The sequence below is a fragment of the Eschrichtius robustus genome, chromosome 8 (genome assembly GCF_028021215.1).
Source record: "Eschrichtius robustus isolate mEscRob2 chromosome 8, mEscRob2.pri, whole genome shotgun sequence".
Taxonomy (NCBI): domain Eukaryota; kingdom Metazoa; phylum Chordata; class Mammalia; order Artiodactyla; family Eschrichtiidae; genus Eschrichtius; species Eschrichtius robustus.
Genome location: NC_090831.1, coordinates 67,667,305 through 67,955,662, shown reverse-complemented (window position 1 = coordinate 67,955,662; position 288,358 = coordinate 67,667,305). Strand labels below are relative to the sequence as shown.

The 288,358-nt window shown below is 38.9% G+C and overlaps 2 protein-coding genes across 13 annotated transcripts; one reads left to right on the top strand and one right to left on the bottom strand.

Moving 5' to 3' along the window:
• Positions 1–9,121: 9,121 nt before the first annotated feature.
• Positions 9,122–125,760, top strand: GLCCI1 (glucocorticoid induced 1). The gene is made up of 8 exons (XM_068549973.1): positions 9,122–9,630; positions 46,888–47,039; positions 61,896–61,982; positions 89,804–89,920; positions 100,355–100,507; positions 108,435–108,645; positions 121,907–122,027; positions 123,189–125,760. The coding sequence occupies exons 1-8, from the start codon at positions 9,183–9,185 to the stop codon at positions 123,535–123,537; spliced, it is 1,638 nt and encodes a 545-aa protein (XP_068406074.1). The 5' UTR covers positions 9,122–9,182; the 3' UTR covers positions 123,538–125,760.
• A 20,916-nt stretch (positions 125,761–146,676) lies between these two features.
• On the bottom strand, positions 146,677–288,157 carry ICA1 (islet cell autoantigen 1). Of its 12 annotated transcripts, none has more exons than XM_068550595.1 (16): positions 288,064–288,157; positions 285,976–286,167; positions 272,071–272,110; positions 268,238–268,403; positions 264,707–264,779; positions 258,949–259,072; positions 254,804–255,002; positions 187,535–187,660; positions 186,217–186,315; positions 174,575–174,672; positions 172,473–172,525; positions 169,734–169,796; positions 169,595–169,627; positions 159,260–159,529; positions 149,162–149,251; positions 146,677–146,919 (listed from the first exon to the last, which is right to left on the bottom strand). In XM_068550595.1, the coding sequence occupies exons 3-16, from the start codon at positions 272,085–272,087 to the stop codon at positions 146,798–146,800; spliced, it is 1,533 nt and encodes a 510-aa protein (XP_068406696.1). In that variant the 5' UTR covers positions 272,088–272,110; positions 285,976–286,167; positions 288,064–288,157; the 3' UTR covers positions 146,677–146,797. The 12 variants fall into 12 exon arrangements, with proteins under 12 accessions (XP_068406696.1, XP_068406699.1, XP_068406695.1 ...); XM_068550598.1 differs by having other exon boundaries at positions 268,238–268,400; XM_068550594.1 differs by having other exon boundaries at positions 272,071–272,107.
• Positions 288,158–288,358: the final 201 nt, after the last annotated feature.

Genomic DNA, 288,358 nt, shown 5'->3' with positions numbered 1-288,358 from the left:
GGAGGAAATGTCTAGGCTAAAGAGATTAATTTGGGAATTTGTTACCATTTTTAGTATTTAAAGCTATGGGAATGACTGATATTACCAAGAAGGTGAGTTCACAGAGAAGAAAGCAGAGAATAGAGCCCAGTTTTTAGAGGGCATTAGAGGAGGAAAAACCCCTGAAGGTCACTGAACAGCAGTGGTTAGAGAATTAGGAGACAGACCAGCCAATAGAAGAGATTTTGTTTTCAAGAAGTTGAGCCTGACCAACTGTGTTGAAAACTGTGGAAAGTTGGAGTAGGATGAGGTCCAAGGAACATCCATTGGGTTCAGCAATATGGAGGCTGTTGACAACATGGATTAGCAGTTTTCATTGGCGTGGTGGGGGTGGAAGTCAGATTCGAGTAGATTGAATAGGAAATCAGAGTTAACCTGTAGACATCTCTCTCAAGAAGTTTTGCTGTGAATGGATCAGAGAACTAGTATTACAGATGGAAAGGGATAGCATAAGAATCTTTGTTTTTTTCTAAATGTTAGGATGGAGCATGTTTATACATATTGGGGATAATCAAGAATTTGATGATGAACAAGAGGAAGGGAATAACTGAAGAAATGAAACCCCTAAGAAGAGGGGAAGGAATTTAAATCGTAAGTAGAGAAATGGCTTTTGATAGGAGAGGAAGAAAGAAAGGAGAGATGGGTCCAAATGCCAAAAGATTTGTAGATTTGATGGTAGGAATATACTGGAGTCGCATCAGGGTAGGCAGGTGTGGGGATGGTTTTAGAAGATTGAAGAAAAGGGATAAGACAGAAAATAGTCGTCATGGGAAAATAAACATACTCTCAGTTTCTCTCTCTCTCTCTCTCTCAGGTCATCTGTTCTCATTTTGATTTTCTGCAAGTCACTTCATTCGTTTCTTTCAGAAGGCAGGTTTCCTCCACTTTTCTGTTTCTGTGACAGAAGATGGCCACCCCATGCACAGGTTTCTGTGATCACCCAGTTCATGTCCTTAATAGAATAACATTGTATTTCTTAATTCCAAATTCCCAGGGGAGAAAACCTGACTCGTGCAGCTTTGGTCAGTTATCAAACTCAGGTCAAACCAACCATGGTTAGAAGAACAAGGTCAAATTGTACAAACATAGCTGTCAGGCCCAAACCCTCTGTGTGTTGGCGGAGGATTAGTTCTTAGAGAAGGGGACGTGAGCTCCCAGGTATCCCACAGACATCTGCCAAACATCCTCTGAGACACCAAGTTCTTTAATTAAGAAGTTCTTCCCTTCTGCCTTCTTTCCTAGTTTTGTTTTCTTTGGATTGTTTATTTGCTTACTTTTCCTCCTCCACTAATGTATAATTTCTCAAAATTTTGTCCTTGATCCTCTTTTTCTTTATTTCTATATTTTTCTCCCTCGCCAACTTCATTTGTGCCCATGGCTTCAACTATCATATGTACATGGATAACCCCCCAAACCATACCTATGCTCTTCTCAACTATCATTTAAAAACTGCTCTTAAAAACTCCAAACGATTTTTTTTCTCTTTTTTCCCCTTGTATCAAAATCAGATGATGAATGTTAACTAGTTACGGTAAACATTTCATAATATAGGTAAGTCAAGTCTTTACGCTGTACACCTTAAACTTATACAGTGCTATATGTCAATTATATCTCAATAAAACAAAGGAAAAAACTGTCTCCGCTTGAATATCCTCTGGTTCTCTTATTTATAGATGAGCTCATTATCTTCTCCCAAACCTACTCCTTCTCTTGGCTCCCTATTCCTGTTAAAGCCACCACTATCCTCTTAGGCATCCAAGCCTGAAGCTTCAGAGTTGTCTGACGTCCTACTTTCAAGGTCCATCAGCTAAGAAGGAGTATCACCTGCATCTTTTCCTCCCCTCCATGTCCCCTATCATTCTCCTAACTCTCACTGCCTAAACTCCCATGGACTATTCTCAAAGTCTACTAAATCATCTTCCAGTTTACAGTCTCCATCCAGGTTGTAAACTATTCTTGCATTAATATTCAAAAAGCCCAGCTCCATTCATGTTCTCCCCACCCGCTCAAGAATCTTCAACAGCTCCTCCCTGCAGACTCGATAAAGGGCAAGCCTTGCCTGGCAACCTCCATGACATGTCATCAACAGACCAAGACTTATCTTCCATTTAGCATCAGTCGAGGCAGACTGCTCCATCGTCTCCTAACACATCCTGTGTATCCCTAGTGACAAGATTTCCTCATATTCTTCTTTCCTGAAGCCTTTCCTCAGAAGTGATCTTTCCCTCCCATTGTTTCCATTGGCTTTATTTGCATCTCTCTTATGGAAGACCTGTGTTTAGACATGGTTTCTACCTTTATCTGTAGAAATTACCTTTTTCCCTCTGAGAGACTACAATTTACCAAAGTGTGAAAACAAGGATCCCTTACAGAGTATACAAGAGCGTCGCACTTTGAATGCATTTAATAAGTGACTTGATGAGGAGTTACTAAGGCCTGATGCTAGTATTATTGCTATTAAATCCTCATGTAGGCCTATTAAATATATTAATATGAATCTTTTCAATAGGATGCTTGGTAGGACACTGTGCTATAAAAAGTTTAAAATAATTTTAATAACTTCTCTAGTCAAGCGCTGCTGATGAGTTGATTGCACCTTAACAACAGTCACTCAACACACTTATGTGGTAAAAAGTAAAATTCAGTCACAGAGGAGGAAATTAATCGACACATTTTAATCACTCTAAACTCTCACTTAAAAAAAATAGTATTATGATAATCAAGCACAGTCTCTTCATAGGACCACTACTGCTCTCATGTACTGTTGACACCATGTTTGGAACTAAAACAAATGAAATGTCACAGCAAAGAGAGAATATTTGCAGTTTTCTGGTCCCCAAATCTTTATTTAGCCTCTGAATGTGTTGGCTTTGTACAATATAGTCTTTTAGTTAAATGATAAAACTCTACTTGTGTATCAGCTTAGGGGATGTGCCCCTGGCATCATAGCTGGCGATAGGAATTGCTGTGGAGATGAAAGCTGAAAAATTGGTGGTCCTCATCACTATTTTCTATCCAGGTAGGAATAATTGCATACTTACTCTTTTGATATTTATCAGTTAAAAAACAAGATACCCCCTCTTTCTCTTGCTTCTTCTGAACTTCTTTTAAAAACAAAGCATAGGGACTTCCCTGGTGGCGCAGTGGATAAGAATCTGCCTGTCAATGCAGGGGACACGGGTTCGATTCCTGGTCCAGGAAGATCCCACGTGCTGCGGAGCAACTAAGCCCGTGCAACACAACTACTGAGCCTGCGCTGTACAGCCTGTGTGCCACAACTACTGAGCCCACGCGCCGCAACTACTGAAGCCCACAGGCCTAGAGGCTGTGCTCCTCAACAAGAGAAGCCACCACAAGGAGAAGCCCGTGCACCGCAATGAGGAATAGCCCCTGCTCGCCACAGCTAGAGAAAGCCCGTGCACAGCAACAAAGACCCAGCGCAGCCAAAAATAAATAAAGTTAAATCTTTAAAAAAAAAAAAAAAAAAAAAAAAAAGCATAGGGAAAAGCTCCTTGACATTAGTCTTATCAAGGATTTTATTGTTATGACACCCAAAGCATCACAACAAAAGCAAAAATCAACAAGTGAAACTACATCAAACTAAAAAGCCTTCTGCACAGCAAAAGAAACAATCAACAAAAACGAAAAGACAACCCACAGAATGGGAGAAATATTTGCAAACAACATATTTGATAAGGGGTTCATATCCAAAATATATAAGCAACTCATGCAATAGCAAAAAACCCAAACAATCCAAATAAAAATGGGCAAAGGATCTGAATAGACATTTTTTCCAAAGAAGATATTCAAACGGTCAACAGGTATATGAAAAGGTGCTCAACAGCAGTAATCATCAGAGAAATACAAATTAAAACCTAAATGAGATACCACCTCACACTTGTTAGAATGGCTATTATCAAAAAGTTAAGCAATAATAAGTACTGGTGAGGATATAGAGACATGGGAACCCTTGTGCACTGTTGATGGGATTGTAAACTGGTGCAGCCACTATGTAGAACATTATGGAGGTTCCTCAAAAACTTAAAAATAGAACTACCATATGATCCAGCAATCCCACTTCTGGGTATATATCTGAAGGAAATGAAATCAATATCTCAAAGAGATATGTGCATTCCCATGTTCATTGCAGCACTATTTACAACAGCCAAGATATGAAAATAACCCCAAGTGTCCACTGATGGATGAATGGAAAAAAATTGTGGTATATATACACAATGGAATATTATTCAGCCATAAAAAGAATGAAATCCTGCCATTTGTGATGACATGGATGAACCTTGAGGGCATTATGATACGTGAAGTAAGTCAGATGGAGAAAGACAAACACTATATGATCTCACTTACATGTGGAATCTAAAAAAATCCAAACTCATATAAACAGAGAATAGGGGCAGGGGCTGGGGAGTGGGGGAAATGGGTGAGGGTGGTCAATGGTACAAACTTCAAGTTATAAGATGAATAAGTTCCGGGGACGTTATGTACAGCATGGTGACTATAGTTAACAGTACTATATCGTATATTTAAAAGCTACTAAGAGAATAGATTTTAAAAGTTCTCATCATAAAAAAGGTTTATAACGATGTGAGGTGATGGATGTGTTAAGTAACCTTATCGTGTTAATCATTTTGCACTAAATACCCATATCAAATCATTACATTACACACCTTAAACTTACACAATCTTTTATGTCAATTATATCTCAATAAAGCTGGGGGGGAAAGAAACAAGGTAAAATATTTATTATTTACACGAAATGTTCCTTTCTACTGAATTAAATATATATATTTTTCAGTTTCCTTACACAGGCCTTTTGAGAATTGCTCCTAACAGAGAGATAGAACTAACTACATATCAGCAGATGTCACTCTCTAAGTGATCCTCCTCAACTGTCCTTCTCTGTCAGTTTCAGTTGGTTATTTTTTTTTCCTGCAAATTTCAACTGCCTTTTCTCCATTACCAATTTCAGTTTCCATTTTCAACATCTGATGAGCCTCCAAGAGCCACTAGGACTAGTATTTTTTTTTTAAACATTTATTGGAGTATAATTGCTTTACAATGGTGTGTTAGTTTCTGCTTTATAACAAAGTGAATCAGTTATACATATACATATGTTCCCATATCTCTTCCCTCTTGTATCACCCTCCCTCCCACCCTCCCTATCCCACCCCTCTTAGGACTAGTATTTTTCACTTTGCCTGTATAAGGATCATAATACAAGATATGCTTTCCTTTTGAATGCTGGCCCCAGTGCGAATATCTGTATAGTTTACAAAAGCCACATGGAACATTTTTCTACTTCGTGGCTATGTCTTTGCAACAGTGATATACTTCTTATTATCAATTTTTTTTTTCTGATGAAAGGCACAGTTTAGTTCATGGGACAAGCACTGGTTAAAATTTGCTACTCTTTTCAACAACATTGAGCAAATATTGTCTACCAGGTACCAAGCACTATTGTGGAGATTCAGCAGTAATAAAACAGATAAAAATCTTGCCTTCATGGCTCTTTCATTCTACACGGACAGAACAAAAAATAATTAAAATATACAATAGGTGGGTGGTGTGTGCTCTGGGGAAAAAAAAAGTAAGAGAGTAGGGAACATCTAGGGGGTGCTTGCCATTTTAAAAAAGAGTTTTCAGAAAAGCTTTCATTGTGAAGGTGATGACATCTGAGTGAAGACCTGGAGGAAATGAGGGAGCAAGCCATGTGGGTAACTGGGGTAGGAACTGCTCAGGCAGAGGGAACACCTAGTGCAAAGGTGCACGTAGCCTGTCACAAGCAGTAAGGAGTTTTACTGTAAGCATCTGCCAGGGACAAAAATTCAGGCAAGGCTCTTTTTGTTGCTGCTATAAAGAATCCACCTACAAGAGAGTTTAATCAGCTTAAGATGAACATCAGTGCAGATCTGTTTAGTGTTCTCTCTCAGCCGTGACCTCATTTCTGATACTGACAGCCTGGACTGCCTCTTAGATTTGGTTGGGGCTTGGATGCATCCCCTGGCAAACCTGGATGAAACTAGAAGAGGGAGGTTTTGGTAGCTCTGTAGGCCCGTTAGTTATCTCATTCTCTCTTCACATGGGCCTAAATATTAATCAGATGTAGCCAATGATTCCAAGTTTTAATGTAACCTAAAGTATAGTCCATTACCATATATGAACCAAGAAGTAAGTGTAATAGTTCTACTTCAGATTAGCTAACGGTGGAATCTTGTTCCACAAACAGCCAAGACACGGGTTACTGAGAACAAAGGTATTTCCCATGCCACCAAATTGCGCTTTCAGTGTTGTCTTCTTCTAGGTAGGTCAACATAGTAAAGAGGTCATTACCAACATTAACATATATAGAATTTCCAGGGACTGTTACACTTATATTCAACAAATAGAGATAATCTGCAAGGGACCTAACCATCCCATAGCTAGCACAGTCGGGGAACAATGCTCTTCTCGCCCAGAGATCCACACTTCCTTCTAAGGGGGGTCCCAATTTACTGAGGGGTATGTTTTCCTAAAGCTTCTTTTCTTACCCTTGGAGCCCACTCCCAAACTCACTAAGAATAAAATACTGTTAAGAACTCAACAAATGGACATTTGAAAGCTGATACTGGGTTTAGTTTATTTTAGCTCACCTTTGATTTGTTTGGAGACTGAATTCCTTACACATAAAGATCAGTATTTATTTCATGAGAACAAAGGTTTAAGAGGCAACCAAGATATATTTAGTAAAGAGAAGGTGTGCGTCTCTGTGTGCGTCATTTAGATTTGTTTTGGTTGTCTGATTTAAGTTGGCGTTGGCAGTTTTGAACAAACACAGAAAGACTTTAACATATGGCTAGGTAGGTTGTTTTAGATCCAAATCAGGTATTGATCATTAGGACTGTGGCTTGGTATAAATTTAGAATTACTGTAATCTAAAGTGTTGGGGTCGTTACATACTTATATTTAGGAGTGGCCAGAGGTAACATTTCTATTATGAAACAATGCTGTAATCAAATCGACAACTTGGAAATTTACCAGCATTTTTAAAAACTTCACATATTTTAATCCGTCAATTTTTGTTCTTGATATTCTGAAAAAGTCATCAGAAAGAAGCCATTTATCATTCTTCTTCCCCATGAAGGAAGGCAATTTCCTAATGAATGAGGAAATCTTTCATTTTAGATGGAAAAAATAATACAATAGGTCAATTATACTAAATTTAAAAGAGTAAAGTTTTTACTACATTTATATTTAATATACGTTATTCTGGAAAGCAAATACATGTGAACACAATGGGGATAATAGTAGTATCGTACCTTGTGGATTATAGGAGGATTGAAGGAATTAACACATAAAACATTCTTAGAACAGTGGCTGACACATGAAGTGCTCAGTAAATGTTAGCTGTTATTCTACTATGTGATAAAGTGAGGAACTGTCACTAGTATTCATGGGTGCAATTCTTGCATTTTACAGAAAAAGTGGTTTTATCCACTTTTTACAGAACCTAGTATGCTTTCTGTTCTGAGGGCACAATGAAGCTGAGAGGGATGGCTCCTCGAAGTGAAACTGACCCCTGCATTTAGTGCCTGAAATCAGAGGAAGCTTGTCAGTGTGGGCAGACACCAAGAGTAGACCAATCTGATCTCCCACTTCTTTTTTATCTCATGGAAACGAATGGAGGGTGTCTGATGTGGACCCTTCAATCAATTGTTCCGGCTTAATGTTTAAAACCTTGGTTTACTGTGGGGTAAACTTCGGTTCCTGACAGTCATCCAAAATCTTAGTTTCTCTTCAGTTCCACTGCAGAATAAAAACTAAATTTACCCCAGTGGATTGTTACATCAAGTCTGGTATTATTTCTCCCAAGAGGCCATCTGCTTCTGGGAAAAGACAACAGGGTGTGCCCTCCATTACACCTCCATTTAACTGACGGTGCAATGATGTACAATTCCTTGCTGACCCCTGCAATTCAGAGTTATTGTCTTGGAACATAAGATTTGATGATCTCTTTTCACTCCATAGGATAACTGTAAAAGTATCCACCCAGTGTTCAATCCAACCCCCAGACATTGCTTCTGATGGCCTTCAATTCTTTTGATTAGTCTACTCACCACAAAAACTCAGATTACTAAAATTAGTGGGGAAGGGATGGATTCTTCTAAAACATCCCACCACCAGAACAGGTGTACTTGCAAAGTAAAGTTTGCCTGACGTATCCTCTGTGTCAAGTGGTACAAACGGCCCTGGAGGGTGGAGCCCTCACAACCTGCTTCCCTGGGCGTGCGCGTCTGTGGGTGTCGGGGTACGCGCAGGACACACACGGACCCACTCTCCCAGGGCAGCCCAATCACGGTCCCCCTCTCACCTCAAAGCCTGTCAACTCTCACGCCCCTCCTTGAACGCACAGCCCCTTTCTCCCTCTTCGCTCCTTCGTATCCCGCCTCCAAAGTAGGATGCCCACTCTCATTGGCAGTTGCTCCTCTCACTCCTACCCTGAAACCAATCACTCGCGTTCTGGTGGAGAACGACGGAGACAATGGGAATTCTCGTTGCGGCAGCTGCCGGCCCCGAGCGCCGGGAGGCGGTGCAGGGGGCGGGGTACGGGTTGGGGGGTTAGGTGCCTAATGGAGTGAAGAGAGGGCAGAGGAGGCGGCGGCGGCGGCGTTTGCGGTGGCGCGGCTACGCGTTCAGCCAGGCACCTCGAGGCCCTTTCCCCCTACCAGGTCCCCAGAAGCAGGGATCCCGGCCCTCCCTGCAGCTGCCGGGCTCTCCTGCGCGTGCAGCCCCGCGAATCTGCGTGATCCCGGCGGCTGCCCCTTTCCCCTGTCAGCGCGATGCCCGGGGCGGCGGCGGCGGCGGCTCCGGGCTCCTCGCGGCCCCGGCCGTAACCGCCACACCGAGCCCGGTCGGGCGGTTGGGGCCGTTGGACGTTTGTTTTCGCAGCCTTCCCCTCCCCCCCTCGCTGAGGCGGCGGGGGTGCGCGTTGCGAAGGGGGAGCCGAGAGACTCCTCCCCCTCCACGATACCCCCGCCCCTCCCCCTTACACACTCGCACGCACTATCGCGCCGGCTCCCACACGCTCGCGCGCCTCCCGCTCCGCGCCTCGGTGTTGGCCGGCATCGTCCAGGGCCCGCGGAGCCACCATGTCCACTGCCTCCTCCTCTTCCAGTTCCTCTCAGACTCCTCATCCCCCGCCGCAGAGGATGCGGCGCAGCGCCGCGGGTTCCCCGCCCGCCACCCCCGCCACCGGGAGCGGGAACGGTGCGGGCGGCGGCGGCGGCGTGAGCTGCGCCCCGGTTGCGGGAGCCGGCCGGCTGCTGCAGCCCATCCGCGCCACGGTGCCCTACCAGCTCCTGCGGGGCAGCCAACACAGTCCCACGCGCCCGCCCGCCGCCGCCGCCGCCTCGCTGGGCAGCCTCCCGGGGCCCGGCGCGGCCCGCGGCCCCAGCCCGCCCAGCCCGACGCCGCCGCCGACCGCGGCCCCGACCGAGCAGGCGCCACGGGCCAAGGGCCGCCCGAGACCTTCCCCAGAGAGCCACCGGAGGAGCAACTCACCTGAGCGACGGAGCCCCGGCTCGCCCGTGTGCAGAGGTAGCGAGCCCAACCCTTCCGTCCTCCCGGGCTGCGTCTCCCCGACGGTGCCCTCCGTGGAAACTTCAGCCTCTCCGGGCTTCTCTTTGCTAGTGCATTATCGAAGGTGTGAAAGTGGCTTTGGGAACCTCACCCCCCTGCGGTCGCTGCGGGGCTTGGATGAGCGAACTGCGGAGCAACTTTTATTTGACCCTCCTACCGCCCCTCAGCTTTTATCTTCCATCACTCGCCTGTATCGAAAGGTTTTTCAGTTTAAGAGCTGATTAGCTCACTCATGTGTTTGCTGTTTGTAGTGGGGGAAGGAGGAGCTGGGCGAAACACTTGAAAAAAACACGCACACAAACTCTCCGGCAGTAGATAAGGTGGTGGTTGTAATTTCTACAGCCTCTTTGTGCTTTCCTACAAAGTTCCTATAATGTGTCTGTGCCTACCGGGATAATTTTTTTTCTTTTTTGGGGGTGGGGAGGTGGAGGCACCAGTTATGATGTAAGGATATCCTGTTGGGTGTGTAGAGGGGACAGTTTTGGATGTGCAATTGAAGTGTATAGTGTTTGGTTTGGCTTTTTTTTTTTTTTTTTTTTGGGCTCCCTCTTTTCTCTACTTTATATAGTCATATGCATCAGGGCGGTACTGCACTGGAAACAGTTTATGCCCAACTCAAGACTTTCATGGTAAATTTCTAAGGACCTATTTGTGGAGTGTGCTCACTTTTTTCCTTCTATTTTTAAGTACACTTAACAGTTCAGTTGAGCTGTTAAAGGACCTCAAGTTTCGTTTTTCTTAGGTGTCAAAGGTAATGGTGAGCTGGTGGATGCTGTCGGCTTCCCTTAATGTTTTGTGTTTTGGTGTGGTTTGGTTTATGTTTAGGGACACGGTGAATGATCTAGTTTAGTCCTGGGGGAGAAAAGGAAGTTTAGCCAAAACAGGGATGTAAAGCTCATAAGGGAGGGAGGAGTAGCTCATGTTATTAGATAGCACGCTAGGGCTACAGATGCTGCTGCTGCATTGTGGAGAGAACGGATCATACCGAGGGGAAAAAATCTCTGCTTGGAAGGGAATCACTGTGGAGCCTGTGCAGTGTTTATGTGGTATGTGTAATTTTTTTAATGGAGTTTTCTTGCTGAAGGTCTTAGACTTGGAGAAAGTGATTGTGTTAAGATAGATTGCAGTTTTGGTGTTTTGTTTTAATATTTCTGAGCTGTAATTAGCATGTTGCTAAGGCCCTTGTTTTCAGACCACTTGATGGTGAGGCAGGGTAGGATGTAGTGCAGTGGTATGTGTACAGGAGCACCGAGAAATGCATCCTGTAATCAGTATGCACCAGAAGGAATTTGCTCCCCCACTCCTCCCCCAGGTCAAGCCAGCTGCAGAAACTGACGTCCTCCAGCAAATCCTGAATGAATGAATGAAAACAACGTGATCGCCCTAATAATGACCACAACTGAACACACATCTTTGGCTGTATTTTATAGAAAAGGCCACCATTTTCTAACAGATTAATGCCATATGCAACTCCTTTGCACATTTTCTAGAACTGTATGAAATGAGAGGTAACAGAATAAAAAGAAGGCAGCAGTTACATAAATTTTTGAGTGATTTAGTTTCAACAGTACATAGATTGAGTTTTGGGATTTTCTTTTAGGGACTAATGTAAGAGCCATAAAATAAGCACTGCAGAAAGACTGTGTTCAGAGGGTTTTGTGGGCATAGTGAGTAGTTTCAGCAATTGCTGCAACAATATATTGGTCATCTAGTACCTCCTCCCTTTTTGTTGATAAACACATCTTACAACAGATCGTAGTACAACTTGTTTTTCTGCATCCTTCAAAAGTCTTAATTGCTTAGGAATTACAAGGTCCATCATCAAGTAGTTTTAATGAAATTTGTGACCAGGCTTAAACTGTCCTCTTTGTTGTAGTATGTCACATCTGAGTTTAATGCAATTTTAACGCAATCATGATGAAAACGCTTCTCTGAGTCTGGTTGTTCAGGAGACAGATTTGCATCAGAGAGCTTGTATTGGGAATAGAAGAGGTCTTTCTGCTGTTTTTAACACCAGGTGGTTTTGTCAGTTTCTTACATTGAAATGATTTTGAATGTAGGCTCTTCTGCTCCCAGTTCCCTGATGATATTACCTTTCTGTTACTTCTCCACATCCCACCTTGCTCCTCTCTACCTAAGTTAAAACTATACAACTAATCTATTCTTTTTACTTATCTATTTAAAATTCATGCTATGAACAGCTGAACAATTTTTCAAACAATTATCTACTCAGTTTCTTTTGAATTCTGCAAGGTTCTGACTTCAGTGGATTGTAGCCTCCACAGGTCAAGGCTCCTGCCGCTGCTGCTGCTGCAGACACTGACATCACTATACTGCATGAATGAAAAACAACAACGTGCTCCATTTCTGGCTCTCCACCTCCTTCCTTTTCTGCACACTCCGTGTGTGTGTGTGTGTGTGTGTGTGTGTGTGTTTAAGATGGTATTACGCTGCATTTGAAACTACATTTAAAACTGTTAAATTAGGTAGGTGGTGGCTCAGGGATATGTGTTTAGTATAGAAGCATATTGCTTACAAAAAGCTTCAAGTGCTATGAGCATTTGGACTAGAGGTGACATAACAGCATTCAGTATTTTTTTTATCTGGACTGGTGGTTATGGAAGAAAATACAGAAGATGTAAACAATTTTCTTTGTAATTGCTTTACCAAGAAGAAGTTATGAGACAGTGTAATTTCTTAACATGTTAGATCATTATTGTCTCCCTCTGAAACATTCTTAATATGCACATTTATAGGGTTAAGTCTAGAATAATAAAGAAATGATACTCAGATTATTTCACAAAGCTGAGGAAAAGCTGAATTATGTAAATAGGCACAATTTTAATATGATATTTATAAAATCTAGCAAGAAGATGGTAATTTTCTTTATTTTTGTAGCACAGTTTTAGATAATTTCAATGGGTATCATAATAGAAGATACATAAATCTCCAAACACCTTGCTCTGTATAGAGAACATGGAGTTTTAAAAATTGAAATTATCTTGTTTATGCATATGATCATATTTTTGTTTGCATTTTTTAAATTTTCTTTTGTATTTTTAAAACTTCAAAGTTTGTTATTTATATTCATTTCTTCTGCCTTTAGCAAAATGTCACCCTCCCCCTTGTTTAGTTCTGAAGGGTCTTGAAGTGGTGAATGACAAGCTACTGAATGCATCCTCAGGCTCCCTGTGATGTGTTTTTAATAGATGTAAAATCATAAAGTATTATGCAAATAGTTATTTTTTTGTAATGGTAATACATAAGTCTACCTTTGAGACAAATAGAACAACCCAAATGAGAATATAGCAGGATGTTGTGTTAAAATTAATGATCTTTAAGCTAAAATCATGAGTAACAATGAAAATATAATAAAGTTGCTTCTGTCTGAAAACTTCATAAAGCAAAACCTATGAATTCAAAAACAGAACAAATACAATTTTATTGTGCAAGACAGTAAATAGCAATTGCAGGTCCTTTTGTGGTTTTTTGTAAGGATTGAGCACTGAGATGAATTATAAATTCTAAAAGATATAAAAACAGTTGCGTTAGAGCACTCGATGTAGAATACCGCTTATTTTTAAGTGTACCTAACCTAATAACAAAAACATGGAAGAGCTTGTAATTTATATAGTTCCTGCTATGGAGAATAGCATGTGTTGATTCCTGATTTAACATGCCTAATATCATTAACTCTAGAGTGAAATTTGATAAGAATTTTTCATGAGTACCTTGAGAGCCTTATTGTTTTATACATTAAGATGTTATGATTATATTTTAAAAGAAAATACAAAGCCAGCTAGCATATAATGCTGAATGACTGCCTGCAGTGTGTGTGCATGTATGTGTGTGTGTGTCTGTTTTGATCAATTAATTTGCTTTCAGTTTTTTATTTTTCATTAAATTTTCCCTCGAGTCCTTTTTACTGCTATGCTCAGTTTGTGGACTTCCAACATTTTAAATTACTTTTTTTCTCTCTCTTTTTAAAGATACTCAGACATTCTCTTATAAAGTTACTTCTCAGGCCGATATTGTTGAAAATTAAGGTCCTCCTCTTGTCCCCCCACTTTTAAAAATAGTTTTCCTTGAGTGCTTAGAGTTAACTTGTTTCAAAGCTTTCTTATACTAGACTGAAAACAGTTAAAGCTTTGACTGTTTTTCCTAAAGAGACAGGTTTCAGATACTGATTTTTGGGAAAGGTTTTCAGCCTTTGAGAACTACACTGAGTATCAGCAGCGTTCATTAACTAAATTTTCCCATTAATTATGGTACGTAAAATTTCTACATCAGTGGGTCAATAGCAAAATAGATAAGTGAATTTATAGAAGTTTTTTTATTCTTAAACTGTTTTATGTTCAAAGATTATATTCCTTTCAAATAACTATTATTCTAAGCATATTGAATATTGTATACCTAGGGTGTATAAAAGCACCTTGGTCAGTTTAACTGTATGTAAAGTCGTGTATATATATTGAGCTAAAAATTCTTTCATGATTTACAGTACTTTTTACAGAAGGACATTTCATTCACTGCAATGTATGTTGCTTCAAGGATTTAATGCAAATTAGGATTTATACATTGGGGAAGTGTTGAAGGGTAATGGTATCCTTGTGATTTTTATTTGTGATAATGTGGACTAAATGTGAATAAGAAAACAAAGGAGTAATTGGGCTCCATGGCAATGAATAACAATGGAAATAAACGGCAGTGTTCAACAAATGGCGAGTAGGAGAGGATTTTTCTTAAGTCTGAAATTTAAAACATTGCTAAAAGCCTGTTTTATCAAAGCTTCCACATACAGCTAATAATCTGCCAAGAAGTATATACTAATGACTTTGTTATTCTTAATTTTAGTTTAGTCTTTTCTCCAGAGTTTAAATCCCCAGACACCACCACGCTAGGCTTTTTCACAGCACCTGTCCTGGGTCTGTGCCTGGCACTGTTGTCTTTTGTCTTCAATATATAATTTTGTTCTCTCATTAAATGTCAAAGAAACCAAATCACTGATGCTGTTTCTGTCCTATATTCTATTTATTTTAACAAGAGGTTGAGCTTATCTGATGATGGTCTCTAACTGGGTTTGCCAAAGGTCAGTGGAGGAAAGAGAGAACACTACTCACCTATTGATGTGAAAAACCTGAGTGAGAAGCTGATGGAAGAGCCAGAAGCCAATCTCTTTCCCTTTCTACCTCTCATCTGAACCCCTAGAACTGACCATGACTCCACGGATCATCCAGTTGATTCTAGAAAGATAATACTTGTGCTTATTCTGCAAAACAAATTATAATGGATTTATAGTAATTCTAAAGAAAACAGGATTATACTTAATTATGAACAAATTGTGGAAAAATACTTTCCTAGTATTTCATTTTTGTAGGAACAAACATGGCAGATACCTTTAAGCAGTGTTGTTTACCTCAGGTGAATGTTATTGTGGCAGCTTGCAGGACGAGGCAAGTTCATGAATACCTGAATAACCTCCCCAATATTATGTTGTATCTCTAATTGTTGTAGGTACAAAGGAAGAAAACATGTGAGTGCTTTACTCTATATAAGGCAATATATACTTTCATTCATCAAGAAAGTGGATTTCAAATCATATCTTCCGATTCCAGATACAGCGTTCATTCCACAGGATTATCCTATTTCTCCTAATTAAAAAGAGACTGATATTGGTCATCAGCTGTGATTTCTGAGCTATAAGAATTACTGAAGAATAGGTTTTCTATTGGTTCCACAGCACTATTACACTGTGCTGGGGTATGCTTTGACATTTTCAGAATGTCTAAAAATGTGTCAGAGAGAGAGAGGGAGAGAGACAGAGAGGAGGGTATGAGCAACAGTGTGTGTGAGAGAAATCCTGGTTCCTGAGGGGTCAAGGATATGGACTTGGTTGTATCTGGCCCTGTGTACTTCTAGAATCTGTGCTGTTCTTGAGTCATATTATAGTGAGAAGTATGTTTCTCCATGATTATTAAAAGTTAGTTATACATGGTGGTAAACTGGTAAATGCTTCAGGAATTACTAAGCAGAGATTCTGGTCTCAAGTGATTGTCCTGGCAACTGGTACTAGGTTAATTTAGCCCCACCAAGAGCTAATAGTTATCACTGCAGTTTGTGGGTTTGAACTCTGTATATTTATAACTTAATGAAATGCAACTATGGTGCACCTTAATAATGGCTCACCAAAAATAAGGATGAGTTAAAGAAACTAGTGAGATCCATTATTGTGTGGGAAGGTTGATGTCCAAAATTGTCTTCCAAGTTATTAGAATTCAGAAATCCATTAAACTTTTGGATGTTTCATAACAAGAAGGCAAAAACTGCTAAAACTTGCTGCCTAGTGTCTAAAGATAAAATACCTATCAACTACTGACAGTAATATCCCCTTATTTAGCCAGTATGGCCACAGGGTGAACTTCAGTTAGTAGTCCCTATAGCTAATTTTAACTTTTATATTACTAAAATATCAATTATTTAGTGAAACATTTTCTAAAATTATTATACAGTTGTTTTCTTGAGCAGAACAAACAAGACATGAATGAACTCTTTGTGGCTTAATTAGCTTTGTTAATACCTATGATATACCTAATAAAATGATTGCTGTTGATACTATTGAATATAGGATTGAATGAGCACTGACTGACAACTAGAGTTGCCCTATAACTGATTCTATAAATTTGCTTTGGGGATTGTCTTATTTCTGGTAAAGGTGGAATGAAGCAGTGTGTGGCTACATTTATTCCTTAATGGAATAACCTGGTTTTTTTCTCTAGAATTAATTATCAAGTTAAAGACCAAAGAAATGATTTTCCAAATGGTTCCATAAAAGAGGCTTAGAAACAGAAAGGTATACTGAAAAATATTAGATTTGGAGTCAAGAGACTTGGGTTATATTTCCACTTCTAACATTTGACTTATAGTAAGTTCTTAACTCTTTGCATCTTATTTTCTCTATCTTTAAAATGATATAGGTGGGCTTTTTAAGAGTTTGGTTGGGTAGGGAAAAGATTCCGCTATGGAAAGGAAAAGTACGTTTATTAAAGGAAAAGTAAGTTTATTATTTACTGAGGTATAACAAATAAAAGTTCTGTATATTTTAAGGTATACAGTGTGATGATTTGGTACACATTTACAATGTGAGATGATTACCACAATCAAGATAATTAACATATCCATCACCTCACATAGATGCCTTTTTTTTTTTTGATGTGTGACGAGAACACTTAAGATCTATTCTTAGCAAATTCCAAGTATACAATACAGTATTATCGACTGTAGTCACCATCTGTACATTAGATTCCCAGAACTTACTCATAACTGAAAGTTTGTACCCTTTGACCTCCCCACTTTTCCCACTTGCCAGTCCCTGGCAACCATCATTCTACTCTCTGCTTCTATGAATTAGACTTTTTTAGATTATGCACATAAGTGAGATCACATTTGTTTTTGTTTTTCCATGTGTATTTGTTTTCCTGTCTGGCTTATTTCACTCAGCAAAATGTTCTCCCGGTTCATCTATGTTGTTGTGAATGGCAGGATTTCCTTCTTTAAAAGACTGTATAATATTCCATTTTATATGTATACCACATTTTCTTTATCCATTCCTCCGTGAGTGGACACATAGGTTCTCCACATCTTAGCTATCGTGGATAATGCTGCAAAGAACATGGGAGGGCAGATATCTTTTCAAGATACTGATTTTACTTCCTGTGGGTATATACTCAGAAGTGAGATTGCTGGATCATATGATAGGTCTATTTTTAAGTTTTTGAGGAACCTCCATACTGTTTTCCATTCCCACCAATTTATATTCCCACCAGTGTTATACAAGGGTTCTCTTTTCTCCACATCCTCACCAACACTTCTTATTTTCTTGTCTTTTTGACAATAGCCATTCTAACAAGTGTGAGGTGGTATCTCATTGTGGTTTCAATTTGCATTTCACTGGTGATTAGTGATGTTGAGCACTTTTTCGTGTACCCTCATTAGCCATTTATATGTCATCTTTGGAAAATGTCTATTCAGATCCTTTGCCTATTTCTTAATAAGGTTATGTGTGTTTTTTGCTATTGAGTTATATGAATTCCATATATATTTTGGACATAGCAAATGTATATATCCAAAACACCATACGCTTATCAGATGTATGGTTTGCAGATATTTTCTCCCATTCCATAACTTGCCTTTTTATTTTGTTGATTGTTTCCTTTACTGTGCAGAAGCTTTTTAGTTGCTTGTTTATTTTTGCTTTTGTTGCTTGTGCTTTTGGTATCATATCCAAAATATCATTGCCAAGACTGATGTCAAGGAGCTTTTTCCCTATGTTTTCTTCTAGGAGTTTTATAGTTCCAGGTCTTAAATTTAAGTCTTTAATCCATTTCAAGTTAACTTTGTGCATGATGTAAGATAAGGGTCCAGTTTCATTCTTTTGCATGTGGATATCCAGTTTTCCCAGCACCATGTATAGAAGAGACTGTCCTTTTCCCATTGTATATTCTTGGCACCCTTGTCAAAGATTAGTTGACCATATATGCGTGGATTTATTTCTGGGTCCTCTGTTCCATTGGTCTATGTGTCTGTTTCTATTGCCAGTACCATATTGTTTCTATAGCATTGTGTAGACTAGATGATTCTTAGTAAAATTAGTTATTTACTGAGCTTTTATGTCAGCAACTAGTCTTCACCGGAACTCAATATAGAACACTTTTATAATTTCTCTTTCTCTCTTGAGAAGTTAAGTAATCTGCCCAAGATCAGGCGGCATGCACGGAAGGCCCAAAGGGCCATGTAACTCTCTAAGTCCCGACTTCAGGTCAGGTGAAAGTTGCTTTTGGAACCCAATTAATTATGGGGCAGGAAAGCATGCACAATGGGTTATCCCATTGCTTATACAGTTAAGTCACAGAAAGGCCAAAAATAGCTTTGGTGGGCTGTGAAGAGAAAGCTAAATGGAACTAAACTCTAGGGTCCATAGAACTTAAAATAGCTGCAAGTATTCCCAGTGATTCAGGCCTCAGATATGTATATAAATATGTCATAGCACTTCAAAACCTTATTATGTCATTAGTAAGCCTTCCCCATGGTCCTTAAAGTACGTACCACTTTGTTAAGACAGAATTTAGATTTAATTTTTAAAATTGCCTTTCACATGAAATCTTAAAATCTGGGTAGAATGAGTCTTTTGCATTTTCCTATTTGATAACGTAAGCTTTACATTTATAATAAAGCATCATAAGGCTCCATTCAGCCATAACATTGTGATTCATAACTTTTACCATTCTTTGATAATTTAGCAGCATTCAAAATAGTATCTTTTTATATTTCACTCTCATGGCAAAGCAGCAAGGTGCATTATCTTCTCAATTTATGCCTCCTTGGGCTCTTTTCCATTTTCTAGGTTTGTTGATGTGATGTATAATAGAAAAGATATTTCAATCTCCATTTTAACAATTTCTTTCAGGATGTTGTGGCGTTTTTCAGTGTCACTTGTGCTTACTCTAAGCCCTCTTTGATAGTCAGTGTGGAACATGAATCCTTTCATAAGTAACATTAGAAATGGTATTTTTATTGTTATCGTTATGATACTGAAAGTGTTATATAGAGTCTATGTGATGAAGTTTCTCATGACTTTTCTTGTGTAATTACTTTACTAGTTAAATACATCAGTTTATAAGTTGGATTAATGAAGTAATATTTGTATCTTAGAAGATAACAAAAACTAGTAGAGCTCAGTTGCTCAGTTACCTTAAAGAACTTTGCTATACTTATGTAAACCTGTGAAATGATCTTCCCACGAATGTGTAAAAGGGATCATAGTAAAATACAGACTTGTTTATATATTAGCTGGTAGTCTATAAACAAATTATGATATTTTTGAGTGTTCTGTGACAGTGTCATTTTCTTTCTTCCAAAGTGTTTTGGAGGTACTCTGGTGCATCTCCCTGAAAAGAATCAACTGTCCTTTTCCTGCTTAAAGTCAGGTTATTGCATTTAAGTGTCTAATACTTACTAAACAGGGATTAGCAAACATTGCTAAATGCAGTTTCATTAGCATTGTAAATTAGGGAGTTAGACTGTGCTCAGAAATCAGGTTTTGGAAAAAAGCTACAGTATTCTGCAATATTTTGATCAGATAGCTTTAAAAAACTTATTTTAAAATTCTGTTCTTTCTTTGCATATTTAAGTGACCTGTTATTGAAAAATACCTGGTCAGTTGATTGCATTTGCCCACTCTTTGTCTTTTTGGTTAACACATGGCCAAAGATGAGTGTAGCTTTAATGTAATTTCAGTGATAACTGTTCATTCAAGAAATTTTTGTTTTCAGGTATTGTAGTTGTTGGCAGTATGTTGATGAGTAAAACTAATGCATTTTCTCCCTGTTTTACACAATAAATATTTATTGAGTCCCCGCTATGTCTGAGGAGTTCTGTTTAACCCTCACAGAATACGTATTCTAGGTGCAACTGGGGTGCTCACATTCATTTTTCTCAACAAGGTCAAGTCATTTATAATCTGCCAAGAATTTGACCCACTATCTTCTCTGAGGTTTGGACTTCATATGGTAATTATTATGTTCTATGCTTATCTTTCAAGATTAGGTTGCACTTCTTGGTATTCTTTTTTGAATACCAAATACTTGTTTATATGTGTTTTTCCCTTATTAGATGAAGCTTAGGAGAGCATTATCTTGTGGCTTCTATATTATATCTAGGTCTAAGCTATATTGCTGCCTGGACATATTATAATATTCTGCTAAAGTTTGGCCTAGCATGGTGGGATTAACATGGAATCAGCTTCTGAAGCTGTTATATTTGGAGAAATTCAAAAAACCATCATGCCAAAAATTTGTTGGGCATTTTCAATTAAAAATCTAAATGTTTTTAGATCTGTCATAAAGATCATGATTATACTAAGCAAACAATGAGAATATAAATTACATATTAATTTGTTCTTTATTGCAATGTAAAAATTTTAAAGTGTAGAGCAGATTTTGGGGTGGTTGTTTGCTTTAGAGAATATCTAATTTACGTGCAAGTAAAATTATTCAATTTAGCAAAGTGTTATTTACACACACTTTTTAGGAAGTCAGTTACACAAGATTGAGGTTCATCCGAGGTTGTAAAAATATATTACAGAATAGTGTAATTTCTCATTGCTACATAAAATGTTCTACTGACATTTAGCAGGATTAACTAATATCCTAAGAAGTTGTCATAAATGAACATGAATAGATCTTTTCCATTTCCTTTCTAGTCTGAGTTTTAAAATTCTAAGAAATTTTGTATTCAGTTAACCCCTAAAAGGGAAAGAATTCATATGTACTAATGATTTTATTTCTCACATTTCTCTGTGGAAAGGTATGCTTTTAAATTAGATAAATATTCCAAATTTTTTTCTGGATTATTTTGTCCTTATAAAAAAAAAGTTATTACTTGAATTATAATTTCCTACCAAACTGTTCCTAACCAGCTTAATGGAGGAAATATTTCTTCCTTCATGAAAAACTTTCACCAAACCTTCTACTGTTACCAGTGTCAGGAGGACAAGGCAATAAGTAAGCATAATTAGACTAGAAATATGATTAGTACTGTGGATTATGATTTTATTTATAATTGTATAATCCTACAGTCTGATCTTAACTTAAAGTTTCTGTATATACTTAAGGACAAAGAAATTAATTGGTCACCCATATACACACTACTGTATATAAAATAGATGACTAATAAAGACCTACTGTATAGCACAGGGAACTCTACTCAGTACTCTGTAATGGCCTATATGGGAAAAGAATCTAAAAAAGAGTAGATATATGTATATATATAACAGATTCACTTTGCTGTACACCTGAAACTAACACAACATTGTAAATAAACTCTACCCCAATAAAAATTTAAAAGTAAATAAATAAGTATACATTCACAGGAAATTGCAAAGACAATACAGAGAGCTCCCACGTATCCTTCACCCACTTTTCCTTTAAACGGTTATATTTTACAAAATTATAGTATGACATCAAACCAGGATTTTTATATTGGTGTGTGTGACTGTGTGTGTGTGTGTGTGTGTGTGTCATTTTATCACGTGTAGATCTGTGTAACCACCAGTATAATCAAGATACAGACCTGTTCTATCACAGATGTCAGACGCCACTCAGATCTCCCTCGTGCTGCCTGTTGTAGTCACACCACTCCCTCCCCCTACCACCCTGACCCCTGGCAATCACTGATCTGTTCTCCATCTCTATAATTTTGTTGAGAATGTTCAATAAAAGGAATCATACACTATGTGACCTTTTGAGCTTGGCTCTTTTTCACTCAACATAATGCCCTTGAGATCTATCACAGTTGTTCAGAGTATCAATAGTCTGTTACCCTTTATTGCTGAGCAATATTGCACAGTATGGATGTACCACAGTTTCCTTACCCATCACTTATTGGAGGACATTTTGGTTAAGGTTGGGTCTGTTACAAATAAAAATGTTAAAAAAATTTGTGTACAGATTAAAAAAAAATTAATTGGTCACCTAATTTGATTATACCTAAGGGCTACACAATATCTGTGTGTGTGTGTGTGTGTGTATGTGTGTGTGTGTGGTGTGTATGTATGTGTATAAAAGAGAGAATGCTGTAAGGTTTGCATTCCTTTCTCAGCAATCACTGGATAATCACTGGCTCCTGATACTTTCTCCATATAGAGTAGAAATTCATGGTCATCTTTTCATAATGCTATAAGTAATTTTAATATACTAAGTGGCAGTGACTTAGGGACTTTACTTATCTCATGTAAGATAAAACCAATGGACAACTAACTAGATGAGAATTCTGAACATCTTCCTTGTGGTTATGGGGAAATTTGCTATTTATAATACAATTATATTTCCTTCGGGAGGCATGTCTTCAATGCTGAACTCTTTGAAGTATTTACTTAAGGATTATTTGGTAAAAAGTTGTTGGATGGGTTTGGAGAAACAAATTAATCAGTTTACATATAAATTCCCTTTTCTGAATCATCTAACATAATTTAGAATGACAATCCAGTTATCTACAGTTTAATTTTCTTAGTAAGTGTATGATCATTTTCTCTGCTGGAGTTGGCTTTGTGATTTTTGAGCAGAATATTATGTTGGTATTTAAATTCAAAGTTGAAAGAAGTGTTGAAAGCTGTCGTTACTGCATTTCTACTGACTGGAGTGGGTATTCTTATAGGTGGTAACTGTATATAGCAAATTAAAACAGACATGATGCTTACATCCTGCAAGTCTACATATCCAAATATTTTAAAATATCATTATAATTGTCTTTGGATGTTTTGCTCATGCTCTTTACCTTCTTGCTGATCTTGTTACCATCTGTATAAAAAGTTTTAATTTAAAGTATATTCCACCGATGTTTCACGTAGAATATATCATACTCCCTTAGGTAACATGCTTTGAAAAAGTGGCCTAGTGTATTTTTCTATGCTACTAACAGAAAATCAATAATTTATTAATAAGACTTTCAGACCCAGAGCATCATTGGGTTGGGTTCTTAACTTCCTTGCAGCATAATTATTAACTTTTCCTCCTCCCTCATTTCTCTCATCCTACTGATCACTGTATCTTACCCCATCTCCTTAGAATTATGTCCTGAATCTGGTAGCTTCTTTCCATCCCCTCACGGCTCCGTTATTACTTATTGCTTGATTTGTTAGAACTGCTGCCTCTTAAGTGGTTCCCCCACCATTAGTCTCCCCTCTCTAATTTACCCATTGCACAGTCTTTTTTTATAAACATAGTCTTTCTTTAAAAAAAATAAAAAATTCTGAAGTTCACAATCCTTTGCTTGACATAAAAGACTCATCTCAGCATCCTCGATTGTGTACCTCAAGTTCTTTGTAAACTGAACTCACTTTGTATTGAAAATGCTATTATCTTTCAATAGCTCCATACTTGTTCCTTGTCAGGCAAGGACTCCGTGTCAGTGTAAGGTAATCTACTGATTACTGTAAATTAGATTAAGTTAGATCATTCTATTTATGGTGACAATTGTAATAATTTAGCAAGACTTACTCTAAAATTTGGCTCAAACCATCTCCAAGGTAATTCAGACAAAGGGAGTTAAGCCCTTCTATAGTAGAGACTCTTAAGTATTCACCAAACCCTGTTTTGCCTCCCTCTTGGCCCACATCAAGACTCTTTTTCCTACCCCTCCTTACAATTACATAAGGCTTTGTGATATACAACATTTTCATCTGTGTTCAATAAAAAAGCACTAGTTTGATCCTCGTCATTCATTCTCTTCCCTCATCTGCCAGCTGGAAGCAGAGAATCTAGCAGAGGACTCCAACCAAGGCCCTGGGGGAATGGTGGAGCCATAAGATGAAGGAAGTCTGAATCCCTGAATGATCATATAGAAGGCCATCTGTCAGCCAGGAAGATACACCTTGTGTTTTTATTGTGATAAGCCACGAATTTTAAAAGATTGTAGCTGTTAGCATTAGCAACTTTACTGCACCTCACAGTTTAAAGAAAGGTGGTCTACCAGCTGCTACTACTGGAGCCAGTTTGAAAATTCACCTTGGGAGTCTCACTCTTACCTCGTGTGATCCATCACATAGGCAAGTGTGGTTCATTGTTATCCGTGCTTCTGTCAGTATGCAAGAGATACTTCATCAAGTTCGATTGTGTGATCTTGGTGGAATGTACTTAGTTTTATATAATTTGCTATTTCATTAACTGAAGATGCTATAACTACTCTTTGATTAATAATTTAAGAGACTATTTTCAAAAAAATTTGGAGACGTTATAAGAATTGATAGCCATGTGGAAATAAATCCATTGTCTCCCAGAGTGCCTGGCAGGACACGAAGTTTAGTGGTCTTATTAAGTGGTCTTGTTATTTTATATAAATATGTTATTTTTCTTGGATATGCACTATGAAGAGTTATTTATTATATGAACCTATCTTAATGAGCTGTTTGTGAAATACCTAAGCATGGAAATCATAGCCTTTTATGTAAATGTGGAAAATGGGATGATAGAGATCTGAATTCAAGTTATTTTTGTCACTGTCTTGCACTTTGTTCACAATGATTTTAGATGAGCCTCACATACAGAATATTAAAAGGAAACGTGGAGCCATTCTATTTGAGGCTCTTCCAGAAAGCCTCCTTTGCTAATGAGTTCCATAATATATGCCAGGTGATTTCTAGTTTTTGAGTATTAATTTATTTAAAAGTAAGGAAAGGATGGATAACTGATATCCACAGGTTCAACAAAACTTGAGTAGTTGTGCTAGGTGTTAGAGAAACAAACAGAAAAAGACAAGAGCTTTACTTTTAGGAAGGAGCCTACCCTCTGGTAGATAAGTTTTACATTTATCATTTAAGTATAAACAAAATAGTGAATCATATTAGGTTTCACTTTCTTATTTCATTCTTAAATGAAAGTAAAATAGCTAAAATATGGGGCGGGGGAAGAGACAGATAAATGAGTGATTTGACATATCCATGAAAAAGAAGTTAACTGTATTATTCATAATGTTTGAATATATATTGTTCGTACTTGTCCTGTCTCAAACACTACATAGAAAGGATTTTAAAAATTCTGGTCAGATGTGAAGAAGGAAAGAATGGAGAAAAAAGGCAGACAAAAATCCAGTTGACCCATCTCTTTTCTATAGTGTGGTTTTGTTTTCTTCCCATGTTGAGATGAGTCTTTTTAGTACATCTGGAAGTGTTGTTCAGGTTTTTATTACAAATGCCCTAGCTATTGTAGGTATTGTTAATGATTCAAGCTATATCCAAAAGCGTAGTCTGATATTTGTTCACTCATTTCTTGGGCTCTTGGATTGAACAATGTTCTTTCATTATTTAAGGGAAAAAATTAACTTAGATGCTAATAACAAACTCTGGAACTTTGTGGCTTCAGTCCGTTTGTAGCTCCTGGGCAGTGTCATTTTGATTGAAGTACAGTTCAATCAGTAATATCAATAGACTATTTTTGGCTAAGATTATAATGGCCAGTTCTATGCCTGTTCTGGAGGAATAAAATACGATGCTCTTCTAAAATATTTTATGACACTTTTCCCCTACACTTAGTCATGCCACTAGTAGTTTTATTTTATTTTTTCTGAAGTTGATCCCAGTCCTTGGCAGTGTTTCCTGGCAACCTTTTATGCACAATATTTGTAGAATTGTTGAGGTGGAAGGTGTCCTGTGTGTGCTAACACGGAACTGGTTTTTACCATGTTCTATTTTACTCCATGGCCTCTACAAAGGTATCATTTGTATACGACCTTTTCCTTCAGGATGTTTCCTGCAGCTTTGGGCCATATCCAGCTTTAATGAAGCATCCAATTTTGGATAAATTACTGCTTCACAGCTACATATTTGATTCTTTGATGTCAATATTTATGAAAGTAAATGCTAGAATAAACATCTGTGTTTCCTTATTTCTGAAGCCTTCATTCTGTTGAGCCTATTGATTTTGGGTTTATTCTACAGAAGCGTAGTTATATATTTCCCAGTCAACAACATATTCACCATTGCTGGATTTGGGGACACAATGTGGGGGAAAATACAGCTAGTCGGCTAGATTTAATTAACTAGCTTCTTTTGCATGAAGCAAATCCGTGGTATCCAGATGTATTTTCAGTTCAGAGTTCTGTTTATCATTTGCCTACCATCAGTAAATAAGCCTGACTAGCAGTCATATCTTATTGAGGTTCAGCAGTTACTCTTTTCCTAAGCCTTTCTCCTTAATCTTTTCTACTTAACCATGGAGTTAACTGTTTACCCTATTATTATGCTATTATGAGCTAATCTGTAGGTTTTATTACCTAAACAAAATGTTTATAACTTAGACTTAAATGCTTGAATCTTATTTTCATTATAAATTGTATGTTGTTAAAATGTATTTGGATTTAGAATTCTACAAATTTTCAGTATAGATTTAAGAAGAGATATTTACTTGTCTAGGAGACTGTTGTGCTTTCTCTGCCATATTAAGTCATTATTCTTTATTCAAATAAGAGATGAGAAAGCTGATAATTTTCAGATTCTTTTTCAGGATCAGAGGAACTATAGTCATCATACATATTTCATCATAAAGATCTTGTATTACATGGTAAAATTTGGTTGTCCTTTTGTAATAGTGGTAAGACCCTGATTCCATAATGTTAATAGTCAATCAGTTCTTTCTTGGTCTTGAAAATTATTTTAGGACTTTTTGTTCTTTATTGACCTGTCCCATAGATACTGGGATGATGTGGACAGAAGCTGCTTACTTTTGTTCCTTCAAAAAGCAGATCCTTATAGATTTAGCTTCTTGCAAGGTGAAGGTACTCTTCAAGGCTTCTTTCCATCTTGTTTTTTTCCAAATGACTCTCTCTTCAAGCCCCTCAGCCCATTATTCTACCTTTTCCCATGGTAAACTCCACCTTTCCCGTTCCTTGATCCCGTTCCTTGATCCATTCCTGGATTCCAATTCCCGTTCCCGTTCCTTGATCCATTCCTGGTTCTTGCTGCAGGCTTCTGTAGGATTGACTTTCAAACTTTACTCTGTAATTGCCAGCTCTAGAGAAAGGGGATGGGCAAAAATTCTGTTAATGGAGTGACTATGGATGCCCCATTTCAATTAGTTTCTTCACTAGGTTGGGCAGGAGCTAATTTCTCTACTAGGTTACCTAGGAAGAAAGTATACCTCTCTAAGACTAACATTAATTTTTCTCAGAGTCAACACAATAAAATATTGGAGGAATATTAAAATGTTTAAAAATATATGTATATATATATCTGGTTCTATAAGAAATTTAATAACTACATTTGGTTATCAGATATTCTGGAAATTCTTAGTCTTACAGATGTGCTGAGAGAATAACTATATGAATTTCCAATCCTTCTCTGGTCATTTCTTTCATGTAATGATGGAAGACTTACCTTAGAGATATTGAGCATTCTGCTACTCTCTTCCCCTTTGAAAGTTACTACCTGAATGGCTCACACATTCCAGGAGCCCTTGTGTTAATTCCTTTCCAAGCTGTTGGTTGTTTGAAGCTTATTCTCTGGTAGATTCTTCAGGACAGACCTATGGGAACAATATTCCTTGAGTTCTCATGTATTATGTAGCAAGAATATACAAGACTATAAGAAGTTTTAATCTATGGGTTTTTATACTTGAAGGTCACTTTAGCTTCATTAAAATGTGTTCGATTTGGGCTGTATCATTTTCTCAGATACATGCATAGTCTTTCAATATGTAGTTTGAAGTTATCTTTTATTCCAGGAGAGTTTTATTATAGTTTTTAGTATTTTTTGCTTTGTTGCTTTGGTCTTCTTCAGGGACTCCTACTAAACATATATTGGACAGTCTTGCTTATGTTACATATTAATTATTGTCTCTTAAAATCTTTTTACCTCTTCTTTTTTTTAATTCTAAAATTTGTCTTATGTTCCATTTTCTACTTTTGGTAAGGCATTAACCCACTGTGCTTCTTGTTAACTTAGTCTTCATTCCTGAAATAAGTTTTTCTTTTATTTCTAAATCTTTCCTGAGTTTGATCACCTCTCTTTTCATATCTTCCTTGCTCTCAAACACAACATTTTTCAGTTTTTCTAATTCTGAGGTTTTTCGTTGCTTCTGTCATTTAAAGAATATTTTTAGCTTGTTTTGAACTATTAGATCACAGTTTTCCCTACTTTAAAAATCAAGGAGTTTGATCAGTAATATTGGTTGTCATACTGTGGTAAAGATATAGCCCATTCTGTAGCCTTTATTATAGTCTTTTTTGTAAGTTTTTTTTTTTTTAATTGGGATATAATAGTGGATCTGTCTCATTTGGTTAAAAATTTTCTAAGCTCTACCACTGCTTTAACTGGAAGTTAAGTGCTTTGAAACAAAATTTTGTTAAACATTTTGTCTTCTGGTTAAGGAATATTTGCTTTCCTTTCACTTACTGTATTAATATCCATTTTTGGTCATCTTATTTTGGTTGTTTTATAGTTGCTAATACTTTGTGATTATTTCTTTAACATTTGAGACCATTAGTTATGTAAGATTTTAGATGTTTGGAAGCTCTATTAATCAAATTCATTGGAAGTTCATAAAGTTTATAGAATGTTCTTCTACTAATTATGACTTTGCCAGGGTTCCTTAAAGAAATACCATTTTCCATCAGAAAAAAAATGAACTTAAAAATCTTTAGCATCTCAGCTGCCATATATGTAATTTCTTTATAGATATATTCCAGATGTCAGAACTCCATCTTAATTTGTTGTGTATTCCTCCAGTGCTTGTCACCGGCCTTCATGGCCATCTTGGTGAAGTTTTCTTTTACAACCTTGATACAAGAAGATACTCTCTTGGGTTTTCTTTGAAAACAGGCTGAAGGCCTTCCTCCAAATGTCGTATCTCAATTTATGTATCATTTGACACAAATTTGAGTGAGCTATAACCTAGAGAAGAATCATTCCTAAATGGCTGCTTGACTACATTTTTTGTTTGTTTTTCTTGACAGACCTCAGGTTACAGGCTGTGTCAGGCCTCATTTGGTGAGAAGCATGTTTGTTTCTCTTGTCAGCTTCTTGACTGGTTCCTTTCCAGATTTCTGCAGGGCAGCCATATGGTCATTTCGGCATGTTTTCTAGATTGCTTCTATGGCAGGATTCCAGGTCTTGATTAGTGTTTCAGAATCTACTCACACTGAGAGGGCTTTAGTTTTTGCCCTTTAGTTTTATTTCAGATAGCATATTCAGATCTGGTGTCCTTCCTGTCTCATCTGAAGTTCATTTGATTTTGATGATTTTATTTTATGTGGCCCATGTATTTGGCTAACTTTTTATCTTCTTATATTTTAAGCAAGAAAGGCCCATAAAGGCCGTTGGTGAGGTGCCTAGACTGTGCTGATTTTGGAAAACTGAATGTAACAATAATTCTGTTAGATGATCAGTATTAATGTGCATTAGATTGGCTAGAGAGGAATACCAGTCTCCTCCTTTCTACTTTTTTTATTCTTAGTTAATAGTTCTTTAAATTTGTTTTTTTTTTCCTGGTGGGGGGGGAGGGATTTATTTTGAAAATTTCTCTCTGTAACCGTGAGGCAAGGAGAAAATTACTCATAATGTTGGTAGTGATGTTTAAGAAAAAATTGTTCATGACACTTATAAAGATTAGTAAAGCAGACTTTATTCAGGGAGACTATCACGATAGTTGTAGGGACCACTGCAATGTGATTTTGCAGTGGGGGAGAGAGATTGGGCTCAAACTTGGAATACAACTAGGAGAACTGGGGATGTATAGCCAAGTAGAAGGGTGGGGTAAAAATTACTAAGAGGAAAGAAACATCAAAATAAGGGGGATTCTGGCTAAACAGACCTAAACAGGATTGTTGATGAAGGCAGTCCAGGTGGTCAGATATTACATGGGGGATGGTAGAGATGAGGAACCTAATCAGATATCCAGCGTGATCAATATTGAGGGTGGGGGATTCTGGTTAAACTGACATAGTAGGATTCTTGCTAAAATTGGACAATGCAGAGATGAACACAGAAGCCCAAAAGTTAGGGCCTAATTGGAAAGAGTTCAGAGGAGCCTGACTAAAGTTTGGTCAAGGAGAGACTCTTCAACAGTGATAATAAATTTAAAACTATAACTTTCAAGGAAGTAATTCTCAATACAGAAATACTGAAGCAAATCTCTATTAACAAAACAGACCTTTAGGAGCTTCCCTGGTGGCATAGTGGTTAAGAATCCACCTGCCAATGCAGGGGACATGGGTTCGAGCCCTGGCCCGGGAAGATCCCACGTGCTGCGGAGCAACTAAGCCCGTGTGCCGCAACTACTGAGCCTGCGCTCTAGAGCCCGCGAGCCACAACTACTGATCCCGCATGCCACAACTACTGAAGCCCGCGCTCTTCAACAAGAGAAGACAGTGCAGTGAGAAGCCCGTGCACTGCAATGAAGAGTAGCCCCCGCTCACCGCAACCAGAGAAAGCCCGCACACAGCAACAAAGACCCAACGCAGCCAAAATAAAAATAAAAAATAAATAGATTTATAAAAATACAAAACAAAACAGAACTTTAGCTAAGTTCATGCTTAACCTCAGTGAACCAACAGCAAGATATTCTCTACCAGTATTTACTTTTGGTTATTTTTGATCACTAAATTAGGAACTGTATCATTTCAGGTTTTTTTGAAGTTGAAGAAAAGCAACTTAATGTCTTATAGTCAGTCTCTTCTCCATGAATTTGTTATTTTGATTTCAGTGATAAGGATTGAAATTATAATATGAAGGAGCAAATTCAGACATCATGAAACACTTATTTTCTCTTAAAAGATAAAGGTTTTAAATAAACAGGCTATAAAATACTGTCATATTTGGAGACTCAGGCTTAAATTCTTTAATCAAATTAATTATTAAAATCTAAATTTTACTTTGCTTATATATTTTATTTAATTTTTCTTTGACACTTTGATTTTATAAAAAGGAACCTACTTAATGTATTTTTTCAGAATTTCTTGTATTTTTTAGGAAGCAAATTTTATTGTAGTTAACTTTTGTGTGCAAAATGCCCTGTTTGGGTGGGAGGGAATCTTTCCAAAGAAGCTGTATTGAACTTTTTGTCTGTTATCTCATCTTTCTAAGAAAGCATTCCTAAGCATTCTGTCTAGAGTGCTTTGTATTTAGGTTTGAAGGTTCTTATTGTCATGGCTGGCACTCAGTTTAGAAAGTGACCTTTTTGAAGGAGATGACTAGAAGTTTAAATTTACTAGATTCTAGAAGGTTAGCTGCTAAGTGCAGATTTCGAAGAATTGTTTGACTTTTTTGCAGCAGGATATTTTCTTGGATTTATATTCAAACTTTCAGTGCCTCTAAATGGAGTAGATTATACTCAACAAAATGATTTTATTTTTGAGCACCTGCAACTCTAAAGGATCTAGTCCCAATCCTTTAGACATAGGTTCTGAAGCTTTTAGTACCAGTAGATTCACTTGAGATACGTATTTAAAATTCACATTGTTTGGTTCCACTAGCAGAGAGTCTCACATTGTTGATGAGAAATTGGGCCCAGTATTGAGCATATTTAACAAATGTCTAACACTTTGAGAAACATTGCTTTAGGACCTCAGTGGTTCCCAAGGCTGATGATGCATCTGAATCAATTTGGTCTGGTTTAAAAAATATGTTGAGGGCTTCCCTGGTGGCGCAGTGGTTGGGAATCCGCCTGCCAGTGCAGAGGACACGGGTTCGAGCCCTGATCCAGGAGGATCCCACATGACGTGGAGCAACAAAGCCCGCACGCCACAACTGCTGAGCCTGTGCTCTAGAGCCCGCGAGCCACAACTCGTGAAGCCCATGCACCTAGAGCCCCGTGCTCCCGAACAAGAGAAGCTACCGCAATGAGAAGCCGGCGCACTGCAACAAAGAGTATCCCCCGCTCTCTGCAGCTAGAGAAAGCCCGCGTGCAACAACGAAGACTCAACGCAGCCAAAAATAAATAAATAAATTTTTTAAAAAAAGAGAGAAAAGAAAAATTTTTAAAAAATATGTTGATACCTGGTTCCACCCTATAGCTACTAAATTAGAATCTCTGGGAGTGTGGCCCAGTAACGTGCATTTTTAACAAGTTGCCTGGTGATGCTTATACAGAGAGCCACGTTTCAGGATCCCATCTTTGAGATCCATTGCTTAGTTCTACCTATGCCTGAGGGCCTTGAGCCTTTTTGTTCTAGGATCTCCCAAGATCTAATTTCTGGGTGATACACTGTATTAGAAAGCTTTTGCTATTACTTCTCAGACATGCCCAGATGTTGACACTGTACTGACTAAAAAGTATTGCCTTTTTTTTTTTTTTTTTTACCATTCTTTAACATTTTTCTAATCAATACTAGGTGATTTAAGGCATACACACACACGTACACATTATGGGATTTAATGGCTGCTTCTTTTTGAACGTAACTGTTAAAACATAAAAAGATTTTACACACTTTAGGAACTTAAATTCAAGACAAAATATTATTATATATGTGTGTTTTGATACTACTGACTAACATTGTTAATGTGATATTTTTATGTAAAACTAATTATTTAATGTGAGTTCTATGTACAAAGGTCTGGAAAAATTGGTATTTGTTACTTAGTTATCTTAAGCATTTTGCTGAATTGTATGGCTTGAGGATTCTTTAGAGTTGTAATAAATGTATGGCTTGAGGATTCTTCAGAGTGGTAATAAACTTTGAATAAAGTAAGAAGCAGTTTATTCTTGGTGGTGGTGTTAACAATGGCTAAGTTTCATGCAGTTATAGTCTTTACACAGTAGTTGAAGGAATGATAGCTCTTTTTCAAAAGGTTTAAATGCTTTCTTAAGTTTAGATGTGCTTTGCTTGTATAATCAGTGTTTAATGGAAAGCTTTGGCGAATAATCTTTCTTGAGAGCTAAACACAGAGAATCAACAATTTTTATTTTTTGGTTACTTATGGACACTGAACCTATGAAAAAGGTTGGAGTGTGTTAAAGTCCAAGAAAAGAATGTGAGCACTTTTTACTATGTGTGTTAGTTTACATTCTGTATGGCTACATTATGTCACTCAAAAATATTGCATCTTCTTTACCACCTGGTAAGGTTGGTTTGGAAGGTGTAGTGGCTTGTTTCATATTTCTCTGTAGCTAAAGTTCTTAAAGTTTCTAATAATAACTTTTTTTTAATTTGCAGAACTTCCACTTAACTTTGTTAATTTTCTCCTTCAGGTTAGCTTCTTAATACATCAGATTTCCAAACTCACTAACCAGTCAATCTTCAGTCACTGCTACTAAAGTAAAAATTGTTGGGAACAATTAGTTTAACATCATATTACAGTGCTCTGGCAGTTAGATATTAAGCAGTTTTGCCTATTTAGAATAATGCCTTGTATGCTATTCAGATGCAGAGTTACCTAATACAGCTCTTTGTTTTTAAACCTATTATAGTATTATCACTTTAAAGTTAAATTTCCAATTGGCTGTTAGAAAGCAATAATTATTTTGTATAGTCCTCAGTAGGAACCCCAGAGGAACCCCAGGCCTACCACTGCTCCCTCATCAGGGAGGGGAATTGGAGGGGGAAAGTACAACCTGTAGATGGATATAATGAGCAAGTCTTCTTACAGAATGCTACATGAGGAGTCATTTTCTGGTCCTAACAATGATGATAGTACTGGAAATAGATGTGATTTTTTTCTAACCATCATATTTTATTGCTGAATTTAGTTATTCTCTATTTTATCCTCAAATATTTAAGTAGGCAATGTTAGCAACAGGATTATAAGTGGCATGGTAAGAGTCTTACTACTTGAAAGTTTCCCTTGATGTAGTTAGAGTACATGATTCTAGCTATCTGCTGCCTAATTTATTTTTTGCATTGTTTGCTTCCTGTCCTTCATTGGTGTGCATGTGCCATAATATACCACTTTATATTATAGTTTAATTATACATATTGTATCTCCCTCAACCAGAATGTAAATTCCTTGAGGAGAGTCTGAAACTTATTTTGTAATTCCTCTTGGTACACGGAACAGTGCTTTTCATATATAGTAGTAGACATTCAGCAAGTTTTATTTAGTGGTAGTGGTTACCTGGTTTCACTACATATGAAATTACTATTTTCCTGATGCCTGTTTAGCTTAAGTAATGATGATAAGTATTTATTTAATTGATTTTCTTTCATACTTTAGAATATTTATTTTAGCAATGTTATTGCTACTATTAATTTTTTATTAAATTTTATTATTTAAGCTCTTGTAAGTTCAAAGATTGTTTGAGTATACTAATTGTATGTTTCTAATTTATAAGGTATCTTCTTGTTTGACCTACTTGAATTGAGGTAATTTTGTAATAATTAGTAGAGAAATACTGTGATCAGTTAAAAACTAAATACATATTCTAATCACAACTGTAATCATGAAATAAGAAACAATTTATTGTGTTGAATATATAAATAGTATAGACCTCCCTTATCCACAGGGATATGTTTCAAGACCTCCAGTTGAATGCCTAAACCTGCAGATAGTATTATACCCTGTGTATCCTATGTTTTTCTTATACATACATACTTATGATAGTTTATTTTATAAATTAGGCACATTAAGAGATTAACAAAAATTAATAACAAAATAAAAGTTATAAGTATATGCTGTAATAAAAGTTATGTGAACATGGTCTCTTTCAAAATATCTTATACAAATATAATGCCTTTTCCATTTTAACTTAGTACTTATCACACACTGTGGCCCTAACTTTTGCAGTTTGAGGTGCAACAGCAAAGCAAGCCAAATTTCTTTTTCCTTCTTCACAATTTCACAGATAAAAGATTTGTTCTTACCATAGATCTTAGCAACCAAAGCATTTAATTTTTTCTCTTCCTTTATTAAGTTGAGAACTTTGACATTTTCTCTTCAAGGGAACGCTTTACAGCTTCGCTTTGGCATATCCAGATTGCCAGCATCACTAGTCTGGTGCTTTGGGCCATTATTAAGTAAAATAGTTGTTATTTACACACAAACACTATGATACCAAGACAGTCAATTTAATAACAGACAGCTAGTTAAGTGACTTAACAGGTGGGATATGCTGGAGAAAGGGATGATTCACGTCCCGGGCTGGATGGAGCAGGATGGTTCTCATCACACTACTCAGAATGGTGCACAATTTTAAACTTATTATTTTTTAACATCTTTATTGGAGTATAAATGCTTTACAATGTTGTGTTAGTTTATGCTGTACCACAAACTGAATCAGCTATATGTATACATATATCCCCATATCCACTCCCTCTTGCTTCTCCCTCCCACCCTCCCTATCCCACCCCTCTAGGTGGTCACAAAGCACCGAGCTGATCTCCCTGTGCTATGCAGCTGCTTCCCACTAGCCATCCATTTTACATTTGGTAGTGTATATACGTCAATGCCACTCTCTCACTTCATCCCAGCTTCCCCTTCCCCCCCATGCCCTCAAGTCTGTTCTCTACGTCTGCGTCTTTATTCCTGCCCTGCCACTAGGTTCATCAGTACTGCTTTTATAAATTCCATACATATACGTTAGCATGCGGTATTTGTTTTTCTCTTTCTGACTTACTTCACTCTGTATGACAGATTCTAGGTCCATCCACCTCACTACAAATAACTCAGTTTCGTTCCTTTTTATGGCTAATATTCCGTTGTATATATGTGCCATATCTTCTTTATCCAGTCATCTGTTGATGGACACTTAGGTTGCTTCCATGTCTTGGCTATTGTAAATAGTGCTGCAGTGAACATTGTGGTACGTGTATCGTTTTGAATTATGGTTTTCTCAGGGCATATGCCCAGTAGTGGGATTGCTGGGTCATATGGTAGTTCTATTTTTAGTTTTTTAAGGAACCTCCATACTGCTCTCCATAGTGGCTGTATCAATTTACATTCCCACCAACAGTGCAGGAGGGTTCCCTTTTCTCCACACCCTCTCCAGCATTTATTGTTTGTAGATTTTTTGATGGCCATTCTGACAGGTGTGAGGTGATACCTCACTGTGGTTTTGATTTGCATTTCTCTAATGATTAGTGATGTTGAGCATCTTTTCATGCATTTGTTGGCCATCTGTATGTCTTCTTCGGAGAAATGTCTGTTTAGGTCTTCTGCCCATTTTTGGACTGGCTTGTTTGTTTTTATGATACCGAGCTGCATGAGCTGCTTGTATGCTTTGGAGATTAATTCTTTGTCAGTTGCTTCATTTGCAAATATTTCCTCCCATTCTGAGGGTTGTCTTTTGGTCTTGTTTATGGTTTCCTTTGCTGTGCAAAAGCTTTTAAGTTTCATTAGGTCCCGTTTGTTTATTTTTGTTTTTGTTTCCCTTACTCTAGGAGGTGGGTCAAAAAGGATCTTCCTATGATTTATATCACAGAGTGTTCTGCCTATGTTTTTCTCTAAGAGTTTTATACTGTCTGGCTTTACATTTAGGTCTTTAATCCATTTTGAGCTTACTTTTGTGTATGGTGTTAGGGTGTGTTCTAATTTCATTCTTTTACATGTAGCTGTCCATTTTTCCCAGCACCACTTATTGAAGAGGCTGTCTTTTCTCCATTTTATATTCTTGCCTCCTTTGTCAAAGATAAGGTGACCATATGTGCGTGGGTTTATCTCTGGGCTTTTTATCTTGTTCCACTGATCTATATTTCTGTTTTTGTGCCAGTACCATACTGTCTTGATTACTGTAGCTTTGTAGTATAGTCTGAAGTCAGGAAGCCTGATTCCCCCAGCTCCGTTTTTCGTTCTCAAGATTGCTTTGGCTATTCGGGGTCTTTTGCATTTCCATACAAATTGTAAAATTTCTTGATCTAGTTCTGTGAAAAATGCCATTGGTAATTTGATAGGGATTGCACTGAACCTGTAGATTGCTTTGGGTAATATAGTCATTTTCACAATATTGATTCTTCCAATTCAGTAGAATGGTATATCTCTACATCTGTTTATGTTATCTTTGATTTCTTTCATCAATGTTTTATAGTTTTCTGAGTATAGGTCTTTTGCCTCCTTAGGTAGGTTTATTCCTAGGTATTTTATTCTTTTTGTTGCACTGGTCAGTGGGACTGTTTCCTTAATTTCTCTTTCTGATTTTTCGTTGTTAGTGTATAGGAATGCAAGAGATTTCTGTGCATTGATTTTGTATCCTGCAGCCTTACCAGATTCATTGATTAGTTCTAATAGTTTCCTGGTGGCACCTTTAGGGTTTTCTATGTATAGTATCATGTCATCTGCAAACAGTGACAGTTTTACTTCTTCTTTTCCAATTTGTATTCCTTTTATTTCTTTTTCTTCTCTGATTGCCGTGGCTAGGACTTCCAAAATTATGTTGAGTAAGAGTGGCGAGAGTGGACATCCTTGTCTTGTTCCTGATCTTAGAGGAAATGCTTTCAGTTTATCACCACTGAGAATGATGTTTGCTGTGGGTTTGTCATATATGGCCTTTATTATGTTGAGGTAGGTTCCCTTTATGCCCACCTTCTGGAGAGTTTTTATCATAAATGGGTGTTGAATTTTGTCAAAAGATTCTTCTGCATCTATTGAGATGATCATATGGTTTTTATTCTTCGATTTGTTAATATGGTGTATCACATTGATTTGCATTTATTGACAAATCCTTGCATCCCTGGGATAAATCCCACTTTATCATAGTGTATGATCCTTTTAATGTGTTGTTGGGTTCTGTTTGCTAGTATTTTGTTGAGGATTTTTGCTTCTATGTTCATCAGTGGTATTGGTCTATAATTTTCTTTTTTTGTGATATCTTTTTCTGGTTTTGGTATCAGGGTGATGGTGGCCTCGTAGAATGAGTTTGGGCGTGTTCCTCCCTCCACCGTTTTTTGGAAGAGTTTGAGGAGGAGAGGTGTTAATTCTTCTCTAAATGTTTGATAGAATTCACCTGTGAAGCCATCTGGTCCTGGATTTTTGTTTGTTGGAAGATTTTTAATTACAGTTTCAATTTCATTACCTGTGATTGGTCTGTTTATATTTTCTAATTCTTCCTGGTTCAATCTTGGAAGGTTGTACTTTTCCAAGAATTTGTCCATTTCTTTCAGGTTGTCCATTTTATTGGCATATAGTTGCTTGTAGTAGTCTCTTATGATCTTTTGTGTTTCTGCAGTGTCAGTTGTAATCTCTCCTTTTTCAATTCTAATTTTATTGATTTGAGTACTCTCCCTCTTTTTCTTGATGAGTCTGGCTAAAGGTTTACCAATTTGGTTTATCTTCTCAAAGCAACAGCTTTTAGTTTTATTGATCTTTGCTATTGTTTGGTTTGTTTCAATTTCACTTATTTCTGCTCGGATCTTTATGATTTCTTTCCTTCTACTAATTTTGGGTTTTCTTTGTTCTTCTTTTTCTAGTTGCTTTAGGTGTAAGGTTAGATTGTTTATTTGAGATTTTTCTTGTTTCTTGAGGTGAGCTTGAATTGCTATGAACTTCCCTCTTAGAACTGCTTTTGCTGCATCCCATAGGTTTTGGATCATCATGTTTTTGTTGTCATTTGTTTCTAGATATTTTTTGATTCCCTCTTCGATTTCTTCAGTGATTTCTTGGTTATTTAGCAGCGCACTGTTTACCCTCCATGTATTTGTGTTTTTTTTTTACTGTTTTTTTCCTGTAATAGATCTCTATTCTTATAGTGTGGTGGTCGGAAAAGATGCCTGATACAATTTCAATTTTCTTAAATTTTCCAAGGTTTGATTTGTGACCCCAAATGTGATCTATTCTGGAGAACGTTCCGTGTGCATTTGAGAAGAAAGTGTATTCTTCTGCTTTGGCGTGGAATGTGCCAACAATATCAATTAAGTCTGTCTGGTCTCCTGTGTCATTTAAAGCTTCTGTTTCCTTATTTATTTTCCGTCTGGATGATCTACTGTTGTAAGTGGGGTGTTAAAGTCCCCTATTATTGTGTTACTGTCGATTTCTCCTTTTAAAGCCGTTTGCATTTGCCTCATGTATTGAGGTGCTCCTATGTTGGGTGCATAAGTATTTATAATTGTTTTGTTTGCGTCTTGGATTGATCCATTGATCATTATGTAGTGTCCTTTCTTGTTTCTTGCAACAGTCTTTATTTTAAAGTCTATTTTATCTGATATGAGTATTGCTGCTCCAGTTTTCTTGTGATTTCCATTTGCATGGAATATCTTTTTCCATCCCCTCACTTTCAGTCTGTATGTGTCCCTAGGTCTGAAGTGGGTTTCTTGTAGACAGCATATAGACAGTCTTGTTTTTGTATCCATTCAGCCAGTCTGTGTCTTTTGGTTGGAGCATTTAATCCATTTACATTCAAGGTGATTATTGATATGTATGTTCCTATTATCATTTTCTTAATTGATTTGGGTTTGTTTTTGTGGGTCTTTTTATTCTCTTGTGTTTCCCTCCTAGAGAAGTTCCTTTAGCATTTGTTGTCAAGCTAGTTTGGTGGTGCTGAATTCTCTTAGCTTTTGCTTGTCTGTAAAGCTTTTGATTTCTCCATTGAATATGAAATCCTTGCTGGGTAGAGTAATCTTGGTTGTAGGTTTTTTCCCCTTCATCACTTTAAATATGTCCTGCCACTCCCTTCTGGCTTGCAGAGTTTCTGCTGAAAGATCAGCTGTTAACCTTATGGGGATTCCCTTTTATGTTATTTGTTGCCTTTCCTTTGCTGCTTTTAATATTTTTTCTTTGTATTTAATTTTTGATAGTTTGATTAATATGTGTCTCAGCATGTTTCTCTTTGGTTTTATCCTGTATGGGACTCTCTGCGCTTCCTGGACTTGATTATTTCCTTTCCCATGTTAGGGAAGTTTTCAACTATAATCTCTTCAAATATTTTCTCAAACCCTTTTTCTCTTCTTCTCCTGGTACCCCTATAATTCGAATATTGGTGCGTTTAATATTGTCCCAGGGGTCTCTGAGACTGTCCTCAATTCTTTCATTCTTTTTTCTTTATTCTGCTCCCTGGCAGTTATTTCCACCATTTTATCCTCCAGCTCACTTATCCGTTCTTCTGCCTTAGTTATTCTGATATTGATTTCTTCTAGAGTATTTTTAATTTCAGTTATTGTATTATTCATCACTGTTTGTTTGCTCTTTAGTTCTTCTAGATCCTTGTTAAATGTTTCTTTTATTTTCTCCATTGTTTCCGAGATTTTGGGTCATCTTTACTATCATTACTCTGAATTCTTTTTCAGGTAGGTTGCCTATTTCACCTTCATTTATTTGGTCTTGTAGGTTTTTACCTTGCTTCTTCATTTGTAACATATTTTTTGTCATTTCATTTTTTTTGTTTTTTGATGGGTGGGGCTGTATTCCTGTCTCACTGATTATTTGGCCTGAGGCATCCAGCACTGGAGTTTGCAGGCAGTTGGATAAAGCCGGGTCTTGGTGCTGAGATGAGGACCTCTGGGAGGCCTCACTCCGATTTATATTCCCTGGGGTCTGAGGTTCTCTGTTAGTCCAGCGGTTTGGACTCAGAGCTGCCACCACAGGAGCTCGGGCTCAACCTGTGGCCTGGGAACCAGATCCCGTAAGGTATGTGGCGCAGCAAAAAAAAAAAAAAAAAAAAAAGAAGAAAAGGAGCAATACAATAACAAAGAATAAAAAACAAAATAAAATTAGAAAGATAAAAAATATATTAGGAAAAATAATAATATAATTGAAACAACTGCAACAAGGTAAAATAAAACTGTAACAGAAAAAAGAAAAAGAAAAAAGTGGGATGGGGGAACAAGCCAAAAGGAGCAGAACAATAACAAAGTATAAAGAATAAAATAAAATTAGAAGACTAGAAGATTTATTAGAGAAAATAAACATATAAGTGAATGAAGAACAATTAATCAACAAGGTAAAACAGAACCCCAATCTAAAAGAGGAAAAAAGGAAAAAAAAAAAAAGCCTTGGCTATGGAGGGCGGAGTATAGGCAGGGTTGGAACTTAGGCAGGGGTGGGGGTTACGGTGGGGCAGGGCCTAGGCTTAGGACCCATGCAGCCAGAAAAGGTCTTGGGGGCAGGGCCTGGGCGGGTGATGTTCAAGTGTCGGGCAGGGCCTCTACTTAGTACCTACAGAAGGGGAGAGGCAGCACGTCCAAAGGAGGGCCTTCAGAGTGTGGAGTTCTGGGGTTTGGAGGCAAGGCCGTGGGTGAGGGTGTGTGGGTGCGGTTTAGGCCCAGCTCATTGGAGGGGTTCTCTGAGTGTAGAGGTAGGACCCTGGGTGGGGGTGTAGGGGTGGGGCTTGGTCTCTGCGCAGCAGGAGGGAGGCTCTGAGGGCAGAGAATTAGGCCCAGGAGCCCAACAGGCTCTCTGGTGCCTAAGTGGACAGGGAAAGCACTGGCCACGTTCCCTTCCATTCCTCCACGCCCCCACTCCCCATCTCCCCCGGGGTCTCCCCAGTCCCGCTGGACCCCTAACCATGGGTGTGTCCTGCTGGGTGTAGGAACTCCTCCCCTCCCCCAGCCACCCCTCAGGGGTTCCAGTCCAGTAGGTCTGGCCTTTACTTTTGCTTTCCCTTCCCTCCCTCCCACTCCCTCAGGACCCATGCAGCTGGAGGGGACCTTCGTGGGCAGAGGATCAGGACCGGGATCTCAGCAGGCTCCTGGGGGCCCAAGTGGGCAGGGGAGACCTGGCTATGCTCCCTTTTGATCCTCTGCCCTCCCAGTGGTCCCCCAATTTCCCCCTTTGGGGGTGGGATCCCTTCCCCTCCCCCAGCCACCCCTCAGGGGCGCCAGTCCCATCCCACCTCCACTTCTCCCCCTCTCACTCCCCCCATGCCCCACGTCCTACCTGGTCGCTGGGGGTTTCTCCCATCCCCTTAGGTGTCTGTGGTCCCTCACCGGTGCCTGGTAGGTGCCCTAGTTGTGTGGAGACATGAATTCTATGTCCTCCTAGTCTGCCATCTTGACTCTGCCCCCCAATCTTAAACTTGTGAATTATTTCTGGAATTTTCCATTTAATATTTTCAGACCATGGTTGACTGTGGAAAGTGAAACTGAGGATAAGAGGGGACTACTATGATGCAAAACCAGTGTTGATTTTTATTGTTGCACTAAATTGTAAAACCTGAATTGGTAGGCAATAATACCGCAAATTAAATAAATAAAAATTTGGGAGAATCAAGGCTTAGATGTTGAGGCAGTTAAAATCTAACTCATTGCCATGATAGTTTGGATAATAGGAATAAGTCATCTTATTTAATAACTTACTTAATAAGTTAAAGTAGAATCGCACTGCTTATGATGAATCTGTTGGTAAATAAGGCCCTACTGATATTTGGTTAAGTGGGGTTATTATGGCTAATCATATCTTGGAAGAGTACTATCCTTGCCAATTTTTAAACTTATTTTGAATTTTTACCCTTCAAATAATTTACGTGGAAATTACTAACAACTACATATCTTTGAAATTTTCCTTGTGTGAGCAATGGTGAGAATCTTTTAAAGCACATGTTTGAAATATAACCTTTCAAGTATATTTACTTCATATACTATAATTTTTTAAAAAATCATGACTGGTAGAGCGAATTTTTTTTAAAATATTTATTTATTTATTTATTATTTATCTTGGCTGTGCTGGGTCTTAGTTGCGGCACACGAGATCCTCATTGCGGTATGTGGGCTCCCATTTGTGGCATGCGGACTCTTAGTTGCGGCATGCATGTGGGGTCTAGTTCCCCGACCAGGGATCGAACCCAGGCCCCCCGCATTGGGAGCGCAGAGTCCCCCCCCGACTAGGCCACCAGGGAAGTCCCTGGTAGAGCGAATTTTATAACAGGATATCGATACCATGTTGCCCTACCTTATTCCTTATATTTAAGGCAGACCGTTTTTGTTTTTTTGGTATTGGTAATGTGTGATGCTTGTTTACACATTCTTAACACAATTAAGCAATAGCGTTATATCACAGAATTAGAGCTAACTGGCCAATCTGTAGATTGAATTTAGCACCCAATTCATATGTTTCCCTTTTATTACATTATGTTTATGGTAACCACATGGAGATATAAATTTCAGGAAGTTTCCAGTTCAAAAACCTCAGGCTCTCACCCAATATAACACATTTATACAACATTTAAAAGTACAAAAGCTCCTTTTGGTTAAGGGACAATGCAAGAAAACTCATGAATTTAATGACACCAGAAGTGCCGGTCCATGCTGTCCCAGAAAAAGGTTGCCAAATCTGTTTCTTGGCTCTCTCGTTGGTAAGAATGTCCCCCTCTGATACTCAGCACAAGGTGAGTGTTTCTACACCAAATGCTGGAGCCTAGGTTTTCAGAGTCCAAGCTGATGGCCGCCACTGGTCCTTGGGACTTGGGAGCACCCAATTTAAAGTCCCTTATCCCAGTGGTCTTCACACTGAAGTAAGGCCACCCACTTATGAGATACAGGAAGAAAATGTAACTTCCATTTTTCTCATACATATTTTTATTTTTTATATCATGTGTAAATTTCTACTTAGGTTTACACTATATATAACATATTAGTCATATAATATATACCTCATTTATAAATAAATAACTGCACATATTGCTGCATACTTAGATATTTACTATTAGGAGTACTCAGTCAAAATAACTTGAAGACCACAGTTCTGACAGTAGCTAATCAGAGAGAATGGACACTAAGGGGAGAAATGGGATCCTTTGAAAGGGATAGACAAAGGTCCAGTGATTAACAATATAATAAAAAAGTATAGATTAGAATATTATGTGTATCAAGGGATTTGTTTATAGATTCTTTATATACTTATTATAAAACATAAAAATGATCCCTATTGTTCACCAAGTTAACAGGAGTTTTAATAACTATAAGTAGACTACATACAACTTTCATAATAGTTTGGAGCAGTTTAAAGTTCAGGCACAGGTTTTTCGCATATAGTGGCTTTTCATTTTCTGGTTGTGGCTGACCTTTATGTAGGCCTTTTTATTGCTATAAATGTTCTTTTTCAAGGGATAAACTGTTTTTGTCTTTTTTTTCTTGGTGGAGGGAATGTAAAGTAACTTTAAAAAGTTTTAAACAAATTATTATAAATCAGATTATGAGAGACATGTTAATTTTCTGTGTTTCCTAAAGTTGCTAAAATTTGTGCATATTGCTTTTATAGCCAGAAAAAATATTTAAAAGAATTAATAGAAGTAACTCCTAGTAATAGAACTAAAAACAATCTGCATATCTTCTAAATTACCTATGGTAGGGGAAAAGGTAAGAAGGAGAAAAAGAAGTAAACAGTAAAACATAGAAAACAAGTAGCAAGGAAGCATTTATAAGAGGAAGAAAAAAGTTATGACAGGTTTAATCAAGTTTGTTATAACAATAAATATAAGTGGGATGAACATACCTTTTATAAGGAGAAGACATACTCTAAAGTTTTTTCAAAAAGCCTAATTACATACAGTATACAAGAGTCGCACCTAAACAACATGATTGAAAGAAATTGAAAATAAAAGAATAGGCAAACCAGATACATTATAATAGAAGGAAAGCATAAAGGGGTGATAATGTTCAATTTGACAGAGCTTAAAAGTAATAAATGGAACAGACTACAATGGTGAAGCATGTACGCCATAATGATGATGTCATGAATCAATATGTAACCAAATTATACAGAACTAAATTTCTATAAACTTTTTTTTTGTTCGTTTCTTGTTTTTGGCCACACGGCGCAGCTTGAGGGATCTTAGTTCCCCGATGACCAGGGATTGAACCCATGCCCCCTGTAGTGGAAGTGCAGAGTCCTAACCACTGGACTGCCAGGGAATTCCCCAGAACTACATTTAAATGATAAAAATTGCAAGAGATAAAGAGAATTGTTACATTTCAAGAGTAGTTTAGAAACTTGAGTAGTTCTCTTTAAGTCTGTGACAGATAAAGCTAATAATTTTATTATTACTATATTCTATATTTTTATTTCAGCTGATATACAAGAAAAATAACTATTCTGAAAACAGAAAATAGATGTTCTCCATGACTCATGAAATATTTATAAAAATTGACCATGATTTTTGGTCACAAATAAAATTTCACGTGATTCCAAAGAGTAGAAATAGATTGTCCTAGACTCTCTGCCTATGGCAAAATAAAATTAGAGCTAAGTAATAAAGATAGGAAGGGAATTTTGTAATTTTCAGATCTTCTCTAACACTCTTGGGTCAAAGAAGAAATCAGAACTGCAGTTGTCAGATAAAATTGGCCCTCCAGCCCTCTGTGTCCAAGGATGTGGAACCTGGAGAGGTGGATGGCCAAATGTAAGGGACTTGAGCTTCCTTAGATTCTGGTATCTGTGAGGGTCCTAGAACCAGTCCCCCACAGAACTGAGGACGACTGTATGTAAATAATATGATAGTTCACAGTATGCTGCATTTTCTTTTGTTTTCCGATTAAAAAAACCCAATTTTGTATTTTGGTTTCAGAAGGGTAGTTAAAGGACAGTATTCAATAACAAATGTTTCTTGGCCCTCTGTAATGTGCAAGACATTTTGTTTGATGTGAGATATAACTCTGAGTAAGACTGAGCCTTGGTGCTTGTAATCCACTGGATTTTATTATTCAATGTACATTAGTAGTAACTTATTTGAGATGCATATATGAAAAATCCTTTATATTTCTTTGTAAAGAAACTATAGAGTTCAGTATGATCATTTTAATTTTCAGCAGAGGTACCTATGGTACCTATATGGAGAGGAGAAGTAGATTATTATAGTAGATTGATTGAACTGTGTAGAATGTCTGGAGATCTTGGTTCCTTTTTACCTCTATCACCTGTTAGCAGTTCTGTTTCACTGGACAATTTAATTTTATCCCTCTGGGCTTCAAATTCTTCATCCATAAATGAGGACGCTGAATTAAAATATAAGATTCTTTATACATGTTATTTTTGTATAGCTGTGAATAAATTCATAAGTATTGAGCATCAACTTCTTTTCAATCTGTAGGGACCAAACTTATGCTCTAGTTGGGGAAGAAAGACAAATTTAGGGCTCCACGCAAGCAGAGGAGAGTGCATATATCTTTAAAAAGGACAGAGATGGAGAAAAGAAGAGCATTGGGAAAGGCTTCACAGAGGCAGTGTGACACCTGAGCTGATCTTGAAGATAAGTTTTTGTCAAGTGAACAGGGAAGGAGAACATTTTAGGTGCAGGAGATAATAGAAGGTATAGAGGCAGAGAAGTGAGTGTTTTACATTTGGGAAATTGCAGTTAGTTTGTATGGCATTTAGTAGTTAACATGGGTTTATGGAGGAGTAGCAAGACATCAAGTATTGATGTATATGGGAGCTGAATTGTGAAAAATAATGGGCTTTAAGTTAAAGACAGTGAATAACCATGGAAATTTTTTTAAGCAGTGGAGGGAGGTGGCACTGTAAGATTTAGTTAGGGTGGATGCAGAGATAGCATTTAGGAAACTGGCAGTTGAGACATGATGAAGTCTTAATTAAAGTAATGGCAGTGGAGATGATATACAGGTTTTAGAATAGGTCTCTAAAATGGATGGGCTTTGTAGGGTGTGACAGCCCTGGAAGTGTGTGCAAAATTTAATATGTGAATGTATTTTCCTCTGGGAGAGGGTCTATAAATTTCATCATATCATGCAGGAGGGCTATTAGGGTAAATATATATTGCAGGGAAAATTGACAGAGTGATATTTTACAAACTATGAAGGTTAAATAATTTTAAGTTTTACTTTATTCATTAGTGACTAATCTAATCTTTTTTCACTTTTTTATAGTGGACAGGCCAAAATCTCATCAAGTTCGAACCTCTGGTACAATAAGGCGAACCTCTTCTTTGGATACGATAACAGGACCTTATCTCACAGGACAGTGGCCACGAGATCCTCATGTTCATTACCCTTCATGCATGAAAGATAAAGCTACTCAGGTAAAATAAGCAAATCAAAATCAGTTTTATTATCCTGCAGTTCTTCTGTTTTGATCACAGTAAAGAAAATTAATTTAATCAGATTTTCCCAGTTATTAAATGTATTCAACCAAAGAAGAAAGCCATTTCTTTTAATAAACTTTAGACTAAGTATTTTTATCATCTCGGTTTTGAAAGTTTTAAAATTATTTAATATTTAATAAATAGCACATCAGTCTACATTGTGTGGTTTTTGAGACTTATAGTTTTAGGAATTATTTTCGTACAGAAATTAATGACTAGTAACTGTATTAGAAAATACAGGCATATATCGTTTTACCGTGCTTTGCTTTACTATGCTTCTCAGATATTGTGTTTTTTTACAAATTGAAGGTTTTTGGCAATCTTGCGTGGAGCAAGTCTATCGGCGTCTTTTTTCCAACAGCATTTGCTCACTTTATGTCTCTCTGTCACATTCTGGCAATTCTTTAAATATTTCAGACTTTTTCATTATTATTATATTTGTTATGGTGATCCGTCATCAGTGATCTTTGTTGTTACTATTGTAAAAAGATTATGACTTGCTGAAGGCTCAGATGATGGTTAGCATTTTTTAGCAATAAAGTATTTTTTTTTTTAAATTGGTTTGTTTGTTTTACTTATAGTTGAGTTGTTTTTTTTTAAGTATTTGTTTATTTATTTATTTATGGCTGTGTTGGGTCTTCGTTTCTGTGCGAGGGCTTTCTCTAGTTGCGGCAAGCGGGGGCCACTCTTCATCGCGGTGCGCGGGCCTCTCACTATCGCGGCCTCTCTTGTTGCGGAGCACAGGCTCCAGACGCGCAGGCTCAGTAGTTGTGGCCCACGGGCCTAGTTGCTCCGCGGCACGTGGGATCTTCCCAGACCAGGGCTCGAACCCGTGTCTCCTGCATTAGCAGGCAGATTCTCAACCACTGCGCCACCAGGGAAGCCCCAATTTGTTTCTTTTGTTCAGTTTTTTGTTTTCTAGAATATAATCCACTTCATCCAAATTTTCAAGTGTATTTTCGTAGTTTCACAAAGTACTCTTCTATAATTCTTTTAATTTTCTGTATATCTGCAGTTGTTTTTCTATTCTCGTTTTTATTTATTTAATTTAATTTATTTATTTTTGGCTGTGTTGGGTCTTCGTTGCTGTGTGCAGGCTTTCTCTAGTTGTGGCGAGCGGGGGCTACTCTTCGTTGCGGTGCGCGGGCTTCTCATTGTGGTGGCTTCTCTTGTTGCGGAGCACGGGCTCTAGGCACGCGAGCTTCATTAGTTGTGGCACACGGACTTAGTAGTTGTGGCTCACGGGCTCTAGAGCACAGGCTCAGTAGTTGTGGCACACGGGCTTAGTTGTTCTGTGGCATGTGGGATTTTCCCGGACCAGTGCTTGAACCTATGTCCCCTGCATTGGCAGGAGGATTCTTAACCACTGTGCCACCAGGGAAGCCCTCTATTCTTATTTTTAATATTGTATATTTGTGTTTGAGTGATTAAATTTATTACGTTATATAGTATATTAAAATTTTTATGGTGTTGAATTAATTTTACTGTGGGTTTTTTTTTTCTAGTTCATTGCTCTCTGACTTTGCTCTCTCTTTGCCTTTCTTCTGCCTTCCTGGCATGTGTATTGTTCTTTTTCTGGATTCTGAAGATGAATGCTTAATTTTGTATTTGTGATATTTACTGTTTAGTAAGTGTTTTATGCCAAGATTTATCTTCTGAGCTCAGCTTTGGCTAGTATATGTTTCCATTATTTGTATTTTCAAGATATTCAATTTCAGTTTTGATATCCTGTTTAGCATATGAGAGTATTTTGTTTTGTTTTTAACTTCTAAATGGTTAAAGTTTCTTTTCCTAGTAAAACTTTAATTTCTAGTTTTATTGCATTATAGTATAGACTAATAGGTTTTTGGAAACTTCATTGAAATTTTCGTTGTAGCCTTTGATTTGTTTTTTTCTTAATTCTCTGTATTTGAAAATGAGGTACAGTCTTTAAAGAATTCATTACGTATTAATTCTGCCTTATTAATTATATTATTCAGTTTCCATATAGACCCCTTTATTTATGTTTGTCTGTTCTGTCATGAGCTGGATGTTCTTGAGTTAAAATTTCTGTTGATTTTTGTTTCCAGTGGTCGTTTGCCTTATATTTTGACGATGATACAGATGTTTTAAAGATGTATGTTCATTATGTCTTTCTTATGGTTGACACTGTTTATTGTTACATAATTCTCAATGTCTTAATATTTTTTTCCCTGAACTGAACCTTTTCATGATATAAATTAATATTGTAAACTCTCTTTTCTTTTCACTGGCCAAGAGCTCTGGTTTTGAATCAGATGGCTTGGTTTTGAATCTCCAGAATTCTTTAGCTTTGTAATTTTGGGCAAATTACCTCTTTGCCTCAGTTTCCTCATTTGTTAATGGGATATTATACCTCATAGGATTGTTGTAAGGGTTAAATTGGGGTAATGCATTTGAAATGCTAAGAATAATGACTGAAACATTGTCAATAAGTAATTACTATTAATTATTTACATTTACTAGCAGAGGGTTAAAGATAGGTGGACATCTGGGTATTGGCCATGGCACTCTTAATTCACAGCTGAGAAGGGGAACTTCAAATAGAAATTTCTTCCTTCTTTCTTCCCACCTGTTTCCCATGGTTTTTACTTCTTAGTGTTTTTGTCTTTTGTCTTTCTGTTCTGATAAATCTTGCTTATTGCTGGAAATAATTAGCTTTGAGCCATTTATATGTATTTTTGAGTCATCTGCCATACGTCTCCTTGTTAGGGAAAAAAGACATGGTAAACCTGACAGTTTTTTAAAAATGTCTGATGGCCAGTTGAGGAGAGAATAGCTATTACTACTCTATATGAGTCCTTCCACTTTGACTGCTTGTCTGTCCCCCTCATTCATCTTCTCTGAAAAGTTGATATCAGAGAAAGATTTCAGAACTTTTCATTTACCTCCTGTATTTTTTGAAGGGTAAGAAATGGAATGGTTAGATTTTTAAATGAAATTCTGTATACTTCTGCTTTCTTTCCTCCAGATGATATTTTTCTTTGATATTTTATTGTTTTTAATTAATTTTCAAATTTTACAGTATGAAACATTTAAACATGCCAGAAAGTACATAAAGTAACCTTTTATTTTTCTTCATTTCATTAAGTTTGAGTGTATGGAGTTTTGTGATCCTATCTCTATGCCAGCATTTTTCCCTAGAAATCTTTTTTATATTTAAGAAACAGATCTGGAATAAGTACTTAGTGTTTGACTTTAGCCAACATTCGATAAAATTAACAACTCCAAACTAAAATATATAAATTCTTTGCTATTGAAATTACACATTTAAATACTCTATTCTTTTCTTGCCTTCATGAAAGGAGCTTGGTTGGGGAGGACTTTCATCAAAGGAGTAAATGGTATATCTCAAATTAGTAATAGGTATAAAAGAGAACTTTCAGGGCTTCCCTGGTGGCACAGTGGTTGAGAATCTGCCTGCTTAATGCAGGGCACACGGGTTCGAGCCCTGGTCTGGGAAGATCCCACATGCCGCGGAGCAACTAGGCCCGTGAGCCACGGCTACTGAGCCTGCGCGTCTGGAGCCTGTGCTCCGCAACCAAGAGAGGCCACGATAGTGAGAGGCCCGCGCACCGCGATGAAGAGTGACCCCACTTGCCGCAACTAGAGAAAGCCCTCGCACAGAAACGAAGACCCAACACAGCCAAAAATAAATAAATAAATAAATAAATAAATAAAATTTAAAAAAAAAAAAGAGAGAACTTTCAGTTTTACCACTCTGATCAGAAACTCATTTCCTGACCAAAAGTCATTCTTGATACAGCTGTTTGGGTTTCCTGTGCCCTTGTTGAAGAGCTTGCTGTTAAAGTTTGCTTAAGAACTGGTAGTTGCTGGAACAATTTTGGACGGTGGTGGGAAGCTTTTCTTGAAATGAAAGCAAGTCTAAAGATTTGGCCATCTTGGCCTCCTAGATTGCATTCCAGGGACCTAAATTGTTATTTTTATGGAGCTGGTCTCCAACTGGCTCTTGAGTAAGTTTATAAAGATTCTATCTTGTACAGGATCGCCTTTCTTTTTTTTTCAGCCATTAGCTAATTAAAAGACAGGATTGTATAATTCTAGAGTTGAACAATCCACATGATAGTAGTCATGTTCCTAGTTTAGGGAGTAATATTTTTGGTTGCCAAAGGAATATACTCAGCTGTACTGATGAAAAATTTAAATCCATGGCTAAAATATTTACTGTTTTACTCATCAGTTTCAAATAGTGTCTTTAAAACTAGCAGAAACTCAAAATTCTACATATTAATTTTTAATAGTTAATGTATTGATTTAAATCAAAAGTAGAAGGTAAATAGCAAAGAGCCTTCCCCATACTCCTGTTGCCCATACCCCCAGTTTTCTTCCCATTACCAGAAATATTTTACAGGTGACAAAAACAGCCTGTTTTCCTTTATCTCCTCCCTCACCTTTACCCCTAAACTAGCTCTAGGTAAAGTTGTGAAATACGTTGTATTTATTTGGAACAACCCTCTCACTCTATCTTCTTGACCTTTGTAGTTTGGTACGTTGGTTCTCAACCTTTTATATCTTAAAATCCATCAATTTTCTATCAAAAATCCTGTGGTAATAATAAACAGCATTTACTTAGAAAGACATTTATTAGAGACATTAAGCTTTAAGAATTTAAGAGTCAGATAGAATCATATCATAGTTAAGTGTGGGTGCAGTATGAGAAAGCAGTATGCCTTTCAAGTTGTCAATAACTTGGTATAAATTTTTTAATAAATGATTGGCATAGAATACATCATATTGGTAGGAAACATTAGTACAAACCAAGTGAAAACAGCTTTTTTGTGCTGTTGAAATTCTTAAAGCTTCTGGGAGATAACACTAGTACCTATTAAAATGAGGATCACATAAAATAATCCCTGTTAAGCTTCTAGCACAGTAAATAGGACATAGTAGATGTTGAAAAATGTTACCTGCTTTGTATTGGAGTCTATAGTATTTTACTGTCAGCAGGTTTAAATATAATAATACTGAACTGAGTGGACAGTATTACTGTTATCAGTAATTGATTATTCAATTATGAACATTAAATCTGGATTGGTAAGAAATGGCATAGAAATGATGCAACTAACTCCAGGGCATGATAGGGCTCTGCAACACGGTTAAACAATTTCTGGTGGGTCAGGGTTCATTCAGTCAGAAGTAGCTATTGTTTTCCACTGTACATTCTTACAAGTAAGAAATGGTACCTTAGATTTATAGGTCCAAGTATGGGACAGTGGACTTACATTGCTACAGAAACTCCTACTCCCTTTCTCATTACTTAGGTATCCCATTGATGACATTCATGCTATCATCAGTTGAACACTACTGGTTGTTATGACTTCAGAATGGTATGGAAACATTTTTGGTAGATATCTAGTAGTCACCTATGTTGCTGATTTTCTGTCAGGTGTGAGAGATTAAAGAAACATTAAAAGCTATTAAGAAACAATAAAAAGTAATTTATTGGATAATACTGAGGCAGCTATAATCCAGTGCAATTGTTAAATGTATTTTTTTTAAGTGTTTGGAAATATCACTTTTGAAAAAGTAAAATTGCTCTCATTTTTTTTTACAAGTGGAATCAGTTTTCTGAAACACAGCCACCAAAGCAAATTGTAATTTTAAAAATTATAGCACAAAAGAATCAATATGTTTTAATGCTCTCTAAAAACTGAAAATTAGATCTCATCATTTGGTTTTAGATTTATCCACAACAATAGTGAGAGAACTTGTCAGAATGGGTATTATTAAGTGTAAATACTGAATAATAAATTTAAATATTGTTTATACTTTTAATTCCTCATAGCACCATCTCCTTTTGGTTAAAGCAGAAACTGTCAAGAGTCAATTTAATAACTGTTTCTGTAAGAAGCCAGAGAATAGTATTTCTGATATACAGTTTATTTTATGTTACATTAGTTCCTTTGTTAAATGTTCTCACAATGACTTGAGAAACCTGACTGGGTAGATTATTAATGTACAGTGCCTCCTACTCTTTTCTGTTATATTACTCGACTAGTGCCGCTGTGTGATTTGAAACTTGGCAAGAAAAGCATGACAGAAAATATCAATTATTTTTGAGAAAATACAAACAATGCTTGGGATTTTCAGGTTCAGCAATACGTGGCTTTTTTTTAATTGAAAAATGAGATTGATTTGTAATTTCCTCTTTGACATAAATATTTTTAATAACAGTTTTATTGAGATATAATTTATATAGCATACAGTTCATCTATTTAGAGTGTACAATTCATGGTTCTTAATATATTCATAATTGTGCAACCATTGCCATAATCAATTTTAGAATATTTCTGTTTCTACAAAAAGAAACCATTAGCAGTCACTCACTATTTCCCCCCAGTCTTCTTTTCCTCAGCCATAGGCACCCAGTAGTCTACTTTCTGCCGCTCTACATTTGCATTTTCTGAACATTTCATATCAATGGACTCATACAATTTGTAGCCTTTCGTTTCTGCCTTTTTTCATTTAGTATAGTATTCTTAAGTTTCATCCATGTGGTAGCATGGTATCAGTACTTCATTCCTTTGTAATGCCAAATAATATTTCATGGTATGGACATACTACAGTTTATTTGTACATTCATGAGTTGGTGAACTGCTATGAACCTTTGCACACAAGTTTTTGTGTTTACGTATGTTTTCATTTCTCTAGGAATTGCTGGATCATATGGTAGCTCTATGTTTAACTTTTTCAGGAAAACATTTTTATAGATATTTTTTCCTCCATAGAATTAAAGTACAACATGAAAGACATATCCAAACTGACTTATAATTTCCTGTCAATATTCTCATCAATAACTTTCCACTAATATTTCTAGGCGTTGGATATTTCAGTTACCTTCAGTTTTCAGTTACTCTAAACACTTAAATATTTCAGCTTTTCTAAAGTCTCCAATTCCATTCCCATAGCCAGTGATAAACTACATACAGGCATTTGCAGTTGTGAGAGAACCCCAACCCCTAGTCAAAGGAAACGCTGACTAGGGAAAAATATTTTATGTGATGTATACTAACATCTTGGCTTACGTGTAACCTGTCTTCCAAGATAGATTTGAAGTTTGCATCTAAAGTTAGAATTTTTGTAATTCTGTGTTGGGCTTTCTCAGAGTAGATATACATCCCCACTTACTGATTCTGTTACATAGCTATCTTTCTCATTTTTTTAAAATCCTGCTTCTAAATTTGAAACAGGAGTCACTGCAGAAGATTTGGAAAATACCAAAAATCTCAAAATAAGTTGCATTTAATTCTAATATCCAGACAGCCATTTTTAACATTTTGATGCATATCCTCTTATATTTTGATTATTTGCATTTAAAAAATAAAAATTTTAAAATTACAGACCATTTTAAAAATAGAGTTCAGATGATACTGCAGGTAGTAAATATGATTTTATAATTTATTTTTTATGATTTTAATAAATCATAACATTTACTCATGCCATTAAGTATTCCTAAACATGACTTTAAGTCTTTTTATTAATCTTGATTTTTCTCAGCTGGAAAAAAAAAAGGATTTACTGTAGAATTATCTAGAATTCTTACCACCATTTATATTTTGAAATATCTCTTTAAAGTCTTTTTCTCTTTGTGTGTACTTGCTTACTAAAGTGGGATTACAGTCCATGTAGTGTGTTTTTTTGTATTATAAGAATGTGCCACAATTTTTCTTTTCTCTATTGATAGACATTTATTTCCAGTGCTTCTCTTGGTGTACATCTTAGGTTAATTCTTAGGAATAGATTTACTATGAATATTCTTAAGATTTGGGGCACATTTATGATTGCTTTTTCTCAAATTAACATTTCTTATAGAGTAAGGCAAATACTTTTATCATGTCTAGCACAGATGCAATAGTTGATTTCTGTGGTATTTCTTATTTTTAAAAATTGCAATCCAGAGATTTATCACCAACACCCTTCCTTCCCCTCACCTTGAGATCTGGAAACAGAAATATAGCTTCTTAACTCTTCTGAATAAGCTCCCTCATTAATAATCTAGAAAGTCACAAACCATTACTTCATAGACTTCCATTCAGTTGTGTGTTGAACGCTTTTGAGGCCTAAACAGACATGGATTTTATAAATTTTACTTAAATATTCAGGCATACCTTAGTCCTTGCGGGAGACTACTGTTTAATGTTCCTTGGTAAAGAGAAATTTCTCTCTAGCAATATAACTTTCTACATGGCTCCAAACGATATTTACATTAGTTTGTTAATTTCCAAAGATGTAATTATATGCAAATTGATATTATACTTGTAAATGGTTATTAGCCTATAAGCAAAATGAGTGAGTATATGGTCAGCTTCTTAGAACACAGATTGTGCTGGGCTTATCTAAGAATTCCAGATTTGGTAATTCTCCTATTGAGCCTGAGAATTTGCATTTCGAACATGTTCTCAGATGATGCTGATGCTGCTCATCCAGGGGCTGCACTCTGAAAGTGATCTAACAAAATGAGCGCGTAAGTTAGTAGATAGCTGAAGCATGATGAAAAAATTTGAGTGTGTAACTGCTATCACTGCATTCCTAAAGCTTTTTTCAGCTAAACTCTTCCTTTTCTTTACTCCTTGTCAACTAGTGAAGAGGCTATTTATGTTTATATCTGGTTATAAAACTATATATACTTATATACTGTTACCAGAAAAGCAAAGCATAATATTAGAATCACAGAGAGTTCCCTGGCAGTCCAGTGGTTAAGACTTTGCCTTCCAATGCAGGGGGTGTCGGTTTGATCCCTGGTCGGGGAGCTAAGATCCCGCATGCCTCAGGGCCAAAAAACCAAAACATAAAACAGGAGCAATACTGTAACAAATTCAATAAAGACTTTAAAAAAAAAATGGTCCACATCAAAGTCTTTAAAAAAAAAAAAAAGAATCCCAGTTTTCTGTACTCTTTTTTAATCAGGATAGTCTTTTCAAGACGATCTTTTAAGTTAAAAGTTTTTAAAAAGTTAAAAAAAAATTTTATTAGTCAAAAGAAAATCAAATCTCTAAAAGACATAGTTGTAAACTCTAAAAGACATAGTTGTAAACAATGAAGGGTTTGTCATTATCTATTTTTAAAACTTTTCTGTAACTTAAAATCAGACTCTAATCTTAATTATTAATTTAATTATCATTGATTTTTCAAGTAATTCTGTTTCATTTCTTGCCAGCTTTATGAGTACCTTAATATTAAGGATCATCTATGTAAGTACAGTAAAATAATTCGCAGTCAGTAATCATATTTCCATAATAGATTATAAACTATAATAAATTTCAAGGCTAAGGGTGAACCATACAAAAAATAGATTTTAAAGTTTTACATAGGATTTAAGTAAGTTTTAAATAAGATTAAGAGAATTTTGTGACGTGATTAGTTTTTTTGTTTTGTGGGGTTTTTTGGAACTGACTCTAGGCTCTTGCATGTAGAAAAAGAATATTTTCTTGCTAGGGGTTAGTTTGACCTGTTCTGAAATTGATAAAGCAGGAAAGCATATTTGCCCTTGCTAGTCTGTGAGTAAAGATATATAACAACAAAAGCACCCATTGTTCACATCTGATAAAGGACTCTTATCCAAAATATGTAAACAACTCTTAAAACTCAACAATAAGAAAACAAACAACCTGATTAAAAAATGGGCCAAAGACCTCCTAACAGGCACCTCACTAAAGACGATATACACATTGCAAACAAGCATATGAAAAGATGTTCCACGTTATATGTCATCAGGGAAATGCCAGTTAAAACAACGAGATACCTCTATACATCTGTTAGAATGGCCAAAATCCAGTACACTGGCAATGCCAGATGCTGACCAGAATGCAGAGCAACAGGAACTGTTGTATGTTGCTAGTGGGAACAGGAAGTGGTACTGCCACTTTGGAAGACGGTTTGGCAGTTTCTTACAAAACTAAACATACTGTTACCTTACAGTCCAGCATTCATGTTCCTTGGTTACCCAAAGGAGTTGAAAACTTATGTTCACACAAAAACCTGCATACAGATATTTATAGCAGCTTTATTCATAATTGACAAACTTGCAAGCAACCAAGGTGTCCTTCAGTAGGTGAATGGATGAATAAAGTGTGGTACCTCCAGACAGCAGTATATTATTCAGCACTAAGAAGACATGGAGGAACCTTAAATGTATATTACTAAGTGAAAGAAGTGACTCTGAAAAGGCAACCTACTGTATGGTTCCAACTACCTGACATTCTGGAAAAGGCAAAACTATGGAAAGAGTAAAAAGATCAGTGCTTCTCAGGGGTTTGGAGATGGTGAGGAATGAATAGGCAGAGCACAGAGGATTTTTAGGTCAGTGAAAATACTATGTATGGTACTATAATGATGGATATATGTCATTATACATTTGTCCAAACCCATAGAATGCAAAACACCAAGAGTGAACCCTAATGTAAACTATGGACTCTGGTGATAATGACGTGTCAGTGTAGGTTCATCAGTTGTAACAAACGTACCACTGTGGTGGGGGATGGCCGTGCATGTGTCGGGGTGAGGGGTATATGGGAAATCTCTGTAATGTCCTCTCAGTTTGGCTATGAACCTAAAACTGCTCTATTTAAAAAGAGTCGTAAAAACAAGTGTGTAGTCCTGTGCAGTAGGACTGTTTTCTGTTTATTTCACTCAGAGAAGAAGCATTCGTCACACAGGAAACCAGAGCTAGGAGGATGGGCCTGGGGGTTGGAGAAGAAGCTTCATGGGCTGGACTTTGGATGATTCTGAGAGGTGAAAATTTAAAAATGGCTTCTTCCACCTGTAGGTATCCTTTTCGTATAGAGGGGACTTTTTTTACTCAAACACCTTTTTGTCAGCAGTCTTAGAGATAGACTTTGGTTCTGCATTACTCAAGTGTATGAAAGGTTCAGGCAGCTAGAAAGGAAGAATCCCCTTAAGTATGGTGGCTGAAGAGCAAGCTATTTTATGTAATACCAATTACTGAAGATTATACTTCTTTCCATGCTGTCTGTGGATGATGTTAATAGGCATAAAATGAGTGTTCTGGGGTCATATCAGTTAGAAAAAGTAAAGCAGGTTTTTAAAAAAGTATTTGTGTGTGTATTTGTATATTTGAGTTTTGAAATGCTAATTGCATTGTACATTGAGTAAAGGAGTATAGTATGTAATATTTTCCAAATTTATTTGACCGTGGAATTCTTTTTCATATATTTTTTTACTAACACCCAGGAACAGTGTTATAAGTAGCACCATTCATAAAATTCTACTCTAGATTAATGGATGGAATAACAGGCCAGTTGGAAGGAATCACTTGCTGATATGAAAGCATAGAACTTTTGCTACTTTGTGGTGGTGTTTTCCTAATTTAAATGGTAAAGCATTTCTCAAATACTCAGATTTAACAAATTGGATACAAATTAATTCATCCTCTGTAACTTCACAAGCATGAGCTTTAAACAGATTTGAAGACCAAGTAGCCATCTTTGGTTTTCCTTTGACTAAAATAATTTGTTTAAAATCAATGATTAGATCAAGCCTCTTAGCCTCATCCACCAGAGGGCAGAGAGCAGAAGCAAGAAGAACTACAATCCTGCAGCCTGGGGAACAAAAACCGCATTCACAGAAAGATAGACAAGATGAAAAGGTAGAGGGCTATGTACCAGATGAGGGAACAAGATAAAACCCCAGAAAAACAACTAAATGAAGTGGACATAGGCAACCTTCCAGAAAAAGAATTCAGAATAATGATAGTGGAGATGATTCAGGACCTCGGAAAAAGAATCGAGGCAAGATCGAGAAGGTGCAAGAACTGTTTAACAAAGACCTAGAAGAATTAAAGAACAAACAAACAGAGATGAACAATACAATAACTGAAATGAAAACCACACTAGAAGGAATCAATAGCAGAATAACTGAGGCAGAAGAATGGATAAGTGACCTGGAAGACAGAATGGTGGAATTCACTCCTGCGGAACAGAATAAAGAAAAAAGAATGAAAAGAAATGAAGACAGCCTACGAGACCTCTGGGACAACATTAACTGCAACAACATTCACATTATAGGGGTCCCAGAAGGAGAAGAGAGAGAGAAAGGACCAGAGAAAATATTTGAAGAGATTATAGTCGAAAATTTCCCTAACATGGGAAAGGAAATAGCCACCCAAGTCCAGGAAGCGCAGAGAGTCCCATACAGGATAAACCCAAGGAGAAACACGCCGAGACACATAGTAATCAAATTGGCAAAAATTAAAGACAGAGAAAAATTATTGAAAGCAGCAAGGGAAAAATGACAAATAACATACAAGGGAACTCCCATAAGGTTAACAGCTGATTTCTCAGCAGAAACTCTACAAGCCAGAAGGGAGTGGCAAGATATACTTAAAGTGATGAAAGGGAAGAACCTACAACCAAGATTACTCTACCCGGCAAGGATCTCATTTAGATTTGATGGATAGAAATCAAAAGCTTTACAGACAAGCAAAAGCTAAGAGAATTCAGCACCACCAAACCAGCTGTGCTGTTCTATATGGCAGCCCGTGGCCTCTAGCCACATGTGGTTATTGAGTATTTGAAACGTGCTAGTGAGATTAAAGAACCGAATTTTTTGTGTTATTTTATTTTCATTAATTTAAATTTAAATTATTACATGTGGCTAGTAGCTTTTGTTTTGGGCAATGCAGTCTTTAGAATATAATTGTATATACGTGCAATTAAAATGAAATTTTTCTTTGGGGAGTATTTTTTGGAAAAGTTGAAACTATGATGAATATACTTCAACAATTTATATGCATGTAATTTTATAGCCACATGACTGAAAGGATTCTTCCAGTGGTTTTGTACTTTTTAAAAAACTATATATTTTACTAGATAGATTTCAGGGACATAAATATTCTTTTGTAGTTAGTTTTTATGTATTTCTTTTAATATAACCAATACTACATTCTGAAATAAATAGGTTTTCACATTCAGTTTTAAGAAAAGAATGACAATAGGAAGAAAGAAGATACTCTGAGATGAGAGACCTCAGATTTAGTTTCATTTGCCATTGGTGTGCATGGCAGTATTAAGGCATTTGCAGAATTTTTGTGGCTACTGATTTAACTCTAAGTTGGAGATACAGTTTATGTAAATTTCCTTTGAAAAAGTTAGAGCCATACAAAATGAAAATAGTGTTATAAATGTTTTCGTTAGTTATGGAACATGCCAGAAATTTTTTTCATTTTCTGTGAATATGCTTTTGAGTTTTAAACATTGTGATCCTTAATCATTTGATTTTTGATGAGAACAGTGCCTCTGCTTGGTAGAAAGGTAAAAGTATTAAGGGATATAAATTCTCGAAATAAAAGTTTGACTAAAACAAAGTCATAATTTAATAATTTTAGCATAAATTATTAAAGATATGACTACTTGGGGGGATTATTTTCAGAGGAGTTTTTCTTGTCTAGGACTGAGATTAGGAAAATTTAATAACTAAATAATTATTTGCAAGCAGTTTATTTAATATATTAGTACCTCTTATCTTTGCAATTACCAACTGAATAAAATATTTTACTCAGTATTATGACTAAATAGTTTCACTTTAGTATTTGAACTGTTTAAGCAGTTTATGTGTATTTTCATTTAACTAGCATTCAATTGTTATTGGTTTTATTTTGCAGCATCATTACTTTAAAGAGGTGGTAATTATTTAAAACTTTGTCCACAAGCATTTTGAATTGTATAGAACTGATGGCTTCTTCATAAGTTGTGTATTATGTAAAGTCACAGGTGCAGCCTCAATATGAATGATGAACTTTTCTGTATGTAATAAAAAATAATTTTTGAAGCAATATATAGTTATATTGGGTTGGCCAAAAAGTTCGTTCGGGTTTTTTCCCTAAGATGTTACAGAAAATCCCCAATGAACTTTTTGGCCAACCCAATATTTATATATGATAATCATTACCCTATATCTGTCTTAAAATAGTGGTTTTAACTTTCCCTAAGTTGCATTACACTAAGAGTCTTCTCATATATTAAGGATGGTAGTTCAATATTTTTTAATTTTTAATACAACTACTAAATGATCTTACTATTTGTCATTTAGTGATTTGTGTTATGTTTGGATGTAGTGTCTGTTATGGGTTAAATCACTGAAAATGAAGTTTTAGGTTAAAGCAATTCTGTTTTCTGCCATGTAGCTCAGGTTTTCTTTAAGATGCATTGTTTTAAATTATAGTCAGTTTAGCTTAATCTTGTTTATTTTTATAATAACTTTTTCTGTTTTTATAGTAACTTTATATTTTTCTATAAAGATGCTTGATGTTTTTCAGAAAAGGATACTATTATTAACACACTCTTTCCTGAGTATAGAAAGAGTAGTACATTCAACCCTTTACCTAACTAAATATTTGGCATGTAGGTCATCTGTAACCCCACTGCTTCTAAGCACGTTCTGTTAATCTTACTTCTCTTTAGTAAACATAACATTTCATAATGAGTTTGCCTATTCTCTTTAAAAACACCAATATGCATATTTCACAGTTCTCTTTGAATTTGATAAATTTAATGTTGATGTAAAACACCAAATGTTTTGAGTAACATTACTCAGAGACATCTTAGATTGATCATATCTAATTCAGAATAATAAACATTTCACAGGGTCATGAAATCCTAGCTTTTAAGGGATTCTAGTATTCAGTATAACCCTTTAATTGGTATGTGCTAAGATTTTGAAATATGTTTGATTTGCTGTGAGATTAAGGATAGAGGCAAAATTCTTTATTTTTTATTTTACTTACTTATTTTTTTAAAGACACCTAGCTGTTGGGTAGAAGAAGGCACAGAAAAGAGATCACATCAGCGTTCTGCATCATGGGGGAGTGCTGATCAACTAAAAGAGGTAAGTCACTTCTGTTTTCAGTCTATGTCCTGCTTTGGTCCTAGCAAATTATCTTAACTATTTCCTGAATATAATGATACTTCCTGTATTTGTGACAAACTTACCTCTCTCAGAGTTTTAAGGGTTGCCTTCCACATTTTGGTGAACAATTCTGAGTTTACATTATTTGTGCCCTTCATATTCTTTATATATATTTCTTATGTACCCACTCAGCTTTTGCCTTTCCAGAATGAAGTCTGATTTTATGTAATTTTGTCTTATTCATTTTAGTTATATTTTGTTTCCACTTCAGCTTTCTTATTCTTGAGTTACCGCAACTAGAACTATAAATCACAATTTTTACAAAGGTAGGATAGTGTTTTCTGCTTCTTATAATTTTTTAATGATATCCAGCATATTGTCACCCTTTGAGACCCGATAGTACAGTGGAATCCATGCCTTTGAGAAACAGTTATTATAACCCATTCCCTTATTATGAATAACCCAAATTATGATAATTTTATGTATTAATATATTTTTTGATTATTTTCCTGTAGTGTTATCTTTTATCCATCTAAATTCTTATTTATTTGCTTTTATAAAATTACAGAAACTTAGAGTTGGAAGGTCATCTAGTCCATCTCCTATATAAACACTCGTTAGAAAACGTTCCTCTAGTCTATTAGAGTCATTCTCAGTGAGAAGAGCTTATCACTTTGCAAGAAAACCAAACCAGTTCTGTTTGTTGCCGCTTAAGTTGTTAGTTTATTTTGTACTATATTGAACTCAAAATTATACCCCTAAGTTTTGATTCTGCCCTCTGTATCAATATTGAATAAGTCTAATTTAAATATTTGAAAGGCTTGCAATATGTCATTTTCCTCCAGGGTAAACATCGACATTCCTCTCAAATATATTTCATATGCCATAGTTTCCATACCTCTTAGTATCATTTTCATATACTATAGGTTATCAGTATTTCTCATATACTGTGGTGTCTGGACTGAATAGATATAGTAGTCTATTAGCATGATTTTGCCTGTGATTGTATTACATTTTTAGGAACTTCTTTATATTATTGATGTACAGAAATCCTCAACTCCTATCTATGCACACAAACACATATGCGCAAAATCAGTTTTTCCCAACAGCAACAAAAAACAAAGGAAGCTGAGTCTAATATATCTAGTCTAAAATAGGTACATATCTATGCATAGAATATTGAGTAATATTGAATAAAAAGTAAATTTGCTCTTTTATCTTAGAGGTAAATACAATCTCAAAGTTATAGCCAAGATTAGGTATAGTTGAACTTTGGACTATAGCAATACATGATATACACTATTAAAAAAGGAATGGCTGACATGACTGAGTGAGAGATTTAATTACTTTCCTCACAAAGCAATCCTAAAGCTGGACAAAACTGTCAAAACAAATTCAGCACTCTGGAAATCAACCAAATAAATTGAGAAACTTTATTCATGAAAAGTACTGAACTCAGGGTAAGAATCTTAGCTGCAAACAAATAGGGAGGACCAATGGCTCTGCTAGTCTGAGATTGTGGTCTCATTTGTGACAAGCAACAGACTCATGGAGTAGCAGGCTTTTATAGAGAGTTCTAGGAGGTAAGACAATCTTGGGGGCTTGATAAGTTCACCACATATCACAGGTTGATTGGAGGCTGTAGACAGGCACAGCAGAATATCAAGTGGGACTAGTCACCCACGTATCACTGGTTAGTGGAGCCTAAGAATATCTGGAAAGGAGATCAAACAGGCCTAGTGGTAATAAAATCTGAGGCCAACTTTTAAAAGGCCCAAACTCTGAATGCACTCCTCATTTCACACACAAATCCTCATTCAAATACACACACATCCTGAGAGTGGAAGCTTTACTGGATTGAGATGTTTGAGTAAAATCTCTGAATAGTTTCTGGCTAAACACTAAGGTGACACTGGAGACCAGCTTAAAAAGGTCTTAAAAAGCCAGTCGCAGAAAGAAAAATGAGGGGGGGAAAATGGAGTAGAGATATCAGCAACCACACATTGTGGGGAAAACAGACTTTCCGTCCATCAGCCACCCTGAGAGAAAATCAGAATCTAGAGTTGCTCCAATATATTATCTAAAATGTCCAACATTCAACAAAAAATTTAGAGATATGCAAAGAAACAAGAAAGGATGACCCATAGTTAAGAAAAAAAAAAGTCAATAGAAACTGTATCTAAGTGTCTCCATATGTTGGATTTAGCAGACTAAAACATCAAAGCAGCTATTATAAGTATGTTCAAAGAACTAAAGAAAACCATGTTTAAAGCATCAAAGGGAAGTAGGACCACAGTGACGCAATGAATAAAGAATTTCCACATAGATGTAATTATTATAAAAAATATACAAACAGAAACTGTAGCATTAAAAAGTATAGTAATTAAAAAAAAGTCACTAGATGAGCTTGATAGAAGATTTAAGATGGCAGAAGAATCAGTGAATTTGAATATAGGTCAAGAGAATTTATATACTCTGAAAGAGCAGAGGGAAAAAGATTGAAGAAAAGTCAAGCCTCAGAGGCCTGTGGGGAAACATTAAGTTCATACATATACACATAATGGGAGACTGAGGGGAGGAGAGGGGAGTTAAAAAATATTTGAAGAAATAATGGCAGAAAACTTTCCAGATCTGATGAAACACAGTCTATATAGATTCAAGAAGCTCAACAAACCCCAAGTAGGAAAACACACAGAGCTGCACATAGACACATCATAGTTAAACTGTTGAAAGCTAAAGGAAAAGAGAAAATCTTGAAGCTGGAAGAAGAAAATGACTCATTACACATAGGGGACCAATAATACCTTTAACAACTGGTATTTTTCTTCAGAAACAGTGGAAACCATAAAGCATGACAATATTCAAAGTGCTAAAAGAAAAATATCAACCAAGGATTCTATACTCAGAAAACCCAGTCTTTTAAAATAAAGGTGAAATAAAGTATTCCTAGATAAACAAAGATTGAGAGACTTTCCTGCTACTAGACTGTCTTACAAGAAATACTGAAGGTATTGACTCCAGTTTAATTCAAATCAATAGGAAGAATTGAAGAGTGTTGGCAAATATGTGGGTAAATATAAAACAGTCTATAGATAGATTTTTCTCATTTTTCTAAGATTATATATATAAAACAATAATTCTAACACTGTTTTGTTGGGTTTATAACATATACATTTAATATATATGACAGTAGTAACACAAAAGGGAACAAGGGAAAAGACATTTTGGAATATAGTTTCTCTTTTACTGGAATTAAATATTATTTTGAAGTAGATTATAATAAATTCATAAAGAATTTATAAAGAATTCATGTTATAATCCCTACAGCAGTTGCTAACAAAATAACTCTATAAGAATAGAAAATAAAAAGTATCAGAAATGGATTAAAAAGATACAATAAAAAATATTTATCACAAAAGAATGCAGTATAGGAGGAAGAGAGAAATAAAAAAGATGTGACAAATAGAAAAATAGCAAAATGGCAGAATAAATCCAACTATTTAAATAATTACATTAAATGTGAATGGAGTGAACATTCTATTCAAAAGGCAGAGATTGTCAAACTGGATAAAAAAGCAACACTCAGCTATATGTTGTCTATAAGAAACACATGTTAGATTCAAAGACACAAATAGGTTGAAAGTAAAAAGATGGGGATGAAAACAGTAGTGATAAGGAAACATCAAGACAAAATAGACTTTAAGACAAGAAGTATTACTGAAGACAAATAGAGACATTTCATAATGATTAAAAGGTCAATACATTCAGGAAGATATAGCAGTCAAAAATTGTATGTACATCTAACAACAGTCTCAAAATGCATGAAGCAAAACTGTGGAAGGAGAAATTCAGTTTCTCTAATTGGGGATTTCAATACCCCACTCTCAATACTTGAAAGAACTACTAAGTAGGTAGAAATCAGCAAGGAGATAGAGGAGTTCAACAGTATCATCAGTCCGTTTGACCTAACTGACATACATAGAAAACTCTACCCATTGACTGCAGACTACACATTCTTTTCAAACATGTGTGAAACATTTTCTGGGTGAGACTATATACTGGGCCATAAAACAACTCTCAGTAGGTTACAAAGGATCGAAGTCGTATAACAGAAAGAAATCTTTAACAAACCCAAATATTTGTGAATTAAAGAACACTTACCTAATACCACAAGGGAAATTTTAAATACTTAAATAAATGAAAGCAAAAAGACAACTTGGAATTTATGTGTACAGGTAAAGCACTGCTTCAAGGAAAACTTATACCTTAAGTGCGTATATAAGAAAAAGAGAAAATTCTCAAATCACTACTTTAAGCTTCCATCTTAAGAAACCAGACAAAGAAGAGCAAAGCAGAGCAAAAGCAAGCAGAGGAAGGAAATGATAAAGAATATAGCAAAAAGCAATGAAACAGAAAAATACTGGAAAAAAGCCAATGAAACTAAAAGTTGGTTCTTTGAAAAGATCAACAAGGTGTACAAACCTTTAGCTAGACTGACCAAGAAAAAAAAAGACACAAATTACTAAAATCATCAGTGAAAGGGGTGACATTACTACCAACCTTACATAACTTAAAAGTATTATAATGGAATATTATAATCAAATTTATGTCATCAATTTAGAAAATAAGATGAAATGGATAAAATTCTAGCAAGACACAAATTACTAGAAAGAAACAAATTACCAAGACTGATTTAAGAACAAATAGAAAATATGAGTAGACTTGTAACAAGTAACTAAATTGAATGAGGAATTTAAAATCTTCCCACAAAGAAAATCCCAGGATTGGATTTGGTGAATTCTATCAAATATTCAAAGAAGAAACAATGTTAATCATTCACAAACTCTTTCAGAAAATAAAAGAGAAGGGAGCACTTACCAATTCATTTTATAAGTCCAGAGTTATCTGATTTCAAAGGCAGGCAAAGACATTAACGTTTCAGATCAATATCTCTCTTGAATGTAGATGCAAAAATCCTTAACAAAATATTAGCAAACCAAATCCAGTAACTTATATAAAGGATTATACACCAAAAGCAAGTGCGACTTGGTCCAGAAATGCAAAGTTCTTTTAAGATCCAAAATTCAATTAATGTAATAAACACTATATTAATAAAATAAAGAACAAAACTGCATAATTATGTCAGTAGAGTCACAGAAAGCATTTGCCAAAGTGCAGCCTCCATTCATGATAAAAATCTCTAAACAAACCAGGAATAAAAAAGAATTTTCTCTGCCTGTTAAAGAGCATTTATGAAAAACGTACAGCGAATATCATATTCAACGGTGAAAGCCAGAATGCTTTCCTCCTAAGATAAGAAATAAGGTAGTGATGTCCACTGTCACCTTGTCACCACTTCTATTCACTTGCACAGGAGGTTCTAGTCAGGCAAGAAAAATGAGTAAAAGAAATCCAGATTGTTAAGGAAGTGGTAAAACTGCCTTCATTCACAGATACATGATCCTATATGTAGAAATTATAGGGAACATACAAATATATTACTAGAACTAATACAAGTTCAGCAAGGTTGCAGAAAAAAAGATCAACCTACAGAAATCAAGTGTTTGGTTGTTTGGTCTGAGGCGACCCACCACTGGAGCTTACAGGCACTTTGATGGGGTGAATGGCGGACTCTGGGGGGGTTCACGCCAAGGAGTACTCCCCAGAACTTCTGCTGCCAGTGTCCTTGTCCTCGCGGTGAGCCATAGCTGCCCCCTGCCTCTGCAGCCGAACTTCCAATGCTAGCAGGAGAATCTAATGTGCTGTCACAGTTGTGAAAACTGATTAAAGGTAGAGTCTATGCGACCAGAGGGCAGACAGCAGAAGCAAAAAGAACTACAGTCCTGCAGCCTGTGGAAATAAAACCACATTCACAGAAAGATCAACAAAAGGAAAAGGCGGAGTACTATGTACCAGATGAAGGAACAAGATAAAACACTAGAAAACCAACTAAATGCAGTGGAGATAGGCAACCTTCCAGAAAAATAACTCAGAATGATGATAGTGAAGATGATACAGGACCCTGGAAAAAGATTGAAGGCAAAGATCGAGAAGATGCAAGAAATGTTTAACAAAGACCTAGAAAAATTAAACAACAAACAAACAGAGATGAACAATACAATAACTGAAATGAAAAATACACTAGAAGGAATCAATAGCAGAATAACTCAGGCAGAAGAACAGATAACTGACCTGGAAGACAGAATGGTGAAAATCACTGCCGTAGAACAGAATAAAGAAAAAAGAATGAAAAGGAATGAAGACAGCCTACGAGACCTCTGGGACAACATTAAATGCAACAACATTTGCATTATAGGGGCCCCAGAAGGAGAAGAGAGAGAGAAAGGACCTGAGAAAATATTTGAAGAGATTATAGTCAAAAACGTCCCTAACAGGGGAAAGGAAATAGCCACCCAAGTTCAGGAAGCACAGAGACTCCCAGGCAAGATAAACCCAAGGAGAAACACGCTGACACACATAGTAATCAAACTGACAAAAATTAAAGACAAACAAAAATTATTAAAAGCAACAAGGGAAAAACAACAAATAACATACAAGGGAACTCCCATAAGGTTAAGAGCTGATTTCTCAGCAGAAACTCTACAAGCCAGAAGAGACTGGCATGATATATTTAAAGTGGTGAAAGGGAAGAATCTACAACCAAGATTACTCTACCCAGCAAGGATCTCATTCAGATTCGACGGAAAAACCAAAAACTTTACAGATAAGCAAAAGGAAAGAGAATTCAGCACCACCAAACCAGCTCTACAACAAATGCTAAAGGAACTTCTCTTAGTGGGAAACACAAGAGAAGAAAAGGACCTACAAAAACAAACCCAAAATAATTAAGAAAAAGGTAATAGGAACATACGTATCGATAATTGCCTTAAATGTGAATGGATTCAATGCTCCAACCAAAAGACACAGGCTCGCTGAATGGATACAAAAACAAGACCCATATATATGCCATCTATAAGGGACCCACTTCAGACCTAGGGACACATACAGACTGAAAGTGAGGGGATGGAAAAAGATATTCCATGCAAATGGAAATCACAAGAAAGCTGGAGCAGCAATACTCATATCAGATAAAATAGACTTTAAAAGAAAGAATATAACAAGAGACAAGGAAGGACACTACATAATGATCAAGGGATCAATCCAAGAAGACGATATAACAATTATAAATATATATGCACCCAACATAGGAGCACCTCAATACATAAGGCAAATGCTAACAGCTATAAAAGAGGAAATCGACAGTAACACAGTAATAGTGGGGGACTTTGACACCTCACTTACACCAATGGACAGATCATCCAGACAGAAAATTAATAAGAAAACACAAGCTTTAAATGACACAATAGACCAGATAGATTTAATTGATATATATAGGACATTCCATCGAAAAACAGCAGATTACAGTTTCCTCTCAAGTGCACATGGAACGATCTCCAGGATAGATCACATCTTGGGTCACAAATCGAGCCTTGGTAAATTTAAGAAAACTGAAATCATATCAAGCATCTTTTCTGACCACAATGCTATGAGATTAGAAATAAATTACAGGAAAAAAAGGTAAAAAACACAAACACATGGAGGATAAACAATACGTTACTAATTAACCAAGAGATCACTGAAGAAATCAAAGAGGAAATCAAAAAATACCTAGACAAATTACAACGAAAACACGACGATCCAAAACCTATGGATGCAGCAAAAGCAGTTCTAAGAGGGAAGTTTATAGCAATACAATCCTACCTAAAGAAACAAGATAAATCTCAATCTAAACTTACACCTAAAGAAACTAGAGAAAGAAGAATGAACAAAACCCAAAGTTAGTAGAAGGAAAGAAATCGTAAATATCAGAGCAGAAATAAATGAAATAGAAACAAAGAAAACAATAGCAAAGATCAGGAAAACTAAAAGCTAGTTCTTTGAACATATAAATGGAATCTAACAAAAAAAATTAAAGATTGATTCTGAAGAACCTAGGGGCAGGACAGGAATAAAGACTCAGATATACAGAATGGACTTGAGGATACAGGGAGGGGGAAGGGTAAGCTGGGACGAAGTGAGAGAGTGGCATGGACATATATACACTACCAAATGTAAAACAGATAGCTAGTGGAAAGCAGCCGCATAGCACAGGGAGATCAGCTAAGTGCTTTGTGTCCACCTAGAGGGGTGGGATAGGGAGGGTAGGAAGGAGATGCAAGAGGGAGGAGAAGCAGGGATGTATGTATATGTATGGCTAATTCACTATGTTATACAGCAGAAACTAACACACCATTGTAAAGCAATTATACTCCAATAAAAATGTTTTAAAAAAAGCTGGTTCTTTGAGAAGATAAACAAAAGTGATAAAACTTTAGCCAGACTCATCAAGAAAAACAGGGAGAGGACTCAAATCAATAAAATGAGAAATGAAAAAGGAGAGATTACAACGGACACCGCAGAAATGCAGAGCATCCTAAGAGACTACTACAAGCAACTGTATGCCAATAAAATGGACAACCTGAAAGAAATGGACAAATTCTTGGAAAGGTATAACCTTCCAAGACTGAACCAGGAAGAAATAGAAAATATGAACAGACAAATCACAAGTAATGAAATTGAAACTGTGATAAAAAAATCTTCCAACAAACAAAAGTCCAGGACCAGATGGCTTCACAGGTGAATTCTATCAAACATTTAGAGAAGAGCTAACATCCGTCCTTCTCAAACTCTTCCAAAATTGCAGAGGAAGGAACACTCAAACTCATTCTATGAGGCCACCATCACCCTGATACCAAAACCAGATAAAAATATTACAGAAAAAGAAAATTACCAATATCACTGATGAATACAGATGGAAAAATCCTCAACAAAATACTAGCAAACAGAATCCAACAACACATTAAAAGGATCATACACCATGATCAAGTGGGAGTTATCCCAGGGATGCAAGGATTCTTCAATATACGCAAATCAATCAATGTGATACACCACATTAACAAACTGAAGAATAAAAACCATATGATCAACTCAATAGATGCAGAAAAAGCTTTTGACAAAATTCAACACCGATTTATGACAAAAACTCTCCAGAAAGTGGGCATAGAGGGAACCTACCTCAACATAATAGAGGCCATATACGACAAACCCACAGCAAACATCATTCTCAATCATGAAAAACTGAAAGCATTTCCTCTAAGATCAGGAACAAAACAAGGATGTTCACTCTCACCACTGTTATTCAACATAGTTTTGGAAGTCCTATCTACAGCAATCAGGGAAGAAAAAGAAATAAAAGGAATACAAATTGGAAAAGAAGAAGTTAAACTGTCACTGTTTGCAGATGACATGACACTATACATAGAGAATCCTAAAGATGCCACCAGAAAACTACTAGAGCTATTCAATGAATTTGGTAAAGTTGCAGGATACAAAATTAATGCACAGAAATCTCTTGCATTCCTATACACTAACAATGAAAGATCAGAAAGAGAAATTAGGGAAACAATCCCATACACCATTGCAGCAAAAAGAATAAAATACCTAGGTATAAACCTGCCTAAGGAGGTAAAAGACCTGTACTCAGAAAACTATAAGACACTGGTAAAAGAAATCAAAGGTGACATAAATGGAGAGATATACCATGTTCTTGGATTGGAAGAATCAATATTGTGAAAATGACTATACTACACAAAGCAATCTACAGATTCAGTGCAATCCCTATCAAATTGCCAATGGCATTTTTTACAGAACTAGAACAAAAAATCTTCAAATCTGTATGGAGACACAAAAGACCCCGAGTAGCCAAAGCAATCTTGAGGGGAAAAAACGGAACTGGAGGAATCACGCTCCCTGACTTCAAACTATACTACAATGCTACAGTAATCAAGATACTATGGTACTGGCACAGAAACAGAAATATAGATCAATGGAATAAGATTAAAAGCCCAAAGATAAACCCATGCACATATGGTTACCTTATCTTTGACAAAGGAGGCAAGAATATACAATGGAGAAAAGACAGACTCTTCAATAAGTGGTGCTAGGAAAACTGGGCAGCTACGTGTAAAAGAATGAAATTAGAACACTCCCTAACACCATACACAAAAATAAACTCAAGGGCTTCCCTGGTGGTGCAGCGGTTAAACATCTGCCTTCCAATGCAGGGGACACGGGTTAAAGCCCTGGTCCGGGAAGATCCCACATGCCGTGGAACAGCTAAGCCGGTGTGCCACAACTACTGAGCCTGCACTTTAGAGCCCGCGAGCCACAAGTACTGAAGGCCGCATGCCTAGAGCCCGTGCTCTGCAACAAGAGAAGCCACCGCAGTGAGAAGCATGTGCACCACAACGAAGAGTAGCCCCGCTCCCCGCAACTAGAGAAAGCCCGCACGCAGCAACGAAGGCCCAATGTAGCCAAAAATAAATAAACAAAATAAATTAATAAATTTTAAAAAACCCAAAACTCAAAATGGATTAAAGACCTAAATGTAAGACCAGACACTATAAAACTCTTGGAGGAAAACATAGGAAGAACACGCTTTGACATAAATCACAGCAGGATCTTTTTTGACCCACCTCATAGAGTAATGGAAATAAAAACAGAAATAAACAAATGGGACCTAATGAAACTTAAAAACTTTTGCACAGCAAAGGAAACTATAAACAAGACGAAAAGACAACCCTCACAATGGGAGAAAACATTTGCAAAGGAATCAGCGGACAAAGGATTAATCTTCACAATATATAAATAGCTCGTGCAGCTCAATATTAATAAACAACCCAGTTAAAAAATGGGCAGAGACCTAAATAGACATTTCTCCCAAGAAGACATACAGATGGCCAAGAAGCACATGAAAAGATGCTCAACATCACTAATTATTAGAGAAATGCAAATCAAAACTACAATGAAGGTATCACCTCACACTGTTTAGAATGGGCATCATCAGAAAATCTACAAACAATAAGTGCTGGAGAGGGTGTGGAGAAAGGGAACCCTCTTGAACTGTTTTGTTTTTGTTTTTTTTCAAATACATAGACTTTTTTAAATTTATATTTTTATACAGCAGGTTCTTATTAGTTATCCATTTTATACATATTAGTGTATATATGTCAATCCCAATTGCCCAATTCATCACACCACCACCACCACTGCCCCCCGCCACTTTCCCCCCTTGGTGTCCATATGTTTTTTTGTTCTTTCTCTAATTGCTTTAGGTGTAAGGTTAGGTTGTTTATTTGAGATTTTTCTTGATTCTTGAGGTAGGATTGTATTTTTGATTTCCTCTTTGATTTCTTCAGTGATCTCTTGGTTAATTAGTAACGTATTGTTTAGCCTCCATTTGTTTGTGTTTTTTATGCTTTTTCCCTGTAATTCATTTCTAATCTCATAGCGTTGTGGTCAGATAAGATGCTTGATATGATTTCAATTTTCTTAAATTTACTGTGGCTTGCTTTGTGACCCAAGATGTGATCTATGCTGGAGAATTTTCCATGTGCACTTGAGAAGAAAGTGTAATCTGCTGTTTTTCGATGGAATGTTCTATAAATATCAATTACATGTATCTGGTCTGTTGTGTCATTTAAAGCTTGTGCTTCCTTGTTAATTTTCTGTCTGGATGATCTGTCCATTGGTGTAAGTGAGGTGTCAAAGTCCCCCACTATTATTGTGTTACTGTCGATTTCCTCTTTTATAGCTGTTAGCATTTGCCTTATGTATTGAGGTGCTCCTATGTTGGGTGCATATATATTTATAATTGTTATATCATCTTCTTGGATTGATCCCTTGATCATTATGTAGTGTCCTTCCTTGTCTCTTGTTACATTCTTTCTTTTAAAGTCTATTTTATCTGATATGAGTATTGCTACTCCAGGTTTCTTTTGATTTGCATTTGCATGGAATATCTTTTTCCAGCCCCTCACTTTCAGTCTGTATGTGTCCCTAGGTCTGAAGTGGGTCCCTTGTAGATGGCATATATATGGGTCTTGTTTTTGTATCCATTCAGCAAGCCTGTGTCTTTTGGTTGGAGCATTTAATCCATAAATTATGTTTAAGGTAATTATCGATATGTATATTCCTATTACCATTTTCTTAGTTGTTATGGGTTTGTTTTTGTAGGTCCTTTTCTTCTGTTGTGTTTTCCACTTAGAGAAGTTCCTATAGCCTTTGTTGTAGAGCTGGTTTGGTGGTGCTGAATTCTCTTAGCTTTTGCTTGTCTGTGAAGCTTTTGATTTCTCCGTCGAATCTGAATGAGATCCTTGCTGGGTAGAATAATCTTGGTTGTAGGTTTTTTCCTTTCATCACTTTAAATATATCATGCCACTTCCTTCTGGCTTGTAGAGTTTCTGCTGAGAAATCAGCAGTTAACGTTATGGGAGTTCCCTTGTATGTTATTTCTCATTTTTCCCTTGTTGCTTTCAGTAATTTTTCTTTGTCTATAATTGTTGTCAATTTGATTACTATGTGTCTTGGTGTGTTTCTTCTTGGGTTTATCCTGCCTGGGACTCTCTGCGCTTTCTGTACTTGGGTGGCTATTTCCTTTCCCATGTTAGGAAGGTTTTCGACTATAATCTCTTCAAATATTTTCTCTGGTCCTTCCTCTCTCTCTTCGCCTTCTGGGACCCCTATAATGTGAATGTTGTTGTGTTTAATGTTGTCCCAGAGGTCTCTTAGGCTGTCTTCATTTCTTTTCATTCTTTTTTCTTTATCCCGTTCCGCAGCAGTGAATTCCACCATTCTGTCTTCCAGGTCACTTATCCGTTCTGCTGCCTCAGTTATTCTGCTATTGATTCCTTCTAGTGTATTTTCATTTCAGTTATTATATTGTTCATCTCTGTTTGTTTGTTTTTTAATTCTTGTAGGTGTTCGTTGTTTAATTCTTCTAGGTCTGTGTTAAACATGTCTTGCATCGTCTTGATCTTTGCCTCCATTCTTTTTCCGAGGTCCTGGATCACCTTCACTATCATTATTCTGAATATCTTTTTCTGGAAGGTTGCCTATCTCCACTTTATTTAGTTGTTTTTCTGGGGTTTTATCTTGTTCCTTTATCTGGTACATAGCTTTCTGCCTTTTCATCTTGTCTGTCTTTCTGTGAATGTGGTTTTTGTTCCACAGGCTGCAGGATTGTAGTTCTTCTTGCTTCTGCTGTCTGCCCTCTGGGGGATGAGGCTATCTAAGAGGCTTGTGCAAGTTTCCTGATGGGAGCGGTGGATACAGCTGGGTGTTGCTCTGGTGGGCAGAGCTCAGTAAAACTTTAATCTGCTTGTCTGATGATTGGTGGGGCTGGGTTCCTTACCTGTTGGTTGTTTGGCCTGAGGCGACCCAACACTGGAGCCTACCTGGCTCTTTGGTGGGGCTAATGGCGGACTCTGGGAGGGCTCACGCCAAGGAATACTTCCCAGAACTTCTGCTGCCAGTGTCCATGTCCCCACGGTGAGCTACAGCCACCCCCCACCTCTGCAGGAGACACTCCAACACTAGCAGGTAGGTCTGGTTCAGTCTCCTGTGGCATCAGTGCTCCTTCCCCTGGGTCGCAATGTGCACACTACTTTGTGTGTGCCCTCCAAGAGTGGAGTCTCTGTTTCCCCCAGTCCTGTTGAAGTCCTGCAGTCAAATCCCGCTAGCCTTCAAAGTGTGATTCTCTAGGAATTCCTCCTCCTTTGCCAGACCCCCAGGTTGGGAAGCCTGACATGAGGCTCAGAGCCTTCACTCCAGTGGGTGGACTTCTGTGGTATAAGTGTTCTCCAGTTTGTGAGTCAGCCACCCAGCAGTTATGGGAATTGATTTTTATTGTGATTGCACCCCTCCTACCGTCTCATTGTGGTTTCTTGTTTGTCTTTGGATGTGGGGTATCTTTTTTGCTGAGTTCCAGTGTCTTCCTGTCGACGATTGTTCAGCAGTTACTTGTGATTCCGGTGCTCTCGCAAGAGGGAGTGAGCGCACGTCCTTCTACTCCGCTATCTTCTCCTCTTGCACTGTTGGTGGGAATGTAAATTGATACAGCCACTATGCAGAACAGTATGGAGGTTCCTTAAAAAACTAAAAATAGAATTACCGTATGACCCAGCAATCCCACTCCTGGGCGTATACCCAGAGAAAACCATAATTCAAAAAGACACATGCACACCAGTGTTCATTGCAGCACTGTTTACAATAGCTAGGTCATGGAAGCAACCTAAATGCCCATCAACAGATGAATGGATAAAGCAGATGTGGTTCATATATACAATGGAGTATTACTCAGCCATAAAAAGGAACGAAATTGGGTCATTTGTAGAGATGGGGATGGACCGAGAGACTGTCATACAGAGTGAAGTAAGTCAGAAAAACAAATATTGTATATTAATACATATATGTGGAATCTAGAAAAATGGTACAGATGAACTGGTGTGCAAGGCCCAAATAGAGACACAGATGTAGAGAACAAACATATGGACACAAAGGGGGGTAAGCGCGGGAAGGCCTGGTGGTGGGATGAATTGGAAGATTGGGATTGATATATATACACTAATATGCGTAAAATAGATAATAAAAAAAGAAAGAAATCAAGTATTTGTCTAGATATTAGATATGAACAATCCCCTAAATCAGAAAACAATTACAGTTGCATCAAAAATATTATAATATTTAGGAATAAATTAAACAACAGCAGTTCAAGATTTATACACTGAAAACAAAACACTGCTGGACAAAATTTTAAAAGATTTAAATAAATGGATAGACAGTTTGTTCATGGATTGGAAGACTCAGTATTATTATTAAAATGGTAATTCTCCCCAAATTGATTCAGTATAATCCCTGTTTTCTTCCCAGGGTTTTTGTTTTTGGTAAAAATTGACAAGCTAATACTAAAATATTCATGGAAATGCGAAGGGCCTAGATTGGGCAAAAGTAATTTTGAAAAGAAGGAAAAATTTGGAGGACTTGCGTGGTACAATTACAATACTTTCATATAAATCTATATTAATAAATTTGGCAAAATATTAGCATAAAGAAGAAAGAAATATAGATAAATGATTCAAAATTGTGAATCAATGAGTAAACCCTTATATTTTATGGTCAGTTAATGTTCGACAAAGCTGCCAACGCAATTCAGTTGAAAAGGACAGTGTTTCTGATAACTAGTACTGGAATAATTACATATTCATATATAGGAAAAATAGTTAGGTCCTTGACGCTCACTGTAGAGATAAATGAACTCAAAATGGATCATAGTCCTAAATATAAGCTCTAAAATTTTAGATCTTCTAGAAGACCTTGGATTAGGCAAGGCATTTTTAGATACAACACCAGGAGTAAGGCCATAAAAGAAAAAAAACTGAACTTCATTTAAATGAACATTTACACTACATGACTAAAGGAATGATAAGACAAGCCCCAGACAGAAATATTAGCAAATCATATCTGATATAGGACTTATATCTGGAATATATAAAGCACTCTTAAAAATCAATAAGAAGACAATGCACTTAAAAGGGGAAGACACTTTGATAGAAGTATTTCATCAAAGTTGTATGGATGGAAAATGACCACATGAAAAGGTGTTCAACCTCATTAGACATTAGGCAAATGCAGATTTAAACCATGAGATACAACTACACACCTACTACAATGACTGTAATTTAAATGACAGAAAATGCCGAGTGTTAGCAAGAATGAAGAGCATCTGGAACCCTCAGACATTGTTGGGAATATAAAATGATACAGCCAACTTTGGAAAACAGTTTGACAGTTTCTTTAAAAGTTAATCAGAAACTTTGCATATAACCTAGCAATTCTATTCCTAGGAGTCTGTATAAGAAAAATGAAAACACATGTTTACACTGAAACATTTACACAAACATTTATAGCAGAATTATTCATAATAGCTAAAAACTAAAAAATATTGAAATATCCACTGTTTGGTAAATGGATAAACAAAATGTCATGTGTTCATGCAATAGCATACTGTTCAGCAATGAAAAGGAACACTATACTGAATACTGATACATGCTACAATGGGAATGAACTTCAAAAACATTTTACTAAGTCAAGGGTCAGCAAATTTTTTTCTGTAAAAAGCCAGATAGTAAATATTTTATGGTTTGTGGGCCACAGAGCCTCTGTTGCAACTACTCAACTCCACTATTGTAGTGTGAAAGCGACCATAGACAATATGGAGTGGACATGGTTATGTTCCAATAAATTTTATTTACAAAAACATGTGGCCTGCTAGATTTGGCTTGCAGACTGTAGCTTGCCAATCCCTGCTAAGTGAAAGAAGCCAGATGAATAAGATTACATATTGTATGGTTTCATTTATATTGAAATGCCAGAAAAGGCAAATCTATAGAGGGAAAAAAAGCCCATTAGTGGTTGCATGTGGCTGGAACGGGGTGGGGGTAGGGGTGATTGGCTACAGATAGACTCAAAGCAAATTTTGGGGGTGATGAAAAAGTCCTAAAACTGAATTGTGATTATTTTGTACAACACTACAAAGAGATTACAACTTATTGAATTTTACCCTTACAATGGATGAAGTTAAGGGAACGTAAATTATATTTCAATAAAGATGAAAAAAAAGGAATAAACATAAAAGACTAGTAGGTTTTCCATGTTATGTCCATGGTAGATATTAAATTTTAAATGATATATAACTGAGGCTGGAAAAATGAGTACATGGGTAAAGACTAAAAGTAAAAATAAGAATAGTTATAAAAGATGACAGAATTGGAATCTGAGTAAATTATGAAAGCCAAAACTATTATTGAAATAGTAATATTTTTTTTCAGTTATATGCTACTAAAGTTCAGTGTTTTTTTTTAACAAACAACTTTTGACCTGCTTCCTTGTCTCGGCACCAAATTCAGCTGTATCGCATCCATTCTTCCTGAGTCACATACATGCTCTCCCCCCTCAGATAGTTTGCATCTGGATTTCTCCTTTAAGTGTCAGTGAAAGCACCTGAATAGTCTGCTTCCACTTTGCTCCAAGCTTTTAAACTACAATGTGAAAATTTTTCAAAGAAATACATAAGTAAATATATTTTAGGTACATTTAAGACAAGGAAAACCCCTGCAGACCATGAATAGAAGGGAAATCCTTAGTGATGAGTGGATGTTGATGTTATCTGACTCACAGAAATCTGGATCGTGTTGGCCAGGTTTCTGTGAGTTAAGCCAAATTTAAGAGACTACACATTTTAAGAGAGTCAAATATATCTTGCAAATGGGAGATTGGAACCGGGCTGTCTGCATAAAGCAGGGAACTGGGACCATGTTTCCAGGTAGTAAAACTAGACCTGAAAAAACTCCACCTGACACTGTTGGTGTTCCTGTGGGCCAGACAAGCCTCTATACAAAAATGGAAATAGTAACCAAAATATGTTGTGTGTGGATATGGCGTCTGGAATAGAGCTCTACCCATGCAGGAGCAAAGCCCCAATCTTCCTGATTTAAGACTTTTGCTCTGAAGCTGTGCAACTCTGAAGCACTAGTCTGAGCAACCATGAAACAATATGGCAGTAAAGAGTTCACAAAGTATAAAACTCCCACATACAGAGAACTTGCAAGTAAGTATTTTAGGGTATGTAAGGAAATCTATTGCCATAAGAGACAGCAGATACATTAAATAGAGTCATATCTGAGTAAATAAGAATAAGAACACAATCCCAAAAAAGAATTCAGAAATAAGAATGTTTAAGAATTTCAAATGAAACTGTAGCTCACAATGAGAACAGAAGTAAATAAGAACAGGCAGAATGAGAAAGGATCCTTTCTAAGTCTTATATTTAATAAAAGTTGGGGAAATTAAAAATAAACTCTTTGATGGCTTAAATTGACACAGCAGAAGAGAGAATTAGTGAATCAAAAGTCTCAACTGAGAAAGTCTGGATGAGCAAATCATCTAGAATATAGAATAAAAAGATAGAGGTTGACAGAATGGCCAGCATTAAAAAGTCTACAAACAATAAATGCTGGAGAGGGTGTGGAGAAAAGGGAACCCTCCTGCACTGTTGGTGGGATTGTAAATTGGTGCAGCCACTATGGAAAACAGTATGGAGGTTCCTTACAAAACTAAAAATAGAATTACCATATGATCCAGCAATCCCACTCCTGGGCATATATCCAGAGAAAACGCTAATGCGAAAAGATACATGCACCCTAGTCTTCATAGCAGCACTATTTAACGATAGCCTAAACATGGAAGCAACCTAAATGTCCATCGACAGATGAGTGGATAAAGAAGATGTTGTATACATATATACAATGGAATACTATTCAATCATAAAAAGAATGAAATAATGCCATTTACAGCAACATGGATGGACCTAGGGATATCATACTAAGTGAAGTAAGTCAGACAAAGACAGGTATCATATGATATCACTTATATGTGGCATCTAAAATATGATACAAATGAACTTATTTACAAAACAGAAACACACTCACAGACATAGAAAACAAACTTATGGTTACCAAAGGGGAAAGAGAGCAGGGGAAGATAAACTAGGAGTTTGGGTTTAGCAGATACAAACTATTATATATAAAGTAGATAAGCAACAAGGGTCTACTGTATAGCACATATCTTGTAATAAACCATAATGGAAAAGAATATGAAAAAGAATATATAGATATATAACTGAATCATTTTGCTGTACACCAGAAACTAACACAATATTGTAAATCAACTGTACTTCAATTTAAAAAATTAAAAATAATTTTTAAAAAGATAGAGGTTGAAAATATGAAAGAGGAGTTAAGAAACAGGAAAATAGACTGAGTAAGGAGTTCCAGAAGGTAAGAATAGTAGGCATCAGGGAAGAGATATTTCTTAAAGGTTGAAAATATGCTAGATTTGGAGAGTGATGTGTCTTCATATTGAAAAAGCCCATCAATTCCACTAAGGATAAACAGGACAAAGAAAAAATTTCCACCCTAGGTAAACTGAGTTGTAGATCAAGGACACACACACACACACACTTACTCACTCATTCTTGCAATTAGAAAAAAGATTACCTACAAAAAAATGGGAAACAGATTATCAACACATTTGTCAGAAACTAATTGATACCAGTATACAGTGAAGTTATGGGTTGTGTCCATGTTAAGGAAATGAATCCAAGTGAGACGTCATTTTCTTTTATGAAAAGATTACTTTTCCTCCTTTGAATTATGTTTACTGTAGGGACGTTAACCCAACCTTTATTTATATTTTACAAACCAAACAAATGTTTAAGTGTACTTTTCCATTGGTTAGATATGTGGTTCCCTGTTTACATAACACAATTTAAAATTAATTTATAAAGCATAACTACAGTTTAAGAAGTCTGCTAAGCAAATTATAAGGATTTAATTAGTACTTATCACTTTTTTATTGTTGATGGTGTTTATTTTTATTTTTAATTTTTATTGGAGGATACTTGATTTTACAATGTTGTGTTAGTTTCTGCTGTACAGCAAAGTGAATTAGTTATACATATGCATATATTCACTCTTTTTCAGATTCTTTTCCCATAAGTCATTACAGAGTATTTATCTATTTCATATAGTAGAGTGTATATGTCAATCCCAGTCTCCCAATTTATCTCTCCCTCCACCCTTCCCCCCTGCCACTGCTTTCTCCCCTGGTAACCATAAGTTTGTTTTCTACATCTGACTCTATTTCTGTTTTTATGGTACTTGATTTGTATACATTTAATAGAGGTAAAAGAGAAGAAAGGTAAATTTTAAATATATTTTTTAGCATACATCATCAGCCTGTAGTGGCACTGCATTTGTTCATGGAATAGCATCAAATGAATAAGACTGTATGCTCAATATTGTGTAAAAGCATCTAGAATTTCAAAAGAAAGAGTAGATACAATCTACTTTTTAAAGAGCTTAATTACATATTAGCAAAATCAACTAAGAGATAATCACAAAAGGACTTTATATTAACTCCCACTATCCTTATTCAGTGAGAGAAGTTCATCTCTTGTGTATGGTGCAAAACTAGAAGCTCTTACACACCTATGATTCCTTCAAGTGAACATGCTTTCCAATCTCTCGTAATAGTTAAAGCTTCCTACTTATTTCATGGTTGCAGCTACTCCTCTTCTAGCTAGGGCCTACTGCAGGTGAATGACTTCATGGGTGAAGGGATCCCAGAGGCTCCTTTTGTCTTTCTTGCTTACCTCTTTCCTAACTCCATAGCTACGATTTCTGACCCCTCTGGAGTTGGAGCTTGGGGGAGAGGGGGAGAGGTAAGGGGAATAGAAATGTTCCTACTTGACTGGTACTGTTATCAGATGGCTGTCAATTAGCTGGGCTTGACAGATTTTTAAAACTGACCTTCTTTTGTAGAGTAATTTCTTGGGTTCTTTGGACATCCCTTGTTGCTGCACATCTCTTACCTACACTTCTATCTTACTCTTTCCTTAGCCTCTAGAATTCTAGAAATAACATTCAGTTTCTCAGCTGCTGAGCTCTGTTTACCCTTTTAGGTGGTCCTCTTAAGTAGGACCTAAGACAACCCTCCACTACGACTCTCACTTTCAAATTTCCCAAATGGTTACTGGGAAGCTTGCACATTAAAAAAAATCTGGTTAATATCTGGGAGTTCAGGCTGATTCTAAAGCAAGAGTAAATCTCCATCATCCTAGCTCAACATTTTCAGTATCTGGGGTGGAGTCATGTTCCAGTCCATCCGGTCTTCTTATCTGTGAGGAACAATCAGTCCTTTCAAGTTGTTCCATTAAAACTCCTTTCTCTTCATTTGAGGCAAAAGAGGAAGTATACCCTCCACGTCTCGGATTTGATTTTTTCCTACTTATAACCTAATAAGTTAGCTTTTTACTATTTCATGGATGCTGGCAGAAGTCATGAGGGTCGTGGTTTAGAGACAATGGACTTTATTATTCACCGCACAGCAGGTATCAAGACTATCGAGTTTGCATTAGTTCCCCTGAACCCCAAGTCCAGTGGGGGTGATGGGGAGGGCCTAAATGGATGCCTACACATATAGTAGATCACGCTGTAGAAGAGAAACAGAACTTGGAGAATCCACTGTTTTTATAGTAAGCAGTAAGTAAACCTACTCTTTATCCCAGAGGGTGACGTTCCCAGAGAGAATATAAATGATATGACTGTATTGTTGTTTTGACTTTATACTATTTCTGATTTTGATAAAGATAAGTTGCAAAAGGTGAGTTTACTATTCTTAAGTCCTTCAGTGGATAAAAGGAAGAATCATGGATTGCTTCTTTATCTCACCAATAAGCCCTCTTCTCATTACTGGGATAGTTTTTCTCTAAGTAAAATGATTAGGGAAGTTTCTTGCTTCTGATCAAATAGTGATTAATAAATATTGTTGTGGTCTTTCGTTTTTAAGTAAGAAAAATAAAAGTTTCCTTATAGTTTTAGTAAGAGTATACATTCTGCCCTAATGAAAAAAAATTGTTTTATCATACTATGCTAGGGGAAAATTGCAATAATATTTTCTCTGGACCTAAAAAACAACAGTCTGAAGAATTCTTATTTAGTTATGTGGTAAAGTCTTTTAAAAATACAAATATTTATCCAATAAATTCTGAGTCCATATTAAATTGAATTGTAAAGATGTTTTATAATATTTTCATTGTTTAAAACTGGATCCAACATGAACAATATTTAAGGTTATTAAACTGCTTATCGAAAAAGAAATATATCAGTAAGTTAGTATGTAGTCAGTTAATTGCTTCATCAAATTTTTGTTCACCTTTATTGCAGTTTCACATCTTGCAATATCTCCAGCATTGAGAAAGGAAGTTACTTTGCAAAGTGGTTGAGATTATGAGCCAATACATAGTGACTGGTAGTTATTTGCGAATGTTAACACAGTATTACTTTCAGCAGCACTGATAGGTAATAGAAAGGGGTTACAAACTAAAGGCTAAAGGACTGGGTCTGCCATTTATTGGCTGTGTTACCTTGGGAAAGGTACTTTATTTTTCAAAGTGTTTCCTCATCTGTAAAACAGTTACAATGTATCTGTGGAATCTAGTGGGTTTATGAACCAAGTGTTCTTTAAATGTTAGTCTGATTTTGTTGTCAACATTCCTCTGTTGACAAGTATGCCTCATTGGTAGATACATGTCTATATTAAAAACTATTTTATGTGTATAACAATTGTCCCAAAGCTAGCTATATTTGTGGGGATGGATCTCTGTAAATCTCTCTTTGTTACTGGGGTGGGGGTTTGTGTGAGTCTGCATGTGGGCAAGCATGTCTGTCCGTGGGCATGTGTAAAGGTGATGTGCATGCAGGTGACAACTCCCTGTGCATGTGTATGTGCTTACATATATGTGTTCTTTATATATGCACGTTTGTGCATACGTATGCCTATGTTTGTGCATTTGGATATCAGAGGGCTGAATGAACAGCATTTATTTCATTAGGGTTTCATTAGAAAAACAGGAAAACAGCATGAATTATTCATATTTAAACAAAAAGAAGTTTTAAATTTTTATTTTTAGTATTAGAGTAGGTAATGTTGCATTTTAAATTCCTTTGAACATTGTCAAAGGATATAATGTGTAAAATTTGTTTTTAGACTGCAGAACCTTTCTTTTGAGACACTGATCTTTACAAGCACTAAAGTTTGTCACATATTCTCTTTTTTTCATATAAAAGAGAATAACAGCTTGAGATTCATAACTTCTGAAACTATATTTTCAGAAAAATTTGTTGGGTTAATATCTTTAGTAATTGTTTGGGGGCCTTTTTTTCTTAACAGTTCAACTATTGTCATTTGTATGTTGTTCCCATTTGTATGTCTGTCCTCACTTTTTGTAAGATTTCTTTATCTCCTTATGAGTTATTAACTTGATCCTTTAGGCAATACAGAATAGTGATTAAGAGAGCAGACTCTGGAATTCCACTTCCTAAGTTCATATACTTGTTTCACCACTTTGTGGCTTTCAACAAGCTAACCTTCCTACCTCTCAGTTTCCTCACCTATAAAGTGGGGATAATAATAGTACCTATCTCATATGTTTTTATTGAGAAATGAATGAGAGAATTCATATAAATGCAAGTGACAAAGTGCCATTCCTGGCGTTAGTCTAGCTCTCTTCTCACTTTTTTTTTCCTCTTTCAAAAGCCCCAGGATCTTGCTTCCCTTCCTACTGCAGCCACTTAGTCTGTTTAAGATGTCTCAGTTCCTTGGCCTACTATAGAATCCATTCTGAGAAATATTACCCTCCCTCCCTTTCACTACCTGAGGCAAAAGTACTCAACCAGTCTTTTGAGGCTCAGAGTTTAGTTTTTTTCTGTTTTTATTTTTATTATCATTATTTTTAAAAATTTATTTATTTACTTATTTATTTTTGGCTGCATTGGGTCTTTGTTGCTGCACGCAGGCTTTCTCTGGTTGCGACGAGCAGCGGCTACTCTTCGTTGCAGTGTGCAGGCTTCTCATTACGGTGGCTTCTCTTGTTGTGGAGCACAGGCTCTAGGCGCGCGGGCTTCAGTAGTTGCGGCACACGGGCTTCAGTAGTTGTGGCTCGTGGGCTCTAGAGCACAGGCTCAGTACTCGTGGTGCACGGGCTTAGTTGCTCCACGGCATGTGAGATCTTCCCGGACCAGGGCTTGAACCCGTGTCTCCTGCATTGGCAGGCAGATTCTTAACCACTGCCCTACCAGGGAAGCCCTTTTTTCCTGTTTTTAAATGTTAACAATAGTGGCGGAAACTAACAGGACAAATATAGCAAATAAACAAGGGTGATGTTATCAGGTTTCCAAAAATTTACAGTGAAGTGTGTTCCTAGTTCTTAGATTTTAAGTGGGGCCAGTCTCTAATTTTTCCTCATCTAATCCCACAAACATTTTAGTCATTTCTTTGTGAGTATTTATGTTAATTCTTCTCTCTACAATATTATTTCTTCTTTGTGACCCAGGCTTACTTAGTCCCTAACTTTTTTAAACTTTGGAGCTCACGTGCCTAGGACCCCTTTCATGTTTAAAGAATGCTCCTATCTACTTCCCTCTTAATTTTTTTTCTTTAAGCTTCATTGAGATATAATTGACATATAACATTATATAAGTTTAAGGTATATACAACGTAATGATTTGATATATGTATGTATTGTAAAGTTATTACCACGAGAAGGTTAACACATCCATCACCTCCACATTTTTATAATTTTTGTGTATGTGGAGTGAGAACTTTTAAGATCTATTCTCATAGCAACTGTCAAATATACTATAGAGTATTATTATCTAGAGTCACTATGCTTTACATTACATCCCCAGAACTTACTCATCTTATAACCAGATGCTTGTTCCCTTTTAACCACCCTCACCCATTTTCTGCCCCCCACCAGACCCTGTTCTCTGGTTCTGTGAGTTGTTTTGTTTTTGTTCTTGTTTTTTCAGATTCCATATATGAGTGAGATCATAACAGTATTTGGCTTTCTTTGTCTGACTTATTTCACTTAGTATAATACCCTCAAGGTCCATTCTTAATTTTTTCCTTAAGGCCACAGCATTGCTAATGAATATTTAGAAACACAAGTAAGATTCATCTATAGTTTAAGAAATCCAGTCAGTATTACTTAGGGTTCCCTTTGTAAAGGAAGGTTGTATGGGCATTTCACTGTAGTAACTAGGGTGGGTAGGCCCACCAAAGTGAGGACCAAGAGCTTTGTGTGATGCATTGGAACATGGGACTGATTAGAGAGGTTGTCTTAGGCAGAGATTTGGAACTACGGATGAGATGGGAGGGGTGTGTGAGTGTAGGGTGGAAATTACAACTCCCTCTGCCCCTTCCTCCCAGAGATACCTTTGTGTCTACTGTCTACTGGTACTGAACTTAGGGAGAAGAGACGGCTTCGGATGACCATGGGCTCTTGAGCATCAAAGGGAAAAGAGAAGGGAAATTCTAAGTAAAAGCTGTGGGAGGTGAGAATATTTGCAGTTGTTATATAGGTCAGGCCCTCTTCTGAATGTGGTATAAATAACACAGGAACCTCCTATATTCTGAAGCAAAGGAGGATTTATTGTATCTTGTTTTCATTTTACGTGGTTCTTGAGTAAGAGTTGTAATGTTTTTGAGTATATATATTTAGTAAGATGGGCTTCCTTTTTACTCTGATCTCTTCTAAGTTGTAAACAAAAGCAGAACTATGTTATAATCCAAAGATAAACAGTATTGTGTGGAAACTATAAGGTTGCATAGTTTAAGTTGATATTCCAAGCAAAGTAAGGTGTGTACCATTATGTATGCTTTTTGTTTTCAGGGGTTTGGTAAAGTTATTTAGAACAAAAACTTTTCTGGCTTAATATGATATCTCAAAGGCCTTTAAAAAGAGAGTGATTAGGATTGATCAATTTTCAGATTATTTTTGTTTGTTTATTTTTAAAGATTATTTTTAAAAATGAAAAAGTACAAATTGCTTTGATTAATCTGTAAGCATTATGGGCTCTTCTCTACGAGCTCTTGCCAGTTTTGAAAAACCACTGAAACATCATTAATATTCAGAAAACACTTAATTTTATACCCCATCCTAATTAAATAACTTGTACAATTTGAAATTCTATTTATTTTTATCATAGAGTATAATCTCTCTTGATTTATAATGATTACCTACTAATTTTGATTCCTTTTCTCATGAAAATTAATGTTCTCTAGAAGAAAACGATGTCATTTCAACAGAGAGCAAGGAACACAAATATTAACATAGATAATCTTATTTATATATCTTTGCAAGGAAATTGTATGGGATGTCCATAAGCTACAAAGAGTTTCAAAAAACTAGAGGATCTTACTTAAAAGAAAGGATATAGATTATTCTTTTAGGTGCTTTATTTTCTTCCATGCTGCTTCTCTTCTGTTTGTAAGTTTTCCCAGCAACCTATATACATTTCCCCTTGACCATTAACAGGCTTTAATAGCAACTATTTTGCTTTTTATTGCCATGGTTATTCCAAGTAAGCATTTTGCTAACATCTCTTTGAGGAAATCAATATATTTTACACACTTTACTTTGTATTTGCACTTTGCCTAGTAGGTAACATAAAACTGAGCTCACTGTATGTGTTCAAGGAGTACCTATTAATTGATTAATGTCATCTTTTCTACAAGGAAAGTAATACCAATATTAAGTAACTTCCCCCAAATTGCTAATGATTTCCTTTGAAAATGCTCAGGTATATTTTACTTCAGGTCTAGCACAGTTTAAGAAGATTATACAGCACCTAAAATATGTTAATAGTTTAATGAATTCCAAGCCATATTGTAGAAATGACTTTTCTCTTAAGCCTTAAGTCTGGGAGTTTTACTGTTCCATTTAGGAGAATACACTCCTGAGTTATATTTGTTTTGAAAAGTTGTGTCACTGTTGCCAAGTATCTGTCAATGGAGAAGTGGATAAAGAAGATGTGGTACATATATTCAGCAATGAGGAAGAAGGAAATCCTGCCATTTGTAAACAACATTGATGAACCTTGAGGGCATTATGCTAAGTGAAATAAGTCAGACAAAGAAAGACAAATACTGTATGGTGTCACTTGTTTGTGGGATCTAAGAAAAGCTAAACTCATAGAAACTGAGAGTAGAGTGGTGGTTGCTAGACTGGAGGGTAGAGGAAAAGGGGAGTGGTCAAAGGGTACATACTTCCAATTATAAGATGAGTAAGTTCTGGGGATCTAATGTACAGAATTTTGATTATAGTTAATAATACTGTATTATATATACTTGGAAGTTGCTAAAAGAGTAAATCTCAAATGTTCTCACCCCCAAAAAGAAATGGTAATTATGTACTGGGATGGAGGTATTAACTTATGCTACAGTGGTGTCATTTTGCAATATATAATAGCATCAAATCAACATGTTGTACAGGGACTTACCCGGTGGTGCAGTGGTTAAGAATCCGCCTGCCAGTGCAGGGGACACAGGTTCAGTCCCTGGTCTGGGAAGATCCCACATGCAGTAGAGCAACTAAGCCCGTGCGCCACAACTACTGAGCCTGCCAGAGCCCGTGAGCCACAACTACTGAGCCCACATGCCACAACTACTGAAGCCTGTGCACCCTAGAGCCCATGCGCGGCAACAGGGGAAGCCACCGCAATGACAGCCTGCACGCACTGCAATGAAGAGTAGCCCCTGCTCGCTGCAACTAGAGAAAGCCCGCCTGCAGCAATGAAGACCCAATGAAGCCAAAAATAAATAAATAACTTTATTAAAAAAAAAAAAGTTGTACACCTTAAACTTACACAATGTTATATGTCATTTATGTTTCAATAAAGCTGGAAAATAAAGATTTTGTGACTAAGAGTAATATAATAGTAAGATATTAAATACTAACAAGTAACTAATGCTAAATGCCATACGATTTACACCATGGGATTTACAATTTTAAAGTGTTTAGTAATTGGTCTACCAGATCCATTTTTGTTTATGGGAACTTAAAAACTTAATGAGGTCCCTACATTAAGAGATTGGGTTTGACTTGAATCAATAGGCATGTGAAATACTAGTTTTTCACCTTAGAAAAAGTGTTTAAAGGGGAAGATGTTGCTGGTGTTACAAAGGTAAAATATGAAATAATCTGGGGAAATTTAGTCTATGTATTTACCAACAATATTTGAATCGTGTAAGTGAAGCATTTGTAGCATATATTTATTTCTTATTTTCAATAGTTTTAATTATTAGAACTTGGAGAATAAATCATTGTAGTGAAATATTGCCTCTTCTTGAAATCTTTGATAAAAATTTTATTTTTTAACATCTAAAATTAAAGAAATAAATACTTAAAGCTTGGTATTCACTTCTGTTCTCTCCTTGCTTCTCCTCCCTTCTCCCCAAAGCAGATTGCCAAACTGAGGCAGCAACTACAACGTAGTAAGCAGAGCAGTCGGCACAGTAAGGAGAAGGATCGTCAGTCACCTCTCCATGGCAACCACATAGCAATCAGTCATACTCAGGTAGGCTAACTTCTTGTCCAGATTGGAATAATTCCTTTTAAAGGGTTCATTATAAAGGAGAACCCATCATTTTAGGATTAAAAAAAAATTAATGTAAATCTCTAGCTCTGTTACATTACAGTGTTTGTTTTAAGAAGTTTTTGTTTTTGTTTTAGCCCTATGTGTAATCTTTTAATAACAGACATAACAGAGTGTAGTGGTCACAAGGATGACTGTTACTGGCCTGGGCTGAAATCCTAGCTCATTCACTTACTAAGCAACTCTGGGCATTATCTTATTTAATCTTCCTAATAGTACCTTAACCCATTTCTCTCTGTGTCTCTTGATGTATTTTACCCCTATCTGACTTAGGAAGAAATGGAGAATTCATTTTTTTGTCCTCCCGACCCTACCCCAAACATGTACTCACATACCCCATGGAACAAACTTCGGGAAATGCTATTCTAGACCAAATTTACTTACAAATGTTAACGTAAATTTTAGTAAATCAAATACAGTCGTATAGCAGGAGAAACCCACGTAGTGTATCAAAAAAATCTAATTAGGGGTTGTTTCACAAATGTAAGGATAATTCAACATTAGGAAATGTATTAGGTTAGTTCATTGCATCAGAAAGTCAAAGTAGATGCTGAAAAACATAATAACACTTGATAAAAATTCAGTATCCATATGTGATAAAAACTTATCCTAAAATAGGACACTTCCTAATGGGACTAACTGCAAATGTAGTTAGATCCTAACAATAAAATACTGGAAGTATTTCTGTTAAAATAAAAATGAAGTCATAGATGTCTGTAATTATTGATGTTATTTGCTAGTAGTTTAGAGGTTCTAGACAGAGCAGTAAGAAATGTTATCACTATGTGCATATGATATTGTTGTATATTTAGAAAATCAAAGTGAATTTACTAAACTATTAAAACTAATGATAGGATGGCTAAAATGGAAGATATTGACAATACCAAGTATTGATAAGGATGTGAAGCAACCAGAACAGCCACACATTGCTGGTGGCAACATAAAATGGTACAGCTACTTTGGAAAGACGTTTGGCATTTTCTTAAGAAGTTAAACATACACTGACCATATAGCCCAGGAATTCCACTCTTTGGTATCTGTCCACAAGAAATAAAAACATATGTCTACACAGTGACTTCTATATCATTGTTCATGGCAGCAGTATCTATAAGAGTCAAAAAATGGAACCCAACAAATATCCATGAACTGGTAAATGGATAAACAACACTTCATACATCCATATAGTGTGATACTATTCGGCAGTAAAAAGGAAGGAACTACTGGTACTTACAACAACATGGTTGAATCTCAGAAACATCTTGCCAAGTGAAAGAAGTCAGAAGCAAAAGGCTACATACTATATGATTCATTACATTAAATCCTCAAAAGAGCAAAATGATGCAAAGTATTAGGGGTGGGAATTGACTGTAGAAAAGCCTTAGAGAAATTTTTTGGATGATAGAAGTTTCTAAAATGTGATTATACTGATAATTGGATGACTATATATTTACAAAGCTCAATGAGCTACATACTTAAAATGGGAGGATTTTATTGTATGTCAGTTATACCTCATCAAAGCTGTAAAACAAACATGTAGTTGGCAAGCAAGCCTCAGACATTTCAAGAGAAAATTCACATATGCCTTACTTTTTCTTCTTAATCTGGTAGAATTAATATATTATTCTTATTCTGTTTATTTCAAGCACCTTTTCTGTGAGAGCCCAATGCATTTATAGTATATCTATTGACATATTGATTTAACAGAAAAAATTTATACACTTGTTCCCAATTTACATTGAATTTTTTGGCATTGTAGTTATGTTTAAAAATAATTATCTTTTGCTATACATACTGAAATAGTTGTGGATGAAATATGAAGTCTAGAATGTGCTTTAATATACTCAAAGAACAAAAACAAGTGGATGTTTAGATGAAATAAAGTTAGAAATGTTGATAAGTTTTGGAACTGGATGACGTGCACCTGAGTGTTCATTATACTATTCTGTTTAATTATGTTTATGATTATAATTTTTCACAATAAAAAGGAGAAAAACTGAGAACTTAATGATCAGATAAAATGTAAACATATAAAAATCAGTTGTTTTCTCCTATACTAGTAAAGGTAAACTACTGTTTCCCTCTGCTTATAACATTCCTGACACCAAATGCGTGATATTTTTCTCCCACACCAACCAGTTCTCCGACTCGCCAGACACCAACCAAGTGTCCTACAATTCAGTTATAACACTTAACTACGTGGAGTTTGCACAGACCTCACAGATGAAGGACTCCGCCCCACAAAACTGCCCCTCTTCAGATGCCAGTTGAAAGGTCCAGATTGTCATTGTACTTTTGACCTACTGGCTATAAAGAAGGGATTCCCACAGCCCCTTCTTCAGGTTCAGTAACTTGCTGTAACGGCTCAAAGAACTCAGGGAAACACATTTCCTTGTTTATTACAAAGGATATAGTAAAGGATACATACAGATGAACAGCAGGATGAAGAGGTGCACAGGGCAAGGTCTGTAAGTAACTCACGTGCAAGAGCTTCTGCTCGCATGGAGTTGGGGTGTGCCACCCTTCTGGTACATGGATGTGTGTTCACCAACCTGGAAGCTCTCTGAACCCGTACTGTAGGGATGTTTTTGGAGGCTTCATCACATAGGCATGATTAATTATTAACTCAGTCTCCAGCCCCTCTCCTCACCAGAGGATGAGGGGGATGGGGGCTGGACTGGAAGTTCCAGGCTTCTAATCATGGCTTCTTTCTAGTGACCAGCCCCCCCATTCGGAACCTATTCAGGAACCCACCAAGAGTCACCTCATTAGAACAAAAAACTCTTGGTCCTATCTCCCAGGAAATTCCAAGGGATTTAGGAGCTATGTGTCAGGACTGGTGTCAAAAACCAAATATTGGAACAAAAGATGCTCCTAGTGCCCCTGTCCCTCAGGAAATTACAAGATTTTAGGAACTCTGTGTCACGAACCAGGGGTAGAAACCAAGTACATATTTCTTATTATGTTACAACTAGCAATAACATGTTAGTATATATATAATGAAAAATATAAAATGCCTAGGCTTAAAAGCAATATGCAAACTATAAGACTTTATTGAGGATATGAAATATAAAATAGAGACAAATGGGAAGTCATTCATGCATGGGAAGACTCAATATTTTTCAAATAGTAATTTGCCCAAAATTAACGTACAAATTGAGTTCCAATGGAAATGTAAAAGGAATTGTTTTATTACTTTAAAAGTTATTTTCAAAGGTAATATGGAAAAGTAATGCCAGTTAAAAAGAAAATTTGAAAAGGCTTTCCCTATAGGATACCAAAATGCAAAATGTAACTGCTATAAAGTTATAGCAGTTAAAGTGGAGCTCTGTATAGGGATTATCAAGTAACAACTCAAGGAAATCAAATACAGAATCCATAAAGAAATGTTGGGGCAGTTTGATTACTATGTGGGAAAAAAATACTATCTCATAACATACACAAAAATAAATCATGGTAGGTTAAATATTTAAATATGAAAAACCATAAAAGTACTGAAAGATATTTCATACTAAAGTAAACAGTAAATGTATGACAAAGAGTTACAAATTTAATATGAAAAAAGCTCATGCATTAATAATGAGACAAAGGACATTCGTGGGCACCAGTTTACAGATGGCAGGAGCACAGCACTGAGTGTGGGAAATATATTATTCATTTAATCAATGACTAGCTGTCTACCTTATTATGAATCATATATATCAACGTTAATCATTCAGAATAAGGTAGAGATCATATACTGTTCTTCTTTTTTACCTTGATCATCTTTAATTTTCTTATTTCCTTTCTGTTCTTTAAGTTCCTTGAGCATCAAAAGGCTTGTCTTAACACTTTGTCGTACCTCCTGCAGGACAGCTATGAGAGGTCGTTAATTTTTGACAACTCCTCCAAAGGACTTTTTTTTTTTTTCCCATTTTCTTTTTTTTTTTAATCAGTCATCAATTTTGTACACATCAGTGTATACATGTCAATCCCAATCGCCCAATTCAGCACACCACCATGCCCACCCCACCGCGGTTTTCCCCCCTTGGTGTCCATACATTTGTTGTCTAGATCTGTGTCTCAACTTCTGCCCTGCAAACCAGTTCATCTGTACCATTTTTCTAGGTTCCACATACATGCGTTAATATACGATATTTGTTTTTCTCTTTCTGACTTACTTCACTCTGTATGACAGTCTGTAGATGCATCCACGTCTCAACAAATGACTCAATTTCGTTACTTTTTATGGCTGACTAATATTCCATTGTATATATGTACCACATCTTCTTTATCCATTCGTCTGTCGATGGGCACTTAGGTTGTTTCCATGACCTGGCTATTGTAAATAGTGCTGCAGTGAACATTGCGGTGCATGTGTCTTTTTGAATTATGGTTTTCTCTGGGTATATGCCCAGTAGTGGGATTGCTGGATCATATGGTAATTCTATTTTTAGTTTTTAAGGAACCTCCATATTGTTCTCCATAGTGGCTGTATCAATTTACATTCCCACCAACAGTGCAAGAGGGTTCCCTTTTCTCCACACCCTCTCCAGCATTTGTTGTTTGTAGATTTTCTGATGATGCCCATTCTAACTGGTGTGAAGTGATACCTCATTGTACTTTTGATTTGCATTTGTCTAATAATTAGTGATGTTGAGCATCTTTTCATGTGCTTCTTGGCCATCTGTATGTCTTCTTTGGAGAAATGTCTATTTAGGTCTTCTGCCCATTTTTGGATTGGGTTGTTTGTTTCTTTACTAGTGAGCTGAATAAGCTGTTTATATATTTTGGAGATTAATCCTTTGTCCGTTGATTCGTTTGCAAATATTTTCTCCCATTCTGAGGGTTGTCTTTTCGTCTTGTTTATGGTTTCCTTTGCTGTGCAAAAGCTTTGAAGTTTCATTAGGTCCCACTTGTTTATTTTTGTGTTTATTTCCATTACTCTAGGAGGTGGATCAAAAAAGATCTTGCTGTGATTTATGTCAAAGAGTGTTCTTCCTATGTTTTCCTCTAAGAGTTTTATAGTGTCTGGTCTTACATTTAGGTCTTGAATCCATTTTGAGTTTATTTTTGTGTATGGTGTAGGGAGTATTTTAATTTCATTCTTTTACATGTAGCTGTCCATTTTTCCCAGCACCACTTATTGAAGAGACTGTCTTTTCTCCATTGTATATCTTTGCCTCCTTTGTCATAGATTAATTGACCATAGGTGCGTGGGTTTATCTCTGGGCTTTCTATCTTCTTCCATTGACATATGTTTCTGTTTTTGTGCCAGTACCATACTGTCTTGATTACTGTAGCTTTGTAGTATAGTCTGAAGTCAGGGAGTCTGATTCCTCCAGCTCCGTTTTTTTCCCTCAAGACTGCTTTGGCTATTCGGGGTCTTTTGTGTCTCCATACAAATTTTAAGATGATTTGTTCTAGTTCCGTAAAAAATGCCATTGGTAATTTGATAGGGATTGCATTGAATCTGTAGATTGCTTTGGGTAGTATAGTCATTTTCACAATACTGATTCTTCCAGTCCAAGAACATGGTATATCTCTCCATCTGTTGGTATCATCTTTAATTTCTTTCATCAGTGTCTTATAGTTTTCTGCATACAGGTCTTTTGTCTCCTTAGGTAGGTTTATTCCTAAGTATTTTATTCTTTTTGTTGCAATGGTAAATGGGAGTGTTTCCTTAATTTCTCTTTCAGATTTTTCATTAGTGTATAGGAATGCAAGAGATTTCTGTGCATTAACTTTGTATCCCGCTACTTTACAAAACTCATTGATTAGCTCCAGTAGTTTTCTGGTAGCATCTTTAGGATTCTCTCTGTACAGTATCATGTCATCTGCAAACAGTGACAGTTTTACTTCTTTTCCTATTTGGATTCCTTTTATTTCTTTTTCTTCTCTGATTGCCGTGGCTAGGACTTCCAAAACTATGTTGAATAATAGTGGTGAGAGTGGACATCCTTATCTCGTTCCTGATCTTAGAGGAAATGCTTTCAGTTTTTCACCATTCAGAATGATGTTTGCTGTGGGTTTGTTGTATATGGGCTTTATTATGTTGAGGTAGGTTCCCTCTATGCCCACTTTCTGGAGAGTTTTTGTCATAAATGGGTGTTGAATTTTGTCAAAAGCCTTTTCTGCATCTATTGAGATGATCATATGGTTTTTATTCTTCAATTTGTTAATATGGTGTATCACATTGATTGATTTGCATATATTGAAGAATCCTTGCATCCCTGGGATAACTCCCACTTGATCGTGGTGTATGATCCTTTTAATGTGTTGTTGGATTCTGTTTGCTAGTATTTTGTTGAGGATTTTTGCATCTATATTCATCAGTGATATTGGTCTGTAATTTTCTTTTTTTGTACTATCTTTGTCTGGTTCCGGTATCAAGGTGATGGTGGCCTCATAGAATGAGTTTGGGAGTGTTCCTGCCTCTGCAATTTTTTGGAAGAGTTTGAGAACGATGGGTGTTAGCTCTTCTCTAAATGTTTGATAGAATTCACCTGTGAAGCCATCTGGTCCTGGACTTTTGTTTGTTGGAAGATTTTTAATCACAGTTTCAATTTCATTACTTGTGATTGGTCTGTTCATATTTTCTGTTTCTTCCTGGTTCAGTCTTGGAAGGTTATACCTTTCTAAGAATTTGTCCATTTCTTCCAGGTTGTCCATTTTATTGGCATAGAGTTGCTTGTAGTAGTCTCTTAGGATGCTTTCTATTTCTGCAGTGTCTGTTGTAACTTCTCCTTTTTCATTTCTAATTTTATTGATTTGAGTCCTCTCCCTCTTTTTCTTGATGAGTCTGGCTAATGGTTTATCAATTTTGTTTATCTTCTCAAAGAACCAGCTTTTAGTTTTATTGATCTTTGCTATTGTTTTCTTTGTTTCTATTTCATTTATTTCTGCTCTGATCTTTATGATTTCTTTCCTTCTGCTAACTTTGGGTTTTGTTTGTTCTTCTTTCTCTAGTTCCTTTAGGTGTAAGGTTAGATTGTTTACTTGAGATTTTTATTGTTTCTTTAGGTAGGCTTGCATAGCTATAAACTTCCCTCTTAGAACTGCTTTTGCTGCATCCCACAGGTTTTGGATCGTCGTGTTTTCATTGTCATTTGTCTCTAGGTATTTTTTGATTTTCTCTTTGATTTCTTCAGTGATGTCTTGGTTATTTAGTAACGTATTGTTTAGCCTCCATGTGTTTGTGTTTTTTACGTTTTTTTCCCTGTAATTCATTTCTAATCTCATAGCATTGTGGTTAGAAAAGAGGCTGCATATGATTTCAATTGTCTTAAATTTACTGAGGCTTGATTTGTGACCCAAGATGTGATCTATCCTGGAGAATGTTCCGTGCGCACTTGAGAAGAAAGTGTAATCTGCTGTTTTTGGATGGAATGTCCTGTAAATATCAATTAAATCTATCTGGTCTATTGTGTCATTTAAAGCTTCTGTTTTCTTATTTATTTTCATTTTGGATGATCTGTCCTTTGGTGTAAGTGAGGTGTTAAAGTCCCCCACTATTATTGTGTTACTGTCGATTTCCTCTTTTATAGCTGTTAGCAGTTGCCTTATGTATTGAGGTGCTCCTATGTTGGGTGCATATATATTTATAATTGTTATATCTTCTTCTTGGATTGATCCCTGGATCATTATGTAGTGTCCTTCCTTGTCTCTTGTAACATTCTTTATTTTAAGGTCTATTTTATCTGATATGAGTATAGCTACTCCACCTTTCTTTTGATTTCCATTTGCATGGAATATCTTTTTCCATCCCCTCACTTTCAATCTGGATGTGTCCCTAGGTCTGAAGTGGGTCTCTTGTAGACAGCATATATATGGGTCTTGTATTTGTATCCATTCAGCAAGACTGTGTCTTTTGGTTGGAGCATTTAATCCATTCACGTTTAAGGTAATTATCGATATGTATGTTCCTATGACCATTTTCTTAATTGTTTTGGGTTTGTTTTTGTAGGTCCTTTTCTTCTCTTGTGTTTCCCACTTAGAGAAGTTCCTTTAGCCTTTGTTGTAGAGCTGGTTTGGTGGTGCTGAATTCTCTTAGCTTTTGCTTGTCTGTAAAGCTTTTGATTTCTCCATCAAATCTAAATGAGGTCCTTGCGGGTAGAGTAATCTTGGTTGTAGGTTCTTCCCTTTCATCACTTTAAGTATATCATGCCACTCCCTTCTGTCTTGTAGAGTTTCTGCTGAGAAATCAGCTGTTAACCTTATGGGGGTTCCCTTGTATGTTATTTGTCTTTTTTCCCTTGCTGCTTTCAATAATTTTTCTTTGTCTTTAATTTTTGCCTGTTTGATTACTGTATGTCTCGGCGTGTTTCTCCTTGGGTTTATCCTGTATGGGACTCGCTGCGCTTCCTGGACTTGGGTGGCTATTTCCTTTCCCATGTTAGGGAAGTTTTCGACTATAATCTCTTCAAATATTTTCTCTGGTCCTTTCTCTCTCTCTTCTCCTTCTGGGACCCCTATAATGCAAATGTTGTTGCATTTAACGTTGTCCCAGAGGTTTCTTAGGCTGTCTTCATTTCTTTTCATTCTTTTTTCTTTAGTCTGTTCTGCAGCAGTGAATTCCACCATTCTGTCTTCCAGGTAACTTATCCGTTCTTCTGCCTCAGTTATTCTGCTATTGATTCCTTTTAGTGTAGTTTTCATTTCAGTTATTGTGTTGGTCATCTCTGTTTGTTTGTTCTTTAATTCTTCTAGGTCTTTGTTAAACACTTCTTGCATTTTCTCGATCTTTGCCTGCATTCTTATTCCGAGGTCCTGGATCATCTTCACTATCATTATTCTGAATTCTTTTTCTGGAAGGTTGTCTATCTCCACTTCATTTAGTTGCTTTTCTGGGGTTTTATCTTGTTCCTTCTTCTGGTATATAGCCCTCTCCCTTTTCATCTTGTCTATCTTTCTGTGAATGTGGTTTTTGTTCCACAGGCTGCAGGACTGTAGTTTTTCTTGATTCTGCTGCCTGCCCTCTGGTGGTTGAGGCTATCTAAGAGGCTTGATGGGAGGCTCTGGTGGTGGGTAGATCTGACTGTTGCTGTGGTGGTCAGAGCTCAGTAAAACTTTAATCCACTTGACTGTTGATGGGTGGGGCTGGGTTCCCTCCCTGTTGGTTGTTCGGCCTGAGGCAACCCAACACTGGAGCCTACCTGGGCTCTTTGGTGGGCTTAATGACAGACTCTGGGAGGGCTCACGCCAAGGAGTACTTCCCAGACCTTCTGCTGCCAGTGTCCTTGTCCCCACGGTGAAACAGAGCCACCCCCCGCCTCTGCAGGAGACCTTCCAATACTAGCAGGTAGGTCTGGTTCAGTCTCTCCCGGGGTCACTGCTCCTTCCCCTGGGTCCCGATGCGCACACTGTTCTGTGTGCACCCTCCAAGAGTGGGGTCTCTGTTGCCCCCAGTCCTGTTGAAGTCCTGCAATCAATTCCCACTAGGTTTCAAAGTCTGATTCTCTATGAATTCCTCCTCCCGTTGCTGGACCCCCAGGTTGGGAAGCCTGACGTGGGGCTCAGAACCTTCACTCCAGTGGGTGGACTTCTGTGGTATAAGTGTTCGCCAGTCTGTGAGTCACCCACGCACCAGTTATGGGATTTGATTTTACTGTGATTGTTCCCCTCCTACCGTCTCATTGTGGCTTCTCCTTTGTCTTTGGATGTGGGGTATCTTTTTTGGTGAGTTCCAGTGTCTTCCTGTCGATGATTGTCCAGCAGCTAGTTGTGATTCTGGTGTTCTCGCAAGAGGGAGTGAGAGCACATCCTTCTACTCCGCCATCTTGGTTCCTCTCCTCCAAAGGACTTTTGAAAGCAACCTTATAGTTAAGTGAGTGTTACTGAACTTAACATGATGTTGTTGCCACACTACTTAGTAATCCAAAAGGCTTTCTTAAATGGTTGATAAAATGGAAATGAAAAATACTAGAAGGTAATTGTCACAGGGCAGGGAACAAATCTTTTAAATACATACACAAGCGCAGAGCAGAGCTGAAGTTTCACATGATACACTCAACTTACATGATTTCAACTATGCTTTTCCAGTAAAAACAAAAAAGAAAAAAAATTAAACAGTGCAGAGGACACTCGATTTCTGCCATTCTACTGGAAAAGTGTATACAGTTTACAATCCTACTTAGTTACATAAAGGATTTATAAAGGATTATTATACTTACATAAAGGATTATTTTGACTCTGTAATTTTTACCTTACTTCCTTACTTTGGAACCTAAACTGCTGTATGTGTATCTGTATTTATATTGTATTTGAAATTTCAAAATAACTCTGCTCATTGAGTTTCTCTTTTAAGATTTACCATGCTCTTTAGTTCTTGATTTCTTTGGCCACAAATAATTTGGTAACACCTTATCTTCTGTTTTGTAGGCTACTGGATCAAGATCAGTCCCTATGCCACTGTCAAATGTATCAGTGCCAAAATCATCTGTTTCACGTGTGCCCTGCAATGTAGAAGGAATAAGTCCTGAATTAGAAAAGGTATTCATTAAAGAAAATAACGGGAAAGAGGAAGTGTCCAAGGTAAGGTTACATGGAATGTTTGAATCACTTTTTTCTTTAATATTGTGGACTGTCTCAAAAGTTTTTTTTTTGGGGTTACAGCTTTATTAGATATAATTCACATATCATACAGTTTACCCATTTAAAGTGTACAAGTCAGTGGCTTTTAGCATATTCACAGAGTTGTGCAACCAATACCGCAGTCAACTTTACAGCTTTTTCATCACCCCAAAAAGAAACTCCATACCCTTTAGCAGTCATCTCTTATTTTCCTCCAGTGAGGCAACAACTAATCTACTTTCTACATCTATGAATTGGCCTGTTCTAGATATTTCATATAAATGCAGTCATGCAATATATGGCCTTTGTAACAGATGTTTTTCACTGAGCATAATGTTTTTAAGGTTCACCTATAGTGTAATATGTATCAGTACTTCATTCCTTTTTATTGCCAAATAATATTCAATCATACAGATTTTATTATCCAGTCATTAATTGATAAACATTTCCATTGTTTCTACTTTTTGGCTATTATGAGTAATGCTGCTATGAACTTTATATACAAGTTTTTGTGTGAACATGATGTTTTCATTTCTGTTGAGTATATACCCATGAGTGGAATTGCTTGTATGGTAACTCTTTGTTTAACCTTTTGAGAAGCTGCCAGACTACTTTCCAAAGTGGCTGCACTGCACCATTTTACATCCCCACCAGCTGTGTCTGAAGGTTCCAATTTCTCCATCTTCAGCAACACTTGTAATAATGTGTCTTTTTTATTGTAGCCATTCTAGTGGATGTGAAGTGGTATCTCATCATGGTGTTGACCATTTGTATATCTTCTTTGGAAAACTGTCTATTTAGATCCTTTGCCCATTTCAAAATTAGGTTGTCTTTTTACTATTGCTTGGTAAAAGGTCTTTATAAAGTTCTTACCTTCTAGATAAATATCCCTTATTAGATATATGGTTTGAAAATATCTCCTATTCTGTGGGTTGTCTTTTCACTTTTCATTTTCTTTTGGGTCATATCTAAAAGATTGCCTAATCTAAGGTCACAATGATTTATTCTTGTGTTTTCTTCTAAGAGTTTTATGGTTTTAGCTTTCTCTTATATTTAGGTCTCTGATCTATTTGAATTAATCAAAAATACTTTATAAATTACCTCTGTCCCAGAAAGGAAATCTGGACACTCCTGCATATGAACCTATATTTGACCACATTTTAAAGATATACTCAACAAAAGAAAACATCAAGTAGCATTTGGCTTAATTATCTATCTGATGGTTTTTTAGAACTAAAATATGATTTAATTTATGTCAAATGTGTATCTAATTCCTTCAAACAATGTGTAGGTTTTAAAACTGATTTAGAGTTCATCTCAAAATTCACACAGTTCAATATTATATTTATAAAATTGAAAAAGAAACTTTTTCCAACTCTGAATATTGCTTCGCAGATATAAGCATTAATCACAGTTTATTGTATATGCTTCCAAATATGTGTATGTATGCTAATATATATTGAATCACTGTATGAATGTACCATAATTTAAAAGTCCCCTACTGATGGGCATTTAGATTGTTTTCAGTTTTTGTCATCATAAGCAGTGCTTTAGAAAACATAGTGTACTCTTGGCAGACAATTCCCTGGCTGTGAAACTGCTGGGTCAAAGCATTTGCACGTTTTAAATTTTGATGAATATTGCTAAAATTACCATCCCAAAAGGTTGTGCCAGTTTACTCTCCCTAGAGTTAAATTTTTATGTTATATTCATTAGGCCAAAAAGGAACCCTTTGGAAATTGTGCTCTTAGCTTAGCTGTGTATACCATTAAAATGTTTCCTTTATACATTAAGTAACATTTAAGAACAGTAATGTAAGGAAGTAGAATTGGTCTAATTTTTTGAGGATGAGATAATCAGACACATATTTGCTAATTCTTTAAGAACTGCTAAGCAAAACTATACTAGAAGATGAAACTTAGTAACATAGTTCTGCTTGAATACACTTTCTTCTCACATGCACACAGAACATTCTCCAGGATAGATCATGTCTTGGGTCACAAGCCTCAGAAAATTTAAGAAAATTGAAATCATATCAAGCATCTTTTCTGACTACAACACTATGAGACTGAAAATCAGTTCCAGGAAAAAAACTGTAAAAAACACAAACACATGGAGGCTAAACAGTACGCTACTAAATAACCAAGAGATCACTGAAGAAATCAAAGAAGAAATTTAAAAAATTAAATTAAATTAAAAATTAAATTAAATTTAAAAATACATTAAAAATAAAAAATTTATTAAAATATAAAATTAAAAAATACATAGAAACAAATGACAACGAAAACACAAAATCTGTGATCCAAAATCTGTGGGATGCAACAAAAGCACTTCTAAGAGGCAAGTTTATAGCAATTCAATCTCACCTCAAGAACCAAGAAAAATCTCAAATAAACAATCTAACCTTACACCTAAAGCAACTAGAGAAACAAGAACAAAGAAAACCCAGAGTCAGTAGAAGGAAAGAAATCATAAAGATCAGAGAAGAAATAAATGAAATAGAAATGATGAAAACAATAGCAAAGATCAATGAAACTAAAAGTTGGTTCTTTGAAAAGATAACCAAAATTGATAAACCTTTAGCCAAGACTCATCAAGAAAAAAAGGGAAAGGACACAGATCAATAAAATTAGAAAAGAAAAAGGAGAAATCTCAACTGACACTGCAGAAATACAAAGGATTATAAGAGACTACTATAAACAATACTACAAACAATTATATGCCAATAAAATGGACAACCTGGAAGAAATGGACAAATTCTTGGAAAGGTACAATTTTCCAAGACTGAACCAGGAAGAATTAGAAAATATAAACAAGTAATGAAATTGAAACTGTAATTAAAAATCTTCCAACAAACAAAAGTACAGGACCGGATGGCTTCTTAGGCAAATTCTATAAAACATTTAGAGAAGAGCTAACGCTGATCCTTCTCAAACTCTTCCAAAAAATTGCAGAGGGAGGAACACTCCCAAATTCATTCTACAAAGCCACCATCACCCTGATACCAAAACCAGACAAAGATGTCACAAAGAAAGAAAACTACAGGCCAATATCACTGATGAACATAGATGCAAAAATCCTCAAAAAAATACTAGCAAACAGAATCCAACATCACATTAAAAGGATCATACACCATGATCAAGTGGGATTTATCCCAGGAATGCAAGGATTCTTCAGTATATGCAAATCAATCAATGTGATACACCATATTAACAAATTAAGGAATAAAAACCATATGATCATCTCAATAGACTCAGAAAAAACTTTTGACAAAATTCAACACCATTTATGATAAAAACTCTCCAGTAAATGGGCGTAGAGGGAACTTACCTCAACATAATAAAGGCTATATATGATAAACCCACAGCAAACATCATACTCAATGGTAAAAAATTGAAAGCATTTCCACTAAGATCAGGAACAAGACAAGGATGTCCACTCTTGCCACTCTTATTCAACATGGTTTTGGAAGTTCTAGCCATGGCAATCAGAGAAGAAAAATAAAAGGAATACAAATTGGAAAAGAAGAAGTAAAACTGTCACTGTTTGCAGATGATATGATACTATACATAGAAAATCCTAAAGATGCCACCAGAAAACTACCAGAACTAATCACTGAATTTAGTAAAGTTGCAGGATACAAAATTAATGCACAGAAATCTCTTGCATTCCGATACACTAACAATGAAAAATCAGAAAGAGAAATTAAGGAAACAATCCCATTTACTATCGCAACAAAAAGAACAAAATACCTAGGAATAAACCTACCTAAGGAGGCAGAAAACCTGTACTCAGAAAACTATAAAACACTGATGAAAGAAATTAAAAATGACATAAACAGATGGAGAAATGTACCATGTTCTTGGATTGGAAGAATCAATATTGTGAAATCACTATGCTACCCAAAGCAATCTACAGATTCAATGCAATCCCTATCAAACTACCAATGGCATTCTTCACAGAATTAGAACAAAAAATTTTACAATTTGTGTGGAAATGCAAAAGACCCCGAATAGCCAAAGCAATCTTGAGAAACAAAAACGGAGCTGGAGGAATCCCTGACTTCAAACTCTACTACAAAGCTACAGTAATCAAGACAGTATGGTACTGGCACAAAAACAGAAATGTAGATCAATGGAACAGGATAGAAAGCCCAGAGATAAACCCACACACATATGGTCACCTGATTTATGACAAAGGAGGCAAGAACATACAATGGAGAAAAGACAGCCTCTTCAATAAGTGGTGATGAGAAAACTGGACAGCTACATGTAAAAGAATGAAATTAGAACACTCCCTAACACCATACACAAAAATAAACTCCAAAAGGATTAAAGACCTAAATGTAGGACCAGACACTATAAAACTCTTAGAGGAAAACATAGGAAAAACACATCTTTTTGACCCACCTCCTAGAGTAATGAAAATGAAACCAAAAATTAACAAATGGGATCTAATGAAACTTAAAAGCTTTTGCACCGCAAAGGAAACCATACACAAGACAAAGAAACAGCTCTCAGAATGGGAGAAAATATTTGCAAATAAAGCAACGGTCAAAGGATTAATCTCTAAAATATACAAACAGCTCATGGAGCGCAATATCAAAAAAACAAACAACCCAATTAAAAAATGGGCAGAAGACCTAAATAGTCATTTCACCAAAGAAGACATACAGATGGCTAAGAAGCACATGAAAAGATGCTCAACATCACTAATTATTAGAGAAATGCAAATCAAAACTACAGTGAGGTATCATCTCACACCGGTCAGAATGGCCATCAAAAAATCTATGAACAGTAAATGCTGGAGAGGGTGTGGAGAAAAGGGAACCCTCCTACACTGTTGGTGGGCATGTATATTGATACAGCCACTAGGGAGAACAGTATGGAGGTTCCTTAAAAAACTAAAAATAGAACTACCATATGACCCAGCAATCCCACTACTGGCAATATACCCTGAGAAAACCATAATTCAAAAGGACACATGTACCCCAATGTTCATTGCAGCACTATTTACAATAGCCAGGACATGGAAACAACCTAAATGTCCAATGATAGATGAATGGATAAAGATGTGGTACATATATACAATGGAATATCACTCAGCCATAAAAAGGAACGAAATTGGGATGTGGATGGACCTAGAGATGTGGATGGGCCTAGAGTCTGTCATACAGAGTGAAGTAAGCCAGAAAGAGGAAAACAAATATAGTATATTAAGACATATCTGTGCAATCTAGAAAAATGTTACAGATGAACCTATTTGTAGGGTAGGAATAGAGACGCAGATGTAGAGAATGGACATGTGAACACGGGGGGAAGGGGAAGGTGGGACAAATTGGGAGATTAGGTTTGACATAAATACACTACCATGTGTAAAATAGATAGCTAGTGGGAACCTGCTGTATAGCACAGGGAGCTCAGCTCGGTGCTCTGTGACGACCTAGACGGATGGGATGGGGCAGGGGGGCGGGAGGGAGGTCCAAGAGGGAGGAGATATACGTATACATATAGCTGATTCACTTCATTGTACAGCAGAAACTAACACAACATTGTAAAGCAATTTTACTCCAATTAAAAAAAAAATAACATAGTTCTGCTTTTAAGTAAGTCATATTCTAATTTCACAGTAGCCACTTCAGAATTACTCTGGGGTAACCTACACAGTTATAGCTAAAATATTAATTTTAAGAATTTTTAGATTTATGATTAAGTGTGCCTCAAAGTTTTAATAAATCAAAATGTCACCATCAGTGAACCTGTCAGTAGCTTCCTAAGCCTTTATATTTCCCATCATTATTTTGTGTAAATGTGTAAACTTCTAAAATCTGTTTTGTTATTCTAATTCTTCTGAACCCCCTCCCCAACAAAACAGAAGTTGGTTAAGGAAATTGATATATATTATCCAGTTAAAGATTCAGAAATGGGAATACAAAATGATTGTATCAAATAGGACATGAATAAAAGATAACTCAAATTCTTAAACTTTTTTTAGTTACAAATTGATACATTATTCTTTTACTAATTACCAATATTGACATTTTATTAAAGCAGCATTTTCCTTGACTTAAATATCTAAGTTTTAAGAAAGACCTCTGTCAAGAAACCCTCATATATTTTCCAAAATGATCTTTCTTTATGGGTTGTTCTGAAAACCTCACACACCTATCACATAATTTTGTCCAAAAAAAACCCCAAAAACCTGCACCAATGATTTATTCTTAGAATTGTTCATTCTAAAATTTAGTGCAGTGTTGTAATTAAAATCTAAATTTAGTTAAGTAAAAGAAAATTTTTAAATAATAAATAATTTTCTTAGCATTTGACCAAGTAACTTAATATTCCTTTGGGAATATTTCTTTCCTAAATTGGAAAATTTTACTTTTTTTGTTTGTTGACAAAATTAACTAATATTCCATAATTGAATATTCTCTTTACAGTAGCTTGGTCATCGTCAGGTTGTGAAAATGGTATAGTTTTGGTTTAGCAACTCTGCATAGATAGATGAAGTTTTTATTTTAGGTTTTGACCTTCACTTAATTTGTTGTAGAAAAACATTGATATATTTTGAGTGTTGCCTAATTTTATCTTACTTCATTTTCCCTCTGACAGTGTTTCTAAAATCTCTGAAATGACAAAGCTCAGAGTAATAGCAGTAAACAGTGAAAATAAGTTGTAAATAAACTAAGAATATATTGGTTCTTTTTTCCTAGCATTTCAATCTTGTCTATGTAATGACAAAAATACTGTAAATATATACAATTGTATTTGTTGACCTCACTTTGTTAGCATGCTGATGAGCAAGATATATCTTTACAGCAGAAGCAGAGTTAGAAAGAGTCCACTGCAGCTGAAGCTCTGATGCCATTTAATTGACCATGTCACCAGGAGCTCTAAACTTTAAGTTCTTGGGGTTTCCCTGGCGGTGCAGTGGTTAAGAATCCGCCTGCCAATGCAGGGGACACGGGTTCGAGCCCTGGTCTGGGAAGATCCCACATGCTGCGGATCAACTAAGCCCGTGCGCCACAACTACTGAGTCTGTGCTCTAGAGCCTGTGCTCCGCAACAAGAGAAGCCACTGCAGCGAAGAGTAGCCCTCGCTCGCCGCAACTAGAGAAAGCCCGCGCTCAGCAAAGACGACCCAACGCTGCCAAAAATAAATAAAATAAATAAAATAAATAAATTTATTTAAAAAATAAAATAAAATAAACTATAGGTTCTTTATTGGTAAAAACATTGTACTTATGAGGTCTAGGGTCTTCTCGGGTCAAAAATATATGATTCATATATGATTCTATGATTATAATTTAATTTCTATTGTTTATTTTTGCCACTCAGAACAATGCATTAGAACTAAGCGAAATTCATTAGTAGTCCTACTCGGTTGGATACCAAATTAGAAGAAATGTTCTGAGTTATCTTAATATCCTCCCTTGAGTCCTAATTGAATAAACCTTTCATTATAAATTTTGGGTAAACTGCAAAATCTGTTCCTGGCTTGTAAAAAAAAATAAGAAGAAGAATGAACAAACGGAAATCCATACCTGTGAATATGAGATTTCTCTTTTTTTATTATCAAGTCAAAGTGACTTCTTGAGCGGTTTGACTAATGCTTAAAGCAAATGTTTATTGAATGTCTGCTGTGTGCCAGGCACAGTGCTAGGGATACAGTATTAAAAGAAGCCCCTGTCCTTGAAGAGTATTACTGGGAGTGCTGACCTAAAAGTGACTGGCAGAAATTAAGACACAAGATTGGTATCTTTATTCTCTGAAGAATCAACTGTGGTGGCGATAATACTGCAAAATGAAATCAAAAGAAACACCAGAGCTTTCTATATGGATGGAGTATATGAACTGTCACTGACGGTGTGATGGTTGTTGCTCTTCCAGCCTGTGGATATCCCGGATGGTCGGAGAGCCCCCCTCCCTGCTCACTACCGGAGCAGCAGCACGCGCAGCATCGACACGCAGACCCCCTCTGTGCAGGAGCGCAGCAGTAGTTGCAGCAGTCACTCACCCTGTGTCTCCCCCTTCTGCCCCCCGGAATCCCAGGATGGTAGCCCTTGCTCGACAGAGGATTTACTCTATGATCGTGATAAAGGTGAGAATGAAATCATCCATTTAGAGGGTTTGTTATAAGGCCTTGGTCATTCTACTTTCTTTGTCTTAGACCATTACATCACCTTTTTTCTTTCATTGAATGGTGGGATTGTAAAGGATTGGTTGATCTAGGTTGGTTTGTTCGTTGGTTTCATGTACCCCCTTCTTTGTGACTTTCGCAAACATCTTCCATAAATGTGTCAGAGGAGCACAGCGCATGGTTATACCAGCTAATGAAAGCTATAAAATGAGTGTGTACAGCTTCATATCATATAACACACAGTTTTTTCCTTGGTATTGTCCAGAGTTAAGGATGGTTATGGTAGAGTTTATGTTCCTCGTGCCTGAGGTTAGATTTCGTATTCAGATTAATTTGGGAGGAAATAATTTCTAAAAAAATCTGTTGGAAGAATGAGTATATTTTTAACCAAGTGGGATAAAGTTTTAAAAGTACCTGCAGCACATCAGGGAATATATTATAGTATGTAGATGAGTTATTAACGAACACCAATAAGAGTGCAGAACCCGTGGGGTTTCTTATTGCCTGTCAAGCCCTGTCTGTCCATGTCCTCCTGTCCTCGTGTCAGGCACTTGGCTACCACTGTTCACTCTCTTCTTTCAGTTTCTAGCCCTCTCAGACTCAAGACACCGAAGGTACCGAAGACTGCCCAGCTTCCACCTTCCTAGCTACTTACAAAGAAACACTGAACTTCCTTTGTAACACATTTATTGCTTTTCACCACAGAGGAGAAGATCATAAGCAACACAAATTTTAAAACATGAAAAAATTAAAAGTTTATAGAATTTTACAGGATTTTATGGGCCTTGTCCTGACTTGACCCCCAACCCCCTCAATTTGTTTTATTTTGAGGTATTAATACATTTAAAGTGCCCAAATATTAAGTGCTAAGCCCCCTGAATTTTTACACACGTATGCACTCATGAAACCACTACCTGGATCAAGATACAGAACATTTTTTGCATCCCAGAAGGATCCCTAGCCCCCTTCACAGACAGTATCCTTCTCCTCTCCACCTAGAAGTAACCACTGTTGACTTCCATCATCATAGTCTAATTTTTCCCTGTTACTGGATTTCATAGAAATGGATTGATGCAGTGTGTATTCTTTTGGTCTGGCTTCTTTCAGTCATCATTACGCCTAACTCTCTGCTGAGATGTTAGATGTAAGCTACTTTGGACTTCGTCCTCTGCTTTTATTTCTGTGGGTGGATCTCAACAGTTCTCCCCTTTTCGCCTTTTCCTTATTGGAAGCCTTGTGAACTCTCTTCCTCCATTAAGGTACTGAAAGCAGCACCTTAGTTAGGCATCTCTCTGCTTCAAGTGGAATGTCGATTTTGTAGAATGCAGACTAGGAAACTTTCATTTCACTGAGGCATCCTACGACAGCAAACACTTCAGTCACTTCCTCGCATTTTTAGTATGGATGTTTCATAGTAAAACAAACAAGAAAACACCTTGCTTCTAGTAGGAGTATTTGTTTTGAAGGTAAATGGAAATGTTAAATAATCTTAATTTATTGTAGGCTGCAGAGGTGGTATATGGTGAAACAGATCTTGTAAAACCCGTATTTTTTTATTATACCACTAGAAAAGATAAGTGCAGACCACTTTTGCTACTTATTAGCACTTACAGTTGGGTTAAGATGAAAAGTAAAAATAACAGTGATAATAAGGCTAGGCAGTTAATTCAGAAGTTTTGTTTTCTTCTGAGTTTAATACTGTGGATAGGTGAGAGATGCTGAACCAAAAGGGAGATGTATTAGGAAGTTGATAGATGAATTCCATTTTGGTTAGCTGGTTGTGAGATTGTCTTCTTGGCCTCTATGGGACTATATTCTATGAGGCAATCTCACAGCCAGTTAGAACCACATTCTCTTTATCTATTCATCTGTCCATGGACACTTAGGTTGTTCCCATGTTTTGGCTATTGTGAATAATACTGCAATGAACATGGGAGTGCAGGTATCTCTTTGAGATAGTACAATATTCGGAATTCTGGCTGTTTCTTAGAGAAGTTAGACTTTTTCCTAAGACTTTGCTTTCGGTTGTATATTTTTCTCTATGCCCTTTTATTCTTTTATACCAGATATCTGCCTGCATGACACAAGTGTCTTATCTTTCTTCTGTTCCTCTTGTTTGTTTAATGTAAAATGAGAACGTCGGTCCACATCATCTCTAAGGCCAACAGTTTTTCCCCTAATAGTTAAAACAAATTTTTTTCTTAGTAAAACAAGGTGATAATACTTGTTTTCATACCTCATACCATTATTGGGGTTAAATGACATATTGGAACAAAGTGCTTAGCACAACTCTTGGTATGTAGTAAACACTCAATAAATGGTGCTGGGTGTGACTAATAGTGATTTTTAAAAAAATTTCTTTAGAAACTAAGAAGACTACAGAATCATTTAAGACACTTTTCTGTTTTCTACAAAACTACCTCAGTTTGGGAATTAAGACCTCATGACATAAGTTTCTTAATATATCTGCCATATTTAGCTTTGAGGCATTACTTTGTGATTAAGATCAAGTTTATGTTACTGTTCTCTGGAAAAAATGTGTGACCTATTACAATGTGCAGTTTCTAGTTCTCAAATCAGCTACTTTCTTTGTGAAGAGAAAATTAAAATAGTATCTATCTCTTTTATATATGTATGTATATGTGTATGTATACATACACATACATGTATTTTAGGATTGGGAGTGGAGATTTATGTATTTCAACGGAGTTTATGCTGCTGGTTTATTCAAGACACATTTGTTGAACATCTGCTGTATGTCAGGCACTCTACTGGAGAGTGGAGAAATACAGAAGAGTAAGATGTGGTATCTGTTTTTAGGGAATCTGTAGTCTAATAGGGAGTAATAGTAATGTTAACAAGTAATACACTATTATACAAGTATGTTCAGAAAACTAAAGGTACAAAGGAGAGGGAGTTGTCAGTTTTGCAATTTCTGAAACTTACATATTTAAATCATTCAAACTATAGAATAATCTCTGACTCACTACTTCAGAATGGACAGTCCAAATTCTTTTAAGATACTAATTCTAGCTTACAATTTGCATTTTTCCACAGTGAAGCTTAAATTGGTCTTTTGTTTCTTTACATTTATTTTCAGTAAAGAGGAAAAAAAAGGAAGCTATAGATTTCTAATAGGTGTGCATCATTAACTCTGAAAACAGAATTGATACTGTAATTTTGTAGTCAACTAGAATTGATTTGGAGTACCTACCTATTCTGTAGTTGCTGTTGTAGACTAGCTAGTTTAGACATCCTTAGGTGCCTGGATTGGCATGCACAGGTGGGGAGAGGGATAGGCATTGTGAGTATATAGCTCTAATGAGAGACGTGCTAGTTAGCTGATTATTTTTCTAGTACTCATCTGTTATATCCTTATCCTTTTCCTGACTTTATTATTTCTGCTTATTCCTAACATCTGTTTTTCTCCATGACACATATATAATTTGAGACCTATAAAATAATTTTAGTTGATTAGCATAGTGGTTGTTCTTTGGCTGTTTCAATTGCAATGCCAGGACAAAAACACTCTCATTATTGAGAAAAGTCCAGCCTTTAAGAGACTATTTTCAGGTTTACGTTTTTTGGGTTTGGTGGTTTTTTGACAGATTTTTCCAGTGACCTAAAGACTGAAGGCAGCCTGGTAACATGTGTAAAGTTGCTAGGCTTACTAACCTAATAACAGCCACAGTTCCTACATTATGATCTGTGTGGAGAATTCAGGGATCCAGAATAAGAGCTCTTATTATCTTGACATCTTCAGAATATATCCTAAGAGTTAGCCTAAATTCTTCTACATTATCATGCCCAAAATGCAAGGGAGAAAAACAGTCATTTATATAATGTAAATGGCAGTGTCAAATATTAGTTCTTTTAGCAGCTCTGCCAGCTTTCCTTAATAAGGTAGCAAGCCACAAAATCTAGACTTCAGTCTGCCACTTATAGTTGATCTTTGGCACAATTCACTTAGGCAGGTTGTTATAAAATTCTGCAGTTTTGCAAGATATTGTGGAAACATTGATTATTCTAATCATGATGTCAACTGAACCATTCTACTCAGGTCAACTACCAAGAGTTGTATTCCAAGAGTCCATAAATTGATTACTTGGAACTTAAACTATGGCAAAATTTCCAGGGCAAAATGCATATAAGCCTATTTAACTCATACTATGATGTAACTCATAAATATTAATATTTCTAAACTTTGGGTATTAGGACTGAGCAGCCCATAGTTGCAGGAAAGAAAAAAAAGTATTATCTTTTCAGGATCTAGGGCTGACCCCAGGCAGACTTTTAAAAGAGACTGTTTTTGATATCTTATTCCTTTCTGTATACATTTTAAACTCTATTTACATTCATCTTTAGGGCTCTATTTCTTAACATTCTTTGACCTTTGCCCTTACCATACTTTAACTCTCCACCTTCTAGATATCCTAATCAGCCAAGATTTTGTGGCACTTTTCTTTTTGTGGTTTATATTGTGAAAATAGATATGTTGGATATACTTCTTTTAGCTACCACACCTTGCAAATTGCTGCTTTTGAGCCTGAATCTGTTTCTCGATCAAAAGATTCTCCCCACATAATTCTAGGATGCTTATTATCCTAGAAGAACCTCTTGCTGGTAAAATTACAAAGAGTGTAGAAATCTTATTCCAACAAAGGAGTTATTCCATAGGTTAAAAAGTGAACTTTTCTAGAATTACATCCCTAAGGTCATCTTCCCTGTTTTGCTTTTTCAAGAGTACATCTAAAATTACATACACTCCCATTATCTGATGCGTATAAGAAGCATCCAGTAAATGCCTTTTCCCCCTCTTTTGGAAAATGTCTACAGTTTTACTAATGACAGTTGCTGTTCTGGCTTTCTATAGATGAGTTACTATTCTTAATTCAAAATTAGTAGTAAGTATACAACTCAGTTCTAGCAGTTACAACTCAGAGTCTAAAACAAAAGCAAACCAAAATTTATTAATATGTCTGCATATATAATTTCACTTAATCTTCTATTATCTATTTACTAGACTATAAGCTCCATCAAGAGCAGATAACTTTATTTTGCTCATTACTTTATCCTCAGCAACTAGAGTGGCGCCTAGCATTAGCATGGAGTAGTGCTTAGTCGAGATTTTTTGAGTATTCCTTCTTCATGGTATGTCCATTTTTTTAAAAATATATTTTTATAGCTTTGTTGAAAACATTAGTGTCTTTTTCCTTAAGTGGTTAACTTATATATGTTAGGCTTTTGAATGTTCAGGAAGAGTATGATAATCCTCCCCGCTACCACCAACCAAAAAAAGATAATAAACAGTCACCACTCTAAGATTATGCTAACTTAGTGATGATAGGCCTTTGGTGAGAAAGAAGCCATAAAGTTCAAATTTCCTGTTGAAATTAGGGGAAGGGAAGTAACTTTGCTAAAATCCATCTCGTCTTCTACTCTGATCATGACTGGGGAAAAAATAGGGTATGGGCTAGAGGAAAAGGGGATCTGTTGAATTTTTTTCTCCCTGTTATCTTTTATGTTCCTCTGAGAAGAAATATGGACACACTGAAGCCACTCCTTGCACTGTGTCTCCTTGTGAGACTAACAGAAGGCAGACCCAATGAAGCTGTTGCCTAAACTCTAAGATTCTACTGAGGAGAAGCGTGGAATGTTAGATTGGAACTCGATCGTCTAGTCTAATGAGGACACTAGAGTTGAGATAGATCAAAACAGTGAGGCAGATAGCATGATGGTAACGAACTCTGACTCTGGTGCAGCCAGGTTGAATCTCTGCTCTGCCACTTACTAATTATGTGTCCTTGGGCAAGTTAGTCAACCTCTCTGTATCTGTTTTCTCACCTGTAAATTAAGGAAAATGATGGCACCTGCCTCATAGGATTGTTATGATGATTAAATTTGCCCAGGTGACTTTACCTTTGTTATCCCCTGTAATATTATCACAATCCTATGAGTAGGGACATTGTCATTATTTTAAGAATGGGGAGCCTAAGGCTTAGAGAAATGAAGTTAACTTTCCTAAATTTTGTGAAGTCCAGATGCCAACAAAGATCTTCTGTAGGAACTTCATACTACTGCTTGCTGCCTTTGCAGGAGGAATAGCCATTACACAGTCATTCCGCTATGAAAGAGCCTGGTGTGTGGACAACAGTTAAAAAATAAAAATTGTGTGGCTGGAGCATAAGGGTAAATGGTAGGGAGTAGAAAGCAGTGAGAGTGGAGAGGTAGGTAGAAAGGCCACTGTTTCATAAGGGCCTTGTAGCCTTGCTGAAAGAAATGAAGACCCAAGCAAAGATCTTTTGACAGCTAAAGGAGGGGTCCCCAACCCCCGGGCTGTGGACCTGTAGGGGTCCGCAGCCTGTTAGGAACCCGGCGGCACAGCCAGCAGTGAGCGGCGGGCGAGCAAACAAAGCTTCATCTGCCGCTCCCCGTCACTCGCATTGCCACCTGAACCATCACACCCCTCACCCCGCCCCACCCCACCCCCCATCTGTGGAAAAATTGTCTTCCACGAAACCGGCCCCTGGTGCCAAAAAGGTTGGGGACCGCTGAGCTAAAGGACGTGACCAGCTTTAAGGATAAAGCTACAGAAGTGGAGAGAGACAGCAAGAGGGGAAGATAAGATGCTATTTTAATAGCCTAGTCCCATCTCTCCAAACTTGATTTATTACATACTTTTTTCAGCAATTTTTAATTTGTACCCGTAATATAAATTTATATATTTCTAAGTTATGTAAGTACATAATTCAATCCATATATGAAATATTTACTGGTAAAGCTTAGTTTCTTATTTTTAGAGATAAAAAGTAAATACATATAAATGTTGTTTTCTTCCTGCATATCAGCAGATTGTTTAGTGCACCTTAATTGGGAGACCACAGGTGTAGGGCAAAGGAATTGGAGGAAATAGACTGAAGAAGAATCAGCAGCATTTGGTGGTTGATTAGATGTACAAGGTGAGGGATTAGAAAAATGAGGATAAAGGCAAAATTCTGGCTTGGGACATAAGAAAACGATTACCACTATTAATAAGGCAGTGACTGTCAGAGAAGGAAGAGGCTTTAAGATGACTATTATATAAGTTTAAGATTCCATTTGGTTATCTGCCGAAAAGATGTTATAATACCATTTCCCTTTAGCAAGAATTGGGAGAAAAAAAAAAAGAGAGAAATACTGAGTTTTACCTGATACCTAGCATTTTGTTTTGTCTTCTGTTTTGTACATAATTAAGTGCTCAGTAAATATATACAAGTGTACATTTAAAATTATATTGAAACTTTTATTAGAAGTTTTCATTTTTTCCCCCTGTAGGATACTTTAGGAGCACTTTAATATGAACAGTGTATTTCAGTGTTTTGAAAACTGATGTCCCTAGAAATTTTTTCATTTAAAAACCTCCAGAATATAAAAAAACTAAGATTGCATCAGACTGATTTTGATTTTGCTGAGAAACTTAATTACATTACTTTTCAAGATATAAAATATTCTGGGTAATCTGAAATTTATTTTCAGTTTAGTTTTACCATTATGATTTATAAGAGACAAGATTTTAGTCTATAAATTGGTTTGCAGACTGTCTTCAACAGAGTGATTTGCTTTCATTTTTTAACTGCCACGTCGGATAGTCAGATTCAGAGTGATTTGTTTGCATTCATGTAAGATTCTGAGTGAGTAGTTAGCATATCAACGATGCCAAGTCAGATTTGGAGACAATAATAAGCAATGTTGTTCTGCATATCAGGATTATGTTTGCAGAAGAAGCATTGTACTTATTGTGAGTACACAAAAACAAAGGCGCAACTATGATTTGTTTGCTTAATTTGTAAATTAATATCAATTCAGTGAATATGGAATAAATGATTAAAATATAAAACACCTTCCACATATGACAAATATTTAATTAATGGGCCTAACATTTGGAATGTAAGTTAAGTCCCATTAATTCAAAACACAGTCTTATTTGAGACAAAGTTCAAAAATATAAGTAACAAGGATTATGTTACATTTTCTCTCCTTACCCTTTGCTGAATGCTGATGTAAGGGAGATCTTAGCTATAGCTGATGTATTGTTTTATAAAAATTTTGTAACCTTTTCATAAAAGGTTGACTTTGAAATTGTAGAGAAACGTTAGAGACTATTTGTAAAAGTCAAATGTTCTCCTTACTCTTCCACAGTGTTTTTTTTTTTTTTCACTGAAAATGCAGGTTTTCAATACAATCAGTAATGCCAACTGGTTCCAAAAGTTTGTTGTCAAGAAACGCTCGCTATACAGTTGTTTCTCCTGATTTCATTAGACCATCAAATTACACTATAGCTGATAATTTCATTTCCTGATGCAAAAAAAGTATTTTTTAAATTGAAGCATAGTTGCTGTACACTATTATATAAGTTACAGGAGTACAATACAGTGATTCACAATTATTAAAGGTTATACTCCATTTATAGTTATTATAAAATATTGACTATATTCCCCCTGTTGTACAGTATATCCTTGTAGCTTACTTTATATCTAATAGTTTGTACCTCTTAGTTCCCTACCTCTGTATTGCCCCTACCCACTTCCCTCTCCACTGGTGACCACTAGTTTGTTCTCTATATCTGTGAATCTGCTTTTTTGTTACATTCAGTAGTTTGTTGTATTTTTTAAATTCCACATGTAAGTGATATCCTACAGTATTTGTCTTCCTCTGTCTGACTTATTTCACTTAGCATAATGCCCTCCTAGTCCATCCATGTTGCTGCAAATAGCAAAATTTTGTTCTTTTTTATGGCTGAGTAGTATTCCATTGTGTATACATACCACATTTTCTGGAAAAGAAGTAATTTTAATACTAGAATAGCAATTCTGTTTAGATCCTATTTAGTTCATCATATTTATAATCTTATTCTAAATTGGCTAACTTTGTCACTAAGTTTAATGTTGGTTGAACTCTATGCTCGTTTTCTCAGCCTGTTATTCTAGCTTTGAAAGATAGAGTAATAATTACATTCTACTGGCTTTTGCTACACATGTAATAAAAATATTTTCTATGTAGAGGAATCTATAGAATCTGTATACTTTAGGCATTACTTTTAAAATTTCAGAATGATAGATCTCCATATGCTAAAGGATGCCATCATGAACTGGCAGAGTTCCTACTAGGCAGTCATAAACTGGAGAATCTGGTACTCCAAATGTTACTCGGCTTCCCCACCAGACACAAAATCTTACCTTTATATACCTTAATAAAGTTAGTGTGCAGACCTATTAAAAATGACATTTCTGTTACTCTCTTGTACCAAGAAAGTGGAATAGGCACTTAATTTCTGAATGGTTCACCTTTGTTAATTTGTGAATTAGGAATGATGTGTTCTTTCTACTATTGTAGCAGTATTTATTGAGAGCTTATTCTGTTTCAGGTACACATTTTTCACAGCCATCATATCAGTAGTTATTCCCATTTTATAGATCAAAACACAAGGGGATCACACTTTTCCTAGGCCATGCAGTTAGGCCTAGATAGAAGTCAGGTGGCTTGACTCCATACCAGTGTTGTAACGTTTTCATGATTGGTTCTCAAATTTGGCTGTACTTCAAAAGCATTTGGGAGCTTTACCAAAAAAAAAAACAGCCAGCACATGCCTGGGAATGGGCCCCAGACTAATTAAATCAGAACCTCTTGAGGGGTGAGGTTTCAACATTGGCATTTAATAGTATTGTTAAAACATCTTTGATGAGTCTAATGTGAAACCAGGGTTAAGAACCACCACCCTGTAATTATATTGCTTATTTTAGAATTAATTTTACTTAATTTGATAAAGTAATCTGATAGTAGGAGATAAAGCACGTATAAAGACTTAGGGCTAGAAAAGAACCATGGCAGAGATTTTACATACCTTCCTACATAAATGAAGCAACTTAATATATATGATTTTTTTTATACTAGAATTATGGGCCATACAACTTAACAAACCGGAAGTAATGGAGGCCGTTTATAAGGAGAAATTCAGAAAACTCTAAAACTATAAATGTACACATAGTTTAATGAATCTTGTTTCTATATGGAATTTCAGACTTCAGTAATATCTCTAACTTTTCCAAGCTTTAGTTCATTATGATGTGTTTTAAAATGTTTGTCAAACTACTTATATTTTAATCGTAAATACAGTACACATGCATAAGTATAATCTTTTATAATAAAATAGTCAATAAAATGTTTCCATACTCTTAATTTTGAGATCTGGGTGATTCTGTTATAAATATAGATGAAACTATTATGAATGCAGACAGATATGTAAATAATTATATTCATCACATTTAATTTCATTCGTTATGAGGTTGTAAGAACATAAAGTAACATTTAACTTAATCTCAATTACATGTCTAGTTATTATCCTGTTGTGGGATAACATAATGAGAAAATGTATCATGCTTGTGAACAGAAGGGATTAAATTAAGATTACCATGAGACTTCATCCTGAATCTCCTGAGCAAGCATGCTTACCTCACATTTATAATGTTCTGTTAATGAAATGTGGTTATTAAACTCAGCACAGAGTTCTAAATGCAGGAGTTAGACAGCCAAGCTTGGAATGGGTAGAATAGTTTGTTCATGGGAGTTGTTTTTAAAGCATGTCATTTGTAAAGCAAAAAAAATATTTTGGTACACTGTTCCTTTTTTGTATGTTAGAACCTTTTTTAAAAATCACAGAATTTCAGAGTTAGGAATGGCAGTTCCTTTAGTTATATAGAAACTTAGAGAGGCAGCTGTGTTGAAGGTTATACAACTATACAGCTAATGACAGCTAAAACCCCAGAAAGTTGTCTCCATTCCCTGTTCCTCTTTGCACTCTATCAGATTGCATATTTACCTGAGGAAAAAAACCCCAGATTTAAGAAATCTGTTTACAGCTCCAAATTTTTTTCTTTCAAGCTTTGTCTTTCCAGACCACCAAACATTAAATGTAATATATATATACACACACACACACACACATATATATAAATATATGTATATATATATTCTCAACAAACAGTTTTTATTGAAAAGTCAAGGCAGTATAATAGCACTGAATACTATCTTTCTGGGATAGCAATATATTGTGTTTGTTTGTTTAAACATTTATCACCCTCCTCCCCGCCCCCAATAAAAGAATGTTTAAGTGGGTAAAACTCTGTAAAGATATAAGCCTCGGAAAATTAGAAAAATTTCAAGGAGAAAAACCATTTAATATGTAATTCATTGTAGATGGTTTATAGGAAGACAGTTAGTTTTGCAGATTATCCAACTCACATCTAGCTTTCAATTCTGGGAAGCTCCCTTGAAACCATCAGTAATGTTATGAGAGAAATCATGTGGTAGGTCTGATGATGTAACAAGAAATAGAACACAGGAGACTGTAACAGTGGCCAAGATGACTTTTCTTACATGATAATAGGGTGGATTCTTAACTACTGACATGGTCACACCCCTGCTGATGGCAGAAAAGGCTTGTTAAAGGCATCGAGCCCATGGTTTTAGGCAGATCCTGCGTTCAGTAGGCCTGTGTTGTTACCACCAGTCCTCTCCATGGAGGCACTACACGCCATAGCTACTTTTTCATGTATGTCCTTATGGCTGGTCGTTGCTTGGATAATAAAGCAAGGTCAACCTGTATTTTTGGTATTATACCGAGTTCAAGGCCTCATTCCCACCAGTTTTTGATTGTAGACCAGTCGTTTTGGTTTAGCCTAGCACAAATAGCAGCAAACTCGGACTCTAGTCAGGTTAATGATGTTTTGCATCTACCTAAGAGAAAAAATAATATTCCCTCTCCTCCCTCCCATCTGTTTAAGCTATATAGGATAAATGTTGAGTCTAAGAAAATCCTCAAGTCTGAAGAAACCCAACGTAACTCCAAGACTTAATTCCTTCCAAGAGACTATGCATAATCTGTATGGACATGTGTAACAGTAGTGATGGAGAAACTATGTGGTTTTCTAGGTTTCCCAATAATGTGGCCTTGTTATTTTGCAGGCAATGATTTCCCAGCCAGAGATATAGCCATATTCAAATATAAGCACACATCTTCATGCCCAAGACTTACATAGATGCTCTTTGAATCATTCACCAAATACACTTTAAGTGTGCCTCAAGGGTCTACTTTCTAAGCATGTATTATACTTCATTAATGGTGATTAAAAAAACCCTCCCTGTTACTCAGATTCTGAATGTTGGGCCATGTACTGTATCCTAACTGAAGCAACTTATCAAAATTGTGATACGTGAAATTTATGGTACTAATGCCATCTTTCAAAATACATACGAAAATACTACATCTCAATAGGTCATGTGCTTAGTATTTTAGCATGGGGGATTGGTTTGCATTAAGTCAGAATTTGTTTAAATAGGACTATTGTATTTATAAAGGTGTGTTACTGACTTTACAACTTGGCATCTTAAAAAGATAATGACACATTTTGGTGGATATGAATTTCCAAAATCCTTTGCCAGGTAGGAAAGGGAGAAACTGCATATAGGTTTTATGGCTTTTCATGAATAGACCATTTCTTTTTGGTCAAAAATACAAAGAAAACATGTTAGATAGAGATGCTTTTAGATTCCTCGTGCTTCCAGCAGCGAAAATACAAATAGTGCTCAAAAAGTTCTTTTATGTAGACATTTTAAAGGCAAAATTCTGAACATTACCTTTTTCATTGTGGGCCAAGGGAAAGTATATTGTGTTATAAGCCTATTTTTCCCTGCATATATGTTATTCACAGTGTTTAGTAAAACTAACGTTTCTGCTAAGAACTTTTATAATGAAGATTATTCCACATGTTAAAATTTTCAATTAAATTGGTTGAACAGTGAGAACATATAGAGAATGCTGTATTTAATCTCTTAAAATTCTGCATGGCTATACATATTACCCCATTTATTTACCTTTTTGACATACATAATGATGTATTTATTTTCAGGATTACAGCTCTGCTTTACTCCAAATGCAGTTGTCTGGACCAAGATACCTGCTTTTTCTGTTCTGTGGTATGGCAGATTACTATTGCATTGAAGCTTTTATTCATAAGATATGTACTACACAAGGATGTTAGAAACAGCCTTGCAATAAAGGAAGCTCTGTGGTGGAAGCAAAGGGGCAATAGTGGATAGACTGTGCAAAAGGCTGCTTGTTTGGAAATCAAATTTAATTTAAAAGAGCTTTCAATCACTAGTTAATATAACTGCTTTAAATTTACAGACAGTGGGAGTAGCTCACCGTTACCCAAGTATGCTTCATCTCCCAAACCAAACAACAGCTACATGTTCAAACGGGAGCCCCCAGAGGGATGTGAGCGAGTGAAGGTCTTTGAGGAAATGGCGTAAGTAATGTCTTTTCTGTCAGCTGGGATCTGCAAAGCTGTAAAGCTTCTTACTGAGACCAGTTGATTACAGATGAATCAACTACTCCATCCAGCTGATAATGTGTTTCAAAAGCAAATTATGAAAAGAGAGTTGAATAGGCAAAAGAGATCTTATTGAAGGAGAATTAGAGTTTGTGTGCTGGAAATATGCTAATACCAAGAAACTTGGAAATTCATCCTTACTACCTAAAAGATTTATTTTTAATCATTAAGAATTTTCCTTTCAAAAGTTCTATTAATTTAGATGGCTAAAAAAAAAAAAAAAAAGACATTTAGCGGCAAAGTGAATATCCATTGTGTGGCTAGCCTTAACGATAGTGATACCACAAGCCAGAGGGAACTCACTAACTCATCTCCTTCCCTGTAGACACATCTAGCATGTGTATTCATTGAATTTAGACTTTCTGTTCACAGATTTTTTTTTTCTTTTTGAAAGTTCGGTATGTATGAAATAGAAATTAAAGGGAAAAGAGGTTCATGCTGTAAATACTCGGCAGAATAACTCAAAAAAAGAGTGTGTGGCTCTTGGACTCACTCATCCCTTTGTCCCAGTGCAGGTGCCCTAGTGGAGGCTGCTGGACTCTTGTAACCTAGAAGGGGACAGAGACGGGTCCTGCAGGAGTTGATGGCTTAGTTTCCAGGCAGGGGAGGAGAGGAAGGGCTTGTGGACGCTGTTCTGTTGGGCTGACTCATCAAGAAACTACTGAAACTTTTTTTCCTGATCTGTGTTAGTAGAAGTATGTCTAGAGATACAGAAAAAGGAGGAAATGCTTAAAGCCAAATATATGATTGGGTAATCCCTCTCCCAATATACTTAACAGAAAAGGTCATTTTAACACCGCATAATCCATGTTTCTAAATGAATGAAAGCAAACTAATCTCTGAAAAATTCTGTCTGCCCAGTCCTTTTGAAAATCCTTTTGTTTTAAATGTCACCTCAGTGCTGTGTACATCAGTAGTATGCCAGCTGACTTGTGCTATGGAAGATGTTTACCCCTCTGTGTACACTTGATTCATTCCCTGCCATCCACATTTTAGCTGTTTTAGAGAACTCCAATTAATTCAGAAAGTGCTTAACGTTTTAGTGATTGTAAACCTAATTTTGTTTTATGGTTTTAGGTCTCGCCAGCCTATCGCAGCCCCTCTCTTTTCATGTCCTGACAAAAACAAGGTTAATTTCATCCCAACCGGATCAGCTTTCTGTCCTGTAAAACTTCTAGGCCCTCTCCTACCTGCCTCTGACCTGATGCTCAAGAACTCTCCTAACTCTGGCCAGAGCTCAGCTCTGGCCACCCTGACCGTCGAGCAGCTCTCCTCCCGGGTTTCCTTTACGTCTCTTTCTGATGGCACCAGCGTGACGGGCTCCACAGAGACCTCAGTCCAACAGCCATCCCCGCAGCCACAGCAGCTCCTGCAGGAACTGCAGGGTGAGGAGCACATCTCCGCTCAGAACTACGTGATCATCTAAAGCAGAGGGGGAGCTGGCCTCTACCCTGTGTTCCCTGGATTAGGAACTAGATCTCAGACATCTATCTGCATGGAGTGACAAACTTCCTGACACCACCACCACCACCAGAACACTTATCAGCATCACAAAGTATCTCTTAACACTGATCTTGGCAGGGACGGAACTCCTATTCAGCAGTTTTTGTGGAAAGCAGTAATGCTTGCAAAAATGTGTGTATCATTCAGCATTTTAAGTGGAGACTATGCATTTCATAGTATGTTTGACAGATTAGTACTGTGTCCTGTGTTTTGTTCCAAACTCTTCAGTATAAATAAGCTCTATATCAGAAAGTTGCCTGTCTAAATAGAAAATGTCTTGCTGTGTTTTGTCCTATGGAAAAATACTGTACTTCAGAATTATGTTTACAATTGATCCAGGTGTTTGTTTCTAACTTCTGTAATACATACAATGCAAAAAAAATAAATAAATAAATGGCCACAACAGTTGCACAGTGCCCACCCTATGGCCTAGCTTCAGGTACTTCAGTTGAAGTCTAAACTCAGGTAACTTGGAATGTATATCATATTGGGATATTAACTATTTCACAGCTAAAAAGCTAAAGAGGGAACATCACTCTTTTGCCTTTTCTTATTTTATGCATTTCCCTTTCCTCATTACATTCCACATTCTTAGAATAAGAAGTGCATTCAACCCTAGGAGAACAGAAATCCTGGACATGGGTGAACATGAGGAGAACCAGCAAATCTGTGGTGTCTGACATCACTTTTGTCATGTGGTTACACGTAAAACAACTATTGCATTCACTGTTTCGACATGTGTAAATGTGGCTTTATTTTGTTATTTTTTAACAAGTTCAGGTGTTGCTCAGTTAATGACTGATACGATGTTGCAAATAAAATGTCCAGTACTAGGCTGTACAAAAACATTCCACCTTGTGTGTGTGGAATTTAAAGACAAGAATGTCTAGGTCTAATTTCAGGACCAGTGCAGTTTCAGAGGGGGATGGCTGAGGTTATTTTGTTTATATTGGCCATCAGGGTCATGAAATGCTACTGTTCTATCAAAAGGCATGTTAATGTTTGGTTTCTCTTTTGGAAGTTCTTTAATTTGCATGTTAAGAAATGACACACTTTTTTTTTTGGTTATTGTTTTCCTCAAGCAGTTCAGGTGCATGAGTTGCATTCACACAGAGAGAGCATATGTGAGTCTCAGCATTCAACATAAGTAAGCAGGTTATGTGGTGACTTACAAATGCAGTAGTTTGAAGCTGTCTCATTCAAGCCTCTCATAATAATACCATGAACAGTTCTGCTCACATTTTGGATGCACTAAGTAGAGCATAAACCCAAGTAAAGAGCCCTGAACTTGCAGACTCAACCTAACTTCTCTAAGTGTGAAGAGAGCCCTAGATATTCCTGATTGGTCAGTGGAAGAGCCCAACTTCAGACATTGTTTTCTGCAGCACAAAGAGTATTCAAAAGCAAAGGGAAGTTTCTGTATTTTTATTCCATTGCTTTCAGTTCAATAAAACAGTTGTTTCATCTGCACCTGAAGTGTATGGCACAGTTTTCTTAAGAATTAGGGGAACAAGGTGCTTACAGTTACAGGAACGTTTCAGTTCCTTTCAGTCATTCCTGGGTTTTTCTTTGTTTTATTTTCTAAGGAGGTTGAGGAAGGAAGAGTTGATAAAGAAGAAAGCAACACCATTGATTTTTTTTTTTAAAGAAATGATATATATATATATATGTGTATATGTTTGTGTGTGTATGTGTTCTGTGTATTATTTTGTCATGATCCCAATTATCTTCTTTCCACCAAAGTTTGCAGTAATATTCTCTCCTGAAGGTGCATTCTGGCTCCTTTAAATTAGTCAGTGTTATATTGTAGGAGACTGTCATGGGAAAGGACTCAGTTTACTTTCGCCATTTTCACAGGGGAACCTTTTAAAACAATCTATTCAGCAGAAGACACCTTTAACCCTAATAATCTCAGGCCTTGATGAAAATACTATATTTTGTAGATTATGGTTAAAGGGAGAAAATATTAGTTCTGTAAGATAAATATGAGCTCCATTAACTTCTGATATCTGGTTTAGCATTACATAATGTGTTGATCTTATGCTCTGCTTTTGTCCGAATAAGATGCAATAGTATCAATATCAGTTTCTGAACGATGGACTGAATATGCTTTTTTTGGTAATGAAATCTGATGTACGATACTTATAGTGACATGTGCTTTTATTTTCTCATGAGAAACCTAAATATTAATTGTGTTGTACATTTGTTCTTAGCATATATTAAAGTTTTGAACCAAATGTGTTAAAGCTTAATGCTTTGCCATGTAAATTTCCCAGAAGTTGTTGAGCTCAAATGTATCCTACATCCAGCTGTAGAAATTTGTCAGAAATTGTTTAAATTTTGTATATAGTTGTACTGTTTAATTCTAGCCACTGCGCTGAACAGTATTCGAGTTACCATACAATATGGCTTTACACAAGGAAATGTGTGGCTTTTGTTTTGTATTTTTTCAGTATAGAAGTTCCTGTGTCTTCTTATTTAAATAAAGTTATTAGTAAAACTGGAATAGTTCACATATGTTTTTGGAAAGACCGAGCTTTTTAGCATCTTACCTGACAGGGATGAATTCAGCTCAGGGAAATGGCAGTATTCAGTACTCACTCAGTTCCTGACCTGCATCTCTGGGTTGTAGGTAGTCTGACTGGATCAGATTTTACAGCCTGGTTTCCTCTTGACATTTAATTTACACACTTTCCATCACAAGCTAAGAAGCCAGATGTCTGAAGTTCCAAGTCTTTGTACTGCTCCCAGCTATGAGCACCTTAAAAAGAGAAAACATTGTCCCCATGTTATTATTTTATGCCTAAGAATTATTTATGAAAATAAGTTTTTTAAGTTCAGTGAAATCGCCACAAAGGAAGTTGCAGCAAAATTAACAAATTTTTCACTCTTTTTATATATGTTTTCAGGATAATAGGGAGAAAAGCTTTACGGAACAAAGGAGTGTTGATGTTCTTCCCAGTTACCCAAATAGGGTCATCATAGGCCACGTGGTGGCTTGAAAGCAAAAACAAACCACTTCGAGAAATAATTTACCAGCAGAGTATTCTTCATTTCCGAAGCACATCTCACTAAAGAGATTGATAAGATTTGACTTTTAAATTGAACTTAAAAATAACGACTTAGTAGCTGTGTTCCGGGCCTTAAAAAAATAAATATAACTTTTTAATAGGGAGTTTGATCTTCTTCAGGACAATATATGATTTAGGCAGGAAATTATCTACCTTATACAAGTTAAAAACTCCATTGCAAATGAACATGAAGGAAAACTGGAATTCTCAGCCCCATCTCTGCTTGACTTGATCAGATAATAAGCTTAATATTAAATGGCCCTGAGAAACAAGTCAGTATTTGCAAAATCAAACCTAAGGAACAAGGAAGGGGAAATCAGTTATAAGAATTTACATGTTTAACCCTATGTTAGCTAGAAATAATCACTTAGAGTTTATTTACGAATATCGCAAAATAAATATTCACCCCCACCCCACAGTGTGAGATGAGGTCCCTTCTAGCTTTCAAGTTCATTTATCCCTGACATATTCCCTCCTGCTCTCTATGAACAGCTTCCATCTTCTACCCCATCTTTGGTACTCGCAAGTCTTTCTTCCCTGTAAAATCACTCCTTTGGGGACCTCAGGGCTCCTTAGAGCTGCAGGAGCTTTGTGAAGATAGATCCTGTAATTCGCACCTTGAGTCAAAAGCTAAATGCCATAGTCTAGCCCCACGGTTCCAGTTGTCTGAAAAGCATCTTCTCTCAGACTTCTTGCCTCATTTCAACTGCAGTGATTAAATGCAATGAAGACACTCTCTTGTCCCTGTCACACCAAATCAGCTCTTCTCCTTTACTCTCCTATTCCTCCTATTTCCCAAAAGACAAGGACTGGAATTCTATGTCCTGAAGTTTTCTCCACCTACATCAGAGTTGCCTTTCTGTCTTCCTATTATCTCACCACTAAATATCAAGCTGTAGAGACATGATGGTGGCAGATTAGACAGCCATGCCATGTGGATGAAATTTCTTTTGAAATAGGATTCTAATGGCAAGGACACAAAATAAGTTTGCTGGACTTCCAATAACCTCTATAGCTGTAGACCAGGGATCAACCAACTACAGCCCATGGGCCAAATCCACCCCAATGCCTATTTTTATAAATGTTACTGGAACAAAGCCATGCTCATTTGCTTATGTACTGCCTATGGCTATTTCGCTGTACAATGGCAGAATTAAGTAGTTACCACAGAGACAGTCTGGCCCACAATGCCTAAAATATTTACCATCTGGTCCTTTACAGAAAACATTTACTGACCTCTGACATAGACTAAAGAGTAAACTGGATTAGGTAACTTGTGTCATAAATGTGGTGGTTTTAAAAATATGGCCACAGTCTCTTCAGCAAGTGGTGTTGGTAAAGCTGGACAGCCACATGTAAATCAATGAAGTTAGAATATTCCCTCACACCATATACAAAAATAAACTCAAACTGGCTTAAAAACTTAAAATATAAGACATGACATCATAAACTCCTAGAAGAGAAGGTAAGCAAAACATTCTCTGACATAAGTCATAGCAATGTTTTCTTAGGTCAGTCTCCCAAGGAAATAGAAATAAAAGCAAAAATAAACAAATGGGACTTAAAACTTATAAGCTTTTGCACAGAATAAACAAAACAAAATGAAAAGACAGCCTACGGAATGGGAGAAAACATTTGCAAACGATGAGACCAACAAGGGCTTAATTTCCAAAATATACAAATGCTCATACAGCTCAATAACAGAAAAACAAACAACCCAATCAAAAAATGGGCAGAAGACCTAGACATTTCTCCAAAGAAGACAAACAGATGGCAAACGGGCATATGAAAAGATACTCGACATCGCTAATTATTAGAGAAATGCAAATCAAAACTACAATGAGGTATCACCTCACACCAGTCAGAATGGCCATCATCAAAAAGTCTACAAATAATAAATGCTGGAGAGGGTGTGGAGGAAAGGGAACCCTCCCACACTGTTGGTGGGAATGTAAATTAGTGCAGCCACTATGGAGAGTAGTATGGAGGTTCCTTAAAAAACTAAAAATAGAGCTACCATATGATCCAGCAATCCCACTCCTGGGTATATATCCAGAAAAGACAAAAACTCTAATTTGAAAAGATACATGCATCCCAGTGTTCATAGCAGCACTATTTACAATAGCCAAGACATGGAAGCAACCTAAGTGTCCATCAACAGATGAATGGATAAAGATGTGGTGTGTGTATGTATATATCCATTGTATGTATATGTATTAGCCATTAAAAAGAATGAAATAATGCCATTTGCAGCAACATGGATGGACCTAAAGATTATCATACTAAATGAGGTCAGTCAGAGAAAGACAAATATCATAGGATTTCATATTATATGTGGAATCTAAAAAAATGATACAAATGAACTTATTTACAAAACAGAAACAGACTCACAGACATAGAAAACAAACTTATGGTTACCAATGGGGAAAGAGGAAGGAGGGATAAATTGGGAGTTTGAGATTAATAGATACACACATATAGAAAATAGATAAACAACAAGGTCTTACTGTATAGCACAGGGAACTATATTCAATATCTTGTAATAACTATAATGGAAAAGAATCTGATATACATATACATATATATATCACTTTGCTGTACACCAGAAATTTATAGATTGTAAATCAACCATATATATATATATATATATATATCTATATATCTATATCTCCACAAACTTTTTTTATATTCCTCCCTTCCAGAGGTAGAGCTTTATTTTCCTCCCCTTAAGTGTGGGCTGGACTTGCTTTAGAATAGAATACAGCAGAAGTCACTTTTGAGCTTACGTTATAGAAAGCCAGGCTGCTGTCTTGCATGTGCACTCTCCTGGATCACTTGCTATGGGGAAGCTATTTGAGAGGATACTCAGGAAGTCTATGGAGAGACCCACATGGCAAGCCGCAGAGTCCTCTGGCCGCCAGCTAGCAGGGAACTGAGGCCCCCTGCCAGCAACCACGTGAGTGAGCTTGGAAGCAGCTCCTCCAGCCCGTCAAGCCCTGAGATGCCTGCAGCCCCAGCCCACAGCTTGACTGCTGAATCTCATGAGAGGCCTCAAGCCAGACTAACTAAATCACTCCTGGGTTCCTGACCCTCAGAAACTGTGAGAGAATGTTTGCCGCTTTAAGGTGCTAAGTTTTGGGATAATTTGTCACATAGGGTTAGAGAACTGATACAATACAGCAGCTGCCCTCCGTGCCTGCCCCCAGACACAAATACCCATTACTGCCACCAATATCACCTAGAGCAGGGGTCCCCAACCCCCAGGCCATGGACCGGTACCAGTCTGCGGCCTGTTAGGAGCACAGCAGGAGATGAGCGGTGGGTGAGTGAGCAGAGCTTCATCTGCTACTCCCCATCACTCACATTATCGCCTGGACCATCCCCCCCATCGCTCGAATTACCGCCTGGACCATCCCCCCACCCCCCCACCCCCCGCCCCAGCTTCTGTGGAAAAATTGTCTTCCATGAAACTGGTCCCTGGTGCCAAAAAGGTTGGGGACCGCTGACCTAGAGTCTTACTGTATCATTCTGTCCTCTGGGTCCAGAAAAGGAGGCTTGCCTTTTTGGAATGGACACTTCTTGAATGAAGCCCATTTGGACTAGGTCCAAGACAAAGCTTTCTCATATAAAATTTTGTTATTTAAACAACTCACATGATAGTAAGTCTACTAGATGTGCGTAAAAGTTGTCTAACACTATACCATCTTACCTAAGACAATCCAATGGAGGGAAAAATTAAACCCTTACAGGAAAGGATTCCCCGTGGGAAACAATGCAAAAAGAGGGAGGACAGGTGATCAGTTTTAAAAGCTGGAAAAGAAGAAAAAGCAGAATCTCTAAAGAAAATGAGAAATATTTCCATCTCAAGTATCTTTTTTTTCCTTTAGTGAACAGGAGGCTGGTGACCCATTGATTCTAATGGCCTATTCCATTCCAGAGGCACTTGCATCTCTCAGGAGAGGAAAATTTTTTCAAAGGTTCCAGATCAGTTGGGTGATGACCCCCCTCTCATTCAAAAAAGCCATTTTCTTAAAAATGACTAAGAATTTGAATAATTAGATCATTTTCCCTCCAAAAGATTTTCTGATAATAAGAAATGGGTCGCCTTTCACACTACAGATTCTACTCAAGTTTTGGCATCAGTTTTAAGCAGGACTTTGATGACATCCCTTGAGCCAGATCTGGGTGTGGGCCTGCAGGCAATGGATGTTATTTCAAACCACTGTCGGGAAGCAGACTGGATAAAAGGTGGTTGGAGGGCTCCACAAGGACCTGCCAGACGGAGAGAAGGGTTCATGTGGGAAAGGCAAACCATTTCTCAGGTTTTCGATTCCACTTTGTAAAGGAAAAGGGTTATACTCAAGGGATAGAAGTTAACAAAGGCCACTGCTCATGTGTTGCAATCAACAGCCTGCCATTTTTCATATGGACTGAAATCCAGGCAAACAGGGTAATCTTAACTCACTCTCCATTCATCTGCCCGTTTGATTACAGACAAACACCTGGTGTGGTCTCCCTTGCTTCCCTTCCCAGTTGACCCCCCACGGAGCTTTGTATGAAGAACCTATTTCGTTTTGAACCCCTGCCCCTTTCTGCTGGTCACTCTGCTAAATTCAGGTCCTGCAGGAAGACAATACAGAGGTAGGAAGAGGAGGCCAAAGATGGTTACACCTGGGGAACAGCATCTGTGGGTGGGGCAAGGAGAGGGCTGAGGTGAGCTTTCACAATATTCATATGCCCTTTGGAAATATTTGATTCTTTTCTTACAATGAGCATGTATTCCTTTAGTAGTGTTTTCTTAAAGAAGACAAGGAAGCAGCATGACCTTCATTTTTGCAGAATTGTTGGCCGTCCTCTTCCTTCTGCCTGCAACCACCTTCTTACTATCCATTCATCATTCCTGCAGCAGCAGGTGCATATGACTGGACTGCTTCACATACTCCTGATATAAAGACAAGGTGAAATTCAAGGGGAGTGATCAACATGAAAATAAATGTTTAGCCTCACTAATGATCAAAGCAATGCAGATTGAAACAACTTGTTTCCTTTAAACTAGCAAAGATTAATAAGAAGGATAATATTCAGTGCTTAAGGGGGTGGCGGGGATATGGTCACCCTCATATATGCCATCAGAAGAATAAATTGGTACAGCTTTCTGAATAAGAACATGGCAGCACTTACACAAACCAGTGTGACCCCGTAGTTTTGTAAAAACACATATATGTGTGAGTTTAAAAAAGACATGAAGAAGGTACAAAAATTAATAGTGGTTATATCTAGGTTGCGGATAATTTGTATTTAACATTTGCATTTCTGTTTTTCTATGTTTTCTTTAGTAGCAACTATTAGCCTTATGACTTGAGAGAAAATACATGTTAATTTCTAAATATTAAGGGAGGGAAAAAAGTATGGAGGAAAGGAAGGAAATGCTAGCAAAAGATTTAGTTTTAATGAAAATGAGCCGCAGATCTCTTAAAATCAAGGTGGATTGAGAGAAGGTTTGGTACAGCGAATTTTGGTCCAGCAGGAGAATCCGAAAATGACATAGAGTTTCAGATGTTTTCCTCTTAGAAAAAAATGGCCCCAACAGCCTCATACTCAGGTAAAGAAGATTAAATGATTTAAGCCTGGGTATAAACTGGGAGTTTGGGATTGACATATACACACTATTGTATACAAAATAGATAATCAACAAGGACCTACTGTATAGCACAGGGAACTACACTCAATATACTGTAATAACCTAAATGGGAAAAGAAACTGAAAAAGATTATATATATATATAAAACTGAATCACGAGCTTCCCTGGTGGCGCAGTGGTTGAGAATCTGCCTGCCAATGCAGGGGACACGGGTTCGAGCCCTGATCTGGGAAGATCCCACATGCCGCGGAGCAGCTGGGACCGTGAGCCACAATTACTGAGCCTGCGCGTCTGGAGCCTGTGCTCCGCAACGGAAGAGGCCGGCGCACCGCGATAAAGAGTGGCCCCCGCTTGCCACAACTAGAGAAAGCCCTCGCACAGAAACGAAGACCCAACACAGCCAAAAATAAAAAAATAAAATAAATTTTAAAAATTAAAAATTAAAATTAAAAAAAAAAAACTGAATCACTTTGCTGTACACCTGAAACTAACACAACATTGTAAATCAACTATACTCCAATATAAAGTAAAAATTTTTTAATGATTTAAGCCTGGCTTGGAGTTGGAGGTGCATTTGGGAAAGGCTGCAGCTTTAGTTCTGAGGACAGAGCATTCCCTGGAGTGTGGAGCACACGAAGAGCCCTCCACTCAGCTGAGACGGATTTGTGAAGCGGGCACCCAGGGGCCCAGCAGTCCGTCCTGTTGTTTACATTTCTTGAACTGCCTCATCTAGAAAACTGAAAAGGACCCCCTGCCCCAAACTATAGAAACCTGAAAATGGCCAAGAGATTGTTCTTCAATGTGATTCCTGTTTCTTAGTACACTCTTTATTGAGGGTTGTTTAGTCTAGTTTTACAGATTGCCTAAAGTGGATACATGTGGGATGGACTCCGACCAGGATTTGGATTAGAGGCGATTGGGAATCAAAGCACGAGACAAGCTGCAGTGAAGTCCTTGGCTTGAGAATCACCACTGTAGGAGGACTCGGCCCCTCCTATTTGTCTTTGAATCTGTAGCTGGCATAAGCCAACTGGGTGGAAAGCAACTTGGGACATTTCCTTATTTCTCCTTTTTGGCAAGTTTCTGCCCCTTATTCACCAAACTGAGTCTCTGAACTTTGCCATCTGTGATTTTGGTCAGCTGGCAGGCCACGCCTGGTAGAAAACCATGTCTCTCCCACATCCTGGGACCCAGAGGAAGTGTGGCATAAGGGCCTATGGTCCAGGTTTGGCATCACACAAGAGTGAGTGATGACCCTGTGACCCTAAGAGTCTTGGTTTGTAAAATAGAGATAATAATTCTTAATCTGCTTGGGCTGCCATAACAGAAGACCACAGGATAGGTGGATTAAACAACAGAAATTTACTTCTCACAGTTGTGGAGACTGGAAGTCCTGGATCAAGGTCCAGCAGGGTTCAGTTTCTAGTAAAGACTCTTTCTGGCTTGCAGATGGCTAGTTTGCCCTCACATGGCCTTTGCTCTGCACCAGTGTCTCTTCCTAGGGTGCTAATCCTATCAGGTCAGGGCCCTGCCCTTCCTTATGATCTCATTTACCTTAATTACCTCCCAAGGCTGCATTTCCAATATAGTCACATTGGGGGGTTCAGGCCTTCAAAATATGAATCTTTGGGGAGACACAATTCAGGGCAAGCAAATACCTACTTCCATTAGGAAAATGTAAATTAGAACCATGAGATACCACTTTATACCTGCTAGGATGGCCATAACCACAAAGACAAATAATTACAAGTCTTGGTGAGGATGTAGAGAAACTGGAACTCTGATACACTACTTGTGGGAATGTAAAATAATGTAGCCACTTTGGAAAACAGCCTAACAGTTCCTCAAAAGATTAAGCATAGAGTTGCCGTATGACCCAGAAATTCCACTGCTAGGTATATACCCAAGACAATAAAAATATGTCTACACAAAAACTTGCACACAACTGTTCACAGTGGCGTTATTCATAATAGCCAAAAAGTAGAAACCATTCAAATACCCATCAACTGCTGACTGGAAAAATAAATTGTGTCATATCCATACAGCTACTAATTCAGCAATAAAAAGGAATGAAGTACTGGTATATGATACAACATGGATGAACTTTATAAAAATATTATGCAAAGTGAAAGTGTAACCAAGCAGAAGCCTATGGACCTTCCTGGGACAGACTTTAAATAACCTGTATTTGCTCTTAAAATATTTTGTCACTTTGGTTAAGTGAAAACTATTGTTTCACAGTGACCTATGATCTTATTTGACCAAGTGTATTGAAAACTTTTTGATATTTTTGACAAACTTCCCCAATATCAAATTCTAATTAAAGTTCTTTTGACCTCCAGCTAACTTTGGGATACTTCAGAGGGCCCCTAAGGCACCTGAGAGAGAAATATTAAACCAACTAGGATTATTTGGTATGTTAAATTACATGGGAAGCATTATCACACGAGGGATAAACCTTCTTAAGTTATACTATATGGATGTCATTAATATAAATGTTCTAGAAATTATAGGAAGTTCCTAAAATTTAAATATGCCTTGATAGAATGTTATCAGTCATAATTCTAGTTATTACCTTAAAATGTATGTCACAGCAACTTGGCTAAGTCCGTTTGTCAACTGCATTGCAATCAGATCTTTAACCATGCCTTCTTATGTCTTTTGTCATTCATAAACAGTTATTGTTTCACTCTGATGCTTTTGCAAAAATGCTTCGTCATCATGAAGATTCAAAGAAAGGACTTTTTGACAAGTACAGGTTTCTGATAACTTTCAGATAATACTGCTGAACTGAGTAAAAAATTAAAGAATTGTAATGGAAACCCTGATGGTTTCTTAAAACTGTTAACAGAAAGGATTAGTTACATAGGACTGAATGAACTGATAAATATGGTTATAATTTTATGGTTTTTGTCCAAAATATTATTGGCTTTTAATCTGTTTTACAGATATAAGGAAACCTTTCCCCTTAAGCTAATTATAATTTATAACAACTTGGTAAATTACACTTTTGTAAGTAAAATTGAAACACTTATCTTTTCCCTCTACCTGATCCTTCCAGAAATTGGAAATTCTTGGGTTTCCAGCAGCCTTATCAGGTGAATAAGAGAGGTCACCTCCTGACAGGTGCAGGAATCTCAAGATATTTGGGGGACTTCAAGAAGAGAGAAATTCACCCAAATCTATAGATATTGCAGGCACAATCTGACGACAAGCCCATGGTATGGCTTTCCTGGTCTTGAGAGGCTTTTTAAAAGTTCAATCTGAGGTTCCTTATGAAAAGTTCCAGCAAAACTAATTTAAAAGGGCCTATGTGATCAATTAACCAGACTTACTTTGCAAACAAATTAGTTTTAATTTGGCTATATTTGGTAAAAATGAGGGCAATTTTAGAAAGAAAAAGATTATGTTTCAATGGATATTAAATTCTAGTTTTGTTAATTGAGGTCAATATTTACTGCTTAAGACTCATTTCCCAAGTAGCTCCTTGTTGCTATGTTACCTTATTGTAAAGTCTGAGTTATTAGGAGGATATTCTAAGCTTGTTTCTGAAGTCAATCACAGTACTGTATCTTTGGATGAAGATCAGATGCCCCATGACCTGCAACCAGGAGATTATGCACACTGGAAAAGGCATCATTTAAAGAACCCTTATCAAGTATTCTTAAATACCTCATGCACAATGAAACTGAAGGGAGTTAACTCTTTAATTCATATTTCCCACTTAGGAAAGACCTCTGCATTGGACTGGTCTATAGAAAGGTCTATTGATCCCAAATAATATCCACACCAGGACAAAAAGAGGATGACAGCAATGGTAGGCAGCTAACCCAAGAATCCAGACCAGGTCTATAAGCCCTATCATACTAATTTAATTGAACTCTTTACCAAAACTTTGTCTCCCTATCAACACTGAAAGTTATTGTTTTACTTCTAACCATATTTTGCCCCCAGTGTTTAAGATGGAAAGAAAATTCTCTAATGAAGTTGTCACAGAGTATAACTACTCATGACACATATCACTCCTTGCTTTAGGTCTACTGCTTGAAGCACATGTACAATGTTTTGCATGACAATTCAGTGTAATTGATAAAAATGTATAGCCTACAAAGTGTTTCCCCATCAGCATACCTCTGTGCTTATTTATTTTGTCTGATTATTTTCTCCCAATGTGGATAAGTAGGCAAATTATGTACACATACACACACACCCACACCCACACACACACACACACAAAGTAGGCCTAGCACTGAGGGACATCATGGACCCAGGGCAGGCAGCAACCATCCTGGCAACAAGGGACAATTATTTTGATTATTAATGCTTTCTATCAAAAGTGGGAAATGTGGAGGAAATTTTCACATATTGAGGCCTGGGAAAGTAATTCTGGCTTATACATGACTTAAATTGAACTTTAGGCTAACCAAAACAGCCCGTTTGTGGCCTACTAAACATACATTGTACATCTGCTTTAACCACTGAAGAAAAAATTACTTTTTTAAAAAATGGAATAACTGTAGTTCAGGCATCCAAAATAGAGCTGGATGGCCATTATGGACGTGGTTTCAGACTATTTTACTATATTACTGAGAACTTGAGTTTTCTAAACAGTATCAGACTCAAGGACACCACCAGATGTTCTCAAAACAATATCTGCTAGCAGCTGCCAACCGCAAACTTACGGTCTCAAGGTCTCCTCTCGTAACTGTGAAACCTTTCTCTTACTTCAGGAATAGTAGTGGCAAACAAGGCAGCTCAAGCTATAGCCTCCCAGCTAGGCCCTAGATTCTTTAGCCAGAATAGTATTAGATAATAAAATTGCTTTATATTATATTTTGGCAAAAAAGGAGACATATGTGTATTGACCAATAGCTCCTGTTATGTATAATTTGTATCTCTGGACTGGACAGCTGCATGTAAATCAATGAAGTTAGAACACTCCCTCATACCATACACAAAAGTAAACTCAAAATGGCTTAAAGACTTAAATATAAGATGTGACACCATGAAACTCCTAGAAGAGAACACAGGCAAAACATTCTCTGACATAAATCATAGCAATATTTTCTTAGGTCTCCCACGGCAATAGAAATAAAGGCAAAAATAAACAAATGGGACTTAATCAAACTTATAAGCTTTTGCACAGCAAAGGAAACCATAAACAAAATAAAAAGACAACCTAGGGAATGGGAGAAAATATTTGCAAATGATGCGACCAAGGGCTTAATTTCCAAAATATACACTCATACAACTCAATAACAAAAAACAACCCAATCAAAAAATAGGCAGAAGAGTTAGACATTTCTCTAAAGAAGACATACAGATAGATGGCCAAGAGGCACATCAAAAGATGCTCAACATCACTAATTATTGGAGAAATCAAATAAATCAATCAAATCAAATAAATCAAAACTACAATGAGGTATCACCTCACACCAGTCAGTATGGCTGTCATCAAAAAGTCTACAAATAATAAATGCTGGAGAGGGTGTGGAGAAAAGGGAACCCTCCTACACTGTTGGTAGGAATGTAAATTAGTGCAGCCACTATGGAGAATAGTATGGAGGTCCTTTAAAAAACTAAAAATAGAGCTACCATATGATCCAGCAATCCCACTCCTGGGTATATATCCAGAAAAGACAAAAACTCTAATTCGAAAAGATACATGTACCCCAATGTTCATAGCAGCACTATTTACAATAGCCAAGACATGGAAGCAACCTAAGTGTCCATCAACAGATGAATGGATGAAGAAGATGTGGTATATATGTACAATGTAATACTGCTCAGCCATAAAAAAGAATGAAATAATGCTATGTGAAGCAACATGGATGGACCTAGAAATTATCATACTAAGTGAAGTAAGTCAGACAGAGAAAGACAAATATCATGTGATATCACTTATATGTGGAATCTAAAATATGATACAAGTGAGCTTACAAAACAGAAACAGCCTCAAAGGCATAGAAAACAAACTATGGTAACCAAAGGGGAAAGAGGGAGAGAAGAGATAAATTAGGAGTTTGGGATTAGCAGATACAAACTGCTATATATAAAATAGATAAACAACAAGGTCCTACTGTATAGTACAGGGAACTATATTCAATATCTTATAATAAACTATAATGGAAAAGAATATGAAAAAGAATATATATGTGTGTATACATACATACATATATACATATATATGTGTATGTATATATATTATATATGTATAACTGAATCACTTTGCTACATACCAGAAACTAACATAACTATAAATTACTATAACTTAACACAACTGTAAATTGACTATACTTCAATTAAAAAGAAAACCTGGAAAAGTTGAAATGCAAATATGGAATAATTCAAAAGGCTACTTGTTTACTGGATGTATGTAAAGAGGACCCACTCCAAAACTTATTTTCCTGGTTGCCATCTAAAATAGGAGGACCATTTTGGGGACTACTACAAGGTGCATTTTAATCATTATCCTTATTGTAATATGTCTACTAATTTTCCAACCTTTGTACAGGTATTATGACAAAGCAATCAAAGAGAGAGGTAATGTTTTCATAATACGAAATGCTGATGCTAAGCTTGGAACTGGGGAGTATATCCAACTCTGTGTCCATTCCCCAGACTGAGGCAGGACTATGCCCCATTTCAGTGGGAAGTATCCAGAGCCCCATTCCCTCAAAGATTTGGGGAAAGTTGAAACAGAGTAGGGGCTAAAACCAAGTCCTCCTAAAAGTGAGTTCCTCTGCCGAGTTAATGATTAACTTCTCTAACCAAAACTTTATTCCCTTTCTTGTCCTGCACCGGTTCCCCGTCAAGTTTGAGGAACATGAAAGAAAAGAAGGGATTGTAATCAAGTAGAACGCTATGGGGTCTTCCCTGGACAGACCCCTCCATATCCTCCATCTACCTCTTGTTTATAGAAAAACTTTAGCCTCCTAGGCTTTCCCCGAGTTCCAAAGAACAAATTTAATTAGAGACGCAAGGAAATGCAGAAACAAAGGAAAACAGTCAAGCAAGACAAAATAATAGTAGTTTAGCCATTAAACAAAGTCAAGGACCTTTAGCTCCTCCTCAGGGGCTATAGATAATATTCTGAGCCATATCCTTGAGCTGTTTTGCAGCTACTGAAACCCCCACCAGGTGGAAGAAGTTAACTGAATGCTGACCACAAGCACGTAGACCCCAGACTGATTAGAACCAGAAGGTTGATGATGTTGACTCCTGATTACCTCACCACCAACCAGTCAGAAGAATGTCCACGAGCTGATCACGTACCCCACAACCTTCTCCCTCACCCTGCTTTAAAAACCGTTCCCTGAAAGCCATCAGGGAGTTTGGGCCTTTTCCTTTGGAAGTTAGCTTCTGGTACTACTTGCTTGGTGCCCTGCAATAAACGCTGCACTTTCTTTCACCGCAACCCAGTGTCAACAGATTGGCTTTGCTGCACATGGGCAAGTCAACCCAAGTTGGGCTGAGTAACAAAAGAAGCCAGTTACAAAAGACTACATTATCCCATTCTGTCCATTATAGGTAAATTCATAGAGATAGAAAGCAGATTAGTGGTTGCCAGGGTCTGGGGTAGGGCGGAATAGGGAGTCACTGATAACAGGTTACAGAGTTTCCTTTGGGGGTAATAAAACATGCTCTGGAATTAGATAATGGTGATGGTTGCATAACCTTGTGAGTACACTAAAAAGCACTGAATCATACACTTTAAAAGGGTGAATTCTATGGTATGTGAATTGTAACTCAATTAAAAAAAATTTTTTTAAATGCACACACACACACCAAAAAAAAAAAATCCTACCACATAGGATAGTTAAGACGATGAGTGGGCTTACGTGCACGTGGCACAGTGCCAAGCAGAGTTCCTCATGGATAACAGCTGTTTTTATTTTCCACAATCTATGTAGGGTCAGAAAGAGTGAAGGTAGTACAGCCATAAACATGGTCACATTAGCCTAACATCTCTGCCTCTGATGTCCTCAGGGACATTCACTGCAGGGCCCTACCTCCTTCTCTGCCGTCCACTGCCTGGCGTTTGCACCGTTCCTCGCTCTCCGCTGGGCGGTCTGTCCGGCTCCCACCACCCAGGCTACTCAGGCGAGAGGCCCAGGGGTGCGCCTCCGACCCTGTCCTCCCGCAGACCCCCTAGTCCTCCCTGCTCAGGCCTCTACAAGCAGCCCGGCTCTGCTCACCCCGCCCACCCCCGGAAACCAGGCCAGGAGACCAGGACACTTCCTGCTTCACCCTGGACCCACCCCTCTCTCCTCTCCAGGTGCTTCATCTTTAACCATAGGCCTGGTTTCTAGGGCAGAAAAACCTGCTTGGCCCTGGGCTGCTCTCACCACAGGCTCCCCATTGAAGCCCAAGATAAAGAGGCAAGGGCTCCCCCAGGGGTGGTTCTGAGGGCAGCTAACAGATGGGTGGCAGACTGCAGGTAGCAAGAGCTCAGGCTAGTATGTCGTCAGGATTTGTTCTCTCCTGCCAGCTTCTTCCTTCAAGCTGGAGCCAAAGTCACAGCTCACCCAGGATGGCAGCTCCTACTGGCAGGATAAAAACACCCTTCAGTTTGATTACTGAGCCCACCCCACGTGTGGCCAATTCAGCCATTAAGGGCAAGGAGAGAGGAAACAGGACAGAATGGCTGTGACTTCCCTGCAGGGAAAGGCAGTCCAAGGAGCCTCCTGCTTGCTGACACACGGACGATGTGGGATTTCAGGGCTCATAGGAAGTTCCAATCACATCGGTGCCCTCAGCATCAGCATGAAACCTCTGATGATTAGCATGAATGTTTCTGACTTTTATTGTTCATTGACCCCTTTGAGGATTTATGGGAGCTCTAGACCATTTCCTCAGGAAAAAAAATCCACAGAGGTGCATTTTCACAAAAAATTACATATGATCTCAGAGGATGTACAGAACTCTTGATGCTAAGAGGTCCATAAATCCCTGGGCCAGAACAGACTCTACAGTAAGGCAGAAAGAATTTAGAACCCAGCCATCAGAAATAGCAATGAGGTGCTGGAAAAGGATGGAAGCAAGGATGTTGATCTGTCCAGTGCTGCATCCTAAGAATGCCTTCTGTCTGTGCTGGGGACAGGGGCACAGTGGGGGATACTCTAAATGTGAGACAGACCCTTGGGCGCCCACAGTTCAGGGCCAGAAACAGCAAGGAGACACCTCGGATCAAAATCAATAAAAGAGCTCCCTGGGTAGTAGCTGGAGAAGGAAGCCCCAGAGAGCTGATATATAATCCAGCCTCTACTGATGAGGCATTTCTAAAATCGATTGCCTCATCCCTCACTGGCACAGGCGGCCTCTGTCGGGTTTTAGAGGTTTCCTGGGCACTTCCAGTCAGCTCTCTGCTGGGCCACGTCATGAAATCACCACCCTAATGCCAGAGCCAGCAGTTATCCAACGCTGAGATTGCTGTTCCCACCGGGGGGGTGGGGAGGTGGGTGGGGCAGGGTTCCTAGCAGTGGAAAGAGGAGCATCTCAGTGCCCTTGAACATACTGGAAGTGCCACCAGAGTGTCAGGCCATTGGACCAGCGGGGAAAGGAAGAGATTTGACAGAGAGCCTCAGGGGCCCCAGAATTCCATTGAGAATAATCATGTTCTTCTCCAGGAGGACACAATGACTGTGGCTCCTCTTGAGAACTCTAGAGCCAGCATTTGGGCCTGTTGAGAGCAATAGAGTCCTCAGGTCAGTCTCTTACCGATTAATCATCAGAAGGCAGGACATAGGTGTATATTTTGTATTAAGGCCAAAGATCCTATTTTCAAAGAGGTTCAATGTCAGTTGATCAAAGAAGTCTGAGAGCACTGGAGCAGCCCGGGCTGTCTCCAAGGTCTGGCCACCACCTGCCCTCTCCCCTGCTCCACCCCCTGTCTGGTCTATACCTCTCTGCTTCTGCTGGCTTGGTATTTCTGACTACAAGCCTCCCATTGCTTTAGAGTAACTGTGCATTGCTTCTGTTAATTTTGGTATCTACAGATTTGTCCAGCTTCAGAACCCAAACTCTAATGACTGCCCTATATTACTGTGCTAGATTCTATTCCAAAGGGTGTAATTTAATGACTGGTCTAAAACCTCAGCTCTCAGTTTCTAGCAAACACCTTGAAGTAAAAGAAGCCTTGGCCCAGGAGTCAGGCAATGTGGGCTCTAGTCTTGGTTTTCCACTAACTTATATGTCTTTTATGTCCCTTGGGTCCCTCAGTCTCGTCACCTGGATATGAGAAGATTGGATACAAAGAGCTCTGTGATCCCTTCTGACTTTCCTGAAGTCAGCTATAGGTCACCTGCAAGGTAGGGATCCTCCATGGGCCACTGAGAGCACCAAGCCTTCCAGCCCCAGTGCTGGGGGTGACCTCAAAAGGGACCCCAGTGGGGTTCCTGGAAAACATTCCAGTTCTTTAACACAGCTCATTCCATATCCCTCTGGAAAGACTACACAGCGTCTCCTCAAAGTCCTTCCAGCGGAAACTAGAGTGGATCGCTATTGCGTTCTCCTTCCCAAGGTCCATTCCCTCTTCCTCTAGTAATGGCGCCCTAGTTTTCCCTTAAGGAACTATCTTTTCTTTACTGCCAGTCCTTGAGGGTTGAGCTCCAGGGACAGGCTCATGAAAAGCTGGGTAAATAGCCTATTTTTCACCCCAGTGGTTGACTGATGATTGGACCAAGGACAAAAGGCAGACTCAAATCAAGACTTTGGCTGGAGATGCTGGTGGCCTTTTGGTCTCCTTATGAGAAGAGTCTGTTGGAATGAAGCAACACAGAGGGAATCAGAGCTGGGAGCTGAAGAGGGGATAATTGTTGAGAACATCATTTGAGCCCCTAGATCCAGCCATGCATGAAAGCCTACACCTGGACTTTTTAGTTACCTGAGCAAATAAATCCACCCCCACTTTTTGTTGTTGTTGTTTAAGTGAGTTTGAGTTGAATTAGGTGTCAGTAATGTGTTTTTGAACTTTCTGCTTTTCTCATTCATGCATGCCCCTCTGTCAACGTTGCCAAATCCTAGCCATTTTTGATTAAAAGAAGAGGAAGGGGAGGAAGAGGAGAAAGAAGAAGAAGAAAAGGAGAAAGAAGAAGGATAAGAAGAAGTTGTTAAATCTAAAAGCTGCATGAAAGGCAAGGTCTAATGTAGTGCTGGTAATTATACAGCACTGTTGCCACCACTCCCTGCCCTGTACCCATCACAAATATCACTCATTTATAAGAATTCTTCTCAGTGCAGAATTCTTGGCAGCCATTGCCAATCATTTGGAGTTGCCTCCAACCTGAAATCTATTTTCCAACAAAGCTAAAGAGACCCACATCATTACACTGTGACTGGGACTGGGAGATGGTTTAAACCAAAGCAGAGCATTAACGACCATGGCCTGTCTGGAGGACACTAGTTGATCACAAAGACAGAAGCAACTTTGATATACTGGCAAAACCAAACAGTGCTAATAGTTAGCCCTGAGCCACTGCCAGGGTCAGCCCCTGGGGAGGGGTCTCAGAGAGAAAAGCATAGAGTTTGGTTAATTGGCCCCTGGAGCTGAAGCATGGGCAGGAGAGGTCTGGTGGGTGCCATCTTAACCCAGGGGGCTAGGCAGCCTCACATGGCAGCCTTGGGGGGGGGGCGCCTCAGCCCTGGCCCACACCCAGTGTCAACACTGGCCACAACATGATGGTGAGCCCCACCTACACACCAACTGGCAACTCAGGGCTCCCAAGGCTGCCAGTTCTGAGCAGGTAACATTTTCTTGGGAATAAACCTCTGATAACAACAAGTGCTGGTTCTTTCTAAGTTGGCACATTTCTAATTCTGAAGCTGACGGATGCTTTTCCCACTCTCCCAGAACTCAAAATCAACTTGACATTTCTAAAATTACATTTTGAAGGCAATGAATCTATAAAGTGCAAATAGAAACATTCTGGCTCCCTCCCGTAAATGTGAATATTCTTTCTATATTAGCTGAGACAGGGGAGTGGGGAAGGGAGACTTGCACCTCCAAAGGATGGAAGTGTTCAAGGAGCAGGTGCTCTCTGAATGTCCCTGAGAGTTCAGAGCAGCCTCACGACATGGGATGAAAATTAAGCAGAAGCAAGACAGGGCACGAAGAGGTGAGGCACCTTCGATTTCTAGACGAAGACAGCCCGGCCCCGAGGTGGGTCCCAGAGGAAGCCCCCTGGCTGGGCCGGCACACAGGACGCTTAAAAGAGAATCAGGCAGCAGCTGCTTCTCCTTAAACTGGAGAGGTGGTCGAAGGGGCTTTGTGTGAGCCACGATCGAAACACACCTATCAAGAGGGATCAAGAGCCTGGCCGAGAGGACTGCAGATGGGACAGGGAATTGAATCTTTTTTTTTTTTTTAAACAAAAATGTAAAAATCCAGGGAGAAAAATGCCTCTTTTTTTTTTTTTTAATTGTAGCAAAGGCTGTCCAATGACCACAGTCCTCTTCTCCCCTTCACGCACACATCAACCGTAAAATGCAACCTGTTAGTATTTAAAGTGATCCATTCAACAGAAAAGAACCCCGCACCCCTTGCCCTCCGCCAGCCAAGCTCCCTGGGCCTCCAGCCTGGACAGAGGGAGTCAGGCCCTCCTGCTTCACCGCCTTACAGGGGCTGCTGTGGGTTTATACAGCTGCAAACAAATGGGACCCAGGATGAAACTATGAGGCCTTAATCAACATTCCACACAGGGCAGCTCCATTCAGCAATCATTAATCCAGTGCTTACAAGGTGACTCCAGGGCGCTCATTACTGGGGAGACAGAGAAGATTTGGGGAAATAGAGGCCTTGTTTTCTGGGATCGCAACACCCGGTGGTAGAGGCAGATGCACACAGCACAGGCCTTCTGAGGAGATGGGAGGACAAGGGAGGGAGATGAGGAGCATTTCTCCGACGGAAAACTGCGGGCTACACTTTGAGAGGTCCCTGTGGGGGAGGGGGTCTGAGGAGGCTCCTGAGGGGTGGGGGCAGGGTAGTGAGCTGGGGCCCCGGGGCTGCACACCCATCTCCTCAAAGACCACGAATGCCGGGCTGGGGAATCTGCTAAATGAGATTCTAACGAGAGAGACCCCTGTGGAGAGCCGTGCTGCTGCGGCCCGGAAGTGAGCTGAGCTGAACAAGCCACATCCGCACCGCCGGGGTCCCGGTGCCGTCTTACCTGCGTCTCCTCCCGCGCAGAGGGAGGAGCGCCTTCCGCAGGCCGGGCGCCAGGCTGGGCCTCCCCTGGGCTGGGCAGGCCCAGCGTCTCTGTGCACGTGGAGAAGTGGCCCCAGGAGACCCTTTAGGGGCTGGGGACTGAGGCTGCAGGAGCGCAGCTGCGCTCCTAACACCTCCCGGCCCAGCTGAGCTCGTAGAACCAAGGCCTGGCTAGTCCGTCGTAGACTCCGCCCCGACTCAGTGAAAGGCGTGGAACACGGGCTTCTGCGGACGTGTGTGGCCTCTCAGCCCATCACCGGTGACACGGGCGGGAAGGAGAGGCACCAGCCCTGGGGTCTCTGACAAAGGTGGATTATCTGAGTCGCTTATGTGCCCACACGCACAACTGCTGCCCTCACCCCTGCCCGCGCTGGCAAGAGTCCCCGCCCCTCCCCCACTGCCGTACCTGGGGGATGCATGGGTCACATCAGCAGCTTCATGCAGGTGGGACCCGTCCTTCTCCCCCGTCCCTCTCCAGCCTCTACTCCCACAGCACCTCCCCACTGAGTCCACACGACAGACTCATTTATTAACTTGACTTTGCGTGTCAAATATCTTTTCCGTTTAATTAAAAAAACAAAAGTTAGTGTCACAAGGGGCTCCATAAATACATGCTTTTGAATACCAGCCATGGAGAGGACTAAAGGAGAGCGGGGATCTGCAGACATGGCTGCTTTCCGCAGAGGGATTTGTGCAGCCCCGACAAGCTCACTGCCCTTGAGAGAACCCACCGCACAGCAGGCAGGGGCTGTGGGACAGAGTCTTTGGTCGGCGGGAGCTTCACCCAGAGCTCTCCGAAGGTGGCTCGGCAGGAAGAGGGAGTCTCCCTACAGCCCCCCTCTAAGGGGGGACACGGGCAAGGGGGTACGAGAGGAGGCATGTAAGCCTCCCTAGCCTCCCGCTGCCTCTGAGGCTGTAGGACACCTTATTTAAACCTAACAAAAAGTAGGTTTATGATTTGAACTTGGACATCGTAGCAGCCCAGGGACACGTCGGCACGATGCAGTTGTGGGCAGGAAAACGGTGGGCCTGGAAACCGCTCCCAGACCACCCTGTATCGTCAGGTCCACGTAGAGAACACACGGGAACCCTTTATACCAAATAAAAGTAAATAATTATACCAATATAAACAGGGCCTTTGACCCTTTCATTTTATTAAAATGGCACGTAAATATTAAAACAGCATACTGATCACTTCCTACATCTGCAAGCCCCCGGGTGTGCTGATTTGGAGCCGCTTGTGGGCTCCTTCCTGGAGGCTGCAGACTCATGCATTCAGCAATTCATGTTCTTTGTCGGTTTTCCCAACAGCATCAGGATTTGATAATGGGTCGAGATCGGCGAAAAGGCTGAACCAGGCAGTCAGGTCCGAGGAAGGCTTGGCAGGCTCTGGGGAGAAAAGAGCAAACATGAGCACACCTACCTTTCTAACTCCCACCTCTGCCAGGCTGCAGGCAGGTGGGTCCAGGTGCATCTTGAAGAGGCAGGAAGCTCAATCTGACAAACCCCATTGCTCTTTGTCTCTAAGCCTTGTTAGGGTATTCCATGCCCCCCTGTTGGCCGGTTGGCTGAGTAACATTTTTAAACCATGGTCTTTATACAGTTCAATGCACAGTGATCCTTTGTGTTAACCCACACCTGCACCTCCACCCAGCGATGGCCACAGCCCGCAGAGCTGCCTGAAACCCCGGGCCCCATGCTTCACCGCCACCAGGAAATATCAGTCATTTCAGAAATCACACTGAATGTCTCAAGAAGCAAGGTGCTTCCTGGAGGAATCTTTTCAAATCTGCTGGGTTAAGAGAAACACCGTGGTTACTCTTTTCAGCCTTCAAAGCAACAGGTCCAGAAGGGGGGAGGGGGGGAGGATGGCACCTAGGCCTGACTGCCCCTCTTCTCTCAAGGTCACTGCCTTCTTTAACCCTCTCCCATCAGAGGAAGGGGGCCTGTGACAGGCCTCCCCTTCCCCACTGGGCTCTAAATTGCCCCCATACCCCTTACACTCCAGCCTCAGTGGAACAGCCTTCAGCTGTCCTTTCACCAAACCACCTGCCCTAACTTCTTGAGTGCCACGATTACAGAGCCAAATTATTTTCCAGATGAGGAGAACATTTTCAAAAGAGCACCTGATGCAAGTGATTTACAAATAAGTTGGGGGCTCTTCTCTATATAAATCATTCCACATGAGAATCTAAGTTCATTGGCTTGGATGACCCATGCTTTTTTTCTTTCTCCAAAGGGTGGGAGCATCAAAAGCATGAAGTAAATGTCTCTCTGACAGGTTATCCTTCTAGCTGAGAGCAGCTAGGAATGTGCTTGCCATCTGGTTGAAAAGAGTCTCAAAAAATATTGGTAGCACAAGTTGCTAAAAGTGGTTATATGAGAGTGATAGAGAATATTGATGGGATTATACCAACATACACAGGGCTTTTAATCTTTTCGCTAAAAAGCACTTAAACATTATAAGACAGTGTACTGATCACTTTATACTTCTGATTCTCCTCCCTTTGTTGTTCAAAGTCTCCTGTGGATATATTATTTTATAATGAGATAACAATGCATCTATTATGGAGATAAGCTATTGCAAGCAAGACTAGTTAGTAACTGTGCAAGTTATTACTATGTAACATTAATTTCACATTGTGTGCAGTTAGCCCCCAAAACACTTGGTTTATTTTGATATGATAAACTGAGACTTCAGAGATCTCAATACAGCTTGGTGGGAGCGGGGGAGACATCATTTTTTTTTAAAAAAAGGGAGTAATTTCTCTTTCTTTAGTCATGTGGGAGGTCACACAAGGAAACTGTATGGGGCAAGATTGACTTAGGAGGATTAGTGTGTTCTTGATAGAGAATATCAAGATATCTTAGAGACAGCACCAGCGAAAACACTCTCCACAGCTCCCCTCCCCTTCCCAGCACCTTCCGATGGTGGGTGTGGCCCTGCTGTGAGGAGTCAGGTAACTATACCTCAGGGGCTTGGGGGTCCTCACATTCCCCAGACCTCCACTGCCGGAGGGAAAACCAGGTGCAACTATTTGCACGACACCCAAAAAACATCAAGGGAATGCTTTCTGATGATAATAAAATTGGCACTTCCTTTAACTTCCTGTGGTCAACACAGGGAAAGTGGGTGATGACCAAAGAAAGAGAGAGAGCTGCAAATACAGATGAGATCTTCCTCAGGCAGATGTTTTGTCTCAAAAGAACAGATTTCACAAGCTTCAAAGGCCCTCTTTTGACAACTAAGACACCTGGCTCTTCCTGAAAAGCACTAACCAAATGCCTTGTCTGGTGGAAGCAATGGTATTTTCAGCTAAGGATCACCAACCTCAGTGGCCTTTTCTCCCTTACTGTTGTCACCCAATCTTGGGAAGCACCCGGTCACATGGAGATAGATGTTTGAGTCTTCCTCATTAGATTTGATAGAGGGAGTTATGAATTAGGACATTAAGCCAGGAAAAAAGTTAGAATGTTAGTTCCTAGGATCATGCCAAACTCTCCACCCATGCAACGCCTCCTTTGAACCCAAGGTGCTCACATGGAAATTAGTAAAGAAATAAAGAAAAGGGTGTTAGGCCAGTGAAAATGAAGGCAACTGTCATTTAAGGGGGATAGAACACTGTATTACCTTTCACTGCAGGGCTACTGCCATTTGGACTGCTTGCCTTTGGTGCTGGCCATGGAGGAGAAGTAGGATTGACATTGCTCTCTGACAAGCCTAATGTTCAAAACCAGAGGTTGTTAGATCTAGGGAAGGGCAGTTACACTGCCTCATCAGCTCCTGGGGCACACACATGGCTCTCAACTCTGATGGCCTTCAAAGAGAAAGAGGAGGGTGGTGTGCAAAGACCCTTCTCCCATGTTCCTCATACCCGGAATATGTTTTAGGGGAGAGTGGATATGTATAATCATGCCCACCTTAAAAGTATGGGAAACTAGGGAAAAGATTGCATTTTGAAAAGCAAATGAGAAATTGCTAAGGTTAAAGCATTTTTGCTTTCACTTTTATACCCATTTTTCTTACCAAGTGACATCATTTCATGGTCACCCCAAAGATTATCAATAGTGTTGCAAAGAAATCAAGTGCCTTGTTTTCCTGTCATAAATGGGGAAAGCTTAAAAAAGTGAACACCATTAAATGTAGCAACAGAACTAGGGAATGGCTGGTCTTCTCTACTTCCAATATGATCCAGTTCATTTATTTTCCATAGAGCTAATTTAAATTGGGAAGTTTAGTTAATACAGAGAAGTAAATGGTAGTCCAGTCCAAATATATGAGGGGAAAGAACATCCCCTTAACTTGATGTCGTACCCTTACAAATGACATTGATCTTGTCTAACCCACTGTTCTGAAAGGCCCCCTGTGCTCTGCCTGCCCCTAATGATTAAGAGGCATTCAGCAGTCCTGCTCTGGGGGAAGCAAGCCTAGTTTCCCCCCAGTATTTACTGTCTGTGCTGGATGTTTCAGCATGACTCATTTAATTTAGAACTTTACCATATACTTCTTTGCACATCTGCTTTAATTCATGTGTAAGTCCTGTCTTCTCAGTGAGACAGGGAACTGTTTCTTCAATGTGCTCCATAACACCTAATGTGGTACAGGTAGGTGTGTGTGGGTTAAGGCCATTGTTGATTCTCACTGTGAAACGTAGACCATCAGATGAGGCACCACTGTTGGGTCCAAATGGTTAAAACTGTATCCTTTCACTGGGATGCTCTGGTCGCAGTGTTTTCTACAGAAAAGGTTTTGTCTCTGATAAGGCCCCCATGAGACATCACGTTGAGATGGCAGAGTTCAGCTGGGGCAGTGAAACCAATTTCTGGAGCAAGCAAGCCACAAAAATGATAAGATGTAATGCTGTTTGTTTACCCTGCCATTCTAAGATTTGTGATAAGGGACCTAATTATAGAATCATACTACATTGATTAGCTTGTACTTTTGTCTCATCTCCTAGAGTTCTGAGCCCCTTGAAGGCAGGGACCATGTATTATTCATCTTTACATCCTTTAGTGCACTACCTGGCACACGATGGGTATTGAAATTAAGATAAACTATTGAAGAACTCTTTTTTTTTTTTAAACTTTTTTTAAAAAAATTAATTAATTAATTAATTTATGGCTGTGTTGGGTCTTCATTTCTGTGCGAGGGCTTTCTCTAGTTGCGGCAAGTGGCGGGGGGCCACTCTTCATTGCGGTGCGCGGGCCTCTCATTATCGCGGCCTCTCTTGTTGCGGAGCACAGGCTCCAGACGCGCAGGCTCAGTAATTGTGGCTCACGGGCCCAGCTGCTCCGCGGCATGTGGGATCCTCCCAGACCAGGGCTCGAACCCGTGTCACCTGCATTGGCAGGCAGACTCCCAACCACTGTGCCACCAGGGAAGCCCCTGAAGAACTCTTTTAAATCATGAGAAGTACACTTACGAAGCTTTGTTTGAAGAGATGGCAAAGCAGTGCTTGGCGCAGTAGATGCTATAATACTCACTGGTTGATTATTTCATTTTAGGCAAGTAAACACAAACGTCTCTATGAAGACTAACCAATGACAAATGAAACAGGTGGCCTGTGACCTATTTCTTGGGTCTAAAATAATGAAAACATAGAGAGGGTTTAAAAAGTATTGTTATCCATTGGAAAGGTACTTGAACATGTTGTTAACATAATTCACAAACAACAAAAAGCACCAGATTTTAAAGGAACTTTTTGGGAAGATGGAAATGTTCTAAGACAGTGGTGATGGCTGCACAATATAAATTTACCAGAAATCCTTGAACTGTTCTCTTACAATGGGTGAATTTCACGGTATGTAAATTATAGTTCAATAAAGCATTTTTTTAAAATGACCAGTATTTGGTATAATCCAGGAGTAACATAACCTCCCTGTTTCCTAGAAAATTGGCCCATGGGCATTTTCCTTCTAAACCCAAATCACATAAATAGTGGTAAATGTAGAAAGTTAAAATTGCAGTTTTGTCAGGTGCCAAATAAAGCTCAAAGAGGTAGCATCTAACTGGGTCAATTTTACCTTTTTCCCTACAATCCTCTTCTGGACACCAAATGTCAAGACCCACCTGTGCTCTGCAGAGCCTGTGTAACTTTTCGTCAATGCCTGAAGCCTGGCCTCCATCTCTTAGGGCAGTGGTTCTCAGAGTATGGTGCCCGTGCCACTGGCAGGGGCATCACCCGCTGAATCAGAATTGCTCGGGGTGGAGCCCGGGGAAGCACAAACCCTTGGCAGCTGTCATGCAGTGTAGTGTGAGAGGGCCTGCCACAGATGGTCCCCAAGGAACTGCCACGGTCACCATCTCTGCTAGGATCAGGGTCATCTTGGTTGAAGCCAGAGCCGGGACAAGGAGAGAGGCCCTCCTCAGAAACAGAGAGGTCTGCTTCCAGGACCCCACCTCCCAGGTCCGGGAGCTTTAAGCTCCTTGACCTTGTCAAGCTCTCTGAGTTCAGGGAGGTCCACACTTCCAGAAAGATCCTGAACAGATGCAGAGAAAAGGCAGGTGAGGGGTATGGAAGTCCACTGCTCCAGGATCTCTGAATGCTATTTGATACAGTGGGAACACGAGAAAATTCTTCCCATTTCAAAAATATGTACAACATTTGTTCTTTAAAATGGTGGCAGAGAATGCTGGAAAAGAGGTGGTTCAACCATTGTCTTTTTCAGAGTATAAAGTGGAACACTTTCCTACAGGAGGCAGAAATAAAGCCACATACCAAAACGGAGATCTCCTCACTTTATGTGATGGACATGTTCCCAAATGGCTATAAACAAATAAAATGACTGTATATCAAGTCATATTTTTAAAGTACCAGAAATACAAGGCGTATTTTTAAGCCTATAATTTAAAGGATTATAATGGCAGACTCCTTTAAAAAGACAGTGTCTTCTAATTGGATTCCTTTGTAACTATGGATTTTTGAATATTGCTCATCTAAACGCTCATGAACATGTGGAAGTGATATCTGGAGTGTGACATGTGGAATCTATGGGTTTAGGGGCTTCTCTGCAGCAGAGGACATGGAGAAGGATAAGCGTAAAGACATCCCCCTTCGGGGACTAAGATGATGGGGAAAGTATACCTCCAAGTTTCCCATCACTGTTCCCTTGTCCCATAATGTGAAGCAGAAACAGCAGCCCGTTTGCCAAATCACAATCTCTCCTCAGAACAGCTATTAAGCATAAGTCTAACAATCCAACTATATGCACATGAGGGGAGAAAATGGTACAGTTGTGACACCAGCTATATACATATATTTTAAGCAAATACTAAGCTGAGCTGCAGTTTCACCCCCACTCATATCACTTTGGGAATTATTTAGGGGAGGGGTGCAACTAGGGTAATTATGGATGGAAGGCCAAGCCAGACTTCAAATGTCTTGGCTTCTATCAGGAAAAAAATACTATTTAACGAGAACTTACTGTCGCTAATATTCCTGTAATTGCCATCAACTGTTCTCAAGTTGGTATTAATTAGTTGGCTGAGGCATTTTTAACAGGAAGGTGTGGCTGGAAAGATGTCTCCCCATCTCAGAGAAATTGTTTCAGGAGATGGGTGGTGAAGAGTGGAGGCAGGAGAAGCTGAGAGCTCTGTAAGCAAGATGACGAGCCTAGCTGTCGGTTCCTGTGATATGTCAACCGTGCTACCCGTTTGCAGGAAACACATATAAAATTTTATTGGAGCAATCCTGCCCCCCTTTACTTACATAAGGGAAAATATAAATCAGCCAGAAATAACACCGGCCAGCTAGAGCAGCAAGTAAAGCCAAAATAATACCACCCAGAGTAGCACTTCACCATGAATGTAATATTTCACTAACTGGGAAAGCAAAAGCCCAGGCTGGGTTGATGAGCACAGCCCAGGGCGCTCTGGGGTGGGGTTGGCCATGAAGGGGAAAGTGGGAAGACCATGGTCTTGGTGGCCAAGCACCAGCCTGCTGTCCACACCTTCTCTGAGCCCCACTTTCCATACCTGCAAAGGGTGGATAAAAATTCCTGCCTCATTAGGTTGTTGTATGGATAAAATGGGATCTTGGTGGTGAAACGAGGGAATACAGAGGCTGTAAAGAACAGGCCCTTAATAAATCTAAGCTGAATCTGGATTTCTGTATAAGTTAGCAGACATGAGAACCAACCCCTGAGATTGTCTTAGGACTGTTTTCTTTCTAATTAGTGATTCAGTGTCAGTTGATCTCTCCCTTCCTTCTTGCCTGCCATCCATCCATCCATCTACCCATCCATCCAGATGTCTCTGTCGAACATCTTTTCTAGGCACTGAGCTATGATCGGGGAAATATGATGGTAAGCAACACAAACATGGGCCCTGCCCATGACAACCTTAAAGCAGACAAAAAATTAAATCAATTTTACAATGAGGTGAAATAAGAGGAATGATTAAGTACTGGGTGTAAAGGGAATGGAGAGCAGAAACACCTAACACTGACTGCTGGGGGAGTCCCTGGATGAAATGACACTGGACAGGAGAATCTGCAGGATGAGAAGTTAGCCAAGCAGAACAATCATCATGACCATGCAGGTGGGTGGAGTGCTCCGAGAGGAGGTGAGGGTCAGACTCCCTGGAGTCCAGCTTACAGACGTAATAAATACATGGTTCTCCAGCTGAACAAGGTCATTGAGTCATGCTAAGTAAAGGCATGGGGGGTATGGGCAGTGATGAGACCGGGTCAGGCCTTAAAGGACTCTGTAAGCCAAGCTGAGGAGTTTAGACCTTATGTGAATGGTGGATAAAACCACAACAGCTTGGCAAGTCATGAGACCTTTCTGGGGTCCCTTGATTTCCTCGTCTATAAAGTGAGGGTAGAGTAGATGGTCACCAAGGTTCTTCCGATGGACTAATGGAGGCAGTTAAATTCTGCAGATACCCAAGAGCTGGGGACGTGCCCAGCAGGCTTAGAAAGTGCTGCTTCTTTGATGGAACAAACAACGCCAACGGCTCATGCTCTGTGTTCAGGTTATCTTTAAATGCGGGCCCGCAGCCTTTTCTTTCACATTATTCCATTTGAGTCCTGGAAATATGTTAGCCTGGAGCAAGGCTAAGCCAGAAACAGCAAGAGGAGAGCTCTGGTTGAGGAAAGGTAAATCTAAGAGAATGATCACGCTAAGCTTTCCATTACATTAGCTTTAAATGGAAACCCACCCAGATGGCAAGAGCACCTCGGAATTAGGTAAAACAAAAGAATATCCAGAAGGAACAAAGGGCTGTATGTTTGTGAGAATCTGGAACAAGACTCCTCACTTTGGTTTCCAGAATCCTAAATTAAAAGATGTCCTGGTGCACTTATTTTGAGGAGATGGTTATCTTTTCAGTATCAGCGTCTGTTTCTAAATTAAATTTTGGATGTTGGTGGGGAATTAAGAAGAATGTTTAATGAGGCCCATCAGCCTTGCCGGGTCTCTACCTCAGGCAGCCCCTCTGGCTGGCCCTCTTCCTACTCACTTTAAGAGGCCTCAGGAAGGTACAATTTTCTCATCACTGTATGACACAGAAAACCCCAGCCCCTATCATGCTGGCAACTTCAGAAACCCTTAGAAAGTCTAGCTAAAATTAACTCCTTCAAATTTTTTAGCACAACTTGATCCTAAATGTAAGTTCCTTTGTTTTGCTCTCCTAGAGGTTGAAGTAGGTGGGGGAAGGAAGATATAATTGTTCTCTTACTAAATCCCCCTTCCTTTCTACTTCCCCAGAGCAAAGGAGAAGAGTGAGGACAAAGGCCAAAAAAGAGAGGAAGGCAGAGGAGAACAGAGAGATAAGGATGCGAGAAGACTGAAGAGGTGGAGGAGGGAGGGGGAGGGAGGGGGAGGGTTTGGAGTGCGGAAAGGCGCTGAGGTATCTGCGGCTGTGGCCTGGAGCCACCCACCTCTGTCCTGTGAACACTGCCCCTGAGGATACAGCTCTGCCTGGACCTTACAAAGAGCTACAAAGGCGGTGGGGAGACTGAGCTAGACAGCACTACAGTGAATGAGGGGGCGATGGCTAGCACAGGCGAAGATTTTGTAGACAATCTCAATTTCATATATTCTATTCTGGAACGTCACCCAACTTTTGTGGTTGACACAACCCTGCCTTCCCACACCCACATGCCTCCTCCACGACTGCGTGGTTTCCCCCATCCCTGTGCACACCCAGGAAGCCCAGAGCCAGGATAACAGTCTTTACGAGTCCTGCTCCTCCAGAAGCACCCAAGGCAAGGCCTGAGGGAGCCCGTCCGGGAATCGCGTTTGCCGTCAGAGACATGGTACTTGGAGGCAACAGAACAGAATGGGGAAAGGCATGGATTCCGGAGTCCGGTGGCTCAGGCCCACAATCCGGCCTGCCTCCTACCAGAGGTATGATCTCGGGCAAATTACTTACTGCCCTGTTCCTCAGTTTCCCAGGCTGTAAGTTGGAGATGATGCCAGTACCTGCCTGGGAAGGGTGTGGTGAGGATGAAGTAAGTTAACACACGTAAAGCACATGGGAGTGCTTGGCCCACAGCGCATGCCATAGGGACTGCTGGTTCTTATTATTTTACCACGATAAAGGGCAAAGTCACAGAAGCAAACAGTTTTAGACTTCAGCATCTCTGAAGTAGGGGTTAACCCAGGGATAAGAAGATGACATTTGTGGAAAAGTAGAAAGCTCCTTCAGATGACTTGGGTCTCTCCTGATAGATTATTTAGTGAGTCTAATACCTCGTATTACAGATGAGAAGGCAAAGGCCCAGAGAATGGGTAGCCTGACCAATTGCTGCAAAGTGAGTGCAGGGAAGGGAGTTTACAGAATAAAACCCAGGCTCTGAACTCCCTACCACTGTTTGCCTCGCTGAGCCAATGTGCCAATGAGCCTTTCTACTCCACGTTTAGTTTGACTACTTACTTATTTCAGTGGTTTATTTGATTTAGTTTTTGAGATGATCTGAATAATCAGGGGAAGTAGTTTCAATATGAGGTGTCAAAAGTTTAATGATTATTTAGATTCTTTTGCAATTCATGTGTATAGATGGATTTTCTAGACCATGGATGCAATGAGAAAAAATCTAGAGCCAACATCCACCTTTTGCTCTTTTTTTAGGAGGTTGGAGGGAGTCCTGACAAAAGCACAGAATATGGTTAGAACTGGATTACATGATCAATCATCAAAGCAGGGAGCCCACTCTTTATCTGTACATGTGTTTTGAAGGTTTCCTGAATCAGAGGGCAGCACTGGGGCAGAATTGTTGGGGGTGCCTGCTGGGAACCTGTAGGTGTATAGAAGCTGAATGGGCTTCCTCTTTAAAACACTGAAGTTCACTTTTTTTTCTGTCATTTTGAGTTCCATAGACATTCAATTTATGGCTGTTGGCATGCAAAGGAAACAGGATAACTCAGAGGTTACAAAATAACTCCTCTAACATTGATCTTGATAGAACCCCAGCAGAGGAAAGGAAACTTTTAGCAGCCAGAATGGTCCCTTTATGGTAAATCAGATCATGTCCATCCTTGGTCCAAGATGCTGTGATGGTTCCGAGTTCTTCCAAAGGCTATGAGGCCCTATGTGGCCCTACCTGTCTCCTCTCCAAGTGCCTCTCTCTCTCACTCCAACCCCAGTGCTCCTCCTGCAGACCCTCGACCATACCTGATCTACCCCGTCATTCCCCCAACACTACCTCTGGCTCTACTTTTTCCTTTTCTCCATATCGTTAGTCACTTTCTAAGCTACAATGTAATTTTATTATGTTTACTGTTCATTATCTCCTCTCCATTAGAATGTGAGTTCCAGGAAGGCAGAAGCCTTCTCTGTTTTGTTCTCAGGTGAATCACCAGTGCCTGGCACCCAGAGGACTCGATAAATATTTGTTGGACAAATGAGAAACTTGCTAAAGTGCTACTGGGGCGGTAACCTCCACTGAGACTCTGTGTGCCTGAGAAATAAATGGCCTCCCTTTGAAGTACCTCTTTCTCTTTCCATAGTGCGAGCTTGCATCTCTCTTGCCGTCAGATCACCTCCCTCCTTAGACCCAAGTGTGGTCGTGTGCATTTCTCCTGGACATGGGGCAAGGCTGAAGTGCAAAGCCCACAGCCACCACACTTGTCCTAGCTCTCAGGCGGAGTTCTGGGGACAGCGCCCTGGGCCTGAGCTGAGATATTCTTGCTCCACCTGCTCAGGAAGAGGGCGTGTGGCTCTGACTTCTCAGTGTCAGCCTGGGGCGCTCACAATAGAGTGACACTTGGCCACACCAGCGAGGGAGGAGCACTGCCACCACTGCTCCTGGGCAGCAGCAGGGGCCCTGGTGTCTCCAAAGCCGGGGGCCCCAGGGGGATTCATCCTCCAGCACAGCTGGAGAGTCTCCAGCAGCCCCCAGCTCTGAGCTGTGGATCCCGCTCCGGCCCCTGCCTCTCCCGACTCTCCCACGCCTTGTTAGTGCCTCTGCCACAGGTGGGTGGTGGTGAAAGCCAGTCTTTGTCAGCCTTGCTCGTCTGAGGTCCCAGCAAAAGAGGTGGTGAAACCCAGGGGTGAAACTCGGGGCAGAGACGTAGTTTTGGATTGCAGTTATCCCTCCTATCTCTAACTCCATTACTGAGAATAAATGAGATGGCTACAAAATAGGACTCAAAAAGGAAGGTGAAAGGAATCATGTATTTCATAAAAAAAGAGCGAAGACTTTTCTTTTGGTCTTGCCTACCAACCCTTGCCATGTCCATGATCTCATCTCCAAAGACCTGAGGTTTTTTTTTTTTAATTTAATAGCCCATAATTACTTAATCATTCCAGCTCTGCCACTTGTTCTCAGCTTTAAGTGCCAGATAAACACGCTGTTTATTAAGGAGATAGCCTAAATTCATGGAAAAACCAAAACAATTTGAGAATCTCTTAACAGTGATTCCTGTCTTACAATTAAAGCATGAAAGGAGGAAAAACAGTGTTGAAATACTAAAATGGTTTCCTTCTCAAGGTTTGTGTGCTTAGAAACTCAAACTTAAAAATTTAAATTTCAACCTGAGTGTTAGTTTTTGCACTCGAAATCAATGTGCTCTCCACATCAGCAATTCTTAACCAGCACGTGGGCTGCTGGTGAGCCTCGGAGTACCTTAAACCCTTACCAATGCTGCCGACCGCTTTTGATCACTGTGAAAACTCTACTTCTGCTGCGGTCGGGCTTCGGGGACTGTTGGGCCATGTGTTTCAGGCAGAACAGGAACAGCTGAGCTGAGGGCATACTCAGGGTACTGGTGAGGCCGGATGGAGAGGTAAAAAGCACCCAGAAAGCTCCATGTCTATGGGAACGTGGAGAATGTTGCCTCATGAGTATGTGGGAGAACTTAGCTAGGGTGATGGCCAGGAAGAGATGGCGAAGTCAACAAGCCACAACCGTGAAGGCAATCTGATCCCTCAAGTGTGCCATGAAAAAGTCTAAAATCAAAGTAAGACAGTAAGACTGAGAACCACCCCTCTAGCCTTTGATTAATAGGAAATGTGAACAGGAGGAGAAAATCATGAGAAGAAATAGATTTTAAACCCTAATACATATCTTAAAGCTGGAACGTGATTCTGAAATTTGAGCTAAAGAGTCACTGACTGTAAAAGGAAAATTTAAAAACCAAAAAAAAAAAAAAAGGACACCGGCTATAAGATAAAACCCAGAAAACATTTAAAAAAGATAAGGAAAAATCGGCCATTGGGTTTCAAAAAACAAAAAACAAAAAATGAACCAACAAAAAACCCCATTTCAATCCCTGTGGTACATACCTTCCAGTGAGGCCTGTAAGTCTTTCATATTTTGATCTAGAAGCTGTGAAGGAAGGAATCCTGAGCCTGTCTGGGGCTTGGGGTCTGGCTCTCCTGGGGCCGCAGTGGGTGCTGGCTCCTTCAGCTGACCGTCTCCAAACACAGCAGCCCACTCTTTGCTGAACTCGCCCTCTTCCAGGGAGGAAGCATTGAAGATTTCACTCAACAGCAGCAGGTCATCTTTGTCAGCACCTTCAGGTTCCGGGGTCCCTGCCATTGGGCCCAGGCAAGCTGATCAAAGCAACAGAACACGAAACATATCACCACCAAGGGCCCAGGCCCTAGGGAATACATGTAGTGGGGGCTGGGATGGGACAGACCAGGTGATGGCTAGATTTTTTAAAAAGTTCATCAAAATATAAATTAATCCCCTTATAGCCTCTCAAGAAATTTTGGAATTAAATTTCTAGTCCCATTGAAACCAAGCAATACCCTGTGAGGACTTCCTGGGGACAGCCCCACCCCCCATGTCCCCTGCCTCTTGCTCGTATAAAAGCTTTAGTCTCCTAGGCCTTCCTAGAGTTCGAGAGCAAATTTAATCAGAGAAGTAAAACAAAAACAAAGGAACACAGTCAAACAAGACAAAAGAATAATAGCTGAGCCATAAAACAAAGTCAAAGACCTTTAGTTTCTCCTCAAGGGTTATAGATAATATCCTGAGCCATATCCTTGAGTTGTTTTACAGATACTAAAACCCCCACCCAGTGGAGGAAGTTAACTACATGCTGACCACCAGCATGTAGACGGGTTGGAACCAGAAGGTTGATGACTGAGATTCCTGTAACATCACCTTGTTACCTTACCATCAACCAGTCAGAGAACTGTGTATGAGTTGATCAGACACCCTGCAAGCCACACCCCTAAGCTTGCCTTTAAAACCCTTTCACTAAAAGCCATCGTGGAGTTCTGGTCTTTTGAGCATGAGCTGCCCGTCCTCCTTCCTTGGCTCTACAATAAATGCTGTACTCTCCTTCACTGCAACCTGGTGTCAATAAATTGGCTTTGCTGCTAGTTGGGCAAGTGGACCCTTGTTTAGTTCTCACTCATTCTCTTTCCTTCAAAGCAAGTCCAGTTTCTGAGCATCATTAGAATTGCATTGAAATAGTTTCCACAAAATTCTAGAGTGTTGGTTTCTCCTTAATATAAAAGCACATTTACCACCAATACATTTCTCAGACATGAAACAAAGCCAGGATTGAAGGCATATTGGAGATCTTAGTTCCTTGTCTGTATAGCTTCCCAAACCTTCCCAAACAAGCCCTAAATTCACAACCAATGCACCGTGTGGCAGCCTGCCCTGCCATCCAGGATGAGAAGGGGAGCCTCACCATGCCCAGACTGACCCAGGGAGATGGGAGCAGAGGTATCAGGAATTCTAACAATGACCAAGAAAGACATCCTTGCTTCCTGTCTCATTTGCAGCACCCCAACTGCATAAAGCAAAGGAAAAGTGGGTCTGGTTTGCCTGAGGGCAGTGGTGAAAGAATGACAGGAAAACAGGGCAAATCACACACGGAACCACTAGAGGATGAGCTTCACAGACTAAAGACACAGCCCTGGAGGGTTAGAGTGAGCACTGGACCAAAGGAGGAGCCCCTGGGTCATCCTTCACTTGCTGTGTGACTTTGGCAAGACCCTTAACCCCTCTGGGCCTCTGTTTTTTCATCTATAAAATTTTATTAATAATGCCCACTTTAATATCATCAGGAAGATCAAAAGAAATACAACTGAAACCTCATTGCCGGTCCAGAAGAAAGACTTTAGAGATTCATTCTTACAATATGAACACTGACAAACTACTAAATAGTGAGTACAAGTAGAATGGGGGCATTACTATCACAAATCCTATAACCTTTCATTGCGTTTTCCACATATTTTGAAAACCAAGAATTGATGATTTTTTTTAACTCTGGTTTTGTTATGGTGTCTAATTGCCACTTGGAAACTACAAACATTTTTGTTAAGTCATGAAGAGAGGGAACAATCATGATTTATATTTTCTCTGAGCTAGATGGTAATGCTAACACTGTCATATTAAGTGAGATGAACAGGTTTCCCTCAAATATATGAGATAATTTTTAAAAAGCCTTCACATGAATTAGATAAAGCTCTTATATCTCTGTCAGCTTTACTGGATCTATTTTCAACAACACTTTATAGAAAGATCTATGATAGAGGGGATTTTGGATGTGCTGTTCAGACTGGCTATCCATCAGGGAGGGGAGGGGTCCAGGCATGCTCATATCACTGTGGTTTAAAAATAGTGGCGAAATACCACCTTAATTGGACAGCTGTCTAAGTTAAGCATTCTTCTTGTTTGTGTTATCGCAGAGGTTTGCACTAAGATATAGCCTGTAGGTGTGGTGGTGAGAAGATTGGGAAAATGGCATTTTACTAAACAGGCTTCCGAGACAGTTCTGTAGTGACACAGTAGTGCAAGAACCACTTAGGCCTGTGCGTGGTAGGGAAGGCAGGGCAGGAGAGGTGACGCAGCTCACCGCTGTGAACAAAGGAAGGAACCTCGGCTGTGACAGGGTGTGTCCATCAACATGCATTTGGGTGTCCTTCCTCCCTCTCCCTCAGTCTCTCTCAGCATCACCCTTTTTACATCTATTTACATCTATTAACTTCACAAATCTCTGTACTTCCTACTTTCAGTTGGGACCTGAGTGCCCAAATCTTTTCTCATGGTTTACTTTCTAGCCTGACTGAAACCAGAGGATTGCTGAACCAAACTCCTTTTATTGGAACCAATTCAAGTCGATGTACAGACCCTAGAGAAACAGATGACTTTAAACGAACACTGAAAATTATGTGCATTCCTCCCAAAGTCACTTTACAGCTCTCCACTGAGTCAAACCCTGGGGGAGCCTTCGTTGCTTTCATCTAGATGTCAGTACAGGGAAAATCACAACCAACATTAGCAACTACAGATAATAAACCTTGAGAGCCTTTCAGAAATAACCACAGACTGGAAGAGCTCTTTGCGTTTACTGTTTCGGTTTTGTGCAATGGCATTTAGAGTAGACCTCTTTGGGTTTTGTTAACTTAGCATCCCTTTCCTCCTCCTCTTTAGTTTCCCTTCGGGGAGACACCTTCTCCTCTGATCCTGGTGAGATACCACTTAAGATGCCTCACCACCTCATCCCAGGTGGATGTGTGACCTAGGCTGGCCAGAGTCTTTCATTTCTCAGGGCATGGTGACTGGCTCAGGGATGGGCATATGCCAGAGGCTTCCCTGAGTTTGGAATATGGAAGCTGGAAGGAAGAAGGGCTCTCTTCTTTGGGATTCTAAGTTCTAAAGATGCAGAGTTGAGGCTCCCAGTGATGACAGAGCCAACCAGGGAGGGAAGAGTTAGAAACAGAATCCTGACAACCCTGTTTAAGCCCCTGGATACAGCCTTGCTTAAAGTCAATCCACCTAAGTTACATGGACCAATAGCCATACATTCTTTTATTTTCTTTTAATTTTAAAGCTAAACTATTTAGAGAAGGATTTCTATTACTTCCAACCGAACGATTCCCAACTAATAATCTATCCTATCCAACTCAAATTTAGTGACTGAAATAAGAAAAGGACCCACGGGGAGGATGATACTGTCCAGAGCTAGTTCTGAATTGAGATTTAGTCTAAGGTCTACCATTGAATGTGGCCTATTACTTAGTGTCCTGGTTATTTAACAGTTAAAGCAGGCTGCACTGTGGATATTTTCTCTTTTAAGAAAACTTGTTAGCTGAAAGCAATGAAACTGACAATGACTTGAACCTGAAAACAGGGAAACCTCCTAATTATTGCCCGGATAATTAAGATGCTTGAAATTACTGTACATAACTTGTAAGAAAATTACAAGTAGAAAAGGACAGGTTTAGGTCTATAACCAGACAAGTCAAGACTTGAAAAATAACACTAGTCAGTTGGCTCTTAAGAATCATGCTATCATTTTCTTTGGAAATAATTCAACTCAACTGTGAGAAAATGAGGACACACAGAGATACGATAAGCTCTTTGAGAGAAGCCTGGTGAGAGTTACAACCGGAGTCACAGCCTCCACCATGTAGATGAGCAAGCGTTGCTCCTGGGTTACGGAGCCCCACCCTGCCTTTGTCTTAAAGAATGAACAAAGAGATTGCAGGGGCCAAATCCACAGATACTCCTCCCAGCCCCCTTCATGCCCTTGCTGGCTCTCAAGTCTCCATGTTTACTTTCCTATCAGTAACCCAACCGCAGATATTACTACAAAAAAAAAAAAAAAGAGCAACACACGTGACATACTCAAATTCTCACTGCTTGGCCTCCAGCTCTACGACCCTTCATGCACTCCCTCATCCTTTGCAAGATTAGCCCTCCCTATGCTCTCCCCATGCTTGTGGGAGCCTGCTCTGCTCCTAGTATTATTCCAACATCAGCATCTGTAATCGTTCATTCTCCAAGGCTTCCTCTCTCTGACCTCAGGTGTGTGCACAGCCAACAATGTCAATCTTCACTTGATATTGCTGTCTCTCCCCACACACCCCCTGTCAACTTACTGTCCTAGTTTCTTCTTTCTTCTACAGCCACACACTCTACTTTGTCACCACTCTTTTTGGGGCTGTCTGTAATCAAGTTCCTGCCCCCACCTACACTGAAGTGGCCCTCTTGAAGGTTAACAGAGAGATCCTCATGGCAGATTCCAAGCCCCTTTGCTCAGGCTTTGACCTCTGTAGCACTTTGCACTAATGCCCACTCTGGAAATGCTGTCATCTCCTGTGAGTCCCCATCAAGTGGCTCTCTTGGATGTCCTCCTATCTCCTTGACAATACTTTCCCTGCTGCCTCTTCCTATTCTGGTTGCCCTTAAGGTTTCCTCCTAAGCCATCATCTCTCTCTTCCCTACATTCTCTACATAGAAGATCTCATTTGTTCTCATGGTTCCAGTGTTGCTTGGGAACGTCCTCAAATCTCCATCTCCAACTCCAACTTCTTTCTTGAACCTGGATGACAAATTCCTACCTGGGGGCCCTTAGGGGTTTGCCCATTGGCGAGCCTGCTGGAGCTCCATAAAAGGCACCCTCCTGCTGTATACCTTTGCTTAATTCAGCTGTGAGGTTATTACTCCCTTCCTCAAAAACCTTCAGTGGCCCCCTCTGACTCCTGAGTGAAGTAACACTCCTTATGGTGGGTTCAGGCCCACTACAGTCAAGCTTTAAGGCAGCCCTTTCAGCAGCTCGCCAACACTGCCTTCAGGGAAGCCTACGATTCAGCAAAACTCCTCTGCCTGCCATTCCTCAAACATGCTTTCCTGCCTTCCTGTCTGGCAACCTGCTGTTTTCTACCAATGAGATGCCCAAAGAGAAGAGTCATACTCAACTGAAAGAGATTGTATAAATCATCTCCTCTAACTCATTTTACAGATGAGGAAAAATACACCCAGGCTAGATGACCTCAAGGTCATATAATTTATTAGTTATAAATTATCTGGCTAGAGACCCCTGGCTCACAGGTCAAGTTGTTTTTTCAGTGCACCACACTGCTTTCGCTTCAGAGCCTATTAAGGGTCTCATATATAAACAAATATTTAAGTTTTGTAAAGTTTGTAGGGTTTCTAAGGTCATATGGCTCCACTGGTAGCTAGGCAAAGCTCACAGCTGCAGGCACCATGGCAGAATGGTCGAGATGAGAGCCCCACTCAGCACGTTTACCCTGCCCTGCCCTGCCCAAGGATTCAAAAATAAAAACCCTATGCCTCTGGGAAAACATTCCCTAGGAACAGTGATTCTGACCCAGTGAGTTTTCAATGAGTGAAAACTGACCTTCAGAGGAAGCTCTCAAGTTCAGACTGAGTGTGGGTGACAGAAAGCTAAGGTAGGGACCAGGTGACAGCCCACTCGGGTGATATTTTTGAAATCATACAGAGTTTCATGACCTCAGCAGAAATTAGGAACACAGAAGATGGAAACATAACTACACAGACCCAAAATGAGAACACAGGAAAACAAGTAGATAAATGTCACAGAAGTTCCCTTCATCTGTGTGTGAAACAGGAAGACACTCTGGTTTGCTCCCTGGTCCCCACTCTCAACATTATGACTAATTGTAAAGGCCACACGCTTGAAACACACATGAAAAACCCCAAACACCAACACTATCCTCACACTTGGGTAGGAAACCACCCTACGAAGCTGTCTAACAAGAAAAATAGTCTTCATTATAAAAGGCTCTGGTAACAAATTGTACTTGTTTGGAATTGAAGAATACTGCTTCTAAAAACTCCCTTCTGGTGAAAAAAGACATGGATAGTAATAGCAGATGGAGGAAAACCCACCCCGCCCACTCTCTGGGACACACACACACACAGACACACACACACCCCAAACAAAAAACAAAACAAAAAACCCCTCCCCCATCAGAGAAAAAAACCCCAACAATGCTAGACCCTGAGTAGGCACTCAAAAAAAACTTTTTGATGAGCTCGCACCTCCATTGTAGCATTAGAGCTTAACACGCAAGCAATGTTACTGGAAAACTTGATACCTGGAGCAGGGGTAAAGCTACATAGAACACTACAGACGATAAGGTGATCAAATAAGAACAGTATTTGGTTTTAAAGTACACCATTATCTCATGAAAGGAACCAAGCCAGCAGTTTTCTCCCTAGGAGACTGAGGGAGACAGGGATAAGGGAAAGTTTATGAGAAAAGATAACGAGCTCAGTGTTTGACACATGGCTGTGAGGAAGCAGTGGGATCCCTAGTTAGCTATATATATATATATATATATATAGTTAAGTACAGGAGACAGTTCTGAATGACTGGGCAGGACCTGGGTGCAGGGACAGAAATGCATATTACTGCTACAGGTTAAAGTTTCTCACCCAGACATATGGGAGCTAGTGAGTGAGTGTCTCAGTCATTTGCTAATTGGCCAGAATTTAGAATTGCAAGTCTGGAGATAGAAACCAAGGAAGCAGCCAAAGACAAACATTTTCATTGTAATAAGAACAATTAAACCATTTTTAAATTGGTCCAGTTAGTCCTGTCCTAGAGAGGGATATTTTGGATAAGGCCGAGTTAGGAGATTTAGGTGAGCTGAATTCATGGAACTCTCTTCTGCTTTATCCCACCACTTTCTGTTCAGTTATCTGAGAGTTATTTCTCTTGGCCCAACTTTGAGGAACACAAGACTTTACGTGTTATAACTCGTGAACTGAGACTAAGGGCTGTCACATGTGGTCACAAGGTGATTTCAGAGCCACTTTCAAGTATCTCAAAATGTCACTCAGTTTCTTTTTCATTTAAAATGTTTGTATAAACTGGCTAAATATTGGTTTTCCATTACATTATCTATTTAGTAGGAGAAAACACATTTCATTATGACACTGAGTCGGAGTGATTTTTCTGGGCCACGGCTCCTGGAGAATTGTGTCCTTGCTGTAGACAGAAGCGGCCTGCTCTCTGATAACACTGTATCAGGGCTTAGCCATGACTTGTCCAACAGAATCACCGCTGGGAGTGAACCAGCCTCCAAGCAGCAGGGTGCTAGAGCTTACAGCTCCCCGAGTCCTATAAAGTCAGCCATCCCTGGATTAAGCTCCTTTTATTGCATGATTGTTTAATGTCTTACATATTATAATCAGTATTTTAATTCAGGAGTTGGGCCTTCTGGCAGTTTTCCGAAGGGCACACATTTGGAAGTCAACTAATTAAGAGTATTCTTTTCTTCCATCACCGCGAGTTCTCTGTACACTGAGAGAATATTTTCATACTCGTGGCCATGTTAATTTTTAAGCTGATGCTACGCCTGGGGCTGCGGACGCAGAAGAGGCAGATAGAGGGAAAGCACGCCTGGTGACTCAAGGGGGACTTTGTGGGTTGGCAGAGATAAAGGGAAAGGAGAAATTATGTGACACTGCATTTAACCAAGCAAATTTGTAAATCAATTTTTCTGCCTGAGAACGAGTACACATTTTGAGGAAGAGCACATTCATCTCTTTATCTTCAAAATTAAATTGAGTGCTCAAAAAAAAAAAAAAAGGTATATGAGCCACAATTCTACGAAACAAAGATTGTAACTATAAACCAATGAGGTGTGGAAGTTGTTTTAAATAAGTAGAAAGATATCAATCTTATTCCAACATATCTTGGCATATGCGTTAGAAGAAGCTCATGAAAGTAAGCCTGTATCTTGGGCAGTTAGCATTTCTGACTTAATTCTGTGAAGAAAGGCGTGGCTACTGGGTTAGTGTTGTACCACTATGACCAAGTTTAAAAAGTCAAAATCCAAAACCAAGAAACTTTTTTTGGAAGAAGCAGGGAAACACGAGACTATAGACTCAAATGTGCTTGTGTCTGTGTAAAGAAACACTGGAGGATGCACTAGGGGATGGGAGTGTTGGAATAGAGAGGAGAGTGGGCAGCAGCAATGGGAGTGAGAGGTTTGCTTTTGTTTTTTTTACTGTATACATTTTTATCATTTTGATTTTTGCACCAATGTGAATATACCACCTACTCAAAAATTATGTTTATTAAAATAATGAAATTAAATAGGAGATAATAAAAGCAAAGAGCAAACTATATAAACAAGAGGTTGGGAATAGGATAAATCATATTCCTATCAAAATAAATTGAAGCTTATGTATAATTATAAATAATTTGTTAAATGTTAAGACTTGCTAAAACTAGGTGGTGGGTACCTATTACTTGTTATATTATTATCCTTATCTCACCTTTGTAAGACTGAAATATTTTCCCCTCCAAAAAATAATTTGTTTAAAAGCACTATTATTTCATCAAAATATTCTATCCTTAAGCCAAGGGAGAAACATTTTTATGAAAATATAGGCCATGTAATGGCAATCTGCATTAATTATTTGCTTTTTTACTTTCATAACCTGGTGTGATTTCAGTATTTACAAATACGTAGACATTCTGATAAATACGCGTGGACATTCATGAAATACTGCACAGTGTGTTGCCTGGAATGAAAAATTAATAAGGAAAGTGGGTTTCTGCCCTCAAGTTTATATGCCTTAGCCTTGGAAACTTTTTTAAAGCCTTGGAAACTTAGTGCTAGAGTTGTGATGCCTTTCCAATTTTGAAAAAACTTTAACCAATGTCCTCTGTTTTCCAGACTTTCTCCTCTCACACTCTGGGAATTAAATCCAAATCAAGCAAAGACTGAGTAGAGAAAATCATCACCCCTAGGTAACTGGGGCCGGCAGGATGATCTTGGCCCACTTCTAGTCCTGTAAGAAACCTGTAAGACCAGGGCAGACGGTATGCCAGCCGCCCAGGGCAAGGGATGCTCTAGAATTTGGCTGAGAATCTCAGGGGTAGGATGGAAAGCAAAGGCTATGACCAAGCTGAACACACTCAATTTCTTGGGATCGCTTAAGACTAGGCATGTCTCATCCAAATCCATAGTTCTGGAATCTCTTGTTGGGGGCTATTTAGTAAATGATTTTAGGTCTGGTGAACTTGGGTGTGGGGCCTGGCCAGGCAAGCTTTCCCTGTGCATTTAACTAAGGTTCAATGAAGATAAGCACAGTACATCAGCAGGGCAACATTTCTTTCTTCCTTTTTTTTTTTAATTAGATTTTTCTTTTTTTGAAAATTGCCTAAATTCATAATTTATAATCTATTTATTTATTTTAAAAAATTTATCTATTTTTGGCCACACTATGCACAGCACGTGGGATCTTAGTTCCCCAACCAGGGATCAAACCCGCGACCCCTGTAGTGGAAGCGCAGAGTCTTAACCACTGGACTGCCAGGGAAGTCCCAGCAGGGCAACATTTCTAGTCCTACCATCTCTGCTTACCGTTTGGAGAGTGTCCCTGTGTCAGAGACAATGAAAGACCCTTTGCATACTTGATCTCCAATCCTGGCAATAACCCAGCAAGACTGTTGCTACTGGCTCCAATTTACAAATGAGAACAACTGAGGCTAAAAGAGTTTAAGTATGAAGCAAGTTACTTAAGGCCACAGAGATCATTTATAGGAGAACCATATTTAAATTCAGGTCTGTCTGATTCTGAAAGCCATGGTTTTTTTCTACTCCAGCGTTCAACCTCTGACATAATAGCTTTTAGCTTTAGTAGTTTGAACATTATGTAATTACACTAAAGATGACAGATCTACACATACTATTTGTGCGTGAGCATATTTGAAGTCACTTATAAAGACAAATGACAGTCACCTAAAAACAATTGCTTGGGAATGCAAAGCTATTCAAAAGATAAAAATTACATTTTCCTGCATGTAACAACAGTATTTAAAATATTAAACAAATTATAACCCCAAAGAAATGCATAAATCTTACCACCTTCCTCGAGTTTCATGTCTAATAGTTCATCTATAGGTTCATTAGAGGAGAAGAAAAGAAAATTGAGTCATTTTCATTTTGTAAGGAGTTTGAGTCAAATTACTAAAATTGAGTTGTTTTTCTTAATCTAGATTACCTGAGCATGCATTACGTATAGAGCTTTTGTCTAAGGCAGATAAAACACTTTTTCCATCTTCAGCTGTAAATATAACACATGCATTTGGTTATCACCAATTCAGAAAGGTGTGTGTGTTCATATACTAACGCTAAGGTAAATACATGGCTTCAGGAAGAAATGGTATCCACAAACTCACTCACGCAGAAGCAGGGGTCCTCAGATGGTATTTTACTCAAGCTGCTGCTCTCAATGAATGCTGAGTTAACAGCCCTGAATCCTTATTTTGTTTGGTAAAAAACTATATGACACTGATCAACAATTCTCCTTCTACGGACAAATGTGTGACTTAAGTACTGGAAGATCGACTGACGGTGCGCTAAGGAACCTCAGCCACGTGGGCCTGGCTAAAATAAAAGGGCAGATTACGGGTGAAAGAAGCCAACCTGTAAAGGCTACATTCAGCGTGATTCCAACTATATGACATTCTGGAAAAAGCAAAACTATGGAGACAATAAAAAGATCAGTGGTTGCTAGGAGTTTGGGGGAGGGAAAGGTGAATAGGTGAAGCAACGGGGGATTTTTAGGACAGTGAAACTACTCTGCATGTGGTAGATACATGGCATTAAACATTTGTGAAAACCTACAGACTGTACAACATCTAATGGAAACTATGGAATTTGAGTGATAATGATATGTCAGTGTTGGTTCATTGATTGTTTACCCTGGTGGGGGATGTTGCTAGTGGGGGTGGCTATGCATGTGTGGGGGCAGGGCATATAATGGGAACTCTTTGTACCTTCTGCCTGATAAAGTGTGTGTGTGTGTGTGTGTGTGTGTGCGCATGTGCGTGTGTGTGTGTACGCACAATATAACAGCCTTAAAACTCAGCTCATATGTACATTAGACTTTCTACAGGTCCCAGAATAAAAGACAGATGGCACTTCATTATAATGGATTCCACTCTGTGTATATATAAAATAAGGAAATCAACACTTACGATCTCAAAATATTATGCAGCTACCACAAGCAAGTGAACATACGGCACAAAGAGAAAATTTGATCCCCCTGTATTGTCGCATGTTGTATAAATATATGATTTATATTGATAATTTGAACAGAATCAACTGGAGTTTACATTTTTCCCACAAAACTAAAATTTTTCTATTCAATTACTTCGATTCCCACAGGATTCGTGCTGTCGGCCCTGCATGATCCTGAGGCTGGAGGGTGTGGATCAATACAGTCAGAGACTCTTACATGGCCAGCCTGCCTCTCTGGCTTCTTCTACCACTTACTCCCTCCGTCAACCTCTCGGACATTGTTCCTCTGACCTTCTCCTGGTCCTCCCTGGCTCATAGTCTTTGCCCAGGATGTTTCTTTTGCTTTGATAGGTCTTGCAGTAGCCTTGACTTAGCCAGTTCCCCAATGCCCTCAGACAGGTGAAGTCACCCTAACACACAGGCCCATCACCCTTGCAGCCCTCAGCCAAGGTGGAGTTGCCCAGTTACTTGTGTAATTGTTAGGTTACCACCTGCTTCCCCTTTTGACTGTAAGCCCCATCTTGGAAGGGTCTACCACCATGGGTCCAGAGCCCTGTGCTGTGCCCGCCACAGAGGTGGCTCTCAATTAACATCCGCTGAACAAATGAACAAGAATGAGCAAGTACATGAGTAAGTGAAGGCATACAAGCATGAAGGGATGACAGGAAGCCAAGCTGTAGAGGCAAAAAGGTGACAGTTTTTTTCTTTTTCCCTGTTGAAAGACAGATGGGGGAAAAGCAAAGGAAGCAGTAAATGGGAGAAGAATAAAGTAGGTGATGTGGTTGGAAAAGTAGGAAGGAAGATGGAAGGAAGACAGAGTGTGAAGGGAAAAGATGGAAGAGAGGGAGAGTTCCAGGGTGTAATCTGCCAACTCCTGTCTCCTGGAAAGGCTGCCCCAGCAAAGGGCAGAGGCAGATACGTTCCGAGAGGGCCAGGCTGAACAGGCGGTTGGGGTTATTTTAGTTCTCTTCCTATCACCTATAAAACTTTCCCCTGCATCTCCAAGAATTTGAGTCCCAATGAAAGGCTCAGCTTTCCACCCTCAGTTCTGTCACACTTTACCCTACCCCGTGCTCCTCATGCGAGAACCACCAGTGAACGAATGGGCTGTAATAGCAGAAGGCGGGAATAGCTGACAAGCCCTTCACAGCACACTGTCTGATCCCCCAGTGCTCTGATCCCTCTTCCGACCACACGAGGGTCAGTACGCCAGAGGGATCTGGTGTCACTCAGTACTGAGCAGGCCCAGGAACCACCTGGAAGAGCAGTGTCTGAGCTCTCCCATCTGTTCCCAACCATGACCAATACACACCCCATGACACAGCCAAAATCGAACTCCCCTGATGTCATCATGTAATCTCTTTACAACCATCTCTACAGCCCAAATGGCAGTTACAACTCGTAATGGTAACAGCAGAAATGTTATCACCTGTTGTAAAAGAAATAGTCTCAATTGTGACGCTGCCCTGACAGGCTGCTGCTGAAATGACTAATGATGCTGTTTTCTAGTTCAAAATATACAGCCTCTCTCAATAACGCTATAGGGTCAACAGCACTGATATTTGAAAATTTAAAACTTAAATGATAGGAAGCAAATTAATATAGAATTTTCTCAATTGGAAAAAAAGGTCTAGAAGAAGTTTACCAAAAAAGAAAATGAGCTGGCTGTTGTGCAGCAGTATTTCAGAAGCAGTTCTCAATAAAAATCGGAACTTACTCTTAAAACTAGAGGATTCCTTGTGCTGGTTTTCATCCTCTAATGAAATTAACCTTAAAATTAAAAAACAAAGTTTAGTAATGTTGTTCTGAAAATGTTATACTTATGATAGAGCCAGATTTTCTGTACAATATTACTGTACATACACACACAATATGAACATACAGTCATTTACATGCTATACATTTTTGGAAGAAGAAATAAATGTGCTGGTTTTCGTCTGTCCCTGTACTAAAACTGGTTAGTAGTATCTTAACATCTGAATTTAGTTTCATGCCAAGGCACATATTCTGTAAATATCTAGGTGGGCAGTTATGTATAACAAAGATAGATACTTACAGTTATCACTTTAAAAACATAGTTAACAAACTGATGGATAAGCAGGTGTTTATTCTGATTCCTGGTGTTACAGGAGAGGATACCTCAGGAGGTTAGCTAAATTATATAAGGCTGAAAGCAGGATCATTCTCAAATCCACAAGACTGTCGCCTACTGAACTCTCATTATTCATGGGTAAGATCATGGCGCAGATACATCACCACCCTGAGATTCAGCTGGTGCCTCTGAATCCCCCTCCTAGCAAAGTGGTTCACCTTACCTGCCATTTCTGAACAAAATTCTTATTAAATTTCATTGTCATTTAAACTCATTACTAGGTTATACTTTTTGAGCTTTAAAAAAGGAAGTACTAAAAATAATGAAGAAATATGAAATTAATTAAAACTAACCACCCACAACTAATCTTCGGTGGTTCCTCTCTAAGTAAAAGTTAATGCTTTATTTTGATTGCAGTAACATATATGGCGAAAAGAAGGCACCAGAACTCACTCCAGGCTCTGCCTCTTACTATACTAGGGGCCACGGGCAGTCCCTTAACCTCTCTGAGCCCCACTTCCATCATTAACACAACAGGGAAATGCCTACATTAATTACATGGAGGGTCATCATGAGAATGAGTTGAGACAACATGATAAAGCACCTGGCATTGTGTTTCATACACAGTAGGTGCTCATTAAATGGTAGCTAGCATCACCATTACTACCAGGAACAGGTTAAATTGCTTCCCCCTAAAATAGTCAATTGTACTAGATTCAGAGCACGTTCTATAGCTGTTCCTACAGTGAAAAACTGTCTTTGTTCTGCACTAAAGAAATTTTCTAGTATTTGCTTTAAAATTAAACAAGGCTACTCTTGGTGGTAAATACTTCCGTCAGACAAAAAAGATATACTTAAAACCTGATTTAGAAACACAGTAAAAATGTAAACCTGTTTTAGCACAAGATTGTCATCTAAACTTTTTTGTGTGGAAAAGGAAGAGCAAATGGAGGTAAGGTAATCTACTTTGCTTTCCTAGGTTAGCCAGCTCGAGATTAACCCCATTCCCACGGGCTATGACATCTCAACAGAAAAAGACATAGGTTCACATGTAAACCTCCTCCTTGCTGTATGAGATGAGGAATCATGAAGCATATACGTTGAAAAGTTCATCTCAGTGTTTAAAAATGACTGGAGGAGCCTTCTCTGTAAAGAGGCAAGAAATGACGATGGAGAGTCACTTCCTGCGCTCAAAGCTGCTCTCCGCTTCACAGAGGAGAAAACAGAAAGTCTGCGTGTAGAAACAAAATGTCAAGACCCAACACTTGTGTATCATGACACCTGAGTACTACATGTGTTGTGAGGTAAGCTAATAAGTTATTTCCTTCTATGAGAGTAAAGCCGGGGACTTCCTATCTAGGACAGGATCTTGTAACTGATGGTGACAAAAGGAATAGATGGGGTGCAGAAATCCCAGAGAGCAGGAAGCTGGGGCTGAGGCCAGGGAGCACTGGGGACCTTTGCCCTCTCTTGCCCCAGTCAACTCCTCGCAAGTTGCCCTTCCTAAGACCCCAGAAAGGGGTCTCTTCTTGGGATAAGTGAGTCCCGGCCTAGCAGGAATATGTGAGGGGAGGAGTTTGGCCTCAATTTTAGTACATCTACTCAGAGAAGTGAGGAAGTAAAGCAATCACCCTGTGTCAGAAACCCCAGCAGACTCGGTCAGCGAGGATGGCGGTGGCCTTACCTGTGGGAGGAAAGGTTTGCCAAGAGAAGGAGCCGTGACTTACTGACTTGGCTCCTCCACTGAGGCCTCTGCACTTTCCTGCTGGGCGATCCTCTTCCTTTCTTCTTTCTCAACCAGCTTTTTCATAGGGTCTTGTAAGCTCTTGATCAGGATAATAGGAAAGAAAACAAAAGAAAATGAAAGATCAATTAAAAACTCAACTGCCACTGGTCCCAGTAATCAAACCCTGAATTAGAGGTTTGGGGAGGTAACCTTGAACCAAACAAGTTGACAGAAATGAAATTTTGGATGTTCTCAGACCTATCCAAGAAATACTAGCTTATAGAGGAGAGTTGTTTTGCCACTAGATTTATGTTTTCCCTTTTGTGATAAGTTATTCAAAAGAAGGCCTTTTGGCTATTGCTAACTTTATGTTCCATCTTTAACATGCAGCTAAGATAAACATTCTGTTCTGCTTGCAGCCCACACAACACACTGACAGAGTAGAAGCTTTCTCTCCCCCAAAGATGAGACAATTTTATTTTTAATTTTGTTTGCTATTTTGCAATCTAAAACAGCTTATTTTTAAAAAACAAGAGGAAACAAACCCTTTTTTTTTCAAACCCAAAATAGTGGCTTAACATATTCTGACAAGTTAACTCCCACGAGTGGACAGAACAGGTGCATCCAAATCTTTGTAGGTTAAAAACGGGTGAGAGTCTTTTTTTGGCACATAATTTCTTTGAGTGACTGTTCTTAAAGTTTATTAAATATTTAAGGAAAGGTTTTTGTTTTTGTTTTTTAAAAAGCAAGTGCCAAGGGACTGTACACCAGTGACAAAGCCTGAAAAAGCAAAACATTCTTGTAACAACTGAATAATGAGTTATACAAAAAGATCTCTATTTCTGGCCTAATTATAATACAAACAAAAAAGAAATATCTCAAGATACTTATCCTGCTTATATTCTCAGAACTATTAAAATCCAAGTCCTCATCCTTTGGGTCTTCACCTCTCTGTTCCCGTCTCCCTCCTTCCCATCCTTCACTTTTCTAGTATGACACACACACAGAGGAGGCAATAACGTTTCATATGCCAACTCGGACTGATTATTGATGGCTGACCGGAGGGCTGGGTGAAGATGGTCTGAAGGCTGAGTCTTGGCGGAGTGGAGCTGTGATTGGTTTTGGTGTCTGCCATGGACACCAGATGGACACTGGTGTCACTCCTCCTGCTAGAATAATTTTCCTATAACACCTAGGACATCACGTTACCCTTTTCCTCAAGAACCCACTGTAGTTTCTTATTTCCTTCCATTTCTAGTCTAAACTTCTCTGACCAATTTAAAAGATCTTCTAAAATGTGACCCTATCCTACTCTTCCAGGTGCTTTCCCACTAACCTCACATGTCCTTCCGTTCAATTAGGCTTCTCTCCTCATGGTCTCCTGTGTGCTAGTTGCTCGCTTCCTATCTTTGCTCATTCTGCTGCTTTAACCTAAAAAGCTCTCTCTACTTATCTGTCTAGCCTCAAAGTCCTATCAGTCTCTGCAAAGTCCAGACCAGTTACTACCATTTTCCATAAAGCGTCATTCACTGAGCATGCCAAATTAAGAACGTCCTTCCATCTCCAAACTGCACTTACAGTTCTATTAGTATTTCATTATACATATCCTGTATTATGTTTTGCCTCTTAAAAATATTTTTTAAATTAGAAAAGTAATAAAACCACATGTTGAATGTTTGGGAAGTAAAAAAGGAAAAATTACTCATAATTCCATTTCCATAGTTATTATTTTTATAATATTTCCTTTCTGTTTTTTTTCATACTCATACGACTTATACAATTGGAATCCTTGTTTGTATAGTAGATATTTTTATAGAGCATAGATGCCCTCTTAACCAATTTAATTTATGTAGATATTTCATAATCAAAACAATTTGAGTGCAGAATATAAAAAAGATTTGATATATCTTAAACATTTAATATTGAATTAAAAAATATAAATGTGTACTCATTTGCCAATATTCTAAGGTAGGGCTAAATGTTCTCTTTGAATATATGTCCTCTGATTAGGATTCTGAAGCATTTTCTTGCTTAAACCACATCCATAAGGTATTGCCATCGTTTTTAATGATTCCTTATTTCTGGACATTTAGATTAGTACACTCAGTCAGCGAATAGTGTTTGAGCACATACCAAGGCCAGGGGCTGTTTTGGGTGCTGGGGATACATGGTGCACAAGACAGACAAAATTATCAGCTAGTGATGGATCCAGGCAGAGAACTGATATAGGGGGATAGAAAGTGACTGGGTCATAGGTAGCAGGTAGCAGGAATGTCCTCTCTTAGAGGTGATATTTCAACTAAGAGCTAAATGGCAGGAAGGAGCCATCCACATGCAGCTCAGGAGAAACACGGGCCCCAGGTTCAAAGGCCTAGCGGTGGGAACAGCTTGGCTTGTTTCGGCTGTAGCGTAGTGGGTAACAGGACAAGTCTCATGAGACTGGGATAAAGAGGTCAACAGGGGTCACACAGGGAGAATGTTCCTTTACCCACATTCCTCAATATTTAACATTTTGCCCCCATTAGTTTCCTTATACTCTTTTGCTCTTTCTGTCTCTCTACTGCATGACAACTAAACGGACTCTGTGATCCTTGGCTGGAGGGGGAAATGCTATGAAGGACAGCATTGGAACAAATGAAGCAATTGGAATATGGACCATAGTCTTGGTGTTCTTTATATATATATATATAAGTGTGTGTGTGTGTGTGTGTGTGTGTGTGCGCGCGCATTTTGGAAACGTGCAACCACAAGGAGGAGTTCAACAGATGTCAAGGACTTACTCTTTTCAATTGAGCTGCCAATCACGGCACTGTATTCACCCACACACACATGCGCGCACGCACACACGCACGCACACACACACACACACACACCCCACTTCCAGCAGTTTTATTCTCTAAAGAGTGGTCCAACCCTGGTCAAAGTGAAGCCAGGAGAATTGCCAGAAAAGGCTCCGATGGCTTCAAGTCTTGCTTTTAGATTCTGTGACGCTTTGCTCAGGCCTCCTGGTTTGCTCAGTTATCTTCTCTCTGCTTTTCCTTTGTATCAATCAGCACTGGCAGGGCCAGGACAGCTGCTCTCAGCCAGGCATGTCTAGCTGCCACAGCACTCGCCTAAGCCCCTGAGATGCCCTTGACAGCTCCATGGTTCTCATCCCTTCTGTCTCTAGCCTGACCTCCCCTCAGAACCACACTCCAGCAGCTCTCAGACAACCCCTTTGTAATGTAAACCACTCATTCCTTCTTTTCAACCCCTGCCCCTGTTGGGCCATTAGCAGGCACTCAATTGTTGGCCCCCTGTCACCACCATCACAGTTAAGTCACTATTGTGCTTCACCAACAGAATGGCTGCAGTTCCAATTGCTACTTTATTATTAATAATTTCTGTGACAATCACTCCTTCCTTCCTACTATTACCATTGTCCTTAAAACAATTTTGTTGTTGCCACTCAAGAGAGGTGCTGTGTATGCACCTGTTGGTTGATAAATTAGTGTACATAAGGTTAAACTCCAAAAATTAGAGCTCTTTAGCTAGGAAATTCAAAGGCTAGGGGAATAATATGAAAAGGCTTATAAAATCATAAGCAAAATTAATACTGAGCACAGTATGGGCTTATTTATTAAATATTAGAATTTTGAACTAAGGGGACTCGTGTGTGTGTGTGGGTGTGTGGGTGTGTGTGTATCTTTACTGAGATATAATTCATATACCACAGAATTCACTCATTTAAAGTGTACAGTTCAATGGTTTTCAATATAGTCATAGTTGTGTGATCATTACCACAATCAATTTTAGAACATTTTCAGAAGGCGTCTGTTGAAGCAAGAGAGAGTTTTAGATCAAACTAAGCTATATGTTCCTCTACAGAGCAAGGGAAAAAAACCTGCAACACCACATATGGAACTTGTTTCTTACAAAAGATGGTACACATTGAAGATATAAAGAGGCTTAGAGGAACTCTGAAACATTATGGAGGACAAATCATGTCTGCTTTCCTCCTTCAAAATTAGTTCCTGGGTGTGACTGTCAGATACAGGATATTCTACATGGTGAATCACGATGTTTTCCAAGGTTTGATTATAAAGGCCCAACTGGGGGCAGGGGGGCGGAGGTGAATTCTTCAGATTAAAGTCCAAAACTCAGCTGAAAACGCTTAACCCTGTAGCATCCTTAAAAGTCAGAGGTGACAGCATCTTCTGTGTGACGTGAACATCTGCTCAGGCAAAATGAATCTAAGAGGCCTGGCTGACTGTGCAGACAAGGCAGCCGTCAGATGGAAGTAGTTTGAATCACTGGCTGATGGAAGCCATGTTCAAATCCATGTCCAGAAATAAAACGTCAAAGCATTCTGTTTCTAAACCCCAAACCCTCTAGGTCCTTCGTTAAAATTGCTTGTGAAAATCACTATGAATTAGAAGCAATACAACATCATATAAGACTGAAAGGTTCTCTGTGAAGGAGGGAATGTTTTTAGACCAAGTAACCTTTCTCTGTTAAGGCTGCACTGACATGCTAATAGTTTCCATCAATGCTTAAATGGTTTCAGGAAGCACACACACAATATGTAAGATCAGTGTGGCAGAGGAAACTTACAGACCGAGCTTGCAAAAGTGTCTTAGAAAGGAAACAGCTTAATATAATAAAGGGAGTTACTACTTCCTGTATTAGGAAAATAAAAGCAACAGCAACATTCATCTGAATGAAAGCAAAACTACTCAGCAAAACAAATTTCACAGGCAAAAGGACAGCAATCAGCCCTCATCTAACGACCTAAATTTAATGTTTAACTTTGACAACTGGGTAACATTTCCTCTAATCTTTATTACTTTTAATTTTCTTAGGCTACTTCCCATTAATTACACGATATGTATATAAAGGTGCCAAATAATTGTTTATAAAAGGAAATAAAAGTGCTCAAAATAGCACGGCATGGTTAAAAGATGCTGAACTCAGTTGGGTTTGTGTACATTTGTGATTGTATAATTAGTAGCACGTGAGGAATAAAAAGCAGAGGCCATGATGATGTGTATGAGCCACATAATTTATGGACATTTAGCTCACATGTCCTCCCCACCCATGCAGCTATAAATTTATAAAGGCACTGTACAAGGAACACAAATTAATCTAGGACCAGAAGGTACTCTTGAATTCTACTGTAGAACAAAAAAGTTAAACAGTAAAACTAGAGAAAAATAAACACAATCTATTCTTTAAAATAAGATGGGGACTTCCCTGGTGGCACAGTGGTTAAGAATTCGACTCCCAATGCAGGGGATGCGGCTTCGATCCCTGGTCAGGGAACTAGATCCTACATGCATGCCGCAACCAAGAATTCGCATGCCACAACTAAGACCCGGCACAACCAAAAAAAAAAAAAAAAAAAAGATGGAAAATTAGTACTGGGAAGGCATCATAGTGTACTAGAAAGAGATGGACTTCGGAAATAGTTCACGTAGTGTTGTGCCATGGAAAAGGGTCTTCACCCCTGGGGAGCCTCTGTTTACCCATCAGAACAAAGGAGACAAGTAAACCATTCTTGGGACATTGTGAGGATTAACTGAGATAATGCCTTTGCAGAGTACCAAGCTCATAGTAAGCACTCAAAACGTGCTTTCTTATCAACTACTTTTAAAGATCTAAAAGGAATTAGATGTCTTAAAGGCTCATTTTGTGTTAGGTACCGCATTCCATGTTTCATACATCTCTCAAAACCCAGATAAACGCTGTCTTTCTGATTTCCTGACATGGACATGGAGATCAGGGGAGGTGAAGTAATTTGCTTAAGGCCATTCAACCATTAACAAGTAGAAGCAATATTTAAATCCAGGCCTTTACAATTCTACAACTAGTTAACAAACTGTATTGAATAGCCAGGCCAAGAATATTTACTGAATTCCCCTTTCATATGAAGTGCCAAGGAGATGGAGAGGACTTCATTTCAAATTCTAAAGGAAGGGTCATGGTATCCGAGGATTGACATATAAAAGATGCTTTTCGCCTTCAAGCAAATACTTTAAAGTGCTATTTTTAATTGAAAATTTATAGCTTTACTTTTTAAAGGTGGCGATTCTGCTTTCTCTACCCTCCTGCCTCACGGCCAGAACACCACCTGAAAGAAGTGCCACAAGGCAGAGTGAAAGAAGCATAAGCATCCCTGTTTCCAGATCTACCATGTACTGGGCATGTGGCCTTGGGCAAATTACTAGACCTTTCTGAGCTTCAGTTTCCTCATTTGAAACATGGAAACAAGAACAAGTATGCCCACTTCCCCAAGGCTATTTTGAGGATTAACTAAAATATATACACTTTCTATACGTCAATGCTGAACCTGACGTATTATTCATTATAAGACCCAACCTTGGTACATTAGAGTTACATGTACCATGACAAATTCTTCTAGACATTATTGCACTTCACCCTTAGCAGAGCGCCTGTCATAAAGTAACTACACATACAATGATAATATTTTTTCCTTTTCCCTCAAGGAAGAGGTAGAAAATAAGAAGAGGTGGTGAGGGGAGAAGCATCTTAACTGTTGTGAACAGGGCCTGGGCTACCAGCTGCCCTGAAGAACCAATGTCAGTCATCAAGGATGAATGGATGACCAGCCATGCTTGGGTTTGTCCCCATCCAACCTGAAATACCTCAGATTTCAGTGGTAGCCATGGTCAGTCTCTCTACCCCTCCTCTCCCAGTGACCTGGATGCATCCCAATTTGCTGTTGGCAATGATCTGGCCTGGAGCAGCTTGGGGAAAAACATCATTCTGCTAAATGCTGTGTAAAGTAAAGACACTGAGAAAAAAACTTGAAAGTCTAAAAGGATATTCTGGATGTTCACCATGAGTAATTGCCATGTTGGGACTGGCAACTAAAACTGCATTGCAGGGATATTTACCCAATTTTCATAAAAACTATTATGGCTTTATTTTCAAAGCAAGTAACTACAGAGCCATGTGGCTTGTTGGTAAATGTTCAAGTGATTAACTGAGAAATGGGGTGGGTGGAAGAAGGCTGTGAGGCATACGAATTTGAGAAAAACAAAATTTAGAAAAAGATGTTTTTTGAACTGTGAGAGCTAAAAGCATTTGAGTCTGTAGAATGATGTTCCATATAACAGTGCTAAGTCCTAGACCCCAGGAGAGAGAGGAGGGAACATTGGCATATCCATTTCAATGGTTATTTTTGAACATGCCCAGTTAGGTTTTCAAATTCAGGTTTCCTTAGAGTTAAAATCTTGGCACAGACCAAGAGCCAGTTGCAAAGCCAAAGCGCAGTTTTTAGAATTAGCCCTGTTACAGGGGTGGGACACCCTCCTGCTTTTCTGGGGTGCAGGCCGGCCCTGCCCTTTCCTATCCCTGGTGGGAATGACCTGAGCCCAGACCAGGGTCTGCAGGGCAGAAGGGCTGCCAGAGCGTCTGGGGGAGTAGGGAGGGAGGAGGTTGGGTTTCCCCGGGCAAGGTTAGTGAGACCTCCTATTCCACTGCCATACAGCCTTGTCTGTGCAAAACTAATAACCTAGGGTGCAAATGGTGCATAAGAAAGTAACTGAAGCTGGGCTCCGGAACCTGACAACCGCAACAAACCCTTCTGTATCGATACTGCCAATGGCTGTCTTCTGGACCCACTACGGAATGTTTAATAAGTCCATCCCTACCACCCCACCGTGGAGCTCCTGGTGCCACCACCAAGGCTGCCACCCTCACAACCACCACCACCACACGGCTGGGCAGTGACAGAGCTAGACTTAGAGCCAGATCTGGCTGGCTCCAGGGCTTGTGCTCCCACATGCTTTGCTTTATCCCATAACCAGAGTCAAAAACCGGCTTTCCTCCCCAAAACACTGCAGTGGGGCACATCACAGGACTACACTCTGCTACTGACCATTGCCATTTAATATAGGTCCTCATCTCTTCACAAATACCAGGGCAGAAGGACATGCCTTCCCGTCAACCAGCCCCCAGGGAGCATGTCCACGTCTTCAAAGGGCCCAATGCTCACTTCTCTATAAAGACATCCAACTCGGCGCATGTGCCAGCACGCCAGATAGGGGAGAAAAGGCCACTGATACAAACAGAATTTTAGATTTTTCCAATGAAAAGCCACTTGACTCCTGAGGGCTATTTTTTTTTTTTTTCCTTAAAAAAATTTTTTTTTCCTGATGCCTGTTCTGGATATGTGGGGAAATGTGTAAGTAAGTGACATCCTGAAAGGATGAAGCAAACATGACCACACCTGAAGGCTGGTAATTTAAGACAGGTACTGCTTTCCTATAGACAGCATTTCTTTTAGTTTTTTTCCAAAAAAAAAAAAATGTTTTAAACTCTTAGTCTAAATTACTTTCTCTAAAAAAGCTTTCAAGATAGGGCTAGTCACATTCCAGTCCCATCCCCATGACTTGATCATTTCTACCATGTAAAAGACATTCCTGGATGATGTGGAATCAGTATAAAATTAACACACTAATGATAATTCATGCAAAATATATATGTTTAGTAGCATTGTAATGAACCAATAAATATTTATTGCTTGAAAATATGAGATTAGGGAATTGCTTCTTTTATGGGAAACCAGTCAAAAGATAGTCTTTCACCTTTCAACTTGAGCTGTTACAATTCTTAGATTAACAATTTTTTTGTTAACTTTAAATTTCAAGGCTAAATTTTCCATAAAGTTAAAATGCTACAAAAATGTATTTATCATGAAATTAGAATGATGAAGGAATATGTCAATAAACGTAGAATCAATATAATCAGGCCTGAGTAAAAATGTAATAGCTGTTGTCACATAAAATAGTACCGCAAAATATTCCTAAAATGTCAAAATGGTCACTTGGAAAAATTTCAAGTTGTGTGAGGTGAAGACTCAATTCACTTTTATAATAAAAATATTATACAAGAAAGAATTACACATATTTTCTAGAGAAAGGCTCATTAGAAATAAAACGAACTTCTGGGACACGAGTTACACCTCTGTAATTCTGCAGCAAAAAGACTCTTCCCTCCAAACAGGATGCACTGAGTGTTTAACACATTAATTATCATCCTTCATCAAGCATAAAACTAACAGTCAGGAAATACAGCTGCAATAGCACAATTATCAACACACTCAGACTACGCCCCGCAGCAAAGAAAGCAAATGGGTTGCTTTTCATTAACAGAGCTTGGCACACCTCCCCAAAGACAATGTTTTCTTTCCAGCCGGCATCCCAAAAGGCATTTAAGGGGCTATTTGCTTAGGTAGCTCCAAAGAACAAATAAATCATGAAAATATTTAATTAAGTTTCAAAATATTCATTATTGATATACAGGGCCATTCATATATATACATATGTGTGTACACATATGTATACCTACATGTATTGAAAGATGATTTGATCAAGCCAAAATCTTTTATATAAAAGACTTGTATTTTTAAAACATTATTAGTGCAAGAGGGTTGGTAAGTAAGTTTATAGTCCATGCTTGACTGTGATACATAAGGTATTCATGGTTTTCATTCTCATAGTTTGTGGCACACAATATGATATGCAACGTGCCTCCATCTGTGCAGTAATGGGCTGGGTAATAACTGTTCTATGACACGGGTTTGAGTCCATATAAAGAAAGTAATTAGCTACTAGCTTCAGATTCTAATATAACATGTCATCATTGAAAGCCTAGATGAATAGCATTCTAAAGAGATAATAAAAGCATAGTTTATTTGGTTGACTTCTGGACACTTAACATTCTTAACATTATTATAATCTTATTACACCTTAACAGATGTATGACTCCTACCAAATTTATATTACAATTGAACTATAAACTGTTAGTTAAACCATAATTTAAGGAAGGCTTGGGGGATGTAAAAGGCAATGGGTAATCATCTGCCCAAAATATTTGGAATTACATCTGAAGCACTGCCATCAAACTTTCACTAAATTCTCTGCCCAGAAATCCTCTAGCATAATCAGCTTGGTCCTCTCTGCAGGAAAAATATCACAGCAAAATTTAAGGAGTCATATTTTCCTCAGCACAGAAGGCCAGGGATACACATAGGATTCCTCTATGCTTGTGGCACAACTTCAATTTCATGATTTTATACTGTACTTTATATGCAATTAACTCAAATCTGAACCTCTTTAAAACTGTATCTGAGATAGGTGTTATCTCATCTTCCATCTGGCCAACTTGTGTTATGTACAGTTGTCTTTCAAATGACTGATAACCTTTGTATTTATTATAATATAAACTCTGACACACATTTATGCCCTAAAACCTAAAACTTGCTGCCTTACCAAAGATTAATCCATGGGATTCTGCTCAGGCCTGTGTAAGAAATGTGAGTAGTGTGAGTTATAATAATTTTAATCAATCTGCCTTGGTCGGGATAGCTGCTTCCTAAGGCACCAAAAGCAGCAGTAAATCACGGAGAAGGCACGCAGTCCTTACCAACAGCTGTAACATAGCCAGTGTGATAAGGAAGGCTGCGGGTTCGCTGTGTGCAGAACATCTGGCTGGACCAAGGATGATGCACAATAAATAAAAGGTCCGTCCCCTCAAGTACTTATAGTTCAACTGTGTTTACTATGCCGCATGTCAGCAAGCACCAATGAAAGAGTAAGTGACCAGCTGACGAGGGGATCAGGAAAAACAAACTCGATAGCCAGGGGATCTGTCTGGGGTCAGGTCAGGTACATCACAAGGTGAGTGGACTGTCTTGCGTTCCTCTTGGGACCTCCAATTAAAGGGCCATGGTCTTAAAGTGTTTCTGTCTTAGTACTTTTGTAGATGCAGTGACATTATAAACATCTCAAAATCAAAGAGTTGTTTTAGGGCAAAAGAAAAAAGAAAAATCTTCTTAATGTTTTGTCAAGCAAAGTGATGAGACCTACTTACAAACTGCCTGAAAAATTACAAGGAAGGTAATTTCAAGGTGAAGTTTAACTAGTTCTTTCCTGGTCTTTTCCTTTCAAAGATACGACCTGGCAACAAAGCACCCAGTGTTCTGTCACCATTCTGAAAATCCTTTTAGAACCCAAATCACTTCCGTATCTCGATATGTATTCACCCTCAGCAACCATTACAGAGCAAAATGATTCCACCTTCAGCTGTAATACTAAGAACCTGACATTTTGCATGCATTCCTTTTGGGTTGAGAAATCATTGAGTTTAATGTTGCTTCTTCAATTAGAAAATATGACTGTAGTGTGAGGAAAAAATCATATTCTATATGGGATGGTACTCACAGAATAAAATGATATTTGTTAGAAGTAAGGGAAGAAAGGAAAATGCCTTCTTAAGTGAGTATATTTTAATTTAATAAGTAAAAAGTAATAAAGTATACTAGACTTGCACAACTTTCTCTTTAGCAACGTCAAAGAAGTATTTTAAAGGAGCAGGGCCAATCATTAGGCTCAAGTTCACCACAATTCATCTCCCAGTAACAAGTACCAAGGTTCAACCTGTGTTTTTGGATGGCTGTGGCTTATTGTTGTATTGAATACTGATGTGGTAAAAAAGACTCTACTAGGGGGCATAATTCTCTCTTTGACATTTAGAGTCTGTTATAATAATGATGCTTGCTTCAACAGACATTGCTGGTGATAGAAACAAATCTTTACTTTTTATAAGATTTTCTAATGGCCTCTCTAGGTTTCATACCTTTAACGTAGTGAATTCATATGGCTGATAACCTTTGAAGCTCTCATGGATGGCTGCCATAGTGTGAGAAGTTTTCTCCCAAAAATGGAGCAGAGTGGTCTGTAAAGAAAGACAGTAAAGCTATTAGCGTTTTAAATGCCCAGATCTAATCAGGGATCCTAGAGAAGTGTGCCCATCTGTGCCTTTCAAGGTTTGTTTGGTTTTTTAAAAATATTTATTTATTTATTTGGTTGCGCTGGGTCTTAGTTGCGGCATGCGAACTCTTAGTTGCGGCATGTGAACTCTTAGTTGCGGCATGTGGGATCTAGTTCCCTGACCAGGGATCGAACCTGGGCCCCCTGCATTGGGAGCGCAGAGCCTTAACCACTGGACCACCAGGGAAGTCTCCCTCAAGGTTTTCTAAAACACGATTTTGACTTATCTCTGCAGCCTTGTTTCCTACTGTGCCCCTACTTACACCCTGTATTTCTGCCAAACTTAATGGCTCCCTGTCCCCCTACAGCTCATGCTGCTCTGCCACCTGGGACATTCTCCTCTCCATTCTCTTTGTACTTGTCCCATCTGATCCATCCTCCAAAACCCAGGGCTAGTCATTAACAATGGACTTTTGTGATTCCCTCAGCTGATTCCATTTCACCCTCTTCAAGCCTCCATTGGATTTTGTAGATCTCATTTCACTTAGCACACCCTGTTCTGCCCTTGAGGTAGAGAAAATACAGTCAGACGTTACTGTCTCTGACTTCCTTTCTAAATTTTAAGTTCCTTGAGGACAGGAAATCTGGTTTTATCCACTGTATATTCTTTACAACATCCAGAGTTTGCCTCCCACCCTCAGTTGGTGCTCAATAGTACTGTTGATGGATGCGAGTGACATTCTGAAGGAACTGAGAGGCAACGAGGAGACAAAAGCAAGTTCATTAAATTATGGCAACCTGATGAGGAAGTGACCATGCCATGAGAATTACAGCAACAATGCTAAGGGAGTTCAGAGGAGGCTTACTGAAGGAGGGGACACTCTGTCTGGTACTTCAGAGTGGAATTTGGAAAGGCACAAGTGGAGAGGGAGAGCACGCAGGCAGGGGGAACCACCTAAATAGATGCAGGGAAGTGGGGAACTACAGTGTATATACAGGGAATAGCTGACATTCGGTTTGATTAACTGTAGGATGCTAAAAAAGAGAGATGTGGGAAGTAAATTATGAGAAAGGCAATCTGAACTTCATTATGCCCAAACCATATTTTGGGTTCAAACACCATTTTTCTGTTATCTAAACCTTGCAACGTTCTTGGTCCGCTGCAACAAACATCACTTTGTTACCTGGTATGTTGCTAGCATATGAGACAAGAGATTGCATCTGCTCGCTCCCAGAAGATCCACTTTTTGACACACGTCCATCTTCAATTTGTCAAAGCTTTTTTTGGCAAGGCGAACTTGTGTTTGCACCTATGAAAGTAAAAGAGAATCTCTGAACCACTCAAACTATTTGGTTAAAATTTGTCAGTAAGAAAACACCAATAGCGGGATTAACTCTTTCACGTAAGAAAACACCTCTGAAAATTCCAGGCAAGTGAGAAGATGCCACAATATCCATTCTTTACTTCCAAAGGACCTAAATGACAGTACTGTATATCATGATTTTACAGCAGACTTACCATCCTAGTATTTTTCTCAGTCGAGTGGTAGAACTCCTCTCCTCTCAAGGCATTCACAAACTGACCATAGTGGGGAGAAGTCTGGAAACACGCAGGGTGGTAAGGGGATAATATTTGCCTGACTGTTTTCCTACGGTTCTTTTAAGCTGACTTCCCCATATACTCTTCACTCTCCTTCCCCTAATGTTAACATCTTACATAACATGGTACATCTGTTAAAAACATGAAATTAACACTGATACAATCCTATTAACTAAACAACAGATGTTATTCAGATTTCACCAGCTTTTCCACTAATGTCCTTTTTTTTCTGTTCCGAGATCCAATCTAGGAAATTGTGACACAGCCTAAAAAACTATCCCCATTGACAAACTTTCAACTTTTTATTATTGCATATGTACACCAGCAATCCTCCATCCATCCCTAAGCCGTGCAGTAATTCAGGGTTTGAGGGAAGGTCAGGAAGATTCAGAAATGTTATTCTACATATTATTTGATAATAATACAGAAAGTTTTAAAATTTAATACAGCTACATTAAAAATAGTGGAATCAAAATTTCCCCTTCCTCTAACCTGAAGCATCACTATATCCTATTTTAACCAGGGAAAGGTAGTCACATATTAATTTATCTCAGATAATTCATGCAGTTGTAGTTACCAGGTAGGTAACTGGGAGTTGGGAATAATGCTGACTCATTAATGGTAGCTCTTTCATCACAGGATACCTGCGGTGGGTATCTCCGGGGACTCGAGGACAATGTCTACCTTGATCACCATTATATGATAGGCACCTGGCGACCTGGTACAAAGCAGGTGCTGAATATATATTTGGTGACTGAATCAAGAAAATTTCCAGACCATTTCTAAAGGTAAAGTACCTGAGTACCATTTTAAAGTAGAACCTTTAAAGTAGTCTTAAAAGTGATAGTTTTATTGTTTAATAAAAATAAACATGAAGATTATTTGATTTAAAATATATTAATTTTACCACTAATAATTTATATTCACAGCTTTTAAAATCATAGGGTATTATACAGTAATAGTAGCAATTGACACAATTGTTATCATCTGTAACAATTTAACAATCAAAACAATTCAGCAATAGATATAATGCAAAATTAATATTATACAATCGACACAAGTGAACAATTAATACAATTCACTCATCACACGCCAGTTGTATTCTCTGTTAGCCTCTGTTATTGCCCTCTGATGGCTGAGGGTCAGAGGCTTCAGCAGGGGAAGTAACTGACAGGCAGGGCTGGCATTCTAGATTAGCCTGCCTGACTCCAAAGCCATGCTCTTCTGCTGCCCCAAACGACTTCCACTAACCATTGCAAAATCAAGAAGCTCACAATTATGATTCTACCCAGAAGCACAAGTTTTCCTGTAGGCTTCTGTGGAATTGGAAAATAATCAGGCAGTACATTTAATACCATATCGACAGAATTAATACCCTATATGAATAGGGTCTTGTTTCTGTAGCTGTGTAAAGCATTTCCTTAGAATTCCTCTGTATTCCTAAGCCTACAGAGCTTGGAAAACCAGCAAATGAAGCCATCCAGCTCCTCTCAAAGCACACCATGAGCTTAAATAAATCCCAGAACTCGATCATTCCTCACTGTGGAGTGGAGAGACTCTAGGGAAAGCTACTGGGGCGTAAGGACTATAAAAAGAGTTAGGATGTGTTGAGTATCAGTGATTTTCTGCCTGCCTTTGAGAGGAATAGGCATGATACAAAAGAGAAAACCCAAGTTCCTGAAGGGAGAAGTGGAAGAGTGTGGAGGGCAAGAAGTTTAAGCAGCTGAGAGTTTCACTGCAGGTCCCCACTGGTTCACCAGTTGCTCGAGCCAGGAAGAACTCCTCAACTGGGATCCTGAGAGGCCTCTGTCTTTACCCTTTCCTCCTGAAGGGGAAGGAGATAAATACACGTGTGAGCTTTCATGTATGCATTCATTCAACACATGCTTAGTGAGCGTGAGCGCCTATTATGTGTCAGGACCAGTGCTCGGCGCTGGGAGGTCTGTACAGGAATGAGACACATAGCAGGCGGTCAATAAATACTTAAGAATGAATGCACAGAGGCACAAGGACCCCCCTAGTCTTTTAGAGAAGACAGATAAGTTAGCAATTATATTATTATACAATGGGAAAAGTAAAACAACAGAACTAAGAGTGAAGACAGAGGTAGCACAGACAAGGGAATGATTAATGCTGGGGGTGGCATGGGCAGGGGTGTTGATCAATGGCATTAAAACCCCAACTGCAGGCTTTCTAGTATCCACACCCTTAGCCCTGTAACTTTGTAGTTTCCTCCCACTCTGACACTGGGCTTGGTATGTGACTTGCTTTGGTCAATGGGCCAATGTGATGAAACTGGAAGCTTGGGGAAAAAAATGCTAGCATGCTTACACTTTCTCCCTCCCTTCTCTGAAACGGCCGTGAGAACATGCCCAGGTCAACCTGAGAATGTGCCTGGGCTGGCCAGTTGGAGAGGTGCTGAGGCTTGTTCATGCAAGAGACGTGAGGAGGAGAGTCCAGTGGTCCCAGCAGATCAGCCTTTGGCAAGCTGATGCCCAGACACGTGAAGGAGGCCAGCCATGGTCAGCAGAGCCTCTCCCTTCCCCACAGCTCACAGGTGAGCCCAGCAGAGACCAGAATTGCTGTGCGAACCCACAGACCTGTGAGCAATAAGAAATGCTTATTGTTTTAAGCCATTGAGTGTTACAGTTGCTTATTTCATAGCATGATTGGGGCCATATACATAACTGATATAAACGGTAAGTAGGGGGCAATGAAGGCTTCTGAGATGGCGGGATATCTGAGGTGAGTCTTAAGGCATGAATAGGAGTACATAGTAAATACAAGGTAGCCATGAAGCTGGCCTGCTTATGCGGAGGTTCTAGATTTTTCTAATTAAATACAAATTACTTTTCTGTGGGGATGTGAATTTTGCTTTTTCCTTTACATTAACATAATCAGTTACACACAGATATTCTTTTATCCTAGAAGAAAACTTAATTCTTTTATAGATATTCTTTTATCCTAGAAGAAAACTTAATTCCCTTGCTTATAACACAAAGCTCATGAATTAACATACATTGAAATGTGCCTTAATTTAATTTTGTTTGAATTTTGTAAAGTAATTTTAGAAACCTAGAAGACGACTTCAGCACTTGACCCAGTGAGTTCTGAAAGGCCATATGCTTTGTGTGTCAACAATGATTATTAAAATACTTAATGCACTGCTGAGTTGCCAAATGTTGAGCCCTTTCCCTGCCAAACAAGGAGGATGTTACACTGTTGGGCACTTTGAATACGGCAAAGTTCATTTAATATTTTGTGCTCCATGTCTGTTCTCTAAAACACATTTCCAGTCTGCAGCCCGAGGACAAAACACAAAGGACACAGGCGAGCACAGGCCACCATCAAGAGTCCAATTTCATATGCTTCCAGATGCACTTAAGTAAAAAATGTTTTGATTATTATTCCTTTCAATCCCAAATAAATTATATTCAATTACAGAAACATCTTGAGGAGCTCCTGTAGTTTTCAAGGTTCTTTAAAAAAATCTTCAAATAAATGTATCTTTTTTTATTTCTTAATTTTACTCCTGTTGCCCCAGCTTTGTTCTCTTATTCTCCAAGCTCTAGGAAATGATCACTTATATTTGACCCTCTTTAGCATGGGTCCTGCCTTCCCAAGGCTGCAGAGATTCAATTCACCAGAGAAAGGAGTAATGTCTTGTGTGCCAAAACTACAGGGCACGTCTCTGTACTTACTCATCCTAACCTGAAATTCTACCTCTTAGCCCCAACTTGAACTACATATGATGAAGCCAAAGCTATTCGTACTCAGTACAATCTGGCTTCTCCATTCAGTAGGAAAAGTCTTCATATTACTACACAACCAAATAATTTGAGAGTAGCTTTGCATTTTTTTCCTAGTGTTTTCTTTCCTTTAAAAGTAAAATAAAGCCACACCCCCCATCTTACTCTTACTTTTACACTGTCTTCTAGAAGATGGATTTGCCTCTCTCCCTCTATCCATTCACTTAGTAAATATATACTGAGCATCTTCCACGTGCCGGTAACAGTGAGCAAAATGGAGGCCTCATGATGACAGTCCAGTGGGCATTTTCATAGCAGTGAGGAAATAACTACAAACTGAGTGAGGTGATCAGAAGGAAAGCCACACAGTTCCATAAGAATGATTTACCAAGAGATCTGAACAAGAGGATGTTCTGGGAAGTGGTGCTCAATCTCTCTTCCGAAGGACTGAGCATGGTTAATTGTGCAAGGAGAGAGAGCTCCAGCAGGAGGAGGAGGATGTGCAAAGGCCCTGGGGTAGAGGGCAATAAGACAGGCCCCAGAAAACTAGTGCAGCTGGATTGCTGAGAGCAAACAGAAAGGTGGTATGAGATGAGGCAAGAGAGGTGGGCTGGGGCATATCTCAGGGCCTTGGGGGTGTGCTCAGGATTTTAGTTTTTATCCTAGAAGCAGTGGAAAAACATTGGAGTCTTTGAAGCAAGGAAGAGATAGAACCCTATTTTCAGTTTGAAAAGATCACTCATTGCAGTGTGTGGATGGATTGGAGGGAGATGAGAATAGATGAGGATAGATCTAGAGTCAAGGGGAGAGATGATGGTAGCTTTAAACTTGGGTAGTGATGCTAGATACGGAAAAGAATGCTCTGATTGGAGAGATATTTAGGAGGTAAAACAGACTGGACCTGGTGAGGGGTTAGATGTTGGGAGTATAGAGGATGACTCCTATGTATCTGACCACCCCAAGCCCAGTATCACTGTCTAATTTTCCTTGTCCACCAGATGATTCTACTCTTGTCAGTTCTTGTAGACACCTCAGACCACATCAGGATTCTTGGCTTGCTTTCTCAACCAGTTCTCAATACTCCTCCCTCATTAACTTGATCTATTCACCCCTATCTATGCATCCTGCATTCGGAGAAAAATTTTAAGATCAGAGAATATACAAATTACTTCTTTTGACTTTTAGGAAGGTGCCACAAGACAAAGTCTAGCCTATCTGAAGTCACTTGGAAAACAGAAGGTCAGATATTTGGCTTCATTAAAAGAAGACTGTTTTTCTGAGGCCAACATACTAAGACCTCTAGAGGGTCAGATGATCAAACATCTTGCTGAGTCATTTTACTGGACCTGATTTATCCTATACTTATCCACTGATGGCAGGAGCAATTGTGACATTGTATTACGCACAGAAGTGTGTATAAGTGACTGGGTGTGCAACATGCATGTGTGTGGGCAGCCATGTGTAGACTTTAGGAGCTATCTATTTTTGGTCTTCCCTTAACAAAACCCTCACCCTGCTTTCAAAAATGTTCCTTTTCTTTTTTTTTTTTTTTATAGCTACTCTATTTATTTATTTATTTATTTATTTATTTATTTTTAGCTGTGTTGGGTCTTCGTTTCGTGCGAGGGCTTTCTCTAGTTGTGGCAAGCGGGGGCCACCCTTCATCGTGGTGCGGGGGCCACTCTTCATCGCGGTGCGCGGGCCTCTCACTAACACGGCCCCTCCCATTGCGGGGCACAGGCTCCGGACGCGCAGGCTCAGCATTTGTGGCTCATGGGCCCAGTTGCTCCACGGCATGTGGGATCTTCCCAGACCAGGGCTCGAACCCGTGTCCCCCGCATTAGCAGGCAGACTCCCAACCGCTGCGCCACCAGGGAAGCCCAAATGTTCCTTTTCTTTATTCTAATAATGTGGCTTAAATGGGGGTTGTTGGTATGCTCTTTTATAGACCACCCCTCCACTCCTACTGACTGGCCCAGGGATGAGGACCTTAACCCAAGCTGAGTCAGTCACAAGGCACCATGGATGCGTGATTCAGGGAAAGGCACTTGGTTCAAGCTGGACGAATCAGAGCCCTTCCTCAGGATTTTTTAACTTGGAACTAGAGAAAGTAAGTCTCAATCCTTTTCTAGGGACTTCCTGCACTAAGGGCAGGAAGTCGTGGCATTTGAATTTCCTGTGGTATGAATAAAATTGGTCTGAGAGAATAAAGGTGATATATAGAGAAAAGCATAGAAGAGACAGAGTCCTAGTGGCATTCAAATTCCTGGATCCCGCTGCCCTTCCTATGGTCACATGAGATTTCTCCCTTTGCCTCAATTAATTCAAGTTTCTGCTACGCGGAACCAAGCACTAATACAGGCTGTTCACTTTTGCCTTCTTGGAAATTCATATGAAAGGTTCTATGATAAGGATCCTTTTTTAACTTTGATTATTCCAGGTTTCTAAAATTTATTTAAACAGAGAACACTTCCCATATTTCATATACCACCTATTACATGAAATACATTTTTTAGGGGGGAAATCCCTGTTTTACAGAAGAAGAAATCACGACTTAAAGATACTTAACTGATATATAAAAGTTAGAATCAATCTCAGGTGTGTTTGGTTCTCTAATTGATGCTCTTTACATTAATCCATGGGACACAGGGTAATTGATCTACCATTGACCATGTAACTCACAGTGTTCCAAGTCTATGACATGCACAATAGGTGCAGGTACCATTTCAGGAATCGACTATGCTGGACTTATCAATTTAGATGTAGGCATAGGGAGACTCCCAAGCCACATAGCCTGAATAGTACTTCTATCAGAAATCTAAGGCTCTTTAGCTCAGACTCCTCAACAAAGTGGAAAGAAACCAGTGCATCAAATTCCCTTAGGTGCATGGTGGTCAGTGGATTCCCTGATTTCTAGAGGAAAAATATGCAGAGAGGGTATCTGTTTCATTCTGTGCCTAGAAGCTGATGCCAGCACTGTTACCACCACTAGCATCACCACCACCACCACCATCATCATCATTATTTCTTTTTTAAGGTTTAATTAAGTTTTTAATAGGGTAAACATTAATCTTTTTGAAAACATTTTTATTGGAGTATAATTGCTTTACAATGGTGTGTTAGTTTCTGCTTTATAACAAAGTGAATCAGCTATACATATACATATATCCCCATATCCCCTCCCTCTTGCGTCTCCCTCCCTCCCACCCTCCCTATCCCACCCCTCTAGGTGGTCACAAAGCACCGAGCTGATCTCCCTGTGCTATGCGGTTGCTTTCCACTAGCTATCTATTTTACATTTGGTAGTATACATTAGTCCATGCCATTCTCTCACTTTGCCCCAGCTTATGCTTCATTACTTTTAATCAGCTTTATTTATGAGGTAAGATTTAATTTTAGGTGTACAACTCGATGAGTTCTTGGACAAATGTATACAATCATGCAACTACCATCAGAACCATGATATGGAACATTTCTATCACTCCTTAAAGTTCCCACTGCAGTCAATTCCTTCCCTCAAGTCCCAACCCCTGCCAACTACGAATCTCCTTTCTGTCACTACAGATTAGTTTCTTCTACAGTTTCATATCAATGTAGTCTAGTTTTTTTTTTTTTTAATGTCTGGATTCTTTCACTCAGCATAACCCCTTGGAGATCAATGTTGTTACGTGTATTTACAGTGTGTGCTTTCTTATTTCTGAGTAGTATTTAATTGTATGGATACAGTGCAATTTGTATACTCATTTGGGTTGTTTCCAACTTTAGGCTATTTTGAATAAAACATCTGAGCATAAGTTTTTGTGTAGACATGCTTTTAATTCCTCTTGGGCAAATATCTAGGAATAGGATTCCTAGATCATACAGTAACTGTAAATTTACTTTTATAAGAAACTGCCAAACTGTTTTCCAAAGTAACTATATCATTTTGCATTCCTACCAACAATGAATCCAAATTCCATTTGCTCCATATCCTCTTTAACACTTGGTATTTTCAGTCTTTTAAGTTCTATCCATTCTAGTGGATGTGTAGTCATAGTTATTATAATTTTAATTTGCATTTCTCTAATGACTAAAGATGTTGAAATTCTTTTTATGTCTTATTTGCCACTTATATATCTTTAGCAATGTGCTTATTCAAATCTTTTGCCTATTTTTAAAAATTAGGTTTGTCTTTTTATTACTGAGTTATGAGTTCTCTATATGGATAATATAAATCCATTATCAGACATAAGTTTGAAAACATTTCCTTTAAGCCTGAAACTTGTCTTTAATTTTCTTAAAAGTGCCTTTTGAAGATAAGACATTTAAAATTTTGATGACATCTAATTTACCAAATTTTTCTTTTATCTAGTTTCTCTTTTTGTGCCTTTTTTACCAAAACATTCCCTAACTCAAGGTCACAAAGACTTTTTCTTGTGCTTTTTCTTCCAGAAATTTTGTATTTTCAGCTATTACATTTAGATCTATAATCCATTTCAAGTTAATTTTTGTATGGTATGAGGTATGGGTATAGGTTGATTTTGTTTTCCCCACATATGGATATCCAACTGTTCCATGTGCTGAAAAACTGTCCAACTGCCCATTGTATTGCCTTGGTTGGCACTTCTGGCAAAAATCAACAAGCCATTATACGTGTGGGTCTCTTTCTGGACTCCCTATTCTATAATTTTGATGTATATGTTTATCCTTATACTAATACCATGCTGTCTTGATTACTGTAGCATTATAATGAGTCTTTAAGTCAGGTAGTATAAGTCCTACAATTTTTTTCAGAACTGTTTTAGTTATTCTAGGTTCTTCATATTCCTACACATATCTTAGGGCTAGCTTGACAATTTCTTCAAAAAAGCCTTCAGGATGTTGATTAGCACTGCACTGAAGCTACAGATTTACTGGGAATTGACATCTTAACAATATCTTGAGACCAATGAACATAGTATATCTTTTCATTTATTGGATCTTTAACATTCTTTTAACATTTTGTTTTTCAGATGTTAGTGCACAGATTTTGCACGTTTTGTTAAATTTATTGCAAAGTATTTCATATTTTTGATGCTATTCTAATTTTTATAAATTTCAAGTTCTAATTGTTCATTTCTAGAAATATGGATTAATTTTTGTAATTTGATCTGATATCCTGTGACCTTCTTAAATTCAATGATTAGTTTTAAAAGCTTTTTCTGAAAGATTTTTCAGGATTTTCCCTCTCTATAATATATCTATGTTGACAGATCTATGTACATATATCATGTTGTCTGAGAATATAGACAGTTTAACTTCTTCCTTTCCGTTTGTATGTCTTTATTTACTTTTCTTGCCTTATTGAACTGGACAGGATAATGTTGACTAGAAGTTGATGTGAGCAAACATACTTGCCTTATTCCTTATCTCAGGGGAGAAGTGTTTAGTCTTTCACAATTAAGTATGATGTTAGCTGTATGTTTTTCATATATGCCCATTATCAGTTGAAGATATTCTCTTCTACTCCTATTTTGCTGAGAATTTTTATCAGGAATGGATATTGAATTTTATCAAATGCTCTTTCGGGATCCATTGAGATGATCATATGGTTTGTTTTTGGTCTATTCACCTAGTAAATTACATTGACTGATTTTAAATTGACCTCCATTCCTCAGGTAACCACATTTAGTCAAGATTATATTTATTTCTGTTAATAGTCCTTGTTCTGAAGTCTACTTTGTCTGATATTAATGTGGCCACTTCAGATTTCTTTTGATTAGGATTTATAGGCCATATATTAATGTATCTGTTTACTTTTAATCTAGCTATATCTTTATATTTAAACTGTTGCACTGTTGGTGGGAATGTAAATTGATACAGCCACTATGGAGAACAGTATGGAGGTTCCTTAAAAAACTAAAAATAGAACTACCATACGACCCAGCAATCCCACTACTGGGCATATACCCTGAGAAAACCATAATTCAAAAAGAGTCATGTACCAAAATGTTCATTGCAGCTCTATTTACAATAGCCAGGACATGGAAGCAACCTAAGTGTCCATCGACAGATGAATGGATAAAGAAGATGTGGCACATATATACAATGGAATAGTACTCAGCCATAAAAAGAAATGAAATTGAGTTATCTGTAGTGAGATGGATGGACCTAGAGTCTGTCATACAGAATGAACTAAGAAAGAGAAAAACAAATACCGTATGCTAACACATATATATGGAATCTAAGAAAAAAAAAAAAAAAAGGTCATGAAGAACCTAGGGGCAAGATGGGAATAAAGACACAGACCTACTAGAGAATGGACTTGAGGATATGGGGAAGGGGAAGGGTAAGCTATGACAAAGCGAGAGAGTGGCATGGACATATATACACTACTAAACGTAAAACAGATAGCTAGTGGGAAGCAGCCGCATAGCACAGGGAGATCAGCTCTGTGCTTTGTGACCACCTAGAGGGGTGGGATAGGGAGGGTGGGAGGGAGGGAGACGCAAGAGGGAAGAGGTATGGGAACATATGTACATGTATAGCTGATTCACTTTGTTATAAAGCAGAAACTAACACACCATTGTAAAGCAATTATACTCCAATAAAGATGTTAAAAAAAGAAAAAAATAAAGTGAGTACTGAGACTATTCTCAGCTCTGTCTTGCTTTTGTAAAAATCCAATCTCTAACTCACTTTTCTCCATTTTATCTATAGAGAAATATATGAGACTTAAAAAATATTACCAGTAAGAGGAATTGGAGTTAGTCTGGCGTTAAAGTGAATCCACTCTGCTTCAGGATAATCCCATTTTTTCCCCAAGTTCCTTAAAAACCACCTATATAGTAATCAGTTCTGGATTTGATTAAGAATCAAAGTATATTAAATTTTTGAGTTTTAAAAATTCTCTTTTAAAATAGGACGATATTTGCTTGTTATATTATTTCTGGCATCTCTGATTTCTCAAACCTTACAGTATTTCTGTGCTTGGATACATGAGTTCTTTCTGGGACATAATTTATCTAAGTCTGGTGACTAAGTTATTTAAAAACAACTAATACACATTAGCCCCTTTCATGGACTGAGCCTCAAGTTTTCCTCAAGATGTCCTTTCTATCCTTTCCAGTTTTAATACCACCTCCCTTAATGGAGGAGAAAGTATGATAGGAGTTTAATAGTTCTGCTTTCTTTGCTTTTGCCATTAAAATTAAATCATCCAAAATTATTTTCTAGCTCTGTCCACAGTAAAGGTCTAAATATAATGGCTAACTCAGGAGCAATGAGCACCCCTAGCCCCCAGATCACGGTCTCTAACTATCATATCTCTCTTAAAGGAATCAGGGTTCCTTGTTGAAATGGCTGATTCCAGGGTTGGGGCAGGAAACATATAAGATAACCCTGAAATATTACGTTGTATAAGAAAGCAAAGAAGACCACTATCAGGGTCATGTCAAAAGGATTCAGGAGTCAACCTGAAGAGGCTCTCACTAGCTGAAGATGAGACAATTTGAACATCAATAAAGTATTCAGCAACAATTAAAACACACCCAATATATTCAAATCTCTGAGTTCATAATGATACTTAAAAACAAAGAAATGAACAAATTAACTGAAAACCAAAAAACCTCATTGGGCACCTGTAGAGAATGCCAGTGAACCAACTCAATTATTTTGGAAAAGAACCAAACATTTGTCCTGACTTTCCTATCAAACTGTACTGACCTGGTAGTCGCTGAGGGAAAGTTACTCATTACTGAACCATTCAAATTTATTAATGAAGAAGAAATACATAATATATTAAACCATCTGTTCCTAATAGTGGGCCTGTCTTCACACTCACAACAGTTTTGTTGTTATTAGGATGTTTCATAAGCCTCAATCATTCCAAGTTTTAGCCTTCCTGATACCACTCTTACTTCTAAGTCCCTTCTTTCCTCCCAAGAAATATTACTGAGCACCTACGGTTCTAGGTGCTGAGTGTAAGCAGGAAATAAAGTCTCTGCTTTCATTATGGTTACATTCTACTGGGTAAAACTGGACAATAAACAACAAAAGTAAATCTATTGTTTGTTAGATGGTGAAAATGAAGCAGCAAAGGAAAGATATATTTGCAGGGTTTGGGAGGGGTGGTAGACGAGTCTGTTTTAAATGGAATAATCTGGGAAAAGCTTCCTGAGAGGTGATTTTGGACCAGAGATTTGGAGGAAGTGAGGAAGCAAACCATGCTGATATGGGGGCAGGGGTGGGGCGGGAGTGGAGCACCCTGAGCAGAAAGAATGGTGAATGCAGAGGCACCAAGGCTGCTGTGTGCTTGGCTTGTTCAAGGAACTGTGGTCGTAAGTTATATGCTTTAGTTACGTTTAAGGTAGGCTAGGCTAAGCTATGATGTTTGGTAGGTTAGGTGGATCAAATGCATTTTCAACTTATGATATTTTCGACTTATGATGATTTTATTTGGACATAATACCCATGTAAGTTGAGGAAGATCTGTACATGCTTAATGCTGTAGCTGTGATGGTTAATAAGCAGTATTTTGTCAAAAACAAGGAAGATGTGGTTGTCATCCTACTTCATTTCCTCTTAAGCATGCAGTTTGTACTTTAACAATTCAGGATAGTAAATAAGCAATGATAATTTTAAGGTTTTTCATTACTGCTGAAATTACAGATAAAATTGAATCTTTTAGCTAGCATTCCCTTTACATGAATTAATAAAACTTAATTCAAGACAACAATTTTGGATCCACCTGTGTAATTAGGACAGGCACACATGTGGCTGACATAATCTCAACTCATTTATATGAACACTTTCATTCAGATACTCATTTTCAGATACTAATAGGAAAAAAAAGCCAATTTCTTCCCTACTCTGCTCTTCACAAGTTCAAGTTTATAACATGTTCTGATCATGAGTATAAAAGTTACCTAGGAGAGTGGAGCACACCAATGCCTCAGGGTGATGTATAAAATATTGTATAAAATATTGAACTAGGAATGTATAAAACATTGTACTAGGAATGTATAAAATATTGTATATTTTATATACAAATGTATAAAATATTGTACTAGGAATGTATAAAGTACTGGATGAATGCTTTCATCAAGTAGTTATCTCAATGAAGATTCAGGAGAAGTAGAGACACATACCACAGTCTACACTCTTTCGAATTTCCAGGGAAGAGAGTTTTAACTCTCCTTTTTTTTATTTCACCTCATCATGTGTTCCAAGTTGGGTGAGGAGAAGAAAAAGGAGTGAACACTTCCGGAGGGCAGTGTTTTACAAATGCTTCATACTGCAGTTCTTCAAAGTAGGCAAAATTATCCTCATTTGCATAGAAGAAAAAACTGAGGTCTAAAGTAATTTGCCTAAAACCAAGCAGCCAGTAAGTAGAAAGGCAAGGACGTGGCCTCGGTGGGATGCTGTCTCGTCTTGTATAAAATACAGACTCCACACCCATACCCTGCCTGCCAGCCTGCAGCCCATCTGCCTCCTCTCTCACATCACCTCCCAGGCACCACGTGGTCTGGGCATACTGAGCTGCCATTCTCCAGCTACACCAAGACAAAGCCACCCCCACCTTCTGCAAGAGTCCTCTGCCTGGAAAGCCCTCTTCCCCTTGTTGTGCACATGGCAACTCGTGCTCACATTTATGGTTTCCACTCAAAGGTTTTCTCCTTTGAGAACCTTTTCCTGTAATGCTCCTCAACTGAGTTAACAGCTTCTTCCTGTCTATAATCAAGGCACTTTGCAAACTGGCTTAGGACCCAAAACTATGGTATGTGCTACCTGCTCCCATGTAGGCCCAGCTACCCTCTGGACTGTGAGCTGCATGAGGGTGGAATTACACTATTCAATTTTATAAGGCTAAGTCTACATGCCTCCAGGTAGCAGGTAAACAAAACACCGAATGAATAAAGAGAGGACACCAGAAGGAGTGAACCATCAGGCCTTGTCCTCCTACTATGTAATATGTATAACATGTTCTGTTTGCTCAATTACTGTTAGACTTTCCCAGACACCATCCCTCTTCCTCCACCACTATCACCACCACTCACTGATTAAGTATAATACACATGCACATATTCTCATTTGATTCTCACAACACTCCTACACCATAATTTTGTTTCTGTTTCACAGAGAAGGAAGCTGGTTTTCAGAACCATTAAGTAACTCACCCAAGCTTACTTGATGAGCAGGGGAGGGGCAGGATGTGAAAGTCCATGCTCATTTCACCAAATCACTTTGCTTTCCTAATTGTAGCAAATCTCAAACCAGTGAGGTTAACTGTATATTACCCGAAATGCGATATCAGCACTTCACCTACTACTCTTTTTTCCTTGTTAGCTTGTCAACCAATTACATCAAAATAATCTAACATGTTAAAAGTTTGTGATTTTGGCTTCTTGTTTTAAAATACAAACCATGACTCACTATGCAATACATTCATTCACATAGGAATCAAAGAGTAAAAGGTTTTCTATTCTCAAGCCCTTGGCAAGTTGAAATAAATATGTTTAAAATGATTCACAATTATGTTATTTGCGATATGCAGATATAGTTCAGATTAGTTAGCTATCACACTGCCCCAAGTGTCTTTTTTGTTTGTTTGTTTTTAACATCTTTATTGGAGTATGACTGCTTTACAATGGTGTGCAGTTTCTGCTGTATAATCCCAAGTGTCTTAATGTTTGCTCAGCTGGTGATTTTTTTTTTTTTTTTCTGTTTTCTGTTTTTAACTTAAGAAAGCAATTCTGTCATCAGAAAATTTAACCGACTGGCTTCACTTCCTCTTTCAGGTCATTAGTGGAAGTATTAACTCAGGTCACAAGACAGAACCCAGGACACCCGCCTTATCAATTTCTCTCTAATCTGAGAAGCACACACTTCAGGAGACAGTAAAAGGCTATATTACTGTTTCTTTATCCCACTGATATTTTTGTATTTTATTGAGGTTTTAAACATATGTCATTATTCGTTTTCTTTTCACTACTGTTTTATGGATCATTTATTCATGTCTATGTGCCACGTGAAGGCTGGCAAGTTTGCCTGTGTCTCTTGTCTGCCTAAGCTAAAACCTGCTTGTACTTCATATTACAGTATATTTTTATTATACTTATTGATGATTCTGTAAGTAATCATAACTCACAAACACAAATCAACTCCTAAATAGGTGAACTGATGTGCTAAGAACTACCTTGCTTGAGGGGTTGTGTTAATTCACTGTGTTGTAGGTCCTGGATAAAGTGAAAAGGGAAAAAGATCAATCCTCTTCCTTTGTAGACATTTTGCTGCCCCTGAGTTCCAAAGTGTGGTGGACCTGGGAGTTCAGGGCAACCTGGAAAGACCATCTCACGAACAATACTGTCACTGGTTCCCCAGAACATCGAGGGTGAACCCAGGCTCTGTAACTGGCATACATATCCTTTGTGATCTGCCTCAGATCCTTGCCTCTCTCTCTCTCTTTCTCATTCTTTTCTCCAGCAAATCTTCCAACTTGTTCTTTTCTCCCAGTGTGATCTCTCAACTCATAAAGTGGTTTCATCCTCTTCCTCTTCCCATGTTGTTCCCATTGATGTCATATTTCTTCTCCTTTCTTGGCCCTTCACAATCCAGCTTGTGCCACCTCTTCTAGAAAGCACAGTTGGATCCCCAAGTCTGACTGCAGATGCTCCTCTTTTTGGGCCCCGATGGCACCTTATTATACACCTCTACTATCTCACAGGACACATCACATTGCATGGTCATTGTCATTTTAATTGACTATATTCTTCTATATTCTGCAGGGAGCTTGTGGCAGGGACCATATCTTGATTATGTTACCCGGGTACTGATTGTAGGAGCTAAAAATGCTAGTCAAATAAATTGTTTTTAACCTGGTTCATAGTAATATATACCATCACACGCTTTGGGTCTGTAGCTTCTACTTTTATAGTCTGATGACTGACATTCTCTCACTTTGGAGGTGTGTAGATGTGTGTGTGTGTGTGTGTGTGTGTGTGAATTTAAGAAGAAGACATTGTCACAGTAATTGTATGCCAAGAAGGGAGCTGGTCCAGCTCCTTCAATTTCCCATCAGTCTAAATCTTTAAAACATTTTCTGTGTTGAGATTCAACATATTTCTGTAGCATTTCTTTGCTCCTTCCTGCTGGAAATCACCTCATTCCAATTTGTTCTAGGTCAGCTCTTCTGGAAAACTTGGGTTTTGTGTTCTTTGTACACACCTAATTCATTAGCATTTTGTGTCAGTGGTCAATGGTGATTCCTTTTGTTATAGGCCTGAGAACATCTCAGATTTTCAGTTGATGGGCAAGTGCTCTTGTGGCTGAGGCTGCCAGCTGTCCATCAGTATGCATGTGCCCTTCTACAGTTTCCAGTCTCCCCTGAAAATAGGTGTGGTGGCCATGGGACAAAGTTCTCTCCAGCAGCATGTGAGCACAGGTAACACGTACCATCTCCAGGCTTGGCCTAAAGCCTTTCTACATGTGCTCCTGCAGGCTCTGTCTCCTTTGGGATGACTGGGATGTCCACACCTAGGGGACACTGGAGACATACCTAAGGACTGCAAAGCTGCTGTCAGCCTGGTCCCTAAACGACTTGGAGGAAGAGCCATTCCAAAAACCTGGACACCTGCCCAGTACTATTTGGTGAGCAAAAACAAAACCAAAAAACGCTTCTATTGGCTTAAGCCATGGAATTATGGAATTTGGGGTGTTTCTTTGTTCCACAGCCTAGCCTAGGCTATTCTACCTAATATAGGCACAGCTTTAAGAAAAGGTTAGTTAAATGCCAAGATGCTAGAAACAATGTTGGAAGCAGGTTAAAGTCTATTAGTCCCATAGACAACTGTCAGCTATCCAAAGATATGTTATTTTCATTACTATTTTGATCATCAACAAGAATGTCATCAATAATATCAGGTAATTACTAAAGTGTTCAAAAATTCATTTTCGTGCCACTGAATTTTTAAAGAAATGTTTTAAAGCAACCATGGTGGGGCTGGGGGGAGTGTGCTAAGTGTTGGGGGGGGGGGTGAATTTGAAAACACTGAAATTGCTGGAAAATTCTTCAGTGCTTTTTTACCATTAGAACTCAGAAGCCTTAGATGATGCTCTGGTGAACTTCTGATGCTCTTAGCCCAAGTTACCCAAACTAGCTCCCAAATGCTTAATATATGTTCCTTGGAATGGGAGAAAGTCGTTTTTCATATTTTTATATAAAAGAGGTCTCGATATTTAGGGCTGGAAGATACTTGCTTGAAATGGTGAGGAAATTAGAAAGTAGGATATGTAAACAAAAAAGACATCCCTCATTAAAATGGTCCTTTTCTTTTTAAAGTGCCTATAAGTAATTGTCACTAAAATTCATTTCAGTCTGTGCTTTCTTTCAGGTATGCTCTGTGCTTCTATTCTTCCCTTCCTCTCCCCAAACTCCTTAATTTCAGCTTTTTTTTTTTTTACTATTTTACTGAGGTATAGCTGAGAGTGCAAAATATGAAGCTAATAGCTCCATATACTTTTAAATATGTATATACCCACATGAGTACCACCCAGAACAATATATAGAACATTTTCAGTGCTCCAATAGGCTCCTTTGTGTTCCACTTTGGGCAATACCTCCTCAGAAATAGAATATTTTGACCTCTATCATCATGGATTAGTTTTGCCTGATTTTGAACTTCACATAAAGGAAAGCATATACTACATATTCTGTGATGTCTAGTTTCTTTCACTCAACATCATGCTCAGGAGATACATCCATATATTGCAATCTAGTAATAGTTAATTCTTTTTCATTGCTCTGTAGTATACTAGTGAATGAATAACACCACAATTTATCCATCTTACTGTTGATGGACATTTGGTTTGTTTTCACTTTGGGGCTATTATGAATAACACTGCTATGAACATTCTTGTATATGCATTCTACATGAACACTCATTTTCCTTGGGTGTTTGCCCAGAAGTATACTATTTTTAGTAGATAACGCCAAACAGTTTTCCAAAGTGCTTCTATCAGTTAACACTTCCACCATCATGTATAATAGTTCCAGTTGCTCCCTATCCTCATTAATATTTGTGACTGTCAGTCCTTCTAATTTTAGTCACTTGGTGGGTTATTTTTTTAAATTTATTTATTTAATTTATTTGTTTCTGGCTGCGTTGGGTCTTCGTTGCTGCACGCGGGGCTTTCTCTAGTTGTGGTGAGCAGGGGCTTCTCTTCCTTGCGGTGCGCGGGCTTCTCATTGGGTGGCTTCTCTTGTTGCAGAGCACGGGCTCCAGGCACGCGAGCTTCAGTAGTTGTGGCTCACGGGCTCTAGAGCGCAGGCTCAGTAGTTGTGGCGCACGGGCTTAGTTGCTCCGTGGCATGTGGGATCTTCCCAGACCAGGGCTCGAACCCATGTCCCCTGCATTGGCAGGGGGATTCTTAACCACTGTGCCACCAGGGAAGCCCCATTTGGTGGGTTTTCATTTTCACTTCCCTGATGGTTAATAAGGTAAGTACCTTTGCATATTTGTATTGGCAATTTTGATAACCTCAAGTGCCTTTTCAGATTTTTTGCCCATTTTCAACTAGTTAATATTTTTCTTTTTGACTTGTATAACTTCTTTATATAACTTCTTTAAGTCCCTTTTTGGATATATGTATTGCAAGTATCTTCTTCAGTCTTTATTTTTTCTCAATGGTATCTTTTAATGCATAGACTTTTAAAATTTTGATGAGGTGCAATTTATTATTTTCTTTTGTGGTTAAGTGCTTTCTGCACCCTGTTTCAAAACTCTTTGCCTGCCCCAAGGTCATTCAGATATTTACCTAGGTTTTGTTCTAAAATATTTGTTTTATTTTTGGACTTTAAGTCTATGATCTATCTCTCATTAATTTTTGTGATATGATATGAAGTAGGGGTCAGGTTTATTGTTTTCTATATGGATAGCTAACTGTCTCAGCACCATTTATTAAAAAGCCCATTATTTCCTCTAATTAATTGCAGTAATGCTTTTGACATAAATCAGGTGACCATATATGTGTGCATTTTTTATGGCCTATTTAGTCTGTTCCATTGGTCTACTGAATTATTCTTTAGTCAAAACCATACTGTCTAATTACTTTAGCTTTATAATAAGTCTTAATATCTAGAAATGTAAGTCTTCCAGCTTTGTTCTTGTTTTTTAAGATCACCTTGGCTATTCTATGTCTTTTGTATTTCTATGTAAGTTTATAATCATTCTGTGAATTTCCTATTGGGATTGTGATTGGTGTTGCAATTAAGATCAATTTGGAGAGTTAATGACATCTTAACAATGTAGAGTCTTCTGATCCATAAACATGGCATATCCCTCCCTTAATTTAAGTCTGCTTTAACTTTTCTAAGCAATGTTTTATAGTTTTAGTAAGGTAGTCTTGAATATCTTTGGTTAGATGTATTCTTAGGAATTTGTCATTTTCAGTTTTTAAATGTGGCTAAGACAATAAGACAGTGCTTAATCAAGAAATATGAGGCATTACTAGTATTCACATCACCTTGCTTAAGAGGTAAAAAGAGCACAACTCAAAGGCAAAATGAATATATAATATAAGTATAGTGAAAAATACCTAGAAGATTAAATGTTAAAGTCTCATTTTCTAAAAGTTGAACATATCTGAGCATAGCTATTACTGAAGCAATGTTCTTTGAACCTACTTCTCTATTATCTAATTAAAGTTACCACTAGCTACTTGCATAGCTTATGTTAGAAAAATTTAATGCTCCAGTCAAATTTCTTTCATTTGTTTTGCTGTGCTATTCCCTTCTTCACCCCCTTCTTGGGCTTTCACACATCTTACAACTCTGCCAGGAAAATCCTTGCTCTCTCCTTCCCCTTTTCACCTGGCTACTAACTATACTAACAGTCTTCAGCTTAAATCATAATATCTCTAAGAAGCCTATCCTGATCCACCAGACAGAATTAGGCATCCCTGCTACGTGCCTCAACAAAATCCTTCAGATCCTCTATCCTAGCACTAGACTCTGCATTTTTTTTTTAAATTTTTATTTATTTATTTATGGCTGTGTTGGGTCTTCGTTTCTGTGCAAGGGCTCTCTCCAGTTGTGGCAAGCGGGGGCCACTCCTCATCGCGGTGCGCGGGCCTCGCACTATCGCGGCCTCTCCCGTTGCGGAGCACAGGCTCCAGACGCGCAGGCTCAGCAATTGTGGCTCACGGGCCCAGCTGCTCCGCGGCATGTGGGATCCTCCCAGACCAGGGCTCGAACCCGTGTCCCCTGCATCGGCAGGCAGACTCTCAACCACTGCGCCACCAGGGAAGCCCCTCTGCATTTTGACTGTTTGATTATTGTCTGTCTCCCCTACTACACTATGAATTCTATGAAGACAAGGGTAGCAACAGCCTTATTCACATTTTATCTTCAGAGCCTTGAAGATAAAAGTACCTGGCATATATTAATTGCTTGATAAATACTTGAAGGAATTACCATGAAATCTGGGCAGAGCAGAAGAATGGACTCTTTTCTTTTCCTCCTTGGAAACAGGAGTAAATAGAGACCAACCACTAGGCTGTCTCAAAGTGAAATCATTAACAAAATTCTCATTGTCCCTGAAATTTTGGTATGGGTATTATACTTCTTCCTAATTTTTATTGTTGGTAAAACATAAAGTAATGAAAAAATGAATTAAAGAATTACCTTGAAAGAAGACCATTCTTCCAGAATAACCAGCAGATCTAGTATTCAGGATTTATCCTATTTTTAGAAATGTTTTGTCTTTAAAAATATTATTTTTGTTTGGTGTGTTATGACTCAATTTTTTTACTTTGTGTTACATAGCTCCTTTTGAAAGAAACCCACTGTCACTACAAGGTTGGCAGTGTAAATGAGAATCCCTACAAGGGAGATCATATCCCTGGATGGTTTATCCCTGCCTGTATCACCACTCATGTCTTCCAAGAAATAGCCCCCCAAATAACAACAGTGGCATGCACAGGGACTTGCAGTGACATTTCCCTAATTTTCCAATGCTCAATGAAGGTAGACTAGACCCTCTAACCATAGCTTTCCTAAAACCTTGAAAGGGGAAACAGAGAAAAGAGAAGGAAGCTACAACTGAACAGACTGATTTACAAGATTGAGTTTGGTTTTTTTCAGCTCTTGGTCTCCTATGGGGAATTAAGGAAGATCATTTTAGCAGCCATCAAACAGAGACTGAATAAAGGCAGCAAGAATATAGAGTGGAGAAAAGACAGCCTCTTTAATAAGTGGTGCTGGGAAAACTGGACAGCTACATGTAAAAGAATGAAATTAGAACACTCCCTGACACCATACACAAAAATAAACTCAAAATGGATTAAAGACCTAAATGTAAGGCCAGACACTATAAAACTCTTAGAGGAAAACAAAGGCAGAACACTCTATGATATAAATCATAGCAAGATTCTTTTTGACCCACCTCCTAGAGAAATGGAAATAAAAACAAAAATAAACAAATGGGACCTAATGAAACTTCAAAGCTCTTGCACAGCAAAGGAAACCATAAACAAGACGAAAAGACAACCCTCAGAATGGGAGAAAATATTTGCAAATGAAGCAACTGACAAAGGATTAATCTCCAAAATTTACAAGCAGCTCATGCAGCTCAATATCAAAAAAACAAACAACCCAATCCAAAAATGGGCAGAAGACCTAAATAGACATTTATACAAAGAAGATATATAGATTGCCAACAAACACATGAAAGAATGCTCAACATCATTAATCATTAGAGAAATGCAAATCAAAACTACAATGAGATATCATCTCACACCGGTCAGAATGGCCATCATCAAAAAATCTATAAACAATAAATGCTGGAGAGGGTGTGGAGAAAAGGGAACCCTCTTGCACTGTTGGTGGGAATGTAAATTGATACAGCCACTATGGAGAACAGTATGGAGGTTCCTTAAAAAACTAAAAATAGAACTACCATATGATTCAGCAATCCCACTACTGGGCATATACTCTGAGAAAACCATAATTCAAAAAGAGTCATGTACCAAAATGTTCATTGCAGCTCTATTTACAATAGCCAGGACATGGAAGCAACCTAAGTGTCCATCGACAGATGAATGGATAAAGAAGATGTGGCACATATATACAATGGAATATTACTCAGCCATAAAAAGAAACAAAATTGAGTTATTTGTAGTGAGGTGGATGGACCTAGAGTCTGTCATACAGAGTAAGTCAGAAAGAGAAAAACAAATACCGTATGCTAACACATATATATGGAATCTAAAAAAAAAAAAAGGTCATGAAGAACCTAGGGGCAAGACAGGAATAAAGACACAGACCTACTAGAGAATGGACTTGAGGATACGGGGAGGGGGAAGGGTAAGCTGGGACAAAGTAAGAGAATGGCATGGACATATATACACTACCAAACGTAAAATAGATAGCTAGTGGGAAGCAGCCGCATAGCACAGGGAGATCAGCTAAGTGCTTTGTGTCCACCTAGAGGGGTGGGATAGGGAGGGTAGGAAGGAGACACAAGAGGCAGGAGATTCAGGGATGTATGTATATGTATGGCTAATTCACTTTGTTATACAGCAGAAACTAACACACCATTGTAAAGCAATTATACTCCAATAAAGATGTTAAAAAAAAAAAAAAAAAAAAACAGAGACTGAATCTAAATTTCCTTGTGCTCCTAAAAGTCCTTACCCAATGGCTTCCCTGGTGGCACAGTGGTTGAGAGTCTGCCTGCCAATGCAGGGGACACGGGTTCGAGCCCTGGTCTGGGAAGATCCCACATGCCACAGAGCAACTAGGCCCGTGTGCCACAACTACTGAGCCTGCGCGTCTGGAGCCTGTGCTCCACAACAAGAGAGGCCGCGACAGTGAGAGGCCCATGCACCATGATGGAGAGTGGACCCCGCTTGCCACAACTAGAGAAAGCCCTCGCACAGCAACGAAGACCCAACACAGCCAAAAATAAATAAATAAATAAATAAATTTATTTAAAAAAAAAAAGTCCTTACCCAAGAAAGTGAAGATTATATCTTGACTGTTTAGCATCATTCTGAAAACCCTCCTCCCTGTATATTTGTTCCCTTAAAGGCTATTCTACCCTCCTCTTCCCTCCCTTCCCCCTCATTTATAGCATCTACAGCTGTGGTTCTACCCTGCAGCTTGAACAGCATAGCCATATCAGAATACAGCCCAACGAAAGATACACACATACTGATGTGTGTGTTGGGGGGTGGAGTTGTAGAGGGGGGTAGTTTTGGTACAATTCTATGTATTCAGTTAACAAATAGTTATTAAAACTCCTGGCAGTGTGGTGAAGTGGAAAGGGCATCTGATAGGCCTGAATTCTATGCATGGATCAGAAACTTCCTAGCTTTATAACACTGGGCAAGTTATTTAACATTTCTGAGGTCCTGCTATTAGAGGTAAGGAATAATGAGATAAATAACAGAGAGAATGGATATCAGATCTTTCTTTAAAACTGTGACACATAATGCTGTTATTAGGAGTTACGTGTAAGGTCCTGTGTTTAGCACAATGCAGGTCCACTATGTATCTGCTCACTTTGTGTCTCTGTGTCACATTTTGGTAATTCTCACAATATTTCAAACTTTTTCATTGCTACTGTATTTGTTATGGTGATCTGTGATCAGTGATCTTTGATGTTACTACTATGATTTGCTGAAAGCTCAGATGATAGTAAGCAGTTTTTAACAATAAAGTATTTTTTAGTTAAGATATGCACATTGTTTCTTTAGACATCATGCTATTGCACACTTAACAGACTACAGTATGGCAGAAACATAACTTTTACATGCACTGGGAAACCAAAAAAATGCGTGCAACTCACTTTACTGCATTATTCACTTTATTGCTGTGGTCTGGAACTGAACTCGCAATATCTCTGAGGTCTGCCTGTACATTAAGGCCTGGTGCCATTTCTAGGCTCCAAGAGGACTAGAGAAAGGGCACGCACGCTGCCTTGAGCTCCAGCTGTACCTTTTATCAGTAAGATGCAACGTGCTCAATGGTGAAAGGGCTCCACTCTACTTTGAAATAATAGCTGAATTTATATCATGGTTTGTTTGGTTAAGAGGTGAAATAGAGCAGAAAAAAGGAAATTTGCTTTAATCATGCTCCTTGGGGAATATATCACAATATAAAACTCACACGATAGCTTTCTCTCTTCCCAGGCTACTGATAAATAATGCCTTTAGAATACATTTAGGTTTGGAGAAATAAATCATACTTGAATATATTTAAAACCTAATGACCTACTGTGGATTAAACACCTATTGTGTGTTAAACATACACCCAGGAGTACAAAGAAGATAAAGTTACCTCGGAGGCAGAGGAGAGAGACCTACAAACCATCTGTAACATTATTTTAAACTAAATATGGTTAACATTTGGAAGAAAATGAAAAGAAAAAGAGATAAATGAAAATAGTTCTATCCTTCTTCGGTTAAAAAAATAGAAAAAGCTCAAATTCAAACAATACTATGAGACAGTTAAAACTGGTATTTTAAATAAAACTCAATTTTAACCCTAATCTTTTAAGAATTATAACTGAATATATGCATGTACCTAATGTCAAAAATACAGAGCAGACTTATGAAACTTTGAATCAAATGATCTATCATGCATCTACCTATTCATTTATGAATGATTATGCTTATGTAATGGTTCTCAAAATGTACTTTCTGCAGCAGCAACATCAGGACCACCTGGGAGCTTATTAGAAATGTAATTCTTGGGCTCGATTAGTGGACATTTGGTCCTGTCCAAAATGTGCATTGAGACATTTGGTCAACACCAAAAGGTCCTTGACACTTGGTCCTCCCCAAAATCCATGAGCTTATTTGGTCCATGCCAAATGGTCCTTGATATTTGTTCCTTTCAAAATTGTTCATGCTTAGAAAATATCCTGGGGTTCAAATAGCCCATGATGTTTGTTTATACTTTTTGTTTATAGGATTAATACATAAAAAATACTATCGCATGTTTTATTGGTCCAATAATTGTGCTGTGGCTGTATTAACGGTAATAATGCTTCTTGCCTCAGTAGCCTAGCTGGTAATAGAACATGGAATTAGATAGACGGGTCAAGGTTCAAATTTTGCAGAAGAGTGGGATTTATATTAACTATGCCTACTGAGGAAGAGTCCTACAGTTAGAGAAACACAGAGGACAAGTGGAGGGTGAGATCTCATGATGCATGGTGCATTAATATGTCACTGGGCATTTGGCTGAATGTGGCTGGGTCGTTCTATAAGTGTGAAGTTTGAAAGGAGGAGCTTGGTTAAGCCACTATGTAAAATGGGGATCGAATGTGGTGATGTAAACACTTTACAGAGTGTCTTGCTTGTTTGGAAGCAATGAGAATAGATGTGGCTCTCCTACCACATAGTGGTCAGGTGTAAAAGCCACCATGAGGGGGATACCAGGCATTTAATTAACCCCCCTACAACTATCCCATTGCCCAGGATTAATGGGCAATGTTTCCCTTGAATCAAGGTCATATAGAGGTATGATCTTGGTAGACAGCAAGAAGCATCTGCCACTATTTGGAGAGATTTTAGTGGGTGTGACTCTCACACTTACCTGCCAATCAGCATGGAGCACCACACCCTGGGCTGATGCCTGTCTACTGGCTAACCCAGCCAGGCTGAACTGGGTGTTGAATCCATAAGACATTAGTAAGGTTTCCCCTATCATTAAACCAGTGACAACTGCTCTGAAGTCTACAAAAGAAAAAAAAAAAACAACTTCTTCTGTTGCTTGGCAATGTGACATCTTTATCTGAAAATTCTCAGCAGAATATTATACTCACAAAAAGAAAAGCCAATGCTACATAATAATGGCTTTTGTTACCATTTCCATTCCTTTAACAGAGATAGGAGTAAAAGGTACTGGTGCTGTGAAGAGAGGAGAATCTGCATGGACAAGTGGTCAGGATTTGGATAATATAATCGTTCAAGATGGGACAGGAAAACATCAACACCACTTTGGTGATGTTGAAGGGGAAGTAAGGAAACCCTGAATAGGTTAAAATGACACACAGAGAAGAACCAAATGCAACACCATCACAGCTACTTTGAAGAATTCTCTATGATATTCATGATAAAGAAGTCTTATTAATGCTACCAGTAAGAAACTCATTAACTAGGCAAGGAAATAAACAGAACTCAAAACAGACATTGGCCTCCAAACCCAACTTCACTGCATGTAAATGAAATTCCAGAGGAGTATAAAGTGATCAGATGTGGAGAATCAGTTCTTATGCACAATTCCATTGCTTGAGATGATGATAGAATCCTATTTACACAACTCATGATAATATTTGATATTTAAGTGCCAGTACCACAATATTCAGTGATAGCACCTTCAAGATGGCACCAACATTGTTCAATTGTCTACTGTGCACAGTGTAGTACTGGGTTATATTATGCTGTTGATTTATGTACTAACAATGAAAAGGCAAGAGTCACATACAGATATACATGAGAAAGTACTTGCATTTGCACGAAAAAGAAATCCTGACATTAACCCTTCATTGTGCATGATAGATTTCGAGTTTGCAAATACGAATGCAATTTGACTACTACTATCAAATGCATGAATAAGAGGATGCTTATTTCACTTTTCACAATCTTGAAAAATACCTTCTCTGAGTCTAACGTGCGATATGCTACAATGAAAAGTAACACCTGTCTAAGTGTGCACCATTTGGGCCTTTGAAAAACTTAAATGAAACTTTTGAGTACATTGTGGAGAAGGCAAAGAAAATTTAGATGACCTAATGGATTAGGCTGAGAGAGTGTACGTCTGTGGAAGGCTTGGCAGAGGCAGAGTAAGACCAGACGCTCCAAGATTTCCACCAGAAACTTGGAATGTTTACACATCAGTATTGAACGGTGATCACAGGACAAACAATGCAGTGGAAGGCTAGCACTGTAAATTTCAAAAGCTGACAGTAGTATATTGTCCTTCAATTTGGAGCCTCATTGAAGTGTTAAAAGACAGACAGGAAAGCAATGAACAAGCTATCACCCAGGTTTTTGGTGATCACACTCAAATATGGCCACCAACTTCACCATGATACCAATAAAACCAAATGCATATAACTGAAATTGTTAATAGATAAGGTCAATAATCAGGTTCACATATACTTGAGAGCAATTGCTCGTCAACTTAAGAGTAACCCTGCCGAACATCACGACGAGGAAGAGTGAGAATAAATGTGAATTTATTACACATTTCATCATGAATTACAATAAAAATAATGTAAATACAATTTTAACAAAGTTGAATATTTGTATTATTTAATGAATCATGGCCCAAATGTCTCACTGGATGTTTTGGACAGGAACAAATACCAAGGACCTTTTGGCATGGACCAAATGTCTCAATGGACGTTTTGGATGGGACCAAATGTCCTGCAAGGCTCCGGTCCCACCCAGACCTACTGAATCAGAAAACACGATGGGGTTTGGCTATATGTTTTAACAAGTCTTCCAGGTGATTGATTGTGCTGCATGTTAATGTTTGAGAACCAGCCTCCTGGAGTGAAAAGGTTAACAGCATGCTCTTTGAAGTCAGAGAAATTTGGGTTCAAATATTGCACTTAGACTTACTGTCTCTGTGACTTGGAACAAGTCATTTAACCCAAGCATCAATTTCCGAATTAGTAAACACGGCAGCAAAGTAGAGACATGGTACCTTTCAGGGCTATTGTTAGGATTAAATGAGGAAATATATACAGATGAGATCTATAGTGTATGTACATCAAACACACAGTGCTTGATGCAGAGTAAGCACTCAGTAACTGATGTCTGTTATTTTTCCAGGCATGGAAGACCTTGTGTTCAATACTGCAGGAAACACTGTGCTAATCAGACACGGCTTCTTTCTTCAGTCTGGAAAAGGAGCTACACTGGCTTACAAATAATCATGATGCAAAGTAGAAAGTGTTAGGTGGCAATTGAGTGGGTCCCTCACCATGGTGCCAGGCAGTTTCTTATATTAAAGACACCCTAATGGAACTTGATGGAATTGGGATTCAAAAACTAATATCTAAAACGTTCCTGGGATGTTTTGTTATTTATATGAAAAGAAAAGTTTTTGAGGCATCATTTCCTCTTATAATTATCAAACTGCTTTCATAAGCACAAAATAAATAGAATACCTAATTCCTATAATACTTTTGAGGAACAGTATTCATATATAAGAGAGTATAAAAAAGACTGTGACAATTTCATAACACATAATGACATGTTTATTTGGTTTCTAAGTCTCATCATTTCTACCCTGGAACACTCTCATCTATTTCCTCCTTTCCACTCTCGTAGCAACCCACACAGAGCTACCAAAATAATCTTCCCCCAAAACTACTTTACCACAATCACCTCCTTGCTTAGGAACCTTCATAATGACATAATTTTCATGACGTCAGATACAAAGTTACAGAGTCAAGATTCAAACCTGAACAACTACATCCTATCACCTTTTGGAATCACCATCACTGATACTATTTTTAATAGTGAGTGTGGCGTAAGGGTGGTAGACTGGCAGCGATTTTTGGTAGAAGTAGCTCAGGGATTATAAATATAGGAGGGCAGGAGGTGGCTGGGCCTTAAGAACCATTTTGGGGGTGAAGAAGTTTTTTTAAATGTGGAAATACCACAGTTACTGGCAACCCAAGGGTCAGGGCAGGGAAGGCTCCGGGGAGAGGAAGAGAGAGGCTTTTAGGCTGTGGCTCACCAGGGCCGGGAAGAAGGCAGCATCCGGGGCAGCACTCATGGGAAGCAAGTCTATGGTTTTGACAGGAGCATCACCTGCGTTCCATCTCTCAGTTGTACAAGGAGGAGGGAAAGACTCCCCCGGAGAGGCCAAGGGACTAAGCCGAACTTTTAGAACAGCGGATGCAGAAGCCATGCCTCCCAGTGAACCAGCCTTGATAACCGGGGAGAGGAGAGAGTTAGAGCAGAAACCAAGGTAGGAACAAACCAGGGAGGCACCCCTCTTTGAGGACGTCTTCATCGATTCAGATGCCACCCTCCTGTGGGCCTTCAAGTGAAATAGGATCCTCCTGAGCTTTCATAATATCCAGTGATCATCTCATATAGCACTTACGTTGCAAGCATTTGCTTAGACATTTGTCTCCCCCACTAAACACTAAACTCCTTGAGAGCCAGGAACTGTATTATTTGACTGTATTCCTAACACTTAGCCCAGAGACTGGCACAAAGCAGGTGCCCTGAGTAAAACGCCAGTGAGTGCATGAATGAATGAATGAATGAAACGAGGGTAGAGCTCTGAAAGGACGCTTGTAACTCATTTAGTCCAATCCTATTGTTTTGCAGAGAGGTTAAAGGGCTTGCAAGGCCCTTTAGTGCTAGAGGTGCGGGGTTTAGTCCTAGAGTTGTTCCCGGAACCCAGAACATGCGGCCACCCTTCCTCCTCCTTGCCCTGCTGGGATCATGGAGACAGCTCCCACAGACGTTCTAATGTTTGTTGGCTCCTTGTTGGGAATGCACAATACATTTTCCCATGGAGACAGGTTTTTTCTTTTTCTTTTTTTTTTTTTTTAATGCTGGTTCGGTTCCCAGGCCAGGCCACAAAAGCCTATTTACCCTATAGCTGAGCTCAACTATAAAACCAGCAGTAGCTCTGAGGCCTCACTGAACCCCCAGCTCCGAGCCCACAGTCTGGGGGGCAGGTGGGCAGCTGGCTCTGTAGGGGGGAAGGCAGAGCTCCCTTGAGCAGACCAGGAGCCTGGGGCGGGGGCTAGGCAGGGGGGCTGGGCAGGGGGCCCGGGCAGCAGCTGCATTAGGCTAGGCAGCCTCTGAATGCCTTGGTGGTTCTTAAGTGGATTGTTTGTAAGTTGGGAACTGTCTGTACTTAGAAAGGCGGATTTCAAGAGGTAGGGGATCCTATTTCACTTGAAGGCCCACAGTAATGAGGGTTCTTTATTCGTAATGAAGTAGCCACTAATTGGAGGGACAGGCTCAGGAGGCCTGCCGGAATTTTGTACTCCTGGACCAGAACTGAGTAATATTATGCAGTAGCCTGGCAACCCCTCACTTCTGCATAAAATTCATATAAAAATCTACCATGAAGTGCCTATTTGACATTCACTGTGTTTATTATTAATAATGATAATAACAGGGTGGCTTATATACAGCATTAAGCTGAGAAAGTGAATGAATTCTCACTTTCCTCAAGTTTTCCCCCTCCGGCCAGATTAGGAACATTTGGAAAATCCTTACACTCAGAGTGGGCTGAAAACTTTCATAGTTACCCTGAGGAGACATGGCTCCAGTTTCTAAGGGCTCGTCCAAGAGATGATCTCTTTCCTTCCTTCGCCTCCTCAGAGGCAGAAACCTTCCATAAACTCATGAATGTTGTAAAAGCAAATGTACAAAAAAAAGCAAATGTACAAAAAAAAAAATAGTGTCAGTGGAACTGAAAAAGTTACAGTAGGTGAATCAATTATAACAAGGTAATAGTGTTAGCCTTTCTGGACTTAATGAAATGTGATCAACTACATTGGAATGTTCTGGTGCCCCCTGGAGGATCCTAAAACCTACCAAAACCGGTTATTCAGTACCTTTCTTCAGATGCCTTAGAAAATCCTACAGAGGCAATGTGTTTCTTCTCCCAGGCTCAGATCAACTTAACCTGACTCAATCACACACCGGGGGACAGAGCAGGAACTAAACCTAACATTTAAAAGGTTTTACCCATCGTAAGTTTATCATTAGACTGCAGGTTTTTGGATCAACGACAGAATCTATTTTTGGTTTGTAAAGTTTATAAATCTGACAATGCAAAGCTCACAGCTACACGTGCACTCTCTCAATTCTTCTGGGCTGAGTGTTTAGTGAACAAGGAAGTTTGCTTCTGTGAACCTTGCTTTGTTTTGCACAGGCATTCTGGAAAGTTAAACATTTGGCTTCTAAAATTTTACTGCACTGGCGTTCCTCAAGGACATGACTCCAGTATGATGATGACTAAATGGCCATCAGAGTTGTTTATTCCATAGCCACAGAGCAGTCAGCAGATGTGAGGAACCATTGTCTGACTTCAGTAAGCTCCAATAATAATAAGCTCCAATAATCTAACAGGATTATAGCTGCCCATCTGCCCTCCCCACATCCAATTTATATGAGAGTGACTGAAGTTACTATCTTGGTGCATAATGTGACTGATACCCGCCAGCCTTAGATCATTACATCTGAAAGACACAGACCAGGTTTCAGTAAATTTGCAAAGACTCATGCTGGCACTTTATTGTGACTACTGCAATAATGGTTACAATAAAAATACAATATTATATGTAGAATTAATATAAACTTCTGCTGTCACTTTTTTCAGTACCATTCCATCATACTATACTGAATGCTTAATTTCTTAATTTGAATATTATAAAGGAGTGTACCAAAGTTCAAACCATGAAGTCATCAAATGTAGTTTCAGACTTTCAGAAAAGCTGCAAGAATTCTTTGTATTCCTAGATACACTTCATCTAGATTCTCATAATGCCAACATTTACTACACTGTCTTTTCTTTTCCTAAATGCATGTAAACACACATATTTTTTTCCAAACTGTTTAAGTTGTGAATATAATGTTCTTTTATTCCTAAATATTTCAATGTGTATGTCCTAAAAATAAGGAATCCTCTTATGTAAACAGTATAATTATCAAAATCAGGAAATTAACATTGAAATAATGTTATCTAATCTACAAAACCTGAGATTTTATCAATTGTCCCAATAATATTTCTTATAGCAAAAGAAAATCTAAAATTACACACTGCATTCAGTTGTCATGATTTTTCAGTCTCCTTTAATCTGACGGTTCCTGAGTTTGTTCTTGTACAGGCCAGGTATTTTACAGAATGTCCCACATTTTGGATTGTCCTTTGTGTCCTCATGGTTAAATTAACGTTATATGCTTCTGGCAGCATAATATAAATGTGATTCTGGCTTTTTCTCTACAAAACATACTTGGAAACACATACTATTGATCGGTCCCATTAATAGTAGTGTTAACTTTAATCTTTTGGTTAAGGTGCTGTTGTCAGGTTTCTCCACTTAGAGTTACCATTTTACCCTTTGTAAATAAAAAGCAGCTTGCAGGGGTACACTTGGAGACAATGTAAATATGTAAATATTCTATTCTCAAACTTTCATCTATTAGTTTTAGCATTCATGGATGATTCTCTCCTGTATCAATTATATTTATGATGGCTTGGCAAACGGTGATTTTCTAATTCCATCATTCCTTCTAAATTTACTAGTGCATTTTCTACTAAAGTTTTCCCTTCTTATTTATTTGCTTACTTGTTTGTTTATATCAGTGTAGCTCATGGATCCTTACTTTATTTAGTAGTATTAAATTTACTATTATTACTTATTTAAATTAGTTTAATGATTACATCATCCCAGATTTGGCCAATGGGAGTCCCTTAAAGCTGGTTCCTCTGTCATTCTGACATGTCCCTATCATTCTTTAAACACATTCTTACTTTGGGGCATAACAAGGTGTTCTAATTCTTTACCTGCCCCAATCCTGAATTCAGCCATTTCTCCACGGAGCTCTATATACCTCATTCCCTACTTTCTTTTAGTGGAGAATTTGGGTATATAGAAACCTAGATCTTGGCTCTAGGTATGCTCACTGCTACTGGGGTGAAATTGCTTCAAGGCCTTCTCAGAGGACAGAGCTGGGGAATGTTTATACATACATATAAACACATATGTGCATATACACATGCACTCATGTGTACAATACACATATTATAATCCATGCAGACTTATATCCAGTTACATATATATGTATGTGTATATGTATGTTCGTGTATGTGTTAGAACCCATGAGTTCACACCTATATCTCCAATTTCAATCCAATACTGCAGAGTTCATTCTATTTTTTTCTTTTACCCTGATTGTAGCTTCCTTCTCTCGAAGTACAAAACCTGACTGCTCAATCCTAGAACATACAAAAAATGACTTCAGAATTGCTAACCTACGCTTCTGCAGAAAGAGAGGTCTGCTAACCAGAGTTCAATATTTACTTAGAGTTATTATGTTTTTAGCCTGAGAGCATGTTGTCATAATACTGCATTCAAAGCTACTTGGGTTTGCTTCCCCCCACCCTTCTTCAGTGTGATTATATTATTTACTTGAAATATAATTTTTTTCTTATCCTCTGTTTGATCAAATCTATTTTTATCTTTCAGAGATGTTTTACAGTTCTCCTTATAAAGACGTTACATATTTCACGTTAAATTTATTCTTAAATATTTTATCTTCTTTATTGCTATTGTAAATACAGCTTTCTCTACCTTTGTATATTCTTTTATAGCTTGCTGATTTCTGAAATCTCTTATTTACTTATTTATTTTAAAATATAAATTTATTTATTTATTTTTGGCTGCGTTGGGTCTTTGTTGCTGCGGGCTTTCTCTAGTTGCCGCAAGCCGGGGCTACTCTTCGTTGCGGTGCGTAGGCTTCTTATTGCGGTGGCTTCTCTTGTTGCAGAGCACAGGCTCTAGGCGTGCAGGCTTGAGTAGTTGTGGCACGCAGGCTTCAGCAGTGTGGCTCGTGGGCTCTAGAGCGCAGGCTCAGTAGTTGTGGCGCATGGGTTTAGTTACTCCGCGGCATGTGGGATCTTCCCAGACCAGGGCTTGAACCCGTGTCCCCTGCATTAGCAGGCGGATTCTTAACCACTGTGCCACCAGGGAAGCCCATGGAATCTCTTATTATTTTGTTTGGTTTTACCATTGATTTTTTAGGGCTTCCTAGGTCCATAATTATATCATCTGCAAATAGAGATAGTTTCACTTTTCCAATTCTTATGTCGCTAATTGGTTTCTCGTGCCTACTTGTACCGGCTAATATTTCTAGTACATGGTTGAATGGTAGTGAGACAATTGGCAACCTTGCTTTGCGTCCAGTCTTAGTGGAAATAGTGCTAGTGTTTCTGCATTAAGCTGGCTTTAAGACTAATGCGTGTTTGTACTTGATCATAAAACTATATGTTTACTCAGCCATAAAAAGAAACGAAATGGAGTTATTTGTAGTGAGGTGGATGGAGTTAGAGTCTGTCATACAGAGTGAAGTCAGAAAGAGAAAAACAAATACAGTATGCTAACACATATATATGGAATCTAAGGAAAAAAAAAAAAAAAAAGGTCATGAAGAACCTAGTGGCAAGACGGGAATAAAGACAGACCTACTAGAGAATGGACTTGAGGATATGGGGAGGGGGAAGGGTAAGATGTGACAAAGAGAGAGAGTGGCATGGACATATATACATTACCAAACGTAAAATAGATAGCTAGTGGGAAGCAACCGCATAGCACAGGGAGATCAGCTCTGTGCTTTGTGACCACCTAGAGGTGTGGGATAGGGAGGGCAGGAGGGAGGGAGATGCAAGAGGGAAGAGATATGGGAACATATGTATATGTATAACTGATTCACTTTGTTATAAAGCAGAAACTAACACACCATTGTAAAGCAATTATACTCCAATATATATGTTTAAAAAAAAAACAAAAAAAAAACTGTATGTTTTCAGAAAATATCCATCAATTCCTTTTCCTTGAGTGACTTTATCAGGAATGAGTGTTGAATATTGTAAAAGATTTTCAGAATCTATAATTATATGATTTTCTTCTTCAGATCTATTAACAGGGCTATTAAATTAATTGATTTCCTCATATTGAGCCATCCTTGTATTCCTGGGATAAATCCCACCTGGTCATGGTGTATTATTTAATTCACATAGTATCAGATTCTATTCCCTAATATTTTATTTAGAAATTTTACATTAATAATCATAAGTGATACTGATCTATAATTTTTTGTACTGTTTCTATCAGGTTTAGTTATTGAAATTATACTTGCATAGTAAAAACAATTCAGAAAATTTCCTTTATTTACAATATTCTTGAACAATTTATGGAGCACTTATGGGACTATTTGGTCTTTGAAGGTTTGGCATAATTTCCCTGTAAAATCTTCTGGTCCTGGTGCTTTTCTTGTGGGGTAGTTCCTTGATAACTTTTTCTATTTCTTCTAAGGAATTTTTCTGTATAAGCTATATCAAATGAGATCAAGTTTGGTAAACTAATTTCCTAGGAAATTATCCATTTCACTTAGGTTTTCAACTTTGCAGAAAGGTCTGAAATTCAGTTCTTATATTTCTAAATTCTTCTTATTCCAATAATTATCTCCCTTTGTGTATGTGTGCATTCTCCCTTTTTTCTTGAGTTAGCTAGTGGCTTATCTAATTAATTTATTCATTAGATTTACTGTTTGTCTGTTCTCTACCTCAATTTCTATGTTATATTTATGATTTCCTTCCTTTTGCTTTATTCTAGTTTACTTCTTATTCCTTTTCTAGCTTTTTAAATTGAGAATTTATTGCCATCTTTAACTTTTATTAAGTGTTTAAGGCTCTGAATATTCCTTTGATCATTGCTTTATATGTATCCCACAGATTCTGGTATGTGGTATTTTTCATTATTATTTTCCAGAAATTCAATTTACATAGGATCTTTTTTTGGTGAATGTTTCATGTGCACTTAAGAAGAAGGTGTATTTTCTATTGTCTGAGTATAAAGTGTAATATATATCCTTATTGATTATGCTGTTTAAATCTTCAATATCTTTACTTTTTTTTTACTTGATTGGTCTTACGCTGAGAGTACTATGTTAAATTTTTTTATTAGTAGGTGTTTTTTATTCTGTGTATCCCTTTCATCTCTTGTAAATTTCACTTTATAAAAGTGGCTGCTGAATAATTTAGTACATAATCTAAATGACATAAATGTTTTATCTCCATTGTGAATTGTGGCTTTTAGCATTAAAAAGTGGGGTTTTTTTACACATAAAAGGCTTTTAAAAATTATACTTATATCAATATTGCTATACCTGCTTTCTTATTTTTTCCACTTGCTTGGTGTATCTTTGCTTATCCCTTTATTTTTAGCCTTTCTTAATAATTTTATTTTGGATGCAGCATATAGTCGAGTCTTTCTTGGAGTGTCCCATGGAAAATCTTTTCTTTTATTAGGTGAGTTAAGCCCATTTACATTTATTGATAAGGCTGATATGTTTGGTCTCAACTCTGTCATATTTTGGTTCATGATTAGTATGGGAATTACATTCTATGTTTTATTTCTCTATTGTTTTATTAGTTCTTTAATTTGATTTTTTTTTTGAGTTTAGTGGCACTATTCTGTATGCTTCTGTAATGGTGAATACATGACATTAAACATTTGTTAAAGCCCATATAATCTGTAACACAAAGGGTTAACTCTAAGGTAAACTATAGACTTTGGTTGATAATGTGTCAATGTTGGTTCATTGATTATAACAACTATATCACACTGATATGGGATATTGATGGTGAGGGAGGGGTATGTGAAAATTATGTATTTTTGGTTCAATTTTGCTGTGAACGTACACATGGGCATTTAGAAAAGTACGTACCTGGGACTTCCCTGGTGGCGCAATGGTTAAGAATCTGCCTTCCAATGCAGGGGACGCGGGTTCGAGCCCTGGTCCGGGAAGATCCCACATGCCGCGGTGCAACTAAGCCTGTGTGCCACAACTACTGAGCCTGCGCTCTAGAGCCCGCAAGCCACAACTACTGGGCCCGCACACCTAGAGCTGATGCTCCGCAACAAGAGAAGCCACCACAATGAGAAGCCCGCGCACCGCAACAAAGAGTAGCCCCCGCTCGCCGCAACTAGAGAAAGCCCGTGTGCATCAACAAACAAAGACCCAACGCAGCCAAAAATAAGTTAATTAATTAATTAATTAATTAATCAACTAAAAAGTATGTACCTGTGGGAAGGGTGAAAACAACAAAGATGGTAAAGATGAAAAAATGATAAAAACTATGTTTCAGATTCCTTAAAAAATTATATGTCTACCATTTGCCAACCACGTTAAAAGAAAAGAAGAAGAGCAAAAACAAAGTCTTCCTATTCGAATTGAGCATGAACCAACACTGTAGAGAGATTTATAACTGAAGACCACTGTCAGTTCACCAGCCAGCTGAGTGGCATTTCACACTGAAAAGCTGGAGAGCTGTGTCCACTTGGCACATGGTGGCAGGTATATTCCAATCCAGTCTTTCTCTACATTGGGCTCTAAAAAACATTACTTTACAGTCTATTGCAGTATTTAAATATGGTTTTAAGTTGTGCCAAACTATGTATCATCAACTGTGTTCTCCCTTAGGTGTTGGGAAAGAGTAAAGTCATGATAATAAAGGCATTTGAACCATTGTTCATGCTTCTTGAGTAAACCCAGTCCCTACTTTATCAGCTCAGAACTGAGAAGCTGTGTTCTTTAAGGAATCAATGTGAGGAGTGCAACCCGCAATGCCACCTCTCTCATTTTTTTCCTCCTCTTGGCTTTTTGCTACTAAAATCAATTAACTTTATACTAGAAAGAAAACATCATTTTGTCTTATTCTGGGGGAATCCCCCCCACCGAGTTAGTTTAATAGATATGCCATTGAACATTACAGAGAAAATGTCAGGAAAAAACCACAACTGTTCTTGCCCCCATTTGACAAAGCTTCATCTCAAATGATTTACTAATGAGTCAGTTAAATCCAGCTTTTCAATAGTGCCATACTTCCTTTCAGAACTTTTCCTTTTTGGTTGCTTGTGTGAAACCCAGGCCCAGCAAATACACATCACAATCTCCTTCTACCCACCCGGCGTGGGTGGGTAGTGCCCTGAGCACTATTCACTATTATTTATAAAGTTAGTTGTTCTGAGTTAATACATCAATATTTTCGTCTCAAATTTTACTTTACCAGGAATTTTTTTGGAGCTATTGATCCATGTGTGTGAAGAGGCAGATATAGTGCAATACAATGGTAACAACGAATGCAAATTCAATAAATACAAACTGCAACGTATAAAGACCCTGAAGATACAGTTTAGTTGAGATAAATTGCTACCATCTTTTCCTTGATGTACAATGTGATTATGTCCTGATAAACTCAATGTAAATTGAAAATATCCTAAATCGACAATGCATTCGATACACTTAACCTAGCCTACCTTAACAGCTTAGCCTAGTCTACCTTAAACATGCTCAGAACACGTACATTAGGCTACCATTGGGCAAACTCATCTAACACAAAGCCTATTTTATAATAAAGTGTAAAATATCTCATGTCATTTATTGAATACTGTACTGCAAGTGAAAAACAGAATGGTTATATGGGTCCAGAATGGTTGTAAGTGTCTCGGTTGTTTACCCTCGTGATCCTGTGGCTGCCTGGGAGCTGTGGCCACTGCCCTGCCCAGCGTCATGAGGGAGGATCGTACTGCCTATCGCTAGCCCAGGAAATAGCAAAATTCAAAACCTGAATATGGTTTCTACTGAATCCCTATTGCTTTCGCAGCATTGTAAAGCTGAAAAATCCTAAGTTGAACCATTGTAAGCTGGAGACAGTAGTGAGAAAGTAAAGGGATTTCTGTAAATAACCATGTTAATTAGTTTCAATGTCATAATAATACTACATTTCAAATTCGTGAAATGTTAGTGGACCAAATCTTTTACCCTCTCAAATGACTAAATTGCCTATAGTCAATTTAAGGGACTGTTAGGGGGAACACACTGTTCTTTGGGAACGAAGCAGAAGACCAGCCTGTGTGTGGTTCCTCAGAAAGGCCTCTGGCAGCGAGCACAAGAGGTAGGCAGGATTCAGAACAGGATTCAGAAAAATGACCAAAAAGAAACCACAGAATTTAAGGATAGAGGCAGAGATGGATTTATATGAAACTAAGCAAGCTTGAGTGAGGGTCCCTTTGAAGACCTTACACCTAGTTTTGTGGGGGGTTTTTACTAAAGAGAATTCCAAATAGTATATAAGCCTGGGCTTGTAAAACCTGGACCTGCCCTGAGTGGAAGGTCCTTAGAAATCACTAAGATGGACTGTCTGATTTTGCAGATGAAGAAACTGAGGGTCAGAAAGGACAACTTGATGAGGTCAAAAAGTGGATGTCAATCATTAATTAAAAGTCAGCCTTCTTTGCACAGGGAACTCTACCTAATGCACTGTCATAACCTAAATGGGAAGGAAGTCCAGAAGGGAGGGTATATCTGTAAGTGCAAGGCTGATTCATTTGTTGTGCAGTGGAGGCTAACACAACATTGTAAAGCAACCATACTCCAATAAAAATTAAAAAAAAAAAAAAAAAGTCAGCCTTCCTGTGTTCCCTGTAGAAAGGACTGCATTGTACTACTTACACTGCAATAACTACCCCGGCCAGGCCCATAGGTTCCTTCCCAGGGAAACTGCCCCACTCACAGCCTCTGCTGAAGGAGCAACCCCAGCCTGTTTCCTGAGGAGGAGTAGCTTTGTGGTTTACCCTGTGACCCTGCCCCTCACCCCCACCTCCATGCCATCAACACAGGTGATTGGCCCTGGGGTTGACACCTGACCCGAGGGAGTCATTCCATCTGGGTCAATAACCTGGGAGGTCATCTGGTATAAAAAGCTCTGCTCAAACACAAAAGACTTTGATGAACTAGCCCAGTCAAATTCTCTCTCCTGGAAATCTTAACTGGGGAATATGGAAAGAGACAGACAATTAGCAGCAGACCCAGAGAGTGGCTGTGCAGTCAGCTAGGAAGCTGTGAGTTCTGTCTGCTGAGAGAGAGATGAGATAAGCCAGTTTTCAAACCCCGAGGGACCCTCTGGTTCTAGAGTCTTTGACGTGTAGTTGCATTGCTCTTCCTGAAAGCCCTGGCATGGTGGCTCCGGTGGCTGCTTTCTTTCCAACTTGGTCCTCATAACCCCTAACCCCATGCTGACCACCACCCCTGGGAGAGCACCAGATCCTTGAGCAAAGTGCTGGTTCAGCAAAAACTCAACTCCCATGTTTCCGAAAACCTTGATAGCAAAAAGTGGGAAATGACATTCAAAGTGAGGTCTGAATTCATCTTTGAGGAGAAGTTGCTCCTTTGTCCTTGAGGAAAGCACTTTAGTAGGTCTCTGATTATTCAGAAGCAAGAACATATTCTGGAAAGGAGGCAGAAGGGAGAGAGAAGGAGCTAAAGTGCTCTGCATTATAAAGTAAGTGCTAATCTTCCTGGTGGGTGGATTGTGTCTCTAACACAGCTTCCCCTTAGGCAAGTGAGACTTTACTCTTCTCTGAGAACCTCAGCGGGAGGCAGGATGGGGCCCTGGCGCTCCCAAGTGGGAGAGTGAAGCTGTCTCTGTGACATGGGGTCCCGCTGGGTCTGGAGGACAGGCATCCTCCTGAAGTGGACTCTGAAGGTACCTGGCGGGTGAATTCCATCAGGAGTCAACATCTGCATTATAATTCTCTTCTGTTACAGGATGACAAGGGATGACCTGCAGAAAGTGGCCTGGCAGACTAGAGGCTGACAGCTGACGGAGGACACAAGTGTCAGACACAGCAGACTGGAGGAACACAGCATTCCTATGGAATTCCCGAGGATGCTTGGGCTGGGACTCCTGGGAAAGTCCTGTACGTCCAGGAAAAACGGGAAAAGGGTTTGGAGCACCATTATTGGACTGTTAAAGTGAAGCGTGACCACTATATTTGGGAAGTGAATGAGACATCTGGGTTTCACATGGTTTCAAAGAACCTCATGAACATGGTAAGTAATTAAAATCACCATTTAGTGTCACCTATAAAAACAAAGGAAGAGTTTTTAGGTATGAATAAATGCATGTATATATAAAGAATAAGTATATGCATCCTTTTTTTTTTTTTTTTAACAAGCATCAGAGAATTGATTCAAACAGAACTAAACAAGTAGGAAACATTAATTCACACCCTAGAGGTAGGATAGCCTCCAAAATTGGCTCTGGAAGTCCTAAAGGACTGAAATTCTTTCCAATTTCCTGTGTTACCATTCTCAGCTTATTGCCTTTGCCATTAGCTGGCACCCTTCATGGTCCCAAGAAGGCTGAGGCAGTTCCAGGGGTCACATCCAGACATGATAATATCCAGGTAAGCACAAGGAGTAGTCTTTTATTTTTTGGTCGCACCATGCAGCTTGAGGGATTTTAGTTCCCCAGCCAGGGATTGAACCTTGGCCTTCGACAATGAAAGCACAGAGTCCTAACCACTGGACTGCCAGGGAATTCCCAGGAGTGATCTTTTTCTGAGTATCCTTCTTAGGAGCAAGGACATTTTTCACAGAAGGCTTCTTACCAACCTGATCAACTTCCTCTCACTAGCCAGAATTGGGTAAGCTACAAATTCTTAAAAACCATTTAGTGTCAAAGAGAGTGAAATTATCAAGACTGTCTTCGACCAGTGGTTCCCAAGCTTGTGCATACATCAGAATCACCTGGAGGAGCTTATTAAAACACAGGTTGCTGGGCCCCACCCCCAGAATTTCTGATTCAACAGGTCAGAGGTAGGGCTCAAGAATTTGCATTTCTAACAAGTTCCTAGGTGACGCTGATACAGCTGGTTGGGGACCACACTTTGAGAACTACTGTCTTAAGACCGACCATTTGGAGTAAAATGGATGTTGAGGCATCAACCAAAAATGTCTGCCAAAAGATATAACTTTGTCAGAATAATATTTTTTATATTCTGGAATGAAATATTTCTAAGAATTTTCTTTTGAAAACTAAAGTTTCCGTAAGTTATGTATGTGACAAACAATACCGATTGTGGTCTACCACAAGCCAAAATATGGAAGTAGAACACAAGCTAATGGCCTATGGCAGAAAATGTGGTTTGAGCAAATGTCACCCATTGCCACAAACATCCACCCATCCTGCCCTGCACACTGTGCTACCCCACACCCCTTCCCTTGCATACTTCTATTCTCTTTTCCAAGGCTGAGGCTGTAGCAGTATCAACCGCCTACTTGCTGAATTGACACTGACCTCAGTTTTTCTCTTGGCAGAGGAGACAATACGAGCAAAGGAATGAGTATAAGGAACAGCTCATTGTTTGGAGGAAACTAAGCACCTTGATGTTTTTGCAGCATAAAATATGAGGCTGGAATTGGTGTGAGGTAAGGCCCCAGATTTGGACAAGAGCAAAACCACAGTGGGCTTTGTGGGATGTTGAGGAGCTTGAACTCGATCTTATGGCCTCAGCAGCCACTGAGCAAAGACGTGATGTGGTTGGATTTTGGTTCTGTTTACATCACACTGGGTAGTGTGGAAGGCAGACGTGAAGCAGGGAGGCATGGTAGAAACTAGTAGTCCAGGAGAGCTTGAAGGAGAGCCAAAATGGTAGGCTTACAGAAAACACGGATCTGGGAAATATTTAGAAGGTCAAAATCTACAAATCTGTGATCTGTTAGCCATAGAAAGTACAAGAAAGTAAGGCATGCAGATATTCCTTAGGTTTTTAACCTCAGTGAGAATAAAGAAGTGAGCTGTTATGGGTAAGGTGATGGGGTAGTGATACAGGGGAACAAGGAGATGAAATCAGTTTTAGATGCCCTGTATTTATGTTCTGGCCCATCTCCTCATGAAAGTATAGATGCTCAATTGGTAGTTAGGCATGTTAGGATGGGTTTGAGAGACAGGACTAGATGAGAAAGAAAGATATCAGAGTCACCTGTAGTTGAATCAGGAGCACAAATAGATCACCCAGGAAAATCATGAAGGTTAAAAAGAATATTTAGCCAAAAATAGGACCCTGGGAAAGGCCAACATTAACATGGTAGGCAAAGGAGCAGAGAGCAATGAAAGAGAGCAAAGGAAGGAGGAAGACTAGGGTATAGAATTTCAGAGAGTCAAGGTCATAGCGTTTGAGGCAGGAAGGAGTAGTCCACATTGCAAAATACTGTAGAGAAGAGGTTCCTTAAGATAAGGCCTGAAAACTGTTGATAGGATTTGGAATGGGGAAGTCATGAGAGATTTCAGGAGAGTAGCTGGGCTGAATTACAAGGCAGTGAAAAAGTGGAGACTTTTGTTCTCGTTGTTGAGAGTTTTGATGGGAAGGGCATGGTAAGAAAGCAGATAGTACTCACTGAAGTAGGGGGCATGGTCATAAATTGAGGAGGGTTATGAAGGTTTGGGATAGTCAGGAGAGGAAACTGTTCTCTAGGTGTTCTGGGAGGGTTGGCACTGTCTGTACTTGGGGCTCTTTCATCTTTCAGAGCATTTTGGTAACCACAAATCCAGGAAATAATATATATTTTAAATGAGTGTGCCACTGGGTCTCAGGATTTGTATAATGCTTAAAGGAATAGATATAGGTGCATGTGGCAGAGTGCATTTTGCAAAAATGGCCACAGTACTATTTCCAGTCACACATGGAAGAGGCTTTGTAACTAACTGCCTTAATGAATAGAAGGCAGAAATGACGCTGTATGACTTCTAAGGCAAAAGGCAATGCAGCTTCCAGCTGGCTCTTTATCTGGGGATGCTACCATGCTGTGAGGAAGCCCAAACCGCCCACTTGTCTGATGCTTGATGCTGGTTGCTGGCTGGGTTCTAAGGGCAAGCATCCTGAGAAAAAGAGCCAGCCCAAAGCTGCATTGTCCTTTGCCTTGGAAGTCACAAGGGTCATTTCTGTCCCCCGTCTGAATTCCTGACCCACATAATCTGTGAGCATGATAAATGGATGTTTTATTCTACTAAGTTCTGGAGTAATTTACTCAGCCATAGTAACTGGAACAGCATCCAAATATCCAATCAAGTAAACATGACTATTAGGGAGAAACAAGATATCCTTGTATCCCAGACACAGTCATAAGACATATTGAAAGTTATTGTTCTGATCTCTCTTGAATACAAGATATTTTTATTCACTTCCCAGACTTCAGCTTAAATGTACCCTAAATGTCTATGTCCAAGCCACAACTTTATCCCTAAAGTGGCCTTTATTCAAATACTTTCCTAACTCTAATTTTTTTTAACTATTTCTGTATTTATGATAATTAATATTTTATCATACCTAAATAGCTTCCCATTGTGCTAGCCTATTTTCAAAAGTAATTTTTTGAGTCTCGATACTACCCTTTTCTACTCTTGAGCAATAATGTAGACATACACACACACAGATACACACCCCACTTGTTTTTAAAACAAGCCTTTCCAATATATCACCAGGCATCAAGAAAGGTACAATATCTCTACCTCTGCCATAGAGGAAACCATAAAAAATACTGTGCTTATTCCCAGAAGCACAAATCTGAAATAATACAGGTCGAACTACGAGGAATTACCTGTAAAATTTCCAGAATGATAAATCATAAGTATTCTTCAATGTCTCTAATCCACAGAATCTTAAAAAAATAGATGTTGAAATTGTTTTGCCTAAATAACAGAGCTAAAATATTTTTCAGATCATTAAAGAGTAAAATAATTAAAATCCTCTTAGTAATTTCTAAGAAATAGTTAAGCAACATCTAAGAAAGCACGTATACATAAAACTGTATTTTAAAACACTAATCATGGTTTCTGTTTAATTTCTATTTTCCATATTTTAGAGCTCAAATGCAGAAAATGGAGATAATAATACTCTTTAGTTCTTGGGATATTATTTCTTTTCTGTTTTAGATTTTGAGCACATTGACAATTAAAGGGGAAAAAGTACAAGGTTTCCTTATTATCCCAATGAGTAAATACTAACTATATCAACAGTGCACTCTTCTCTGCCCCACGCCGACCTTAACATCACCAGAAAGTTCCTACCTGCAAAATCACCAATCAAATACCATCCTCTTTGATCACAGCTTCCCATCTTCAAGACTCACTTTCTCAGGAACCCCCCAGTATAAGAGCTAATAGCCAGGGCTTCATTCTCATTGATGCTTCAGATCCACTGACCTCTGTCCTCACTTTCCTCTTTGTCTAGCTTGGATTGTGTCGGCATCATCTCAAACACTCTTTGGCTACTTTGGCACTTCTTGTGTCTACTCAAGTCATAACTTTCTAGAAAACTCCAACCATGGGAGGAACCAACTATGGGTGGAACCAATCTCCTATCTTCTCCATGTCTGTGCCTGCAGCAACATGTGTGCTGCTGAAGAAAAATCAACCACTGGGGCAGAGAGGTATTATCTTGTAACTGCATGAGTAACAATACAAGTATCTCACGTGGTACCTGTGTGTGAATTAGAACAAGACATCCCTTCCTCAAGACACTTTGCTTCTCTGTCAGAAAGCTGTGGTGGTATCTTGATTTTGCAAGAACAAGGTACTTTACTGCCATCTGCCAGAAACTTGTCATAACAAATATATAAATCTATGATGTTTATGATGTGAACAGTTCCCCTCTGAGGTATGGCGACCTTGTGCAATGCCTGCACAGCTGTACACAGTGGCCCTGATGATTACCCCCATTCAGGCACTCATGCCACTAAATGTTTCTTTAGTCAAATATATCATGCTTTTGCCTGTCTTCTTAAACCCAACTGTTCTTTTTTCCCTTTATTCTCAGGGGATATCTATTCCTGATACTTCAAGAAAACTGGAGCCACCATATGGGAACTCCCTAATTTTCCTATTATCATATCCACAATCTTTCCATCATTTACACCCACCCTTTCTGTCTTTCATCTTCCTACCAAGACCAGTCCCTTTGTGTGGACTCTGTATTCCAATCCTGTCGATTCTTTCATGGAATATGTCACGATTTTAAATTCTGTATTCCTCTATATGAAATAGTTACTGCATGCCTATCTCCCAATTAGATCCACTCCCAGGGCAGGAATCATGCCTGTGTGGCTCAGCACTGGATCCCTAGTGCTGTGTACAGGGTAGGGGCTCAAAAGATTTGTCGAATGGGCGAATGCTAACACCTAAAGGCACCTGCTAATTGAAGTATTGCTCTTCCTCTTTCATTACAATGGATTGAATGACAGTATTAATGTAAGCTTGTGAAGAGTAAGGCAAGCCAGCTTGTCCAATTTATGTAAAATAGTACCATGTCATGAGATGGCCAGATAGCCAGGAAATGCCTTGGGGGAATGTTACATGTTGATATCTACACGTTTATACCTATTACTTACATAAATCTATGATTTGTTTTTCTTGAAATTGCTGTCTCTTATTAAGCTGTGTGCCCTCAAGGTTGCCTAACACCAGTGTGTTCAAATGGGAGGAAACTGACACATGTTTGGAGAATGAGTTACACCAAGTGGAGGATGAAAACTTCTAAAGCAGAGCACAAAGAAACCCCGGGATTGTTTTGCAACAATGAAGAAGCTGCTGTAAGGTGCTGACTTGGAGGAGAGCTGCTGGATTAAAGTATCCTGCAGAAGTACAGCGCAAACCTAGCCCATTGCTTCCAACTGAGGTTTAGTTGTGGAAAGACAGGCAGGAAAAATCTTAGAAGCAGACACACTGCTGGTTTTGAGCATGTATGTGTTGCGTGTGTGCTCTTACACACAGACACACAACACACACAGACACACAGAGACACACACAAACACACACACCATCTCTCCAAAACCTGGCAGTATCTCTAGCTTTCCTGTATGAGGGTAGTCATTATAATGCTTGTTTTTTCTTGTTATCTTCCCTAAAAATAAGCAGACCCTTAGTATCCAGCAGTAACTTCAAGCTTATTTCCTGCTGTCTTCCGTCCAGAAAGCTTGGCTGGTATGACTGGTCTCGAAACCAGCTCTCTACTAAGTCAAGCTCGGACTGAAAGGGACACTAGATTTGGAGTCAGCAGGAAGGTAGGTCTGTGCCCAGTTGTGTCAGGCTCTCCGATGTGACCACGTGTGAACCAAACTCTGGGAGTCTCTGCTTCCCTCCTTACAATGCCTCTCTCACAGCACAGAGGCTGTGACTTAAAAAGTGGAAGATGAAGAAAATGGAATGCTCAGAGTGTGAGTAGTTATTATTAGAGATCCTTCCTGCATCTGGCTTATGAATTTTAACTGTGATAAAAATACATTTAGTTTAGAATAAAGTGGCAAGTTCTTCCAAATTAGATGGAACTTCATGTCCCCACGAAGTTCTGGGATGACAGGAATCTAGGGAAATGCCGTACATGGACTCTACTACTCATCTGAGCACTAAGCCATCACACGTATTCTTTCTCTCTGATGAGTGTATGTCTTATCTCCCCGACTAAACTGTATAACTGTTCCAACAGGGTCACTCAATAATTGGTCAGTGAAATCACTGAAGGAAGATCAAAGAATGAAAAGTAAGCCTAGAGTTTCTGCTGACATATAGTCAGTTGATTTATCTTTGAAGTGAGTGCTTTCTTTGTAAGTGTAACTTTTTGCTCCAGAATCAAAGCAAAATGGTAAAAAAAACACAAATATTGCCACAGAGAAGGGAAACATCTAGGCACCCATGCTGAAATGAATCTTAAAACATCTCCTTTTAAAAACCTGATTCCTCCCTTGAATCAACATTCCCATTAATTTTGTAGCTCCTGTTCTTCATAGAAAGGTCAGTCTGTCCCTCTGGGAGACTCTTTCTAGGAGATTGGTGGGAAGGGTACCAGAATTCTGACCAGTGTTTCAAGGAAAAACTCTGCCTTTAGAGAGGGAAGGCCATATGATGTGAAAAGGACAAGGTAGGGCTTGCTGGCCTGATTCACAGGAAGACGATGAGTAACAGCAATGTTGTCAAGTGCTTTTGAGAAAAAGAATAATTCTCTAAATGACAAGGGATTCTCAACTAATGCACAAACAGGTATATAAAAATGCTTGACAGAAACATGAAGAAGGAACATGATTTCTGATTGAAGCAGAGGTTGGAAAAAAACAATAAAGGGTACCAATTGGAGTCACAAATCTAACTCAAGTTCCTCATAGGGTGTACTGGGCCCGATCTAGAGGAATCATGCACATCTCATTATTAAGGGGAAACAATGCAGCCAGATAAGGTTAATGGAGTACTTACCTCTTTGGCTTAAATGTTAAAGGCTTTCCAGATCTCTTCACTAGAAAAACTGCAACTCTCATGTGGACAGATACACACTTAGATCCAAAGGGGACACAGCAAGATCATCCATTGGCTCCCACATCTAAAACATCCAAACATGTCTACCTCTTACTGCTTTAAAATCTACAGAAAGGGGGGATGTTTCTCAGCTCCCTTAGGACTCTTCCCACATGAATAATTTCTTCAGGATCTTTATCACCAAGTAGTGCTGCAACTTGGTCTGATAATACAGCCTGAAGAGCTTCAGTTTTACTCTGAGGGAGTGTGGGCCAGCACTGGCTAGACAAAGTGGGCATGGTCATGGAGAACACAGAGGGTTGGGAGGCTAATAGATAAGCACAGTAGATCCTTAAGCACAGACGCAGCATGACAAGACCGCTGTTCAGAGAAGCTATAATTTTGGTAAAGTGTGTGTGTGTGAGTGTGTGTGTGTGTGAGAGAGAGAGACAGACAGATAAACACATCTGTTAGGAGATCTTTCATTAAAGCCCCAGGTGATGAAAATCCAAGATCGGGTGGCCACAATGAGAAGCAAGAGGAAGGGACCAATGCAAGGAGACTTTTGAAGGGATTCTAAGCAGGATACGGTGGCTGACAGGACAAAGGGGATGATGCTAAGGAATGAGTCAGGTTTTGAGTTTGGGGCCTAGAAGACTGGTAGGGCCAATCAACAAATGTGGTAAGTTGTTAAAAAAAAAAAAAAAAAAGGCCTGTCTGGGGAGGAGGCTGGAAATCGAGAGCCGGCAATGTCATGTTGAGTTGTTGGGACACTGTAGTGTGGCCTGTAAGCAGACCTTAGTGTTTCCCAGAAGTTCTCATATATCTTTTTTTTTTTTTTTTTTTTTTTTTTTTGGCTGTGTTGGGTCTTCGTTTCTGTGCGAGGGCTTTCTCTAGTTGTGGCAAGCGGGAGCCACTCTTCATCGCGGTGTGCGGGCCTCTCACTATCGCGGCCTCTCTTGTTGCGGAGCGCAGGCTCCAGACGCGCAGGCTCAGTAGTTGTGGCTCACAGGCCTAGTTGCTCTGCGGGATGTGGGATCTTCCCAGACCAGGGCTCGAACCCGTGTCCCCTGCATTAGCAGGCAGATTCTCAACCACTGCGCCACCAGGGAAGCCCAGAAGTTCTCATATATCTTAAGTGAGAAATCAGGCTTAAACAGAGAGAGATCTTGCAGTCCACACGGAGATTGTGGAAGTGAAGTCATGAGAGCTGATTCGGTTTGCTTAAAGAATGTGAGCATGATGAACAGAGCAGCTGATGAAGATTTTGAGGAATGCCCTGCTAGTCAGCTCGAGAAAGAAAAGGCACCAGTCAGTGGGATGAGGGAAGGAGAAAGGAAATTTACCAGAAGAAGCAGAAGAGTGAATAGCTGAGAAATTAATCATTTCTTCTCTTTTTCCGAGACTTTGGGTGTAGTTCCCTGCACTGGTGTTAATCATGTCGGTGTCCACTTTTCTTCCCGACTGTCTGGAAACCTCTTCAGGGTAGGGACCCTGCAACCCTACTCTGTCCCTACAGTGTCTATCTGATACACCTCCTCGATAGAGAAGTAGCTACGGAGAAAGGCAAGTGTCAGGGGCACAGGTGGAAAGGTAGTAACACTGCTTATTTTGTGTGTGCTTGGTTCCCTGGCAACAAGAAAGCAAACAGCAATGAGCTATCGCTTCAACTCTACAAGTCCTGCTCTGGACTTCCTCTCCCCTGACCCAGTCTCCCCGATCCTCCCTCCTTTACAAACCCTTTTACCCTGTCCTCTGCTATTCTAGTCAAGGGAGAAAGAACTCCTCCCCATCTCCTTACCTCTTAATGTTTTAAGGGGAGGCACACAAAAACAACTCATTACAGATTTAGGCTGTATCCTACCCAAAAAGGTAAAGTGGGGTTTTTAATACTGGCCGTTTCACAGAATTGTTGAGAAGCCTAGTAAAGTAATGCATGCAAAATTTCTTGGCCCAGTGCCTGGCCCAGGATGTGTTAACCATCACTCCCCTCAGAGCTCATCTTGCATATCTAGCACCGAGCACACAGTCATGGCTCAAAAAGCAAACGAATGGTTTAAGCTCAGTTATGTAAAGCCTTCATCACTCATCACAAAGGCCTCATGTTTGGGTGACTGTAAACCACCTATACACATTCAAAACCAAGCTCCTCGTAACTACAGATTTTTCTTTTATAAAGAAGATACATGCTTTTATTTGCAGTCTGAAACAGATATTCAGTGTTTTGACAAAAATGTTAGAAAACTGGAATGAAGCAGAAATAAGGTTAGAAATATTTTAATCCAATCTGACCCTCCCACCATACATTGTAGATAAAAATAAATTAAGAAAGCAGGGCAAATGAAAAGGATTTGTTAAATATTTGAGATAAAGCACAGTGTTGTGTTTGGAGGGTGACATGGAGGTAAGGCTCTTTAACGTCTTTGAGAGCCTTTAGCATATCTGAAGGAAAGAAAAATACATTAGAACAAGTACAAAATACTACATTAGAACCATTACAAAGGAGCATATTAACCTAAAAGTGAATTCCTGGAAGTTCTGGGTTTTAAGCCAGGCTTAGGGAAGGTAGTGGCCATAAACTGACAGGGAGGAAGTCAAGGAAGAGACTTCCTGTTTGGATGATACAACCAGGAAGGGCAGGGAAGTAGGATACTGCACTTGCCATGTGAAGGTTGATAAATACAAAAGGGGTTTTGAGGAGAATCAGAGAGATGAAACTGATGAGGTAGAATGTAAAAGGATCTGAAAGAACACATGGATACAGGAAACTGGATTTAATACAGTTGTCTACTTAAGACCATTTTAGATTCTTGGACGTAATGCAAGAGTTTCACGAAGATTTAAGCCACAGTTGGGAATACTGGTTGAGTTTCAGCTGGAGATACTGGGCCCCTCTGCTATGTGTCCAGTTAACCAGTATACCTTCATGGTTTGTCATGCTTTTCTACTTTCTCACTGTTAATTGTTATTTTTCAGGAAATCCGCTGATAGCATTGGCTTCTACTTTTGTAACTGCAGATTTCTTCTGGACTAAAGTGCAGTGTTTCACGTCTGATTTATTTTTATCACTGTTCCTTTCTATCAGTGCAAAAAATCACAAATTTCATTCACTACCATGGTCAGTGAGTATAGCGGATGAAAGCCTACATAGCATATGTTCCAGTTGTGGGAAATTAATCTTTTTTGGAAATAGTGTGCTTTTCTGTTTGCCTGTCCATGTACCTGACCTTCTCCATTGTCAGCCTGGGGCACAGATCTGCCTGGGATCTGTGGGAGGCTGTTCATTTGGACTGTTACCAGAGAAATACAGAGAGAAAGTGGTACTTTCCAGCTCCTGACAGACCAAATGAGATTTTCAAGTCTGCAGCAAGATAATAAGCTTGAAATTCACAAAGCACTACACAGTTTTTCTCTCCCACTTTAGTAGGTGGACTTGATCTTACTTTTCTTGTGGTTGGAAGGGAGAAAGCCTGCCCATCCTCTCTGGCTGGGCAGTCTATCAGGGAAGTGTGCAGTGACACAGGGGGCCCAACTTTGTTCCAGGGAGGGAAAGCGCTGAGGGAAAAACTAAAGGTAGAATGTGGTCTGCCCCACTACCTGCTTGGGAATTTGCAAGAGGGTTGCCTCTCAAGCCTGTCTGTAATCTAAATAAGGTCAGCTGCATCCAAGTAAAGCAATGAATGCAGTTGACAATGGAGGGCTGAATTCAGCTCCCTAATATCTCCCTGGGCTCTCAGGGTGTGGAAAGGAAGAAATCCAGAGGATCTCACATGCCCTGTGGAAGGAAAAGGAAGGTGGCTAAGGGAGCTGGTTAGTGTCCTTGCCGGGGAGTGTTCTTGGCTCCAAGTGGGGCCAAACTGGAGCCTAACATAGTCTGAGTTGCCATTAGGGTGATTCATCAGGGGAAGGTGGCTAAGGCTCCTAGAATGTTGCCAGAGCAGAGGAAAGAGACCAGGCGTTAACCCAGCCACGGGCTTTCAGGACACCATCTCCCTTGGCCCCTCCAGGACACAGTCAGCCAATGCCCTCCAGGGCAGGATAAGGCGGGGTGAACTTCTAAAAGAGCATCCCAAAAGGGACTGTTTCAACCAGTGCTAACAGGAAGCAGAATTTTGAACAGAGTCAACATTTAAACTGAAGCAAGAGAGGCTATTTAACCTCATTTAACTGACAAGTCCAGAAGTCCCCACCACACATGCTCAGAAAGAAGCTGCTTTGGGTCTAGAAAATAAGATGTATGCATACATGTGACAACCCCTTCCCACCTGGCCCTGCCACATTCTGTGTGACAATGAGAAAGTTACTTAACCTCCTTAAACTTCAAAATCCTCATCCATGAAGAGGGGATCATAGTATCTACCCCCTAGAGAATTTTGATGAGCCTATTCATATAAAATACTTAGAATAGTAGCTGGCACAAGATAAACTTTTAATAATATACTTGCTAATTTTGTCATCATTTCTACTGATACATTCAACTTCAAAGTTTCTGTTGTCCTATTCAAGAGTGTCTGCACATCTGTCAAGAAATGTCAAAGCACTCTGTTCCTGAAATTCTTCATTTTTGATTTCACAGCCTCTAACGCATCCCCACAAGCACAGGATGTCATTCTGGGACAAATGAGAAATTTTGTTTTCACACCATCCGTAACTCTTTCTCAACATCTTGGTACTCACTGCAGGAAGTAACTCAAAGCCAGGACGTCACTGCTCATGAACAATGTTAGCTGTAACAAACCACAGAGTAAAACGACAGCAGTGTTGCAGGACCTGGTGCTGGAGACTTCTCTGTCTCAGGCTGATCTAGTCCTAAGAGGACAGGCCAGCTACAGGCAATAGTCAAGCCACATGAGCGAGGAAGGATGCAGAGGGGGAGGATTTATTTGTGATGCTGCAGGCTTTTTTTTTTTTTTTAACATGCATATCGGGACACTAACAGTGCCAGATTGCTCCTGGAAAATTCCCTGTATTTAACATGTGAAAATTAATTCTCGGAACTGTTTGCTACATGCTCACAAAGCAGCATGATCCTGAGTAATCAACTCTAGATATTAACTAACCTGAGGCTCCATCCCAGCTCTTTCAGTCTTCTGAGTCAACCAGAAGAGCATTAAGGAAAGTTTAGTTGAAACGGGAGAAGAGATTTAATTAGCAAGGTTAATATTGATTGTAGATGAGAAAAGTAAGTGTATTTGAGTGTCTGTGATATACAAAATCTCTAGGCTCTAGGGCTTAAGCAAACATTTATGATGAGTACCAAGAAGCACCATAATGCTTAGTATAGTAGAATTTGGGGGGTTTCATTTAAGTGACTTTTCCATATAATTCAACTTTATTTTTTAAAACAACTTTAAAAATAAGAAATCTTCATACATTTGACACCTGTCTTCAGGGATATCTTGTCTTGTTAAACAGAGCAAAATCACCTTTTTTGATGGGTCGCTCATCATTGGCGCATCAGTTATTCCACAGTGGTGTGCTGGGAAAATATGTCTCAAGGTGTGATCCATGGACCCCAGGCAAGGAAATCACCTTGGAAGTTCATTAAAAATCAGACTCAGGACTTCCCTGGTGGCTCAGTGGTTAAGAGTCTGCCTGACAATGCAGAGGACATGGGTTCGACCCCTGGTCCGGGAAGGTCCCACATGCTGCGGAGCAACTAAGCCCGTGTGCCACAACTACTGAGCCTGAGCTCTAGAGCCTGCAAGCCACAACTACTGAGCCCGTGCTCCACAACTACTGAAGCCTGTGCGCCTAGAGCCTGTGCTCCGCAACAAGAGAAGCCACCGCAATGAGAAGCTCGCGCACCGCAAGGAAGATTAGCCCCAGCTCACTGCAACTAGAGAAAGCCCGCGTGCAGCAACGAAGACCCAACGCAGCCAAAAAAAAAAAAAAATCAGACTCTTGGGTCCCACCTCCGGCTTCCTGAATCAGAATCCTTAGGTGGGACCCAGGATTCTCCATGTCCAATTCACTTCTCAGAGGATTCTCATACACAACACAGGCCAGAGAGGCCCTAACTCAGGGTTAGTTGGGTATGTAGGAAAATGTCCTTTACTGAAAATGTGGCAGGAGGTCACCTATCTTTCTGTGCCTATTTGTTGTAAGGTCTCTGTTACTCTTCTCTTATGAGTACTAATCTTTCTGCAGTGTACTGGCTTTAAACCTACAAGCTGATACATAGGATCCTTGGCTGGGTGCTGGCCTTTGTGATGTCAACTTTCCATCCTTGAGCCTTATACCATCTGTTCAGGCTTGGGGGCTCTAGAAGGTATACTGCTGTGGGATTCAGGCGCCTGGCCCCAAGGAACCCATGTGGAGACACCAGCCATTTTACTGAAAATTGCACTCAAAGGGGCTTCCCTGGTGGCGCAGTGGTTGAGAATCTGCCTGCCAATGCAGGGGACACGGGTTCGAGCCCTGGTCTGGGAAGATCCCACATGCCGCGGAGCAACTGGGCCTGTGAGCCACAATTACTGAGCCTGCGCATCTGGAGCCTGTGCTCCGCAAGGAGAGGCCGCGATAGTGAGAGGCCCGCGCACCGCGATGAAGAGTGGCCCCCGCTTGCCACAACTGGAGAAAGCCCTTGCACAGAAACGAAGACCCAACACAGCCATAAATAAATAAAAATTTAAAAAAAAAAAATTGCACTCACAGGATAAGACGGAAGGGGAGAAATGCTAAAAGCCAAACGCAGAACATGACTAGATGTTCAGAAGGCAGACAGATTGATGGGCTGGCTTGGTGCGAAGTAAAAAAAATCTGAACAACTCCTTAAGGGTACTGGTAAAAATGAGCCCTTGGGATCAGAGAAAATGAGAACAGAAGATGTGGAACGTGCTGGAAGAGGTAGCTGCTACTTTAATGTGAGGCTGGGTCTCTTCCACCACAGAAACATTTTCTCCCACAGCGACTAAGCACTACATAGGGATCCATTTATCGGATTTGGAGGAACTCAAGGCAGAGGTGGTGGGAAGATCATTGACTGTGGAGTCAAAGGACTTGGGTCGAGTACTGACTTACATATGTGGCTATGGGCAAGTCAGTCAGACCCATGGCACCTCAGTGGTCTTAGCTGTGAAACAGGACAAAGAATTCATGCCCTCACTGAAGAGTTGTGTAGCTCCAATGAAGTAATGAATATGAAACAGCTTTGTAAACTGAAGACACCTTACAAATATTTAATCAGAAATATCCTGCACTGTATACATATTTAAGTTGCTGCTACATCTTATCTGTAAGACAGAATGCTAAGAAAAACCCTAGGCTGGGAAAAAATTCAAATATGTTAATTATCTTAACATAAATAAACCTATCATATTGTTCAATATGGAGCTTAAATATCTGCTGTGCTTTTGTATCATGAAAAAGATAGCTTTAAACAAAAAATGAACAGTACTTCGACTTTTGCACAACTCATATTTAACATTCTCTTGAAACTGGTTGCTCTCATTTTCTTGATTGAAGAATAAGTGAAAAAGTCAATCAAGTCTTCATTTCATTTTCAAAACCCTCTTTCCTAACATCAATTTCTTAATGTCTACTTTACTTACATGATTTATTAGCTGAAATTGCAAAATGGTGGGGGAAATGGGAACATGCCAGGGAGAGAAGAGGGACAAGTAAGTCGATACAGTATACAAGAGGTTTGCCCAAACCTAAAATACACTACGGATGGGAAAGAGGGAGGCTAACTTAGGAAACCTAACCATTGTCTGGCTTCACATCACTACTTTTAGTTGTTATCTTTTCATTATAAAGTGGAAGACATGCAAACTTTTTTTAAGGCAAAGCTAGTTCTTTCAGCAGAGAATTAAAATTAAAAGCAGACGGAGGCCCGGATAATAAGTAGCAATAAATGCTTTTGCTGACATAGCTTCAATTTACAAATCACTGGCTTTTCCTGGCAGCGCTTGGGGAAGGAGGGTGAGGAAGTATCGCCTACACAGCCTGGATGAGGAAGATATGGAAAGCTTTGAAATTAAAGATGTGTTTCAACTTCTTATTCTAAAACACTTGATTTATGGTGACCATGATAAAATTCCAGTGAAACCTGAGTATGCTATGCAGCCTCTGGAAACCCGGGGAGTGACTATGTCCTTACGCCTTCCCTGTTGTATCTGATTTTGACCTGTATACTTTGTGAGTGGGGGCCCAGTCCATAATGTATGCACAAATATATGTGTGGTTTAGAATCTGTATGTATTTCCATTTTTTTTTCTACACTTGAGCAGTCGAAGGCCCTTGTGAGAATATGAAAAATAAACTAGTAATAAATAAATACTAGGAAGCCAAAGGGATGTAGATTGATTTATGGCAATTGATATCACTTCTTAAGAAATTTTAATGACAAACATAAATACTCTTGGTTTAGTTTCTAAAACCTGGAAGACTACCAGTAAAAAGGAACTGATAAAATTGCTAGATTTAGAGAAGAGAGTTGAGAGATGCTATAGGGAAAAATTTTCTCTGAGCCTGTTAAGTAGCATGAATGAGAATTAGAAGTGGATGATGAACACAGAACAAGTCATTGAAGGCAGCAGAAAACCCCCAAGGTAAGAGATCAAATATCAACCTATAGATGCTGCAACCCAACTCAAAGGCCCCAGCATGGGTGGAAAATGTGAAGACAATCCCCTCTGAAATAGCAGTCCTCTCCCCCTTTGATTCTTCTTTGGGAAAGGATTTTCTCTAAATTCTCACTTGGTGCAAAACACAGAATTCATTCCTTCTAGGACGCAATTGAGGGGGGATGGAAAAAGTTATTTTTCTACTTCTTCACCTTTTCCCAGTCCCTTGAGGAGAAGCATAACTGCGTATTCCAGTTCTCTTAGAACAGTGAAGGCTTTTAAAGGAAACTTTCTCATCTTTCTTGATTTTGGTGGTTTTCCCTCAGGCGTTGTTTTTGATCCTTTTATTCCTTGGTGACTTGGCCACCTCACATGACTCTCCCTGCTGACGGCTTTCGAAAATGACTTCATCCTCCAACCTCCTCCATCTGGCTGCCTGTATGATATCACCTTTGGAACTCAGCTTCCCATCTTTGCCTCTAATGCCTGTCTTCTCTCTTCCCTTTATTATTATTAAAAACAAACCAAAAAACCATCCTCATTTTTATCAAATTAGGAGACTTTTCTGTCATTATCCCTTTCCTTCTACCAAATCTTATCTGTTCCCACTCTAATCTCATTTATTCTCATTATTTTTTATACATATTCTTTTAAGGATAACACATGCACATGGCACAAAATTTAAAAGGCACAAAAAGGAATATAGTAAAACTCCAACCTCATTCTCATTTCTGCTTAACTCCTCTCATCTCCTCTCTAATCTAGTCCCCTGCCCCAGAAGCAATTACTATTGCCAGGTTCTCCCGTATCTTTCTTTCCCTAATTTAAGATTAAAAAAAACTGAAAGGGAACAAGATCCTAAATGTAATATATTTTACTCCACTAACTTCTTTTCAGCTTTCTGTCTATTTGAGAAATTTCTTCATTTATTTCCCATGCATTCATCTATGGGCTTTCCATTTGGTTCTTCCTCCCTAGATGTGCGTATTTTTCAAGTCTCTGCCTGGACCTCTCAGAACATGAACTAATACCCATGAACTATTTTTGCTCATAAGAATGCAGAGTCCCATCTCTAAAGGCCCAAGAGGAAAAAAAAAAAAAGATTTAAAAGAACAAAGCAGAAAAAAAAAAAAAAAACAACCCATCCCTCAATTTGTTTATATAATTAATCTATCTTCAGTAGTATCCCTTATTCCAATGTCAGCAGTCACCAGAAGAACCACAGTAAGGAATCAGCATCTAAATGACAATGGTTGTCTCAGAATCACAGCTGGGGAGTGAATTTAAATAGATGGATGGACAGATAGATGGGTAGTTGGATAGAAAGAGCCAATCAACTGTGAAGTGTTACCAAGCCCTAAAATCATATTTCATTTGATGAGAACAACAGAAGCCTGATTAATGCATGTGGGAATTTCATTTCAAAGTTATACCAATGGCCTTTCAAGGGCCCGCTTCTTCTTAGGGCTCCCTGAGTCCATGTAAAATTGGCCAGTGTAAGATTTTAGGGCTCCTAAATATGAGTTTCATTTATCTTGTGTAATGATTAAGTGTGAGATAATTGTTGAATACGAAACAGAATTTTTTCACTTGGGATAATATTCTTATACCCAGAATTGTCCTGAAAAGTTTATGCTAGAAGGGTAAGCACATACACTGATGCTTTCTGTTTAAGGTTTTACTTTTACTAAAAACTCATTAAAGGAGGCAAAGGGAAGCCTTCTGAGAGGAGTGAGCTGAATCATGCACGCTTTAGTGAGCAGAGCTCTATGCCCAGGTCATATACTGGGTCAAATGAGGGCCTCCCTGGCTAATTTCCCTCTGAGATTAAAATTACATCTGTTCCCTAGAAATCAAGGAATCATTAAATACCTTTTTTTTTTTTTTAAATCTCAGAACTGTGAATGGAAAATACCAGTTTTCTATTGACTCATTCTTTTGATTGTTCAAACAGTGAGGTGTGGATGGACTTCGACTTGAGATGAAGGAGATTCTGAGTTTTACTGACAGACAGGAAAACCTGTGAAACCACTGACAGTCCATTATGAGGCCAATACTGCTCGGATAAATCTTGTCAGGAATGCTTTATTAGGGGTTCACAAAAATAATTCAATCATTTAAAAAGTGGTATTCAAATTCTTTCAATATACCTTGATGACAAACTAACACAGAACCCAGGTGTTTTCCTAAAGCGATTGTGATTCAGAGCTTTCTTTCTGAAATATGAACTCTCCATAGCCAATTTATAAATTCAGTTAGATGTAAAAGTGGCAGTTTAGACAACCATCAAATCATTATTTTTTTCTGTCACTGAAAAGTCTGTTTGGAAAGAAGAATGTATTTGAAGAAAATTCCTCTTAACTCTAATAAAAGTAACTTACAGTGCTATAAAGCTATTGGCATTCAGGAAATAGTAGATACATTGTTCCTGTTTGAAATTAAATAAAATCCACATTCTATTTTGTGTGTCTAAGTAAACCACCATTTTGTAAAATAAGAATAATAGCATAGTGAAATATATCCCTAAAGCATAAACATTTAAAAAGAGAGTGTTAAGTTAACCCACCAGGGTGCAACTGTCTTCTTTTATACTAAATTCTTGAAGATGGTAAAAATTGCAACCAAGTTACCATGAGGGAATAAGAGGACTAGCTGGGAAAGATGATATTTGAGCTGTTAACCAAAAGGAACGGGGTAATCTAGAGGGATATACTGACATGACAGACTTGGAGACAAACTATAGAGACAGTAAGTAGTATATCATCCTACTTGAATACAGTAATTTTCCATTAAACCATAATCTAAAATGACATCTTCTCCAGGAGCTACCAAAAGGAGACAGAGGCAGATGGAATTGTCTGTGGTTTCAGGAAGGGGGGAGGGTGTCATGGGCACCAGCCACCCCCCGAACCTGCAGCCAAAAACACAATGTGATGAAACATGGAAATAATGAATTCATCCGAGAGATTCTAGCTGCTGAGGCACTGAGAAAGCCATGGTTATAAGATTTCGATCTGGAACCTGATGGTTCTACTCAGTAAAATCTGTATGTTTTGTATATTATCATCCATGAAATTCTACAGACCAGGCTTGCATATGCCATCCAAGACATGTAAGTCTTAGGAAGAAAAGCCAGACAATCTGGCAAAAGGAAGACTATCTTTGGACTGGATCAGTTCACACTTTGATAATGAACTTTTGCCCAGAGTCCATTCTGAAACTTGAGAGTTAAGCAATCTTTTCCTTCAAACAGTTAGAGAAATGCCGTACGCGAAGATTTTATACCTCTCTCAAGACAGAGGAAAGAAATCTACTTTAAGCTGACACGTTAGCTTTTACGGTATTACATACATTTATTTTTTAAAAAGTCCAAATATTTATCATTCTTATAGAAATTAGACAATATGAATTATGAATTATTTTTTTAAGTAAGTGTATTATTATTTTTTTGGCTGCACTGGGTCTTCATTGCTGCACGAGGGCTTTCTCTAGTTGCGGCGAATGGGGGTTACTCTTTGTTGTGGTGCGTGGGCTTCTCATTGCGGTGGCTTCTCTTGTTGCAGAGAACAGGCTCTAGGTGCACAGGTTTCAGTAGTTGTGGCATGGGGGCTCAGTAGTTGTGGCTCACGGGCTTAGTTGCTCCGCGGCATATTGGATCTTCCCAGACCAGCGATCGAACCCGTGTCCCCTGCATTGGCAGGAGGATTCTTAAACACTGCGCCACCAAGGAAGTCCCTGAATTATGAATTAGTATGTGTAGATAGTATCTTCCAAGATGATAACATCAAAATCAAATGACTCCTTGCTTGCATAGCCTGAGTCTCAATTTTATTCAATGGCAGGATTAAATAAAACACTAAAGAGAAATTATAACACTAAAAATAAATTATATTTGTTTATTACGTATTTGGAATTAAAAGCAGGGTCTTGAAGAGTTACTTGCACACCAATGTTCGTAGCAGCCTTATTTACAATAGCCAAGGGATGGAAGCAACCCAAATGTGTCCACTGATAAATAAACAGATAAATAAAATGTGGTGTATACATACAATAGTTTATTCAACCTTAAAAAGGAAGGAAAACCTGCCACATGCTATGACATGGATGGACCTTGAGGATATTATGCTAAGTGAAATAAGCCAGTCACTAAAAGAGAAATACTGCATGATTCCACTTATATGAGGTAATCTAAAGTAGTCAAATTCCTAAAAACAGAAAGTAGAATGATAGTTACCAGTGGCTGGGGGAGGGGAAAATGGAGGGTGGTTGTTTAATGGGTATAGAGTTTCAGGTTTTCAAGATGAAAAAGTTCTGGAGATCTGTGTACAACGATATGAATATACTTAACACTACTGAACTGGACACTTAAAAATGGTTAAGATGGTACATTTTATGATCAAAAACCATCTTCAACATGTACTGGAGGTGCTTATAAATTAGAGGACAGCAAACATTTTTCTGTAAAGGGGCAGAACATAAATATTTTGGCTTTGCAGACCACAGTCTCTGTCCTTAACTACTCGACTCTGCCGTGGAATTGTGAAAGCCACAGACAATAAGTAAATGAATGGGCATGGTTGTGTTAACGATAAAAACCTTACAAAATTAGGCAGCTGGCCTGTGGGCCACAGGTTTCTGACCCGCACGAAAGTATTAATATCTAAATAAGAGACAAATATTCACACTTTGTAAACACCAAGGGCTCCTCTACCCAAGAATTAGGAGTGAAACATTCTTGTTTTCCAGAGTCCAAGATTAGAGCAACAGCAATAGGACCAAGCAAACGCAACAAGACCATAACTTGCTTGTAGTAGGAAAACACTACACAAAAGGACGTGTTAGCCCTGCTCAAGTGTATATACTTCTTTACTGATGAGCTTAATGATTTTAGAGCTTAACGATTTAGAGGAAAAGTACAAATATTACGGCTGGAAGAGGGCTTGGTGATCATCTAGTACCTATCCTCTCCTTTAGTGGATGAGAAATTGCAACCGGCTTATTACCCCAATCGGAGCTGTCACGGCTGGTGTAGGCAGGGCCGGGGACAGAGCGTAGAGCCACCCCACTCTGAGGTCATGCTCCTTCCTCCTCTCCATTTCCAGTCACTAGCAGAAGCCAGCCAGCCACCGGCTCTGCAAGAATTAGCTGTTTCATGCATGCTTTTCCAAATGGTCCTGGCTTAACCCTGAAACTAATTTTTGCTCTTCACCAAGTTCAGTGGAGAAAATCAATAAAGACATACAAGGCCGCAAAGGCCTCATCTCATGAAATTCAGAAATGAAAGCGAGGGCATAATGATCTGTTCCCTTCCCCGTTGTGCCATGTGAAAATAGCATGTTTTTCTTTTGGCGTTTAGGTAGTATAAAGAAACAGCAACTCAAGGGTGGAGGTTAGCAGCTAGATTCAATCTTCTTGGGGACCACAAAAAACAGGCACCCTAGTTAAACAACCAAAACAAATAAGGAGCACACATCAAATACCAACAAATGAAAATGGAGGGTTGTGAAACAGATATGATAGTGTGTGTTAGTTTTACAAAAGGAACTTTCACCTCATCAAAGGACTCAAGCCAGTGCAGAGAATTTTAGAACCAGAAAAGACAGAGAGATAAGGGGTCAAATCCTCCCTCCGCTTTTATGTATGAACTGGGCAAAGCCCTGGGAGTCAAGGTACTGCCTTCACAGATACTTACTGCTGGTCTACTGTATGGACCAAATCCTGACATTTTCCACACTCACTCAACACAACTTGCTGGGTGGAGCCCCGCCCTTGGCCCTGAACAGAGGCAGAACACTGGGTTAAGCCTGAAAGCTGGATGGCTCAGGCAAAAAGGAAAGGCCTTTATTGCAGAACAGGGAGATGGCTGAGCAGTGACACGCCTGCGTTACTTGGCATCTCCAGATCCCATGGGACCTGCCCTCAATTGCTAAAAGAGCCCGACCTCTGACAAAGACCAATGATTTCAGCAGTAATTAATGATACTGTCAAATTAATTAACCCATGTCTTTGTCCACAGAAAAGAAAACCCTCTGATGTCAATACTGCTGTTTACTAGTCCTTGATCAAGCTCTACAGACCCAAACCTTCAGTGGGGACACAGGGACACCACTGACAGATGACTCTAATATGTCCGGACCTATTAAGCCACCACCATTTGTTAACAAACCTTCTCACCGTAACATACCCTTCGATAATATGTCTAGTGAATTCACAGCTCTCCAAAATGTAGCATTCTTTTAAATAGATACAAGCTTAAGAACACCAGTGTATCTTTCACATTCCCTACAATACCTTTTTGATACCCTTTTGAATTATGGTGATGAAACACAAGACAAATGCTATAGGATTTCATTAAGCCACTTAATAAATGGCCCTCATTAAAACGCCAGTTCCCTTGTCCTTGTCTATAAGGACTCACTACTAATCCAAATGCCCACATATACATTCCCATATTATCTCTTTAGAGGATTCAGAACTATTTTCTTACACCTAGCACAGCTTTTATTCCATTTATAATAATTACCCTCTATCCCATTTCTGACTTTCAAGAAAAACAAGACACTTAACTGACCCCAGGAGGACTCTCTCAAGGGCATCAGGCTGCAAAAGCTCTTCTGTGAGCTCACAACTTAAGCTGATGTAATCTGCTACAAGAAGCTGACTTCTATTTTTAAGTTATACCCTTTTACTCTGCCTTCAAAGGGCACATATATCACACGTTGTAACTGCTCATAAAATACTTTGTGGCCTCCTCTCCCATCCATTTCCCTCCTGGGGTGAATCACACCGGCAGGAGCGGTTTCCAATGGCAACAGCACCCCAGCCCTGCCCATTTAAATTCATCCACCATTTCCCATTATTTGGTCTTTAGGAGAAGAGCTACACACGGCCCCACTCTCCAGGTGTCTTGTTTACCATGGTAATTTTGACAAGGAACAGATGACTAGCAGGGTCCTTCTTGAGGGCTGAGATCAAGCTTTCCCACCTCTTTGTATTTCCATCCCCAAAGATAGGCACTTAATAAATGCTTATTAACGTTGCCACCGAGAGCTCTGTCATCGGCCCGTGTGCTCAAAGGGTGCCAGAATGAAAACAGATCCTTTGTTTTGTTTAATTTTAAGTTTTTCATTCATCATTTCAGTCATGCTCACTGCGTGTTATTTAAAAAGTTGCTTAGCATCTTGAAAACACTAGGAAAAAAGCCTTGGTTGGAAGTGAAAGTACATTTGATCTTGCTCTTCATTTATTTATACATATTCTGCTCATTTCTAAAAACGAATGAAGAGCTCTGTAATTAACGTGGTGCTGTTACTCAGTCTCACGGAGGTCAGAACAGGACATTTATTTCTCTCTGGTCCACTTCCCTCTTCATTCCCTGGGTACCCCTGTCTCGTCTGCGGCTCGCCCAGCCTCAAGGCTTGGGCCCTTCCAATCCCTTCTCCCCACTGAAATCTGAGAGAGCTTGTGAGAACACAGATTGGATCATTCCCCTCCCCTTCTCAACACCCTTCATTCCCCTCGGCCCACAGGGAGATGTCCCTTCAGCTGTGGTCTGCTTATCTGCCCCCCACCCCCTTTGCTTTTCACACTCCGGTTGCAGGGACCTAAAAGGAGCTAATCTCGTCCTGTTTGCCTTCACCTAAAGGCCTTTGTCCACGTTGCTTCCTCAGACTGGCACTCTGCTCTGCTGTCCCTAGTAGCTCCACCCTGCTCCTTCCCTCTCATCCTTCAGGGCTAGTTTAGATGCCACCTCCTCCAGGAAGCCCGTCCTGGGTGTTCCTGTGGCACCATGTGCTACCTGAGACAACAGTTCACCTTACCACACCGTGTTTACTTGCTCTGTCTCCAAGTGACTGCCCGGGACAGCAGGGCAGCCTCTGTGTCTGCTTACTCACTACTGTATCCCGCTGCAGGTGGCCTGGCATAAGGTGGGCTTCAATATCATTTGCTGGATGAATGAATCAATGAATAAGTACACACTAAAGATTGCAACCAGCCGGGGGGGAGGGTCACACTTGTGAAGTATGAATTAGAATGTTGTTTCCTCAGAAAGTATGAACCCAAAGAAGAGCATTTAGTTCAGGATTCATCAGTTAGAATGTGAGGGAGGCAGCTGGCTCTGAGGAGACTAAATTCCCCCTCCCACGGTGACTCCAAAGGAGCTGGACCACTCTCCCAGAGGACTCAGAAAACACATTTCAGTAACACTTTCCTGAGAGATAAATGGAGACTCTGTTTAAAATGGAATCCCACTGGGACAAAACACTAAAGCTGCCTCAAAGTTAAGATTCATGTTATGAACTCCATGCAAACAGCAACCTCCACAATTTAAATTCATTCCAAAGAGGGCAGCAAGCCACAAACTAATAATGCTACTTCTTACCTGCAAAACCGTATATATCAATTTCCAAAACATTATAAGGTCAGTTGCATGTGGTGGGAACGCTCTACAGGTGTGAGAAGGCATGAATCTGGCACTCAAATGCCATGGCTGGCATCTGGCCATCTGATACGGGTGCTAACTTGGACCAGGTGCTGGGCTGGCCCTGGGATTGTGGCAGTAAAGAGAACTAACCGGGTCCCTGTCCTTGTGGAGAGTCTAGTCTAATCAAATATACACTTGAATACAGACTTCTTTTCAAAAAATTATTTCCCTAAATTCTAAGTACACCATGTTCAGCTATTAAATTAAATCCAGCACACATGGGATTGTGGAGTAAGGCATTGCCTTGGCTACTTCTGCATGGCAAAGGATTTTTTTTTTAAAAAAAACCCATATTTTCCAAAATCGACAGATTGATGACACTACAGAGTGGGTAATGTTTCAACATTCAAACCAAATGACAAAGGGCTTGGTTTATTTCATCCTTACACAGCTAGTAACCACCTTTCAAAACAAAACCAAATAAACACAATTTCACGTGAAATTCTCCTGCCTTCCAGAATAATTTTATGTTTACTTTATTACCTAGCACATAGAAAGTGCACAATACATGTTTGTTGAATGAATATGAAAATGCTTTTGTCAATTTTAGGTATGTTCTTTAATTCCCTTCCTTTCCTCTCTTAAAGAAAAAATTATGCATATTTTCTAGGATTCTGACTTTCATTTCCCTGTCTGATCTTGTGCTAGTTACTTAGGTATCATTTTCCTCCTGTGTAAAATAAAATCTGTGTCTTGGTTATTGTGAGCCTTAAAGGAGGTAACAGATAGAGTGACTGGCATTACACCCTGCAGATAATGTTGGGTTTTTTGTTTCCTTTTTCCTTTTTTAACCTTTCCACTCCATCCTCCTCCAATCCCCAAATAAAGTGTCAAAGACAAACCAAATTACCGGCATGATTAAAAAGTCAGGAAATTTCAAATGTAGCCTGGGCTTGCCAACGTCTAGCTATCAACCTTTGAAAAGTTTTATTTACTATTTTGGGGCCTAGGTTTTCTCTTTTATAGAATGAGTGAGTTTCACTAGCTCTTTTAAGTTCCGATTTTCCATGAGCTCTGAAACCTGCCTTACTAAGGCACTGGATATTGCTAACACACTAATGCCATCTACGATCAGAAAGAAAACGGACTCTGAGTCCCTTACTAGAGATGGATTCTAAATTACAAACCAAAGTAAAACTTGCCTTTTAAAAGAATTTGTGTCAATCTAATACCTGGGTCAACAATTGGTGACCCTATTCTTAAGCAACAGAAGGTCCCTCTTTTCCCCCACTCCACACATTCCCCCCCATCCTCCCACATGCCACACATCTAACCTCCTGCACACCAGCAGGGTTTCCCATTCACAGCTCTGCAATGATGTACTTAGAAATCTAGGTATTTTAAGCAATACCACAATTACAAATGGATCATTTGAAATGAGTTAGACAATTGACACAATATTATGTCAAACCTAACATTTGCTTGATTTTTTGGTCTTTCGTACCCTGAAATATATCCAAGTCGACCAAACAAAGACCTACCAAGGTTATACACACACACACACAAAATCTCGCTGCATTTTCATAAATATTCAGTGTATGACTGCCACCTAGTGGTGCCATGTATCCTAGCAGGACCAAATCTCCAAACAGCTAAAGGGACAGGGACACTTAAACAAACAATGAAACATTGTTCCTCTGCTGCTCACCAGTCATTTCAGGGAAATTTAAGAGCATATCCATCTCCTCAGCTATCTATTTTGCCCATACAAATAGCTAAAGGGTCTACTGCAGATGGAGTCAATGCCACATTATTTAATCCTACAACTAAACGCAACAAAGGAGCATTATTACTCTATTAATTTTAATATTCATTAGCAATTAAAAAGGATTTCCCCAATAGTCTGTTCTTACCTTCCAGTTTCATTTGGTCTAATCTTGATTTTTAGTTATGCATGAAAAAGCATCTACAAGTGACAGCCTTACAAAAAGTGCACATTATATGAAAATCTGACTTTAATTAAAACCAGTTACTAAATCCCAGCAATTTCCAGCTGTCTCTTCTATCCTATCCTTAGAGAATTATAGATCACATTAATTGGTATTCTGTCAGGTAAAGAGACACCAGCAATGATTAATTGCATCCTTGGTGCTTTTGATTTACATCTTCTTTACTAGAGGGATTCAAATCACATCTCATTACCTTCCAGCAGGTACCCCTTTTGGGTACCCCTCATGAAATCTCCTACCTTCCTGAACTTCTCCATTTGCTTGTAGAGGTCTGGATCAAGCTCCTGGGACACGTCCTTCATCCATAATAATGCCCCTCTGTATTCAGTCCGGCACTGCTCCATGCGGTTCACAGTCAGCCAAGTGTCCGAGATGGCCCGATGCCGAAAAGTCTCCACTTCTTGGTGAAAGCGACACAAAGGATTTCGCAAGGCCAACCTAGACAAGAGGGTAAAGCCACAATCTTGAAACTAAGAGGGCCAGCAATTTGAATCCTTGATAGCTTACCAGTCTTAAACTCATGAGCCTAGAATAGTGCCTGAAACATAGTCGAGGCTGCAGAAATACTTGCTGAATTGTAACGGAAATGTATGTGAACTGATGAGTCAACCAGAGATGATTATCCATGTGCTGATCCCTTAGATTACTGTTATTTAACTGTATCACTGGGGAGTCTCTCCATCAGTATTGTTGGGGGTGGCCTCATGCCTGGGCAGAGTACTTGTTTAAAGCTGGAACCAATCTTGTGTCAACGGAGGAAGGTCAAAGCATGGCTATTTCCCATTTCTGCTCTTGGCCACTCCCTGCCTTCTGCCTCCCTGAAGCCTGGCTCTTTGGGAAGGCATGGATGTGTGCAGGATGAGGTCTCCCTGTCTAGGCCATTCTGGATTCCTCTCCAAAGGCCAGGGCATCTGCTGCTTGCTTCAATAGTCCAGAGAATGAAGTATGAACAGAAGCGTCTTAAATGGTCTAGGAAGCGGGAGAAGTACATTTACTGAGGGTCTACTGTGTTAGGCACTTTCAGATAGGTTATGTGATTTGATTCTTATTAAAAAAAAACAAAAAAAACTTAAGGATACTACACCAGAAATGAATGTATATTATACAACGAAGTGGGTATAAAATAATTATAATATTGGCCATAACATACCGTTATTTATTCAGCAAAAATTGTTTGATGCATATCAAACTTTGGATAAAATATTTATTTGGGAGGGGAAGGAGGATACTGCTTCTTTCATCTTCCTCCCCCAAATGAGTAATGTCAGATGAATTATACTCTTAAAATACAGTAGTCTCCATGAAGCTGTGGGGCATAGGTTCAAAAAATAAAAGATTAGTATTTACATCTCAATTTAACTGCAAACTTGTTATGGTGAAGGGAAAAATGGCGTCAGTGAGCTGAAGTCAGCCCTTGGCAGTTCCATCAATGTCTGAAGACATATGTAGAGCACTCTAAGATTATAGATGGGGCAATCAACTGTTTAAAAGAAAAAAATTCCTTTTACTATTTTCTCTGGTTTTCCTCTTGTCTGTAAAGCATCATTGTTAAATATTCAGCACTTCTCTAAAAATAGCTTGCTCACATCATCCTACCTAGGTGTTGCAGGCTGTTTTCAAAAACATATTGTTGTGCCATAAAGTAAGCTTGTGTTTTATCACCATTGGATTAAACTCAATACTCACTTTTCATCAAACTGAATGGGCTGTTGTAGCAATGACTACCAAATAAGTCAGTAAAACAAATGGTGGTATGAAGGTTTATAAAATTGGAGACTTCTATTTAAAGAAAGAGTCCTCAGCTGTTCCTCTAAGGATCCTGTTCATTTCTGGTCTCCTTTATGTCTTCCTTTAGAGTTTGCCAATTTTCCTAAACTGGCTGAAACAGAGTCTTGTGAATAAAATATTCTCGAATTCTTTGACTGTTATAAAGTTAGAAACCTTTGAAGATATAATGACATGATGATAGATGTTAAAATCTTGAAGAAAAGAAAAAGGAATATAAAGTCACCTCATTTTTTTCTGTAACTTGTTTCATATAAAATCAGAAAGGTGAAAACCCATTCACTTGTGGTATAAGGGACTGAGTCTACACCAAGAAAAAATCCAATAACTGGAAACATCAAACTTCAGTGAAAGACTGGCCCACGTTTCCATTCATTAAAATCTACCCAATGGGAATAATTAATAAAGCACCTAAAGGTCTAATCCAAAGACATTTATTCTTTAGTGGGAAAAGGTAGAAGTGGACACTAGTGGACAGAGGGCTTGGGTTAAATGTATCATGTCATGCCCAGATAATGGAATACTATGCTATGGACGTTTTTAAAAAGGTATATATGGACATAAAAAAAGTTAGGATTATTTGAACAAAAAATCAATTTGCTAAATAATCAGTATGCAATACTATTCAAAAATTGTATGGTATGCTGCTGTTTATATTACAAATATATTCTGGCAAATCCCAAATTATGTCCATTCGAGGTTTGAGAATTCAACTTTATGGGAGTTTTATGCAGTCTTCCTACTTTCCTCACGTGCAGAGGACTAGTTTGGATTTCATGTGCCTGGTGAGCAGTTGAGTACCATGGAATCAGAGTCATCTCGCAGGAGGCCACCTTCCAAATTACAAGCTGTCCAAGCTACATTAATTTATGGATACAGGGCAGTTTGCTGGTTTACAGTATCATTTACATTGTTTTGGTTGATTTCTTTTACTGTTTTTATCTGTATCCAAAGGTTAGACTATATAAACTTAAGGTACCATATGCTTTGTGAGATAACTTTGTACACAACTATGAAAGTGTATAACTGGATAGCAACATTATAAAATAATTATATGATCAGTAACAGTAACTCTTGTGGTGATTGTGTCCAAGGATTTGGCTTGTTTCCCATAAAAGGATGTTAATCTTGGCATGAAGGTATGTATAAGAATTTTTCCCACTGAAATTAGTGATAATTATATGTATAATTTAAGAAATATATAATTCTTATATATTTATAAATAAATATATAAGAATTTATGAAAGATTTTTCAAGAATCAATGATCCTTGTAAGACTGGGGCAAGCGTAATATGCATTGAAGGTATCTATCAAGGGGTTAAAAGCAAGTCAATCTCTATTAGCAAAATTTGAGTTGTTTTTAATTTTCTCCTTTTGGTTTGTTCCTGTTTTAAAATTTTTCTAGAATGAGTATGTATTATTTTTGCAAGGAAAACAGTTATAAATAAGATTAAAAGGTGCAATTCAAGATTATAAACAAACACTTCTCTTGGAAAACTGGGGTAGAGAACTATTGGAAATTGTTGCATTCAACTATGAAAGTTGGGGTCCAAATGTCATTAGAGAGAACCAAAATGCTCAGGAGGGGGAACCACTGAAAAATGAACACAGTTGGTTCTCTTTCTTTCCACCCCACCTTTCCTGGATCTTCATAGGAACACCTGTGTAACAGGTGGTGGCCTGCTTTTGGCCCACTGGGAGAGAAAGCAGTAAGGAAAAATTAACAGCAGAAGAAAATGTTGGACAGTTTGGGTGAGTGAAATTTTTGTGGCCCGAATATTTTTGGAGACTACCTACAAGCCTTAATTAGGTATAAAGTCTGCCTAATATTAGTGAGTGACATTTTGGGGGGCTTGTTAGTTACTGAGGAAGGAGGAGGAGAGAAGGAATGTCACCTTCTCAAAGTGTGACTCTATGCAGTGGCTCCTGTTTATTCTACAGGGACCTTGAACGTTATGTTATGGTAGTGTTAAAAAAGAAATCACTGATCTATTACCATTTTCTCTGCACCAGAGCTTCTCAAACTTAAATGTGCATGGAAAACAACTGGGGACCCATTAAAATGCAGGTTTGGATTCAGCAATTCTGGGGTGGGGCCTGGATTCTGCATTTCTAACAAACTCTCAGGGGAGGCTTTTGATGTTGCTGATCCAGGGTCTGAGCAGAACCGTGGAGGGCATCTTGAACAGCACCCCTCTCAAGTTAACTGCCCCCAGAGGGCACTCAGGGAACCCTTCTGCCTGGTCTCATTAGGCTCCTGCTTTAGTCAGCTGCTGGAAGGGGACTTGATGGATTGCTATGAGCAACACTGAAGGTCAAATATAAGCCTAGGATAGCACTCACGGTGACTGGTGTATAACTATAGACCAGAAGAAATATGAAAACATTTTTTAAAAGTTAATAGGGAAGGAAAAAGATTACACATGTTATCTGAATCAGAGTTAAGTACGAACAGACTAACAACTGTGAACAGAGGAGCTCCTCAATCTCAGGCAAGAGCCTTCTAAAGACTAGTAGGAGGTTCCCTTCATGAATGAGTGGGTCCCAGGTTCTCAGGAGACCTCCCCCAACAACAGAGCCCCAGTGAAGGCCACACACCTTTGCTGGGAAGAAAAGCAGAGGGCCTTTCCTGTCGCTTGCATCATTTTTCCTGCTCTGGTTTTATCTTGGAAGCCTTGGGATCGGAGAAATTTTCCCAGTTCGTTTTCTTCTTGAGACAAGACTGATGGAGAAAAGACCAAAAGGAGCCATGAACAATGAACATTTTTATTACAGAGAGGAGAGAGACAAATCACAAGGTCCTCTCTCTTCTAGAGGCAAAGACGAGATGAAATTAAATCCAAGTGGCAGGCTACAAGGTAAGCCTCCACCGCATTTAACTTTCATGCTGTTCTTCCATTTACGAAACGAGAGATCAAATTCACTTGAGTGCATCTGTCAGTGCGTTTGGTGCTCTGTAATCAGAACCAGAAAATGACCTCTGTACTGAAAAACGAGCTGATAATGCGCTGCTTCGAGCTGAAATAAAAAAGTTGGGTTTGTCAAGTATGACTGTGGGAATCTTTGGTGGCTGCCTATAATGTAGGGCCAGTTTCCCCCTATTATTCCCTCTTCCTGACTTTTTGATCTCTGCTTTCTGAGTTACATTCCACTTGATTGTAAAGCAATTCAAATACCTTACCCATGGCATAGGTCTTGGCTGGAGCAGGGGGGTGGAGGTTGAAGGTATGTAGGTAATTAAGTTGGTGACTTGGTGGATTTTTAAAATGCAGAGCTGGAACCCAATCTGAATTGCTAATGCCTAATCTTGACCTTACTCTTTGTTCTTATTTTATAAAATTGAGGTATAACTGACATACAACATTGTATTAGTTTCAGGCGTACAACATAATGATTCAATATTTGCATATATTTGGCCTTATTTTTTAAAGACAACCTCAGAGGGCGCTACTGGTGAGAAAGTGACTGGTACAAGCTCTCTACAGACTGATTTGGCAGTAAATATTAAAAAGTCAGAATTGTATACATCTTTTGACGTTGTACTTCTGTTAGGAGTAAACTACATCCTGAGGAAGTAGTAAAATGGGCACAAAGATGCATATACAGATATAATCATAGCATAGTTATTTATAGCAGCAAAACATTCTCTTTCCCTACCTTGGGGACTGATTTAATCAATGCAGTGCATCCACACAATGGATGCGTGGGCTGCTAGGCAGCTACTGGTCCAAATACACATTCACCAACAGCTGAGCCGCAGGCAAGCAGTGACACTGAGCTTCCTAGAATGTTTTTTCTCTGAACACAGACTTTGCTAGGGACACACTTTGAACACTACTCTTATTTCACATTTCTGTATTGACACATTTACCAATCATTTGTCTCTAAAAATGCTTTCTAGATGCTACCAGGATTCTTGTCTGTTTTCATGAACAATCCAGACTTCTTTCAGAATGCATACTGTTCCTGAAACTATCCCCCCAGCAACAGCTGTATAACATTAGCCAGGAACCAGAAATCCAAAAGTGAAGGTTAAAGCTACTACTGCTTCCTTATTAATTTGTGACTAGCTTACACTCAACATTCCACGGAGAAGAGGCTTTAGAATCCATTCTTCCTGATGGTCAGTGACTACCCTCCTTCCTCTTCTGTTTCTCAAAATCAAGTTCATTGGTTAAAGCCTAGCTCAAAAGCTACTTCCTCTGTGAAGCAGGTGATCCCTCTTTCTCTGTGACAGCAGCGCCCTCTCGGCACCTGGTACTGGGGTGTCCGTGGGTGGGCAACGTGTCTATCTTTCCCGTGAGAACCTAAGCTTTCTCAGGGCAGGGACCTCATCCAAACTATGGATTCCCAAGGCTGAGCATAAAGTCTTATTCAGGGCACTAATTAAATGCTTGTGAAATTAAACTAACTATAATTTTTGCCTTGTTATCGCTGTATACTTTACTTCACTTTAAATGTTTGTCTGATATTTATGTCCTGGTTCTGGGTAATTTTTTTAAATTCCTATAATTATATGAAGTTTTGTTGTTTTTTAATACCTTCCATTCTTCCTCCTTTCCACTTACTAATATGGGACTCACTCAATTGCACAATAAGGAAAAATTTCACACTTTTGTTTATAACAGTATGAGGCTACTGTCACCTTTTTTACCTTGAAACCTCAAGTCACATACAAATGAACACATGAACTTAAGGCTAGGAAGAAACCAATTCATGGCACCTGAATGACTACAAGGGTGGTGACATGTACTCTTTCCGAAATAAACCTAAGTAGATTGAAGCACTTGAGAATTCATTTTTGGTTATTTTACACACTCGAGGATTAAACTTGGACTGGAAGACAGGCTTCATTTTAAGCGCTGAAATCTGGTAATGGGCAGTGCTGCTCAGAGGGTGGTGGAAGAAGTCTGAGTGGCATCAGGCTCCAGGTTGGATGACTTAGTGATGACTGTGTCATCTTCCAAGAAGGGATGTTCATGCCTTAATTTTAATTTTAAAATTCAAATACTGAAATAAATTTATAGATGTTTAAAATTCAGGTGCAATACAGGTATCAGATAACTCAAATGTTTCCACTTATAAGGTTTCACTCAACTGGGACTTAATTCAGAGACAAATAAAAACCTATTCATGTTTAACTCCTAATTAGATTTTCAGATGTGCCCTGGAAAGGGAACCAAAGAACTACAAAACCAATTACCTTGGCAGCATTAATTCACTTAGCACAAATTTATGGATGATCTCATATGTACTAGGCACTGTTCTTGTCACTGGGAATAAAGAGGTGGACAAGACACATGAAGACCCTGCTCTGATGCAGTTTATGTTCAAGCGGCAGCAGACAGAAAATAAAAAATACAAAACTCAAAACAAACTCAAAACACAAAAAGAAAAATACCAGATTGGGGGCGGGAGGGTGGCGAGTAAGAGAGAGTGATTGGTAGCTGCTTTGGGCTGGGTGGTCAGGGAAGGCATCTCTGAGCAGATGACCATTAAGCTGAGCTCTGAAGGATAAGGGGCCACTAGAGACAATGAAGGCAGGGACATCCCAGATGGAGGAAACAGTGAGTGCAAAAGGCCTCATGTCACATCGTGCGTAAGAGCAAAAGAGGCTGAAGAGGTGAACTGGGTCAGATTGTGTAGGAATTTGTAAACCATGGAGTAGAAGTATACATCTTACTTTAAGTGTTTATTGGAGGCTTTTCAGCTGAGAAGCAATATGATCCAACGTACATTTTTATTTATTTATTTATCTTTTAAAATAAATTTATTTATTTTATTTATTTATTTTTGGCTGCTTTGGGTCTTCCTTGCTGTGCGTGGGCTTTCTCTAGCTGCGGTGAGCGGGGGCTACCCTTTGTTGAGGTGACTTCTCTTGCTGCAGAGCACGGGCTCTAGAGCGCAGGCTCAGTAGTTGTGGCACACGGGCTTAGTTGCTCCACGACATGTGGGATCTTCCTGGACCAGGGCTCGAACCCATGTCCCCTGCATCGGCAGGCGGATTCTTAACCACTGCGCCACCAGGGAAGCCCCAATGTACATTTTTTAAAAACCTTTATTTTGAAATAATTTTAGGCTGATAGAAAAAATTGTAAATAGGATACAGAGTTCCTGTGTACCCTTCTTCCCCTAATGTTACATAACCATGGTAGAATGATCAAAATTAGGAAAATAACATTGGTACAATACCACTACCTAAACCGCAATCTTATTGAATTTTCCTAGTTTTCCCATTAATGTCCTTTTTCTGTTCCAGGATCCCACATTGAGTTGTCAAGTCTCTTTAGTCTCCTTCAACCTGTGACAGTTCCTCAGGCTTTTTTGTCTTTTATGACCTTGACGCCCTTTAAGAGTACTGCTCAGGCATTTTGTGGACTGTCCCTCAACTTGGGTTTGTCTGCTTTCTCATGATTAGACTGGGGTTACAGACTTGGGGGAAGGAAACCGCAGAGGTGGAGTGCCGTTCTTAGTGTTTCATATCAGGGCTACCGGAGATCAACACACATTATTACTGATGGTGTTAACCTCCATCATTTGGTTCATGTCATGTCTACTGGATTTCCCCACTGTAAAATTATGATTTTTTCCTTTTGTAATTATTAAAAATTTGGGGGGTAAATACAGAAGACTATGTAAAGATCCAGTTTCTCCTCAAACTTTCACTCACTAATTATAACATCTTTCAGTGAATCTTGCCTGCCACAGTTCTTACTGTGGTGTTTACCGAATGGTGATTTTGTGGTTCCCTCATTCTTTCTAGATTTATTAATTGCAATTATTTTATAAGCAAGAACTGTCTCTTCTCCCCCATTTTTTTTTTTTTTAGAAATAATAGCAGCATTTAATAATGTGAATGGATATAAGCTTAACACAGAAGTCAGATATATTTTTGTTCTCCAGCAGCAAAAATATAGAAAACATAATTAAAGAGAGGATTCCATTTAGAACTGTATCAAAGAAATATTATGTGAATAAGAATAAATCCAAAAAATGATACCCAATACCTGTAAAGGAAAAATTCTAAAATTCTGTGAAGCAGTATTCAAGAGTACCCAACTAAAAAGATATAAACTATGTTTCTGGATAGGAAGACTTAATATCATGAAAATGTCAGTTTGTTTTTTTGTTTATTTCCATACACACTTAATGGACATTTATCTTACTACATGGGTTATAACCTAATACAATCAGTTATTTACTTTGTTGCTCAAATTGTCCCAGCTTTGACCACTGGGAGCTCTGGGAGATTGCTGACTGCTCTCTGACTGCAGTGCAGATGATGGGCTGGAGAAGGAAAAAGTGGAGGCAGGGAGATCAGTTAGGAAGCTGATGCAGCAAACCAAGTAAGAGTGATGATGGTGGCCTGAACTAAGGCGGTGGCCGTGAAGAGGTACCGGAGGGAGAATCTGAAAGCAAAGTAGGTGACAAAATGGACCAGCATTTGTGACTGACTGGATGTGGGACAGAGGAATGTTGGGGGCAGTGTGTCATGTGTCTGGATTTCCTCATACCCAAGACTCTGGAGTTCTAGCCCTGGAGAAGTCTTAGCTCAAACACTTAGTAAACAGTAACACAGATAATTTACAAAATTCTGCCTCTAAGTCATAGGATTTTGTACTTCCGAAAAACAGTCTTCATAAAAGATTAATAATGAAGGAAAATGCCCAACTGTTAATTTGTGATTACTGGAAAGGGGTTTGGCAGTAGTCAGAAACAGACAAACTTCTCATAGTTTAGTCTCAGAAATACAGAAATTGTACTCTTAAATGACCTACAAATGGAAATTTAAAAACATACTAACATCCAACTTGGTATCTGGTATTTCAGAGACAACTTTGTTGGTAATGATTTTAAGATGGGATGACCATAGGAAAATCTTGTTCCCTAAAAAACCCAATATCTGAAATAGAAAATGTTCAGGAAGAAGCACTGTCAACAAAATATAGTCAATGAATTAACTGTAAGTGCCTTCTCTCTCCATTTGGTCACTTTAAAAGGAACAAAATTGGACATAAGAGAGCCTGGGCAATCAAATAAAAACAATGCCAAATCCCAAGATATAAAACTGAGAAAATTTTTTTATAATTAGGAAAATAAATGGCACGCACTTATCCATGGTAGACTCAATGTAAAATTCTTCTGTTATGGTACTTGCATTGAAAAACAGCCTATGTAAAGAATTTCTGATAAAATGATTAAAGACCCCACCCCACCAATTAAAGAGCAAAGACAGACACTCCTAAACCGTAGTTTCCTTGTCTTGCTTCCTAAACTTATAAAATTATATATTAAGGCAAAATATCCAATTTCTTACTGTCTATTTGGTCAATATTCACACTTATGGCATACTTACAACAGATTCTCTTTTGATAGAGTACAATTGCTTTAGACAAGTCCAGACAGGTTCTCTGAATCGAGTGAAACAGCTATAATAAAAATACAAACAAAATGCTAAACAAAACAGACAGCAGTGAAATAAAAAATAATTATATTGAATATAACCATAGCGTTTGGTTTGCCCACTAAAAGCAAGATTGTATGCCTAAATAAGCTTGGTGTTACGTGGTGTACTGAAAAGAAAATGTGATCAAAGCTTTTAAATATGCTCCTATTTTTCTATATTTATTAGAATTCATCAGCTCTGCGATCTAAATTGAGATCTGCAGAAGGATGATTTCCTCCAGACATTGAAATAATAGCTGAAAACCAGAAATCCTAAGTGAGGGGCCCAATTAGAGGACTTGGTAAACCAGAGACCCAATATTCCTTCATAATTGAATTTATTTCTTTTACCACTTACTGTCTTTTTTTTTCAAATGGAAGATCTGTCAATTAAGCATCATATTTAAAACACAACATTAGCTTATTTTGTGATCCTAATGCATTTTACAGCATGCTTAAACAACTCTATAAAAACAAACAAATATCAATCAGCTGAATGTTCTGTCTGCTTTGAAGAGATCTGGTAAAATGGAGTTTAGCTAGCAGCTCCTATCACTCCTCATTTTCCCAATTATTTCGTAAAATATACAGAGAAGAAACCTAATGTCATGCTATGGCCATAACAGAGAAAATTAAGGGAAAAGCAGGTGGGCTGTATGGAGAAGAATCTAACTAGATTTTAACTTATGGTGGCTCTGGTCTTTGCTTCAGAAATGGAGACAGTTCAAGAGAAGACAGAACAATTGTAAAATCAACTATACTCCAATAAAAATTTTAAAAGAAAAACAGAAGACAGAGCAGAGACTTCACACTTTCTCCATCCTCTGTCCACCAACTCAGAGACCAGGGCTGCTATCAATTAGAAAACCTGGCAGACAAACATTATGTCTCTGAGGAGCCATCCAGGGAAGCAGGGCAAGGCAATCTCCTCTCTCCCCTGGCTTACTGGCCATGGTGGTGTAGCAATTATGCCCTGGTATTACAAAGCACTTCACAGTTGAGTCAAAACAGAAGATTGGCTTCATAATATAAATGACCAAATGTTCTAATAAAAATGAATGCATGCATATATACTTAAAAGATTAAAATCCATTCCTATGAATGCTTAATATGATAAATCTTGGTCATGTAGAGTATAAATTTTACTAAATCTCATTTCATTACACTTCATCCTCTACCTATTTAGGGAAAAAACAAAAACCCTTTACCATAAAACAAAACAGCAGTCTGAGTATGTGCCTTAACAAATGCTTGATAACAGTATTCTGGGTCACAAACTATGAACACATAGTAATTCCTGAACATAGGAGCAAGGACGTTAAAAAAAAAGTATGTTCAAGAGCTATTCTGCTGTTACTGTTCACTTTTTTAAAACTGAAGTATAAATTAAATGCAATAAAATGCACACCTCTGGAGAGTTCAGTTCTGTGACTTTGACCATTGTATACACTCTTGTAATCATACCCAAAGTAAGATAAGAAACATTTCCACCCTCTAGTCAGTCTACTCTGCTGTGGCATCCACTAAAAGACTTCTGTCACCACAGGTTAGTTTTGTCGGTTCTTGTACTTAAGAGCTGTTTTTCAGAAAATGATTTCATTAACAAGCAATTCTGACAAATATTTAAACTTAGTGAACATTTCTACATGAACTTCCCAACAGATTGTAATAGAATCTGACCATCATTACAGCTTGGCATACAAGCTTTCTTTGCCAGCAGAATACAAGTTCTTGTTTCATAAGCTAGTCTTCTATGGATAACTTAGTTGAAAAGCACATCTAAATGGTCTGCACATCGTTTTCATATGCTTTATTGGTGGAATCCATTCTCTTTCTCTATAAACATCAACATCAGTATTAAAACATTCCTGCAACAGAAGTCTTTATCATGTGTAAAATTATTAGTCACAGTTAAGTACTTTGGATGCTATGTGCCTAGGACAGCAGGTATTTTGATTAAAGTACAGTTGGTTCAGTGAAAATGCTGCTGCAAGAACCTAAATATAAATATAAAATTACTGTATTGTGTTTCGTGTACTAGAAAATAACATATTAAATTACTTTTTGAATAATGTTTGTATTTACTAGGTTGTTAAGAGGAAAAAAAATAAATCTATAAGGTGTGAAAAGCATATGCAACTTACAATCATTCCAATTCTATTCAGAATACTAAAATCAGAATAGAGGCTTCCTGGCTCTACTTTTCTCCGCTGAAGCCATCTCCGCTGGAACATCTCTGTCAAACCCAGCTTCTGTTAGAACAATTCCACTGACAGGAGGAAGGGTTGGGAACTCATCTTAACTGCATTAACACGTACACTTATTCGGTTAATACTTACTGAATGTGTACTGTGTGTCATGGAATCTGACCCCCTGGTGGAGGGAAGGCAGGCAAACAGACACTTGAGATAATTCCATGAGAGATGAGTACTATGAATAGTGGCCCTGGGTCTGGTTCTACTGTCAGATGCACAGAATGAATCTTATCCCTCTTCCACGTGATAGGCCTTCCCAGAGAACTGACAACTAACATATTTCCCCTCAGCCTCTCTGTTCCAGAATAACCATGGCTTGCACCACCCTGGCCACCCTTCTCAGAATGCTTTATGAAATCTTGAGCTTTTGATTTTTGTCTCATTAAGTGTTCAGCTCATTAACTTTAGCTTATGTATTAAATTTAGACATCATTCTGAATTCTTATCAGACCACGTGACATATTATTTCTCTCTGTGCCCTGTCATTCACGGAAGTGTTAAGTATGCTTTTTAAATTTTGGTTTTTTTAAAATTAATTTTTCTTGGAGTATAGTTGATTTACAATGTTGTATTAGTTTCTGCTGTACAGCAAATGCTTTTTAAATTCTGATCTAAAGTACTGGCAGAATGTCCAGCAATCAGGGAATTAGTGGGCCTTTTACCAGTTGTACTAGTATTCAAGGATCATTCAGATATGAATTCAGCTTACTGTATTATTAACTAGTCTAACTAAATATTGGTTAATTCAATTCTAGAATTTTCCAGGATTCAATACAAGCTTATTAGACTCACTTTCCAGGATCTTTTGCCATCATCCTTTTTTCTTTTTTTTTCTAAATGTAAACATACGCCTGACCGTAGTGTTGCTATCACTGGCAGTGGCTCTTTGAGTGCATTAATGTTTTTCAACAAACATTTATTGAGAATTTACCACATTCCATGCATTCCAACGAAGCGCTTGAAAAACAAATTAACTGAGGCATACTGGGGGTTACAGGAGAATTTGTGGGTTTTTTAAAAATATGCTGGGATTGAGTTAAGCTGATCCTAGATTTTCCTTATGAACTAGCTGTTTGCAGTATGTTTTCAAATACAAAGCACACCTATGCCTGCCCCCGTGAACACATTCTCCGACCCTGAGCCTAGCAAGGTGGTTGTGCTGGGGCTGAGGGCAATGAAGCGCTCACCTCCAGCTTGGCATCCAGGTCTGCGTCAGAGGCAACGACGTGTTCGTCTTCCTTCTTCCCTGTGGCTTTAATAAAGGCCTGCTTCGTTTCCCAATACTTCTGCTGCATCTTATTTACAACTGATTTATCTTGAGCATATCGATCGTGTAAGTCCCAGGGATAACTGCTAAAAGGCATTCGAAGAGCCATTTTACTCATGACTTTCAAAAAAGGTTAAGATATTATAGTGTGAACAAATGTATCCAAACATTTACAACATTAATAAACATACAAGTACTTTCTTACACGGTTATTACAGCAAAAGGTTAATCAAGTCTAACTTATACCAAAACCTTAAAAGTTAGTGAGGAAATTAAGAAACTTTTGCAGGAAATTGAGAAACTAAACCTTGAGGAGTTTAGATATCAAAAGACTGGACACACTCCTTTCAGAAGCAGACAAAGTGAGGCCAAGCCAGGCAAGGTGACTGCCTCAAGCACCCCAGTGAGTCAGAGATAAAGCCTAACACCCATGTTCTCTCCAGCCCAGCATTACGGCCAACACTGAAGTGATGGCAGAAAAGTAGAGATAAGGGGCTGAAAAACAGCATACTACAAATCTGTCGCAGAGGTACCTAACACAGTCAAACTCATAGAATCAGAGAATAGAATGGTGGTTTCCAGAGGCTGAGGAGGAAATGGGAAATTACTAATCTATGGGCATACAGTTTCAACGGTGTAAGGTGAATAAGTTCTAGAGATCTGCTGTACAACACTGTGCCTAGAGTTCACAGCACTGTATTCTACACTTAAAAGTTTGTTAAAAGGGTAGATCTCATGTTTAGTATTCTTACTACAGTCAAATAAAATTTTGAAAAATAAAAAAGTATTAAAAAATTGATTATGGGTTTCTCATACTAAAACTTTAAATTCTTAAACATAAATGCTTAAAATGCCGATAGGAAGCCATTCTTCAGGAAAAGCACAGTGAAGATCATATCAAAAAGTATGTAAAGAAGAAATTGGAAAAAAATTCAATTGAGAATGAAATGGAATTCTGTAAAAGTGACCAGGGTACCCAAATATTGACAGAAAGTTTGCCACTGGTGTTCCATCCCTCCTTGCTTTGTCTACACCTCCCTCCTGTCTAGGGTTCCGGTCCAAAAGCTCACACAGGACCCCCAGGCATCTCCCTCTGCAGACATGTAACTTCTTCCACCCCATCCCATTAGCACTCAAAATGTGCCAGACTTGTGTCCTAAAACAGAAATTGCTTTATACTACTATACCAAAATATGTATCTCAAAACTCGATGATTTACATTCTCCTGCCAGATAACATTTACAAGTTTCAATTCACACATTTGTTCTTAAAAAATCAGAGTTTCAGATGACGTCCTTAGCAATGGTTATCTTTGGAAAGAGGCGGAGGATTACGGTTTACTTTGTTATCTTTCTGCATCATTTCAAAGTTTGGAATAAGTCCAGATATGTCATGTATAGGCATGATGACTGTACTTAATAATATTGTATTCAACACTGGAAATAGGCTAGGAGAGGAGCGTTACTCTTCATGTGCACTCATCACACACAAAAAGTGGTAACTATAAAAGGAGATGATATGTTGGGACTTCCCTGGTGGTCCAGTGGTTAAGACTCCGTGCTCCCAATGCAGGGGGCCCGGGTTCGATCCCTGGTCAGGGAACTAGATCCTACATGCATGCCACAACTAAGAGTTCGCATGCCACAACTAAGGAGCCCGTGTGCTACCCACCTGCTGCAACTAAAGACCCAAAGCAACCAAATCAATCAATCAATCAATCAATCAATCAATCAAATAAATTTAAAAAGATGGTATGTTAACTAGCTTGACTGTAGTAATCATTTCACTATGCATATCAAATTATATTGCACACCTTAAATATATATAATTTTTATTTAAAACATAAATAAAAAACATTTTATTATGAGCTTAAATCACAGAAAATAAGATGAAAATATGTATAACTTTTATGTAAAAGATAATCCCTCTACATAGTATGTGCATTAAAAGATGGTAAGAATATACTCCCCCAAACTGTGGCTATTTCAGGGGAAAGGAATTTTTAAGAGTGGGGACTAGGATGGACTTCTTTCTATTGTGGTTTTTTTGTTTTTTTGGTCAAAGGTCATGGATTAACAAAAAAAAAATTCTATTTCGAGGGGAAAAAAAAGGACTTTAGAGGTCATTTAGTGAACATGCCTCACCCGTTATTTAACAAATGAGGAATCTTAGGTTTCAAAACGTTAAGAATCTTGCCCAAAATCACAGGATTAAAATCCAAGGCTCTAGATCCCAGCGTAGTGCGCATTTCAATGTTCTCTGCAGCCCTTGTATTTCAGCAGCAAGCAATGAAGTGGCACAGTAATGGGAGAAGGACTATGGGGAAGGGCTCATCTCCTGGGACTCTCCAATCTCTCCTAGGTGGGTGACAACTACCTACTTCCCTGAGCCTGCTGCCAGGATATGACAGCCATTACAAGGGTCACAGGATTAAGCCATCCTTTTGTCTTAATGTGGCAAGATGGAACAATTAAAAAAATAGTCTGACAACTCTTACAGAGCTGTCAAATGGGGATACTCAGGGAAACTAAATCCCTTAGCTATTTATTAATTACCTTTTAAAGCTCATTACATTTTAAGACACGCAAAATACTTTTAAAGTTTGACATTTGATATTACAGAGGACTTGGACCTGATTGCTTCTCTACTGAGAGAGGAGGGATTAAAAAGTATATTCCTTGGGGCTTCCCTGGTAGCGCGGCGGTTAAGAATCCGCCTGCCAATGCAGGGGGCACGGGTTCGAGCCCTGGTCCAGGAAGACCCCACATGTTGCGGAGCAACTAAGCCCGTGCACCACAACTACTGAGCCTGTGCTCTACAGCCCGTGAGCCGCAACTACTGAAGCCCGCGCGCCTAGAGCCTGTGCTCCGCAACAAGAGAAGCCACCGTAATGAGAAGCCCACGCACCGCAAAGAGAAGCCCCCACTCGCTGCAACTAGACAAAGCCTGCGCGCAGCAACAAAGACCCAACTCAGCCAAAAATAAATAAGTAAATAAATAAATTTATTAAAAAAAAGTATATTCCTTATTATAATCAATTGTACCTTTGAAAAATGAAAATATGCACGGCACTGTTTCATGATACAAATTAAAGGAGGTAGAAAACAACAAAGATCTGCTTGCCCAGTGGATCAAGGTTTCAGAAGGGTTCAGAAACACTGCTTGTAACAGAACTGGAATTTATAAGTGGTTTAACATGCTGTTAGATGCTTTATAGGCATGTAAAAGGCAGTGATAACACTGTCATGTAATTACCACACCTATTTTATTCAGCATCATCTACTTCCAACCATGACTGGCTCCTGAATGTTCATGAAGGTTGAAGTCATGACTATATATTAATGAGTCTGAGTTATTTTTATTGTTATTAGTTATATTGTTATTTTATAGCTGCCCTATATAAAATTCCCTTATAACCCTAATATTAGAAGTTGTAAATAAGACAGATTAAAAAATGTATCAACTCATTACACTGAAAAAATGGTGGTGAGAAAAGCCATTGTTAGATGCCCAGCAGAAAGTTACACATAAATGAATTTCTTAGAGAATATTTTTGGTTATTGGTTTTCATATTACATTTAGTAGGGATACTGAAAACTTGACTATATTCAACATTGGGTGTAGGCTAACAGGTTATTTACTGCTATTGTGACTCTTGATTTTTCCATTCAGTAGACATTTATTGAGCATATACTACGTGCTATCCTCTTTCATTAGCCTCTCCCAATTCAGAAGAGACAACAAATTACTTACCATTTGTGTCCTGACATGTTTCCTTCTTCTTCTTTTTCTACTGTTGATGATTTGGGGAGAAGGGACAGGGAAAAAGCATGAGAGGATAAGTTATATTATAACCTGAAATAAAACAAATACGTTTAACAGTTACACACTATATTACAATTATACATTCATTTGACACATATAAAGTTTTTCAGTCTAAGCCATTTCTAGTTGTATCTTGGGGGCCAAACATTATTACACAGTATCACTGTACCCCAATGTCTAGAGTAGTCTAGTTAAGTAACACTGGAAGAAACATCCTCAATGAAGTTTAAGAAGTGAACAGGCAAGTTGAATGAAAAAAGCAGGTTGCAAAAGACTACATAAAATTTGAGACCGCAACATTCCAAACAATACTCTATATTGTTGAAATATACAAACATTATATAGTGAAGGTATAAAGAATTGCATATGAATGACGAACACTAAATTCCAAACAGCAGTTACCACTGCAGTGGGGATGGGGAATATTATTTGAGAGGAGTATAAAGGGACTTTGTACCCATAATATTTTCTTTGATAAGCTAGGTGGTAAGTATACTGCATCTGTATGTCTCTTTACAGATTTTAAATCTTTCATAATCAGTATTTCTAGAAGGTAAACCAACACATTGCAAAAATAAAAACAGACAAAAAGAATTGATAACCCAGAACAAGATACCAAGAAGGGTACAAAGGAGGAAAATGAGATTATTTCAGTTTTGACCAACAAAGTACTGTATTTTCATCTCATTAGTAAATATGGGAGTCACTTGATGCCTTTGCCCCTCACTCCATTTGCCCCACTCGTGGGAGCTAGCCAACCCCAGGGAGGGGTAGAGCCAGCCAGCCCAGCCACACTTGCCTACCAGTTACTGGAAAGAATGGAGAGCTCGCTACCTAAAGGAATGGCCTCTGACCAGACACAGACTGCTGGCCGCTGGAGTGAATGCTCAGCGTGTGCATGCTCTGGCTACTTCAACAACATGTACCCAATCATTCTCCCTCTGCCTCAGAAATGGTCCTAACAACCAGGACCCCTAAAATGAGCAGGGTTTCCAAGGCTTTTTTTTTTTTTAATTTATTTATTTGGGTGCACTGGGTCTTAGTTGCAGCACATGGGATCTTCGCTGCCGCGTGCAGGATCTTCATTCGCGTCATGCAGGATCTTTAGTTGCAGCATGTGGGATCTAGTTCCCTGACCAGGGATTGAACCCGGGCTCCCTGCATTGGGAGCGCACAGTCTTAGCCAATGGACCACCAGGGAAGTCTCTTCAAGGCTTTTAAAAAATGTTTTGAGGGAACTCAATTGAGGTGTTGATATTCCAGGCTTCAGGTATGGGGACAGGAAAGAGGAAGGACATTTTCTTAGAGTGTCCGGATGCCTCTGAAATGACAGCATCCCGTAACCAGCATCTCTCTTCTTCCTGGAGAGCATCCATGTGCTTTTTGGCCATTTGCATATCTTCTTTGGAGAAATGTCTATTCAAGTCCTTTGCCTATTTTTTTAATTGGGTAATTTTTTTGTTATTGCATTATAGGAGTTCTTTATATATTCTGGATATTAACCCCTTCTCTGATATATGGTTTGCAAATATTTTCTCCCATTTGGTAGGTTGCCTTTTCACTGTTGATTGTTCTGTTTGCTGCAATTTTTGATTCATTTTTGATTATTAATTATATAAATTATATTAATTTATGATTATTAATTTATATTAATTTATGATTATTAATTAATATATTTAACAATGAGTTCTTTATAGTATAATAGATAATAAAAATCACTAAACCAACTGCCCTTTTCCTAAGTTTCAGGCTATTCCCAGATTATGATGCCATACAGCAGTGTTCCTCACGGTATTGCTTACAGGTCAATTATGCAGGAATCTTCTGGGGTGTTAACATGCAGATTCCTGGGCCCCATCCCTTACCTACTGAACTAGAATTTCTGGAAATGGGTTTGGGAATCTGCATTTGTAACAGGTTTTGCAAGTGATTCTTAAGCACATTAAAGTCTGAGAACCACAGCTAAATGGCACAAAGGAAAAATCCTCTCTAGAAACAGATCATTCTTGAACAAACTTCTGGATTATATATGGCACTTGAACAAAGGAATCATGGGTGGCAAAATCAGGTCAGCCTACAGGGGATATCTGAATGTCTCATGAGATGGCAGTTGCAGCCAGCACTTGCATCTCTTTTAATGTATGTTTCAGTCCCATACACCAGGGACAATTAATAAACATTTTAAGATTTACTGACAAAATCCATCTCATCTGGCCTATCACCTTCTAAATCCACAGTGTCAAAATCACTACTTAAAAAAATTGTTATAATTCTCATCTGTTCATTCATTTCATTTCAACAGTTTGATTTATCAAACACGCATCGAGCATTTAATTAACATGTGGCAGGCACTGTCCCTGGCCTCAAGGAACCTATAGTCTAGATCAGCTCTGTCCAATAGAAATATACTATGAGCTACATAAGTAATTTTAAGTGATCTAATAACCATATTAAAAAAGTAAAAAAGAATAAACCCACACATATATGGTCAATTAATTCACGACAAAGGAGCCAAGAATATACAATGGGGAAAGGACAGTCTCTTCAATAAATAGTGTTCGAAAAACTGGACAGCTACATGTAAAAGAACAAAACTAGACTAGTGCCTCACACCATGCACAAAAATAAATTCAAAATGGATTAAAGAATTAAATGTAAGACCTGAAACAATAAAACTCCTAGAAGAAAACATAGCCAGTAATCTCCTTGACATAGGTCTTGGCAATAACTTTTTGAATCTGACAACAAAAGCAAAAGCAACAAAAGCAAAAATAAGTAAGTGGAACATCATACTAAAAGGCTTCTACTTTCTGCCTAGCAAAGGAAACCATCAACAAAATGTAGGGCAACCTACTGAATGGGAGAAAATATTTGCAAGTCATATATCTGATATAGGGTTAATATCCAAAATATATAAAGAACTCATACAACTCAATTAGCAAAAGCAATCTGATTAAAAGATGGGCAGAAGATCTGAATAGACATTCTTCCCAAGAAGACATACAGATGGACAACAGGTACATTAAAATATGCTTAACATCGCTAATCATCAGGGAAATGCAAATCAAAACCACAATGAGATATCACCTCAAACCTGTTAGATGGCTATTATCAAAAAGACAAGAAATAACAAGTATTGGCGAGGATGTGGAGAAAAGAGAACCCTTGTGCACTGTTGGTGGGAATGTAAATTGGCATAGCAACCATGGAAAACAGTATGGAGGTTCCTCAAAAAATTAAAAATAGAACTACCATGTGATCTAGCAGTTCTACTTCTGGTTATTTATCTAAAGAAAATGAAAATGCTAACTCAAAAAGATATTCACACCCCCATGTTCACTGAAATCTTATTTACAATAGCTAACACATGGAAACAACTTAAGTGTCCACTGATGGATGAATGGATACAGAAATTGTTGCCTCTGTGTGTATGTGTGTGTGTGTGTGTGTGTGTATACACACACACATACACACATACTTATAATGGAATATTATTCAGCCATAAAAAGGAAGGAAACCTTGCCATTCGCAACAACATAAATGTACTTTGAGGGCATTATGCTAAGTGAAATAAGTCAGGTAGAGAAAGACAAATATCTTCTGATCTCTCTTATATGTGGAATCAAAAACAAAGAAACAAAACAAAAAAACAAGCTCATAGATACAGAGAACATATTGGTGGTTACCAGAGGTGGGTGGTGAGTGGCTGGAGAAATGGGTGAAAGGAGTCAAAAGGTTAAAAAAAAGGGGCAAGTATACAAATAGACACCTTACAAGATATACAAATGGGAAAAAAATCATATACAAAGACCCTGATAATACAGGGATTATAAGAAAATAACAGATATGAGATATCCTACACACTGATTAGAATGGTTACATTCCAAACAAACAAAGCTGAAAATACCAGTCCTAGCAGGAATGCAGAATAACAGGAAAACGCATTCATTTAAAAAAGAAAAGTAAAAAGAAAAAGTAAAAAAATTTAAATAATATATTTTATTTAACCCAATATATCTAAAATATTATTTCAACAGGCAATCAATTAAAAATTACGAACTATATTTTGCATTCATGATTTTGTATCAAGTCTGAAATCTGGTATGTATTTTACACTTATAGTACATCTCAATTGAGACCAGCCACATTAAATGCTCAAAGGCTACATGTGGTTATTGGCTATAATATCGGACAGTGCAGGCTGAGCAGCAAAGACAGACGTATATAAACATAATTTCTAGATCCAAGAGACTCTTGACATTTGCAAGAGACATATAAAAAGATCTTCATGTATCCCCAAATTTGTAAATTCTGCTGTAAAAATATCATTTTCCCTTTAAAATACAATAAAGTCTATGATTAGCTAATACTCCAATTCACGATTCTGCAGAGGAAGCTATTTCTCCACTTCTGCCACAAAGCACTTATGAAAGAAGCCCAAAATGAATGGTATCAGCCCTCAAGGTTGTTAACAGCACAGAGAAGACTTCCTAAAGTTCTACTTGTGGTCACCTTACCTTAGGAGACAGGCAAGGAAGAGCAAGTATCAAGTTGCTCACGGACCGTGAGTCTCATGATAAGAAAAAGAAAAGCACCAATATTGTTAAATTCAGCATGACTTGACCACATGAATGTTTGTGTTTCACTAAATTCTGTCTCCGCGGGGAAAAAGCAGATGAGCCAATAATATTTAAGACCTACTCAAAGAAGTACGGGCCCAAGAGTTAATAGATCAATGAAAAGTTAGTTCCTAATTTTGATGTAGCAACCCTGAGGGTGGGAGGATTCCTCTGTGCTTTTCTTCTCATTCTCCTCTATGCTTTTCTTCATGCTTGGTATGTTGAGTCTTCAATTTTATCCACCCATGTGGACAGACCACAACTGTCCCACTTGTTTTTATTTCCAATAGCCATTGAAAAGCCATTTTGAACACACTGGTTGTCCAATACATAAGCAAAAGTTTTTTCCAAATACCCCAAGGTTCATGGAACACTAAAGCAAGCCTGGTTCAAACAAAGTTTGATGCATTGCTACAAAGAGGAGTCGGTCTGTCCATGGCTGCCTCCTACCCTGATACTGGATTTTCCTCCTTGGAAATGTAACATGGCAAAGTATTTTCATTCCATACAGGCTGCCTTCAGCTGCACTGAACATTTGTTCTGGCCCAGAACACTTCTCTATGAGTTTATGGAGTTAGCTGATGGCACCTCTGATTACATTTGAATTATGCAAAGAGTCTAAAATTCTTGAGCCAACGCTTACTCAGGGTAAAGGTAAGATGAGTAGTTATATTTCACCATATCAATATTCTCAACCCACAAAAATACTTCCAATAAGCTTCCTCTTCACTCACATTTCCTAAGTGTGTCCTGTTTCTTATGCAGTTTCATGCCTCAAATTAATTACCTTTCCAACTTTAGCAGTAGGTTTTTCTCTTCCCTCAGTGAGCAGGTTTTCTATTAGTTGGAGTACTAGCTGAAACTGAGTCCAGAATCCCTTTTTCCTATATCTGTACTGAGCATATGGTGGATTCTCTTGAATTGCAGATAGGAGCCACAGCCAAATTTGTCATTTGTCTAATTTATTCAAAATCTCTATTTTCTAACTAAAAATTGTCACCGTCTTAGAGCACTTCAGTTCTGTTGTGCACACCAGCATTTAGCTTTCTTTGGGAAGTGGGCCATTTTTCCCCCCAAAAGAAACACACTTTTCAAGAGGACAGCACAGAGTCTTACAGTGATGTGGGTGCATGGGGGTATGTTTGAATCATCCCATAGTAAAATCACTCATTCCCAAACACCACCTTCATGGCACCACATGTCATTGAATCTAAGGTGCAAATCTGTTCACATTCCAACCTTCCTGAAACCAGGATGTGTCGTATAATCGATACCTTGCCAACTGTTTGGCAGTCATTTTTCTTTCTTCATGGAACATAAAATGGTAAAAGAGCTTATAAGCAATGGTTTCTTATATTTGATGAAATACAGAATAATTCTTTAAAACTAAACCTCTATAAAATTACACATCACTATTTGCCATAGACTTTTGGGGCTATCTGTATATAAGTGAACAGGAGAATCTGAAGTCAGGGGATGCCAAGTGCTGCCTGTGATGGGGAAGAAGTGCCATGGATGAGGAAGGTGCCCAGGGTTAGACAAACAAAGAAGTTAGGGCACTGAGCTGGCTTCCTACATAGCCTCTGGGCTGGGATTCTAAGAATCAGTAGTTGCTGGTCAGGGGAAGGGTAGGAGTGTGTGTGGATATGTGGGGAGGGTATCAGGTTAAAGATCAAGTTTACGAGGAGGAATTCTGGGACTGAAACACTCATCAGCCGATTAGCAACCTGGTGCTTTCCTGAGTCTCTTCCTCTCTTCCAAGAGATGTCTCTCAAAGGAAAATATCAAATATAGCATCCCATATTTGAAGAAACTTTAAAAAAAAGCCAATGTATTCTCTAAAAGGCCTTCCTCCTTAACATTAATATTAGTTAAAAATATTATGTCCCCACGAAACAAAATAAAATCAAAATAAACCGCAAACTCAAATTGCTCACAAGGGGCACAATCTAGGTCTTGCTCTTTTTTCTCTTGCTTACAGCCCTGCTTGCAAAGGAGGAGTGAGGGTGAATTTTGCGCTACAACAAAAATCATGATGGTAGTAATGAAGAGGCTGGCACTGAACACAACAAACCTCAAGGAAATCTAAAAGAGCAAATAATACGAAGTGGATTAGAAGACTGGAAACAGAAAAAGAACAAATAGGGTATCTTTGCTAAAGAAAGGATTTTTAAAAACCCTTGCTGTATAAATTATATTCACCTTTGATTTTATTTAGGTTCGTTTATGTAACTTTCAAATGTCAATTCAAATTTAGCATACATATGGATTTTAATCTCTGGTACTTACAGTGGCTTTTTCTCTAAAAGTTTAATCTCACAAGGTGAAGAGTGAAGGAACACCCTAGTCAGACAGAGGTCTCAATCAACTTCTGTCAAATACTAGAGCCTTCAACTGCTAGCACAGAACATTATTAAATGATGGGAATACATGTTTTCCTTAAATTAAATTTTAAAACTGCATTTTATAATTGGGATAAAGTTTTTTTATGAAAGATTAATTTGAGATAAACTAACTTTCTCATCCGAGACTGTGGTGTCCAATACATCAGCCACTTGAAATATGGCTAGTTTGAAATCAGATATGCTTTCAAGTAAAACACACACTATAATCTGCAGACTTAGTAACCCACCAAAAGTAAAATGTCTATTAAGAAATTTATATTTTATACTCATTTATATTTTATGTTGATAAAATTATATGTATTTTATATTGATATATATGTATATTTAAATTTTATATAACTATATTGCTATATTATATATAAATATATATTTACATATTATATGTTATATTTAATTATGTTCATACTTATTTATATTTTATATATGTATTTTTATATTTTATGTTGAATAATATTTTGGATATATTGGGTTACATAAGTATATCATCTAATTCCCCCTGCTTCTTTTCAGTTGTTTCAATATGCCTCCTAGAATGTTTTAAATTATACATGTGGCTGCCCTTATATTTTTATTGGACAGCCTTGGTCTAAGGCATTAAGCAAAGCAGCAAACAGCTAAAAATTAATTCCGTAACTCAGGTCATCAATATTCTGTACAAATATAAATACCTTTAAACAGTTTTCTCCCCAGAATTTCTGACAATTATCCTGTCAGAGATGTCATTACAAAAATAAAATCTTATTTATATACATGTATATGTATATATAAAAGACCATATATGTGTATATATATGTGTATATATAATCTTTTTAAATGAACTACAAAATGGCTATAATCCACATTTTCATAATAAGTTGCCTTAAAAAGGTCCAACTCTATATGCAAAATATACTGCTTTAAATCAGATTCACAGGAATGATTATGTGAAGTGGATGAACTACCTTTAGACCATCAAAAGTGAGAATATAAGGACAATCACTCTCTCTCTCTCTCTCTCTCTCTCTATATACACACACACACACATATGCACATATATAAATACCTACAAATATAAAATGCATACATATATTTATAAATGAAATATATATAATTCATATATAAATATGAATGGTTAATAATATTACAAGTGTGAAGAAAAAGAATGTGAATGTAGTGATGACACCTATATGAAATTACACATAAGCATAATGTCAACAATCAGAACAATTTGGGAGATACTACTGTTTATAAAGTTCTGTTTCTTTAAGGTTAAATTCATAATTTAAAGCCTCTTAAAGAGATGATTAAGTAATTTCTTAGGCCTCCACAGGATCACTCAGAGATAGGAGAGAACTTACAGATCATTCAGTCCAATCTTCTCCTTTCATAGATGAGCCAACTGATGCCCAGGACTGAAGGAAATCTCCCAAGGCACAGAGTAAGCTTTTTTCATTAGTTTTAAATTACTGAAACACATACACCAGTACGTGGTTTATAAAATATCTATGCTGTGCACAGGTCCTGTAAACAAACCAACACAGCTCCTTTCTCTGGAAACGGCATGGATTCAAGGCCTTCCCTTGGTAAAGTAGTGGCCCCTAAATCATGTTGGAGTTTGGGCTAGTTTAAGAGCAAGGGATGAAGGCAGCCCAGGCAGGGGAGGGAGATGCAAGAGGAGGACCTTTAAATAAAAGTCAGCAGCAAAGGGAAGCAGGCAGAAAGAGAGAGCTTTGTATTTTCACGTACCCCAATTAACAGAGCCACCCTTGGGTCATCTACTTGGTGTTATTTGAGAACTAATAAAAGATCCTTTTTCCAGGTCCTTGCTACTTTCTTAGGGAAGACGTTTACTGGAATAAACGGCAGCAATAGTGCTGTTATTATTAATGGTGAATAAATTATTAGCCATTATTAATAGCAAATAAGGCACAAGACCAGTTATTTTGGTGGGAATCAGGAAAGGCAGGTCCGTTGGACATATACCTGGTAAGACACGTAGAATACCAGGTAGAACCACCAGGAAGTAGCTCAAAGGCACAGAGCTTCAGGTCAGGAGTGCAAAGAAGAGAGAGTGCTGGGCCCCTTCTCTCACGGCTTCCACTCCTCATCACCACTACTCACTTCTTTGGAACCATCCAGCACCATGACTATAATCACTGCTGTTCCTTTCTCTTCAGAAGGGACAGGTCTTACCCTTTTGCCCCTTCCCACCTTGGTCCATCTATTATCCCTTCTCTTTCAAGTTAATCAACCTCCCTTTCTGCCGTCAACCCATATTCTCCAACCTGTTTCTTCCTCCAGTGACCATCCTCTTCCTTCTCTTCACTCTAAGCCCACACAGTCTGGTTCCTTTCTCCACCACACCAGAGAAAGGTTTTCACCAGGAACCCAACTCAAGTCCTCCTCTCACTTGACCTTTGACTAAGCTCCCCTCCTTGACTTCTCAGAAAACACTCTCTACACTTTTGTAACTTTTCAGTTTCCTTTGTTAGCTCCTTTCCCTCTGTGTGCACGTCTTGAATATCATTGCTCTACAAGGTTCCAACCTTGGCCGTCTTCTATTACACTTTACTTGCTCTCTCTAGGTGATTTAATCCACTTCTGTGGCTTCAACCAACAGCTGTATGCCAACGACTTCCAGAATTAAACACCTCTCCAGAGACTACAGTAGGGGGATCAAAATGTGGATTTGGTGCTCTGGAGAGGTATTTAAATCTCCATTTCCCTATGGTCATCTTCACCTGGATGTCCGATAGGCACTTCAAATTCAGCACCTCTAAAACTAAAATTCTCTCTCTCCATCTCCACCCACAAATGTTTCTTCTTTCTATGGTCCCTATGTTAATTACCAGCACAAAATCTACTGAGTGGCCCAAGTTGGAAACTTGACTTCTTTCTCATCTTTAGCCGCTGGTCTCCAAGTTCTCTCCATTCTACCTCCTAAAAGGCTACTAAATACATCTTCTCCTTTCTAGATTCACAGCCAGGGCTTAGTCTAGGCCTTCAGAGGCAAAACCATCCCTGTATCTGCCCACTCCAATCTTTTACACCATGGTCTGAACTATTTCTATAATATGCAAATCTAATCATACCACCCTCCTACTCAAAACGCTTTAATTGCCTTCTCTTGTCGCTAGAGAAAGTCCAAACTTTGCAGCAAAAAACCCAAGCCCCTTCACATTCTGGCCCCTTTCCAAAAATGTTTACTCTATCTCACACAGAACTATTCCTTCTGGTCATTTCAGAATGCTAGAACTTTCCTGAATACACTCATTTCAAGGCTTTGCAAAGTTTCCCTCCATTTGAAACGACCTCCCCTCCTTTGTCCAACTGGCCAAACTTACATCTTATTTCAAGACTCTCAAGTGTCAACTCCTCCATGAAGTCTTCCCCAACCCAACACCTGCCCTTCTGCTCCCCAGGGGCCTCCCACTCCTGTCCTCCCCACCGAAGAATTAACTGCCCCACACTGATGCTAGTGGTGCCTTGCACTCCCATTATTCTCCTGCAATGAGCTGATTACATCTGCATGCCCCACACTAGTCTGGAAGTCCCTTGAAGGCAGGGACCCTAACTCGTTCATCTTTGCCTCCTTACATCAAGCACAGAACCTGAAACACAGCAGGCCTTTAGCAAATATGTGCTGGACAAAGGGCAATAATTTTGTGCTACCATTTACGGGGCACTTTACATGTGTGAAGCACGGAGAGTTAATGCCCACACCAGAAGGGGATACAACCCCATTTTGCAAGTGAGAAAAAAAGCTAGAAAGTGAAATAATTTGCCCAAAGTCAACAACTAGTAAATTCAAGGCTGCTTTTGACTTCTGAACTCCTGTTTCTAAGCACTCCACTCTACTCCTGGACCAAAGGGATTGGATAATGGGCTTGGTTTCTATAAAAACAATCTCTCCTAATCACAGGCTCAGGCGCTGTGTTAGCCCCAAATCCATTACCACCACGGTGCTTGTGCACAACAAAACCTTGCTGAAGACTCCTGGCGGCTATCAGGGTTCCTACCCATAAGAAGTGGGGGGGGCACCATTTATCACAATTAGCTCCTTGGTCCCTGGCTTAGGATGCGCTACCCCAGAAACATGCAGAGAAGGCTGGATTACCCCCACGTACCATTAGGTTTCCATGCCCTATTCTGGCAACAGAGAAGTGGTTGGGTGTGAGAGATCACGATGACGGATTTTAATGTGTGCTCTGGGAAAATAGCTGCAAAACTTTATAGTCACTCGTTGTACAAATACACCATAGAATGTAAGGAACTTCCCACTCTCAAGTCTAGACTCTCAGGGCTAGCAATACACCATTATCTATATATTCATTGGTCCATCACTGAATACATATACCTCGTGTTTCCCACCCACAGTAATGCATTGCATTCAGTTGTCTTTTTCAGTCACTCTCTTTTAATTCTATGTATTTTCTGTTAAATGTATTCTAAAATTGACCTCTTTAATTTCCTCTAATTCTAATGACTTTTTAATGTCAGTCCCTTATTTTCTACTAATACCTCTACCACCTCTCCATGACTATCCAGCACGTAATTGAAATCAGTCCTGTGCTTACCCTGATTAATACATTTAAGCCTCTCAATTCACAGGTGATCAAACTTGCCCAAGGTCACTCAGCTAATAAGGGATACACATGCACACTGGGCTCCAGGCATGAGGACTATTTGCCAGTATTCTTTCCCTTTGTATACCTGGGTACTATGTGGTGAACTCTCTCTCTCCACTCCCAACCTTTTCTGACCTGCCAAATTCCTACTGGCCCTTTAAGGCTTAACTCAAGGGTCACCTCCTCCACAAATCTTCTCAGGTTTTCTCTGCTCTCTCTCCTGTCTGGGTTGGGTGCTTCTGCCCTGGGCTTCATTCCCTCCTTGCTTTTCCTGAAATGTAATTGTCATCTGACCCCTTGATCTCCCTCACTAGGCTGCAGGCTCCTCCAGAGCAGTGTAGAGTCTGGGTCTTGTCTTGGGATTCCCAGTTCTGGAACAATGCATGGCATATAGCACACACATAATAAATGCTTGCTGAAAACTGAGTAGTGACCCCACTTCTCTGACTTGGCCAAAGGCCTGATGAATGACATCATCTGACTTAGGAGGAGAGACTTCCTATCATGAGCAATGCCATTTTCTCAGCTTTCCATGAACTCATTCTCGCACTAGGTTTACACTGAGACAAGCAATTACCATTAGTTGAGGAATTACCACTTCTCAGACACTGACATGAATGCTTCGTGCACAGTATGCTTATTCTGACAACACTGTCCAGTGGACATCATCCTCATTTTATGGATGAAGCTCAAAATCAGTTACTTATCCTAAGTAACTGGACTACAGTCACAGAGAAGAGAGGCTTTGACTTAAAAGAATGTATAAAACGCCTTATAGTCATCTCTGTCCTGGAGAGATTCATTAGTATTTGAAATTACTTACAGTGCATTAATTTGGATGCTAGAGTAGTGAAAGCATGGTCAACCAGGATTTATACAGGTTCAAGGCAGTTCTACCATATGCATTATCCAGGGCAAATCATGCCTGTAGTCCTAATTTTCTTAGCAGATAAATGGGGATTATAATACCTACTTACCTCAAAGGGGGTTGAATATCAAAGATCACGTTTGCCAAAATGCTTTGTTAAAGAGGGCAAAGGCCCGTCTTAGGGCACTATGCTGGATAAAGAGCTTGATGCAGTGTTTCGTAAAGATTAGTGGGAGAACCCTGAGCATCAGAGCCACCTGAGGTGTTAACAGCAGATGGAAGAATCCAGGCTGGGAAGCCACATTTAACAAGCCTTCAAATGATGCTATCAGACACAAAAGTTTGATAAATACCAGGTTAGGACAGTGCTTCTCAAACTTTAATGTACACATGAATCGCTTGGGGATCTTGTTACGATGTAGATTCTTATTCAGTGGACATGGGTAGGGGGAGGGCGGGCTGAGATTCTGCATGTCTTACAAGCTCCCCAGGGAAGCCAATGTTGCTGGTCTGTGGATCACATTTGAGTGGCAGGGGTTTGGAAGATCTACCCCCACTGGAACAAATTAGCTTTGCTTTATTCCTCGACCACAGATTGCATTCCCCAACTTCAGGGAGGATTTCATAAAGCCCAAGCTCTCAGTATTGGTACCAATATTACTTGAACTACTCAAAACCAACTGGAATGGATTCTCCAAGCTCTCAGTATTGGTACCAATATTACTTGAACTACCCAAAACCAACTGGGATGGATTCTTTATCATGGAGGAAAGGCAGTAGCATTCTTTTCAGATATAGACAGCACATATGTTTAGCATGTGAAAGAATAATTTACTGCTACTACTTGAGTCCTATTTACTGTGAAAAGCATTTTATATATATTATGTCTAATTCCCACCACAGCCCCACAAGGTGGATTTTCTTGGTCTATGGATAAGGAAGTAATGACCTAAAAAGCTTAAGTAACTTGCTCAAGGTCACATGGCTAATTAAGTGTTGCAGCTGGGGTTCCAATTCTGCTCTATTGGGATCCAAAACCTGTCCTCTGCCCATCCTCCATGGCATTAAATATGATAGTGGTATAAAACGTGACAGCTTGAGGAAAAAAATGTTTCTCCTGTATGTATCGGTATTTGAGTTAAAGGTTTTGCTGAGGCAGATTCTGGATGGGGGTGACGATGGGAATGAGGTTAATTAATTAGTGATCTATGTTGCCTCATGGACAAAAACATACAGATAGCACCTTTGTTCATGGTTCCCATAAATCTGATAGTGCAGATGGAATAAAAAGGACATTAGTAGCCGGTGCACTGATCCTAAATGTTGCCACCTACCCTCAGGCTTCTAGATGTGGGGCTCAAACAATAAAGAGGAAAAATTCTTCCTGATCCTTGTGGCCTATTAACTTCACCGCCTTCTCCTGTATGAGGTTTCTATAACTTAAAACTTCACACCAATACAGGTTTACCCTGCCTTGTCATTTCACAGTTGCCACACTTCTCTTCCTCTGATAAAACTGCCTGCACCTGAAAAAAAAATGTACTGTTTAGTCAAATACACTGAAAATGCAGCAGTTTTGAAGGTTTTCTTTTGAGTAACAAAATTTTCCATATTTTTCATAAGGTTGATGTGGAGAGAAATGCATGGTAATAAAGATGCTCAGAGAAAGCAGTCAGATAGCGTCTCAGGTGGATGAAATGAAGGAAAGACAGCTATAAAATAAACTTGCTAGGCATTTACCATCCAGTGTCTTTCGCATTTAATGCCCTATGGATGGAGTGTCCAAGGTCAGTTTTTTTAGCCTTGGGTCTCTCTGCTATTATAATGAGTACTCAGTAGCTTAATTGTCATTTTCTAAAGGTTCATCTTTAATAACAGTACAACTCTTTACCTGTGTAATGCAAAAAAGATCCAATTAGAAAGCTACATCTCCTTAAATTAAATATATACATGGCAGTCTGAAACCAAACAATGATAATCGAAGTATTAAGCATTATAAACTGATTTTGCCCCTATGGTATTCTCTACACATGATGTTTCAAAAATAAAGACTGCAACCTAAGACAGTAAACAAGAACAAAAAAAATGGTTTGAAAACTCACTTAAAAGTAAAAAAATGTGTGTTTTAAACAGAAGGTAAGAAATTGAGTCTGGAGCACTGATTTCAAACTAATAAGCATTTCCTATTTCATTCCCCCACCTCAAGGAACAGTTCAGATCTCAGAAAAACTAAACTAAAGGTCCACAGAAACCAACCTGATATTTTTCTGGCGAGGCTTTACTGAAATGTTTAGACATGAACATGTTTGCAATGAGTCATAATTTATAGCCAATGCCTTGCGTGCGTTTCTTCCTACATTCAATAACATTTTCAAACCAGCTGGTGGTACATTTTCCAGGCCCTGATAATTTTTATAAAGTTACCAGATCTCAGTTACTAAGGTTGCCACCCAGCACCCTTTCTCGTGATAATTTTTTATGCTATCTAAACAGAAAAGAACCTGATTCCCTTTTTGAACTATAACTCTCCCCCAACCAGCCAGTTAATGCCTTTCGCCAGAGAAAGGGCGCACGCACTATTTTTAAGACCCCCAAAGAGAAGTTGAGGGGCCTTCGGGGCACTCCAAGTAAAAAGGCAATGGGAAACGTTAATGGGGAGCCGTTCCGGGCAAAGGCAGACGCAGTAACAGGATATGTTCCTTTCTAGAGGAAGCAGGAGCTGCGATAGCCGCGAGGCAGGAAAGGCGGTGTCAGCAGCACCCAAAGGAAACGGGCGCGCCAGGGTTTGCAAGGACCTGGCCTGCTTAGAGACTCTCGCTCCAGTCGGGTCCGAGGTTGGTGAGCACTTCGCCCGAGGGAGTTCAAGCTCAGGCCTCCCGGTACTAGTGGTTATAGAGAGTCCCCATCTGCTCCCTGCCACCTCCGCCAAAGATGGGCAAAAGGAAGAGAAAAAGCAAACACCAGGAGCCGCGGCAGGTGAACTCGTCAACAAGTCAGCCCCGGACGCAAGTCCCTGCCCAGGAGGGACCTCGGGGTCCTGGGGCCGGAGGCGTTGGGAAGGCGAGGCACGGCGTGGGTGGGGTGGGCCGGCGGGGAAAGGGGTGCCGCACACGCCGGGTCCACAGATGGGGCTGGAGCGCGGAATGTTTCCCTCCGCGCCCCACCGGGGCTGACGCGCGCTCTCGAGGCGCGCGCGCATCCTCCAGACCTTCCCAGGCCCCAGGGCGGAGGCGGGGAAGGGGAAGGGGCTGCGGCAGTTCTCGAACAGGGATAGGGGGGCAGGAGGAGGCGACCTGCTTGTCACCGGTGCCCGCGGAGGGCTGGCAGCCCCAGGCCCCCGACCGCCCCGGCTGCCGGGCGTCTCCCAATGCAGCCTGCAGCCCGCCCAGCTCGCCCTCGCCACGGCCCCGTAGGGCAGGTACCTCGGAGCCCCGGCCCCTAGGAGCCTCCCGGCAGCGATCCGAGCGTCCCTCCAGCTCCCTCATCCGACGTCGGCGTCAGCAGACGGCGAGGGAAGGGGGCGGAGGGAGCGCAGGAACCGGCCCTTCCTGCGGCGGTCGCCGCCAGCCGGAATAGCAGCCGGCGGAACCCGTGAGCGCCGCAGCGCAGCGCAGCGGCCGGGGGGAGCGGGCGCTCTCGCCTCTCCGTGAGCGCCCGGGGCCGGGGCCCCGCCGTCGTCTCCCCTCCCCGCTTCTCTCTCCGAAAAATCGCGGCGGG

Coding starts and splice junctions, on each gene's coding strand:
- GLCCI1 (XM_068549973.1), top strand. CDS start 9,183: ATGTCCACTGCCTCCTCCTCTTCCAGTTCCTCTCAGACTCCTCATCCC. Junction 9,631..46,887: donor CGGCTCGCCCGTGTGCAGAG/GTAGCGAGCCCA, acceptor ACTTTTTTATAG/TGGACAGGCCAAAATCTCAT. Junction 47,040..61,895: donor TGAAAGATAAAGCTACTCAG/GTAAAATAAGCA, acceptor ATTTTTTTAAAG/ACACCTAGCTGTTGGGTAGA.
- ICA1 (XM_068550595.1), bottom strand. Junction 259,073..264,706: donor CTATCAAAAGAGAATCTGTT/GTAAGTATGCCA, acceptor TTTCTCCATCAG/TCTTGTCTCAAGAAGAAAAC. Junction 172,526..174,574: donor TCAGTGGAGGAGCCAAGTCA/GTAAGTCACGGC, acceptor TTTAATTTTAAG/GTTAATTTCATTAGAGGATG.